We start from the raw sequence: 288,358 nt of genomic DNA on the forward strand, positions 1-288,358 counted from the left end.
AATATTAAAACATACAGTCTACCTGCAGTGAAGCCGCTCAACATTTATATTACATTCAATCATCTAACAGACTCCCATCCAGAGTGTCTCACAGAAGCATCCAGGGTCAACACCCTGCCCAAGGGCACACGACAGGTCTCCCACCAAGTCAAAACTGGGACCCGTACCAGCGACCTATCGGCCACCGGCCCAAGCTCCCAACCACCAGGCCACTAACCCTCCACGTTCCCCCCACAGTTCCCGAAGAGCTGCCCCTCAATCATCCAAGACCCCGCCTCCGTCACCCCCCTCAGTGTCATTCAAACATATTTTTTTGTTTGGTTTATTTGGACTTTATTTTGACTTTTATTTTGACCGTCATTCTATCCCCCGCCCAGCAACTCCACTCCCACGTGTCTCCAGTTCCACATCCCAACCCTCAGCTTCCCTCAGCCCATCCCACCTATCTCTGCTGGCCACCCTCTTTGGATTTCTACACGCCAGATATCTTTCAACTATGCTGTGATGTTTAACATACCATTTGAATATATCTAATCGAATGGAATCCACAGATTGCGAGTTAAATACTTTTACTAAGAGTATTAGTATATTAGTAATTGACTGACCAGGTCTCTCCAGATCTCGCAACAATGCTATTTCTAGGGTCAATTTTAGATTAATGTTATGCTTTTTCAGCCATTCCTGAACCTGGTACCAGAAACAGGATACCTGAGGGCAATACCAGAACAAATGGTATATTGATTCTGTATCCTCACAACAAAATCTGTAGAGCTGCAATGATTGTATGCCCCAAATATTCAACATTTTGTTGGTGGCAATAATTCTAAACAATAATTTTAGCTGAAAAGCACGAAGTCTTGAATCTTGCACCATCTTGAACCCTGTGCCTTGGAATCGGTACATCAAAAATCTCTTCCCAGCTATATTGCAATCTGTATGGCACAGCTGTCAACATCCTGGTCCTCAAATGAAACTGGTATACTTTCCTATTTATGCTAATGTTATTCCTCTGCCAGTTTTGATCCTTTATATTGGGCAGACAGACCAGTTCCCTAACTCCTCCCGCTGCCACCTGTCTCCTCCATTTTTGGGGCAATGCTGTAATCAATTGGTTGTAATCTTGGGTTGAGCAGACCTTCCCATACAATTCCAAAAACTCCATAAAAGACATAACCCTACCATTCCAATTAACAATATCATTTAAAAACAGAATACCCTTTTCAAACATATTTTCCGTAAATACAGGTATTTTATCAACCAGCACATTTGAGTTCAACCATAATATTTGTTGTAATATTTGTTCTATCTTTCCAGGGGGATGATATTGGAATTGTATTCAGCTCTGCTATGCCTGTTTGAAAAAGAGAGATACTTTGAAAAAGGTTTTATTTTCAATTAATCGAAAATGAGACATGGCAATCTGCACAAAGGCAAAAAGGCCATTTTTAAACAATGGATGAGCTTTTCTTAGTAATCTACTTGAGAACCATTTAAAACTTTTGTATAAGTGAAGCATTTAGAGAGCGGTTTAGTGCTTTTATATTAAATAATCTCAACCCACCCAGTTCATATTCATTATATAGATAGTCACGCTTTATCTTGTCTGGTTTAGCATCCCAGCTAAAGCGAAATATTTTTTGCTCATATGATTTCAAAAACAAATCATCAGGAGTAGGCAGCGCCATAAGTAAGTGAGTAAACTGAGATATGACTAAGGAGTTAATCAGCGTAATTTTTTCCATAAATAGACAGGTATTTACCTCTCCATGGTTGGAGGATCTTGTCTATTTTTACTAGTTTTCTATTGAAATTCATTGTTGAGAGCTCATTTATATATTTTGTGATTTTTTTTATTTGTATTTTATTTCACCTTTATTTAACCAGGTAAGAATACTAAGTACAGTATGTCTATTTCACCGTCAGCCCATTTTATAGGTAAACTGCAGGGTAATGTAAAAGTTTAATTTTTTAAAGATCCAATACGTAATATGGTACACTTATCATAATTAGGTTTTAGTCCACAGAGTCCAGAAAATGTATCTAGATCTTCAATGAGACAATGCAGTGATCTAGCTTGCGCCATACATGGACACCTTTGTTTTTAAGCCTTGGATTTCTAATACTCTAATGTTGTTATTTGATATGATTTTAATAGCTAACATTTTGATGGCCATAACGAATACATATGGTGACAGCGGACACCCTCATTTAACTCCTCTTGACAATTCAAAACTCTCTGAGAAGTAGCCACTATTTACTATTTTACACCTGGTATTTATTCTACTTTAAAATGAGTAACACATCCATGGCCACATGTTGAGGTTACTGTAAAAATAAATGTCTTCTTATGTAATCATAGAAAGCGTGCATGTTCAAGATAACATGCAAAGGTCACAGGTCTGTGGAGAGCTTCACAATTGCTATAATAATCTGTGCAGAATATCAAATGGAATCGACACTTGCACCATGTATTTAAATAATCTCAATTGCAATGCAGGTCATTTGGTTGTGCGATTACACTGAACAAAAAGATAAACACAACATGTAAAGTGTTGGTCCCATGTTTCATGGACTGAAATAAAAGATCCCAGAAATTTTCCATATGCACAAAAAGCTTATTTCTATTAAATGTTGTGCACAAATGTGTTTACATTTTAGTGAGCATTTCTTCTTTGCCAATATAATCCATTCACCTGACAGGTGTGGCATATCAGGAAGCTGACTAATTTAAAAAGCATCATTATTACACAGGTGCCCTTATGGTGGGGACAATAAAAGGCCTCTCTGAAATGTGCCGTTTTGTCACACTACACAATGCCACAGATGCCTCAAGTTTTGAGGGCATGCAATTGGCATGCTGACTGCAGGAATGTCTACCAGAGCTGTTGCCAGAGAATGTAATGTTCATTTCTCTACCATAAGCCACCTCCAACGTCATTTTAGAGAATTTGGCAGTATGTCTAACCGGCCTCACAACTGCAGGCCACGTGTATGGCGTCATGTGGGCGAGTGGTTTGCTGATGTCAACGATGTGAACAGAGTGCCCCATGGTGGCGGTGGGGTTATGGTTTGGGTAGGCATAAGCTACTGACAACGAACACAATTGCATTTTATGTATGGTAATTTGAATGCACAGAGATATTGTGACGACATCCTGAGGCCCATTGTCGTGCCATTCATCTGCCGCCATCACCTCATGTTTCAGCATGATAATGCACAGCCCCATTTCACAAGGATCTGTACACAATTCCTGGAAGCTTAAAATGTCCCAGTTCGTCCATGGCCTGCATACTCACCAGACATGTCACCCATTAAGCATGTTTGGGATTGTTACGGATACAGGTATCCTGTGTTTTTGTGTGTTTCTCTCCTTCTGCCCTAATCACAGGTGTCCTGTATGTTCCTGATTGGTGGTCGTTGAGGTGTCTGCTGATTGGACCAATCAGTGAACATTCCTGTGCATTGCACCACCTGTTACTCGTTTGTTCAATCACACATCCCATTGTATAAAAACCAGTCTTGTGTTTGTTGAGAGAGAGAGAGAATATTTCCGTATGTGAGTATGGACACGGTGGTGTCCTGTTTTTGATTACTCACTAAGTTGCTGTTTACTATGATTGGTAATTCTGTTAGACTACTGTTTTGTATGTGAGTAATGGATACTGTGATGTCCTTTGTTTAGAGTACTCACTAAGTTGCTGGTTACTCTGTTTGGTAACTATTGTGTGTTTCTGGGAAAAGGGGAGTTTGAGCTAGCTGCCCTTGGGCATACATTTCCCGTAGAAAGAACTGTCTATAAACACTAGTTAGACCTGAGCGGACCACCCACTGTATTTTGGTATGGTAGCAGTAGCCTAGCGGTTCTTGAGGCAGGCAAGATCAGTTTAGGGGTGTTTTACACTATTGTTTCATTTCTTGGGTCCTGCTCAGCCCTTTTTCCCAATCCTTTACCGTGTGTTCAGAAATAAACCATTTGTGTTTGACGGTAGTTCATGGTAGTTGTGTCATATTTGTTCTCACTGTTCCATGCCACACTTATAATTTACATGCATTATGTTACGGGTCTCATGTCCATCACCCTAGACGTTCAAAGCCACGGGGTTCGTAACAAAGTGGGGGTTCGTCCGGGATCTATCCCATGCTACTCATGCAAATTAGTAAGTGTCTGGTTCAGTGTTGAGCTTGGCAGCTGTACTACCTGTTTTTTTGTGTGTTCAGTAGTCGACGGCTCGTGTTGCTAGTAGGATGGCTACTTTTGAGTTGGAGGCATTTTTGGAAAACCCTACGTGGGAGGTTTTTGAGAATTGCCGTAGAGTGGATCTACAGGTTTTGGCTGACCACTTTTCTGCACCCATACCGAGGGGTTTAGTGAAAGCAGAAGTTAGGGAAGTAGTGCTAGCGATGTTGTTGAACGAGCGAGTGCTTGAGTTACCGCCGCCTGAGTCTGCTGCTCCTGTAGGGGAGGTGGTGGCTGTTCCTGTAAGCCCATCAGTGTCTGAGGAGGAGGCTAAGGCTCCAGCCACATTGCCCCGTTATGACCCACTCTCCCCACTGACTGACAGTGATGCCAGGATCGATGTCCGCTCGACACGGCTCCAAATGGAGGCGGAAGAGCGGGCACAAATCAGGCAAGACAAGCTGGAGATGCGTAAAATGGAGCTAGAGGCAGAACAGGAGACGCGTAAGCTAGAGGCAGAACTGGAGACGCGTAAGATGGAACTGGAGATGCGTAAGATGGAACTGGAGGTGCGTAAAATGGAACTAGAGGCAGAAACAGCGAGGTTAGTCTCTGCTAGTACTATGCCTGCTAGTGAGCCATCCTCACCAGCTGTGTCGGCTGCTACGTTTGATATTAGTAGGCAGATCACCTTGGTACCTGTGTTCAGGGAGTCAGAGGTTGATTCCTATTTCGGTGTGTTTGAACGGATAGCGGTAGCATTGAAATGGCCCGAAGAGGTATGGTGCCTATTACTTCAGTGTAAACTAACAGGTAAAGCCCAAGAGGTTCTGGCAGCGCTACCTCTTGAAGACAGTTTGAATTATGAAGTGGTCAAAGCTACTGTTCTTCGTGCCTATGAGCTTGTTCCTGAGGCATATCGACAGAGATTTAGGTCTCATAAAAAGTCTCCTACTCAGACTTATGTGGAGTTTGCTAGAGACAAAGGAAATCTGTTTGACAAATGGCACAGTGCTAGTAAGGTAACTGATTTTAACTCTCTCACGGGAGTTAATCTTGTTAGAAGAGTTTAAAAATTGCTTACCGGAACGCATTGTAGTTTATCTGAACGAACAGAAAGTATCCTCACTGTCGGAAGCGTCTGTATTGGCAGACGAGTTTGTGTTGACGCATAAGAGCGTGTTTTCGGCTCGTACGGAGAGCAGGGCTGCGGAGTTGCTAACTTTTAGTCCTAGTCGACCAGCAGTACGTCCAGCACGCCCAAAAGATGTGCGTCACTGTTTCTATTGTCATAAGGTGGGACATTTGGTTAGTGATTGCTTTTTGCTTAAACGCAAACCGGGGATGCCTCAGCACGCCAGGCCGCCAACGGGTGTTGGGCTGATTCGTACGGTTGTAAGGCCGGAATCAAGACAGAGGCCTCATAGTGAATGTGGTTTGAAAGTCCCTGTCCCAGATCACAGTTATGAACCGTTCATTTTTGAGGGGTTTGTTTCTATATCAGATGACGAAGCGTCTCAGCGTCCAGTTAGAATCCTTAGAGATACTGGTGCGGCGCAGTCGTTCATACTAGCTGATGTGTTGCCCTTGTCTAATAATACATATTGTGGTTCCAGTGTGTTAGTACAAGGAATTGAAATGGGAGTTGTCCCAGTGCCATTGCACTTTGTGAACGTACACTCTGAGTTAGTCAGTGGATTGTTCAGAGTGGGCGTACGTCCTATGTTGCCAGTAAAAGGTGTGACATTTATAATGGGCAACGATATTGCCGGAGGAAAGGTGATACCCATATTGGAGGTATTGGATAAAAGTGACCAGTCTCTCTCCGAGGAGCTGGCACAGGGTTATCCAGATGTGTTCCCCGCTTGTGCTGTCACACGTGCTCAAGCACGACAAGTGGGTGAAGTGATAGATTTGTCGAACACGATTCTATTCAGAGAGTGTGACCCAGAGGATAGTTCGGGTGCTACCTCTGGTAAGCTGGTGCAGTCTGACCAACAGCCCAGAGAAAGGAAGAAGGATGTGGAACTTGTTGCTGAGGCCATACAGTTACCAGTTACTCGTGAGCAGCTGATCGCTAACCAACAGGTTGACATTAGCCTGGCTAAATGTTTTTCTAGTGTTGTCTCAGAGGAGGAGCTAAAGAAGAAAAACATGGCATACTTCATTGATGGTAATCTCCTCATGCGTAAATGGACATCCCATGTTGACGCTGGCGAAGATTGGAATGCTGTTTACCAAATAGTGATTCCTACAGCCTTTCGACAAAATGTTTTATCCCTCGCTCATGATCACCAGTGGTCCGGACATCTGGGAGTCACCAAGACTTATGATCGTGTTTTGCGACATTTCTTTTGGCCTGGCTTAAAACAAGATGTGGCTCAGTTCTGTCGGACTTGCCACACCTGTCAAGTAGTTGGGAAACCGAACCAGGTTATTTCCCCCGCGCCTCTTTGTCCCATACCGGCAATAGGTGAACCCTTCGAACATGTGATGGTTGATTGTGTTGGACCATTACCAAAAACAAAATCTGGTAACCAGTTTATGTTGACAATTATGTGTGTGGCCACCAGGTACCCAGAGGCCATTCCTCTGCGAAGGATTACTGCTCCGGTGGTGAGTAAAGCGTTGATCAAATTCTTCTCAACTTTTGGGTTACCTAAGGTGATACAAACTGATCAGGGTACGAATTTCCTTTCTACACTGTTCAAACAAGTGTTAAAATCCTTGTCAGTTACACACCGTGTGTCAAGCGCATATCACCCAGAGTCTCAGGGTGCGCTTGAACGTTGGCATCAGACCCTGAAGTCTATGCTCCGTAAATATTGTTTGGAATCTGAGAAAGATTGGGATGAGGGGAGTTCCTCTAGTTTTGTTTGCTGTCCGTGAGACAGTACAGGAATCCCTAGGGTTCAGCCCAGCTGAACTGGTGTTTGGACACACCATGAGAGGACCTATGAAAGTCCTTAAGGATCAGTTTTTGTCACAAGAGTTGTGTGTGAAAGAAAATGTGTTGGACTACGTTAGTCGCTTCGTGAGCGCCTACATGCTGCCTGTGCTCTAGCAAAGGAAGCGCTGTCTTCCTCACAGAAACGGATGAAACGACACTATGACACACAGGCTGTTTCTCGTTCACTGCAGCCAGGTGACCGAGTTCTTGTATTGTTGCCTGTGCCAGGAGCGTCATTGTCAGCACGTTTCTCTGGTCCTTATGTCATTGAAAAGAAACTAAGTGAAACTGACTACGTGATACAGACTCCTGATAGAAAACGCCAATCTCGTGTGTGCCACGTTAACATGTTGAAGACATACCACACCAGACCCGTCACTCAGGTAGACAGTCCAGAGAAACTGGCCGAGTCGGCTGTCTCTATTGCTGCTACGGCTGTAGTGGGAGGTCATGTTAATGATGTGGACGGAGATGGGGGAGTTGCGCAATACTCAGCAGCAGTGTGCTAGATTGCCCAATTCAGAGATGCTGCTGTCTCTCCCGTCAAGCCTGATTCATTTAACGGACAGACAGTCAGATGATATTGTGAGACTATTACACAGCTTTCCATGTCTTTTTAATGATGTTCCTACATGTACAAATGTGTTAGAACATGACATTAATGTTGGAAACGCTGCACCTATCAAGCAACATCCTTATCGTGTCAACGTCTCTAAGAGAAAGATAATGAGGGTGAGGTCGGTTATTTGCTGGAGAATAACCTGGCTATGCCAAGTTCAAGTCCTTGGAGTTCTCCGTGCATTCTGGTTCCTAAACCTGATGGGACATCCAGATTATGTACGGACTATCGGAAGGTCAATGCTGTCACAGTGCCCGACTCGTTCCCGTTACCCAGACTGGATGACTGTATTGATACTGTTGGTGCTGCTACTTATGTAACCAAACTAGATCTTCTAAAAGGTTACTGGCAGGTGCCGTTAACCCCACGTGCCTCCGACATCTCTGCCTTTGTGACCCCAGATCACTTCCTACAATATGCTGTCATGGCTTTTGGGATGCGGAACGCACCAGCCACTTTCCAACGCCTGGTTAACACAGTATTGGCTGGAGTTCCTAATTGTAGTGCTTACCTTAATGATCTGGTAATTTATTCAACTGAGTGGTCTGATCATGTTAACACTCTAAGGGTAGTGTGTGAACGTCTAGCAACCGCTTCTCTAACCCTGAACTTAGCAAAGTGCGAGTTTGGGAAGGCCACTGTTACTTATCTTGGTAAACAGGTCGGCCATGGTCAGGTGCGCCCTGTAGATGCCAAGGTCTCGGCTATAAACGCATTTCCCGCACCTACCACCAGAAGAGAGCTACGCCGTTTTTTAGGGATGGTTGGCTACTACCGTAGTTTCTGTAAAAATTTCTCTGCTGTAGTTGCTCCATTAACGGATTTGCTCAGTCCGGCGAGAAAATTTGTATGGTCTGAAGGGTGTCGTACTGCTTTCAACACTGCTAAAGCACTCTTATGTAGTACTCCTGTTCTTGCTGCGCCAGATTTTGAACGACCGTTTAAACTGGAGGTAGATGCAAGTGCCAGAGGTGCTGGGGCTGTTCTACTGCAGCAAGACCAGAGTGGAGTGGACCATCCTGTCTGTTATTTTTCACGGAAATTTAACAAATGTCAGACGAACTATTCCACCATTGAACAAGAAGCTCTAGCTTTGTTGTTAGCTCTGCAGTACTTTGAAGTTTATGTTGGTTCCAGTGCATTACCAGTGATAGTGTATACTGACCATAACCCCTTAGTTTTTCTCCACCGGATGTACAACCAGAACCAACGCCTTATGCGTTGGGCACTTGTCGTGCAAAATTATAATTTGGAGATCCGCCACAAAAAGGGGGTTGGATAATGTGTTGGCAGATGCTTTGTCTCGTGTGTAATGATCTAGGTTTTTTTTTGTTATCCCGGCAGGATGATTTGTGAATTTGGGTGTTGTGATAGTGCGTGTGTCGCAAAACCATTGTGGTTTGCTCTTTTAAGGGTGGGAGTGTTACGGATACAGGTATCCTGTGTTTTTGTGTGTTTCTCTCCTTCTGCCCTAATCACAGGTGTCCTGTATGTTCCTGATTGGTGGTCGTTGAGGTGTCTGCTGATTGGACCAATCAGTGAACATTCCTGTGCATTGCACCACCTGTTACTCGTTTGTTCAATCACACATCCCATTGTATAAAAACCAGTCTTGTGTTTGTTGAGAGAGAGAGAATATTTCCGTATGTGAGTATGGACACGGTGGTGTCCTGTTTTTGATTACTCACTAAGTTGCTGTTTACTATGATTGGTAATTCTGTTAGACTACTGTTTTGTATGTGAGTAATGGATACTGTGATGTCCTTTGTTTAGAGTACTCACTAAGTTGCTGGTTACTCTGTTTGGTAACTATTGTGTGTGTTCTGGGAAAAGGGGAGTTTGAGCTAGCTGCCCTTGGGCATACATTTCCCGTAGAAAGAACTGTCTATAAACACTAGTTAGACCTGAGCGGACCACCCACTGTATTTTGGTATGGTAGCAGTAGCCTAGCGGTTCTTGAGGCAGGCAAGATCAGTTTAGGGGTGTTTTACACTATTGTTTCATTTCTTGGGTCCTGCTCAGCCCTTTTTCCCAATCCTTTACCGTGTGTTCAGAAATAAACCATTTGTGTTTGACGGTAGTTCATGGTAGTTGTGTCATATTTGTTCTCACTGTTCCATGCCACACTTATAATTTACATGCATTATGTTACGGGTCTCATGTCCATCACCCTAGACGTTCAAAGCCACGGGGTTCGTAACAGGGATGCTCTGGATCGACGTGTACGACAGCATCCAGTTCCCGCCAATATCCAGCAACTTCACACAGCCATTGAAGAGAAGTGGGACAATATTCCACAGGCCACAATCAACAGCCTGATTAACTCTATGCGAACGAGATGTGTCGCGCTGCATTAGGCAAATGGTGGTCACACTAGATACTAACTGGTTTTCTGATCCACGCCCCCACCTTTTTTTAATGGTATCTGTGACCAACAGATGCATATCTGTATTCCCAGTCATGTGAAATCCATAGATAAGGGCCTAATGAATTTATTTCAATTGACTGATTTCCTTATACTGTATGAACTGTAACTCAGTAAAATCTTTGAAATTGTTGCATGTTGCATTTATATTTTTGTTCAGTATAGATTAAGCATAGTGATCACTGATAACACATTAATCTGTTCTATAAATACAAAATATCTTGTACATTGTATTCCCATTCGAACTTTCTTGTGCTTTGAAATCGTTGAAAGCATAGTGATATCACATTTAGGTGACAACTAAACCAAAAATCAGACTATTTTTTTCCATTGGAATTTGGTTGTGCTTTTAGATGGTTTATCGCATAGTGATAACACATTGGGAATTCAACACATTTTTGACTGTCTTTTTGAGTGGGTGAAAATAGGTTGTAATCTCATTGATCAACGTATCAACCAAATATTAACCAATTCTCCACACTGAAATGATGTGGTGTGCCCAGCGGGATGTGTGTTGAAAAAATGTTACAGGCATTCTGGTGGGGCAGGGTTATTGGGGGAAATACACTGAGTGTACAAAATATTATGAATGCCTGTAACACTGCTCTTTCCATGACATAGACTGACCAGGTGAATCCAGGTGAAAGCTATGATCCCTAATGGAAGTCACCTGTTAAATCCACTTCAATTGTAGATGAAGGGGAGGAGACAGCTTAAAGAAGGATTTTTAAGCCTTGAGACAATTGAGACATGGATTGTATATGTGTGCCATTCAGAGGGTGAATGGGTAAGACAAAACATGTAAGTGCCTTTGAACAGGGTATGGTAGTAGGTGCCAGGCGCATTGGTTTGTGTCAAGAACTGCAACGTTGCTGGGTTTTTCAGAATCAACAGTTTCAATGGTCCACCACCCAAAGGACATCCAGCTAACTTGAAACAACTGTGGGAAGCATTGGAGACAACATGGGCCAGCATCCCTGTGGAATGCTTTCGACACCTTGTAGAGTCCATGCCCCAATTAATTGAGGTTGTTCTGAGGGCAAAATGGCGTGCAACTCAATATTAGGAAGGAGTTATTCATGTTTTGTATACTCAGTGTATAAGCTTGCTAGCTCCATTGTATTGTAACTCACCAGTGTATAGATCATAGTCTCGTAAAATAACATGTTTATTCTGATGCAAATTATATTTCTAACCACAGCAAAAACAAACTTACGTTGAGACATCGTAAAAATAAGTTATATTCTATTCTCTTTGCAGTGTGGACTTTTCTTGGTGAGGAGACTTCAGGGCAGTGGAGGCTGCTGAGGGGAGGACGGCTCATAATAATTGCTGGAATGGAGTGAATGGAATGGCATGAAACACATACATTTAGAAACCATGTGTTTGATGTATTTGATACCATTCCACCAATTCCGCTCCAGCCATTACCACGAGCCCGTTCTCCACAATTAAGGTGCCACCAACCTCCTGTGCTTCAGGGAGATCAAGAATCTTGTTACCATGGCAAACAGCACAGAGTCATCTGACGGCTTTGTCGTACTGAATGTTAATTTATTAATCGCCAACTTTCTTTATCACACAATCAAATGTCATTCTGTCACTACCCATTTTTGCCATCGCAATATTATTCCCTTTAGTTTTTTCTCTATCCATTCACAATGCCAATCGATATAGGACATGTTTTGATTGATTATTGCCAATTGTCGCTAGCAAGAAAATAAATAACCACTCAGGTTTTGTCTTCCTTTTGCTATTCAGTCAGGTATCATATTAGGCTCCTACTCATGCCTAGCCAGATGGCTCACTCCCTCTGTAGCGCTCCAGCCATCCAACTGGCCCACATCTGGCAACCCGTAAAAGTGGCAGCACATCTACACCACATCTGGCAACCCGCAAGGGTGGCAGCACATATGCTCCTCCACTCTGCAAACATCCGCTCCAGTGGCAGCATGCATGAGGGATATTTTCCTATTGATGACTGCCTGGCTAGGAGACATCTCTGCACCCATTGCTGTGCCTGTGCTGTGAATTGTGGTCCCATGTTCCAGCACAAAGGAGGCTTTCTTGATTAGTTAACACAGTGCTGGGTGTGTTGCTCAATGCCCAGACAGAGATGAGCAATGGCCGACACCTGCACCTCTCTCAAGCCATTATCCCAGTTATCTCTATTTATCAATGATTTAAATACTGTTATAAGAATCTAGCGTTATCAAAAGGCGTACTGTTTAAGTTAACCCTTATTTAACCAGTAAGTCCCATTGAGGTCAGAAGAACTCTTTCCCAAGGGATACGTGTTAATGCCAGTATTGAATTGTCAGGGACCCACTGCAACCTGAAGCAATGTTTGTTGATATCTACATAAATAAATAATAGATGGAATAATCTGACCCATTCACCGCCATGTAATTTCTTTTTTGTGTCAGGTAAACAAAGAGCAGACGGATGGAATGTGGTTGGCTGTAGTAGAATGCTTGGCTTCTTTATCTCTTGCAGCATCGCTCCAGTGTATCTCAGAGGCAGGAGAAGATGGCTGTGTATGCAACCCACTGTCATTGATGTGTGTTCAGTCGCCTAGCGCGGCCCTGTGTCATGCTCGGTTGATCACAGCAGCCTCAGCATGACAACAGGGACCAAAGGGGACAAGGTGTGACGCTGCCACCATCTTATCACACACTCAGGGCTCTGGCTGCTATCTGTCACATCCTTCCAGCATCACAGTGAGTGTTTCTGATGACTTTGACACAGGGAAAGCCAGTTAAGGTGACAATGGGTGCACCCTGTTGACTATCATTCTCTTTAGCAGGTTACACACTACACACACAAACACAGACTCCCAATTTTGACACAACTGAGGATGTTATATTGCTGAAATTGATCAATCAATATGATCATCGATTTAATTAACTAGGACATTGAATATCCCTTTGAGTATGGTGAAGTTATTAATTACCTGATGGTCAAATGCTGACCCTTCTACCTCCCGAAGGAGTTTTCAGCTGTTATCGTGACTGTTGTATACAGTCGTGGTAAAACGTTTTGAGAATGACACAAGTATTGGTCTTCACAAAGTTCGCTGCTTCAGTATTATGAGATATTTTTGTCAGATGTTACTATGGTATACTGAAGTATAATTACAAGCATTCCATGAGTGTCAAAGGCTTTTATTGACAATTACATTAAGTTTATGCAGAGAGTCAATATTTGCAGTGTTGACCCTTCTTTTTCAAGACCTCTGCAATCTGCCCTGGCATGCTGTCAATCAGAATTTGTGGGGTTTTGTTTGTCCACCCACCTCTTGAGGATCGACCATAAATTCTCAATGAGATTAAGGTCTGGGGAGTTTCCTGGCCATGGACCAAAGATTTCGATATTTTGTTCCCCGAGCCACTTAGTTATCACTTTTGCCTTACGGCAAGGTGCTCCATCATGCTGGAAAATGCATTGGTTGTCACCAAACTGTTCTTGGATGGTTGGGAGAAGTTGCTCTCGGAGGATGTCATGGTACCATTCTTTATTCATGGCTGTGTTCTTAGGCAAAATTGTGAGTGAGCCCACTCCCTTGGCTGAGAAGCAACCCCACACATGAATGGTCTCAGGATGCTTTACTGTTGGCATGACACAGGACTGATGGTAGCGCTCACCTTGTCTTCTCCAGACAAGGTGTTTTCCGGATGCCCCAAACTATCGGAAAGGGGATTCATCAGAGAAAATGACTTTACCCCAGTCCTCAGCAGTCCAATCCCTGTACCTTTTGCAGAATATCAGTCTGTCCCTGATGTTTTTCCTGGAGTGTCTTCTTTACTGCCCTTCTTGACACCAGGCCATCCTCCAAAAGTCTTCGCCTCACTGTGCGTGCAGATGCACTCACACCTGCCTGCTGCCATTCCTGAGCAAGCTCTGCACTGGTGGTGCCCCGATCCCGCAGCTGAATCAACTTTAGGAGACGGTCCTGGTACTTGATGGACTTTCTTGGGTGCCCTGATGCCTTCTTCACAACAATTGAACCTCTCTCCTTGAAGTTCTTGATGATCCAATAAATGGTTGATTTAGGTGCAATCTTACTAGCAGCAATATCCTTGCCTGTGAAGCCCTTTTTGTGCAAAGCAATGATGACGGCACGTGTTTCCTTGCATGTAACCATGGTTAACAGAGGAAGAACAATGATTTCAAGCACCACCCTCCTTTTAAAGCTTCCAGTCTGTTATTCTAACTCAATCACCATGACAGAGTGATCTCCAGCCTTGTCCTCGTCAACACTCTCACCTGTGTTAACGAGAGAATCACTGACATGATTGCAGCTGGTCCTTTTGTGGCAGGGCTGAAATGCAATGGAAATGTTTTTTCATGGCAAAGAGGGACTTTGCAATTAATTGCAATTCATCTGATCGCTCTTCATGACATTCTGGAGTATATGCAAATTGCCATCATCAAAACTGAGGCAGCAGACTTTGTAATTCTACACACAAGCAAGAATACAAGGCCCTCCCTCGTCCACCATTTGGCAAATCAGATCACGAGTCCGTACTCCTGCTTCCTGTTTACAGGCATAAGCTCAAACAGGAAGTACCGGTGACTCGCTCCGTTGAGAAACCGTCACCAGAATCAGAGATTATGCTACAGGATTGCTTTGCTAGCGCTGATTTAGAATATGTTTCGAGACGCCGCGATAACATTGATGTGCTAACCACCTCCGTCACAGGCTTCATTAGGAAATGCATCGGCGACGTTGTCCCCACAGTGAAGGTTTGCTGTTTCCCCAATCAAAAGCCCTGGATTAACACTGAGCTTGGCGCTAAACTAAAGGACAGGGATACCACACATAGGGCTATCATAGACAACCCTGAGGCTACGGCTGAGGACAGGAACAAGTACAAGAAGTCCTGCTATGACCTCCACAGAGCCATCAAACAAGCAAAACAACAATATAGGAATAAGGTGGAATCATATTTCACAGGCTCCGACGCCCGCCGCGTGTGGCAGTGGCTACAGTCCATTACGGATTACAATGGAAGACCCAGCCATGATCTGCCCAATGATGCCTCTCTTCCAGATGAACTCAATGCATTCTATGCAAGCATCGACAATAACAACATCGTAACGGCTGTGAGAGCCGCCAACGACCCTGAGGCCAACGTGAGTAAGGTCTTTAATCAGGTCTACACCCACCCGCAAGGGGCCCGACAGTATTCCAGGGCGTGTTCTCAGAGCATGCGCAGAACAGCTGGCAGGCATATTCATGGTCATTTTAAACCTCTCCTTGTCGCAGTCTGTAATCCCCACGTTTTAAGATGGTACACATCAACTCAATCATCCCAGACACCCTAGAACCACTCCAAATTGCATACCGCCCCAACAGATACATAGACGACGCAATCTCAGATGCACTCCACACTGCCCTCACCTACCTAGATAAGAGGAATACCTATGTGAGAATGCTGTTCATTGACTACAGCTCAGCATTCAATACCATTGTTCCTTTCAAGCTCGTCACCAAGCAGAAGGAAAACCATCTCTGCAGCACTCCACCAATCAGGCCTTTATGGTAGAGTGGCCAGACGGAAGCCACTCCTCAGTAAAGGCACATGACAGCCCGCTTGGAGTTGGCCAAAAGGCACCTAAAGACTCTCAGACCATGAGAAACAAGATTCTCTGGTCTGATGAAACCAAGATTGAACTCTTTGACCTGAATGCCAAGCGTCACGTCTGGAGGAAGCCTGGCACCATCCCTATGGTGAAGCATGCTGTGGGGATGTTTCTCAGCGGCAGGGACTGGGAGACTAGTCAGTATCGAGGGAAAGATGAACGGAGCAAAGTACAGAGAGATCCTTGATGAAAACCTGCTCCAGAGCGCTCAGGACCTCAGTCTGGGGCAAAGGTTCACCTTCCAACAGGACCACGACCCTAAGCACACAGCCAAGACAATACAGGAGTGGCTTCAGACAAGTCTCTGAATGTCCTTGAGTGGCCCTGCCAGAGCCCGGACTTGAACCCGATCGAACATCTCTGGAGAGACCTGAAAATAGCTGTGCAGCAACACTCCCCATCCAACTTGACAGAGCTTGAGAGGATCTGCAGAGAAGAATGGGAGAAACTCCCCAAATACAGATGTGCCATACCCAAGTAGACGTGAGGCTGTAATCGCTGCCAACAGTGCTTCAACAAGTACTGAGTAAAGGGTCTGAATACTTATGTAAATTTAATATTTCCTTTTTTTTATGCTTTTGCAAAAATTTCTAAAAACCGTTTTTTTCTTTGTAATTATGGGGTACTGTGTGTAGATTGATGAGTGAAAAAAACAATGTAATCCATTTTAGAATAAGGCTGTAATGTAAAGAAATGTGGAAAAAGTGAAGGGGTCTGAATACTTTCCGAATGCAATGTATCTACCTCTATCATTCAAGTATTCCTGCACATTGTAAATATGGTACTGAAACTGACTGACCTGTTTATACAGTTGAAGTCGGAAGTTTACATACACCTTAGCCAAATACATTTAAACTCAGTTTTTCACAATTCCTGACATTTAATCCTAGTAAACATTTCCTGTCTTAGGTCAGTTAGGAACACCACTTTATTTTAAGAATGTGAAATGTCAGAATAATAGTAGAGAGAATGATTTATTTCAGCTTTTATTTCTGTCATCACATTTACAGTGGGTCAGAAGTTTACATACACTCAATTAGTATTTGGAAGCATTTTCTTTAAATTGTTTAACTTGGGTCAAACGTTTCGGGTAGCCTTCCACAAGCTTCCCACAATAAGTTGGGTGAATTTTGGCCCATTCCTCCTGACAGAGCTGGTGTAACTGAGTCAGGTTTGTAGGCCTCCTTGCTCGCACACGCTTTTTCAGTTCTGCCCACAAATTTCCTATAGATTTGAGGTCAGATCTTTGTGATGGCCACTCCAATACCTTGACTTTGTTGTCCTTAAGCCATTTTGCCACAACTTTGGAAGTATGCTTGGTGTCATTGTCCATTTGGTAGACCCATTTGCGACCAAGCTTTAACTTCCTAACTGATGTCTTGAGATGTTGTTTCAATATATCGACATAATTTTCCTTCGTCATGATGCCATCTATTTTGTGAAGTGCACCAGTCCCTCCTGCAGCAAAGCACCCCCACAGCATGATTCTGCCACCCCAGTGATTCACACTTGGGATGGTGTTCTTCGGCTTGCAAGCAACCCCCTTTTTCCTCCAAACATAACGATGGTCATTATGGCCAAACAGTTCTATTGTTGTTTCATCAAACCAACATTTCTCCAAAAAGTACGATCTTTGTCCATATGTGCAGTTGCAAACCGTAGTCTGGCTTTTTTATGGCGGTTTTGGAGCAGTGGCTTCTTCCTTGCTGAGTGGCCTTTCAGGTTATGTCGATATAGGACTCGTTTTACTGTGGATATAGGTACTTTTGTACCTGTTTCCTCCAGCATCTTCACAAGGTCCTTTGCTGTTGTTCTGGGATTGAGTTGCACTTTTCACACCAAAGTACGTTCATCTCTAGGAGACAGAACGCGTCTCCTTCCTGAGCGGTATGGCAGCTGCGTGGTCCCATGGTGTTTATACTTGCGTACTATTGTTTGTACAGATGAACGTGGTACCTTCAGGCGTTTGGAAATTGCTCCCAAGGATGAACCAGACTTGTGGAGGTCTACAATTTGTTTTCTGAGGTCTTGGCTGATTTCTTTTGATTTTCCCATGATGTCAAGCAAAGAGGGCAGTGAGTTTGAAGGTAGGCCTTGAAATCCATCACAGGTACACCTCCAATTGACTCAAATTATGTCAATTAGCCTTTCAGAAGCTTCTAAAGCCATGACATCATTTTCTGGAATTTTCCAAGCTGTTTAAAGGCACAGTCAACTTAGTGTATGTAAACTTCTGACCCACTGGAATTGTGATACAGTTAATTATAAGTGAAATAATATGTCTATAAACAATTGTATGAAAAATTACTTGTGTCATGCACAAAGTAGATGTCCTAACCAACTTGCCAAAACTATAGTTTGTGTGGTATACAGAAGATAGCCCTATTTGGTAAAAGACCAAGTCCATATTATGGCAAGAACAGGTCAAATAATCAAAGAGAAACAACAGTCCATCATTACTTTAAGACATGAAGGTCAGTCAATACGGAAAATGTCAAGACCTTCAAGTGCAGTCACAAAACCATCAAGCGCTATGATGAAACTGGCTCTCATGAGGACTGCCATAGGAAAGGAAGACCCAGAGTTACCTCTGCTGCAGAGGATAAGTTCATTAGAGTTACCAGCCTCAGAAATTGCAGCCCAAATAAATGCTTCACAGAGTTCAATTAACAGACACATCTCAACATCAACTGTTCAGAGGGGACTGTGTGAATCAGGCCTTCATGGTCGAATTGCTGCAAAGAAACCACAACTAAAGGACACCAATAAGAAGAAGAGACTTGCTTGGGCCAAGAAACACGAGCAATGGACATTAGACCGGTGGAAATCTGTCCTTTGGTCTGATGAGTCTAAATTTGAGATGTCTTTGTGAGACGCAGAGTAGGTGAACGGATGATCTCCACATGTGTGGTTCCCACCGTGAAGCATGGAGGACGTGGTTAGAATGTTTCAAGTTATCTAGAAGGGTGAGTGACTGTAACTGTGTATTGTTTTGGCAGAGTGAATGTGCAAATGCTTACCACGTGCAAACACACACACACACAAGACACCCACATTAACCCACCCCTCCAAGACAACTCTTGTTTGGCTTCAGTCATGGCCTCTGCATTTCTTAATGACCAATCTGAAAAAACAAGGTCAAATCAGGAAGTTCAGCCCCTGTTTAAGAGCTAGGGAGAATGCAAAAATTAATTTCAGCTCAAAGCCCTTCTATTCTCCTAGGTCCTCAGCTATTGCATTTTCTAATGATGATTGCATTTTTTATAAAATCATGGTTACGTGAAGTGCCCATCAATAAGTTATGTATGAGCACACACATTGTGTGGGTCTCCCTTAATCTCAAGCAGACAAGATTGGGTGTGGAATTAGTTTAATAAGAGTGACAAAAACTGCTGAATCAATATAAGTGTCACGAGTTGCTAAGCCAGAACCCAGAAGCAGACCAGGACAAGGTAAGTTGAAACGAAGGTGAGTGTTTATTACAAATTCAAGAGTGATGCTGAATAATCCAGGGAACAGAGCGGGCGGCGTTGATTAGTTGTTGGGGGTGCAGTGGTTGATCCCATCCTGGGTCGGCAGCCGCCGACCACCAGGCAGAGGTTGGATGAAGGTTCCGGACGGGTGACTGCAGATGGAACAAAACGGGGGTAAGTAAGCAACAAACCAACAAGGTGCAAAAACAACAAAACTAACGCTAGGCTCTAAGACTGATACTCTGGTAAACCTACTGTTCATGGCTAACGATCCGGCAGGGAATGGATGTTAGGCCAGAGCCTAAGAAGGGTGATGATCAGGACCAGGTGTGCAGATTGCTGATGGGATGCAGGTGCGGAAATCAAGAGAGCTCCCCGGAGCGTTCCCGAACCCTCGGGAAACTGGAGATCACGAACAGAAAAACTAGTCCACAGACAGGACCCGACTCAGACTGCCGGGATCGTTACAGTACCCCCTCCGGCGAACGCCACCGGGCGGACTCCCGGAGCGCCAGGATGGAGGCGGTAGAAGTCACGGATGAGGTCAGCATCTAGGATCTGTCGCCGCGGAATCCAACTCCTCTCTTCAGGACCATACCCCTCCCAGTCCACGAGATACTGGAAACCCCGGCCCCGCCGTCTGGAATCCATGATGCGTCGCACCGTGTAGGCAGGACCACCTCCGATCATCCGAGGAGGAGGAGGGGGGAGGCGGAGGAGGCAACAGAGGACTGAGGAAAACAGGCTTGAGGCAGGAGACATGAAAGGTGGGATGGACTCTGAGCGTCCTCGGTAGTTTGAGTCGAACTGCCACTGGATTGATCACCTTCTCCACCACAAACGGACCAATGAACTTCGGTAACAACTTCCTAGACTCAGTCCGTAACGGAAGATCCCGTGTGGCCAACCAAACCCTATCTCCGATGGTATAGGTGGGAGCGGGGATCCGGCGACGATTCGCCTGGAGCTGATACCGGTCCGAAACTCTAAGGAGTGCCTTTCTGGCCCGATGCCAGGTCCGGTGGCAACGACGAATATGGGCCTGAACAGAAGGCACTGAGAGCTCCTTCTCCTGAGAAGGGAACAGGGGAGGTTGGTAGCCATACAGGCACTGGAAGGGAGACATCCCAGTGGCAGATGTAGGGAGAGTATTGTGGGCATACTCAACCCAAGGCAACTGAGAGACCCAGGAGGTGGGGTTGGAAGAGACCAGGCAGCGTAGCGTGGATTCCATCTTCTGGTTGGCTCTCTCCGCCTGACCATTGGATTGGGGGTGAAAACCAGATGTGAGACTGACTGTAGCTCCAATGGCCAAACAGAAGGACTTCCAGACAGCAGAGGTAAACTGAGGGCCACGGTCGGAAACGATATCACTGGGCAAACCGTGGACCCTGAAAACCTCCCTAACCAGGATCTCGGACGTCTCCGAGGCAGAGGGAAAGCTTGGCAATTGGCACAAAGTGGGCGAACTTGCTGAATCTGTCCACGATAGTCAGAACGACCGTGTTCCCCTCAGAAGCGGGCAACCCAGTGACGAAGTCCAGGGCCAGATGCGACCATGGTCGCGGGGAATAGGAAGGGGGTGAAGTAGTCCAGAGCTGGGCCGATTGGTACTCTTATTCTGCGCACACACTGGACAGGCAGCAACAAAACCCCGAGTATCCTCGGCCATGGCAGGCCACCAAAAACGTCTGCGAAGAAACGCCATTGTCCGAGCCACGCCAGGGTGAAAAGCCATCTTGCTGGCGTGGGACCATTTGAGGACAGCAGGACGAACCGACTCAGGCACAAACAACCGACCGGGTGGACCGTTACCGGGACCGGGCTGAGTCCGAAGGGCCGCCAGCACCTCCTCCTCAATCTTCCACATAACTGCTCCCACGACGCAGTTCCGGGGAGAATTGTCTCGGTCTTGGACCCACTCTCCTCCGTCTTGGAGAACATCCGGGACAAGGCGTCCGCCTTGCCGTTCTTAGATCCAGGTCGGAACGTCAGGGAAAACTTGAATCGTCCGAAAAACAACGCCCACCTGGCCTGGCCGGGAGTTGAGACGTTTAGCCGATTGCACGTAAGCAAGATTCTTGTGGTCAGTCCAGACAATAAACGGTTGCTCCGCCCCCTCCAACCAGTGGCGCCACTCCTCCAAGGCAAGTTTCACCGCGAGAAGCTCCCGGTTACCCACATCGTAATTCCTCTCCCGCAGGCGAAAGGCGACGAGGTAGTAGGCGCAGGGATGGAGTTTACTGTCCGTGGAGCATCGCTGCGACAGGATGGCGCCAACTCCCACATCAGACGCGTCCACTTCAACGACGAACTGACGGGCCGTGTCCGGTTGAGAGAGAATCGGTGCGTTGGTGAATCGCCTCTTCAAATCCAGAAACGCTCGATCCGCCTCCGGATTCCACTTGAAGGTCCTGATACTGGAAGTCAAGGCAGTTAACGGAGCGGCCACACGGCTGTAATCCCGGATGAATCTGCGGTAGAAATTCGCAAACCCCAAAAATCTCTGGAGCTGCAATCTCGTACCGGGCTGGGCCCATTCCAGAACCGCTCTAACCTTCTCCTGGTCCATCCTAATCTCTCCCCTGGAGATGATGTACCCGAGAAAGGATGTCGTGTGGGCGTGAAACTCGCACTTCTCGGCCTTCACGAACAGGCGATTCTCCAACAATCGCTGCAGAACCTGCCGGACATGCTGGACGTGGTCGGAAGGTTCCTTCGAGAAGATCAGAATGTCATCCAGGTAAACAAACACAAAGAGACCGATCATATCTCTCAGGACGTCGTTCACCATACTCTGGAATACCGCTGGAGCATTGGTCAGTCCAAACGGCATCACCTGATACTCGAAGTGACCCATCGGTGTATTGAAACCCGTCAACCACTCGTCCCCCTCTCTGATCCGGACCATGTGATACGCATTGCGTGGGTCTAGCTTGGTGAACACCGTAGCACCCTGTAAGGAGTCGAAGGCAGAACTCATCAAGGGCAGGGGATACTTGTTCTTGACCGTGATGTCATTCAACCCCCGATAATCAATACACGGTCGAAGAGAGCCATCCTTCTTACCCACAAAGAAGAATCCTGCCCCCAGGGGGTGATGACGAGGGACGAACGAGACCAGCAGCTAGGGACTCCTTGATGTAGGTCTCCAAAGCCTCACGTTCAGGTCGGGAGATACTGTATAACCTTCCCTTGGGGTAGACAGCTCCAGGGAACAGGTTGATGGCACAATCATATGGTCGGTGGGGAGGGAGTGACAGAGCCTTCTGCTTACTGAAAACTTCCCCCAAATCGTGATATGTCTCGGGAACCAGGGACAAATCTGGGGGTTTAGCCTCAATCACCTGACTGGGAACCGAATGGGGGCAGGCAGTCTTGAGACAGTTAGCATGACAATCAAGGCTCCAACTCGTTACCTTGCCCGTCACCCAATCGAACGTGGGATTGTGTTCCTTCAGCCAGGGGTATCCAAGGACCAGAGGAACATGGGAAGACGGCAGAATGAAGAATGAAATCATCTCAGAATGATTCCCCGACAACCGCATCTTAACCGGTTCAGTCCTCATCGTGATACGTGCCAGACTACTGCCGTCCAGAGTGGTAGCTTCAATGGCTTCCGGCAATTGCTCCTTGGAAAGCCCCAGCTGTTCCACCAACTCGGCATCTAGAAAGCTTCCATCGGCACCTGAATCGATAAAAGCGTTAATCGCTAAGCTCTGATTCCTGTTCATAAGGGTAGCCGGGAAACGGGGTCTGACAGAGGTATTGAGAGGTCGAAACTGGCTCGCTAAAAGTCCTCCCAACTTTAGCGAGCCGCGCAGTTTGACGACCCGACTGGAACCTGAGAAGCTGATCGGTTGGACGGAACCCATTGCTTCTCCCTCCTTCGCTCTCGGACTCGATTATCCACCCGAATAGACAAGGCTACCAAGCTGTCCAGGTCACCAGGCTCCGGATAGGAGATCAACTCATCCTTGAGCTGCTCCGACAGACCCTGGTAAAAGGGCCGCTTGCAGAGCCTCCTCATTCCACCCACTCTCCACAGCCAACGTCTTGAACTCGATCACGAAGTCGGCCACGCTGCGAGTTCCTTGGCGAAGCGAAAACAGGCGCCTAGCTGCGTCCCTCCCTCGGACGGAATGGTCGAAGAGCTTCCTCATCTCGGCCGTGAACCCCTGGTATGAAGCCATGCAGGGATCCTGTCGTTCCCAAACGGCTGAAGCCCACTCCAGCGCTCGACCACGCAGCAACTCAATCACAAAGGCTATCCTAGCCTTGTCTGTGGCATAAGAGTAGGGCTGTAGATCGAACACTAATCCACACTGCATCAGGAAGGAACGGCATCTTCCCAGCTCCCCCTCATATTTATCCGGCGTCGGAACCTTGGGCTCACGGAAGGACACAGCTTCAGAAGCGGCAGGCGAGATGGGTGAAACCGGTAGTGGATCCTCCACCGGACACTTGCGTTGGTTCTGGACCTCCGTCAGACCGGTAGAAAGGTTCCGAACTGACAACGCGATCTCCTGTAGTACCGTGCTATGATGGCCCAACATCTTCTCCTGCTGGGTAATGGCATGGCGAACAGAGTCCAGGTCCGCTGGGTTCATTACTGGCCGGATCGTTCTGTCACGAGTTGCTAAGCCAGAACCCAGAAGCAGACCAGGACAAGGTAAGTTGAAACGAAGGTGAGTGTTTATTACAAATTCAAGAGTGATGCTGAATAATCCAGGGAACAGAGCGGGCGGCGTTGATTAGTTGTTGGGGGTGCAGTGGTTGATCCCATCCTGGGTCGGCAGCCGCCCGACCACCAGGCAGAGGTTGGATGAAGGTTCCGGACGGGTGACTGCAGATGGAACAAAACGGGGGTAAGTAAGCAACAAACCAACAAGGTGCAAAAACAACAAAACTAACGCTAGGCTCTAAGACTGATACTCTGGTAAACCTACTGTTCATGGCTAACGATCCGGCAGGGAATGGATGTTAGGCCAGAGCCTAAGAAGGGTGATGATCAGGACCAGGTGTGCAGATTGCTGATGGGATGCAGGTGCGGAAATCAAGAGAGCTCCCCGGAGCGTTCCCGAACCCTCGGGAAACTGGAGATCACGAACAGAAAAACTAGTCCACAGACAGGACCCGACTCAGACTGCCGGGATCGTTACAATAAGGGTCATTCATATGAAATTACTTTTCCACAGCTCTTTCAAATAGATATTTGAGAAAGATACTGTATGTTCATATTCGCTGAATGTGTCATTGTGAGCAACAGAACTGAATAAGCTGAACTGTGTTGAACCTGTTTTTTCAAGGGCATTGGTAGTTGGGCTGAAACCATGTTTGAAACACATTTTCGACAAAGGAGATTCTGGCATTTTATATGGTATTTTCGAAGGTATAGACTTTATTTTCAGGTAAAATGTCAAGCGTGTATGCTCTACATAAATAACGACCACATGAATCAACAAACAGTACATGGCTATAATGGAAATGACAACGTTTCAGTAGGTGACATCTCAATGTACTTGGTCAAGGATAGATGCGGTAAAGAGGTCAATGGAACTCGACCAAAACAATGGAATTGCCATGGAAATGCGGAGGGGAAAGGGCCATGGGGGAAAGATCATGAGTCTCCTCATTGCCCCCCTGCAAAATTAGTCTACATTTACGCTATTGTTTATATGTGTATTTCACACTATGTTGAAGTAAAAATCGGAGTATAATGCTTCTATGGATGTCAACCCCTACACATGTTAATGTCATCATTACCAATCAACTGCATTACAGTTAAACAAAACAACTGACTACCATCAACGATTTCTGTATGCTAGCGATGCTAACCAGGTTATACAAACATGATTGAGCATTTAGCAGTCACTTCTTCTAAACCTGAAAAGGGACAACTTTTACATGTTATGCAACGAAAACAGCCAAATATATCCAAATCTGACTTAAGTAAGCACATTGTGGGCCTGTTACAATACATAAATCATGACGGATCTGACGAACATCCACTTTGTTCGATCAGATTTGTTGAATGTGTGCCAGTCTGGTCAATGGAATGGTCTGCGTTCCATTGACTCCTTTACCTCACCTATAGCGAGATGACAATGGTGCTCTTTTCATTTCTTAAAAAGGAGGGTGCGTATTCACTCAAAAGAATGAACAAAGCCCTCAAAGTTGTGAAACCTACCATGTTAAGGAACTCATTCAACTCTGCAGCTATATACAGAACACAATAAGAAAAGTCAGAGGTAATCAGTACAGTCCTATGGGTATCTAGGGTCAACAGCAAACAAAATGTGATAAGAAAAAAATATTTAAATGAACTGAAATTGAATTGACCAAATAAAACAAAACATCAAAATATATAAAATGTTTCATTAATAAAATGTCCATAACACAACCAAGGGTCCAACATTAGAATGGAAAAATACTAGATTAACATATTCTTCATTGTGTTTGTGTTAGAATACTATGGTGAAAATGCATAGAATGTGTACTTCGAGGAAACAATTTTGTGTCCTAAGCACAACAGGCCACGTACTTGCCAGGTTTCATAGGTACAACTGATTCATCCAACTATGCTCTGCCTTGTAAGATTTTAAAAGAAATGTGACTCGTATTTTAAGCTTATAGACCAAGGTCTCTCTCTACTGTCTCTCTCTATATATACACTCATACAGCTCAAAGCCCTTCTATTCTCTACAACCACAAAAGCCCACTTCCAACTAAACAAATCCCTCTTACTTTCATTGTAATATTAAATATCCATTTGCTACACATTGCCAAAATGGACTGACAATATGCAAGTACATATACCAGATATTATGACCCCTTTTGGGCCAGGGATATTCTTCAAATTTGAATGTTTTTCTACATACCCACACTGACATTGTGACACAAAGTGGGAAACTTTAATTTATCCCACAAATATTAAAATTGATCAATTTATTAACATTGTCATTGAGACTTGGATTGTTGGACGAAAATCACATTCAAACCATTAGCTCTGTTGATGACTCTTTGAGATCAACGGTGACCAAGCAGCACTACATCACAATGGACAACTCAATCTCTCCGTCTCTACTTCAAAATGAGACGGGATCTCAGCAAGAGCTTGTTTTAATTAGCCCAGAATGGGCTCCACCTCGGTCCGAGCCCCCAAAAAAGACTAATCTCTCACCATGAAGGAGGGTCAAAGACAAAACGATGTAATCTGCAGCCGCAACGGGAATAATTAGGTTAATTACTCTTTTGGAGTATGTTTTCCTTCAAGGCACAGGAACAAAAAGAGTGAAAGAGGGTAGATGAAACAAAGGAGGATAGTCTAGACATCTTTTCTCACTCGTTTTTGAAAAACGCCAGTAGATGTGATTATCGAAAAACATCTAGACAATTGAATTAGCGAGACTTGCAATAAAAAAAAAGTATAATATGTATCTAATTTGTCTAATTTTAACAGAAATCCCCTAGAAGATCTTGGAGAGCAACTTGATGTTGACTACATGTGGAACCATCCAGGTGAAAGCCAAGATTTGAACTCGGCTAGTGAACAACGGCAACAAATCGCTCCCTATTTTTTGGAATGATGTCCCAACGTCCAATATGGTCAATTTTGGTGTTGAGAGTTGCTAAATGTTTTATCGTCACACCCATTAAATTATATATCTGCAACCAAATTCAGTGCAACTTTACCTTAATAATAACAACACAGGACGAGTCTGAACACAGACCGGCCTACGACTCGCCAACCCACACCACTACATTGCCTTTGACGACATCTGTGATCTCGCAGTTGAGCTTGTTGAGACGACCATCCAGGATGAAGATAGACTCACTGGACGGGGTCATGAGGTACTGTCCGAAAATTCCACTGCCAGTCATCACACGGTTCCTACTACTCCACGGCCAATCGGAAGTCTTGGTGGCCTCCTTCAGGCTCTTGATCATCTTCACATTGCCTGTGCTCAGCTCGACGTAGAGAGAGTCCGTTTGGTGTCCCGAACTACCGAAGACGTTGTACTGGTGGACCTCGGTGAACGATGGCTGGAAGGCCACGTCAGACAGGTGGAGGTTGGTGTGGATGTCGAAAGGCTCCCCAATCTCCCCACGCACCGTGATCTGCTGGATCCTCATCAGGCCATCGTGGTCGTCCACCGTGACCAGGTAGTGACCGTCTGGGGACACATACGGGGTGCCAGTGACGTCCCTGTTGGGTCCAATCACGGAGTCCGTCACACTGTCCACGATGAGTTGGGGCTGAGTGGCGTCTGTGGAATCGGGCCTGCAGTTGACGAAGTAGTAGCCGCCCAGGTGGGAGTAAGCCAGAGACTTGGGGATACAGTTGTACTCGCGCAGGCTGATGTTCTTCACTGACGACGTGGTCTCCAGGTCGATCTTGTGGAGTGCCGGTTCATTTCTGTGGAGGACGATTCCAAATCTAGACAGAGAGAAGACATTTTGAATGTTAGTAAACTTGTTCACAAGTTTTTGTGGCACACAAAACAATTATATGCACTGTAGAGGGTCGACACCAAAAAATTGTAAAAGTTATTTTATGCTTATTAATTAATTAATTAATTAAGTAATGGTGCACATTAAACCTACAGCCTTGAATCAATTTGCACATGCATCCTGATTCACACTGCATAGTGGTGCTAGATTAGAAATAATGCAAACCTTCACCAAGACTACAGTTATATTTACAATTGTGGAGGGTAGAATTACATTTAAGATTGTCGAGAGAAGTACTAGGTCTATTGAATAGGTGCACATTTGAATATTGAATAGGTGCACATTTTGTGATGAATATCTTAACAGTGACAGGACCTTCCATTTGCACCACCTCTCCTATTATTATACTCTGAATGGACTAAATAGATTTGACAGAGGGGTGTGTGAATCTTTTAGCTACAATATCTCAGTTCCTCAAAGAAAATACCTTTAGATTGGTTTGAGAAGAGCGCGGTGGATACGGTCTAGACATTTCAGTGGCCATTTTCTTATCGACTCAGATGAGCAATCTGTGCATGCTGAGTTGAAATTGTCTGCCCTATGCTTTACAGTAGTAGATTTCAATGGGCATATTAATCATTAAAAATACTATATTATACATAACAAATCCAGAGAGGAGTGATAATGACACATTAGAATTCTCTCTTTAAAGTCTGGAGGGAGAATGTGCGGGGCCGACAAGGCTCAATTAAATCTGAATGCTGTCTGATTAATTCTGACATGCACTTCAATCTTGGTATCATCCATCTTCTTTTATGCAATTTTAAACGCCCCCGCTGTCTCTTCATGTGGACAGAAATTCGCTGTTAGAGAGTGATGGAGCATATTTTCAGCACTGTGAAGAAAAGCATTGATCCAGAGATTGTATAGTCCATTTGGGAAGCTAGGGCTGGGGACTTTGTCATCAAAGGGACTGATGGTTGACGTGAACTAGGTGCTGCATTGGGTTATAATGAGATAGGAGCGACTGCATGGTCCATTGCCATTTACTTTATCTTTTGATAAATAAATACCCTTTAAAAATTGACTTTGGGAGATTCTAGAATGTTCCAACTTCCAACACAAAATCCCCAGGAATTCTTCCCATGGAGCTTTTTATCCCAACAAGAGCACTGTCGAATAAAAAAAAGCACACCCACAGGGAGCGAAATGAATTCAAAGATAACACATTAAAACAAAAACTATAATTTGATCTATGGGAGAAAGAGGAGAAAGGAAAATAAAATTATGTTGTTGGTTGAATCCTGGTAGAGTACTGTGTCAGTGCAAGCAACTATGAATACAATGAAGTGCTATGAGAACGTATCATTAGTAGGTGTACATTGTAGGACATCCCTAGTCCCTATGATAAATGTCCCTACTCTACAAATGTGTACAATAGGACAGATCAGTGAATTTAGCACATCTACAGTAGTATAAAACAGAGTGCTTGATATATGAAGGTCAATATGACAATTTTGCCTTCAGCTTTATTTTGTCTAAAAATGACTAATCCTGAAGTTTTTTTGAAAAAGTGATCAAGAAAAATGGGCTGGCTTTGCTTGTAAACCAATATCATGTATCAACACATTGAGCAAAATACAAATTTGCAGTTGACTTTTGTTGTTTTGTTTTTAGCTTGCCTCCCATTATGGGTACACTATGCATATTTTTCCAAATACTGTGAAATGATGTGAAAAGTAACTATTGTGTGTTGAGTTATGAGCTGTATACTTTGTTGGACTTTTGCTTGCATACTTCAAAATAGTTTGCTTTTTGGTTCACTGGAACTCCATTCATAAACAGAGGAAAATAAAGTTGTCGCTAATAGGCGAGACAACCAAAAAAAAGGTTTCATATTTATTTGTTGAACCCACCACTCCGCCCAAATTACATGCCAACTAATCTTGTTGCTATTTCCATTAGGCTTACTGTACAATTAATAGCAAATTGACAAAAAACAAGGCAGTGCAAGATGTATACCTGCTAAGGAAGAACATCACATTAAAGAGTTTGCTTACTAGCAGAATGGTGTGAAGTTTAGTCAATTATTTTAATGAATGTGAGCTCCTAAAGAAAGTCGTTTGTTATGCCCTGCAGGGTTTATTGTGGGAATACCTGGATGTTAATAAATATTAGAGAACTGTAGAATATGAAAGGACCTCCCACTGTACCCCTATGTTTATAATGGACAGTAAATCAACTCAATATATAACACATATGCAACATAAACATTGATGAAATGCTCATGTCTACCACCACATACGTATCATTGCAGTACTGTGACATAATGAATACATCAGCTTGCTATGGTTGACATAAGCATGTAAAAAAATAATATTATGCACTGCTATGAATGGGTTATGTATGGGTTATGAATGTGTCATGTATGGGTTATGAATGTATCATGTATGGGTTATGAATGTGTTATGTATGGGTTATTAATGTCCTTGTCTAACCATCTTCCAATATGAAAATAAAAAATACATTTTAATTCATGTATATTAAATCATCCACATGAACACTGCAAGGTCTACCGACAGACTCTTACTGGCCATTGTCCATTCACAGACAGAAATGTAAAAACATGACATACAATACAGCCAACAAAACGTTCAGCCCTGTCGGCTCACCACCAAGCGAAATAGACATAACAGCACAAAAGATTGGACCGGAATTGAAGTCCAAGACCTCAATAATAGTCGGCAAAAACATTGACTAGAGACTATGCGCCCTAAGATCACAATCAAGAGCTCTTGTAAGCCGCGTTATCAGAAGGTTCCAAGGGATAGGGTATTTAAAAAGGCCTTATGCACAACAACATATCCTTGGCATTGATTCGCAGCTCCCCAATGCCCCCGGATGGTTTTGCCTGGCAAATCTAAAAGCCTTCAAAGCCTTTGTATATTATGATGTTTAATGCCCTGGACTCCTGTTTTGTGCTGTGAGGTGCACTGACTGCATATTGGTTTGGGGGAGTTGTTGGGAACACCCACAATGGATCGATCTTGGCTGAGGCTAAGGGAGTTACTTAGCATGAAAAGCTATCAGTAGGTGTGCTTGATTGAGTTTGATCTGTCCAGAGTGGGCGGGGTTTGTGCTTTCCATTCGACCTAAAGGGTGGGAGTCCGCCTACCTATCACACCTGGGAAGTTCAATCTAGTGCATATAGGGGAATGTGTGTGTGTCCATACGTGAATGTGTGTAAGTTTGGTGTGAGAGTATCAGTGTAGTGTATTTGAGTGAGTGTGTGTATACAGTACCAGTCAAAAGTTTGGACACCTACTCATTCAAGGGTTTTTCTTTTTTACATTGTAGAATAATAGTGAAGACATCAAAACTATGAAATAACACATATGGAATCATGTAGTAACCAAAAAAGTGTTAAACAAATCAAAATATATTTTATATGTGAGATTCTTCAAATAGCCACCCTTTGCCTTGATGACAGCTTTGCACACTCTTGGCATTCTCTCAAACAGCTTCACCTGGAATGCTTTTCCAACAGTCTTGAAGGAGTTCCCACATATGCTGAGCACTTGTTGGCTGCTTTTCCTTCACTCTGCCGTCCGACTCATCCCAAACCATCTCAATTGGGTTGAGGTCGGGGGATTGTGGAGGCCAGGTCATCTGATGCAGTACTCCATCACTCTCCTTCTTGATAAAATAGCCCTTACATAGCCTGGAGGTGTGTTGGGTCATTGTCCTGTTGAAAAACAAATGATAGTCCCACTAAGCCCAAAACCAGTTGGGATGGCGTATCGCTGCAGAATGCTGTGGTAGCCATGCTGGTTAAGTGTGCCTTGAATTCTAAATAAATCACAGACAGTGTCACCAGCAAAACACCCCACACCATAACACCTCCTCCTCTGTGCTTTACGGTGGGAACTACACATGCAGAGATCTTCCGTTCACCCACACCGCGTCTCACAAAGACACGGTGGTTGGAACCAAAATTCTCACATTTGGACTCCAGACCAAAGGACAAATCTCCACCGGTCTAATGTCCATTGCTCGTGTTTCTTGGCCCAAGCAAGTCTCTTCTTATTATTGGTGTCCTTTAGTAGTGGTTTCTTTGCAGCAATTCGACCATGAAGGCCTGATTCACACAGTCCCCTCTGAACAGTTGATGTTGAGATGTGTTTGTTACTTGAACTCTGTGAAGCATTTATTTGGGTTGCAATTTCTGAGGCTGGTAACTCTAAATGAACTTATCCTCTGCAGCAGAGGTAACTCTGGGTCTTCCATTCCTGTGGCGGTCCTCGTGAGAGCCAGTTTCATCATACAGCTTGATGGTTTTGTGACTGCACTTCAAGAAACTTTCTAAGTTCTTGATATTTTCCGAATTGACTGACCTTCATGTTTTAAAGTAATGATGGACTGTCGTTTCTCTTTGCTTATTTGAGCTGTTCTTGCCATAATATGGACTTGGTCTTTTACGAAATAGGGCTATCTTCTGTATACCACCCCTACCTTGTCACAACACAACTGATTGCTCAAACGCATTAATAAGGAAAGAAATTCCACAAATTAACTTTTAACAAGGCACACCTGTTAATTGAAATGCATTCCAGGTGACTACCTCATGAAGCTGGTTGATAGAATGCCAAGAGTGTGCAAAGCGGTCGTAAAGGCAAAAGGTGTCTATTTGAAGAATCTCAAATATAACAGATATTTAGATTTGTTTGACACTTTTTTGGTTGCTACATGATTCCATATGTGTTATTTCATAGTTTTGATGTCTTCACTATAATTCTACAATGTAAACAATTGTAAAAATAAATTAAAAATAAATACCCTTTAATGAGTAGGTGTGTCCAAACTTTTGACTGGTAGTGTACAGTGAGCTCCAAAAGTATTGGGACAGTGACACATTTTTTGTTGTATTGGCTTGAAACTATACAGTGACTATGAGGTTAAAGTGCAGACTGTCAGCGTTAATTGTCATCCATATCTGGTGAACCGTTTAGAAATTACAGCATTTTAGGGGACCAAAAGTATTGGGACAAATTCACTTATATGTGTATGAAAGTAGTCAAAAGTTTAGTATTTGGTCCCATATTTCTAGCACACAATGATTTCATCAAACTTGTGACTCTATAAATGTGTTGGATGCATTTGCTGTTAGTAAATAATGTAGTGTCATTTTGGAGTAATTTTATTGTAAATAAGAATATAATATGTTTCTAAACACTTCTACATTCATGTGGATGCTACCAACATTATGGATTGTCCTGAATTAATCGTGGATAATGATGAGTGAGAAAGTTCCAGACGCACAGATATCATACCCCCAAGACATGCTAGCCTCTCACCATTACAATAACAGGGGAGGTTAGCATTCACTAACGTGTGCCAGTTGTGAATTCCATACTGTTACTAGCTAGATCACTTGGTGTGTGCTGCACAACAGTGAGTGACTCACAAGGCTCCGGTCTCTTGTCGTTGTGTGCTTGTAAACAAACAACATGTGACTGGGGAATACCGGCAAGCTTCATAATGAAAAATTATGTGGCATGTGAAATGAAGAGAGCGATCTGCTTAATCTCCTAACGTATTGCACAAGTTGACTGCTGGTATTTACTTAAAAAGTAGCAAAAAATATTGACATTTATTTAAAAAAAAAACGTATAATAAATAGTTTCAACGGTATTGAAAAACCATCCCGTGGATATTTCCAAATACCCCGATATACGGTATATAAGGTATGCAGCCCAACCCTAGTTAATGCTGAATTATAAGTAAAAGGAGAGCTCAAGGGAGTCCACTAAGTGAAACCTTTGCAGTAATGGCTTGTGGAGAGACCAGAACTTTCACATAAAAAAAAGAGGCATTTTAATCTAGCTAGATTCTAGCTAATACTAGAGATGGTCATTATTTCTTGTTAGCATGGCGTCATGTATAAGCAATAACTAGCTAATACTGGGGCGGAAAAGGATCAACATAGTTAGGCCATAGGGATGTATCCAAACCTAAATATGTTATGGGCAATTCCACCGTAAGAGAGTGATGCTGAGACTGAGGTATCACTTTAAAATGTATGCCAAACAAAAACTAATGACTGCAAAGTTAAACAAATCAACTCTATGCATAAGGACAACTTTTAACAATTTCCACTGAACATTTTACAAATACACATTTATTTTAAGAACAGTGCAGATGCAAAGTTTGGTAACAGAATGATGGCACCAACAGCACAAACCATCATTCTGTTATCAAACTTTGCATCTGCACTGTTCTTCAAGTATGGTTTACTTTGCAATCATTGGTTTTTGTTTGACATACATTTGAAAGTGAAAAATCTGAGTCTCAGCATCACTCTGTGATGGTGGAATTACCCTTATCTGGAAGTGCACAGATATTAGGCCACGTACTGTAATAAACCACCTCTGAAATACATCAAAAATATACAGCTGGGGTCAAAATTAGGGTTAATAAAACATTTATTTTTGTTTATTTTCATCTGAGAGACTATGATGTTTGGCTTTCTGAACATACATTCTCATTACTGCCGTGTTTTTTAGCAACCCTTTCAGGCAGATCTTGGTGGACCTAATTACAACTAGGGCTAGCGAACGTAACTCTCCGGGAGACTGTTAACATCCTGAAATCCCGGAGTGGCACTTGGTTCCCTCCACCACTCCAACTTGGTAAAGCGCCAGCCTTCTGTATCAAGTTAAGCTTCGGTGGGTCAGCAGCTTGTGACTGAGTCTCAGTGAGTGTCCGGCAAAAGCGCATGGTCCAAATCGATCTGCTCCGCATATTTCGACGCTTTGTTGCTGACAAGTGGTGGTTCAGTGAACGCGCCAAACCCCACTTTTCTGAAGGCAGTGGGGCGCTGGTCCGAGGCGGGAGGTGGTAATGCTCGGGAGTTAAACGACTGTCTTTAGATTCACTCTCAAACACCAACTCTCTCGCACACACACCCACAAACACAAACACACACTGACTCTCTCTCACTCACACACGCACCGACACTGACATACCTGATATGATTAATGATGAGGCTAGCAGCGGGAATGAAGAAATCATCCACCCTATCAAAGCGTCTGCCGACCGGCTGGGTGTGGACTGTATGGTGGGACACACTCCCGCTGGCCTGATTGATCACCTAGCACCACACCAGGAGACAGGTGAGGGAGGGGAAAGGAGGAGAAGATGGGGGAGATATTTAACATGAGCTCCATGAATTATTCACTGTGTTTGCCTTCTGTATCTCCTCTGACACAAACTCACACTGGGAGGAGAAGCCCTGTGTATGTGTGTGTCTTAATTATGCCACAATGCACTAGAGAGACTGGCACCTCCTAACAACCCAGCAGCAGTGCAGGCTAATAACTTGTATTGAGCTGCAAACAGAAAATGCCACCTAGAACTGTGCTATCTGGGAAAAGGCTGTTGACAAAACTTGGATTGACAGTTGAGAATGTGTCCCATTGGAAGAATAGTAATTATAAGAAGGCACATCAATTGTAAGTGTTCTGAAAATGTCACATCACAATGTTTTTACGCCTTCTCACAACAAATAGATGTATTGTCAATAAACAGTGAGTTACACTAAACATTATAGTATTTGACATATATAGGCCCACTTTAGCATCAAGAAGGTATCAAAACCAACACATGACACTCCTCTATGTATTGTAATATCAAACAGTTACCTGCAGAGTGGGGAAGTTCCTCTCCATGTCTCCCCAGCTGAGGACCCACACCTGGTCGTGGGATTTGTCATAGTGCAGCTTCACTGGGTAGGGGTCAGTGCTCACCGTCTGAAAGCACACACAAGAACAAACCTCATATAGATACCACTGCACTTAACTAGTCTCATCACGCTTTTGCCTTTCTGGAGTGCCAGGTGGACTTTTGGGACTTTTGCATTGGTTTCATCATGCCAGGAGAGCTCAATCAGGCACAGCTTGACACAAGTGCAACTATTTGAAGCCATGACTGCACTTAAGAGCAACTCAGGACAATTCAACACTGTTTTTGAACAGATATACACTTTGACAGTCAGTACAGCGCATATCAAAACTTTCCTCGCTTGCTAATGCATTGGATTTGACAGGAAGAATCAAGTTTTCCTTTTTAACAAGACAGAGGGGAGGCTCGCCTTTTTTATGTATGAGGTGTTTGAAGGTGGAGCAGCATTTCAAATTGAGCAGTAACAGTGGCAATTGCTCTACAACAACAAAGAAATCGCTTTCAATCCGTGTCCATTCCTTGACACCTGGCTATGATGTGTTCCAGTCGGTTCCGACGGATGAGACATGTCTGTGGCAGCCGAGTGGCTCTCGTGCATTATGTCCACTCAGGTGCAGATTGACATTAGCCAACACACGATGAGAATAGAGAGAAAAACAACAATGCTAGTTTGGTGCAAAAAGCTATAATTGTCATTCTTTCTAGGAAATTAGAGCAGACACAAAAAACTAGCTAAATGGTGAAGTAGTATTTTTGTCCTTCCCGTAATGTCACGTTTTGTCTACTGTAAAATCCTAATGGAGCATTTTAACTGGCTGCTTCATGGTAAAGCGTATGGTATTACAGTGAGAGTAAACACGTCGTGAGGGGATTTATCATACGAGGAGATATGAGAGAGACGTGTTGAGTCCTAGCTAATCTCTGAGGGTATGGTCATCAGAGGGAACAGGTGTTGTTCTCCTCCCCTCCTGCCTCTGGAGGAGTGTTACTCAATCCATAATCACATGTACCTACTCTCTGTCTGTGATAGTGGCTATGCTATGAATTAGACAGAATAAATCCAGTACAGTGATTTTTTATTGAAATAAATACAACTTTATAAAGTTTATGTATAATGCATACAATACAGTGGTACCAACTATGATATGTAGGACATTTCTCACCACACTATTTAAAGATACACCTAGCCAGTCAATTTAAAGCTACACCTAGTAAGTTAATTTAAAGCTACACCTAGCCAGTCAATTTAAAGTACAACTACATTTTCAAAGTGAAAAGAGAAAGTGAGTAACAAATGGAGACACCGCCATTTTTCTTTCCTTGGAAGAGCTGAGCGAGGATCAGGTGGCTAATTAGTGTTAGCTCATCTAAAGTAATGAAGCCAAACCTCCAGGTGACCCAATAACAAGCCTGTGGTGGTCACCAGCACAACAACCTGACTACCGGTGGGCCCTGGGGAGTCTTCTGCAGCAGAAATTGGGCACCTTCTGGTCCCCCTGCAGAGTCCTTTTACTCCGAGACACACACACACACACCTTTTTAAGACAGAACATAGACAACCTGCTTAAGGCACCCTCCTACTGTAAGAACATTGGATCGTTTTCGTTCATCATAACCATTCCCATCAGGCAAAACTGCAATGTCAGGCTGACATTTTTTGTTGTTGTGACGTCATGGTCAGCAGTGACGTAGAGGTAAAACAATAGGTGGGTAAACATTGATCACCGTTTAAAGTGAATAAAGTAACACTCCCTATATTTTCAATGCATTTTTCCACAACAGGTGTGTAAACAGCCTTTATGTGGGTTTACCCTACACTACACCAACTATACTAGTTGTAAAAGGACAAAGTTATTTTTAAAAAGGACGTCAATTGAGTACTGGCACCAGCTTTCACTGGTTTTAGAATTTAAAAAAAGGCACACATATTTTGGTCAGGTTAAGGAAAGGACATTCAAACAATGAAACCCAACTCTTTATCACATTAAGTAACTGAGTTCCTGGATGAAGGACAGTGCATTTGTATCAAAATGAATTCTGACTCAACTGAAGCTTTGTGAAAAAGGCTGTGTCCTTCCCCTTGAATAGCTAGAGCTTGTGCTACATTATTGTCAGTTGTTGTGAATAGTGTAACCCTCTCTGACACATCAACTTCATCATTTGTTCAACATTTGCTTTATAAACGGTTCCTGGGTAAAAAACAACAACATAAAAACACATTTGCATTGAAAGTGTGAAACACATATTCAAGGTCCTTTCGACTCAAGGCTTCCATGGAAATTGACAAATTGGAGTGAGGAGAATAGGCGCAGATATGAAAAAGGCACAATAACAAATTTTTATAACAAGACAACATTACAGCCATTGCTTTGTAGCCAATTGTTGTTTCGTTTGACAACTAAGGGACTTCCTAATATGGATGCCGTATTTGGTTGTTATTGTGTTTACTGCATAACACTCCACAACAGAACCTGTCCAAAGAGGAAGGTGATGTTGATTATTACACTTTCGGGGCCGAAATTACCTGGACAGCCTTCTGAGATGTGATGTCGACCACAAGCACCCTGGCCAAGGTTGGCTGTGTAACATAAATAAACGTGTCCTTCACGTTGACCGCCGATGACCACACACACTTCTGCTCGGCCTCCCCCGCTGACTTGGGGCAAACCTCAGCCTGAAAATAAAAAACAAACAAACACACACACCCACACCCACAAACAGTTAATACTGTACATGTATCATGCAACATTGATAAAAATCACACATTAAAAACCAAGTTCTTTATCTTCTTTCATCCCCCTGAAGCTAGGACAGCAGAGTCCCCCTGAAGCTAGGACACCAGAGTCCCCTTGAAGCTAGGACACCAGAGTCCCCCTGAAGCTAGGACACCAGAGTCCCCCTGAAGCTAGGACACCAGAGTCCCCCTGAAGCTAGGACACCAGAGTCCCCCTGAAGCTAGGACACCAGAGTCCCCCTGAAGCTAGGACACCAGAGTCCCCCTGAAGCTAGGACACCAGAGTCCCCCTGAAGCTAGGACAGCAGAGTCCCCCTGAAGCTAGGACAGCAGAGTCCCCCTGAAGCTAGGACAGCAGAGTCCCCCTGAAGCTAGGACAGCAGAGTCCCCCTGAAGCTAGGACAGCAGAGTCCCCCTGAAGCTAGGACAGCAGAGTCCCCCTGAAGCTAGGACACCAGAGTCCCCCTGAAGCTAGGACACCAGAGTCCCCCTGAAGCTAGGACACCAGAGTCCCCCTGAAGCTAGGACACCAGAGTCCCCCTGAAGCTAGGACACCAGAGTCCCCCTGAAGCTAGGACACCAGAGTCCCCCTGAAGCTAGGACACCAGAGTCCCCCTGAAGCTAGGACAGCAGAGTCCCCCTGAAGCTAGGACAGCAGAGTCCCCCTGAAGCTAGGACAGCAGAGTCCCCCTGAAGCTAGGACAGCAGAGTCCCCCTGAAGCGCTGGATAAGAGAGTCTGCTAAATTACTAAAATGTACATTATTTTATCAGCCATCCCCAAGTCCAAGCCTCTCGTCACAACAGCAATACACACACACGGTTTGCTGTGTTCTGGTATGTTATGCAAGAACCAACATCTCCAATCTCCCTACCGCCTGTGTGCAAGCCACCACTGTCCCTATATCCACCCCCCTCAACCTGGCTAAAATTGGCATGCTGTGCACGTGTGGACTCAGCTGTGCAGGCTCTCTTCTTCTATCCCCTGCTCTGTCCCTGTATCCCCTCCCTGTCCCCTCCCGTGGCATGTGAGCTCGGCTCAGCCCCAGCGTCTGATCTCTGTTCTGGGCTGTGGGAGGATTTGTTTGAGGCCTCATGGCCCGAATTGGGCCATGGCGTTAGAAGGATGAACTCTGTCTCATGCAGTCGCATCCTACTGTCACAGAGGGGGGTTTCTCTGACAGGTGTCACACATCGCCACACCGCCACGGGCCCAATCCCCTCGCTAAACCCAAGATTTGATGTCCAGCAGAGAGTTTGAATGGCGGAGTTTGTGTGTGTGTATGTGTGTGTGTGTGTGTGGCCGTTGGTTTGTGTGTGGGTACTACTGGGCAGAGAGGATGACTTTCAGAACGAGGCGAAGATGGTGTCGTGTTGATTTGCCAATATACCATGCCAATACTACACATACAGTAGGTCTTAGTTCAAGTGCTTATGTTCACGTGGGTGCTCATGTTTATGTATTCAGATGACAAATGTAACTGTTAGACCATTTACTTTCAATCACAGACTTGGCAGTCAACAAGATAAATGAATATTCATTTTCATGGATGTGTTTGTGAGCAAAACTATTAAAACCTCTGGGATTTAATCAGATTTCTAATTTCTGCCACTATCAAATCAGAATCCATCTGGAGACCTCTACCCTCCTGTAGACCTCTACCCTCCTGTAGACCTCTACCCTCCTGTAGACAACACTGCAGTATGTCGCAACTGAGCATGTGTGAAACTCTAGGCAGCTAAGCAGAAGAAGAACTTGTCAGTTCCACCAACATTGTCCTTGGATCGAATGGATGGCTTTAGAAGAATAGAAAACATAATTTGAAGCTTGGCAGGCGAACAAGCTGCCTGAGGACAATTTGTGCTTTGTAGATCATATTTGATTTTGTGGTACAAGTAAGACTAGTCCTTAGCCTTGGACACAACAAACACAAACCAACCTAAAAAAACATGTTCTGTAGCGCCCCTTGCTTCCTGCCTCAGGAAATATGCCCGCCTCCCTACTCATTGTACTAGGAATTCCTAACAGCATTGCATCCCCTCTTCATCTGGCACTTTATCACAGTAAGATGCTCATATGCTAGTTAAGAAAATTAATTGTTGGGTCGTTACCATGAACGATCAATCAATGCTCATCTACACTGGGGATGAAGAACGTAAGACGTGAGCGCCATTTCCAGACTGAACTTAAGCCTCTGAGCTAATGTACTCACACAACATTCCCTGTAGACAGTGCATTTGCTGCTGCCATAGAGTTCACCGTGATTGATATTCTAATACAGACACCATCTCTCCGAGGAGCCCGGGCCTGATCGTTGTGCATTCATGGCACGCCATCGCACATAACAGCTGTCCAATCGATGAAAGGGGAAAAGGAGGAAAGCACCCATTTGAGTACATGTGTAAATGTAAGAGGCATCTATCAGCGACCTGCTTTGAATAATACACTGGTTGAAAAGGGATTGCGCAGCAGAGAGTGAGAACCATTTCAACTTCAAATGGCAATTCAACAAGGAGCCTGACGAGATAGAGAGAGAGAGACTTTTGGGAGTGCAAAAGTGCATGATCTTTCAGTTAATCAAATACATGAGCAGAGCGACACGCAGAGAGACAATTAACTCCCTATTTGTACCACACACCCCCACAGCCCACTGGCCTACCACACACCCCCGCAGCCTCCGCAAGGTGGGCTCCCGAGTGGCGTGGCGGTCTAAGGCACTGCATCTCAGAGCTTGAGGCGTCACTACAGACCCCCTGGTTCGATTCCAGGCTGTATCACAACTGGCCGTGATTGGGAGTCCCATAGGGCGGCGCACAATTGGCCCAGTGTTGTCCGGGTTTGGCCGGTGTAAGCCATCATTGTAAATTAGAATTTGTTCTTAACTGACTTGCCTAGTTAAATAAAGGTTAAATAAAAAAAAGGTGGGGGGGCCTAGAGACCCCCCACTCCCCTCAGCCTTATTGCAAAATGTGTAGAATAGCAGGAGATTAGCTATAAAACAGCACATTTTTCTCTCTGCCCCATGGCAATACGTATAGAATTGCTGGATATTAGCTTTAAACTGCACATTTTTCTCTCTGCCCCAAGGCAATATATGTAGAATTGCTGGATAAATGTTTCTCTTTGCCCCATAGCAAAATGTGTAGAAACTGCGGTACGCCACTGCCTATTTGTTATGAGATGCAACTACTTCCACTGTATGAAATATTATGTGGCAGGTTAGCAAGATCAAATAAACAAATACAATCAAAGAGTTGATAATTATCAAAGACTCTGAAGTTGGTCGGTCCTAAGCGAATTATACAAACACTGTTTAGCTAACAACTAGCAAGAGCTAATTTGTTAAGATAGACTTCTATACCGAGCACAATGCTACATGAAGAAAAGGTGTTTCTGTTAGAAAGCCTGAATGAATCATACTGTGGGTGATTGGTCCCCAAGCTAATCATGCTAATTAGCGAACAGCTAATCTACTAGCAGTAACCCAACACCTAGCACAATGCTATATGAAATCGAAGTGTTTCTGTTGTGGAAAGCGTCTTACCTGAAGTCCCAGTAGTTTCTCGCTGGGCTTTATGTGTCTCTGGATCTCACATGCCACTGGCTGGATGACTTTGATACCATCCTCGTAAAACACATAGAACATATTGGCAATTCCAAGACCTGGGTGAGAAATACAACCTTGTTACAAGTCAGACGCTGGGTTTGTTACAAGGTGAACAACAAACTACTGGATGACGCACAGCACAGTTAAAACCAGTGGTGGAAAAATAACTCAATTGTCATACTTAAGTAAAGATACCTTAATAGAAAATGACTCAAGTGAAAGTCACCCAGTAAAATACTATACTGAACAAAAATATAAATCCAACATGTAAAGTGTTGGTCCCATGTTTCATGAGCTGAAATAAAATATTCCAGAAATGTTCCTTATGCACAAAAAGCTTATTTCTCTCAAATGGTGTGCACAAATTCGTTTACATCCCTATTAGTGAGCATTTCTCCTTTGCCAAGATAATCCAGCCACCTGACAGATGTGGCATATCAAGAAGCTGATTAAACAGCATGAACATTACACAGGTGCACCTTGTGCTTGGGACAATAAAAGGCCACTAAAATGTGCAGTTTTGTCATATAACACAATGCCACAGATGTCTCAAGTTTTGAGGGAGCATGCAATTGGCATGCTGATTATAGGAATGTCCACCAGAGCTGTTGCCAGAGATTTTAATGTTTATTTCTCTACCATAAGCCACCTCCAACATCGTTTTAGAGAATTTAGCAGTACGTCCAACTGGTCTCACAACCGCAGACCATGTGTAACCACGCCAGCCCAGGACATCCACATCCGGCTTCTTCACCTGCAGGATCGTCTGAGACCAGCCACCCTGATGAAACTGAGGAGTATTTCTGTTTGTAATAAAAACTCATTCTGATTGGCTGGGCCTGGCTCCCCAGTGGGTGGGCCTATGCCCTCCCAGGCCCACCCATGGCTGCGCCCCTACCCAGTCATGTGAAATCCATAGATTAGGGCCTAATTAATTAATTTCAATTGACTGATTTCCTTATATGAACTGTAACTCAGTAAAATAGTTGAAACTGTCACATGTTGAATTTATATATTTTTTCAGTATACTTGAGTAAAACTCTAAAAGTATTTGGTTTGAAATATACTTAAGTATCAAAATAAATGGAATTGATAAAATATACTTAAGTATCAAAAGTAAAAGTATAAATCATTTCAAATTCCTTAAATTAAGCAAACCAGATGGCACAATTTTCTTGTTTTATTTTATTTACGGATAGCCAGGGGCACACGCCAACACTCGTAATTTACAAACAAAGCATTTGTGTTTAGTGAGGCAGACACAGTAGAGATGACCAGGGATGTTCTCTTGATACGTGTGTGAATTGGAGCATTTTCCTGTCAAAATGTAACAAGTACTTTTGGGTGTCAGGGAAAATGTATGGAGTAAAAAGTACATTATTTTCTTTAGGAATGTAGTGAAGTAAAAGTAAAAGTGGGCAAAAATTTAAATAGTAAAGTAAAGTACAGACACATATAAAAACTACTTAAGTAGTACTTTAAAGTATTTTTACTTTAAAAAATAAGTAAGTTAAAACTTAACAGTGGAGGTAATTCGCTAGTTCAATATAACTGGGAAAATGACATATTGTTACAAGCTACCAATTACTTTACACTGGAAGAAGTTGAGCTACAGTAAAGCTACCCGTAAGAGAAATATACTTTAACAAAAGATACTTTGAAAAAGTAGTACCTCAAAACTACCTTGTAAAAATAATAATCTGAAGTGTCATATAATACAAAGTTAAGAAACATGACTGTAAGAACTGCGTGACAGCTAGAGAGTATGTCAGCTTAGCCCAGTGGTCAGGGAGAGTAAATAAATAGGGGGTCGTATTTTTGGGCTTGCAAAAACTTTAGTGGGTAATTCCAGTAGTTCGCTACACCACTAACATGGCAAAAAATAATAATAGTAAAAGTAACTAAGATTTGAATTCAGTTAAACTACCACTAAGCTACTACAAAATGTAGTTAAATTACTAGTTGAATTACATGTAGTGGAACTACCCCCCAACACTGTTCGTTAGACACTGTCATTATAGAAACTCATGTACAGTGTCCATATTAGGACAGCTTGACATGTCCATGGAATTTGTGTCAATCAATGTAATTTAATCTACTTTATAACATGTTATAGTAATACACTGTTCATTAAGCTCAGAGCTCTGGGTCTGAACTCTGCCCTGTGCAACTGGTCCTGGACTTCCTAATGTGCTGCCCCCAGGTAGTGAAGGTAGAAAACAACACCCCCACCACACTGATCCTCAACACAGGGGCCCCACAAGGGTGTGTGCTCAGCCCCCTTCTGTACTGCCTGTTCACCCATGACTGCGTGGCCACGCACGCCTCCAACTCAATCATCAAGTTTGCAGATGACACAACAGCAGTGGGCCTGATTACCAACAATGACGAGACTGCCTACAGGGAGGAGGTGAGGGCCCTGGCAGAGTGGTGCCTGGAAAATAACCTCTCTCTCAACGTCAACAAAATGAAGGAGCTGATCGTGGACTTCAGGAGACAGCAGATGGAGCACGCCCCCATCCACATTGACGGGGCCGCAGTGGAGAAGGTGAAAAGCTTCAAGTTCCTCGACGTACACATCACTGACAATCTGAAATGATCCACCGACACAGACAGTGTGGTGAGGAAGGCGCAACAGCGCCTCTTCAACCTCAAGAGGCTGAAGAAATTAATCTTGGCCCCTAAGACCCTCCCAAACTTTTACAGATGCACCATTGAGAGCATCCTGTCTGGCTGTATCACCGCCTGGTATGGCAACTGCACCGCCCACAACGACAGGGCTCTCCAGAGGGTGGTGTGGTCTGCCCAACGCATCACCGGGGGCACACTGCCTGCCCTCCAGGACACCTACAGCACCCGATGTCACAGGAAGGCCAAAAAGATATTCAATGGACATCAACCACCTGAGCCACGGCCTGTTCACCCCGTTATCATCCAGAAGGCGAGGTCAGTACAGGTGCATCAAAGCTGGGACTGAGACACTGAAAACAGCTTCTATCTCAAGGCCAACAGACTGTTAAATAGCCATCACTGGCCTCCATCCAGTACCCTGCCCTGAACTTAGCCCTGAACTTGGCTCAAACGCATTAATAAGGAAAGAAATTCCACAAATTTACGTTTAAGAAAGCACACTTGTTAATTGAAATGCATTCCAGGTGACTACCTCATGAAGCTGGTTTGAGAGAATGCCAAGAGTGTGCAAAGCTGTCATCAAGGCAAAGGGTTTGCAAAAACTCAAAGAATCTCAAATATAAAACATATTTTGATTTGTTTAACACTTTTTTGGTTACTACATGATTCCATATGTGTTATTTCATAGTTTTGATGTCTTCACTATTATTCTACAATGTAGAAAATAGTTTTAAAAAATTAAAGAAAAACCCTGGAATGAATAGGTATGTCCAAACGTTTGATTGGTACTGTATATGTATTTGTACTCCAGATGAATATATATATTTATACATTGCTCATCCTAATATTTATACATTTCTTAATTCCATTATTTAACTTTTAGATATGTGTGTATTGTCGTGAATTGTTAGATATTACTGCACTGCTGGAGCTAGGAACACAAGCATTTCGCTACACCCGCAATAACATCTGCTAAATATGTGTATGCGACCAATGCAATTTTATTTGATTTGAAATGGTTTAAATACAAACATACCTTCCTCTCTCCACAGAATGTTTGCTACTGAAGGGAAGACAAGAAAATAAAGACCAAGAGTGTGCATTAGTGTGGAATCGATGGTTGTCCCTTTGTGAGCATTCACACACCAACTAAGACAAAACAAAATTAATGTTTTATGAAAAGTGTGTCTTTGACACTTAGTGCAACAGACAACCAATAGAAACCCCCAGTTTGAGAATAGTTTGATACCAAACACTTGAGGGCGAAACACAGTCCAGGTGATATATTGTAAATACATACAAACAAAAAGCATTTTACAACATTTGTTCTTGTTTTGTTGTTAGCCCCACTAAAAAGCCATCCTTAGAAATTTGCAGTTTGTACTGCACAAGCATGTACCACATGCTATGATATTGACATGATATTGAATGAAATAAATGTACACCTCAGGTAATTATCTGTCAAAAAATATATGTTTTACGTGTTAGGGTATTTGGGTATTAGCCATCATTAAAAATCTACATATATCTCAAGCGTAGATGAGTTCTAGGGGTCATTAAAGATGATTATTTTGTGAGACTATTTTTGGCTGTAAATTCTCATTAAATTCACTTGGAGACAACTAATGACATGGAATTGGAAACTGCATAATAACCAAGCGGCTTTAATGCATGATCTGGAATACAACCACACAAAACCCTCAGAGCCTTTTGAGATGAGAGTAATGTGCCTCTTAAAAAGTACAGATGAACACCCAGAGCCTGCGTACTGAGTGAGCTTGGCCTATCAGAGGAAAATGGAAGATTTTGCCATTCAGGGGCAGATGCAAATAACAGCCCCATTTCTTTGTTTTGACTATCCTCATTTTCCCGCTGTATAAGCGCAATGACCTTCTCCTATTGTTCATCCACCCCACAACCCCCTCTGTTTCCATTCCATCTTCCATTTTCCTGACTGTCGGCAAACCAATCTCGGGCCCCAATTCAGTTCTGATTCTAATCTCCCCCTATTCTGATACTGCTCATTCTCTCACCCTCTCTTCTGCTGTGTGGAGAGCGATGGAGAGAATAGAGAGAGAAAAGTACAAAAGAAAATAAGCTTCGGCAATGGCATGACAGACCTGTTAGTCAAGCCTAATCTTTCAAAAGTGCTTCGTCAAGTCCCACTCTGTTGCACTCATGCATACATTTTGGTCTCATTAAAAATGTACACAAGAGAACTGATGTTGAGGAATGATTAACGTGGGAAGAAAAGGGGAGTGAAACGGTGCTCTGTTCCAGTTTCTGGTGATGTTCAAAAAAGCATCAGATTGGGACTGCTGGGGATAATGGAGGAAGGAGTAAGGTGGTGAGATGAGATCTTAGTGCCCAAGTCTTTTCCAATAACGCAGTGAATAGATGCTATTCATCACAAGGCAGAACGATTGCGCTTGTTCTAAAACATACGAGTGCCCATACATCACATTCGTCATCCATATTAGAAAACAGCTATGTGCCACTTTCAGCGGGCGGCGGGGTTCACAAACCGGGCCTGAATAACTGTTTCCAAATAAAGAGCGCCAGAATTCTGCAGTCGTCAGCCAGACACTACCCACACAACAACACCTTCCCGTCAGCAAGGTTACAACACAAACTCGATTTGTTTACAAGGGCACACGGCTGCGACATTTGGGCACAGTGCCTGTGGATAGGAACATCCTGGCATCGCAGCCATCAGACTTCCTGACTGCATTAACAGGTGAAGCCAGGCAGCCCCAGCTTAGCTAATTAGGCCGGCAGATGCAAATGGAAAAAGGCATCGTGACACAATCGCCCTGGGTGTCTTCCTCTATGTTCTTCTCCCACTGTGATTCATTGAATTTATCAGCCTGTGTTTGGGATTGAGTCGCCTGGCAACATTGGCACATTGCGTCTACTTTGTGTGTCAGTTGTTATGCAAATTGACCTGGCAGCGTTGTATAATCAAGACTGAGGATATGTTTTAATTATGGCTGGCTATAAATACCTTTGTCCAAATACTGCCTGGCTTTATTGACATGATGATGACCCTGTTGCGGTGAGCTGAATGTTCCATGTACAGCTCAGTACTCTATAAGATTTCATATGGATCTATTACTACACATTAAAATGTCTGTTTCATGGTCTGACTGTTATGAATGGATAGAAGTTTATGGAAAGATTGAAATAGAAGTTTATAAAATGCCATACAAAGAATTGAGAGAATGTGATTGTCCACACTAAATATGAACATGGTTTTTTAAAGGGAAAGATGAAAAATCTGTTCAAACACGAAATGGAAAGCTTTGCCCACTAACAACTATGCTGTATCACCACCGACTTCAGTGTACATCAACTTAAGTTTTTCCTGTTCCAATTCCATGAAACGCTGTAAATGGATTAATGTTCAATGTTTTTTTGTTGGTGCAGTTGCTTTTTGCAGCTTAATCCTGTAGATTTAAAGACGCTTCATTACTGGAGGGATAACTTTAGCTGGATTGAGAAACACCCTGGTCATACTATACGGAGTAATGCTCAAATGGAATTCTTCAGCGAGAAGTTGAAACACCCATTGAAAATCTGGTCCCGCATGGAGCTACCCATGTGATTTTACCTCGTCAGGAGAAAAAGCAGGATAAATGTGTTGGATGGTTTCAAATAAGTACTTTCCAGACAGATGTTAAGCCTCCCAGTGATGGAAACTGAATTGTAGCCCCACTGTACATTTTGAATCATATATACACTGAGTGTACAAAAAATAAGGAACATCATCCTAACATTGAGTTGCACCACCTTTTGCCCTCAGAACAGCCTCAATTTGTCAGGGCATGGACTCTACAAGCTGTCGAAAACATTCCACAGGGATACTGGACCATGTTATCTCCAATGCTTCCCACAGTTGTGTGAAGATGGCTGGATGTTGTTTGGGTGGTGGACCATTCTTGATACACATGCGAAACTGTTGAGCGTGAAGAACCCAGCAGCGTTGCAGTTCTTGACACACTCAAACCGGTGCGCCGGGCACCTACTACCATACCCCATTCAAAGGCACTTAAATATTTTGTCTGGCCCATTCACCTGGCACACATTCACAATCCATGTCTCAATTGCCTCAAGGCTTAAAAATCCATCTTTAACCTGTCTCCTCCCCTTCATCTACACTGATTGAAGTGGATTTAACTGGTGACATCAATAAGGGATCATAGCTTTCACCTGGATTCACCAGGTCAGTCTATGTAATGGAATGAGAAGGTGTTCTTAATGTTTTGTACACTCAGTGTATATCTCTCTATTATGTGTGGGAATACTTTGGAACAGATTTCCCAAATTAAGATCACCCGGAGCTGATTTGCCAGTATTTTTACAGTCTTTAATGTCCAACAATAAAAAAAAAAAAGTATTATATACTGTATATCTATTTTTAAGAAAGCTTGGGGGGCCAAATAAAAATTGGCCTGCGGGCCGCCAGTTGGGGAACCCTACCTCTATACCATAACTCTATACCCTACCAGAAAAGTTCTTAATAATTTGTACACTCTTAGTGTATTTACGTCTGGGAGAAAAGTGACAGCCTTCACTGAGTTGTCATAATGCCACATGCTGGTCTTATAATACAATCATTGGCAATGTCCTTTGAGGCTGATTTAACTAAGGGCTTGATGATTCATTGAAATTGGCAAGTTAGTGCTGGGCCGTTTTAAAAAACTGTAGCTCTCCCATTCAAAATACCCTAGGAAGCCGAAATCACACAGAGAGACGCCGTCAATTGCATAAAAATATGCGCGTGAGAGTAGAGAGCGTCAATTTATATACACTGCGTAGCGTAGTCTACTTAGCATAGGGAAGATCATAACAATTCCTCTAATTAATTTTCTACAAACGACCCAAGTAATTTATCTTCTTATTTTACCAGCATTGCTCTGCGTAGACATGAGAAAAATAGACTTGATTTCTAATTTGATGCGTTATGACGCCATAGACACAGTTGACTCTGGAGCCCATCTGTTTCTTTCGTTCACATCTGTGCATTCTAATTCCAGCGTGTACACGCTCGTTCATGCGCATACATTTTTATTTTTATTTTTTTATTTGGGCTTAAGGCTGATTCAACTAAGGGATAATTTGTTGAATTAGGTGTGTTAGTGCTGGGCTATAACAAAAGCCTGCACTCCCTGTGGGTTTCCTGGACCCAAATACTGTTGTAAACGCTTCACAATAATGCACCATACATGCTTGACACAAGCTCAAGGATGCCATACAAAGGCCTTACAAATGCTTCACAATGGAGCTCCTACAGATAGACCCACAGCCAGACAGACAGACCCACAGCCAGACAGACAGACCCACAGACAGACCCACAGCCAGACAGGCAGACCCGGGACTGTGAACCGTGGCCAACACAGTGTGAAAGCATGATGTGATCAACTGTGATCGGCATCGATTGACACACACGCCTGCACACACACACACGTTGACCCACACACACACACACACATTGACACACACATTAACACACTCACGTTGACACACACCCAAACACACAGTACTCACATGCATAGGCTGTATGCCCATGTCCCTCTCTCTGTGCCTTGGCCGGTGCAAACCTAAAACAACACCAACAAACACCCCTGCCTCACGGACGTCCGACGCTCCAGAAATAATTGCCGGCCATTTTGAAGTGCAGGGCAGATATTCATGCCAGTTTAGCAGAGGTTCCTGTCAGATTAATTGCGCTCCACCACGGGTGACAGTTGACTAAGGACCACTCCGAATATAGTCTGCTCATTTATTCGACGGCGATGAAGTGCACCAACGACGTCAAGAAAAACAATTAACTTTAACGTGGTGGCGAGAAGCAGGTTTTTGACTTTGAACGAGCTCTGGGTGAATCCGCTGAGTGGGGTTCATTCTTCGCTCAGAGTATCATGTCTCTCACCTCATCTGCTGCTTACTATTACTGTGACCACTTTAGCAATCTATCAACACTATGTTGAATAAGGCCGTCAAGATGTCACATTTATTTATATAAACTAGATATCTGATGTATGAACCATTTATGTAGCCGAATGAGCCATTTGCAAGAGTGATAACTCACAAATTGAAAATAGTGGACAGGAGAAAATAAAATATAATATGTGGAATGACATCACATCTACCTAAAAACAGAATGGATGATATGAAGGAGACCAAGCTCTAACAAATGCTGGTAGACTGCATTGGGGTTGAGGTTGTATCGTTGTATCGTTCCCAGATGGGAGGTCATTGAGGGGCCGACATCCACTGAGGCACAGCAGACAGTTATCTAATGGGAGGGAGGGAGGGAGGGAGGAGGGAGGGAGGGAGGGAGGGAGGGAGGGAGGGAGGGAGGGAGGGAGGGAGGGAGGGAATGGGGAGACGACAGATGTCTAGGAATAGCTTGGCTAAGGTTAAAGTCTGCCAGTTTAGGGACACTAGTTACCCTGGTTATATGGAGGGCATTTCACATAGACCATATCACATGCATCAGCTGATCACAAGTGTCTTTCACAAGTGGATGTTAAAATATGGGTATGAGAAAGTAGGCTACAGTATGTATAGCCCACTGTCCAGTGATGGATATTATACATTGAAGTCAGGTTAACAAAACATAGAATGCTAGTTGACATTACCAGGATATTTCAGATTCTCTCTCTCTCTCTCTCTCTCTCTCTCTCTCTCTCTCTCTCCACTTGCGTACAGCCGAGCTTCAGCTTACACACTGACTCAGAGCGCTAGCGTAGCCTCGGGGCTAGAGAGGCAACCCGAGGATACCAAGCTCCTGGATAAGCAGGCAGCCCACTGGGGTAATACGGAGAGACCAGACTAGGTCAAACATGCATTCTGGAGTGCTGCTGGGTAGTTGAACTGTGTGCCCTGTCCATTTAATTATTTGTTTTTCCTTCTAATATAATGGTGGACTATTTCACCATCCACACTGCTATCTCTTTGATGTTGACTATGGGTTGTGGATCCAAAATGGTCACCAACGTGCCGACCCCCTCAGCAATTTCATCATACACTGTGGCTTCAAAGCTTCAAAGGAGGCGACTGATTGACTTCTGACCCCAGAGAGTAAGTATGTTCTCTGGGTTGGGGATGATCCAAAATGGTTGCCAGTGTGTGTTTCAACCCGCTGAGCAGTTTCATCATACTCGGTGGCTTCAAAACATCAAAGGAGGCGACTGACTGACTTCTGACCCCAGAGAGTTTGATCCTGTGATGTGTGACGGCTCGTGTGGAGTGTGTCACTGCCGCTGGGACAGCAGCTAAAGCTATTGCATAATCAAAGGGGACATGTGAGTGACTTGAGAGTTAGAGTTGCTGGGTTTGCTTTTTTCGTGCCGTTATTAGGAGAGGAGAGAATTAGTGACAATGTGGTCGCAATCAGGGGTTGAACATTTTGGAAAGGCCAACAATAATGTCAGAGTCAATGAATGGGACTGTATCTGATCTGAGCACGTATTTGTATGATAATTCTACGTTGTCCCTGTACTAATTTCAACTAAAGAAGATTCTGAGCTGAAAATAAACACGACCATTAACATTGCACTAGAAGAGGTACCATTGGTCTCCGTAGCCTTACCACCTAAGCACTATTAACAAGTGACTGGATGAATTATTTAGTGTTTTGAGCTGCGTGTCTCCATTATCCCCAGGAAAGGACACACAGACAGACAGAGGGACAAAGTAGACATCATGACATACGGGTCTTGTGCGCTGAGTCCTCCACAAACAGAGAGGAGATGTCCTCATCCACCCCGGCGTCGTTTTTGGCGATGCAACTGTACGCCCCTGTGTCCTCGAAGTGGACGTTGCTGATGTGCACCTCGCTTCCGTTAGCTGGTTGACAAACAATAACACGAGTGCGTGTGCACGCGCACGCACACACACACACACACACACACACACACACACACACACACACACACACACACACACACACACACACACACAGACAGGCACACACACACACACACACAGACAGACAGGCACACACACAGACAGACAGGCACACATACACACACACAGACAGGCACACACACACAGACACACAGACAGACAGACAGACAGGCACACAGACAGACAGACAGACAGACAGACAGACAGACAGACAGACAGACAGACAGACAGACAGACAGGCACACACGCAGACACGCACACACATTGTCAGTAAGTGTGACACAGACAGATAAAATACAGTTTGCAGTTCCTCTCTCAGCGACGCTTGGCAATTTTGATCAAAGTCACCCCTACATAACGGAGTCTAATAGGATATGAGTTGGGATAGTGAGGGGTCTTAACTGAATTGGAAGAAGTAAAAATGGGAGACTTTGCAGAGTTGTCCCATGCAGTGGGAGTCATTGTGTATTGAGATGATCTAGTTGTCGCTAACGCTAGGGTGCCTGCACATCTGGGGAATGATTTAGGTGTGACACCCCTGAGACTGATTCAGGGGTTGAACACTGGATCTGTCATTCATGCAGAAGAAAGCACTAGGAAAATACATGAGGTATATCCAGTATACTAAACCAGGGTTTTGTTCAGTAGGTGGAAATAGTTTTGAAATGGAGTGAAACAGAGAGGTAATAGCTGTCCAATAATTACACAGATCTTCCATTTTGGTTGCAAAACATTTCGCTTCAGTGTGCCCTACTGAACACTACCCAGATGTATGCCAGCATTGCTAGATCTGATATCCCATTTCCCCACCGAGACTAGATGGTACCGACCTTGCAGGGTGAGCTGCTTAGAAAGCTTGGTAGCGATGTCCATGCCATTCTTCAGCCATGCCAGTTGTGGGTTGGGGATGCCCTCAGCATGGCACCGGAGACTGGCCGTCACCCCTGGCTCCCGGGCCTGGCTTTCTGGGTAGACCCGGATGACGGGAGGAACTGCATTGTGGGAAGAAGGAAGAGAATAAAAGAGAGGAGAAGATGAATGCAGGCCCACACACTCCATTGAAAGTGAAAGGGCCGGAGCGAGGCAGCCTTATTGGATGAGAAATTTTCTTTTAGAGTGTCTGCCAAGTCCATTTAACTTCTCACTCTGCATTAACATACTATCAGTAGGATCAAGTGCATTTCCAGCATACACTGAATGCCATTAAAAACATTGGTGTGCTCAGCGAGAACCGCGTAAACCAAACAAATCTAGATCAATAAGAGAGAGAACCTCGGTGGGGCTGGCCATTGATTTTCTGCAACATTTTGTCAGGCAAGGTTCATCACTAGTTAACACAGCCACAAAGTCATAAACCCTGTCTGTTTCTACAATGTATCTTCTGATTTTAAATCTAACCTTAACCCTAACCCTACACCTAACCCTAACCTTAATCACACTGCTAACCTTATGCCTTATCATAACCTGATTTTTTTTTGTTTTCATGAATTTTTACAACTTAGCCACTTTGTGGCTGTGTTATCTAGTCAAAACCTCAGGCAAGGGGATGGAGGGGAAAGAGCTGAAAGAAGTAACAGATTTCTATAAAACCTGTTTGATACAAATGTGTTTGATAGAAATGCCAGTAATACCATTAAAACTAGAATTCCAAAAGAGCAGTAACACCAAGGCTATAGAGGTGAGTGCTACCCTGGCAGGCTGGCATTGGAAAGAGAAGAGGAGGAGGGCCACTGGCTGCAGAGACTATTTCCTGTTGGCTTGATTGGGGAGAGGAAGCCTTTGGCCAGCCAGGTGAGTGTGAGACTACAGAGTGGTTTGGTGCCATGGCCATCTGCTTCCCAGTAGCATTCTGGTTCCTAGAACCTGGTACGTTCAACCTGCCTCGGCTTGAAGGAATGCCATCCATGAATGCCAAATATGCCAACCGGAATGCAAACCAGAACACCAACCGGAAAGAGCCATGGCAGGTGTAAGGTAAAGGTAGTCAGCTGACAGAGCAAACTAACATTGAAGGTGTAGTTTAAAATATTGTTTGACTCTATATATCAAGCATCATAAAAAGTTACTTTTGTATGTGTATGCTATGCAAGCGAGTATGTAATTTGTTCAAGTATCAGAGGTGACTTGGAATTTTATTGAACGGGGACCTGGGTTCAATTCCCACCGGTTAAACTGATAGCATGTCATTAGGAGACAATTTTGGAGGTCATGCTGTCTTTAGACAGTGAAGGCCTTTAAACTGCACTGTTCCACTCCCAATTGATATTCTACAGTCAGCACACCTTGTATAAAAGGCCCTAAGGTCTTATTAAAATATAAGACCTTAAAATATGTATTTCTCTAATAATTTCTTATGTTTCATGAAAGTAAAACATTTCACAAATGTTTCTCTTTGGTGCTCCTACCCTCCCTCCTAAAATGCCTCAATCTTTCCGCTGTGCATGCATTCGTAAACACACTTCTTGTTCCTGTTCGAATCACCATTTCCTTTAGCTCCAGACAGGCACGAAATGAAAGGAAATATAGTCAGTGAGGTTTTTACACTCAAAACTAGATTCCGACAGGATTGGAGCCGTGTTGTAGCCTGATGTCTTTCTAGGAGAGACAAGAGACATAGTGATAGGAGGATGAGACACAGCAGGGTTGACAGATCCATCAAAAAACTCCCCAGCCGTCAATCACTCAGCAATTCTCCCCTCAGCACTGGTTGGTGGCAAAGAAAGTGTTTGTGTCACACACACATAGGGACACACACATTCACGCATCACAAACAGACACATACACACACACATCTCCCACAAACACACACACACACACACACACACACACACACACACACACACACACAGCCCTTCAGGGGGACAGCCTCGTCGAGTCCTCTATCCTCTCTATGTGTTGCATCTCAAGCATCACCACCAAGGCAATCCCCTTTGTAGGTGTCCTCGAAGTGTTCTGACCCCCACCATGGAGAAAGTTTTTTCTTGGCCCAGACTCATCTCTGAGAAGTGATTACACTTTCAGCAGGCCTGTTCTCACAGCTAGCTCTGGGCCACCCATGGAGGGTTCCAAACACCAGAGAGAGGGAACTAGGCACGGATGCCCCACAGCACTAGAGCCAATGGTGACCACGACTGTGAAAGCCGACTTTATGAAATCGAGGGATTCTTTGTGAATATGTATACAAGTAAGACCATGAACATCCTGGGCATCCCGGGCACAAGAGTAATGTTCATGTGGCTTATTTCACTAATTGGCACCGCAATTGGTCAGTGCTGCTTGATTAACTTGTCTGTAAATCATGTGATACTAATACATATAATAACATATAGAAAGCCTGTAGAGGGAAGATTCTGTTGAGTCATCTGGCTGTAAGCAGTTGTTTTGCATTACTCAAGCCATTATGGATCATAAGAATTTGACCATAATTAAATGCATTGCTTACAGCTAAAGTTTTCACACGTCATATTCTTCTTCCCTATTATATATTATATATGCATTTCTATATTATATACAGCAGTGGTTATCAAAGGATGTATTACCAGAGAAAGGGACGTTGTGATGCATAATTGAGTGAAAGCCCATCAGTGAACACTGATGGCTGTTCGCACAGAAAACGCACTTGTGTCAACATATTTTTTCCCCCCATCCATTTACGAAGTAAATTGCCAGGCAGCATTTCCCTGGGCCAGCCTATTTTTTTTTTAACCAATTAAAGTGAGACATTATCATTAACTATACTGTGAGTGATATGTGCTTTAAGGTGATCGTTAATGGAACTGTCTGTTTGCAACTGAAGGTCGAACGATTGTCGTTGTGTCACAACTTCGCCATATTTTCCTGCGTGCCTAAACTCATGTCTCTAATATGAAAATGGCATCGACAAGACATGGCCTTTCCAATTACAAAGAAACTCAATTCAAACCTACAGTAGCACTTGACAGCAAGGTGTATTTGATTGGCTAAATCTGACTGACTGATAATCCTGAAAGATAGGAAAGCGGTTTGATCACTCTGACAGATTTATCCATCAAAACAACACTCAACAATCTAATGTTGCGTTCCCAGTTCCAAAAAAACCTTGACAGCTCTGTAAGCATTTCATTTCAGCTCGCCTGTCTCTGTACGGATGGTGGCCTGTCAGAGTAGCTGGGTGCACCCTCAGGTGGGATTTAGCGACATTTGGCAGTGAAAATAATTTTGGGTTTGACTCAGTAGCGACAGGAAGTGTGAGAGCGACCATTCTGTTCCCGCCGAGTGGCAGTGGCTGCTTACCGTTCACCTGGAGCGTGTGCGTCTGCGAGAGCTGCTCGTACCCGTCGGCATGGCAGCTGTAGTTCCCCATATGGGTGGTGGTCACCTTGGTGACGTACAATGAGCCATCATCTCCAAAATCCTGCAGAAGAAGAAAGAGGAATACCACAATGACTGTGTAGGTCAAAAACTCATGGGTTCAAAATGTAATTCACACCATTATGAATGATATTGGGTGCTCGGATCTGAAAATGAAAATGTTATGTGAATGTATGCAATGTGCTTAGGCAATATGGCTGTGGGGGTTGCAGCAGAGAAAATTGATGTGTTATTGGAACTTTTGTAAAGCAGCAAAAGAACTTGGACAAAGAGGACGTGATCAATAAAGGCACACCGTGACACACATTTCCATCTGTTTCAGTCAAAGACAAGCATTTGTTTGCTTGTCAAGAATTATCTTCCAATTATTGTTTTTTTAAATCAGGTGAAAAACTTGCTTTGTCTTTGGTTTGGGCTGAAATTCACCAATAGTAGTTTTAAAACAGAGGCAGGTTAAAACAAGTCTGTCAGTAATTACATTGAAGTGCCATTTTGAGTAATCACTGAAATGAGCAAGATGTGAGGATGTCCCATTTTGTGAACAGGCATGCACCACAAATACAACAGTTTCACTATATTCTCCAGTATAAAAGCACAGGCAACTTTATCTGTGCGGTTACCAAGGTCACAAAGAGCAACTGAAACCAATTTAATGAATGTTGTGTCATGATCAAGCTGGGGCTGAACACAAATAGGCGCTGAGTAAGAAGAACATTTCTAATAAAAATAAATACAAAAATAATGCAGACGTTACACTGAAAGATGCCCAAAAGTTAATGAATCCATACATCAAGTAGTGCAACCATCTAAAAATAACTAAAATTTACTTCCTCATTAGAAGCCTACCAACGTTCACACTTTCCGAGATTATTTTATATTTCTCCATTCAGTTCGTTGATTCAAATCTATTCATTCTAATTTGATCAGGCAGCTTTCACAGCTGAAATCTCAGACAGACCTGAAGAAAGATAGCAAATCTGTTAAGTCTCCTGAGTGGCGCAGTGGTCTAAGGCACTGCATCGCAGTGCTAGCTTTGCCACTAGAGATCCTGGTTCGAATCCAGGCTCTGTCGTAGCCGGCCTTGACCGCCACCCTTTGCCTTGATGACAGCTTTGCACACTCTTTGCATCCAAATTGTTTGCATAGTCAACTTACACACAGCTCTGACACACACACTTATGCCACCAGGGGTCTTTTCACAGTCCCCAAATCCAGAACAAATTCAAGAAAGCGTACAGTATTATATAGAGCCATTATTTAATGGAACTCCCTTCCATCTCATATTGCTCAAATTAACAGAAAACCTGGTTTAAAAAAAACAGATAAAGCAACAACTCACGGCACAATGCCTCTCCCCTATTTGACCTAGATATTTTGTGTGTATTGATATGTAGGCTATGTGTGCCATTTTTTTATGTATGTAGTGCTGTATTTGAGCTGTTCTTGTTTATTAATGTTCTGTATTATGTTATGTTTCATGTTCTGTATGGACCCCAGGCAGAGTAGCTGCTGCTTTCACAACAGCTAATGGGGATCCTAATAAAATACCAAATACCTATCCGCCACAGAGTGATGTCAGAATTCATTAGCTTTGTGGGCTTTTAATTGTGGATAACATAGTACACAATTCTGTGATGATTTCAGTTCTGATAAAACCTACCTGTGTCGGAATCTGCTGGGGAGAAAGAACACAATGAAAATATTTGGATGTTAGTTAAAACACAACATCGAAACAGGCAAAAGCACTTCTCAAATGTCGCCTGAGGCAATTTTTCTACAATGTAACACTCTACATCGTACAGCTTAATTGATTCATACATTTTTTGTATCAAACAATGGATATTAAGGATGTACAGAGGACAGAGTTACACAAGTCTTATAGATCAAATCAAATCAAATTTTATTTGTCACACACGTGTTTAGCAGATGTTATTGCGGGTGTAGCGAAATGCTTGTGTTTCTAGCTCCGACAGTGCAGTAATATCTAACAAGTAACATCTAACAATTTCACAGCATATACCCAATACACACAAATCTAACTAAGGAATGGTATTAACAATATATACATACAGTTGAAGTCGGAAGTTTACATACACCTTAGCCAAATACATTTAAACAGTTTTTCACAATTCCTGACATTTAATCCTAGTAAAAATTCCCTCTCTTAGGTCAGTTAGGATCACCACTTTATTTTAAGAATGAGAAATGTCAGAATAATAGTAGAGAGAATGATTTATTTCAGCTTTTTATTTCTTTCATCACATTCCCAGTGGGTCAGAATTAGTATTTGGTAGCATTGCCTTTAAGTTGTTTAACTTGGGTCAAACGTTTCGGGTAGAATTCCACAAGCTTCCCACAATAAGTTGTGTGAATTTTGGACCATTCCTCCTGACAGAGCTGGTGTAACTGAGTCAGGTTTGTAGGCCTCCTTGCTCGCACACGCTTTTTCAGTTCTGCCCACACATTTTCTATAGGATTGAGGTCAGGGCTTTGTGATGGCCACTCTAATACATTTACATTTTAGTCATTTAGCAGACGCTCTTATCCAGAGCGACTTACAGTTAGTGAGTGCATACATTTTCATACTGTCAATACCTTGACATTGTTGTCCTTAAGCCATTTTGCCACAACTTTGGAAGTATGCTTGGTGTCATTGTCCATTTGGAAGACCCATTTGTGACCAAGCTTTAACTTCCTGACTGATGTCTTGAGATGTTGTTTCAATATATCCACATAATTTTCCTTCCTCATGATGCCATCTATTTTGTGAAGTGCACCAGTCCCTCCTGCAGCAAAGCACCCCCACAGCATGATGCTGCCACACCCATGCTTCACGGTTGGGATGGTGTTCTTCGGCTTACAAGCTACCCCCCTTTTCCTCCAAACATAACGGTGTTCATTATGGCCAAACAGTTATATTTTTGTTTCATCAGACCAGAGGACATTTCACCAAAAAGTACAATCTTTGTCCCCATGTGCAGTTGCAAAACGTAGTCTGGCTTTTTTATGGTGGTTTTGGAGCAGTGGCTTCTTCCTTGTTTAGCGGCCTTTCAGATTATGTCAATATAGGACTCGTTTTACTGTGAATATAGATACTTTTGTACCTGTTTCCTCCAGCATCTTCACAAGGTCCTTTGCTGTTGTTCTTGGATTGAGTTGCACTTTTCACACCAAAGTACGTTCATCTCTAGGAGACAGAACGCGTCTCCTTCCTGAGCGGTATGGCAGCTGTGTGGTCCCATGGTGTTTATACTTGCGTACTATTGTTTGTACAGATGAACGTGGTACCTTCAGGCATTTGGAAATTGCTCCCAAGGATGAACCAGACTTGTGGAGGTGTATAATCTTTTTTCTGAGGTCTTGGTTGATTTCTTTGGATTTTCCCATGATTTTCCCAGCAAAGAGGCACTGAGTTTGAAGGTAGGCCTTGAAATACATCCACAGGTGCACCTCCAATTGAAACAAATGATGTCAATTAGCCTATCTGAAGCTTCTAAAGCCATGACATCATTTTCTGGAATTGTCCAAGCTGTTTAAAGGCACAGTCAACTTAGTGTATGAAAACTTCTGACCCACTGGAATTGTGATACAGTGAATTATAAGTGAAATAATCTGTCTGTAAACAATTTTTGGAAAAATTACTTGTGTCATGCACAAAGTAGATGTCCTAACCGACTTGCCAAAACTTTAGTTTGTTAAAAATAAATTTGTGGAGTGGTTGTAAAATGAGTTTTAATGACTCCAACCTAAGTTTATGTAAACTTCCGACTTCAACTGTATATGGACGAGCAATGACAGAGTGGCATGGACTAAGATACAGTTGAATATTATAGAAAACAGTATATACATATGAGATGAGTAATGCAAGATATGTAAACATTATTAAAGTGACTAGTGTTCCATTTGTTAAAGTGGCCAGTGATTTCTATAGGTAGCAGCAGCCTCTAATGTGCTAGTGATGGCTATTTAACAGACTGATGGCCTTGAGATAGAAGCTGTTTTCCAGTCTCTCGGTCCCAGCTTTGATGCACCTGTACTGACCTCGCCTTCAGGGTGACCAGGCAGTGGCTCGGGTGGTTGATGTCCTTGATTATCTTTTTGGCCTTCCTGTGACATTGGGTGCTGTAGGTGTCCTGGAGGGCGGGTAGTTTGACCCCGGTAATGCGTTGGGCAGACCGCACAACCCTTTGGAGAGCCCTGCGGTTGCGGGCGGTGCAGTTGCCGTACCAGGCGGTGACACAGCCCGACAGGATGCTCTGAATTGTACATCTGTAAAAGTTTGTGGGTTTAAGGTGCCAAACCAAATTTATTTAGCCTCCTGAGGTTGAAGAGGCTCTGTTCCACCTTCTTCACCACACTGTCTGCGTGGGTGGACCATTTCAGTTTGTCAGTGATGTGTACGCCAAGGAACTTGAAGCTTTCCACCTTCTCCACTTCGGTCCCGTCGATGTGGATAGGGGGGTGCACCCTCTGCTGTTTCCTGAAGTCCACGATCATCTCCTTTGTTTTGTTGAGTGAGAGGTTATTTTCCTGGCACCACACTCCCAGAGCCCTCACCTCCTCCCTGTAGGCTCCCTGTAGCTCAACATATACATGCAGTGTGCCTATAGAGATTAAGGCCTAGATTCAATCAGATCAAGCGTTAACAGGTAATAGGAGACACCCGCATAGCGGATGTTTTGGCGGTGTCGGAGGTGGAACTGCATTGGAGCCGTCAAATCGGTGAGCAGCTGTTCTTGCGATCATTGTGACTAAGCCGCAGCCGCAGCCGCCCCACTCAGAACGAGAAAGTGTTGGCTATATAGAAATAATGACACTCAAATTAAAAATTATAAAAAATAAATCATTAGGATTTCTATCAGCCTAATCGAGGTGCAGATTACATCTCACACTCTAGTGTTCAAACTTGTAAACAAGGTTGCATGGGATTGACTCCGTGGCAATGTCCGCCAATGGCAATATCCGCTTTAGGTATAATTCCGGGAGCCACTTGTGGATTGGTCAGCTCTAATGCAGTTCCACCTCCAACACCATCAAAATGAGCGCTATGCGGATGTTGGCTGAAGCAGATCTGATTGAATAGAGCCCTAAAATGCTAGCTGCTTTACCCCACTCAGTACACTAGGCCCCTGAACACTGGGAGATAAACTGCAATACCCATGAACCCTTGATCAGGGTGAACCAGGACTCTCAAGATAAGGAAGGACAGCGCCGAGACACACTGTCTCCTCTCTCCTTTATTACAATTCCACATGAATTCCTTAAACCTCTACGCTGGATGGGCCGAGTAGGCAGTCTAGACACCGCACCAGACTCAATGTAGATACTTTCCCAGGCATTCCACACATCTCTGTATTCTTTATCAGGGCCTCTCCTGTTTGAAGTATCCTAATATCAGCTAACAGCTAAAGATGATGAGGCAATGCCCAGCAACTGTCATATTCATGGAATTAGAGTAAACTGCTTTGTCAAAATGAAGATTGGCTCTGTTGAACTCCATAATAAGAGCATCATTCTGTTGACAGATTATTTTTTAATAACACCCATTCTTAATGGGAAGGGGCCTGTTAGATTAGTATAAACCCTACAAATCCATTCACCGAGATACAACTCTAATTAGTGTTGGCAGTTCAGGCCTTGGAATATTAACAGGCACAATTATACAGACACTTTGGTGAAATTGGGTAAATGGTGTTCATAGAGGGGTTGGAGGACACCAGGTGCAGATATATCCACTTGCTTCGCTATGAGAAACTTTGTTGGCACTTAGCCACAAAACTGTAGGGTAAGCCGGTTTTGGGGTTTTGCTGACGTACCATTAGTATTTTCCTTGGTATTTTGCGTTGTCTACTTAGAGCTAAAAAGCTTGGTCCACACACACATTTATGTTTAGGTAGAAAATGACTGTCTGACTGACTAGACTTAGCGACAATCTCTTGAGTGTCTGGTTGTTCTCATAGCTGGTGGGATGTTCATGACAGTACGCCATCTGCGGTAATAATAATCTGCACTGAGCCCAAGGTCATGGACAAGGGTATTGTTAGACGACAGCAGGAAATCAAATCTGATGCCAACAAACACAGGGATCAAAGTTAAGCTCACACTGAGGAAGCCGTGGACAGAAATACAGTTAACCTGAATGGCAATGAAACTGATGCCAACATAACAGGATAAAGGCATAATACTGTACATACATACATACACACATACTGTACATACATACACACTGTACATACATACATACAGTACATACATAAGCATATACAGTGCATTCTGAAAGTATTCAGACCCCTTGGACTTTTTCCACATTTTCTGACGTTATAGCCTTATTCTAAAATTGATTAAATCGTTTTTTTTCTTCATCAATCTACACACAATACCCCATAATGACAAAGCAAAAAACTTAAATATCACATTTACATAAGTATTCAGACCATTTACTCAGTACTTTGTTGAAGCACCTTCAGAAGCAATTACAGCCTCGAGTCTTCTTGGGTATGACGCTACAAGCTTGGCACACCTGTATATTGGGAGTTTCTCCCATTCGTCTCTGCAGATCCTCTCAAGCTTTGTGAGGTTGGATGGGGAGTGTCGCTGCACAGCTATTTTCAGGTCTCTCCAGAGATGTTCGATTGGGTTCAAGTCCGGGCTCTGGCTGGGCCACTCAAGGACACTCAGAGACTTGTCCCAAAGCCACTCTTGCGTTGTCTTGGCTGTGTGTTTAGGGTCGTTGTCCTGTTGGAAGGTGAACCTTCACCCCAGTCTGAGGTCCTGAGCGCTCTGGAGCAGGTTTTCATCAAGGATCTCCCATCTCCACAGAGGAACTCTGGAGCTCTGTCAGAGTGACCATCGGGTTCTTGGTCACCTCACTGACCAAGGCCCTTCTCCCCCGATTGCTCAGTTTGGCCGGGCGGCCAGCTCTAGGAAAAGCCTTGGTGGTTCTAAACTTCTTCCATTTAAGAATGATGGAGGCCACTGTGTTCTTGGGGACCTTCAATGCTGCAGAAATGTTTTGGTACCCTTCCCCAGATCTGTGCCTTAACACAATCCTGTCTTGGAGCTCTACGGACAATTCCTTCAACCTCATGGCTTGGTTTTGGCTCTGACATGCACCGTCAACTGTGGGACCTTATATAGACAGGTGTGTGCCTTTCCAAATCATGTCCAATCAATTGAATTTACCACAGGTGGACTCCAATCAAGTTGTAGAAACATCTCAAGGATGAGCAATGGAAAAATTATGCACCTGAGCTCAATTTCGAGTCTCGTAGCATTTTTTGCAAACATTTCAAAAAATCTGTTTTCACTTTGTTATTACGGGGTATTATGTGTAAATTAAGGAGGAAAACAATTAATTTAATCCATTTTTGAATAAGACTGTAACGTAACAAAATCTGGAAAGAGGGAAGAGGTCTGAATACTTTCCGAATGCACTGTATTGTGGATGTAGCACACTTCTCATTAAGAGTGAACCTCACACTACTTCTGTACATACAGGATGCACCTGAGCGCAATTTCAAGTCTCATAGCAAAGGGTCTGAATATTTATGTAAATAATGTATTTCTATTTTTTACATATTACATTTCTAAAAACCTGCTTTGGCATTGTCATTATGGGGTATTGTGTGTAGATTGATGAGGAAAAACATTTACTTCATCCATTTAAGAGAGAGAATGGCGCCGGAGAAGATGGCTGCCGTTTTACAGCCCTTTAACCAATTGTACTATTATGTGTGTTTTTCAGCGATATTTGTAATTTATTTTGTACATAATGTTTCTGCCATCGTCTCTTATAACCAAAAATAGCTTCTGGATATCAGGACAGCGATTACTCACCTCGTATTGGACAAAGATTTTTTCTTCAACGAGGCGGCCGCGAAGGATATCCTACAGACAACCGACAAGGCCCAAATCCCCGTCATTCGCATGAGGAAGAGACAGAGATATCGTGGACGTAGGTCGGGGTGCCTTATAAGGATCCAACGGCGAGCGAGTAAACTGCCTCTCCCATCAATCCTATTAGCCAATCTTCAATCATTTGAGAATAAATGGGATGACCTAAGATTACGGTTATCCTACCAACGGGACATTAAAAACTGTAATATATTATGTTTCACCGAGTCGTTGCTGAACGACGACATGGACAACATACAGCTAGCGGGCTATACGCTACATCGGCAGGATAGAACGGCTGACTCCGGTAAGACAAGGGGTGGCGGTCTGTGTATATTTGTAAACAACAGCTGGTGCACAAAATCAAATACTAAGGAAGTCTCGAGGTTTTGCTCGCCTGAGGTAGAGTATCTTATGATAAGCTGTAGACCACACTATTTAGCAAGAGATTTTTCATCTATATTTTTCATAGCTGTCTATTTACCACCACAAACCAATGCTGGCATTAAGATTGCACTGAATGAGCTGTATAAGGCCATAAGTCAACAGGAAAACGCTCATCCAGAGGCAGCGCTCCTAGTGGCCGGGGACTTTAATACAGGGAAACTTACATCTGTTCTACCTAATTTCTTCCAGCATGTTAAATGTGCAACCAGAGGAAAAAAATCTAGACCACCTTTACTCCACACACAGAGACGCATACAAAGCTCTCCCTTGCCCTCCATTTGGCAAATCTGACCACAACTCTATCCTCCTGATTCCTGCTTATAAGCAAAAACTAAAGCAGGAAGCACCAGTGACTCGATTAATAAAAAAGTGGTCAGATGACGCAGATGCTAAGCTACAGGACTGTTTTTCTAGCACAGACTGGAACATGTTCCGGGATTCTTCAGATAGCATTGAGGAGTACACCACATCAGTCACTGGCTTCATCAATAAGTGCATCGATGATGTCGTCCCCACAGTGACCGTACGTACATACCCCAACCAGAAGCCATGGATTACAGGAAACATCCGCACTGAGCTAAAGGGTAGAGCTGCCGCTTTCAAGGAGCGGGACTCTAACCGGGACGCTTATAAGAAATCCCGCTATGCCCTCAGACGAACCATCAAACAGGCAAAGAGTCAATACAGGACTAACATCAACACCATTATCCCAGAAACCCTAGACCCACTCCAATTTGCATACCGCCCCAACAGATCCACAGATGATGCAATCTCTACTGCACTCCACACTGCCCTTTCCCACCTGGACAAGAGGAACACCTACGTGAGAATGCTATTCATTGACTACAGCTCAGCATTCAACACCATAGTGCCCTCAAAGCTCATCACTAAGCTACGGATCCTGGGACTAAACAAAACCCTCTGCAACTGGATCCTGGACTTCCTGACGGGCCGCCCCAGGTGGTAAGGGCAGGTAACAACACATCTGCCTCACTGATCCTCAACACAGGGGCCCCTCAGGGGTGCGTGCTCAGTCCCCTCCTGTACTCCCTGTTCACCCATGACTGCATGGCCAGGCACGACTCCAACACCATCATTAAGTTTGCCGACGACACAACAGTGGTAGGCCTGATCACCGACAACGATGAGACAGCCTATAGGGAAGAGGTCAGAGACCTGGCCGTGTAGTGCCAGGATAACAACAACCTCTCCCTCAACGTGACCAAGACAAAGGAGATGATTGTGGACTACAGGAAAAAAAAGAGGACTGAGCACGCCCCCATTCTCATCGACGGGGCTGTAGTGGAACAGGTTGAGAGCTTCAAGTTCCTTGGTGTTCACATCACCAACAAACTATCATGGTCCAAACACACCAAGACAGTCATGAAGAGGGCACGACAAAGCCTATTCCCCCTCAGGAGACTGAAAAGATTTGACATGGGTCCTCAGATCCTCAAAAAATTATACTGTTCTCTCTGCTACCGCACGGCAAGCGGTACCGGAGTGCCAAGTCTAGGTCCAAAAGGCTTCTCAACAGCTTCTACCCCCAAGCCATAAGACTCCTGAACAGCTAATCATGGCTACCTGGACTATTTGCACTGCCCCCCACCCCCACCCCCCACCCAATCTTTTTACGCTGCTGCTACTCTGTTAATTATTTATGCATAGTCACTTTAACTCTACCCACATGTACATATTACTTCAACTACCTCAACTAGCCGGTGCCCCCGCACATTGACTCTGCACCGGTACCCCCCTGTATATATAGCCTCCCTACTGTTATTTTATTTTACTTCTGCTCTTTTATTCTCAACACTTTTTTGTTGTTGTTTTATTTTGCTTTTTTTATTAAAAATAAATGCACTGTTGGTTAAGGGCTGTAAGTAAGCATATCATTGTAATGTCTGCACCTGTTGTATTCGGCGCATGTGGCCAATAAAATATGATTTGATTTGATTTGATTTTAGAATAAGGCTGTAACTAAACAAAATGTGGAAAAAGTCAAGAGGTCTGAATATTTTCCGACTGCAGTACATACAGTACTAGTCAAAAGGGTTTTTCTTTATTTTTACTATTTTCTACATCGTAGAATAATAGTGAACACATCAAACTATGAAATAACACATATGGAATCATGCAGTAACCAAAAACAATTTCAACAAAACAAAATATATTTTCTTCAAAGTAGCCACCCTTTGCCTTGATGACAGCTTTGCACACTCTTGGCATTCTCTCAACAAGCTTCATGAGGAATGCTTTTCCAACAGTCTTGAAGGAGTTCCCACATATGCTGAGCACTTGTTGCCTGCTTTTCCTTCACTCTGCGGTCCAACTCAGATTTCCACCGGTCTAATGTCCATTGCTCGTGTTTCTTGGCCCATCTCTTCTTCTTATTAGTGTCCTTTAGTAGTGGTTTATTTGCAGCAATTCGACCATGAAGGCCTGATTCACACAGTCCCCTCTGAACAGTTGATGTTGAGATGTGTTTGTTATTTGAACTCTGTGAAGCATTTATTTGGACTGCAATCTGAGGCTGGTAACTCTAATGAACTTGTCCTCTGCAGCAGAGGTAACTCTGGGTCTTCCATTCCTGTCGCGGTCCTCATGAGAAACAGTTTCATCATAGCACTTCATGGTTTTTGCGACTGAACTTGAAGAAACGTTCAAAGTTCTTGACATTTTCCGTATTGACTGACCTTCATGTCTTAAAGTAATGATGGACTGTTGTTTCTCTTTGCTTATTTGAGCTGTTCTTGCCATAATATGGACCTGATCTTTTACCAAATAGGGCTATCTTCTGTATACCCCCCCTACCTTGTCACAACACAACTGATTGGCTCAAAAGAAGGAAAGAAATTCCACAAATTAACTTTTAACAAGGCACACCTGTTTAATGAAATGCATTCCAGGTGACTACCTCATGAAGCTGGTTGAGAGAATGCCAAGAGTGTGTAAAGCTGTCATTAAGGCAAAGGGTGGCTACTTCGAAGAATCTAAAATCTAAAATATATTTTGATTTGTTTAACACTTTTTGGGTTACTACATGATTTCATATGTGTTATTTCATAGTTTTGATGTCTTCACTATTATTCTACAATGTAGAAAATAGTAAAAATAAAGAAAAACCCTGGAATGAGTAGGTGTGTCCAAACTTTTGACTGGTCAAAATTACTGTCTAGCCATGATCCACAACATCTTGACAGAGCTTGAAGAATTATGAAAAAGTAATGGGCAAAAACTGCACAATCCAGGTCTGTAAAGCTTTTAGAGACTTACCCAGAAATACTCACAGCTGTAATCGCTCCCAAAGGTGTTTCTTACATATATTTTAGTTACTTAAATTCTATTAAACTTTTTATTTGAATTCAAAATTGTCTTCCACTTTGACCTTAGAGTGTTTTTTTATTTTTTTATTTTTTATTTTTTACAAATATCCATTTTAATCCCACTTTGTAACACAATAAAATGTGAAGAAATACAAGGGGTCTGAATACTTTTGCATGGCACTGTATCTCCCATATACAGAGGTCAAATGACATCAAAGTCATTTAACCTGACATGGCCTGGCTTGTACTCTGTTCCTTGACTTTACCCAAGAGTTAAATCTAGCTCACTCACTTGGCATAGGCTGGTTTCAACGCATTCCCATGTCAGCAATGCCGCACTTGATGTACGGAATTATGAATAGCTTATTGTAGAGAAGACTGGGGGACAAAATGGTAGTGCTTTCACATGCAAGTCATCAAACAGAAGGCGATGGCCAAAAAGAAGAACATTCCCATCTTCATGTAAATGGGAGATCATAACAAGCTAAAGCACTCGGAAACAATGGGGACAGAAATTTAATTCCAGGGATGATGGTACTCGGCGATGACTGGCGACAGCTGTGCACCTCCTCGCGCAGTTTTAAGAGTCATCAACATTTAATGTTACATTAGCGGCTTCGCTGGACCTCCTTTATCTACTGCGACAGTGTTGTCTCAATAATGCACAGTTGAGTCAGCCACAGCTTGGTCAATCCTGACGGGGGACAACGGAGAGAGTAGCCTTGCCTGGTGACTCCCTGAACCTTCAAGTCTTTAAGTGCCCTGTCTTTGAAGAAGGATGAAAGCGTCATGGTGGTTGGCTATCAGTTGATACTGCACACAGACAATGACACGCTCAGCGGGAAGTAAAAATAGGAGCTTCCCCTCAGACCTGAACCCCTTTGGTATGCTCCTTCATCCTGCTGGCCTTTTTTACCCATACTCCTTTGCTGTTCTTTGTCTGAGAACACTGTCCCTCTCATTAGTGTACAGAGACTGGATATCTGACATTGTGAATAACTGTCAAATCAAAAATGCTGTTCAAAGGCTCAAGGTCTGCCTTTTGATTTGTCCAGGTTAAAGTGTGCAGGCGTTCTGGTGATGCTGAGAAGCTGAGCAGGATAGTACAAAACTGTTGGTCATACTTTATTAGGATAGTCCCATATGATGTACAGATGGTCATACTATCAACACACTATCTGTTGATAAGAAACTCCTTGCTAAGGTTACAGTTACGGTTAAATAACAGTTAAGGTACGGGTTAGGGCTAGGGTTAAGTTAAGGGTTAAGTTTAGGGTTAGTGGATATTTAGTTGAAATGTTATTGACAGTTATTGAACATCTACTTGGGACTTTCCAAATAAAGTGTTACCAAAGTGTGTGTGTCTGTGTGTGTGTGTGTGTATGTGTGTGTGTGTGTGTATGTGTATGTGTATGTGTATGTGTGTGTGTGTGTGTGTGTGTGTGTGTGTGTATGTGTGTGATAAGGTAAGCTATCCTAGATAAGAAAAGCCTGGTAGTCAACCTGTCCTCGACACAAAGTGTCTTACAAAGTGTCTCACAAAGTGTCTTACAAAGTGTCTTACAAAGTGTCTTACAAAGCTAGAAGAAACAACTAGTTCAGCTGTATTTCAGGTGGGGCTTCAGGCAGCTCTTACATTGATGTCCTCCAGATCCAGCGAGTTGAGAACCTGATTGTTGCGTTTCCAGATGATGGGAGGTCTCTGCTCCCCCTTGATTGCGCAAGTCAAGACCGCACTCTGGCCAACGGTTACTGTGGTGATGCTCAATTTCTGGTCATCTGGCAGGGTGAGCTGGAACACTTCTGTAAAGAAAAAAGCAAAGCCAGTAATTAGATCACCTGTTAGTCATAGAGAGCTGTGCCACTTTTGTTCCACCACGATGCTTGAATGTAAGAATTCAAGTATGTGTGTGTCCCCATGTGCACGTGTGTGTATGTGTCGATGTGTCCGTGTGTGTATGTGTGTGTGAAAATGAATAAATAGAGTTTGTGAGTATGTGTCTACATGCGCATGTGTGCAGTGAAGCAAGCCAAATTACTTTTCCTGTGTGTGTGAGCACACTGAACAGACGAGTGATTGTGGTAACGTTGAATACACAGAGAGAGGCTCAATTAGCCAGTGTTTTGTTGCAGAGGCACAACATTACTGCAGATGTTGTTTGGTTTATGCATTGAGGAACCATAATGAGTTCACACAGCAAGAGAAAATGGATGAAATTAGGTGCTAGGTAAATACATCAAGTAAACAAGAGATTTTATGTACATTTCATTAAACCATGCAGTACTGTATCTCCAAGGATTTATTTCACTTACCTAGCTATCCATCTTATTATGTGGACTTTTCCAAAGGTATTGTGGGTGTTCTATTCAATGTCCCACAACGCCACCACATTTATATATTTACATAAATATATTATTTTAAATGCATCGACAACTCAAAATAAATTGCAGTTCTCCACATATTGCGATAGTCACTGATTTCTCAAGTGAAAGTGTATATATAGCACCAAAAGCACAGAAAATATCAGATGGTCAATGACTATAATGCTTCCAGTTCTTCAATGAGACAATGAATGAACACAAAGCTGTTACTCAAGCATCCCCTTTAATTCTGTTATGTAACTAGACTTGTAACTAGTGTGTGCCTTTGAATTTTCCTATTGGGCTAATGAGCAAAAGGAAACACTGGCTCAATCTGTTCTGCTCCTGAGGGCATGAAATACAAAACCTAATGAAAGAGAAGCCCAGGTCCAGAGATTAGCTTAGCTCAGCAAAACCAACTGAGGAAAGAAAGAGCTTGAATAAGACTGTATCTGGTGTGCACCTTTTAACTCGAGTCTAGGGGTTAATGCATAACAATCTGTCTGTTATGTCCTGAACTGGAATAACCCCCATGTGATCAATGCTTGAAGACTGCAGACACCCCATTCTGTAGGAAAAACAAATGAAGATACAGTGGGGAAAAAAAGTATTTAGTCAGCCACCAATTGTGCAAGTTCTCCCACTTAAAAAGATGAGAGAGGCCTGTAATTTTCATCATAGGTACACGTCAACTATGACAGACAAATTGAGAAAAAAATTCCAGAAAATCACATTGTAGGATTTTTTATGAATTTATTTGCAAACTATGGTGGAAAATAAGTATTTGGTCACCTACAAACAAGCAAGATTTCTGGCTCTCACAGACCTGTAACTTCTTCTTTAAGAGGCTCCTCTGTCCTCCACTCGTTACCTGTATTAATGGCACCTGTTTGAACTTGTTATCAGTATAAAAGACACCACAACCTCAAACAGTCACACTCCAAACTCCACTATGGCCAAGACCAAAGAGCTGTCAAAGGACACCAGAAACAAAATTGTAGACCTGCACCAGGCTGGGAAGACTGAATCTGCAATAGGTAAGCAGCTTGGTTTGAAGAAATCAACTGTGGGAGCAATTATTAGGAAATGGAAGACATACAAGACCACTTATAATCTCCCTCGATCTGGGGCTCCACACAAGATCTCACCCCGTGGGGTCAAAATGATCACAAGAACGGTGAGCAAAAATCCCAGAACCACACGGGGGGACCTAGTGAATGACCTGCAGAGAGCTGGGACCAAAGTAACAAAGCCTACCATCAGTAACACACTACGCCGCCAGGGACTCAAATCCTGCAGTGACAGACGTGTCCCCTTGCTTAAGCCAGTACATGTCCAGGCCCGTCTGAAGTTTGCTAGAGTGCATTTGGATGATCCAGAAGAAGATTGGGAGAATGTCATATGGTCATATGAAACCAAAATAGAACTTTTTGGTAAAAACTCAACTCGTCGTGTTTGGAGGACAAAGAATGCTGAGTTGCATCCAAAGAACACCATACCTACTGTGAAGCATGGGGGTGGAAACATCATGCTTTGGGGCTGTTTTTCTTCAAAGGGACCAGGACGACTGCTCCGTGTAAAGGAAAGAATGAATGGGGCCATGTATCGTGAGATTTTGAGTGAAAACCTCCAGCCAATCAGCAAGGGCATTGAAGATGAAACGTGGCTGGGTCTTTCAGCATGACAATGATCCCAAACACACCGCCCGGGCAACGAAGGAGTGGCTTCGTAAGAAGCATTTCAAGGTCCTGGAGTGGCCTAGCCAGTCTCCAGATCTCAACCCCATAGAAAATCTTTGGAGGGAGTTGAAAGTCCGTGTTGCCCAGCGACAGCCCCAAAACATCACAGCTCTAGAGGAGATCTGCATGGAGGAATGGGCCAAAATACCAGCAACAGTGTGTGAAAACCTTGTGAAGACTTACAGAAAATATTTGACCTGTGTCATTGCCAACAAAGGGTATATAACAAAGTATTGAGAAACTTTTGTTATTGACCAAATACTTATTTTCCACCATAATTTGCAAATAAATTCATTAAAAATCCTACAATGTGATTTTCTGGGAAAAAAATTCTCATTTTGTCTGTCATAGTTGACGTGTACCTATGATGAAAATTACAGGCCTCTCTCATCTTTTTAAGTGGGAGAACTTGCACAATTGATGGCTGACTAAATACTTTTTTTCCCCACTGCATATCTCAGCGCATTCCTGCCCTGAGTCAAGATTTTATTGACTAGTGCTTTGAAATGGTTCATAACCCCAAGCAAAGCATGTACAGTATTTATATAGGTTTTAAAATATCAATAAAAAACTTGAACAGGATTGCTCTTTTGAAGATTGAATGAAGTTGTTTCATTAAGTCATGAAGATGTACAATTACAATTCTACATAGTCTCTAGGGGTTTCAAGAATGCTTGGGAGATGTTTTTCATGGAGAGGTGATTGCATTCGATTGTCTTCAAACAATTTCTCATCCTTTGTGAAAATTCCCACGTGGAATGCTAATTCCAAGATGCAAGAGGACATACGTGTTAATATGCTAAAACATACTCTTGTTGATTAGCCTTTCATTTCTCAAGAGTGGGAACATCTTTCAAATCGTTAGCGGGACCCTTCCTGCCCGACAATGAAGCATCTTGTGTCTTTGAAACTGGAGTCTTGATAACGATGATGTTAACTATTGATATTTGAAAGCTGACGTGCTACATGGAAAACAACTAATTTTGTCCTGAGGAAACATAACAACAATAATGTTTAATGTGACACAGACAATCTTAATAGAAGAGTATAATTGAGCTAAGAGGAAGAATGGACAACAAGACTCCAGTTTCTCAAATTAGTTTAATGGGTAATTACCACTATACAGGCCCTGGAAGTATACATATCTCTTTCACCACATACTGCAGTTTCTAATGTCTACAGGGCTTCATTAAATCTTAATTTCCCAAATTAAGCTGCAATGTGTCCTCTCTTTTTCTCCAAGCTCAGAGGAGGAAATTAGCAAGGTACAAATGCATTTCCTACGCAGAATTCATTGGCGCCAGTGGAGATATATTACACATAAATCTACTCAATCTTTTGCGATGTTAAGAGTTTGAAAACAATTAAAGAACTCATTTTCAGAGTTCAGCACTGGGTTTATTGGATAAATCACAGATGAAAAAGTTAATTGATGTTTTCCTTGAAGCAGATAAAGATATGGGTTCAATGATTACATAAACACATTGCTGATCAAAATATTCTAAGCAATATGTTCGCAGAAAGCAAATGGCGGGCATCTTTTGACATGCTCACTGCTGGCAAAACAACCCTGACAACATCACGCTAACACGACGCATGGACGTTTCAAAACCCAGCAGGCTTTGTAGCTGCCGCATTGAGGCGGGACATACTCATACAATCTCCTCCCTAACCGTTCAATTACAGTCCCTTGTATCTTAATGGCTTTGGAAATGCGCTTCGAACTATAAACTCGTTTCATAGGCGATCTCGGAGGGACTGAAACAGGGGAAGTCATGGGGGAGATTTTAAAAAGAGAAATCAGCAGGCGGCAGGCTACATCATACTGTTGAAGGGAAACCATGCATGCATGCGAAGTCTGTGCAGGCACAGAATGGGCAATTTCTTATTGATCGAATCGAACTCAGTGTGGGCTGCTAGACATTTTGTCCCACCTTCTCTGGCCTTTGATTTATCAGAACGACTAGTGGCCCTGGCTGCTCCTTTAGTCTTATTTGTACTTCCATGGCTTTTCTCCTGGGAGGGACCCAACCTTCAACATCCAGCCTGTAATTAGTGATTAACGGCTGGATCTGGTTTTTGATTTACTCCCCGACTATTCCCATAATGGGATGTTGGTCCATGCCCACCGCCCAAGACTAAATCACCTATGGCACAGTAGAGGAACAGTTGTCAGGGAAAATAGCTGTCACACTTTTGTTTAGCTACTCCCCTGCTCACCTAGCTCTTTCTGTTTCTCTCTCTCCTTCTCTTTCTGTTTCTCTCTCTCCTTCTCTTTCTGTTTCTCTCTCTCTCTCCTTCTCCTTTCTGTTTCTCTCTCTCTCCTTCTCTTTCTGTTTCTCACTCTCCTTCTCTTTCTGTTTCTCTCTCTCTCCTTCTCTTTCTGTTTCTCTCTCTCCTTCTCTTTCTGTTTCTCTCTCTCTCCTTCTCCTTTCTGTTTCTCTCTCTCTCCTTCTCTTTCTCCTTCTCTCTCACTCCTTCTCTTTCTCCTTCTCTCTCTCCTTCTCTTTCTGTTTCTCACTCTCCTTCTCTTTCTGTTTCTCTCTCTCTCTCCTTCTCTTTCTGTTTCTCTCTCTCTCCTTCTCTTTCTGTTTCTCACTCTCCTTCTCTTTCTGTTTCTCTCTCTCCTTCTCTTTCTGTTTCTCACTCTCCTTCTCTTTCTGTTTCTCTCTCTCCTCTTTCTTTCTCTATCTCCTTCTCTTTCTGTTTCTCTCTCTCTCCTTCTCTTTCTCTCTTGTGCTTTCCCTCCATCATATATATCATATGTGTAGCACAAATCTTCCAAAGAGGTGTTATCAGTCGAGGTGGGTGTATCCCCATCACTGCTGTTTTTTAAGATACATTGTCGAGTGCTGTTACATAGTTTGGAACAATCCCCAAATCACTCCACTTGGGTATAGGGTTCCCTAGACCGATAGCAGGGTTAGCTCGACTGAATTACCTGCTCCAATATCAACGTCTGCAGATATGAACAGCCCTGCCAATACCAGCAATACTTTGATCAAGACTTAAAGCTTCATAAAGCAGACTGCAAGTCAGGCCAATTGAAATAAAAACCTCTGCACCAAGGTTATAAATGTGAGCGAAGCCTGTAAAAGTGGAACTTGCTGAGTGCATTACCTCGGCTGAGCAGCCTGGGGCCTGGTTTCTAGAGCAGCTGGTGAAGGAGCCTTGTGGGACCGACCACAAATGAGTATTCAACATTGCTGAAGACCATTGTAACTTGACTAATTTCATCAAAACTACCATATGAAAAGGCATTGAGAGAAAAGCTATCCTGCCGAAATGCTCCAAATCAAAGGCGTATTTGGGGTTTGGGTTTATCATAAGGGGACGATGCTGATTTGGCAGCGGTGCCTCTCTTACCCATGCCGCTCCATTATCATTTGCAAGTGAATGCCTATTCCTTATCAAGCGGTTCGCAACTGTGAATGATATTGAGCAATGTGCACGTGGCTGTTTTTCCATGTGTGTGTGCCTTCCCACCTGTGTGTGTGTGTGTGTGTGTGTGTGTGTGTGTGTGTGTGTGTGTGTGTGTGTGTGTGTGTGTGTGTGTGTGTGTGTGTGTGCATGCGTATGTGTGTCTAAAAGGCAGGTTTTATTGAGGTGCGCCGGTAAGACATCTCAACAGTGGCTGATGAAAAGTGAGGGAGTGAGTTCAACACACAGCTGAGTGTCCAGGGATGCATTAAGTAATTGCCTTCTAGCTCCACGGTAGGGATCTTAATAGCATCATTATGTTCAAAGTACAACGTTGCTCTCTAATAGCTGCATACCTCTCTAGACTGCAATCCGATGTGAGCGCGTCAACAGCGTACCCCTCCTTGACAAGAGCGGTGAAATGTTTGAGAGGGATGAAGCCAGCGCGTTTGTTGACATGGAAATGCTTCCCTTCTGTCTGTATGTCTGTCAACATTGATAGGAAGAAGGAGGAGGACTAACGTCTATAAGAAAGATTAAGGTACACATTACATTTTGTAGAGATGTGGTTGTTCTATCATGTAGCTTTCCTACACACTGTGTGATTCATAAACTGTATGTATCATATACACTTAGTGGCCACCCCGTTCCCTAAAACGGATCGCTCCTACAGACAGTGAGTCATGTGGCCGTGGCTTGCTATATAAAGCGAGTGAACTAAGTGACTTTGAGCATGGTATGATCGTCGGTGCCAGGCGCGACAGTTCCAGTATCTCAGAAACGGCCACCCTCCTGGGCTTTTCACGCACAACAGTGTCTAGGGTTTACCGAGAATGGGGCGATAAGCAACTATACATCCAGTCAGCGGAAGTCCTGTGGGTGAAAACAGCTCTTTGATGAGAGGTCGAAGGAGAATAGCAAGAATCGTGCAAGCTAACAGGCGGGCCACAAACAGACAAATAACGGCGCAGTACAACAGTGGTGTGTAGAACGGCATCTCGGAACGCACACCTCGTCGATCCTTGTCACGGATGGGCTATTGCAGCAGACGACCACACTGGGTTCCACTCAGCTAAAAACAAGAAGAAGCGGTTCCAGTGAGCACACGATCACCAACACTGGACAATTGAGGAGTGGAAAAACATTGCCTGGTCCGACAAATCCCGATTCCTGTTGCGTCATGCTGATGTCACGTGTAACTCAGTTGGTAGTCCCGTGTAGCTCAGTTGGTAGAGCATGGCGCTTACAACGCCAGGGTTGTGGGTTCGATTCCCACGGGGGACCAGTATGAAAAAATTTATGCATTCACTAACTGTAAGTCGCTCTGAATAAGAGCGTCTGCTAAATGACTAAAATGTAAAATATAATGTCAGAGTCAGTATTTGCAGTAATCCATGGCCCCATCCTGCCTGCTGTCAACAGTACAAGCTGGTGGCGATTGTGTGGGGAACGTTTTCCTGAGCTTATAATATACAGTACCAGTCCAAAGTTTGGACACACCTACTCATTCCAAGGTTTTTCTTTATTTTTACTATTTTCTACATAGTAGAATAATAGTGAAGACATCAAAACTATGAAATAACACATATGAAATCATGTAGTAACCAAAGAAGTGTTAAACAAATCAAAACATATTTTATATTTGTGATTCTTCAAAGTAGCCACCCTTTGCCTTGATGACAGCTTTGCACACTCTTGGCATTCTCTCAACCAGCTTGACCTGGAATGCTTTTCCAACAGTCTTGAAGGAGTTCCCACATATGCTGAGCACTTGTTGGCTGCTTTTCCTTCACTCTGCAGTTCAACTCATCCCAGACCATCTCAATTGGGTCGAGGTCGGGTGATTGTTGAGGCCAGGTCATCTGATGCAGCACTCCATCACTCTAATTATTGGTCAAATAGCCCTTACACAGCCTGGAGGTGTGTTTTGGGTCATTGTCCTGTTGAAAAATAAATGATAGTCCCACTAAGCGCAAACCAGATGGGATGGCGTACCGCTGCAGAATGCTGTGGTAGCCATGCTGGTTAAGTGTGCCTTGAATTCTAAATAAATCACAGACAGTGTCACCAGCAAAGCACCCCCACACCATCACACCTCCTCCTCCATGCTGCACGGTGGGAACCACACGTGGAGATCATCCGTTCACCTACTCTGCATCTCACAAAGACACGGCGGTTGGAACCAAAAATCTCAAATTTGGACTCATCAGACCAAAGGACAGATTTCCACCAGTCTAATGTCCATTGCTCGTGTTTCTTGGCCCAAGCAAGTCTCTTCTTCTTATTGGTGTCCTTTAGTAGTGGTTTCTTTGCAGCAATTCAATCATGAAGGCCTGATTCACAGTCTCCTCTGAACAGTTGATGTTGAGATGTGTCTGTTACTTGAACTCTGTGAAGCATTTATTTGGGCTGCAATTTCTGAGGCTGGTAACTCTAATGAACTTATCCTCTGCAGCAGAGGTAACTCTGGGTCTTCCTTTACTGTGGTGGTCCTCATGAGAGCCAGTTTCATCATAGTGCTTGATGGTTTTTGCGACTGCACTTGAAGAAACTTTCAAAGTTCTTGAAATTTTCCAGATTGACTGACCTTCATGTCTTAAAGTAATGATGGACTGTCATTTCTCTTTGCTTCTTTGAGCTGTTCTTGCCATAATGTGGACTTGGTCTTTTACAAATAGGGCTTTCTTCTGTATACCACCCCTACCTTGTCACAACACAACTGACTGGCTCAAACACATTAAGAAGGAAAGAAATTCCACAAATTAACTTTTAAGCAGGCACACTTGTTAATTGAAATGCATTCCAGGTGACTACCTCATGAAGCTGGTTGAGAGAATGCCAAGAGTGTGCAAAGTTATCATCAATGCAAAGGGTGGCTACTTTGAAGAATCTCAAATATAAAATATATTTTGATTTGTTTAACACAATTCTTGGTTATTACATGATTCCATATGTGTTATTTCATAGTTTTGATGTCTTCACTAGTTTTCTACTAAGTAGAAAATAGTAAAAATAAAGAAAAACCCTGGAATGAGTAGGTGTATCCAAACTTTGGACTGGTACTGTATATCAAATGCTTTCCAATCCTGTCAAATATCGCAGAGAGCTCTGATTTTAATAAATGCAGTCAATTGCAATGTTCTGGCATCATAGTTTACATATAGAAATGCAGTCCACATTTCAGGTAATGACTTCTTACTAATCAATAATCAATATAGTACATCACTGATCTAGCACTGAAATGTTAAGTCATGCAATCTCATTTGACGTCAAGGAATACATACACTAATGGTTATACAAGACTACAAGATTCACTAATGGTACGTATGTGAATACGCATTACATGAAAAAATGAAAACCAAGCTATATTTGATAACGGACCCAACTTCTGGAAGACAAGACATTCTTGTATCCTATTGTGAAACAGCGAGTATTCTTCTACAAGGCTATATGCTGTTAGAATTGGTTCCAAGTCGCAGAAATGCAATTTGTCATGGATTTAAGTTAGAAATGATGTGAAATCCTCCTGTGGGTATTGCTAAGGCCCAACTGGCTATTGTCTCAGTGATATTGAGGATATTTCTGGGGGGAAAAGAAGGAAAAGAGAAAGAAAAAAATTAAGTTCAAGCATTTCAAATCTTTCTAATACTTAACACATTTTGCAAAAATCACACTTTTGGAAAATGGATCCAATTTAACAGCAGAATGCTCCACGGGAGCTTGTCGTGAGAAAGCATGACAATCCATTAATTGTCATTGCGCCGAGAGCGATGAATAACACTAGAGTTGTCTTAATGGAGGCAGGCAGGCCCAGAAGAAGAAAAGGCTGTCTCCTTTGGTTGTCTAATAATGATCCATAGAGAAGAGCCAGAGTTTAAGTAAACTAATTTTCTATCTTTGCAAATCCACATGCAGATCCAGGGATTATGGAGCCCATAAGAGTAGGCAAATTAAAGAAGAAATAGGCTGCTGAGATTGTTATTATGTTCAATATGGAGAAAGAACAATACTTGAACTGTTACCAGCATGAATAACTTCCATCGCTGACATCAATGTGGTTCATTCCAAATAAAAATTTATAACTGATTAACATAGGTTATTTAATCAATAAGGCACAAGGGGGTGTGGTATATGGCCAATATACCACGGCTAAGGGCTGTTCTTAAGCATGACGCAACGCAGAGTGCCTGGATACTGCCCGTAGCCGTGGTATATTGGCCATATATCACAAACCCCTGAGTTGCCTTATTGTTATTATAAACTGGTTACCAACGTAATTAGATCAGTAAAAATAAATGTTTTGTCATACCCGTGGTATACGGTCTGATATACCACGGCTGTCAGCCAATCAGCATTCAGGAGCGAACCACCCAGTTTATAATGAGGCGTGAATCCTCTTAATAGATGATACGCCATATGACATTAGCTGGTATACCCTAGACTTACAGTGGGGAAAAAAAGTATTTAGTCAGCCACCAATTGTGCAAGTTCTCCCACTTAAAAAGATGAGAGAGGCCTGTAATTTTCATCATAGGTACACGTCAACTATGACAGACAAAATGAAAAAAAAAATCCAGAAAATCACATTGTAGGATTTTTAATGAATTTATTTGCAAATTATGGTGGAAAATAAGTATTTGGTCAATAACAAAAGTTTCTCAATACTTTGTTATATACCCTTTGTTGGCAATGACACAGGTCAAACGTTTTCTGTAAGTCTTCACAAGGTTTTCACACACTGTTGCTGGTATTTTGGCCCATTCCTCCATGCAGATCTCCTCTAGAGCAGTGATGTTTTGGGGCTGTCGCTGGGCAACACGGACTTTCAACTCCCTCCAAATATTTTCTATGGGGTTGAGATCTGGAGACTGGCTAGGCCACTCCAGGACCTTGAAATGCTTCTTACGAAGCCACTCCTTCGCTGCCCGGGCGGTGTGTTTGGGATCATTGTCATGCTGAAAGACCCAGCCACGTTTCATCGTCAATGCCCTTGCTGATGGAAGGAGGTTTTCACTCAAAATCTCACGATACATGGCCCCATTCATTCTTTCCTTTACACGGATCAGTCGTCCTGGTCCCTTTGCAGAAAAACAGCCCCAAAGCATGATGTTTCCACCCCCATGCTTCACAGTAGGTATGGTGTTCTTTGGATGCAACTCAGCATTCTTTGTCCTCCAAACACGACGAGTTGAGTTTTTACCAAAAAGTTATATTTTGGTTTCATCTGACCATATGACATTCTCCCAATCCTCTTCTGGATCATCCAAATGCACTCTAGCAAACTTCAGATGGGCCTGGACATGTACTGGCTTAAGCAGGGGGACACGTCTGGCACTGCAGGATTTGAGTCCCTGGCGGCGTAGTGTGTTACTGATGGTAGGCTTTGTTACTTTGGTCCCAGCTCTCTGCAGGTCATTCACTAGGTCCCCCCGTGTGGTTCTGGGATTTTTGCTCACCGTTCTTGTGATCATTTTGACCCCACTGGGTGAGATCTTGCCCCAGATCGAGGGAGATTATCAGTGGTCTTGTATGTCTTCCATTTCCTAATAATTGCTCCCACAGTTGATTTCTTCAAACCAAGCTGCTTACCTATTGCAGATTCAGTCTTCCCAGCCTGGTGCAGGTCTGACAGCTCTTTGGTCTTGGCCATAGTGGAGTTTGGAGTGTGACTGTTTGAGGTTGTGGACAGGTGTCTTTTATACTGATAACAAGTTCAAATAGGTGCCATTTATAAAGGTAACGAGTGGAGGACAGAGAAGCCTCTTAAAGAAGAAGTTAAAGGTCTGTGAGAGCCAGAAATCTTGCTTGTTTGTAGGTGACCAAATACTTATTTTCCACCATAAATAGCAAATAAATTCATAAAAAATCCTATAATGTGATTTTCTGGATTTTTTTCCCTCATTTTGTCTGTCATAGTTGACATGTACCTATGATGAAAATTACAGGCCTCTCTCATCTTTTTAAGTGGGAGAACTTGCACAATTGGTGGCTGAGACAAAGCCTATTCCCCCTCAGGAGACTAAAAAGATTTGGCATGGGTCCTCAGATCCTCAAAAAATTCTACAGCTGCACCATCGAGAGCATCCTGACTGGTTGCATCACCGCCTGGTATGGCAACTGCTTGGCCTCCGACCGCAAGGCACTACAGAGGGTAGTGCGTACGGCCCAGTACATCACTGGGGCAAAGCTTCCTGCCATCCAGGACCTCTATACCAGGCGGTGTCAGAGGAAGGCCCTCAAAATTGTCAAAGACTCCAGCCACCCTAGTCATAGACTGTTCTCTCTGCTACCGCACGGCAAGCGGTACCGGAGTGCCAAGTCTAGGTCCAAAAGACTTCTCAACAGCTTCTACCCCCAAGCCATAAGACTCCTGAACAGCTAATCATGGCTACCCGGACTATTTGCACTGCCCCCCCACCCCATCCTTTTTACGCTGCTGCTACTCTGTTAACATTTTTACATTTTAGTCATTTAGCAGACGCTCTTATCCAGAGCGACTTATAGTTAGTGAATACCTTTTTTTTTTTTTTTTTTTTATACTGGCCCCCCGTGGGAAACGAACCCACATCCCTGGCGTTGCAAACGCCATGCTCTATCAACTGAGCTACATCCCTGCCGGCCATTCCCTCCCCTACCCTGGACCAATTGTGCGACGCCCATGAGTCTCCCGGTCGCGGCCGGCTGCGACAGAGCCTGGATTCGAACCAGGATCTCTAGTGGCACAGTTAGCACTGTGATGCAGTGCCTTAGACCACTGTGCCACTCAGGAGTTAAGTATTTATGCATAGTCACTTTAACACTTTAACTCTACCCACATGTACATATTACCTCAACTACCTCAACTAGCCGGTGCCCCCGCACATTGACTCTGCAACGGTACCCCCCTGTATATATAGCCTCCCTACTGTCACTTTATTTTACTTCTGCTCTTTTTTTTTCTCAACACTTTTTTTAGTTGTTGTTTTATTTTTACTTTTTTTGTTTAAAATAAATGCACTGTTGGTTAAGGGCTGTAAGTAAGCATTTCACTGTAATGTCTGCACCTGTTGTATTCGGCGCATGTGACCAATACAATTTGATTTGATTTGATTTGATTTGATTTGACTAAATACTTTTTTCCCCCACTGTATATAACTTGGCCTGACGTTTTCCACACCGATCACCTTTCGGTTACGTCCCAAATGGCACCCTATGCCCTAGTTAGTGCACTACATTTGATTAGGGCTCATAAGGGCCCGTTCAACAATGTGTGCACTATATAGGAAATAGGGTGCCATTTGGGATGCAACCTTAGACTGTGCAATGCCCCAATGGCAACCCACTACGCTAAACATAAGTGACACGTTTCACAGGCGAGGGGTCCGTCGGCCTATCACCCAACATCAACCTCTGGATCGATACTTCAGCCACTGACAGATGGTCACTGACAGACAGTCACTGACAGACAGCCACTGACAGACAGTCACTGACAGACAGTCACTGACAGACAGCCACTGACTACTACAGACAGCCACTGACGGACAGCCACTGACAGACAGCCACTGACAGACAGCCACTGACAGACAGTCACTGACAGACAGCCACTGATAGATAGTCACTGACAGACAGCCACTGACAGACAGCCACTGACAGACAGCCACTGACTACTACAGACAGCCATTGACAGACAGCCACTGACAGAAAGTCAGCCAGGAGGAAAATAAAGCACTTACACCAGCAGCTCTTTCCTTCTCCTCATCTATTCAGAAGCTGCCAATGGTTCTCACAGACATACACCCTCTAATATTTAGTGTTTGATCCTTCAATCAAGATATAGCAATACAGTGATATTTGCTACCTTGGTATTTTACCATCCCCACACCCTAATGTACAGGATGTGAATGCCTTATCTGTCCTATACCCAGAGTGCATTACACAGTCATTCACCAAATTATTCAAGGATGACAATACATAAGACTATCTGTAGTGTGGGAGGCATAATTTCATTTATATCAGTAACTTGGCCTAATTAAAAGCCATCATTCCTGCTAGATATTTACCTTACTGCCAGCTGAAGTGATTGATTTTTATTTTCTTGTATATGGGATGGAGTCAATGAATTATGCATAGACGTTAGTGTCTTATCTTTAACAGTGACAAACAATGTCGCTGTGCTTTGAATATTACAAGTTGTATGCAAGGCCTTATTAGCAAAACAAGCACACATCCTGTGTAAGACAGGTGTCATTTCATTGGGATTGTAGGCTTGTGTCACGGCTTGTTCTGCATTTACTGCTGTTATTCGCAAAATGGTACTATATTGCTAAATATACTGAATCAACAAATGTACTATACGAGTAAACTTATGGTATTCGATTTTAATGGCGTGCATTGACTTGGCTAATGAGAGCAGCGAACTGGAAAAATAGGACTCAAATAACATTTAGTTGTGTAGTTCAGTGCTACACTATCTGAAGCGACGGTAGGAAGCGCCATCATTGAGGTTCAACAAATTTTGTTTATTTTCTTATTTTTTACATTCACTCACATAAAACATCTGCAACAATGAATGAAAAAGGTTAAAGTGATCACAAAACCTTTTGCAAGGCTGGTGGTATTTGAGGCCTTGGTATAGTGGCTATCTTTACTGTGGTAAAGGGAACACAAAGGCATTGTTTACATAATGCACATGAAAGCTGGAGGTCTGTAGCTTTAATGGGTGTATCTGGTCAATATAATCCTAACTGAAAACTGTTTCTACCTCTGGACATGTAACATATTCTTAGCCTTACCTGAACTTAGGTTTTGGTGAAAAGAGGGCATTCAAAAGGACTATGAACACTAAGGGACTGAAAGTCTGGGGTGACATTCAACTCCAAAGTGTATAGTAGGCTATCTCACATAGACTAAGAGATGGCTAAATCATATCAAGCTCACCATTGCTTGGTTGAATCCTACAGAATAAATGGGCAGGAGCATTAATACACATTGTGCAATTTCATGAATTTTATCAAACGAGGTTCATGCTTTCCCAGTCATATACAGTTGAAGTCGGAAGTTTACATACACCTTAGCAAAATACATTTAAACTCAGTTTTTCACAATTCCTGACATTTAATCCTAGTCAAAATTCCCTGTCTTAGGTCAGTTAGGATCACCAATTTATTTTAAGAATGTGAAATGTCAGAATAATAGTAGAGAGAATTATTTATTTCAGCTTTTTATTTCTTTCATCACATTCCCAGTGGGTCAGAAGTTTACGTACACTCAATTAGTATTTGGTAGCATTGCCTTTAAAGTGTTTAACTTGGGTCAAACGTTTTGGGTAGCCTTCCACAAGCTTCCCACAATAAGTTGGGTGTTTTGGCTCATTCCTCCTGACAGAGCTGGTGTAACTGAATCAGGTTTGTAGGCCTCCTTGCTCCCACACGCATTTTCAGTTCTGCCCACAAATTTTCTATAGGATTGAGGTCAGGGCTTTGTGATGGCCACTCCAATACCTTGACCTTGTTGTCCTTAAGCCATTTTGCCACAACATTGGAAGTATGCTTGGGGTCATTGTCCATTTGGAAGACCCATTTGCGACCAAGCTTTAACTTCCTGACTGATGTCTTGAGATGTTGCTTCAATATATCCACATAATTTTCCTTCCTCGTGATGCCATCTCTTTTGTGAAGTGCACCAGTCCCTCATGCAGCAAAGCACCCCCACAGCATGATGCTGCCACCCCCGTGCTTCACGGTTGGGATGGTGTTCTTCGGCTTGCAAGCATGCCCCTTTTTCCTCCAAACATAATGATGGTCATTATGGCCAAACAGTTCTATTTTTGTTTAATCAGACCAGAGGACATTTCTCCAAAAAGTACGATCTTTGTCCCCATGTGCAGTAGCAAACCGTAGTCTGCCTTTTTTATGGCGGTTTTGGAGCAGTGGCTTCTTCCTTTCTGAGCGGCCTTTCAGGTTATGTCGATATAGGACTCGTTTTACTGTGGATATAGATACTTTTCTACCTGTTTCCTCCAGCATCTTCACAAGGTCCTTTGCTGTTGTTCTGGGATTGATTTTTCACACCAAAGTATGTTCATCTCTAGGAGACAGAACACGTCTCTTTCCTGAGCTGTATGACGGCTGCGTGGTCCCATGGTGTTTATACTTTACATTTACATTTTTTACATTTTAGTCATTTAGCAGACGCTCTTAACCAGAGCGACTTACAGGAGCAATTAGGGTTAAGTGCCTTGCTCAAGGGCACATTAACGTCATTTAGCAGACGCTCTTAGCCAGAGCGACTCACAAATTGGTGCGTTCACCCTATAGCCAGTGGGATAACCACTTTACAATTTGGGGGGGGGGGCGGGTAGAAGGAATACTTTATAATACTTGCGTACTATTGTTTGTACAGATGAACGTGGTACCTTCAGGTGTTTGGAAATTGCTCCCAAGGATGAACCAGACTTGTGGAGGTCTACAATTTTTTTTCTGAGGTCTTGGCTGATTTCTTTTGATTTTCCCATGATGCCAAGCAAAGAGGCACTGAGTTTGAAGGTAGGCCTTGAAATACATCCACAGGTGCACCTCCAATTGACTCAAATTATATCAAGCCTATTAGAAGCTTCTAAAGCATGATCATTTTCTGGAATTTTCCAAGCTGTTTAAAGGCACAGTCAACTTAGTGTATGTAAACTTCTGACCCACTGGAATTCTGATACAGTGAATAAGTGAAATAATCTGTCTGTAAACAATTGTTGGAAAAATTACTTGTGTTATGCACAAAGTAGATGTCCTAACCGACTTGCCAAAACTATAGTTTGTTAACAAGAAATTTGTGGAGTGGTTGAAAAACAAGTTTTAATGACTCCAACCTAAGTGTATGTAAACTTCCGACTTCAACTGTATTTCATTGGTTTGTCATGAATATGAACTAAGTAAAAGCACTAGCTTGCACAGACAGGGAGAAATAAAGACTAAAACATGAGAAAGAAGAGGAAGAGAGACAGGTTAAGAGAAATGCTCTACCACCGAGGAGAGACTGTCACAGAAAATCTTTCATTTTCTTTTCTTTCTTCAATTTCAGCCTGAAGAAGCTTGGGGGAGGAGTTAAAAAAGCGAGTAGTTGGAGCTGGTGCATCTCAACTCATCAAGGAAGCTGAGCTCTCCTCAGATTTTACCCGGCTCCTTTCTTGATGCAATTCGCCTGAAGGGCTTCTCCCCCGCACAAGTCTGACTAGGAGGGGAACAATAGGCTGTGCCATTTTGCCATTTGCTCTTGTAACTTTTCTTGTCTGTCCTAGAAATGCTTTACATTCAAAGAGCTGATGAGCGACCAATTTTACAATGGGAAAGTCATTATGCATTATTTTTCTTGGCGTGATGTGTCAACCCCAGAGAAATGTCAGAGGATATTGAGCCAGCTGGAAATGTCAGACGGGGATGATTTGAGAAAGGGAATTAGGCGAGAAAAGGTAGCGCAATATGTGTTCATGTTACTTAGGTTGCCGAAGAGTAATTGTCTTCGTTATGTTGTACTAGCGATAGGGGGTTTGGTTTTAGCTCTTTCAATATTTGCTCAGTGTCTAGTTTTAAACAGCGACACTGACTCAATATTGAAACTAATGCATTTACCCATCGCTCACTACTGGGTTGCCATGTTGGGTATATTTTCCAAGAATATAGATTTAATTGTTCAGTGCATATCTGGCAACCACACAAGTCATTTTAACATTCAGCGAAATAGCAAAGTAAAGGACTCTGCCATTATATTACCCTTAAATAGCCTATGATAAACTGTAAATCTCCCACATTCAGAACTCTAGCGATGAGGACAAGGGTCTTGCCATTCACAGAGATATCATCAATGTCAACTCTAATTGAAAATAAATTAGACTCCATTTACTTTTATGGTTCCCATAAGGATCATAAGTTGATGCCGATTTCAGAACCTTATGCTAATAAATAATATGGATACTAGGAAAGCCTTACAAGCTCTGTTTAGAGCTATATGACCTGGTTGAGTTATTATTAACATCCTATTGGCATGAGGGGATGGACAGCAAGCGTAGACAGGGAGAGGGGGCTATAGGCTGTATCTCAATTGGTAATTGTCTTGCCCAAGAAAAATAAGAAAAATATTTGCCCACCTGCAATGAAGTGGGTTGGGTGGGGGAGGGCATGGTAACTATTGTATAGGAATGTATAAAAAATTATTCTGACCATGGTGTTGAGTAAACAGTAAACAGTTGTATCCACTTTGCTGTCACATAAAGGCATAGGTTACTTATAAAGCTTTTAACTATACAGTTGAAGTCGGAAGTTTACATACACTTAGGTTGGAGTCATTAAAACTTGTTTTTCCACCACTCCTGTCAAGGGGTGCTGAAGGTGGGTGTGGTGCATGAATCAAGCGCAGGACGCAGAAGCTCAGTCCAAAAGACTTTAGTGCAATATTCACGTAGAAAATAAGCACAATAAGCCCGAAGGCGAAATAACGGCGCACACAGGCGTCAAACAAACGGCGCACTAACATGTGCGAAAAACCTCTCCAAAACACTGGAGGGAAATACGTAGCTCCAACACAAAACAGAAGAGCAATCACACACAAAGACAAACACACACAACGAGAACTAAATAGGACACTAACGAGGACTAACAAGACACAGGTGTACAACATCAAGACAAAACCAAACGAACATGAAACATAGATCGGTGGCAGCTAGTACTCCGGGGACGACGACCGCCGAAGCCTGCCCGAACCAGGAGGAGGAGCAGCCTCGGCCGAAACCGTGACAACTCCACAAATGTCTTGTTAACAAACTATAGTTTTGGCAAGTCGGTTAGGACATCTACTTTGTGCATGACACAAGTAATTTTTCCAACAATTGTTTACAGACAGATTATTTCACTTATAATACACTGTATCACAATTCCAATGGGTCAGAAGTTTACATACACTACGTTGACTGTTCCTTTAAACAGCTTGGAAAATTCCAGAAAATGATGTCATGGCTTTAGAAGCTTCTGATAGGCTAATTGATATCAGTTGAGTCAAATGGAGGTGTAGCTGTGGATGTATTTCAAGGCCTACCTTCAAACTCAGTGCCTCTTTGCTTGACATCATGGGAAAATCAAAAGAAATCAGCCAAGACCTCAGAAAAAAATGTGTAGACTCCCACAAGTCTGGTTCATCCTTGGGAGCAATTTCCAAATGCCTGAAGGTACCACGTTCATCTGTACAAACAATAGTACGCAAGTATAAACACCATGGGACCACGAAGCCGTCATACCGCTCAGGGAGGAGACGCGTTCTATCTCCTAGAGTTGAAAGTACTTTGGTGTGAAAAGTGCAAATCAATCCCAGAACAACAGCATTAGACCTTGTGAAGATGTTGGAGGAAATAGGTACAAAAGTATCTATATCCACAGTAAAACAAGTTTATATTGACATAACCTGAATGGCCGTTCAGCAAGGAAGAAGCCACTGCTCCAAAACCCCCATAAAAAAGCCAGACTACGGTTTGCAACTGCACATGGGGACAAAGATCGTACTTCTTGGAGAAAATCCTCTGGTCTGATGAAACAAAAATGTTTGGCAAAATGACCATCATTATGCTTGGAGGAATAAGGGGGATGCTTGCAAGCCGAAGAACACCATCCCAACTGTGAAGCACTGGGGTGGCAGCATCATGCTGTGGGGGTGCTTTGCTGCAGGAGGGACTGGTGCACTTCACAAAATAGATGGCATCATGAGGAAGGAAAATTATGTGGATATATTGAAGCAACATCTCAAGACATCAGTCAGGAAGTTAAAGCTTGGTCGCAAATGGGTCTTCCAAATGGACAATGACCCCAAGCATACTTCCAATGTTGTGGCAAAATGGCTTAAGGACATCAAAGCCAAGGTATTAGTGTGGCCATCACAAAGCCCTGACCTCAATCCTATAGAAAATTTGTGGGCAGAACTGAAAAAGCGTGTGCGAGCCAGGAGGCCTACAAACCTGACTCAGTTACACCAGCTCTGTCAGGAGAAATGGGCCAAAATTCACCCAACTTATTGTGGGAAGCTTGTGGAAGGCTACCCGAATCTTTTGACCCAAGTTAAACAATTTAAAGGCAATGCTACCAAATACTAATTGAGAGTATGTAAACTTCTGACCCACTGGGAAAGTGATGAAAGAAATAAAAGCTGAAATAAATAATTATCTCTACTATTATTCTGACATTTCACATTCTTAAAATAGTGGTAATCCTAACTGACTTAAGACAGGGAATTTTTACTAGGATTAAATGTCAGGAATTGTGAAAAAACTGAGTTTAAATGTATTTGGCTAAGGTGTATGTAAACTTCCGACTTCAACTGTATGTGCCTGAAAGCATGTCTATTGTCCAAGTCAACACAACCTGTGGAGGGTACTATTCTTTGAATTTCCTCGTCAAAGCAGGAAAAAGTAAACGGTAAAACGTAGAAAATAGAAAAATATGCACATGGCACTCAAATACACGCTTGAGTATTTTACACAATGCATTGAGGAATACATTTATGTTGCCAATATTACCGCCTTGAATGACAACACAGCGACCTCCAACATAAGCATTATCAGTTGATCCTGCCACTCACCGAAAGCTGCGTAGAACTCGTCCTTTGTCAGGTGCTCGTCGTCATTGATGTCGTTGTATTTGAGAAGGTCAAACAGGGTGCACTCAGAGACATCCTTGGACAGACCTTCCTGCTTGATTACCTGCAACAGAAAAATGCATTGAGACCTGGGCCAGAATGTAACTTACAGTTAAAGCTAATTCTAGCGCTGGGCCAGTATGTAACTTACAGTTAAAGCTACAGTAAGTCTAAGTCAGGGATTTTGGGGTCTGGGGTTTACTTTTTCTTGTACTCAACCCCCCCATTTCCGCTTTTTGGTGCTGAAACCCGGGAACCAACCATGGAACTGGGATTTGTAATGTTACAGCATAGAGCATGCAATGTAACACGATCGATTATCTTTCTAAGTATGTGGTTTCTAACCTAAACTCAATTTCACATTTAAGTCTTACCTTGATTGTCTATTGAATCTCTTATTTCTGGAAGTAAATATGCTGAGGAAACCCTTTTTCATGCTGCAAAGACCTGTTATGTTTTATTTATGGTTTGAAATAAGTCACATCAGGGGGCGACATTCACTCATCCATCATTCTAGATCAGCTGTCATACAGCTTGACAAAATATGACTGCCTAATGAATCATCCTCTACTTTGTCTTGTTCCCTGCAGCGTTGTCTATGCTTTCTGAACACTTATTGAACTAAAAGTGTAAGCTATATACAATGATCCCAATTTGTTTGATGATTGAACCTCATTAGTTGAATTTGAAAATGATCTTCAAGCCATCTGTGTATGATAATGCACTACACATGTATTTACATTGACCTCTATCACTTCACAGTGCATTACAACACTTGCTAAAAGCATTCATAAAAGTGTTTGTCTCCTTTAAGACAATCTATAACAATACATATGAATGGCAATTGGATGCATTCATAATGCATTACCTAGGCACAGTTGGTTCAGAGAAAGTATTATCAAAAAACGTGGTATTCCAAGGTATTCCCTGCCTTCCTGATTGGCCCCATGGCGGACAGTTTTGATTCAGGGAGATGATAATATCAGAGTGTGTCACCCCAGTCTTTGATGATTCTCACACCATCTCTTAAATATTTTATATCCCGGCCTAAAATCAAACAATCTTTCCCCTGCTCTGTATTTGATGTTCAGGTTGGATGTACTGGCAGAATCGACACATCTGATTGCTGTGACATAAAGAAGGGGGTGAGTGTCTGAATATTGGGTGGAGGGAGTGCATCACCCCCTCCACCCAGACACACACACACGCATGGAAGTACACACACACATACGCACACACACATAAACATACACTATGCCAAGCCTGAACCTTTTAACTAAATTAACTAAATTACACGCATTATGTTAGAGAAACAGCTGTAACATGTGTTTGGAATGCAGCCGCAGTCCGTGTCAAATTAACACCCCATTTACAGAGGCGACGGGACATTAGACCGTCATTCAAATGTAACACCTCTGTTACAATGAACAATTACACAAATAGCAGACTCGTAAATGTGGTCTGAAATTATCGGTCACATCAAATTTGTCTAATTTAACATGGCAAGAGTTAAGAGCAAAGACATTTGTATTTTACTGATTGAATTCTCGGCCATGAGTGACCTCTGTGATGTGGCATAGTTTGAGGTCAACTGGGTCAACGTCTGAGATTAAGAATTCATGACTACAGTGTGCTTTTGTAAACAAGATAATAAAATTGCTACAACATGTTCTGCATTTAATACTAGTTTGTACTGTATACTGTATGTACTGTGTCAACATCACCATATGCCTCAAGGTTTAAGAGAGACTGTAGCATTTTCCTGTGAGGAATGCTTTAAAACCAACATAGCGTTACTCAATCTGTGCAGTGGATGTTTGTGGACAGACTGACATTCAAACACCTGGATAGACGATGGCTCATAGTTTTGTGTCTAGCCCTCAGTGTCATCCATAGTTCAGTACCTTTGGTATCTATGGTTACTGCCTAAAGCAACTTTCCAATATGTCAACCGGGCATATTTGCATATTCAAAGAAAGCCTAACACTTTATTTCACCCACTTTGCATTGATTTGTGCTCTCATCTCCGAGCTGAAAGGATTGCTGCTATGCAAAAAAAAATGCAAATGATATGAAAATATAGTTTAATAACATCAGAGCTGTTGGCAGTAATCAAATTGGGCTCTTTGTATTCAAAAAAAGTGAATGCATAAGAATATAAATCAAGCTAGTTTCCTCTCGCACATCAGTCCGATAGAGACTGACGGAATCAGAGTGCTGCTGGATATATTAGTATGAAACTGACCTGAGAGCAGTTGAAAGGTTATTTAAACCAGCAGTAGTTGCTTACCTATTCAATTATTGAAATGCATGACATATAAACTAGTCCTCAGGTATTGCGAGATATTTATTTATTATGCATAAAATGTCTTCCTGTCTCATGAAAGCCACACAAAGCTCCCTTTTCAACCATGCTTTCTGGCAATAACAGTCAAAGCTGGCATTTTCCCATGAGCGGAAAGTTCCTTTGACTTGGATTATTATATGTCTAAAGATTTAACGGCAACCCTTTGCACCTCGCTTTACGAAGCAAAGACCAAATGAAGGGAATAAAATGTAAAATAATGCGTGTTATGTTTGTTCCTTTGAATAATGACAAACAGGGGCGTAGGTTGAACTCCTTTTAATAAACTGATACTTTAGCAAGCATTCTCCTTGTGTAGCCATGCAAGGCATACAGTGAGGGAAAAAAGTATTTGATCCCCTGCTGATTTTGTACGTTTGCCCACTGACAAAGAAATGATCAGTCTATAATTTTAATGGTAGGTTTATTTGAACAGTGAGAGACAGAATAACAACCAAAAAATCCAGAAAACGCATGTCAAAAATGTTATAAATTGATTTGCATTTTAATGAGGAAAATAAGTATTTGATCCCTCTGCAAAACATGACTTTGTACTTGGTGGCAAAACCCTTGTTGGCAATCACAGAGGTCAGATGTTTCTTGTAGTTGGCCACCAGGTTTGCACACATCTCAAGAGGGATTTTGTCCCACTCCTCTTTGCAGATCTTCTCCAAGTCATTAAGGTTTTGAGGCTGAAGTTTGGCAACTCAAACCTTCAGCTCCCACAGATTTTCTATGGGATTAAGGTCTGGAGACTGGCTAGGCCACTCCAGGACCTTAATGTGCTTCTTCTTGAGCCACTCCTTTGTTGCCTTGGCCGTGTGTTTTGGGTCATTGTCATGCTGGAATACCCATCCATGACCCATTTCAATGACCTGGCTGAGGGAAGGAGGTTCTCACCCAAGATTTGACGGTACATGGCCCCGTCCATCATCCCTTTGATGCGGTGAAGTTGTCCTGTCCCCTTAGCAGAAAAACACCCCCAAAGCATGTTTCCACCTCCATGTTTGACAGTGGGGATGGTGTTCTTGGGGTCATAGGCAGCATTCCTCCTCCTCCAAACACAGCGAGTTGAGTTGATGCCAAAGAGCTCCATTTTGGTCTCATCTGACCACATCACTATCACCCAGTTCTCCTCTGAATCATTCAGATGTTCATTGGCAAACTTCAGACGGGCATGTGTATGTGCTTTCTTGAGCAGGGGGACCTTGCGGGCGCTGCAGGATTTCAGTCCTTCACGGCGTAGTGTGTTACCAATTGTTTTCTTGGTGACTATGGTCCCAGCTGCCTTGAGATCATTGACAAGATCCTCCCGTGTAGTTCTGGGCTGATTCCTCACCGTTCTCATGATCATTGCAACTCCACAAGGTGAGATCTTGCATGGAGCCCCAGGCCGAGGGAGATTGACAGTTATTTTGTGTTTCTTCCATTTGCGAATAATCGCACCGAGTGTTGTCACCTTCTCACCAAGCTGCTTGGCGATGGTCTTGTAGCCCATTCCAGCCTTGTGTAGGTCTACAATCTTGTCCCTGATATCCTTGGAGAGCTCTTTGGTCTTGGCCATGGTGGAGAGTTTGGAATCTGATTGATTGATTGCTTCTGTGAACAGGTGTCTTTTATACAGGTAACAAGCTGAGATTAGGAGCACTCCCTTTAAGAGTGTGCTCCTAATCTCAGCTCGTTACCTGTATAAAAGACACCTGGGAGCCAGAAATCTTTCTGATTGAGAGGGGGTCAAATACTTATTTCCCTCATTAAAATGCAAATCAATTTATAACATTTTTGACATGCATTTTTCTGGATTTTTGTTGTTGTCATTCTGTCTCTCACTGTCCAAATAAACAAACCATTAAAATTATAGACTGATCATTTCTTTGTCAGTGGGCAAACGTACAAAATCAGCAGGGGATCAAATACTTCTTTCCCTCACTGTACTTCAACCTCCCCCCCTCGCATAGCCTGCTGGGTAACGTAGTCTTCATGTTATAACATAACAACACATCTTCCTTCCTTTGAAAGAAAACTACTTTTTCTCTGTAACTAAACATGTCACATCACATTTGTTTACTCAACCTGCATTTTTCAATAACACACATTTCTTTCCCTTTTTTTTCTCAACTAAATGCCGTCTCTGTCCAACAAGACTCTATTGTGGCTCTATTTCTTTTCACATAAACTAAAACATTCAATCCAAGTTCCCCTTTTTTTCCATATATATATTTTTAGCAATTCTCAAAAAGCCTTTCAGGGGCTCTGACAGTCCTTTTTGGTCGTTCTGCTGAAGTGCTTCCTGAAGCAGTTGGACAGTGTTCATTGTCAGTCAGGGTGTTCTGACTGAATTGTCCATTGGTAAAGGCATTTGACACTTCAGCAGTATCCTCCTGATGATCCTGAGTCCCTTGAGTGAGTGGTTGAAGCCTTAGATTCACTCTGTTTCGTCTCAGTTGTGATCCATGCTCCGTTTTATATCTCATAGGATCGCGGTGCAACTTCTCTCTGCATGCACCCTTGCTGCATCCTGGTTCCTGTAGTGATGTCTCAGAGTCGTACATGATCTCCAGGTTTCAGTTCAGGTAAGTGTCTTGTGTCGCTGTTTTTGTTTGTCTTTCTGTTTTTCCTTTGCGAGTTTGACGTTGTGAGCACCGCTGGGTGTTAGCAAGTCCTCATGGATGGGTAGGTTGGTTCTGATGCGACGTCCCATCAACATTTGTGCAGGTGAAAGTCCGTTCTGCAGCAGTGCGCTGCGGTAGATCATCAGACTTTTTAGGAAGTCCTCCTTTCCATCATGTGCCTTTTTCATCAGACCTTTGACTATTTTGACTGAACCTTCTGCTAAGCTGTTGGACCTTGGGTAGTTGGGGCTGGAGGTGTTGTGTCAGAATCCCCAGTCATTAGCGAACGATTGGAATGCAGAACTTGAGAACTGCGGGCCATTGTCCGAGTACAGTTCAGAAGCAACCCCATGTCTTGCGAAGACTGATTTCAGGTAGGTGATTACAGCTTTGCTGGAGGTAGTTGGCAGTGTTGCTACTTCAGGGTAGATTGAGTAGTAGTCAGTAACAACCATGTGACTTTTGCCATTGCAGTCAAAAAGGTCAACTCTAACTTTGTAGTAGGGTCGGTTGGGTACTGGATGAGGCATTAGCGGTTCTGCTTGCTGCTCTCGCCTGTAGGTCAAACACAGTTCACATGAAGCAGTGGTCTGGCTGATTTCCTGGTTCATTCTTGGCCAGTACATTACTTCTCGTGCTCGTCGTTTGCATTTTTCCTCACCCAAGTGGTCCTCGTGTATTTTCTGTAGCATTTCTTTGCGTAGTGTGGAATGACAATCTTGTTGCCTTTGAACACTATGTCATCCACAACAGTGAGCTCTGATCTGCATATCCAGTAATCCTGTATTCTTCTTGGACAGTTGTTTTTCTGTGCAGGCGATCCTATCAATATTGTTTCTTTCAACTCTGTCATTGTTTGGTCAGATGCTGTCTCTCATTTGATCTGCGCCATTCTCTCAGAAGACACAGGAAGTGATGCTACAATCATGTCCATGTAGGCCTGAATCTCAGTGTTTTTCTGTGTGTCGGCGCTCTCTTTCTTGTTGACTGCTTGAGAAAGAGTGTCGGCGGCAAACATGAACTTTCCCGGGGTGTAGATCATCTTCACATCATACTTTTGCAGTCTGATCAACATTCTCTGGATTCTCATTGGACAATCATTAAGTGGCTTAGACATGATTGACACCAGTGGTTTGTGGTCGGTTTCTACTTGGAAGGCTTGTCCGTAGACGTATTGGTGAAACCTTTCGCACGCGTATGTGCTCGCCAGTAGTTCTTTCTCTATTTGTGCATACCTTGTTTCTGTGCCTGTCAAAGGCTCTGGACGCATAAGTGACAGGTTGCCATGTGTCATCATGCTGTTGCAGAAGAACTGCTCCCAGGCCAAACTGTGATGCATCTGCAGAAATCCTTGTGCTTTTCTCTGGACCATAGAACCTGAGCACTGGCTCTTCCATGATTGCCTTCTTTAGGTTTTTGAAGCAGTTTTCCTGCTCATGGTACCATTCCCATTTGTTTTTCTGTTCCAGAAGACATCTGAGTGGAGCAGACTGTGCTGACAGTTGAGGTATGAACTTTGCAAGGTAGGTGATCATGCCCATGAAGCGTCTCACGTCGTCCTTGTTCTTAGGCCGCTCCAAGTTGTTGATGGCTGATGTTTTCCTCGGGTCTGGTTTGACTCCATCCTCTGAAAGTACGTCTCCCATGAAGGTAAGTGTTTTCACACCAAACTCGCATTTGTCCTTGTTTAGTTTCAGGTTGACTTTCCATGTCAGGTCCAGCACTTGTCTCACTCGCGGGTTGTGTTCTTCTTTTGTGGACCCCCAGACGATAATGTCGTCCATCATGGTCTCTACTCCTGGAATGTGCTCGAAGATCATGTGAATTGTCTTGTGGTAGACCTCTGGCGCTGAGAGAATCCCATATGGTAGACAAAGAAATCTGTACCTGCCCTCAGGTGTGTTGAATGTGCATAGCCTTGAGCTTGCATCATCTAGCTTTATTTGCCAGAATCCTGATGAGGCATCAAGCTTACTGAACCACTTTGCTCTAGCAAACTGCGACATCTCTTCTCTGGTTGGCAACTTAAAATGCTCTCGCTTGATAGCTTTGTTGAGATCTCTCGGGTCTAGACATATCCTGAGATCGCCGTTCTTTTTTACCACAATAACCAGTCTGTAGGCTCATCCATTTTTTGTGATGACGTCCATCTTTTCCATGCGTCCGAGTTCCTCCTTGAGCTTTTTCCTCAGTGCAAATGGAACTTTTCTGCACGCATGCACAACTGGAGTAATTTTGTCATCAATACATATTTTGTGTTCTCCAGGTAAACATCCGAGACACTCAAACACGTCCTCGTACTCAGCCAGTAGCGATTCTTAGTCATTTTCAGTCTGTGATGTCACTACATACACGCTTTTGACCAAATTGAGCTTTTCACATGCACTGATTCCGAGAATACATTGAGGGAAAAAAGTATTTGATCCCCTGCTGATTTTGTACGTTTGCCCACTGACAAAGAAATGATCAGTCTATAATTTTAATGGTAGGTTTATTTGAACAGTGAGAGACAGAATAAAAATCCAGAAAAACGCATGTCAAAAATGTTATAAATTGATTTGCATTTTAATGAGGGAAATAAGTATTTGACCCCCTCTTAATCAGAAAGATTTCTGGCTCCCAGGTGTCTTTTATACAGGTAACGAGCTGAGATTAGGAGCACACTCTTAAAGGGAGTGCTCCTAATCTCAGTTTGTTACCTGTATAAAATACAACTGTCCACACAAGCAATCAATCAAGCAGATTCCAAACTCTCCACCATGGCCAAGACCAAAGAGCTCTCCAAGGATTTCAGGGACAAGATTGTAGACCTACACAAGGCTGGAATGGGCTACAAAACCATCACCAAGCAGCTTGGTGAGAAGGTGACAACAGTTGGTGCGATTATTCACAAATGGAAGAAACACAAAATAACTGTCAATCTCCCTCTGCCTGGGGCTCCATGCAAGATCTCACCTCGTGGAGTTGCAATGATCATGAGAACGGTGAGGAATCAGCCCAGAACTACACGGGAGGATGTTGTCAATGATCTCAAGAGAGCTGGGACCATAGTCACCAAGAAAACAATTGGTAACACATTACGCCGTAAAGGACTAAAATCCTGCAGCGCCTGCAAGGTCCCCCTGCTCAAGAAAGCACATATACAGGCCCGTCTGAAGTTTGCCAATGAACATCTGAATGATTCAGAGGAGAACTGGGGGTGAAAGTGTTGTGGTCAGATGAGACCAAAATCAAGCTCTTTGGCATCAACTCAACTCGCCGTGTTTGGAGGAGGAGGAATGCTGCCTATGACCCCAAGAACACCATCCCCACGTCAAACATGGAGGTGGAAACATTATGCTTTGGGGGTGTTTTTCTGCTAAGGGGACAGGACAACTTCACCGCATCAAAGGGACGATGGACGGGGCCATGTACCGTCAAATCTTGGGTGAGAACCTCCTTCCCTCAGCCAGGGCATTGAAAATGGGTCGTTGATGGGTATTCCAGCATGACAATAACCCAAATAACACACGGCCAAGGCAACAAAGGAGTGGCTCAAGAAGAAGCACATTAAGGTCCTGGAGTGGCCTAGCCAGTCTCCAGACCTTAATCCCATAGAAAATATGTGGAGGGAGCTAAAGGTTCGAGTGTCCAAACGTCAGCCTCGAAACCTTAATGAATTGGAGAAGATCTGCAAAGAGGAGTGGGACAAAATCCCTCCTGAGATGTGTGCAAACCTGGTGGCCAACTACAAGAAACGTCTGACCTCTGTGATTGCCAACAAGGGTTTTGCCACCAAGTACTAAGTCATGTTTTGCAGAGGGGTCAAATACTTATTTCCCTCATTAAAATGCAAATCAATTGCAATGCAAACATTTTTGCCATGCGTTTTTCTGGATTTTGTTGTTGTTATTCTCTCTCACTGTTCAAATAAACCTACCATTAAAATTATAGACTGATCATGTCTTTGTCAGTGGGCAAACGTACAAAATGAGCAAGGGATCAAATACTTTTTTCTCTCACTGTAGGCTGTACACTCTTTTCCACGATCAGCAGCTGTGCTTTGAACTGTTTTCCTTTGTGCTGGGGCGGCAGGTAGCTTAGTGGTTAAGAGCGTTGTGCCAGTAATCGAAAGGTCGCTGGTTCTAATCCCCGAGCCGACTAGGTGAAAAATCTGCCGATGTGCCCTTGAGCAAGGCACTTAACCCTAATTGCTCATGTAAGTCGCTCTGGATAAGAGCGTCTGGTAAATGTAATGTAAAAGTTACTATGCAGCTTCCTTTAACTGGTATGTTCTCCCCAGTATAACCAGTAACCTTGATTTTCACAGGGTGTATTTTGCTCTTCATTTTCAGTGTTTTGTAGTCATCCAGCGACAATAGGTTTACCTGAGCTCCAGTATCGAATTTGAATGGTATTATAATTTCATTCACACTCAATGGCACAATCCATTCAGCTTTTACTGCATTGCATATTTCCACAGAATCAACAAATAATTATTCAGTCTTCTCCTTGACTATGTGAACCTTTTTCTTTGTAGCCTCAGCTTTGCAGCATTTTGAGAAATTATTATTTTTCCCACAGTTGTTACACGATTTGCAGGGCAATTTTTGGGCTCCACATTTTCCACATGTAGGGTTTTAAATTTTCTCTTTTGCTTGTTTTTGTTTTGTAAAGCGTTGTGTGTGTTCTTCCTCTCTTTTTATTGCACTGACGTCTCATCCCTGCTCAGCTCTTTAGCTTGTGCTCTGGTGGTTTCAGCTGCTGGACACATATTCACTGCTTTATTCAAAGTTAAATCTTGCTCACGCAGCAATCTCTCCTTGAGTCCATTATCAAGTATGCCACAGACTTTCCTGTCTTTCACTGGTGAGTCTTTCAGATTTTCTAATTCACACGTTTTGCTCAGTGTGTTCAGCTCAGCCAAGTACTGGTCAAAACTGACTCCCTGTTTCTGATCATGAGAGAAAAACTTGTATCTCTCAAACGTGACGTTCTGGCTTGGTACAAAGTACTCCACAAATTTAGCCATGAGCACAGTCAATGTCAAGTTTGCCTCGTCTAGCTGAAAGCTATTGTAAATGTCCAATGCATCCTCTTCAATAACATGCAGAAAAAATGGAAGCTTTCAATTTGTCATCATCTCCCCCTGCTCCACTGGCTGCTAGGTAGATATTGAATCTCTGCTTGAAACATTCCAATTGTCAGCTAGATTGCCTGTTAACTGCATAGGAGTAGGAGGACTAAGCCTATCCATGACGGGAAACACTCGGGAAACAGGTACAGTTTCAATTTCTCTTACTTTGGTAGGTTGCTCATCAACATGCTTGTCAACAGATTCCAGTGCAGCCTCACTCTCGCTGCTGCGGCTCGTTGGCATCGCTCTTGCAAGCTAGCATCTTCGACTACTCACGTCACTTGACTTGTGGTAGAATGTTGAATTTTCGTCGTGGATATTTGCAGAGTTACTCCTTTCTTTTCTCTGTCTCGTCATAGCGACTACCAATCTGACACCATGTTATGTTTGTTCCTTTGAATAATGACAAACCGGGTTGAACTACTTTTAATAAACTGATACTTTAGCTAGCAATCTCCTTGTGTAGCCATGCAAGGCATACTTCAACTTCCCCCCCTTGCATAGCCTGCTGGGTAACGTAGTCTTCATGTTATTAACACATAACAACACAATGCGGAGGGCATTAAGATGGATCATAGTAAACTCCTAGTATTGTAAACACAATATTTAGGTTCTGTTTGTTTACGCTTTTCAATTCAGGGAAGGTGCGATGGCATGGCTAGTGGGAGAGACATTTACTGTGGCTTTATAGTCCACCCTCATGTCCACACTTGTGACAGTTCGCTACTCCTTGGTGTATAGCAAACACAAGGTTTAGGTGTTGTTAGTTTTCCCTTTTCTTTTAAGCACCTAGTGACATCCAAGTCCCACCCTCATCTCCTCACCTGTGATAGTTCGCTGCTGTCTACTCTCCTGCTACCATCGGCGTCGAAACGTTTAAACACAACATCGACCAGCTTCTTCCTGGTGGCCATGTTGTTTTTATGGCCCCCACGGTTGCCAGCTGCTATGTATCTCTGGTCATGCATGTCCAGAATCTTGGTCTTCAGCCTCCGGTAGTCACTCAGTCTGCAGTTGTCATCTGAGGAACAACAACAAGAGAGAAGAAGTTAGTGTCTAAAATTGTTGAATCATGTAAGACACATATTAAGTCAGTGGGCACACCTGTCTGCTAAGGAGTCTCTGTTGATGCAGAATATTAAGGTAAAAGCTTTCACGAAGGGAGTTGTTTGAATTAGAAATGTCAGTTATGTCACTTCATATGTAAACCACACAGTAAATTATGCAAACAGTATACTGTAATTCAAATGTCAGATGCCTTGTTTTCCACATAATATGTAAAAGAGAAATGTATGTGAGGCAGAATGTTTTCCTTCTTATTTTAGTGTCTGCCAATTAAGCTGTTAACTTTACCATATGTATAATTTAATATCACTTAATTATGTTAATATTCTGATCAAAAGCATTGCCATTCAAATCATAATAACAATAACCTCAAATTATCAACTCTATTAGATTGTAAAAAATGTTTACATATTTTTTTGTCAAACCTACCTGACACATTTTACCTAACTGTCAAAAATTTACAGAAAATCACCAGGGCATATCTAACACTCATTAAACTTAATCCTGGAACACATTATTATTTTCTGTATTGCATTTTCGGTGGGGGGGGGGTTCCATCAGCATTATCAGAGTGTCAAATGGCAATGCTTTGTATGACTGCTTTCCCTAAGATAACATGAACAATGACTTCAATCTTACAGCACTGCGCCACTGAAAAAGCCACATCAACGTCAACAGAAAGCCATCGATGAGCGAATTCATTGCTCAATGTCAAACACCAACTCTGACAGTAGGAGAAAAGCTTATGATATGTATTTGCAATGCACCTTCAAAGCAGACTCGTCAAAAGAGTCAACTACAATACATATTTAGCATAGAAGAGTTACGAGCAAAAAATAATGACTGGAACTTGTTGTTCCAACACATGACATATTGAAAACTTATTTTTCTAATATCTAGAGAAGTGTCACTCTCTTAATGACAGTTCCATTGGCTGTTGTCAATTACGAAACACCTGAGTAGACTTTGCTTTCATCCAACCCAAAAAGAAAATACTAAAGTAGGAAATAAATTTTGAAGGAATGTTTTGAGTTGCTTTAGACAGGTGTTCTCAACAGTGGCATAAAATATTCAGTGACAGACAGTCGTCTCAAAGCTGAAGCCTTCCAGGACTGTGACATCACCTATTACAGGGTGTGACTGTGCACCATTTGGCCGCCAGCGACATCATCAAATTGCCTCTGTTTTGACAAGCCTTGGTGACAGAAAAGCTGCCTTCCTCAGAAATGGCCAAATGAATAAAAGATAAATGGCTGCTAGCCCTATCCCAGGGGATATGAAGGTCAGTGTCATCAAAAGCCCTGAACACACAGGGACAGACAGACTGACAGACAGACAGACACATGCACACACACACACACATAAGTATGCATGCACACACACATACAAACGGACGCACAAATGCACGCACTCACACACAAACACTTATGGTCAGACAGGGCAGACAAACAAACAGACACACACAGACAGTTATGTTATTCTAGTGTCTAGATGCCCCAGTTATGTTATTATAGTGTCTAGATGCCCCAGTTATGTTATTATAGTGTCTAGATGCCCCAGCTATGTTATTATAGTGTCTAGATGCCCCAGTTATGTTATTCTAGTGTCTAGATGCCCCAGTTATGTTATTCTAGTGTCTAGTGCCCCAGCTATGTTGTCTAGTGTCTAGATGCCCCAGTTATGTTATTCTAGTGTCTAGTGCCCCAGCTATGTTGTCTAGTGTCTAGATGCCCCAGTTATGTTATTCTAGTGTCTAGTGCCCCAGCTATGTTGTCTAGTGTCTAGATGCCCCAGTTATGTTATTATAGTGTCTAGATGCCCCAGCTATGTTATTATAGTGTCTAGATGCCCCAGCTATGTTATTATAATGTCTAGTGCCCAAGCTATGTTATTATAGTGTCTAGATGCCCCAGTTACAGTGGAGAGAACAAGTATTTGATACACTGCCGATTTTGCAGGTTTTCCTACTTACTAAGCATGTAGAGGTCTGTAATTTTTATCATAGGTACACTTCAACTGTGAGAGATGGAATCTAAAACAAAAATCCAGAAAACCACATTGTATGATTTTTAAGTAATTAATTTGCATTTTATTGCATGACATAAGTATTTGATACATCAGAAAAGCAGAACTTAATATTTGGTACAGAAACCTTTGTTTGCAATTACAGAGATCACACATTTCCTGTAGGTCTTGACCAGGTTTGCACACACTGCAGCAGGGATTTTGGCCCACTCCTCCATACAGACCTTCTCCAGATCCTTCAGGTTTTAGGGCTGTCGCTGGGCAATACGGACTTTCAGCTCCCTCCAAAGATTTTCTATTGGGTTCAAGTCTGGAAACTGGCTAGGCCACTCCAGGACCATGAGATGCTTACGGAGCCACTCCTTAGTTGCCCTGGCTGTGTGTTTCGGGTCGTTGTCATGCTGGAAGACCCAGCCACGACCCATCTTCAAAGCTCTTACTGAGGGAAGGAGGTTGTTGGCCAAGATCTCACGATACATGGCCCCATCCATCCTCCCCTCAATACGGTGCAGTCGTCCTGTCCCCTTTGCAGAAAAGCATCCCCAAAGAATGATGTTTCCACCTCCATGCTTCACGGTTGGGATGGTGTTCTTGCGATTGTACTCATCCTTCTTCTTCCTCCAAACATGGCGAGTGGAGTTTAGACCAAAAAGCTCTATTTTTGTCTCATCAGACCACATGACCTTCTCCCATTCCTCCTCTGGATCATCCAGATGGTCATTGGCAAACTTCAGACGGGCCTGGACATGCGCTGGCTTGAGCAGGGGGACCTTGCGTGCGCTGCAGGATTTTAATCCATGACGGCGTAGTGTGTTACTAATGGTTTTCTTTGAGACTGTGGTCCCAGCTCTCTTCAGGTCATTGACCAGGTCCTGCCGTGTAGTTCTGGGCTGATCACTCACCTTCCTCATGATCATTGATGCCCCACGAGGTGAGATCTTGCATGGAGCCCCAGACCAACTTCTTCCATTTTCTAATAATTGCGCCAACAGTTGTTGCCTTCTCACCAAGCTGCTTGCCTATTGTCCTGTAGCCCATCCCAGCCTTGTGCAGGTCTACAATTTTATCCCTGATGTCCTTACACAGCTCTCTGGTCTTGGCCACTGTGGAAAGGTTGGAGTCTGTTTGATTGAGTGTGTGGACAGGTGTCTTTTATACAGGTAACGAGTTCAAACAGGTGCAGTTAATACAGGTAATGAGTGGAGAACAGGAGGGCTTCTTAAAGAAAAACTAACAGTCTGTGAGAGCCGGAATTCTTACTGGTTGGTAGGTGATCAAATACTTATGTCATAAAATAAAATGCAAATTAATTACTTAAAAATCATACAATGTGATTTTCTGGATTTTTGTTTTAGATTCCGTCTCTCACAGTTGAAGTGTACCTATGATAAAAATTACAGACCTCTACATGCTTTGTAAGTAGGAAAACCTGCAAAATCGGCAGTGTATCAAATATTTGTTCTCCCCACTGTATGTTATTATATTGTCTAGATGCCCCAGTTATGTTATTATAGTGTCTAGATGCCCCAGTTATGTTATTCTAGTGTCTAGATGCCCCAGTTATGTTATTATAGTGTCTAGATGCCCCAGCTATGTTGTCTAGTGTCTAGTGCCCAAGTTATGTTATTCTAGTGTCTAGATGCCCCCAGCTATGTTAATATAGTGTCTAGATGCCCCAGCTATGTTATTATAGTGTCTAGATGCCCCAGTTATGTTATTCTCGTGTCTAGTTGCCCCAGTTATGTTATTATAGTGTCTAGATGCCCCAGCTATGTTATTCTAGTGTCTAGATGCCCCAGTTATGTTATTCTAGTGTCTAGATGCCCCCAGCTATGTTAATATAGTGTCTAGATGCCCCAGCTATGTTATTATAGTGTCTAGATGCCCCAGTTATGTTATTCTCGTGTCTAGTTGCCCCAGTTATGTTATTATAGTGTCTAGATGCCCCAGCTATGTTAATCTAGTGTCTAGATGCCCCAGTTATGTTATTCTAGTGTCTAGATGCCCCAGTTATGTTATTATAGTGTTTAGATGCCCCAGCTATGTTATTCTAGTGTCTAGATGCCCCCAGTTATGTTATTCTAGTGTCTACGCACCAAGCTATGCTATTGTAGTCTTTAGTGCCCCAGTTATGTAATTCTAGTGTCTAGTGCCCCAGCTATGTTATTACAGTGTACATTGCCCCATCTATGTTGTTATAGTGTCTAGTGCCCAAGCTATGTTATTCTAGTGTCTAGTGCCCCAGCTATGTTATTCTAGTGTCTAGTGCCCCATCTTTGTTATTCTATTGTCTAGCGCTCCAGCCATGTTATTCTAGTGTATAGAGCCACAGCTATGTTCTCTAGTGCCCCAGCTATATTATTCTAGTGTCTAGTGCCCCAGCTATGTTGTCTATTGCCCCAGTTATGGTATTATAGTGTCTAGTGCCCCAGCTATGTTATTCTAGTGTCTAGTGCCCCAGCTATGTTATTCTAGTGTCTAGTGCCCTAGATATGTTATTCTAGTGTTTAGTGCTCCAGTTATGTTATTCTAGTGTCTAGTGCCCCAGCTATGTTGTCTAACGCCCCAGATATGGTATTATAGTATCTACTGCCCCAGCTATATTGTTTTAGTTTCGAATGCCAAAGCTATGTTGTCTAATGCCCCAGCTATGTTATTCTAGTGTTGTTGTGGAAAATAACCACTATACTTTATTACAAATAAGGTCTTACAGAGTTTTTGTTGCATCAAGAAATGACTTTATTAAAGTCTGCAGAGTGGCACCCCTTTCTTCCTCCCTCACGTCACATTATATACCATCATCCCCAACTCTTCTAGCTCTAAATCCCTCCCTCTTCAGTTTCCCGCTCTTTATCACTCCACACCCACTTCCTTTGTCCCTGAGGACTGCTGAACTATTACTCCAACCAATCACTCGCTCCCCTGTCTTGCACACACACTCATGTTTAGTTTAAACATGACAAGGCCCTAAATTCTTGAATCATACACAAACCTCACCCCCTCATGCAGTAATCAATCAAGAAGATACCAAGGACACAAAGGTCTAGCCCAAACTCTATTCAACCCTGGTGCCACTCCCTTCACTGTGTTTGAAGAGAGAGACAAAAGGCCACAAGCTAGTTTCAGTCTCTCATCAGATAAGACAGCCATGGATTTAAGTAAGAGCAAGCAATCTGACCCTAGGGCAGATTCCCTCTCTACTCACCCACACAGTGAAATGAAATGACCCAATACAATTCCTGGCCCAGTAACAAAGAATGCTAACTTTATGCTCTTGATTAACCCAGTTCTACCTCATAGTCCATTAAACTATACAGTTCATTAATAATAATTCACCACAGTGTCTAGTGCCCCAGCTATGTTATCATAGTGTCTAGTGCCCTGTGTAGCTCAGTTGGTAGAGCATGGCGCTTGCAACGCCAGGGTTGTGGGTTCATTTCCCACGGGGGGCCAGTATGAAAAAAAAAATGTATGCACTGGATAAGAGCGTCTGCTATAATGACTAAAATGTAAATGTGAAATGTAGTGCCCAGCTATGTTGTTATAGTGTCTAGTGCCCCATTTATGTTATTATAGTGTCTAGTGCCCCAGCTATTTTGTTCTAATGTCTAGATGCCCCAGATATTTTGATTATAGTGTCTAGTGCCACAGATATGTTGTCTAGATGCCCCAGCTATTTTATTCCTATGTCTAGTGCCCCAGCTTTGTTATTCTAGTGTATAGTGTCCCCGCTATGTTATTATAGTATCTAGTGCCCAAGCTATTGTAGTGTATTAGGATTATGTCTTTGTTAATGGTTTTTAAGTGGAACTGAAAGAATGTTGATTTTAGTATCAAGAGGGAATGTTTTAGTGTAACGCCACATACAACAGACAGGAAGTGTGTTGTAGACAGGGGATTGGACAGTAGAGGGAGCCACCCACATCTTGGGGGAGATTATATACTGGGGGAAAAACGAAGGAGAGGGCAGAGCGACCATTGCAATCTGAGGCGTCGCTCTCCGGGTGGGCATGACACCTGTAACTTATGCTGAAAGCTTGTGATATGAATAAACCTTATGATCAAAGTTCAGTATGAGCGGACTCCTTTGTTTATCAGCAATAATTGCCAGCATTCACCCGATACGACAAATGGCGCCCAACGTGGGGCTGGTCTGCATCTCTCCTTTGCTTCATTCGTAGCCGCCAAGCTAACTCGTTCTGAAGTCATGGCCAGACAAGGGTGAGTTTTCTTACCGCTTTGGAGGTTGTTAGTTTGGATGCTATGTGATTGTACACTGGAGGGATGTACCATTAGGACCGAAATGTGCCTCGTGTGGCGTTATTGCTGAAGAACTGGGGGTCTGGCTAATCATTATCAATTGTTGCACTGGTAGACAGGGCAAAAGGGGGGAGAGTAGGCTTGGAATTTTAGAGCAATCGATGGTAGGGATTAAGGCAGATATTGGCAGAATAAAGGCAGGAATACGTATACATTAGGGCATTGTGAATCTGATAAAGACCCCAGGGGGGCCATCATATAGGATGGGCCATAAATCCTGGTAACGCGCTAGGTGTTGTCAGGTTAGTTCTGGGAACTATGAGGTGGACGGTTATATTGTAAGTTATTCTCATCTTGTAGCCGACGGGGTATCTGTTTGGGGTAACCGCTCATATAAATATCCATATCTCACGGCAGCATAAAGTTAGAAGGGGATAAATGGACAATGATTTAGGCACAATGCAGGTTACTTAGGGCGTGGTGCAAGCCACAGGGTACATAGCGGCTAATGCTAAGGCTAAATGCTAATTGTGTTGCGTGCTACATGCTAACGGGTGTCCTTAGAGGTCCCATTGCGATGGGATAAGCCTCTTAAAATATGTCTGTGTGTGTAGAATTCAGAGTTCTACGCAAATGTGAGCTCTGTTACGTGTAATTGTTCGATTATAAGGTATAAAATAGTGAGGTTGTAGCGGAATGCTAGCGTTCTATTGTCTGGGAATCGTATCGTTGAATGCATTTGCGCATGCGTTTAATTTTATGACACTACATTACAAAACGTGGGAGTTGGAGTTTATTGCACGAGATTATGAGACGTTGGGTTACGGTACTAAACTACAACACGGTGGGTACTAAAACTACAACAGGGGGATTGTGGGTAAAGTGTAATATTTCTGTGGGGCTGTGCTGCAGGGGGAGACAGAGAAACACAGACGAGGGAACAAAGAGGAAAGATTTGAAAATGAATTAGATCTTCTAGTTTAAACGGCTGTTGTTTGAAAATGAAACTAGTTGTTGAGATGTAGTGAATTTCTAAATTAGATATATGTTGACGGATTATAATGAATTAAATTAAATGACGATTAAAATAAATAAAAATTAAATAAAAATGTTATTGATCTATTTAGTCCGGAGTTGATTCTTAGAGCGAATGTGAACGAAGGAATATTAAATATGGTTGAAATAACTCAGTGATTGCATTAACTACTAAAATCTTTTTGTGTCTCTGTTCTTTTGTCATATGAGAGGAACAATGGAGACAGAAAGAGAGGGGGTGCTGACGTACACGTCACGTGACGCGACAGAGGATCAAGTCAAAAAGGTTTTGGTACTGGTATGGTTACAAAATCTTCCCCTACAGGATATTTGATGTTATGACAATTTCACATAGGCTTGGCAAATACTGATTCATTAAAAATTGCATTTTAGAGTCTCTGGCATCACTTGGGTTTGATTGGAATTGTGTTGGGAATCAAGGACTGATATTATTCTGTAAAATTAAGATAATTAGGTGCTTATAGAGCAAGGGGGTTTATGGGAATTGTAGTGTTGTAAGGTTAGAAGGCTTTGTTTTTGGGATTGCTTTGAAGTTGACTAACTTACATTTGCATTTGATGGGTTGTGGTAAGATAGCCACTAATTGATAAATTGGTAAGATATGATATAGAAATAAAAAAATTGGTTTTAATTATTCATAATTTTTAATTGATTTTTTAATTGATTTTTTATTTTAATTAGAAATGGTTTTTGAATAAAAAATTTAATAGAATTTTTTCATATTCATATTTTTATTGGTTGATTTAAAAAAAATAAAAAATAAAAAATTTGTTGGGTTGTTTAGTTTATATTAATAATTAAAGGGGGGAAGCCATAGGCTATATAGTCTAAAATAAAATAATTCACAATAAAGGAATATAAAAGGGTTGTTACAATGGGGGAGAAAGGACAGCAAGGCTATGAAGGTGATTACACCGGTTGGTATAGTACAAAATAGTAATCCTTTAACTAAAGTAGTGTTAGGTTATCCGGCAAATGAAACAAAAGTTGCCCTTCATTCTCAAACAAAAACTGATAAAAGATTCCAACGATAACAGAAACAAAGGTATAGAGAAAAAGCTAAGGGAAGGAAAGGCGATAGAAAAACTAATGGCAGAAGTTAGTACACCTTTCTCACATACGGATTCAGCAAAAAGATACCCACCTTACGAGAAGGAAGTAGAGCTTAGGGATGTTTATCCTCAGCTTCCAGGGATCATCCAGGAGGGTGATTATTGCATCAGAGATGAAGATGAACGAATAATAGATAGAGGACAAGCAGAAACGACAAGAAAGATGAATCCAAAACTCCAGAAGTAAGAAAAACCGAGATGTCTGGAAACTAAGAGAAGAATGACGTTCGGGAAGATGAAGACTTAGAGATTAAAGGTGCTTTATTTTCAAGAGGATTTTATTCAACAATGATTGGCACAGAAGAAATAGAAGGATATATAGACCAATGCTTATCATGCCTGGATAAAGCGAATAGTTTAGAAGAAGTAACACAACTGGATGAACAACTCAAGAAGAGAAGATACAGAAGAAGAAACTGCGGAGAAAATAATCCCAAGAATTGGAGGAGAAGAATACATTGAGGTCAAGGAAAATTCAATAGTAAGAAGATGATGGAAGATGATATTTCGAGGACAGAACTTAAAATATAAGCTTTTGAAGAGTCCTGATGTGTCGACGGCAGGAAAGAACGGGATCAAGAAACTCACAGAAAACTCAATCATACAACTGGTGGAGAAGAGAAGCTTTGGTTATGAAGAATCAGAGTGAACCAAATCAACAATCACTGTTACAGCTTCAACTGAACAATATCAAATGCAATTGTACCAGCCACCAAGGGCGGTACCAGGTGTTCCATATCCACAGCCAGTTTCTGGACAGACACAGAATTGGAGAGGAAGAGGACGAGAAGGCTTAGAAGGAGGAGGAAGATTTCAGCTACACTTCCAGCAACTTTCAGAAGAGTGTTATAATTATGGACAGATTGGTCACTTTACCTGTGAGTGCAATGGGCCAGGAGGAAACAACAGAGAACATTTTTAAGGAAGATACAGGGGCCAGTCAAGATCACCTGTTCTCCAGGTGAACCCTAAAGATTCTAGAGTGCCTAGAAGATACGAAGGGGGGTGTCAGCTGATAGCACCGATTAGAGAAGAAGAGAAAATATCTAACAATTGAAGTAAAAACAGAGGACTATGAGAAGTGATGGTGAATAGTGGAAAAACTTATCTGTGTTCAGCCTAAAGAGGTTAAACATCTCACTATGTAAAATTAACTAATTAGGATAGAGATTTGAGGTAGTAAAACAGCTAATTACTCTTAAGGAACCGATGGAGCTCTGCTATAAAAATCAAAGAGAAATTAAAATAGACATACTAATATTAGAACATATACCTATTGCATTGTTGGGAAGAGATGCATTGTTTAAATTGAACTGTACAATAAGACGTACACTAGACGGCTGTCTGGTAGAAGATTTTAAAAAGAATAGGGTTTTTGGGAATCATATTGGCTTAAAAAGATAATATCTTAGGAAGGATGATAATCTATTAGACTGCCTATTAGACAATCTGTCTGGAAAATAAAGTTAAAAGGGGTGACTGTTATTCTGGGTTACATTCTTACACCAAGAGATTTCAGGCTAGGCTAAAAGGTGTTTAGTCGTTTGCCAAGTCTGTGTGTAAAGAAGTCATCACATATTCTAAAAAGTGGTGGTAAAGGATTTTGTGAATAAATCAGTGGAAAAGGTTTTTAAAGGTTAGGAGAAAAGATTAGATTAAAATAAGTTAGGAGAACTAGGTTGAAGGGACTCTAAGACAGTAAGCTAAGTTTCAAAGTTAGTAGTAAGAGAGAGAACAGTGGTGAAGGACACTTTAGAGTAGGAAGATCAAGGTAATTGTAGGTGTATTTTTATAATCAAAAGGTTGAAAGTTAGGGTTTAGAGTAGGAAGAGAGAGTGAATGTAAGTTACATTTACGTCATTTGACACTAGTGGTAATAGATGGAAGTACAAGCAACGAGTTCAAAGCTTTGGGGAAACTAGATGAAGTAACAATAAGGACATTAACACGTCAGTCTATTAAAACAACAGTGAGAAGCAATTTAACTCTTTCAACATTGATAGTTATTAAAGCCATAAATATATCGCATTTGATTATAAGGGAACCAATAGCTCCAGCACCAAGTTTAGAGGAAAAGACTGTTATTAGGGTTAGGATGGGGACGTTCCTCCCACATGGAGAGATAATTATGGAGAAGAAGTATTGTTATCAGGACCAGGAGTAGAAGCTGTTGCACCTAGTCAAAGGAGGTATAGTTTGTAAAACAATATGAAGTGGAAGAGGGTTATGAGTGATTGTTCATTTATTTTGCATAATGTTACAGAGAAAGATCAGGGAGAATATATGTGTACTTATCTAGTGCAAGCATTAAAATTTGTTCCGGTTAAGAATTATTGGTTAAAAGACTATGTAATTCGTAAAGTGACGCTTATAATGGAAAATGTGAAATCTGTTGAAGCTTCCACAGTCACCGAAGGAGTTCAGGAGGAGTAGATTACAGTAGTCACTCCAACAGTATATAATACACAGAGGATATCGGTAACTTTCCCACTAGAAGTAGTTAAGAGTGTTAATACATCAACTAAATCAACTACTTTAATGGTAACTTTGGAAGGGATTAATGATACGATGGCAATAGCAAATGTAGGAAGTATGACACCGATAACAACTTTTCTGAAATTAAAGGGGGTAGCAAGAAGGACTCAGGGGTTTATGTTACGGATGGAGAGTGCTGTCAATGATAGTACGAATAGGGTTAAAATAGGAAAGCAGATAGTAGTAGAGAACAATATAGATTCATCTGAAATAGTGAAGGATACTATCATGGAGGTACAGGATGAGGTCTTTGATTTTAATGACAGACAAGGAGAGGTATCTGATCAGTACCGCTCGTTAGGGAAGAGAGAAACTAAATGCATGTGGTTTGATTCTTCTGTTGTGAAAAATTAGAGATAGAGGGGCAGGTAGGAATCTTTGGTTCCAGCGGTTAACTCATTCTGTAAGATCAGTGAGGAATCTTGAGGGTCCATGTCTGTTGAGAATTCCAGCACCAGAGACGTGGGGTTCCATTTTAGAGACGGTCGCTCGACCTCTATCAAGTATGGGTCAATCTTAGGCTTTGTCATTGCTGTTGTATCAGCAACAACAATCAGTAACAGATAAAATAATGTCGTTGTCAAAACATTTGTTTAAGCCTAGGGTTGGGTGTTATTGGGTTAAGTGAATGTCACGAGTTACAAAGCCAGAACCCAGAAGCAGACCAGGACAAGGTAAGTGAAACGAAGGTGAGTGTTTATTTACAAAGTCAAGAGTGATGCTGAATAATCCAGGGAACAGAGCGGGCGGCGTTGATTAGTTGTTGGGGGTGCAGTGGTTGATCCAATCATGGCTCGGCAGCCGCCGACCACCAGGCAGAGGTTGGATGAAGGTTCCGGACGAGTGACTGCAGATGGAACAAAACGGAGGTAAGTAAACAACAAACCAACAAGGTGCAAAACAACAAAACTAACGCTAGAAGTTCTAAGACTGATACTCTGGTAAACCTACTGTTCATGGCTAACGATCCGGCAGGGAATGGATGTTAGGCCAGAGCCTAAGAAGGGTGATGATCAGGACCAGGTGTGCAGATTGCTGATGGGATGCAGGTGCGGAAATCAAGAGAGCTCCCCGGAGCGTTCCAGAACCCTCGGGAAACTGGAGATCACGAGCAGAAAAACTAGTCCACAGACAGGACCCGACTCAGACTGCCGGGATCGTTACAGTACCCCCCTCCGACGAACGCCACCGGGCGGACTCCCCGGAGCGCCAGGATGGAGGCGGTAGAAGTCACGGATGAGGTCAGCATCTAGGATCTGTCGCCGCGGAATCCAACTCCTCTCTTCAGGACCATACCCCTCCCAGTCCACGAGATATTGGAAACCCCGGCCCCGCCGTCTGGAATCCATGATGCGTCGCACCGTGTAGGCAGGACCACCTCCGATCATCCGAGGAGGAGGAGGAGGAGGCGGAGGAGGCAACAGAGGACTGAGGAAAACAGGCTTGAGGCAGGAGACATGAAAGGTGGGATGGACTCTGAGCGTCCTCGGGAGTTTGAGTCGAACTGCCACCGGATTGATCACCTTCTCCACCACAAACGGACCAATGAACTTCGGTAACAACTTCCTAGACTCAGTCCGTAAAGGAAGATCCCGTGTGGCCAACCAGACCCTATCTCCGATGGTATAGGTGGGAGCGGGGATCCGGCGACGATTCGCCTGGAGCTGATACCGGTCCGAAACTCTAAGGAGTGCCTTTCTGGCCCGATGCCAGGTCCGGTGGCAACGACGAATATGGGCCTGAACAGAAGGCACTGAGAGCTCCTTCTCCTGAGAAGGGAACAAGGGAGGTTGGTAGCCATACAGGCACTGGAAGGGAGACATCCCAGTGGCAGATGTAGGGAGAGTATTGTGGGCATACTCAACCCAAGGCAACTGAGAGACCCAGGAGGTGGGGTTGGAAGAGGCCAGGCAGCGTAGCGTGGATTCCATCTTCTGGTTGGCTCTCTCCGCCTGACCATTAGATTGGGGGTGAAAACCAGATGTGAGACTGACTGTAGCTCCAATGGCCAAACAGAAGGACTTCCAGACAGCAGAGGTAAACTGAGGGCCACGGTCGGAAACGATATCACTGGGCAAACCGTGGACCCTGAAAACCTCCCTAACCAGGATCTCGGACGTCTCCGAGGCAGAGGGAAGCTTGGCAATTGGCACAAAGTGGGCGAACTTGCTGAATCTGTCCACGATAGTCAGAACGACCGTGTTCCCCTCAGAAGCGGGCAACCCAGTGACAAAGTCCAGGGCCAGATGCGACCATGGTCGCCGGGGAATAGGAAGGGGGTGAAGTAGTCCAGAGCTGGGCCGATTGGTACTCTTATTCTGCGCACACACTGGACAGGCAGCAACATAACCCCGAGTATCCTCGGCCATGGCAGGCCACCAAAAACGTCTGCGAAGAAACGCCATCGTCCGAGCCACGCCAGGGTGACAAGCCATCTTGCTGGCGTGGGACCATTTGAGGACCGCAGGACGAACCGACTCAGGCACAAACAACCGACCGGGTGGACCGTTACCGGGACCGGGCTGCGTCCGAAGGGCCGCCATCACCTCCTCCTCAATCTTCCACCTAACAGCTCCCACGACGCAGTTCCGGGGGAGAATTGTCTCGGTCTTGGACCCACTCTCCTCCGTCTTGGAGAACATCCGAGACAAGGCGTCCGCCTTGCCGTTCTTAGATCCAGGTCGGAACGTCAGGGAAAAATTGAATCGTCCGAAAAACAACGACCACCTGGCCTGACGGGAGTTGAGACGTCTAGCCGATTGCACGTAAGCAAGATTCTTGTGGTCAGTCCAGACAATAAACGGTTGCTCCGCCCCCTCCAACCAGTGCCGCCACTCCTCCAAGGCAAGTTTCACCGCGAGAAGCTCCCGGTTACCCACATCGTAATTCCTCTCCGCAGGCGAAAGGCGACGAGAGTAGTAGGCGCAGGGATGGAGTTTACTGTCCGTGGAGCATCGCTGCGACAGGATGGCGCCAACTCCCACATCAGACGCGTCCCACTTCAACGACGAACTGACGGGCCGTGTCCGGTTGAGAGAGAATCGGTGCGTTGGTGAATCGCCTCTTCAAATCCAGAAACGCTCGATCCGCCTCCGGATTCCACTTGAAGCTCCTGATACTGGAAGTCAAGGCAGTTAACGGAGCGGCCACACGGCTGTAATCCCGGATGAATCTGCGGTAGAAATTCGCAAACCCCAAAAATCTCTGGAGCTGCAATCTCGTACCGGGCTGGGCCCATTCCAGAACCGCTCTAACCTTCTCCTGGTCCATCCTAATCTCCCCCCTGGAGATGATGTACCCGAGAAAGGATGTCGTGTGGGCGTGAAACTCGCACTTCTCGGCCTTCACGAACAGGCGATTCTCCAACAATCGCTGCAGAACCTGCCGGACATGCTGGACGTGGTCGGAAGGTTCCTTCGAGAAGATCAGAATGTCATCCAGGTAAACAAACACAAAGAGACCGATCATATCTCTCAGGACGTCGTTCACCATACTCTGGAATACCGCTGGAGCATTGGTCAGTCCAAACGGCATCACCTGATACTCGAAGTGACCCATCGGTGTATTGAAACCCGTCAACCACTCGTCTCCCTCTCTGATCCGGACCATGTGATACGCATTGCGTAGGTCTAGCTTGGTGAACACCGTAGCACCCTGTAAGGAGTCGAAGGCAGAACTCATCAAGGGCAGGGGATACTTGTTCTTGACCGTGATGTCATTCAACCCCCGATAATCAATACACGGTCGAAGAGAGCCATCCTTCTTACCCACAAAGAAGAATCCTGCCCCCCAGGGGTGATGACGAGGGACGAACGAGACCAGCAGCTAGGGACTCCTTGATGTAGGTCTCCAAAGCCTCACGTTCAGGGCGGGAGATACTGTATAACCTTCCCTTGGGGTAGACAGCTCCAGGGAACAGGTTGATGGCACAATCATATGGTCGGTGGGGAGGGAGTGACAGAGCCTTCTGCTTACTGAACACTTCCCCCAAATCGTGATATGTCTCGGGAACCAGGGACAAATCTGGGGGTTTAGCCTCAATCACCTGACTGGGAACCGAATGGGGACAGGCAGTCTTGAGACAGTTAGCATGACAATCAAGGCTCCAACTCGTTACCTTGCCCGTCACCCAATCGAACGTGGGATTGTGTTCCTTCAGCCAGGGGTATCCAAGGACCAGAGGAACATGGGAAGACGGCAGAATGAAGAATGAAATCATCTCCGAATGATTCCCCGACAACAGTAGCTTAACCGGTTCAGTCCTCATCGTGATACGTGCCAGACTACTGCCGTTCAGAGTGGTCGCTTCAATGGCTTCCGGCAATTGCTCCTTGGAAAGCCCCAGCTGTTCCACCAACTCGGCATCAAGAAAGCTTCCATCGGCACCTGAATCGATAAAAGCGTTAATCGCTAAGCTCTGATTCCTGTTCACAAGGGTAGCCGGAAACGGGGTCTGACAGAGGTATTGAGAGGTCGAAACTGGCTCGCTAAAAGTCCTCCCAACTTTAGCGAGCCGCGCAGTTTGACGACCGCCGGGAACAGGTGGCGAGGTAATGTCCCGAACCACCACAGTAGAGGCAACAGTTCGTCCTACGTCTGAGTTGGCGTTCCTCCTTGGTTAACCCGTGCCGCCCTACTTGCATTGGTTCAGAATCGGGAGACAGGACCTCTCCACTAATCCTGTGTGGTGGACGATGATCGACGTATTCTGGTCCAATCCCCGACCCGACTGGAACCTGAGAAGCTGATCGATTGGACGGACCCCATTGCTTCTCCCTCCTTCGCTCACGGACTCGATTATCCACCCGAATAGACAAGGCTACCAAGCTGTCCAGGTCACTAGGCTCCGGATAGGAGATCAACTCATCCTTGAGCTGCTCCGACAGACCCTGGTAAAAGGCCGCTTGCAGAGACTCCTCATTCCACCCACTCTCCACAGCCAACGTCTTGAACTCGATCACGAAGTCGGCCACGCTGCGAGTTCCTTGGTGAAGCGAAAACAGGCGCCTAGCTGCGTCCCTCCCTCGGACGGAATGGTCGAAGAGCTTCCTCATCTCGGCCGTGAACCCCTGGTATGAAGCCATGCAGGGGTCTTGTCGTTCCCAAACGGCTGAAGCCCACTCCAGCGCTCGACCACGCAGCAACTCAATCACAAAGGCTATCCTAGCCTTGTCTGTGGCATAAGAGTAGGGCTGTAGATCGAACACTAACCCACACTGCATAAGGAAAGAACGGCATCCTCCCAGCTCCCCTCATATTTATCCGGCGTCGGAACCTTGGGCTCACGGAAGGACACAGCTCCAGACGCGGCAGGCGAGATGGGTGAAACCGGTAGTGGATCCTCCACCGGAAACTTGCGCTGGTTCTGGACCTCCGTCAGACCGGTAGAAAGGTTCCGAACTGCCAAAGCGATCTCCTGTAGCTCCGTGCTATGATGGCCCAACATCTTCTCCTGATGGGTAATGGCATGGCGAACAGAGTCCAGGTCCGCTGGGTTCATTACTGGCCGGATCGTTCTGTCACGAGTTACAAAGCCAGAACCCAGAAGCAGACCAGGACAAGGTAAGTGAAACGAAGGTGAGTGTTTATTTACAAAGTCAAGAGTGATGCTGAATAATCCAGGGAACAGAGCGGGCGGCGTTGATTAGTTGTTGGGGGTGCAGTGGTTGATCCAATCATGGCTCGGCAGCCGCCGACCACCAGGCAGAGGTTGGATGAAGGTTCCGGACGAGTGACTGCAGATGGAACAAAACGGAGGTAAGTAAACAACAAACCAACAAGGTGCAAAACAACAAAACTAACGCTAGAAGTTCTAAGACTGATACTCTGGTAAACCTACTGTTCATGGCTAACGATCCGGCAGGGAATGGATGTTAGGCCAGAGCCTAAGAAGGGTGATGATCAGGACCAGGTGTGCAGATTGCTGATGGGATGCAGGTGCGGAAATCAAGAGAGCTCCCCGGAGCGTTCCAGAACCCTCGGGAAACTGGAGATCACGAGCAGAAAAACTAGTCCACAGACAGGACCCGACTCAGACTGCCGGGATCGTTACAGTGAATTAACTTGTGTGCATTTGTTAGATGGGAAGAAAAATCAGGTAACAGCGAACCCTGAAGCATTGGAGGTGAAACCATTGAGGGCTAAAAAGTTGTTTTTGTTCTAATAAAACATATGATGTAAGGGGTATGTTTATGGGAATATCAGATTGTGATGATTATATGATAACTTTGGGTAAGAATGACCTTTAGGGTAGTAATGAGAAATATGTTACTTTTTATGTTCCAGTTAGTAAGAAGAGCAGGACTTTGATGGTTAAAAGATTAGCTTTTGCCTGACAATGTGACTATTGGGAATTTTAGAGATATTTGGAGGGTTTGTGGTGATAAAGCGTATATATTCTTACCCTATGGATGGACAGGATGTTGTTACATGTCAACGTTGAAGCTTCCATATGAGGTTTCTACCATTATAAGAGGGGTAGCACCGGACACAGATAAATCTGAATCTAGGTTTGAAAATAGGGTGAAAAGAGACATGGCGACATGTCATAGTCTTCAAGCCTATCATTGAAGGATAAATCTAAGGGAGAAGGGGGGACTTTTTCAATGGTATGGTGTAACATTTGGGAAGATCATATTGATAATATTAGTTATACTTTGAGTCCAGATAGTTCAGATATTATCACTAGGGTTATATATGCATTGAAGAATATAAGGGATGCATTTGGTAGATCTGAAGGAGCTGGATGGTCAGCGAAGACTTGGTTGCAAGATCAGTTAGGCCCAGTAGGAGCAGTGATGGATTACATTTTAATAGCAGCTTTGGTAGCACTGTGTGTGATGTTTGTAATGTGTTACTGACCTTTGAGAAAGCTATGATATTGAGATAGGTTGGAATAGTGATGCCTGGAGACAACACTCAGATGCCATTGTTGACGGTTCCTGATCTGGATGAAGATGGACAAGGGGGTCTGGATGGAGTATTAATGGATAAATATCCTTTTTGATTATTTGATCATTTTTCAAAAAAAAATTCAATATTAGGGTGATTTTGGTATGATTTTATGAATCAAAGGGGGGAAGTGTATGAATGAATAATTCATTATTCTATCATTTATATTGATTCATACATCATTTATATATAATTTTTATATTCTTAGTTGATATTGATGTTTAATTTGAAAGGGTTGTTTTGCAAAAGATACTGTTTGGTCTTTTCTTTTCTTCCAGAAGCATTTGGGGGAATATGTGGAGATTGAAATACTCAAACAAGGACAATATGAAGGGACAATATGAAAGGACAATGACTGGAGGAGATGGAACAAAGAAGGTGTGGAAAGATTCCGATTCCATCATCAACAATACATTGGAAGAGGAGACTACGGAGGAGATGAAGTGTAGTGGACTACATTCCAGTGTCTGCAATGAAATATAGACATATTTGCATGTGTAATACATAATTTGTGTCATATTCTTAGTTATTAATTTTTGTAGAATGATATTTGATGTTATTGGATACATGTGGGGATCTTAGATGTTTTTGTTTATTTCGTTGATGCTTAGGGACAGGGAGTCTAGGCAGGGAGAGGTCCACTATAGGGTCCAATGGGTTGACCAGCCTTAGAGTGGACATTTTTTGGATAGTATTTTGTTTACAGGGCCTTACATGTGTATTTAATTGCATCATAGTTTCAAATGCATTTATAAAGAGTTATGAATTCATTGGGAGTACCTAGGTGGTTGCCTGGGGCAGAGGGACCGTGAGAGAATTTTACTGTCTTGATTGATAATCGAAGGTTGCCGGACAGTTTTCGCTCTCACACTCCATAAAGATTTGTTCATATTTCATAGTAATGTATTCACACTTCATAAACAGTTATTCATATTTCATAGAAAGGTATATACACTCTAGAGAAGAATGTTTTTTGGTTTAAGGTTAAAAATACTCAATAAGATAAATTGGTACTTGTCATAATCCTATTCTGTTTGTTTTCGAGACTTTTAGTTAGTCTCGAAGGGGGGAAATGTAGTGTATTAGGATTATGTCTTTGTTAATGGTTTTTAAGTGGAACTGAAAGAATGTTGATTTTAGTATCAAGAGGGAATGTTTTAGTGTAACGCCACATACAACAGACAGGAAGTGTGTTGTAGACAGGGGATTGGACAGTAGAGGGAGCCACCCACATCTTGGGGAGATTATATATACTGGGGGAAAAACGAAGGAGAGGGCAGAGCGACCATTGCAATCTGAGGCGTCGCTCTCCGGGTGGGCATGACACCTGTAACTTATGCTGAAAGCTTGTGATATGAATAAACCTTATGATCAAAGTTCAGTATGAGCGGACTCCTTTGTTTATCAGCAATAATTGCCAGCATTCACCCGATACGACACTATGTTGTCTAGTGCACCAGATATGTTATTCTAGTGTCTTGTGCCCCAGCTATGTTATTCTAGTGTTTAGTTCCCCAGTTATGTTATTCTAGTGTGTCCTGCCCCAGCTATGTTATTCTAGTGTTTAGTGCCCCAGCTATGTTATTCTAGTGTTTAGTGCCCCAGCTATGTTATTCTAGTGTCTCGTGCTCCAGCTATGTTATTCTAGTTTCTAGTGCCCCAGGTATGTTGTCTAGTGCCCCAGCTCTTTTGTTCTGGTGTCTAGTGCCCCAGCTATTTTATTCTTGTTTTCTTTGCTGTAGCTAGATTATTCTAGTGTCTAGTTCCCCAGCTATGTTGTCTAATACCCCAGCTATGTTGACTAGTGCCCCATCTTTGTTGTTTTAGTTCCCCATCTATGTTGTTTTAGTTCCCCAGCTACAGTGGGGCAAAAAAGTATTTAGTCAGCCACCAATTGTGCAAGTTCTCCCACTTAAAAAGATGAGAGAGGCCTGTAATTTTCATCATAGGTACACGTCAACTATGACAGACAAAATGAGAAAAGAAATTCCAGAAAATCACATTGTAGGATTTTTTATGAATTTATTTGCAAATTATGGTGGAAAATAAGTATTTGGTCAATAACAAAAGTTTCTCAATACTTTGTTATATACCCTTTGTTGGCAATGACACAGGTCAAACGTTTTCTGTAAGTCTTCACAAGGTTTTCACACACTGTTGCTGGTATTTTGGCCCATTCCTCCATGCAGATCTCCTCTAGAGCAGTGATGTTTTGGGGCTGTCGCTGGGCAACACGGATTTTCAACTCCCTCCAAAGATTTTCTATGGGGTTGAGATCTGGAGACTGGCTAGGCCACTCCAGGACCTTGAAATGCTTCTTACGAAGCCACTCCTTCGTTGCCCGGGCGGTGTGTTTGGGATCATTGTCATGCTGAAAGACCCAGCCACGTTTCATCTTCAATGCCCTTGCTGATGGAAGGATGTTTTCACTCAAAATCTCACGATACATGGCCCCATTCATTCTTTCCTTTACACGGATCAGTCGTCCTGGTCCCTTTGCAGAAAAACAGCCCCAAAGCATGATGTTTCCACACCCATGCTTCACAGTAGGTATGGTGTTCTTTGGATGCAACTCAGCATTCTTTGTACTCCAAACACGACGAGTTGAGTTTTTACCAAAAAGTTCTATTTTGGTTTCATCTGACCATATGACATTCTCCCAATCCTCTTCTGGATCATCCAAATGCACTCTAGCAAACTTCAGACGGGCCTGGACATGTACTGGCTTAAGCAGGGGGACACAGCAGGATTTGAGTCCCTGGCGGCGTAGTGTGTTACTGATGGTAGGCTTTGTTACTTTGGTCCCAGCTCTCTGCAGGTCATTCACTAGGTCCCCCCGTGTGGTTCTGGGATTTTTGCTCACCGTTCTTGTGATCATTTTGACCCCACGGGGTGAGATCTTGCGTGGAGCCCCAGATCGAGGGAGATTATCAGTGGTCTTGTATGTCTTCCATTTCCTAATAATTGCTCCCACAGTTGATTTCTTCAAACCAAGCTGCTTACCTATTGCAGATTCAGTCTTCCCAGCCTGGTGCAGGTCTACAATTTTGTTTCTGGTGTCCTTTGACAGCTCTTTGGTCTTGGCCATAGTGGAGTTTGGAGTGTGACTGTTTGAGGTTGTGGACAGGTGTCTTTTATACTGATAACAAGTTCAAACAGGTGCCATTAATACAGGTAACGAGGGGAGGACAGAGGAGCCTCTTAAAGAAGAAGTTACAGGTCTGTGAGAGCCAGAAATCTTGCTTGTTTGTAGGTGACCAAATACTTATTTTCCACCATAATTTGCAAATAAATTCATTAAAAATCCTACAATGTGATTTTCTGGATTTTTTTTTCTCAATTTGTCTGTCATAGTTGACGTGTACCTATGATGAAAATTACAGGCATCTCTCATCTTTTTAAGTGGGAGAACTTGCACAATTGGTGGCTGACTAAATACTTTTTTTCCCCACTGTATGTTGTCTAATGACCCAGCTTTGTTGTCTAGCGCCCCAGCTACAGTATGTTGTCTAGTGCCCCAGCTATGTTGTCTACTGCCCCATCTATGTTGTTTTAGTGCCCCACCTATGTTGTCTACTGCCCCAGCTATGTTGTCTAATGCCCCAGCTATGTTGTCTAATGCCCCAGCTATGTTGTCTAGTGCCCCAGCTATGTTGTCTAATGACCCAGCTTTGTTGTCTAGTGCCCCAGCTATGTTGTGTAATGACCCAGCTTTGTTGTCTAGCGCCCCAGCTACAGTATGTTGTCTACTGCCCCAGCTATGTTGTCTACTGCCCCAGCTATGTTGTCTACTGCCCCAGCTATGTTGTCTAGTGCCCCAGCTATGTTGTCTACTGCCCCAGCTATGTTGTCTAATGCCCCAGCTATGTTGTCTACTGCCCCAGCTATGTTGTCTACTGCCCCATGTATGTTGTCTAGTGCCCCAGCTATGTTGTCTACTGCCCCAGCTATGTTGTCTACTGCCCCAGCTATGTTGTCTAGTGCCCCAGCTATGTTGTCTACTGCCCCAGCTATGTTGTCTACTGCCCCAGCTATGTTGTCTACTGCCCCAGCTATGTTGTCTACTGCCCCAGCTATGTTGTCTAGTGCCCCAGCTATGTTGTCTACTGCCCCAGCTATGTTGTCTAGTGCCCCAGCTATGTTGTCTACTGCCCCAGCTATGTTGTCTAGTGCCCCAGCTATGTTGTCTACTGCCCCAGCTATGTTGTCTAATGCCCCAGCTATGTTGTCTACTGCCCCAGCTATGTTGTCTACTGCCCCAGCTATGTTGTCTAGTGCCCCAGCTATGTTGTCTACTGCCCCAGCTATGTTGTCTAATGCCCCAGCTATGTTGTCTACTGCCCCAGCTATGTTGTCTACTGCCCCAGCTATGTTGTCTACTGCCCCAGCTATGTTGTCTTGTGTCCCAGCTATGTTTTCTACTGCCCCAGCTATGTTGTCTACTGCCCCAGCTATGTTGTCTACTGCCCCAGCTATGTTGTCTACTGCCCCAGCTATGTTGTCTACTGCCCCAGCTATGTTGTCTAGTGCCCCAGCTATGTTGTCTAGTGCCCCAGCTATGTTGTCTACTGCCCCAGCTATGTTGTCTAATGCCCCAGCTATGTTGTCTACTGCCCCAGCTATGTTGTCTACTGCCCCAGCTATGTTGTCTAGTACCCCAGCTATGTTGTCTACTGCCCCAGCTATGTTGTCTAATGCCCCAGCTATGTTGTCTACTGCCCCAGCTATGTTGTCTACTGCCCCAGCTATGTTGTCTAATGCCCCAGCTATGTTGTCTAATGCCCCAGCTATGTTGTCTACTGCCCCAGCTATGTTGTCTAATGCCCCAGCTATGTTGTCTACTTCCCCAGCTATGTTGTCTACTGCCCCAGCTATGTTGTCTACTGCCCCAGCTATGTTGTCTAGTGCCCCAGCTATGTTGTCTACTGCCCCAGCTATGTTGTCTACTGCCCCAGCTATGTTGTGAGAAGAATGCCTTTGTTTACCCCTACCTAATTTATTTGTGATACAGTCAAGTGGCTTGATAAATATATACCGTTATCTTATCTTTAACTCTACATTGTTGAAAAAGGACCTGTATTAAGCATTTCACTGTTAGTCTACATCTGTTGTTTACAAAGCATGTGAGAAATACCATTGCATTTTATTTGTTCTTAATGGTTGTTTCAAACTCAAACACCCCTACATTCAACCAACTTGAACAACACCTGCAACCTTCAAGTCTTGCATGTCTCATGTTTGCTACAACAACAACAAGCAAACTTTGTGAGGTTTGAAATACTGGTTAAAGTAAGTTAATTTCAAATTGAACAAAGGCTTTCTGAAACAGCTCTTCAGCAATACATTCAGATCTGCAAAAAGACTCCTCTCATGAGACTTAACTATGTTGTGATAGACCCATCAGCGAGTCGCTTTACCCCTGGAGTGCCTCTGTATAATGCAAGCTCCGTCAACATTGTTCATGTCGGAAATGTATGACCGCTCCTCGAGACCCGAGAGACGGCATGTAAAGCAGTCGCCATGGCTGATTGGCCCTCTTGATGGGGATTTTTTCACTCATTCGGGCTTTGAAACTCAGAGCGTGCAACCTTGGTTTTTAAAATAATATTCTGGTCACGGCAGGCCGGTGTGATACTAAGTGGCTCGCTAAGCTCCACTGCGAGAGACCCGTTGCGTGTTATTAAATATAATGGACTGGTGAAATAATTAGCAGGTCAGCTCCCGGGGAGGAGAATATATGTGACTCATTTCAGGAAACTAGGCAGTATGTCGCGGGTCACTACTTCACAGGAGAGCCATTTGAACATAAACTTTTTTTTATCAAAATGCGTTTTTGATAAAAGTCCTCAGTGTCACTGTAATACTGCAAAAATGCAACATTGATTAACAGTAAATGCACTTGTAACTCACTCAATATCATGTTGAAATTACAGTAAAATCATCAGACCACATAAAGTGTATAATGGAACATGTGAACTTTAATGTGCCTTAATAACAAACTTCAATGTCATCAGTAAATACGAATACAATTGTAAAATTACGAGCCTAGTTGGTTAAGCCACAGAAAAAAACAGCAACCTTCCCACTAGCCATGATTGGCTGAGATAATGAGTGGGCTGGACATGCCGAGAGAGGAGTTCGGATTGGTCTGCCATATAGAAGGCTTCTGTCACTATGGTTAATTGTTTAACTATCTAACGTTAGCTGGCTGGCTCGCTAGCTAATGTTACGTGTTTGATGTTATTATTCGTATCTCAGAGCCATTTGATTTGCTAGTTAGAGCCTAATATTAGCTAGCTAACATTGAACCTGGTTGGTTAGCTACCAGCAGATTCATGCAGGGTAGTAACGTCATGAGTTGGCAATATGGTTCATTGTTTAACTATCTAATGTCAGCTGGCTGGCTCGCTAGCTAACGTTACGTGACGTGTAGGATCTTACACGTCGTTTACCTAGCTAGGTTCATTGTTTACCTAGCTAGCTAGCTACATGTCTTAACAAAATACTCCACTATGCAAGTAACCATTTCGGGTTCGTTCGTAAATTCAGTCTGAGTATGCCAGAGCGCAGAATAACTGATGAATTTACCAACGCACCACATCCGTTGAATATCGCCGGTGTTTATAAACGTCGGCAAAAAAGCGTAATTAAATTGTTGCCAGCAGAGCTGGTTAGGGTGTTTTCATGTAATCCAGAGGTAAACAATAAACCATAATCCCAATTTTGTGTCTGAAAGTAAATAGCAAGCTAGCCAATTAGCTTGGGTGCTTTGACTGCCGTTGTGAGGTCAGAACGCTCGGATCAACCCTACTCACATTTACATTTTAGCAGACACTCTTATCCAGAGCGACTCACAGGAGCAATTAGGGTTAAGTGCCTTGATCAAGGGCACATCGACAGATTTTTCACCTAGTCGGCTCGGGGATTAGATCCAGTGACCTTTCGGTTACTGGCACAACACTCTTAACCACTAAGCTACCTGCCGCCCAATCAACCCAACATTACACACAATCTTTCAAAAAAGAAAACAAGACAGTTCTATGAGACATGACACATAATGAAAATCTGACTTTACACTTGTGTTTAGCAAACAGAAGACCCACTAGCCACAACGTCAGTCCCCACAGACTCCTGTGTTTATGGGAATGTTATGTTGTTGCATTATGAGGCTGTGCTGACGATGACCGTCTGTCCACATAGAGAGGTAATGATGAGGCTTATGTCTTCACAGCAGTGTCTCTGGATTTGTAGATCCCCGAGCCGACTAGGACTTGACACTCTGCTCTTCATCGGCCAGAGCGTCAAGTGTGCGCTCTGAACGCTCCGAGAGCAAAACGAGATGGGTGGGGCTAAAGCTTAAGAGGGTGTGAACGATGCTGAATGGGTGTAGACAAAGAAGAGCTCTTCACTTGGTACCAAAACATTCAAAGGCTATTTTCTCAAAAGTGAGATTACAAGTTTATCAACTTTCAAAGCAGAATTACTTTCCCATTGTTCCCTTAAATGCAGTGTTTGATATAGCATTTTGGAGCTCCGTGTCTCTGCTTTTATCCAATGTAAAAAACACCATTCAAATTTTGCTACATAAGACTGAATCAAGGCGGTCGGTCACATATGGGCGAGCAGACGCACCCTTATGCAACATACTGATTGGAAGCGGCTGACAGATACGTTTTGGATTAACGCCATAGAGGAAGAAATTTCGATGGAAAAGTGGAATATAGCAATCAAGCAGAGAAATAGTTCCCAACACTCGGAGTCCTCAAGTTAAATCATTAAATTATGCCTTGTGCAATGGCTTTTCTGCATGGTGAATCTAAAATAAATCACTTCTCTTTGTTCTGTCAAGTCATCCTTGTTTTTCATTCCCCCAATTATAGATAAGAAGAGGGCGCCAGTCAAGACGATAAGACGGAGAATAGACGTGATGTAATTGTGTCTGCTGTTAAAATCAATCCATTCTAATTAAATCCTCAGTTGCCTTTTTAGTTAAAGCTGTTACAGCTCTCTGGGGCAAAGATGATATATGATCAAAGGAGGTCAGTTCAGAGCTTTTGTCTCTTGTTTCCTCATATGTTATTTGAAATGAATAATTGAAGCCCTAGATTATATCAGATCAACCGTTAACCGGCGATAGCCGACACCCGCATAGCAGATGTTTTGGCGGTGTCGGAGGTGGAACAGCGTTGGAGCCGTCAAATCGGTGAGAGGTGAGCAGCTGCTCTTGTGATCATTGTCAGGAAGCCACACCCACCCCACTTGTGTTAGAAATTCGGAGGGAGAAAGTGTAGGCTATATATAAATAATTATGCTCAAATAGAAAAATCATTCAATGAAATTAGGATTTCTATCATCGTAGCCCTTTCCTGCAATCAAATGACCTAGTGGCCTCATGGGTGGAATGTTAATAATATTATAATTTTATAATTAATAAACCCGCTGAAAATCCGGTGTTTCTATGTCAAACGGTTTTGTTATATTTCAGTCTTCTGTGATGTATATAAAGTATAATATTGGGATGCAAACTCAAAATGTAATACATTTCAACTCTATATCTGACATGGTACAGGGGTCTTCTTTTCTTTAATCCCATAACCATGTGTGTGAGGTGTATCATTTGTTTCAAAGTAGATTTGTTTGACTACCAACACTGTGTGACCCTGATTTAGCCCACTGCAGTAAAAGGCTAAGCAAGGTGTAGATTACATATCACATTCCAGTGTTTGAACTTGTAAACAAGGCTGCATGGGATTACTGTTATTGCAACTCTGTGCAGCCAATGGCAATGCCCGCTTTAGGTATAATGCCGGGAGCCACTTGTGGCTAACACAGTTCCACCTCCGACACTGTCAAAACAACCACAATGCGGATTTCGACTAAACCGGATCTGATTGAATAGAGCCCTCATTCATGTTATTCCAATTGACATGTTTGAGTCATCAATAAATCAATTAGTTCACATGTAGTCCATAATCGAGGGGAAAAGCATTGCAATTATCTATCATTACTTCCCCACAAACTGACTTAACAATATTACAGAGTTAAACACATTGTAATTGCATGTGATCAATAACAACGATCCATGCATTACAGTGTACACTGTCTTCTTACATGCCTCTTTAGCATGCTTCCACCATGTAACTTTACTACACATTTCTGACATAAAATATCAATTTCCCAAGTCAATTTGTACAGTTAACAATTCAGTTCTGATCTAGGATCAGCTCCTGCCCGGTCCATGTAATGGTATTTATTGTGGTCTAAAAGGTGAAACTGATCCTAGAGCAGCACTCTTACTCTAGAATGTTTTATTTATAGGGGCCCTGGTCCTTCAGTGCCACCGTGTACACTGTTAGAAAAAAGGTGCTAGAACCTAAAAGGGTTCTTCGACTGTCCCCATAGAATAACCATTTGAAGAACCCTTATTTCCACAGAGGGTTCTACATGGAACCCAAAAGGGTTCTACCTGGAACCAAAAAGGGTTCTCCTATGGGGACAGCCAAATAACCCTTTTGGAACCCTTCTTTCTAAGAGTGTATGTTGGTTTTCATCCTCACCTTTTAGTCACTGTATTATACTTGGCTAACCAAATGTGTGAAACCTATGTCTAATTAATAACATAAAGATCAAGTTGTCAGCAGTACTATGGCCCTTGAGGACTGAGCCTTTGTAGCCTTGAATACTTTCACCATTGTTTTGGAGCAAATCAGTTTGGATTCTTCTATTATTCCAAAGTGTAAACAGGATATTGTGTATAAAGGGGATAAACCATACATCAAACCGCCCCGGCATGACAACTCGGCTACCCAAATCAGAGGTCACTGATTGCAATCTTAAATACCAACTAGAGGTGTCATTGGCGTAACACCTGACTGGATCAGAAATGGATTTCTGGGCAGCAAGCCACAAACTCTCCACAGCTGCTCTCCTGAGCCGGGGGACTGCAGCCATAGCCGGCACACTACCGATTTCCCGTTTTCTGAGACGCAGTCATTACATTGAATAAGACTCTGTATCCACCTATAGACATTTTACACCAAATTTGACATAGAACATTCTCATTCTAGCAACCTGCCTATCTCCCTGAGTCAGAATCTAATCAAGCTATCCGTTGCACCCTGTGATTTTGTCACCTATAACAGCGGTGTAGTTCTATCTTTACAGCTTGTGATTGATCCCTCACTGAAAAAAAAATATGTTCTCTTCGCTCTGTCTCTGTCTGTCTCTGTCTGTCTGTCTCTGTCTCCTTCCCTCCTTACTGCTACCTCCCAGTGTGCATTGGCACCTCCAGTTGCACCTCTAATTAGCTTTTCTCACTCCTTTGAGCTGGGCCCACTGTTACTCTCCATCCCTTTATCTTCAATCACACACATGCACATACACCGAAGGCACACACACACACCACATGCCACACACACACACCTGCACACACACTCCCTAACCTTTGAGAAGCTCATTATCTGCAAGGAGACTTGCATCTCATTGTTTTCCAGACGTGAAGTGAAGCTGCAGCTAGCATTAGAGAACCAGTACACTCCATCTCTTAGTAGTTTAACTAGCATTAGAGAACCAGTACACTCCATCTCTTAGTAGTTTAACTAGCATTAGAGAACCAGTACACTCCATCTCTTAGTAGTTTAACTAGCATTAGAGAACCAGTACACTCCATCTCTTAGTAGTTTAACTAGCATTAGAGAACCAGTACACTCCATCTCTTAGTAGTTTAACTAGCATTAGAGAACCAGTACACTCCATCTCTTAGTAGTTTAACTAGCATTAGAGAACCAGTACACTCCATCTCTTAGTAGTTTAACTAGCATTAGAGAACCAGTACACTCCATCTCTTAGTAGTTTAACTAGCATTAGAGAACCAGTACACTCCATCTCTTAGTAGTTTAACTAGCATTAGAGAACCAGTACACTCCATCTCTTAGTAGTTTAACTAGCATTAGAGAACCAGTACACTCCATCTCTTAGAAGTTGAACTAGCATTTGAGAACCAGTACACTCCTTAGTACACTGAAGAAAAATATAAACGCAACATGCAACAACTTCAAAGATTTTACTGACTTACAGTTCATATAAGGAAATCAGTCAATTTAAATACATTCATTAGGCCCTAATCTATGGATTTCACATGACTGGGAATACAGATATGCATCTGTTGGTCACAGATACCTTAAAATAAAAATGGTAGGGGCTTGGATCAGAAAACCAGTCAGTATCTGGTGTGACCACCATTTGCCTCAACCAGCGCGACACATCTCATTCGCATAGAGTTGATCAGGATGTTGATTGTGTCCTGTTGAATGTTGTCCCACTCCTCTTCAATGGCTGTGCGAAGTTTCTGGTTATTGGAGGGAACTGAGACACACTGTCGTACACGTCAATCCAGAGCATCCTAAACACGCTCAATGGGTGACATGTCTGTTGAGTATGCAGGCCATGGATGAACTGGGCCATTTTCAGCTTCCAGGAGTTGTGTACAGATGCTTGCAGAAACATGAGGTAATGGCGGCGGATGAATGGCACGACAATGGGCCTCAGGATCTCGACATGCTATCTCTGTGCATTCAAATTGCCATCGATAAAATTCAACAGTGTTCGATGCCCATAACTTATGCCTGCCCATACCATAACCCCACCGCCACCATGGGGCACTCTGTGCTGACATCAGCTTCTGACAGTTTGTGCAGAAATTCTTCGGTTGTGCAAACCCACAGTTTCATCAGCTGTCCGAGTGGCTGATCTCAGATGATCCCGCAGGTGAAGAAGCCGGATGTGGAGGTCCTGGGCTGGCGTGGTTACACATGGTCTGCGGTTGTGAGGCCGGTTGGATGTACTGCCAAATTCTCTAAAAAGACATTGGAGGTGGCTTATGCCAAAAACGTTTTTACATTATATTCTCTGGCAACAGCTCTGGTGGACATTTCTGCAGTCGGCATGCCAAGTGCACACTCCCTCACAACCTGATACATCTGTGTTATTGTGTTGTGTGACAAAACTGCATATTTTAGAGTGGCCTTTTATTGTCCCCAGCACAAGGTGCACCTGTGTAATGATCATGCCGTTTAATCAGCTTCTTGATATGCCACACCTGTCAGGTGGATGGATTATCTTGGCAAAGGAGAAATGCTCACTAACAGGGATGTAAACTAATTTGTGCACAACATTTGAGAGAAATAAGCTTTATGTGGGTCTGGAAAATTTCTGAGATATTTTATTTCAGCTCATGAAACATGTGACCAACACTTTACATGTTGCGTTTATATTTTTGTTCAGTATAGTTCAACTAGCATTAGAGAACCAGTACACTCCCTCCCTTAATAGCTCAACTCAGCTCTTAAGCATTTTAGTGTACCTCACCTTTCGCTGACAAAGTTGAAACTATTCCAATTATATACCCACTATGGGATTCAAATTCAATTGGATCACTCTGAAAACAATTGGTTTGTGCATTTGGTTTCAATCTGTGCTATCCAGATGTGTTCACATTTCACAAAAAAAGGTCAATGCAGGTAGTCCTGGTAGCCATTTGATTAGCTATTTAGCAGTCTTCTTTAGAAGTCTCATGACTTGGGGGTAAAAGCTGTTGAGGGTTCTGTTGGTTCCAGACTTGGTGCATTGGTACCCTTTGCCATGCGGTAGCAGAGATAACAGTCTGTGGCTTGGGTGGCTGGAGTCTTTGACAAAGTTTTGGGCCTTCCTCTGACATCGCCTGGTATAGAGGTTCTGGATGGTAGGAAGCTCGGCCCCAGTGATGTACTGGCCGTACGCACTACCCTGTGTTGCGCCATGCGGTCGGATGCCAAGCAGCTGCCATACCAAGCGGTGATGCAGTCAGTCAAGATGCTCTCGATGGTGCAGGTGTATAACTTTTTGAGGATCTGGGGACAATGCCAATTGTTTTCTGCCTACTGAGGGGGAAGAGGTGTTGTCGTGCCCTTTTCACGACTGTCTTGGTGTGTTAGGACGATGATAGATCCTTAGTGATGTGGATACAGAGGAATTTGAAGTTATCGACCCACTCCAATACAGCCCCGTTGATTTGAATGGGGGCGTGCTCTGCCCTCCGTTTCCTGTAGTCTAAGATCTGCTCCTTTGTCTTACTGACGTTGAGGGAAAGGTTGTTGTCCTGACACCACACTGCTAGGTCTTGGACCTCCTCCCTATAGGCTGTCTCAACATCGTCGGTGATCAGGCCCACCACTGTCGTGTCATCTGCAAACTTAATGATGGTGTTGGAGTCGTGCACGGCCACACAGTCATGGATGAACAGGGAGTACAGGAGGCGACCAAGCACGCACCCCTGTGGGGCCCCCATGATGAGGGTCAGCGTGACGGATGTGTTGTTGCCTACCCTCACCACCTGGGGGGGCGGCCCGTCAGGATGTCCAGGATCCAGTTGCAGAGGGAGGTGTTCAGTCCCAGGGTCCTTATCTTAGTGATGAGCTTGGAGGGCACTATGGTGTTGAAGGCTGAGCTGTAGTCAATGAACAGCATTCTCACATAGGTGTTACATTCTCACGTAGATGGGAAAGGGCAGTGAAGGGTGCAATAGAGATTGCATTATCTGTGGATATGTTGGGGCAGTATACGAATTGGAGTGGGTTCACAGTGTCTGGGATGATGGTGTTGATGTGAGCCATGACCAGCCTTTCAAAGCATTTCATGGCTATTGACGTGAGTGCTACAAGGTGATAGTCATTTAGACAGGTTACCTTGGCATTCTTGGGCACAGGGACTATAGTGGTTGTGCTTGAAACATGTACAGTGAGGGAAAAAAGTATTTGATCCCCTGCTGATTTTGTAAGTTTGCCCACTGACAAAGACATAATCAGTCTATAATTTTAATGGTAGGTTTATTTGAACAGTGAGAGACAGAATAACAACAACAAAATCCAGAAGAACGCATGACAAAAATGTTTTCAATTGATTTGCATTTTAATGAGGGAAATAAGTATTTGACCCCTCTGCAAAACATGACTTAGTACTTGGTGGCAAAACCCTTGTGGGCAATCACAGAGTTCAGACGTTTCTTGTAGTTGGCCACCAGGTTTGCACACATCTCAGGAGGGATTTTGTCCCACTCGTCTTTGCAGATCTTCTCCAAGTCATTAAGGTTTCGAGGCTGACGTTTGGCAACTCGAACCTTCAGCTCCCTCCACAGATTTTCTATGGGATTAAGGTCTGGAGACTGGCTAGGCCACTCCAGGACCTTAATGTGCCTCTTCTTGAGCCACTCCTTTGTTGCCTTGGCCATGTGTTTTGGGTCATTGTCATGCTGGAATACCCATCCACAACCCATTTTCAATACCCTGGCTGAGGGAAGGAGGTTCTCACCCAAGATTTGACAGTACTTGGCCCCGTCAGTCGTCCATTTGATGCGGTGAAATTGTCCTGTCCCCTTAGCAGAAAACCACCCCCAAAGCATAATGTTTCCACCTCCATGTTTGACGGTGGGGATGGTGTTCTTGTTCTCCTCCAAACACGGCGAGTTGAGTTGATGCCAAAGAGCTCGAATTTGGTCTCATCTGACCACAACACTTTCACCCAGTTCTCCTCTGAATCATTCAGATGTTCATTGGCAAACTTCAGACGGGCATGTATATGCAGGATTTCAGTCCTTCACGGCGTAGTGTGTTACCAATTGTTTTCTTGGTGACTATGGTCCCAGCTCTCTTGAGATCATTGACAAGATCCTCCCGTGTAGTTCTGGACTGATTCCTCACCGTTCTCATGATCATTGCAACTCCACGAGGTGAGATATTGCATGGAGCCTCAGGCCGAGGGAGATGGACAGTTCTTTTGTGTTTCTTCCATTTGCGAATAATCGCACCAACTGTTGTCACCTTCTCACCAAGCTGCTTGGCTATGGTCTTGTAGCCCATTCCAGCCTTGTGTAGGTCTACAATCTTGTCCCTGACATCCTTGGAGAGCTCTTTGGTCTTGGCCATGGTGGAGAGTTTGGAATCTGATTGATTGATTGCTTCTGTGGACAGGTGACTTTTATACAAGTAACAAGCTGAGATTAGGAGCGCTCCCTTTATGAGTGTGCTCCTAACCTGTGGTCCTCTGTAGCTCAGCTGGTAGAGCATGGCACTTGTAACGCCAGGGTAGTGGGTTTGATCCCCGGGACCACCCATACACAAAAATGTATGCACACATGACTGTAAGTCGCTTTGGATAAAAGTGTCTGCTAAATGGCATATTATTATTATTATAACCTCAGCTCGTTACCTGTTTAAAAGACACCTGGTTGCCAGAAATCTTTCTGATTGAGAGGGGGTCAAATACTTATTTCCCTCATTAAAATGCAAATCAATTTATAACATTTTTGACATGCGTTTTTCTGGATTTTGTTGTTGTTATTCTGTCTCTCACTATTCAAATAAACCTACCATTAAAATTATAGACTGATCATTTCTTTGTCAGTGGGCAAACGTACAAAATCAGCAGGGGATCAAATACTTTTTTCCCTCACTGTATGTCGTCCTCTTTTCCTTGGGTGAGCAGTATGTCCTGTGCGTTCGAGTCATTGAAGTAGAATTCTTCATCCAAATCGAGGTTAGTGATCGCTGTTCTGATGTCCAGAAGCTATTTTCGGGCATAAAAAAATGATGGCGGAAACAGGTATGTACAAAAAATTTTAAAATCAGCTAAAGAAAATCACAAAATAGCATAATTGGTCAGGAGTCCGTGTACATCCCAGCGCCATCACGAGAGCTATGATGACTTAGAAAACATAACTAATTTAAATCATAACCCCACATACTCCAATGACAGCGTGTTTCACCATCGCCATCTCTGCGGCAAACCAAACCACTCTAATTAATCATCAAACACGTATACAACAAGCCCAGCAAAGGAAGTAGGGATTCCTTCCCGTAGCTCTGCCAGTCTTAAGTAGTTTACAATGCCAAGTGCTGCCCTGTGGCTGTTGTCTCTCTTGGCAGTGTGTGTATGAGAAAACTGAGACACAGACTGGCACAGACTGATCCCCCTGGTGTTCATTAGGTACAGCGGAAGTCCTATGGTGGTGAGGCTTGTTGACATGGAGGACAACCAACCTCAGGGCTCAGGAAGAACAACTAGATCTAGAACACAGTTATCACACAGGTCAAATCAGCACCAGATCCATATCTGTATCTGGACTACTGGAAAGATGGTATAGGGATAACAAGGCCACTGCCAAGCCAAAACGAAAAAAAGCACAGCAACATCCTCACTAATAAATACCACAGCGACGGGTAAAACTGAGTTATGTTAACTGTGCAACTGTCAGGGAATACTCAGACCAAAGATGTACACACAGACTCACATAAATGCACACATACAGACATTCATGGACACACACATATTATCTGATACACAGACAAGTACAGACTACACACTGTACACTCTTTCCTTTTCAAACACACACACTTCACCACTGTAGGAAAGGACACAGACTCCTTGTCCTCTGATGGCTGGCAATACACCTCTGATTACAGCTCCTATGAAGTGATATTCTATGAGACTACAATCAATCCTTCATAGGGTCACAGACAGGGCACAGTACAGCACACCAACAACCATATCACCTTTTGAACCCAACCAGGGAACTACAAAGACATGATTAAAAGAAAGATGTCACAGTACTCTGTATTGATCGAGACATATCAAGGGTTACAAATATCAGTGCCCAAGTGAATTGTTAGTTTATATAGAGAATTGAAAGAGCAACAAACAGTGGCTCAACAGAGGTTTTAACCCCTGTAAGTCTAAGCGGTGTGGGGGGGAATAATTGTTGACATATGGAATTGTTTTAAGATGGTCATACTGTGGATCATTTAGTTATTTTATTTTGAATTTTAGGACCCCTTTAGGTATCAAAAAGATGTCAAAATATTATTTTATAAAATATTGAATTTGGCCTTTACTATAGCCCAGAAAAACGCATTGAATAACACATTCAGAAATGGCAAAAAAAGACAGTCAAAATATAAATAATAAGAAACAAGGTTTTGAAGTGTCTCTGTCCTAAATCTAGGAGATATAAGACATCTCAGGAAGTGTTTTTTGTTGTTGTTTTTTTACACATATTTAACCTCTTTTTTTGAGTAGGCACAAAACTACCTTCATACTTCCATTCATAAAAAATAAAAAAAACGGTACCAGTTACCTTCAGATGAGTCCTACTGACACTTTTGTTTGTGCGACTCTCCCTTTTCCACAGTGGGGTCACATTAGTTTGTAGCCCAAACGGTTCGGACACTGAAGACCGATTTTCGGGATGTTTCATGGTCTGACAAACACTGCTCTAGCTCTGCCACCTTTCACCGCAGATGCGGAAGTGCGACAATGGCGGATGTTGTGGATTGAGAAACATCCATTGCAAAATAATCTTAAACTGACGGATTTTGATGGGGATTTTTTTGTTATTTAACTTAGATTGACGCACCGGTGTTTAAATGCATTGAAGAGCAGATCAATATGTACACTATATATACAAAAGTATATGGACACCCCTTCAAATTAGTGGATTTTGCTACTTCAGCCACACCCGTTGCTGACAGGTGTATAAAATCGAGCACACAGCCATGCAATCTCCATAGACAAACATTGGCCTTACTGAAGAGCTCAGTGACTTTCAACGTGGCACCGTCATAGAACGTCACCTTTCCAACAAGTTAGCTTGTCAAATGTCTGCCATGCTAGAGCTGCCCCGGTCAACTGTAAATGCTGTTATTGTGAAGTGGAAATATCTAGGAGCAACAACGGCACAGCTGCAAAGTGGTAGGCCACACAAGCTCACAGAACTGGACCACCGAGTGCTGAAGCGCGATGCCGTAAAAATCGTCTCTCCTCGGTTCCAACACTCAATACCGAGTTCCAAATTGCCTCTGGAAGCAAAGTCAGCACAATAACTGTTCATCGGGAGCTTCATGAAATGGGTTTCCATGGCCGAGCAGTCGTACACAAGCCTAAGATCACCATGCGCAATGCCAAGCGTCGGCTGGAGTTGTGTAAAGCTCACCGCTATTGGACTCTGGAGTAGTGGAAACGCATTCTCTGGAGTGATAAATCACGCTTCACTATCTGGCATTCCGACGGACAAATCTGGGTTTGGCGGATGCCAGGAAAACGCTACCTGCCCCAATGCATAGTGCCAACTGTAAAGTTTGGTGGAGGCGGAATAATGGTCTGGGGCTGTTTTTCATGGTTCAGGCTAGGCCCCTTAGTTCCAGTGTAGGGAAATCTTAATGCTACTGCATACAATGACATTCTAGACGATTCTGTGCTTCCAACTTTGTGGCAACAGTTTGCGGACTGCCCTTTTCTGTTTCAGCATGACAATTTCCCTGTGCACAAAGCGAGGTCTAATGTTAGCTAGTTATCTACCTAGCTAATCAAAATATCTGTTTGCATTTATTGATCTGGTTCACATACACTTCTTATGACTGGCAGCATGGTGCAAGCAGCTGTGTTGTTGCTAAGCAACCACACCGGTGTTATAGAACTCTGAGCTTCGGCAAAAAAAATAACGGATGGAAATGTGCACATGAGAGCGATAAATTATACATTTAATAAAAACTGTTGCACCTACACATTTAGTCAATTCAGCATTTTTTAAGGCCAATGGTCACTTTATGGACGCTATAGTCTTGTTTTAATCCAATGTCTAGAATTTGAGCTAGGTCGGCGCAAGAACTACTCTTAAAAATCAATTGCTAACAACCCTGTTAAAAAGTCCTGTATGTGGTTCTCGGTAACGTCCGGACAGCTCATAGGGAGAGGCGGGGAGTGTGTTGTGTACCTCCAATCAAGTTGATTTGCGAATTTTGGCTTAGATATGGCGGTAGGGAGATTTGAATTTAACATTGCGCTTCAATCAATGCCTATATATTGTGGGGGGGGGCGATAATTAGACATTTCTGCAGAATACAAAGCTCTAACTCCATTCAAACACTCTCTGTCTCCCTCTCTCTCTTTTTTTTTTCCTTTTCCCTGTCACTCACTCAACTCAACACACAGCTTCAAGCAATCTTGGCAGCAATTTTTTGGTATATTTCTCCAAATTGCACAGTGAGGATGAAATCGAGAAAAGGAGGGGGAAGAGGAGAGAGAACAAGAGACAGAGAACTGTAAACAATTTTGTATTTGAAGCTGATACATTTGAGAGAATACCTCTGCAGGGATTTCAAAGGAAACGTGTTAAGATGTTGAAACATGGTGGCATTCTACAGGTATTCTTACCATGGACAATTTGAAATGACATTTGGACAAATGTGTTTGTTCCTAGTTTGGCAAAGCAATGTCATTTTGTAATAAAATAAATGTTTATATCAAAAGCACCAATGATATGATGTGTCCAATTCATCATGACACTTACTTGTTAATGACACTTCGCAGTATTCCACATCAAGTAACTGATGCAAGTAGTAAATTAGATTTAAAAAACAGATTAAAAAACACGTTATGGAACAGCGGGGACTGTGAAGCAACACAAACATAGGCACAGACACATGCATACACACACACGATAACATACGCACTATACACACACGTGCACATGGATTTTGTACTGTAGATATGTGGTAGTGGTGGAGTAGGGGCCTGAGGGCACACATTGTGTTGTGAAATCTGTGAATGTATTGTAATGTTTTTAAAATTGTATGAACTGCCTTAATTTTGCTGAACCCCAGGAAGGGTAGCTGCTGCCTTGACAGTTCTATTTTTGTTTCATCAGACCAGAGGACATTTCTCCAAAAAGTACGATCTTTGTCCCCATGTGCAGTTGCAAACTGTAGTCTGGCTTTTTTATGGCGTTTTGGAGCAGTGGCTTCTTCCTTGCTGAGCGGCCTTTCAGGTTATGTCGATAAAGGACTTGTTTTACGGTGGATATAGATACTTTTGTACCTGTTTCCTCCAGCATCTTCATAAGGTTCTTTGCTGTTGTTCTGGATTTGATTTGCACTTTTCGCAACAAAGTACGTTCATCTCTAGGAGACAGAATGCATCTCCTTCCTGAGCGGTATGACGGCTGCGTGGTCCCATCGTTTTTATACTTGTGTACTATTGTTTGTACAGATGAACGTGGTACCTTCAGGCATTTGGAAATTGCTCCCAAGGATGAGCCAGACTTGTGGAGGTCTACCATTTTTTTTCTGAGGTCTTGGCTGATTTCTTTTGATTTTCCCAGGATGTCAAGCAAAGAGGCACTGAGTTTGAAGGTAGGCCTTGAAATACATCCACAGGTACACCCCCAATTGACACAAATTATGTCAATTCGCCTTTCAGAAGCTTCTAAAGCCATGACATAATTTTCTGGAATTTTCCAAGCTGTTTAAAAGGCACAGTCAACTTCGTGTATGTAAACTTCTGACCCACTGGAATTGTGATACAGTGAATTATAAGTGAAATAATCTGTCTGTAAACAATTGTTGGGAAAATTACTTGTGTCATGCACAAAGTAGATGTCCTAACCGACTTGCCAAAACTATAGTTTGTTAACAAGAAATGTGTGGAGTGGTTGAAAAACAAGTTTTAATGACTCCAACCTAAGTGTATGTAAATTTCCGACTTCAACTGTATATACCAGTGAAGCTTTCCAAAGCATAAGTGATATGAAGAGTGTTTGATCCAATATTATAAAGATTGTAAATTGTATGAGAGAGCGAGGAAGGCCATGTGTTCGTAGTATCACGAGTGAGTACTAGAAGGTCAGTGTGCCAAGATAGATTGGGGGGCCAGTGGTGCTAATCTTAGGAATGGTGCGTGATGAAATGTCATGACTAGTGTGCCACACGAAACCAAGGAAAGGAATGATATGGGCGTAGTTGAGTGACAAAAGTAGACTGGAAGAGCACTATATAGGCTGAGAGAGTCTATGTAATTCAGTCACATGATAAGAGGCAAAGCACGTTAATCTTATTATGTGATCCAGTACTGAATAAATGTAGAGTCAAACTTCCATCTGAGTATCTGCTGCTTTCTCTTACATCCTGCACTTCTTCATACCAGAAATTCATCATAACCATAAAGGAAATTAATATTCTTGTTTGCCTTTCAAAATGATTAATATAAAATTACCTGTTTCTGCATAATTTTTCAGTGCACTTCAGATAATGACATTTCCATTCTGTCAACACATTATTCGGCACATCAGGGGGCCGCAACATCAAATGAAGTCTAATTGGCTAATTTGTAATATTATAGTTTTTTGTCTGTCGTCCGACTTTTTACATGCATGTTTGATGGAATAATTGTCAATTTTAGCTACATAATGAACATGAAATGAATAAGGGTGGGCTTTGATGCCTAGCCTTCTATAAATGCACTTGCCAATCAAAGACAATAGTTGTGTTTGTCTTAGAGTGAAACCTGTGGGGCTTCTGTAATTTTTGACTTCACTAGTACAATAAGCAGCATTGACACTCGGGTGTATACGTAGACCACACTTTTGATATGCATTTACAATTGATGTGGCGTGCTTCTGTGAGGTGGTTTCTAAACATGGGAGAGTGGAGTAGCCTAGTTAGACAGCATGCTGGAGAGCATTGATGGAAGGAGATAGTCAAATGTTATGTAAACAAGACCAGAATCTCTGAAGTAAAATGTTTTTACCTGTAGTAAAATGTGCACTATTATCGCTTTTCCATCACACGCGCAATACCCCAAATCATCTGACTGTGTGCTTTATGATTCAATTCTGTGATGTATTGATTGAAGTGTCCTCACACCTCGGTGTGAACCAGTAGCATTCTGAATAGCTAGGGGGTAAAATGTTTCCCAACCTCAATCTAGCAATGTGTTTTACCACATTGGATAAAATGGAAATATAGCTGTGACAGTTTGATTTCCCTGTGGTTAAAGTGGTTTAAGCATGGGTACACTCTGATGCAGCAGTCCTCTGAAATACCCACTTGAAGACTTCTGGTTGAACAGTAAAGCTTGTGTAGCGCTGTACCTAACATATTAAAGACTTTTAGCATTGGTAATAAATAAAACTTTTCTGGTCGAATTCCATTCAATTCAATTCAACACTACTTCATTTATCCCCTTAGCGGCAATTCAGTTCAAACTACATCCCAAAAGAATAGGCTGGCATATAAAAAGGCAAAAGAAGGGTCAAACCCTTCTCTTCCCTGTTCCTAAATGAAGTTTTTCTATTGCCGAAAGAACATTGCTGAATTCTTTCACCTTCTGATGCATTGCAAGACAGTGAATTTTTACAGAAGAATTTAAGACTATGAAAATAAGGGATATCATGCTCTACTGACTCTGACAAAGCTAGTAACCCTCTTCCGGGAAGTGTATAGCAGGCCTTGGCATGGACTGAGGTGGAGGCGCATGCCTCAGGGTCCTTAGCTTCCCTTTAGCGTTGGGAAAGTGATGAATTGCCGACTCAACCTTCCGCTCAAGTAGCATGTCTAGGCCAGAGTAGCGGAGGTGGTTCAGTGGATTAAACTCACTGGCACATAATGACTAACCTGAGACCTAAAGAAGCATTATCCTAAAGAAGCATTATCCTAAAGAAGCATATTAGCTCCCCAAGGCCCAAGCTAATTCCTAAGCTATAGCTCAGCGGGATAACACAGTCTGGAGACATGCATATAACCCAGGTCCGATACCGACAGGTAGTTGGCCACTCCACAGTACATGAAAGTGACTGCAGAGGACTGTAGAGGAATAGACACAAAGATAAATTAGAAAATTTCCCTTATAATATCAATTTTCGACAAATGGGCCATTCCCTGTCCCCAAAGCTATGCAATAAATCTGCAACATCCTCCTACAGCATCTGTCTTCATTTTGCCTTAATAAGAAAGGCTGGCTATGCCATCCAGTGATATGCCTATCATTATGTAGAGTCTCAGAACAAGCCACATGAAGAGCAATAACCGACAAGAACATCTATACTGAACATGATAGACGAGAACATCTATACTGAACTTCATAGACAAGAACATTCCATTCCAGCACACAGCATATTGATCCTAGAGTCCGAGAGTTGAAATGAGACCATGTCCCCCGATGTTGACGTTACCTAGGTTAATCTTTAAATCTATTGTAATGGTAAACAGTTGTGCCTGTTCGGGAAGCTCACCTGAATACGCTTTACAACTGAATTACATGTAACACTTTGCACCACTACCGATCTTCCTCCTGTTAACAGCGAATCATAACCCACTAAAAGTATAGTGTCTGGTCTGGTGTTTCTTCCATTACCCACTGCATAAATTCCTTCATACATGTTCTTGTGACTTTGCTGAAACATACTAAATGCTCAGGATCATAAACTGTACATCAGAGAAATGTGACTCTAAAAGTGATTGATTTCATTGCTGATAAACCTTGGGTGTAATTTCCTCTATTGTAAAAACTCTGATGCCTCCGTTCTCTTTTTCTCTCACAAATCGTGGCAAAACATAATTCTGAGTTAATCTAAAGTAATATGGCACTGTGATTACTGACTTTGATTTCCTGGTATTTCTCTTAAGCAGTGTTTGAAACCGAAATGCACTGCCTTTAACACCGAAATGGTGCCACCCAATATTTCTTAATGTTTGAAAGACCAAAAGCAAAAACCTACATTTTCTATTTGAGTGAGGTTTTGTTTCAAATGCAGGGTTGACTATCACCATCATACAGAAATCTTTGTGCTGTATGATTTCAAGACAAGAAGGTACTTAAGCATCTCCTGGCTCCTGAAATGAGTAGTCATGCTGTACTTCACTCCGCAGGTAATATGACACACATTACATTACAATGGAACGATTAGTGTAATGTTAGCTAGCTACATAGTTGTCTTTGTATCAAATCAAATCAAATCAAATCAAATGTTATTGATCACATGCGCCGAATACAACAGGTGCAGACATTACAGTGAAATGCTTACTTACAGCCCTTAACCAACAGTGCATTTATTTTAAACAAAAAAGTAAAAATAAAACAACAACAACAAAAAAGTGTTGAGAAAAAAAAGAGCAGAAGTAAAATAAAGTGACAGTAGGGAGGCTATATATACAGGGGGGTACCGTTGCAGAGTCAATGTGCGGGGGCACCGGCTAGTTGAGGTAGTTGAGGTAATATGTACATGTGGGTAGAGTTAAAGTGACTATGCATAAATACTTAACAGAGTAGCAGCAGCGTAAAAAGGATGGGGTGGGGGGCAGTGCAAATAGTCCGGGTAGCCATGATTAGCTGTTCAGGAGTCTTATGGCTTGGGGGTAGAAGCTGTTGAGAAGTCTTTTGGACCTAGACTTGGCACTCCGGTACCGCTTGCCGTGCGGTAGCAGAGAGAACAGTCTATGACTAGGGTGGCTGGAGTCTTTGACAATTTTGAGGGCCTTCCTCTGACACCGCCTGGTATAGAGGTCCTGGATGGCAGGAAGCTTTGCCCCAGTGATGTACTGGGCCGTACGCACTACCCTCTGTAGTGCCTTGCGGTCGGAGGCCAAGCAGTTGCCATACCAGGCGGTGATGCAACCAGTCAGGATGCTCTCGATGGTGCAGCTGTAGAATTTTTTTGAGGATTTGAGGACCCATGCCAAATATTTTTAGTCTCCTGAGGGGGAATAGGCTTTGTCGTGCCCTCTTCACGACTGTCTTGGTGTGTTTGGACCATGATAGTTCGTTGGTGATGTGGACACCAAGGAACTTGAAGCTCTCAACCTGTTCCACTACAGCCCCGTCGATGAGAATGGGGGCGTGCTCAGTCCTCTTTTTTTTCCTGTAGTCCACAATCATCTCCTTTGTCTTGGTCACGTTGAGGGAGAGGTTGTTGTCCTGGCACCACACGGCCAGATCTCTGACCTCCTCCCTATAGGCTGTCTCATCGTTGTCAGTGATCAGGCCTACCACTGTTGTGTCGTCGGCAAACTTAATGATGGTGTTGGAGTCGTGCCTGGCCATGCAGTCATGTGTGAACAGAGAGTACAGGAGGGGACTGAGCACGCACCCCTGAGGGGCCCCCGTGTTGAGGATCAGTGTGGCAGATGTGTTGTTACCTACCCTTACCACCTGGGGGCGGCCCGTCAGGAAGTCCAGGATCCAGTTGCAGAGGGAGGTGTTTAGTCCCAGGATCCTTAGCTTAGTGATGAGCTTAGAGGGCACTATGGTGTTGAATGCTGAGCTGTAGTCAATGAATAGCATTCTCACGTAGGTGTTCCTCTTGTCCAGGTGGGAAAGGGCAGTGTGGAGTGCAATAGAGATTGCATCATCTGTGGATCTGTTGGGGCGGTATGCAAATTGGAGTGGGTCTAGGGTTTCTTGGATAATGCTGTTGATGTGAGCCATGACCAGCCTTTCAAAGCACTTCATGGCTACAGACGTCAGTGCTACGGGTCGGTAGTCATTTAGGCAGGTTATCTTAGAGTCCTTGGGCACGGGGACTATGGTGGTCTGCTTGAAACATGTTGGATAAAGATAAAGGTAAAGGTGTAGTATAGATAAACTATCGAGGTTAGCTAGCCAGCCACAGTGAAGGAAAAAAGTATTTGATCCCCTGCTGATTTTGTACGTTTGCCCACTGACAAAGAAATGATCAGTCTATAATTTTAATGGTAGGTTTATTTGAACAGTGAGAGACAGAATAACAACAACAAAATCCAGAAAAACGCATGTCAAAAATTTTATAAATTGATTTGCATTTTAATGAGGGAAATAAGTATTTGACCCCCTCTCAATCAGAAAGATTTCTGGCAACCAGGTGTCTTTTATACAGGTAACGAGCTGAGGTTAGGAGCACACTCTTAAAGGGAGTGCTCGTAATCTCAGTTTGTTACCTGTATAAAAGACACCTTTCCACAGACGCAATCAATCAATCCGATTCCAAACTCTCCACCATGGCCAAGACCAAAGAGCTCTCCAAGGATGTCAGGGACAAGATTGTAGACCTACACGAGGCTGGAATGGGCTACAAGACCATCGCCAAGCAGCTTGGTGAGAAGGTGACAACAGTTGGTGCGATTATTCGCAAATGGAAGAAACACAAAATAACTGTCAATCTCCCTCGGCCTGGGGCTCCATGCAAGATCTCACCTCGTGGAGTTGCAATGATCATGAGAACGGTGAGGAATCAGCCCAGAACTACACGGGAGGATCTTGTCAATGACCTCAAGGCAGCTGGGACCATAGTCACCAAGAAAACAATTGGTAACACACTACGCCGTGAAGCACTGAAATCCTGCAGCGCCCGCAAGGTCCCCCTGCTCAAGAAAGCACATATACAGGCCCGTCTGAAGTTTGCCAATGAACATCTGAATGATTCAGAGGAGAACTGGGTGAAAGTGTTGTGGTCAGATGAGACCAAAATCGAGCTCTTTGGCATCAACTCAACTCAACGTGTTTGGAGGAGGAGGAATGCTGCCTATGACCCCAAGAACACCATCCCCACCGTCAAACATGGAGGTGGAAACATTATGCTTTGGGGGTGGTTTTCTGCTAAGGGGACAGGACAACTTCACCGCATCAAATGGACGATGGACGGGGCCATGTACCATCAAATCTTGGGTGAGAACCTCCTTCCCTCAGCCAGGGCATTGAAAATGGGTCGTGGATGGGTATTCCAGCATGACAATGACCCAAAACACATGGCCAAGGCAACAAAGGAGTGGCTCAAGAAGAAGCACATTAAGGTCCTGGAGTGGCCTAGCCAGTCTCCAGACCTTAATCACATAGAAAATCTGTGGAGGGAGCTGAAGGTTCGAGTTGCCAAACGTCAGCCTCGAAACCTTAATGACTTGGAGAAGATCTGCAAATAGGAGTGGGACAAAATCCCTCCTGAGATGTGTGCAAACCTGGTGGCCAACTACAAGAAACGTCTGACCTCTGTGATCGCCAACAAGGATTTTGCCACCAAGTACTAAGTCATGTTTTGCACAGGGGTCAAATACTTATTTCCCTCATTAAAATGCAAATCAATTGATAACATTTTTGACATGCGTTTTTCTGGATTTTTGTTGTTGTTATTCTCTCTCACTGTTCAAATAAACCTACCATTAAAATTATAGACTGATCATGTCTTTGTCAGTGGGCAAACGTACAAAATGAGCAAGGGATCAAATACTTTTTTCCCTCGCTGTACATTCGTTCGCAGCGACACCGTTTTTTCAAACAAAGTCAACACCGCAGCCATTGCTAGCTAGCCAACACTACCAGCTAGCAGTACTGTAGCAACTAAATACAATATCATTTTAGCCAGCTACATTTGTTCGCAGCGACGCCGTTTTTTCAAACAAAGTCAACACCGCAGCCATTGCTAGCTAGCCAACACTACCAGCTAGCAGTACTGTAGCAACTAAATACAATATCATTTTAGTCAATGAGAATTTTGCAACGTAAAGCTTCACTTTCTGAACATTCGAGATGTGTAGTCCACTGAACATTCGAGATGTGTAGTCCACACATCCGAGATGTGTAGCTAGCATGACTGACTTTGTGCTAGCTAGCAACGTTTAATTATTTCTGCGTTATGAAAGGAACTAGACATGGACACGAATGATCTGTTTAGTGTGTTAACACACTATTGGTAGTTTGTTGTAAACAAGTATTGGTGCTAAACCGTGTGTTATTGGATGCTAGCATGCTAGTTAGCTATGGCATCATAGGATACGGTGCCCTGGACGGTTTTCACAGAAGAATACTGTACCAAGTTAGCTAGCTGAATAAACTAAGTTAGAGTCTATTCCTAGAAAACATTGAACCGCTGTAGTTTACAATAATTATAATTTCTAAAGTGGATGTTGGGAGAGTTATATTTGAGTGTTTCCGTGAAAGGTAAGTGAGGGAGGCACAGCTCTATCGCTTCCCCAGATGTTTAGTTAATTTTATTCCGATTTATTTTGCATTATTGTAGCCTTTTCTGTAGCCTGTCAACTATGTGTCTGTCTATCCCTGTTCTCTCCTCTCTGCACAGGCCATACAAACGCTTCACATCGCGTGGCTGCTGCCACTCTAATCTGGTGGTCCCTGCGCGCACGACATACATGGAGTTCCAGGTCTCCGGCAGCCTCTGGAACTGCCGTTCTGCGGCCAACAAGGCAGAGTTCATCTCAGCCTATGCTACCCTCCAGTCCCTCGACTTCTTGGCGCTGACGGAAACATGGATTACCACAGAAAACACTGCTACTCCTACTGCTCTTTCCTCATCTGATCATGTGTTCTCGCATACCCCGAGAGCATCTGGTCAGCGCGGCGGTGGTACAGGAATCCTCATCTCTCCCAAGTGGACATTCTCTCTTTTCCCCCTGACCCATCTGTCTATCTCCTCATTTGAATTCCATGCTATCACAGTCACTAGCCCATTCAAGCTTAACATCCTTATCATTTATCGCCCTCCAGGTTCCCTTGGAGAGTTCATAAATGAGCTTGACGCCTTGATAAGTTCTTTTCCTGAGGATGGCTCACCCCTCACAGTTCTGGGTGTCTTTAACCTCCCTACGTCTGCATTTGACTCATTTCTCTCTGCCTTCTTCTTTCCACTCCTTTCCTCTTTTGATCTCACCCTCTCACCGCCCCCCTACTCACAAGGCAGGCAATACGCTTGACCTCATCTTTACTAGATGCTGTTCTTCTACTAATCTCACTGCAACTCCCCTCCATGTCTCCGACCACTACTTTGTATTCTTTTCTCTCGCTCTCCTCCGAAACTACTCACTCTGCCCCTACTCAGATGGTAATGTGCCGTCGCAACCTTTGCTCTCTCTCTCCTGGTACTCTCTACTCTTCCATCCTATCATCTCTTCCCTCTGCTAAATCCTTCTCCCTCTAATCTCCTGATTCTGCCTCCTCAACCCTCCTCTCCTCCCGTTCTGCATCTTTTGACTCTCTATGTCCCCTATCCTCCCGGCCGGCTCGGTCCTCCCCTCCTGCTCCGTGGCTTGATGACTCATTGCGAGCTCACAGAACAGGGCTCCGGGCAGCCGAGCGGAAATGGAGGAAAACTAGACTCCCTGCGGACCTGTCATCTTTTCACTCCCTCCTCTCTACATTTTCTTCCTCTGTTTCTGCTGCTAAAGCCACTTTCTACCACTTGGCATTTCAAGCCTCTGCCTCTAACCATAGGAAGCTCTTTGCCACCTCCTCCCTGCTAAATACTCCTCCTCCTCCCCCTCCCTCCTCCCTCTCTGTGGATGACTTCATCAACCATTTTGAAAAGAAGGTTAACGACATCCGATCCTTATTTATTAAGTCAAATGACACCGCTGGTCCTGCTCACACTGCCCTACCCTATGCTTTGACTTCTTTCTCCCCTCTCTCTCCAGATGAAATCTTGCGACTTTTTTGTGACGACCGCCCAACAACCTGCCCGCTTGACTCTATCCCCTCCTCTCTTCTCCAGACCATTTCCGGAGACCTTCTCCCTTACCTCACCTCGCTCATCAACTCATCCATGGCCACTGGCTATGTCCCTTCCATCTTCAAGAGAGCGAGAGTTGCACCCCTCCTCAAAAAACCTACACTTGATCCCTCCGATGTCAACAACTACAGACCAGTATCCCTTCTTTCTTTTCTCTCCAAAACTCTTGAGCGTGCCATCTCTAGCCAACTCTCCTGCTGTCTCTCTCAGAATTACCTTCTTGATCCAAACCAGTCAGGTTTCAAGACTGGTCATTCAACTGAGACTGCTCTTCTCTGTGTCACGGAGGCTCTCCGCACTGCTAAAGCTAACTCTCTCTCCTCTGCTCTTATCCTTCTAGACCTATCTGCTGCCGTTGATACTGTGAACCATAAGATCCTCCTCTCCACCCTCTCCGAGTTGGGCATCGCCGGCGCTGCTCACTCTTGGATTGTGTCCTACCTGACAGGTCGCTCCTACCAGGTGGCGTGGCGAGAATCTGTCTCCGCACCACATGCTCTCACCACTGGTGTCCCCCAGGGCTCAGTTCTAGGCCCTCTCCTATTCTCTCTATACACCAAGTCACTTGGCTCTGTCATATCCTCACATGGTCTCTCCTATCATTGCTACGCAGACGACACACAATTAATCTTCTCCTTTCCCACTTCTGATGGCAAATCGCATCTCTGCATGTCTGGCAGACATATCAGTGTGGATGTCGGATCACCACCTCAAGCTGAACCTCAGCAAGACGGAGCTGCTCTTCCTCCTGGGAGGACTGCCCGCTCCATGATCTCGCCATCACGGTTGACAACTCCATTGTGTCATCCTCCCAGAGTGCAAAGAACCTTGACGTGACCCTGGACAACACCCTGTCGTTCTCCGCTAACATCAAAGTGGTGACCCGATCCTGCAGGTTCATGCTCTACAACATTTGCAGAGTACGACCCTACCTTACACAGAAAGCGGCACAGGTCCTAATCCAGGCACTTGTCATCTCCCGTCTGGATTACTGCAACTCCTTGTTGGCTGGGCTCCCTGCCTGTGCCATTAAACCCCTACAACTTATCCAGAATGCTGCAGCCCGTCTGGTGTTCAACCTTCCCAAGATCTCTCATGTCACCCCGCTCCTCCGCACACTCCACTGGCTTCCAGTTGAAGCTAGCATCTACTACAAAACCATGGTGCTTGCCTACGGAGCTGTGAGAGAAACGGCACCCCCTTACCTTCAGGCTCTGATCAGACCCTACACCCAAACGAGGGCACTACGTTTATCCACCTCTGGCCTGCTAGCCCCCCTACCTCTATGGAAGCACAGTTCCCGCTCAGCCCAGTCAAAGCTATTTGCTGCTCTGGCACTTCAATGGTGGAACAAGCTCCCCTACGATGCCAGGACAGCGGAGTCACTGACCACCTTCCGGAGACACTTGAAACCCTATCCCTTAAAGGAATACCTGGAATAGTCTAACAGTAATCCTTCTACACCCCCCCTCCCCCAGTGGTGGTTGTCCCACTGGCTATCCTAAATTGAATGCACCAATTTGTAAGTCGCTCTGGATAAGAGCGTCTGCTAAATGACTTAAATGTAAATGTAAATGTCTTCTCTGATGTGTCTGTGTGCTGTTCTTAGTTACAAACCAAACTGATCCTGCCTCATCTAATTTGATATAAAGCAGATGAGCCTTATAATCTGTCTGCATTGAGCCGGAATGTTTAATCTGGACTCCCCGGAGTGTTAGTGCACTTTAGCATTAAACTGTTAGCCACTATAAGCCCTGCAGCACACCCCAACCACACTTTTTTTGGGGGCCTTGTACATATAGGTAAATTGCATCAAAACCGGCTTGAGGACCGACCCAGGGGGTCAATTTGCAACCAGCGCCGTAGAAAACAGGTCAGGATTTAATGAGGAGCCTTTCTTTGGTGGCTGCCGGTGACAGTGCAGGTGTACAGGAGGGGACACACCCAGGGTCTCATGGGGAGATCGCTGCATCAGTGCCAAGCCTAGTCATTAAAAAAAGCCAGAGCTTCTGAGTTCTTACTGTACATAAACAGGCAAATCCCACTGTGATATCTCACTAGGATTGAAAGGCACAGACACCTCATTAACGTAGAAGGTCTCTGGGGAAAAGAAGCCATGATGGCTTCATGAGCATGTTTTTCTGAAGTACAGCAGGCCACCAGGGAATCATCCACAGGGAAGAGTTTTGATGCCAGACATACTGTGAAGGCCATTTTGCAGGTTGTGGTTGACAATTTATTTTCATTTTCCGCTTATTCTCTGATAATAAATTAAGAGACTGGCCATTTTGCAAAGGTCATCTGTGGTTCACTGTACATAGAAATCAACATGTGTCTCTTGTATTCATCATGGACGTATGAATTGTTACATAAAATGGCTCCCTCTAAAAAAAGAAAGCCCAGTTGTTTAAAGGATTTTATGCTCATTTGAATGAGTGATCCTCCAAAAGTGGAACAGAAGAGTCAAACTTGGTTGCTGTATGAAACATATGGATATTCAAACAAAGTGTCATGACTTCCTCTGAAGCTGCTTCCTCTCCTTGTTCGGGCAGGCTTTGGCATTCGTCGTCACCGACCTTCTAGCCACTGCTGCTCCTCATCTCATCACTCCATTTGTTTTGTCTTGTTTATGACACACACCTGGTTCATATCCCCTCATCAGTGCCTGTATAAGTGTTCCCTCTGCCCCCTTGTCTTTGTGTGTGATTGTTTATTGTGGAGGTTAGTTTAGCTCGGTGGAGCTCCTTGTATTTTGTATCGCCAGGATATTTCACCCGTGTGCCTTGTTGTTTCCCAGTGCGCCTGTTTTACACACTGGAGTGTTTGACCCATTGCGGCGTACCGCTGTGTTTTCGGAATAAACCCTTTTATTCTGTGATTTACCCTCCTACGCCTGACTCCTTCAAAATCACTCACCACAGAATCCCACACCAGACATGGAGTCAGCAGGAGAAGAGCAAATGCCTGGAGTCGTGGCACGGGTCCGGGAGCATTCCACGATGTTAGCCAGCTTGGGAGAAGCGATGGATCGGGTTCTCCAGGTCGTCCAACGCCTGGAGAGGAGAGGACCCGACCCGTCGGGACCAGCTGAGCGACCAGATCCAGCCACCCACACCCCAGCACCCAGAGGGATTATCTCTCCCGACCGAGGGATTATGACGGGACAGCTGACCGCTGCCATTCCTCCTGCGGCTGGAGATCTACTTCTTGTCCATCAGCCCGGCTCCACCGGAGTGGGAGAAGGTGTCCGCCCTCGTCTCCTGCCTCTCGGGGAAAGCACTGGAGGTGCCCAACGCGGTCTGGAGTGAAGGAGGAGCCGCGTTGGACAACTACAGGGAGTTCACTCGCTACTTCCGGGCAGTTTTCGATCACCCGCCCGAAGGAAGAGAGGCGGGCGAGCAGCTGGTCCAACTGAGGCAGGGGACGAGGACCACGCAGGACTTTGCCCTGGAGTTTCGTACTCTAGCGGCTGGGTCCGGGTGGAACGAGCGGGCGCTCATAGACCATTTCCTGTGCAGCCTGTGAGAGGACGTCTGAAGGGAGCTTGCCTGCCGGGATACCATGTTGACTTTCGACCAGCTGGTGGACATGGCTATCCGGTTGGACAACCTGCTAGCTGCAAGAGGACGTCCTGGAGGGGCCCCCCTTAACCCAGATTTAGTTCCGATGGAGCTGGGTGGTGCAGCGATCCGGGAGAATGGAGGACGACAGCTCCAGTGTCACTCATGTGGCAGGAGAGGACATTTGGCTGCACACTGTCGTCAGGGTTGTTCCAGATCTGGAGGCGGCAGGCAGGGCATTCTCGCGTCACCCCAGGTAGCGCAAACCCACACTCGTTCAGAGCCCTCTGCTGCGCACTGCACCATACATGTCACCTTCCCTGATCACACAGTAGTTTCCCAGTGTAAGGCGCTGGTCGATTCAGGTGCAGCTGGGAACCTTATAGACAGGTCGTTAGCACATAGTCTAGGTATTCCATTGGTTCCCCTATCCATTCCACTGCCCATCAAAGCACTTGACAATCGACCATTAGGGTCAGGGTTCGTTAGGGAAGTTACAGCACCAGTCACGATGGTTACGCATGAGACCCATAGAGAGCAAGTCACCCTTTTTATTATTGAGTCCCCTGATTTCCCTGTTGTGTTGGATCTTCCCTGGTTAGCACTACACAACACCACCTTTTCATGGCCGCAGAGGGTTCTCACGGGGTGGTCGCGAGAGTGTCAGGGTAGGTGTCTGGCTGACTCCAACCACGGTAAAGGTGGTGCAACGCTTTATTGGCTTTGCCAACTACTATCGGAGGTTTATCCGGGGCTTTGGCAAGGTCGCAGCTCCCATCACCTCTCTGTTGAAGGGTGGGCCGTCCCAGCTCTGCTGGTCTGCTGAGGCTGACAGGGCCTTCAGTAACCTGAGGGTTCTGTTCACCTCAGCCCCGGTACTGGCCCATCCCGATCCATCACTACCATTCGTAGTGGAGGCGGATGCGTCCGAGGTAGGGATAGGCGCTGTCCTATCTCAATGCTCAGGCACGCCACCCATGCTCCGCCTCTGTGCCTTCTTCTCCACGAAGCTCAGCCCGGCGGAGCAGAACTACGATGTTGGTGATCAGGAGCTGTTGGCTGTTGTCAGAGCCTTGTCTGTGTGGAGGCACTGGCTCCGGGGGGCAAAACACCCTTTCCTCATCTGGACGGACCACCGTAACCTGGAGTACATCTGGGCAGCGAGGAGGCTGAACCCTCGCCAGGCCAGGTGGGCCCTATTCTTCACCCGGTTTGATTTTACACTGTCTTACATCCCGGGTATGAAGAACGTGAAGGCAGACGCACTGTCACGGCTGTATGACACAGAGGAGAGGCCCATAGACAACACCACCATACTCCCGGCCTCCTGCATTGTGGCGCCGGTAGTGTGGGTGATGGACGCGGACATAGAGCAGGCCCTATGCACAAAGCCATCCCCACCTCAGTGCCCAGCTGGGCTGCAGTACGTGCCATCTCTTGTCCGTGACCGTCTAATCTTTTGGGTACACACATCCCTCTCCTCTGGTCAACCAGGTATTGGCGTACAGTGCGCTGCCTGACCGGAAAGAACTGGTGGCCTACCTTGACTAAGGACGTGAGGGTGTATGTCTCCTCCTGCTCAGTATGCGCCCAGAGTAAGGCACCTAGGCAGTTGAGAACAAGTTCTCATTTACAACTGTGACCTGGCCAAGATAAAGCAAAGCAGTGCGATAAAAACCACAACAACACCTAACGCCATTTCAATGTGTTTTAGGTTATCAGCAGGTTCTGGCACCGTGGCATCAGAACCATACCGGAGCTCCTGCGGTGGATGACTGGTTTCGGCGCGCGGAGGACATGTGGAACGCTGCTCATGTCCATCTCCAGTGTGCCGTGCGTCACCAGAAGGCCAACGCTGACCGCCACCGCAGTGAGGCCCCAGTCTTTGTACCGGGTTATCGGGTCTGGCTCTCGACACGGAATCTGCCCCTCCGCCCTGCCGGAAGCTGAGCCCACGGTTTGTGGGGCCGTTCAAAGTCCTGAGGAGAATAAACGAGGTTACCTATAGGTTACTACTCCCTCCAGATTATCGTTTTAACCCCTCGTTCCATTTGTCTCTCCTCAGGCCGGTGGTGGCTGGTCTGCTCCAGGAGTATGAGGTGCGGGAGGTCCCTCCGCCCACTCTGGACATCGAGGGGGCCCCGGCGTACTCCGTCCGTCCCATCCTGGATTCGTGGTGTCGGGTGGGGGGCCTTCAGTAACTCATGGAGTGGGAGGGGTACGGTCCGGAGGAGCGGTGCTGGGTCCCGGTGAGGGATTTCCACCGTCGCCTCCTGGCCGTCAAGGGGGGGGGATACTGTCACGACTTCCTCCGAAGCTGCCTCCTCTCCTTGTTGGCGCAGGCTTTGGCATTCGTCGTCACCGGCCTTCTAGCCACTGCCGCTCCTCATCTCATCACTCCATTTGTTTTGTCTTGTTTATTACACACACCTGGTTCATATCCCCTCATCAGTACCTGTATAAGTTACATCCCTTACCAGTTCTACTTGTGTGTTGACTTTCTTACTGATCTTCCACTTTCTCAGAGTAATACCACCATCCTGGTCGTTGTGGACCACCTTGGCCAAATACATTTAAACTCAGTTTTTCACAATTCCTGACATTTCAGCCTAGTAAAAATTCCCTGTCTTAGGTCAGTTAGGATCACCACTTTATTTTAAGAATGTGTAATGTCAAAATAATAGTAGAGATAATTATTTATTTCAGCTTTTATTTCTTTCATCACATTCCCAGTAGGTCAGAAGTTTACATACACCCAATTAGTATTTGGTAGCATTGCCTTTAAATTGTTTAACCCTTGTGTTGTCCTCCCAAATGCCTTACGCCTTTTGTCCTCTGGGGTCAAAAATGACCCCGCCTGGTTTGACTGTTTATAAAGCATACAGTATACATTTTCAATCAATTCTGTGTTACATCTTTATTCTTACTTCTGTTCAACCCATTACTATAATTTTTTTCATTTGTTTTGGAATTTAGAGCCAATAGACCTTGTTTACATAAAAGTATACCCTGTTTTTAAGTAAAAATACAATGAAACTATGAATTATTTTGACCTATTATTATTTTGACTATTTCACTTATCACTGAGTGGTATTTGTAAAAGTTTAGTGAGGATGCTGTTTTTGAATCATTTTATTTTTATTAATGACAGCCCATAATCACACCTTTTGTCCTCTGGGGTCAAAAATGACCCCGCCTGGTTTGACTGTTTATAAAGCATACAGTATACATTTTCAATCAATTCTGTGTTACATCTTTAGTCTTACTTCTGTTCAACCCATTACTAGAATTTTTTTCATTTGTTTTGGAATTTAGAGCCAATAGACCTTGTTTACATAAAAGTATACCCTGTTTTTAAGTAAAAATACAATGAAACTATGAATTATTTTGACCTATTATTATTTTGACTATTTGACTTATCACTGAGTGGTATTTGTAAAAGTTTAGTGAGGATGCTGTTTTTGAATCATTTTATTTTTATTAATGACAGCCCATAATCACACCTTTTGTCCTGCCTGGTTTGACTGTTTATAAAGCATACAGTATACATTTTCAATCAATTCTGTGTTACATATTTAGTCTGAAAATAACGGTAGTTGTTTAATACTATGCTCTTTATGATTCAAACAAATTTGAAGTAATTTGATTGAATTATGGGTGTTTTACTAAATGTAATAACTTCTGTTGTCCTCTGGGATCAAAAAGACCCCGCAGCACAAAGTTTACATACTGCTTGGCAAAACATCTTTGATCATGTTTCTTTGATGTGTGGGGTCAAAACATCTTTGATCATGTTTCTTTGATGTGTGGGGTCAAGCAATGGTTATGACAACAACAACAACAAAAAAGTATTTTCTCACAGGTGTTTGGGCATTTCACATTTTAGTCTGAGAGAGACAGGCAGCACAATGAGGAGGCAGAAGTTTTATAATGCACAGGAGGCTTGCAAGATAATTTTTGAAATAAAAGAAAATAATGACCAGGAGGACAATGCTGCACATAATGAGGATGAATCAACTGATGAAGAGGGTTCAGGGTCAGCTGGGTCCTCTTCCTCAGATTCTACCTCATCTGTTGATTCTTCGTCTTCATCATAATAGATGATGTCCTCCACTTCTGACACTTCTTCCATTTCAACTTCAGATTCTACCTCATCTGTTGATTCTTCATCATAATAGGTGCAGTGCTCCACTTCTGACACTTCTTCCATACCAGCTTCAGATTCTACGTCATCATCACGTTCATCCATTTCCTTATATTCATAATCATCTTCCATTTCTGCAGCAGGAGATGTGGGGGAATCTTCGGAGGAAGAAGTAGCATGCTGTCTGTATGTTGGATCTATCACCTCATCATTATGTTCCTCCTCTTCTGACCCTGAACCCTCTTCATCAGTTGATTCATCCTCATTATGTGCAGCATTGTCCTCCTGGTCATTATTTTCTTTTATTTCAAAAATTATCTTGCAAGCCTCCTGTGCATTATAAAACTTCTGCCTCCTCATTGTGCTGCCTGTCTCTCTCAGACTAAAATGTGAAATGCCCAAACACCTGTGAGAAAATACTTTTTTTGTTGTTGTTGTTGTCATAACCATTGCTTGACCCCACACATCAAAGAAACATGATCAAAGATGTTTTGCCAAGCAGTATGTAAACTGTGCTGCGGGGTCTTTTTGACCCCAGAGGACAACAGAAGTTATTACATTTAGTAAAACACCCATAATTCAATCAAATTACTTCAAATTTGTTTGAATCATAAAGAGCATAGTATTAAACAACTACCGTTATTTTCAGACCAATTGATGAATAAAAAACATATTTTGTCGGCAAAAGATTTAATTTGGGGTCAGAATGACCCCAGGACAACAGGAGGGTTAACTTGGGTCAAACGTTTCAGGTAGCCTTTCACAAGCTTCCCACAATAGGTTGGGTGAATTTTGGCCCATTCCTCCTGACAGAGCTGGTGTAACTGAGTCAGGTTTGTAGGCCTCCTTGCTCGCACACGCTTTTTCAGTTTTGCCCACACATTTTCTATAGGATTGAGGTCAGGGCTTTGTGATAGCCACTCCAATACCTTGACTTTGTTGTCCTTAAGCCATTTTGCCACAACTTTGGAAGTATGCTTGGGGTCATTGTCCATTTGGAAGACCCATTTGCGACCAAGCTTTAACTTCCTGACTGATGTCTTGAGATGTTGCTTCAATATATCCACATAATTTTCCTTCCTCATGATGCCATCTATTTTGTGAAGTGCACCAGTCCCTCCTGCAGCAAAGCACCACCACAGCATGACGCTGCCACCCCCATGCTTCACGGTTGGGATGGTGTTCTTTGGCTTGCAAGCTATCCCCTTTTTCCTCCAAACATAACAACGGTCATTATGGCCAAACAGTTATATTTTTGTTTCATCAGACCAGAGGACATTTCTCCAAAATGTACGATCTTTGTCCCCATTTGCAGTTGCAAACCGTAGTCTGGCTGTTTTATGGCGGTTTTGGAGCAGTGGCTTCTTCTTTGCTGAGTGGCCTGTTATGTCGATATAGGACTTGTTTTACTGTGGATATATATACTTTTGTACCTGTTTCCTCCAGCATCTTCACAAGGTCCTTTGCTGTTGTTCTGGGATTGATTTGCACTTTTCGCACCAAAGTACGTTAATCTCTAGGAGACAGAACGCGTCTCCTTCCTGAGCAGTATGACGGCTGCGTGGTCCCATGGTGTTTATACTTGTATACTATTGTTTGCACAGATGAACGTGATACCTTCAGGCGTTTGGTCTTGGCTTATTTATTTTGCTTTTCCCATGATGTCAAGCAAAGAGGCACTGAGTTTGAAGGTAGGGCTTGAAATACATCCACAGGTACACCTCCAATTGACTCAAATGATGTCAATTAGCCTATCAGAAGCTTCTAAAGCCATGACATCATTTTCTGGAATTTTCCAAGCTGTTTAAAAGGCACAGTCAACGTAGTGTATGTAGACTTCAGACCCACTGGAATTGTGATACAGTGAATTATAAGTGAAATAATCTGTCTGTAAACAATTGTTGGAAAAATTACTTGCGTCATGCACAAAGTAGATGTCCTAACCGACTTGCCAAAACTATAGTTTGTTAACAAGAAATTTGTGGAGTGGTTGAAAAACTAGTTTTAATGACTCCAATCTAAGTGTATATAAACTTCCGATTTCACAACACACTGTGTGCCCTCAGGCCCCTACTCCACCACTACCAGATTGGCTAAGGTGTATGTAAACCTCAGACTTCAACTGTATTCTGTCACTTTGGATTTTAAAGCGAGATGAAACACTGAAACCTTAATTGCTTCATCTGCATACATATACAGTAGTCGACGTGAAATGTAATTTCTTGAATGTAAATAAATGCAGAGAGCACCACAAGTACTAACTCACTGTTAATTTCCCTGGAGGTGAAATCCTATAAATGGAAATACTCAATAAAACTGTAGCCCATTCTGTATGAAAACCTGCGCTATAAAGGTGAGACACATTCCAAATAACTTATTTTGGTTTTAATGAAGGAGTACATCTTCATCGCACAGGAAACATGGGACTTTCTCTGCAGTGGCAATGTGTGTTTGGTTGACACCAGTCGCTAGTCACATATCAAGACGTACATCACCAAATACTCCTTAGGGTATTGTAATTAAGCATATCTTACCTTAAGGTGTCCAAGGGTAATCTTAAACCTGTCTTCGTAGGTACACTGAATCACATGGATATGCTATATCAGTACTGAAAATCCAAATAGCCACACATTAAAGCAATAACACTGGTTCTGTGATTGAATTCTTGCTGCGAATGAGTGACGTCATTGGTTGTCACATGAAAACAACACAAACTAAAAATGTCATCCCACTGATAAATGGATGTGACTGAAGCACAGAGAGCACTTGATTGGTATGCCAGGGCCTCATTGTTAATTGTCTACAGTTGTGTCAATTGTCTGCTGCTGAGATTGCCCTACTTCCATCCACCAAACATCCCCCATGGATTGGACAAGCTTTTGTGTGCCACTTAATTTTCAATCAGATCCAATCCCGACTCGGTTTCAGAGCAGCAGGAGGGAGTAGACGGGGGTCATACGTTATCCCAAGGCCTAATGAGAAACCTTCAGTCAACGCACGGCTGTCATTTTTTATCCTGTTCTTCCTAGGAGATAAGAGTGAGAGAGGGAGCGCTGTGCAGATAGAGGCTGTCCATTTCCACATGTACTCATTAAGCAGAGGCCAACTCAAAAGAGCCCTGGGTACTAATTGTCCGTCTATCAACCTAATCTGGCAATTGCAACTTCACTAAAGTCTTTTCGGGAGGCCTGGAAAGGCCTGGATGTCTGTTTCTTGTCTTGCTGTAACATAAGCATGACATTAGTGTGAAATTATACAGGGCAGCTCTACTGGGTCTATGGTCCATGTCTGTCAGTCACTGATAGCTTGATTTAATTGGAAGGAAGTTGGTTAATTTCATTGCCAGTGGTGTAAAGATAGTAGTGGTCATGTTAGATATCAAGGACTATATGCTCTGATTTGGTTGGTCCATACAGTGATCAGGTATTAGACTTTATTTTATAGAAATGGCAGAACCTGAATTTGTCTGCATTTACATTGACACGACCAAAGAGGAAAACAATTTTAGAGTGATATTGAAATTATTGAAAATCACGATTACACTTATGAAAATATTGATGCCCAATGACAGTATTTCTGCCTAATAACTCAAGGTAAATTGAAATCATGGTCTGCATGGGCTAGAAATAAATGAATGACATGTTTTATAATATGCCATTTAGGCACATTCCATTAGACCACAAATAAACCCCAATCATTTGACCACTAATAACCCCCAATCACTTGACCACTAATAACCCCCAATTTTTTGACCACTAATAACCCCCAATCATTTGATCACTAATAACCCCCAATCACTTGACCACTAATAACCCCCAATCATTTGACCACTAATAACCCCCAATCATTTGACCACTAATAACCCCCAATCATACCTAGGTGTCTGGTTAGACTGTAAACTCTCCTTCCAGAATCACATTAAGCATCTCCAATCAAAAGTTAAATTTAGAATCGGCTTCCTATTCGCAACAAAGCCTCCTTCACTCATGCTGCCAAACATGCCCTTGTAAAACTGACTATCCTACCGATCCTTGACTTCGGCGAAGTCATTTACAAAATAGCCTCCAACACTCTACTCAGCAAATTGGATGTAGTCTATCACAGTGCCATACGTTTTGTCACCAAAGCCCCATATACTACCCACCACTGTGACCTGTACGCTCTTGTTGGCTGGTCCTCACTACATATTCGTCGCCAAACCCACTGGCTCCAGGCCATCTATAAATCACTGCTAGGCAAATCCCCGCCTTATCTTAGCTCATTGGTCACCATAGCAACACCCATCCGTAGTATGCTCTCCAGCAGGTATATCTCACTGGTCATCCCCAAAGCCAACACCTCCTTTGGCCGCCATTCCTTCCAGTTCTCTGCTGCCAATGACTGGAACGAATTGCGAAAATCTCTGAAGCTGGAGACTCTTATGTCCCTCACTAACTTTAAGCATCAGTTGTCAGAGCACCTTACCGATCACTGCACCTGTACACAGCCCATCTGAAATTAGCCCACCCAACTACCTCATCCCCATATTGTTATTTATTTTGCTAATTTGCACCCCAGTATCTCTATTTGCACATCATCTCTTGCACATCTATCATTCCAGTGTTAATACTAATTGTAATTATTTTGCACTATGGCCTATTTATTGCCTTACCTCCATAACTTGCTACATTTGCACACACTGTATATATATTTTCTGTTGTATTTTTGACTTTATGTTTTGTTTTACCCCATATGTAACTCTGTGTTGTTGTTTTTATCGCACTGCTTTGCTTTATCTTGGCCAGGTCGCAGTTGTAAATGAGAACTTGTTCTCAACTGGCTTACCTGGTTAAATAAAGGTTAAATAAAATAAATAAATAAATAAAATCATTTGACTACTAATAACCCCCAAACATTTGACCACTAATAACCCCCAATCATAACACATTATAATTACATCTTGATTCTAGCTATAAGCTCCACCACACATTTGCCTCAATTATCTATTTCCCACCATTTACACTGTGACAATAGTATCCGCTGCAATGAACAAATCCTCTGCATCCATTTGCTGCCAAGACCTATGCGGGCACTAATGTGGAAGAAAGACAAATGTTGTAAAAATTAGCTTTGCCCTGTCAGGGAACAGAGAGTAATGGAACAGCAGGAAGTGGTGAGAAGTACAGTAACAACTGCTGTAATACTGCTGTAATACTGCTGTAATACTGCTGTAATACTGCTGTAATACTGCTGCAATACTGCTGTAATACTGCTGCAACACTGCTGTAAGGTTTTTTTAGAGAGAAAAACTAAGTTTTCCTAGGGGCCATGAATATTTTTTAAAGGAGAGGGCTTTAATTGGACCAACAGGTCTAGGAGCGGTGCCTCTGCTGCTCACATTCAATACGAAATTGATTACAAATCAGTCACTGTAAAAAACTGTCTGGCCACGGACAAAGAGCAGCTAAAAGAGAAGAACAAAAAAAGAAACAATTTCCTGTCCAACAGCCTTTTTCCTTTGGGTCATGTTGATCTTGTATTGATTCAGCCTACGTTGGTCAAATCTCACAATCCCATTTGTGGATGGTCGTTGATTGAGGCTTGATTTGCAGATGGCTGGGATGGAGGGTTGACCAGACAGGACACATGAGAGAAGCTGATTAGAGCATCAGACAACCAGGGACAGATATCATTGATTCAAATGTCTTTGTCTGATTGGGATGAAAGGCCTGTTTGATTGGTACATTTTGTGTATACATGCAGAAAGGGCCCTACCCTGACTGAACTGCCTCAGACTCATCTAAGGGAAGTGATGAGACATTATGGAAGGTTTTCTATGATGGGGTAGATTGTTCTGCAAAATATACAAATATGTCCCATCTTTGGTTATATTATTCTGTCAATTCAAAACTAATAACATTTCTTTTGATTTTCCCATGATGTCAAGCAAAGAGGCACTGAGTTTGAAGGTAGGCCTTGAAATACATCCACAGGTACACCTCCAATTGACTCAAATGATGTCAATTAGCCTATCAGAAGCTTCTAAAGCCATGACATCATTTTCTGGAATTTTCCAAGCTGTTTAAAGGCACAGTCAACTTAGTGTATGTCAACTTCTGCAAGTGGTGCGTGTCGCCAGTCCGGTCCGGCCCGTTCCTGCTCCCCGCACAAAGCCAGTGGTGCGTGATCCCAGTATGGCCCGGCCCGTTCCTGCCCCTCGCACCAAGCCTGTGGTGCGCGTCGTCAGTCCGGCCCGGCCTGTTCCTGCTCCTCGCACCAAGCGCGTCGCCAGTCCGGCCTGGCCTGTTCCTGCTCCTCGCACCAAGCCAGTGGTGCGCGTCGCCAGTCCGGCCCGGCCTGTTCCTGCTCCTCGCACCAAGCCAGTGGTGCGCGTCGCCAGTCCGGCCCGGCCCGTTCCTGTCCCTCGCACCAAGCCAGTGGTGCGTGTTGCTAGTCCAGTCCGGCCCGTGCCTGCTCCTCGCACCATACCAGTGGTGCGTTTGTCCGGCACGGCCCGTGCCCGTTCCACCGGTGCCTGGTCCGGCACCGGTCAGCTGCTCCACTCCGGAGCCAGAGCAGTCCGCTCCACCGGTGCCTGATCCAGAGCTGGTCAGCTGTTCCACTCCGGAGCCAGAGCAGTCCGCTCCACCGGTGCCTGATCCAGCTCCGGTCAGCTGCTCCACTCCGGAGCCAGAGCAGTCCACTCCACCGGTGCCTGATCCAGCTCCGGTCAGCTGCGCCACTCCGGAGACAGAGCAGTCCGCTCCACCGGGGTCTAGTCCAGCTCCGGTCAGCTGCTCCACTCCGGAGCCAGAGCAGTCCGCTCCACCGGTGCCTGATCCAGCTTCGGTCAGCGGCTCCACTCCGGAGCCAGAGCAGTCCGTTCCACCGGTGCCCAGTCCAGCTCCGGTCAGCGGCTCCAGTCCAGACCATGACGTCAGCCCCTCTCCAGGTTTGAGGTCTCCCACACCAGGGTCCAGACAGGGCCTGGCATATCGTGGGAGGACGGAGAGGGGAAGCAGCGCGCCGAGGTCTAGACCAGACCATGGGCGCAACAGGGAGGCGGAGAGTGAGAGGTCGTCACACCCTGAGCCGGATCCGCCTCCGAGGCGGAATGCCCACCCGGCCCCTACCCTGTTATGTTTATGTTGTGCGGTCGGAGTCCGCACCTTTGGGGGGAGGTACTGTCACACCCTGACTCAGGGGACGCTTATATGTTGAGTCAGGGTGTGTATATTCCTTGTTGTGCTTTTTATATGTATGGGATCTAGCATGTATAGATCTATGTTGGCCGGTGTGGTTCCCAATCAGAGGCAGCTGTCGCTCGTTGTCTCTGATTGGGGACCATACTTAAGCAGCCTATTGGCACTGTCTAGTTGTGGGATCTTGTTCCGTGTAAGGTTTGTTTTCTGTACTACCTTGGACTTCACGTTTCGTTTTGTTTATTGTTTTGTCGTGGTGTTTATTCAGTTAAAATAAACATGTATGCATATCACGCTGCGCCTTGGTCCGTCCCGTCATTCAACGAACGTGACATTTTGATTGGTATATAAATTCCATATGTGTTATTTCATAGGTCTGATGTCTTCACTATTATTCTACAATGTAGAAAATAGTAAAAATACAGAAAAATCCTTCTAAAACTTTTGACCGGTAGTGTATGTGATAGGCCTATCTGGCTTCTATGATTATGATGGTCATAATGTTTCTAGACAGTGTCATAAAGTGTATTTTCTTAGTCCAAGTAAAGTGACACAGGATGGTCATAATGCTTCATGACAGTGTCATAAAGTGTATTTTCTACAAGTTATTTAAAATATGATGGGGAAAAAACATGACTGTAAATAATTAATTACAACAACAACAACAACAACAAAGAAGCAAACTTTCAAACAAAAGGAAACTTCTTGGCAGGGAAAAAAATAATTTGAATAAATGTGGGTTTTCACACTCTTATGTAGTTGTCATAACTAGCCATAAAATAATGCAATATATGTCACAACAGGTGTGGATATATGGTTCATGACAGTGTTATGACCATATTATGGCAGGTTATGACAAGTTATGTCAGCTGTTATGACATATTATGACATGGTTATGATCATGTCATAACGTGTTATGACACTGGGTGTCAAGTTACTATTTATTTTTATCTTATCTTTCGCTCTGCATTGTTGGAAAAGGACCCGTAAGTAAGCATTTCACTGTTAGTCTACACCTGTTGACTACAAAGCATGTGACAAATACCATTTTGAAAAAAGGTGGTGAGTGTAGGGACGGAGGCAACCCTGTTACAGTAGATTATTATAGTGTGACAATTGGCTTGCAGCAGTTCACTTGCAAAGAAACCATGCAATTTTGAATCCTGCAAAATGCAAGCTAAACTAATGTTTCTCTCATGAATATTATTATATCACATAGCTTTGACCTTTCTCTCATGCCCCCTGGTGTGTCCCAATGATCTCTCCAAAGTGTGACCTTGTTTACTGCCCTTCACTGATTCTAAAGGAAATACCTGGTATAGAAAATATGGTAGAAATTCCCACTAGTCCATGTCTCCACCAATCCAATGTTTTCAGATTTGTGGGAAGTAGTGAACAAGTGCACACTTCAGGAAAAAGGTGATATTATTGGGACCCACCCCATGGTTTACGCCATAACACCTATGGAGCTTTAAAAGGGATAAGCCAACTCCTTACCACGCAGGGAAAGTAATTGGTGTCTTTGCACAATCAATGTTCCAGAGCATCTTAAATTCTCTAGGGAAATCTGAGCATTGGTGTGTGTGTACAGTATTACCACCTGCTCATGATATAAAAACAAGCAATGCTTTGCATCGACTGAGAAACTAATAGAGATACAAGAAGTAGCTACATTATGTTGTATCAGGTTCATAAAGTGAGAGATGGCTCCGTGACTGTACAAAATCCTTACTTCTAACAACAAACAAACATTCTGTGCAAGACAGGAATTTCTGAGAACTGCAATGAGGCAGGATCTCTGGTGGCTTCTCCAAAGCTCTAGTCTAGTGCATAAAGAAGATACAACTAATCTCCTGCAACTACAAGTGTAGCATCTTAATTTGATCAATGTTGCTGAGAATATTTACATAAATTCACTGAAAACCCAGACTAACACACGGTTAATTTAACAGTATTGCACTTTTTATGTACCCTACTTTTGGCCAGCTAATACATGTTCAAATCTTCTTGCTGCAGAATTATTTTGCTGTGACAATATAGGTCAAATTAAGCTCCTACATCCTGCATAAAGATCCATTTTATGAAGCTATGAGTTGTAATTATTACCTTTGTAGAAGCATTCCTCGCTATGCATGATGGTTATCTTCTGTGCACCCAGACAGGAGGCCCGGTGGAGCTCACAGTGGTTCTGGTACAGCTTGCCGTCCGAGCCACACACTGCCTTGTAGTGTGGTTTACAGCGGTCCAGACAGATGCACTCCCCTTGACTGAGCTCATGGTTCACCACACAGTGACGCCCAAGGCCACAGTACTTGTGCTCACAAGGACTCTGGAAGCCACTGTTATGGCCTAAAAACCCTGCAAGTAAAACCAAAGTAAAGAAATGTTAATATCAGAAAAAATAACAAAAGCCCAGTAATAGGATGACAGTTAGACTTTAAAAGGCTTAAAGTAGCTCTAGATTTTACAAGAGCTTAGAAACCTTCAAATCAGAAACTAGAAGAGTACGAGGACGATAATCCGAGTTTTAAAAGCTTTTAAAGTTGACTTATAGTAACTGTGTAGGTTTAATACAAGTATTTACTATATTTCTTGAGGCAAAGATTTGTGTTTTATATTATTTTGTACTACTTTCCAGGCAGAGTGAGTTATCGTGTGGTCAACATGTTAACCTTCACGAGCAGGAAGTATTCTTGACAGGGCAAGGAGCATTCACTACAATAACCTCTGAACCATATCAAATGTATTGGCTCTGTAATGGCAGGTTGCAGTCTCTTAGATCCCCTATCTACCAGTTCCATTGCCCTTTGGAATCGCCCTCAAGGGGGAAAATAACATGGCCACCAATGCTGGAAAAACAATCCCACTGAGAATAATGATGTTCACTGAAACGATATACTGAACTGGGAACATTCACCCAGTAAGCATAATTTATCTGCTGGAGGTCTAATTATGTTGTTTTTGTGTTGTCTATTGCCATGATCATTAGGGCACCATTCCACCACATGTGAATTGGGTAAAATCATTGCGCATAAAGTAACAAGAAAAATTCACAACTTTGACTCTAGTTTGAGAGCTGTTGTACTGTTTATAAATCTCCCCACTATTTAGAAATTCTACAATTTATCTGACAATCAATCCACTGCCGCAGTAAGCTATATAATATGATTTATAAACTGGGTTGTTCGAGCCCTGAATGCTGATTGTCTGGAAGCCGTGGCATATCAGCTGTATACAACTGGTATGAGAAAACAATTACGTTGGTAACCAGTTTATAATAGCAATAAGGCACCTCTGGGGTTTGTGGTATATGGCCAATATACCACAGCTAAGGGCTGTAGCTAGGCATTCCGCGTTGTGTCGTGCAAAAGAACAGCCCTTAGCCGTGGTATATTAGCCATGTACCACACCCCCTCGGGCCTTATTACTTAAATATACTATACATTAGGACCAAAGTATAAACAAGGGGATGCATTACTGTTCTCTGTAATCATCTGAGCTCTCCACAGCTTTACTATTGACCACAAAATATTGAGTGGTGCATCATGATGGTACGATGCCTCAGGGCCTCTGATGTCTTCTTTACAATGGCCAATTCATCTGCAGCACGAGGTGTACAGTGGGGGAAAAAAGTATTTAGTCAGCCACCAATTGTGCAAATTCTCCCACTTAAGAAGATGAGAGAGGCCTGTAATTTTCATCATAGGTACACGTCAACTATGACAGACAAATTGAGAATTTTTTTTCCAGAAAATCACATTGTAGGATTTTTAATGAATTTATTTGCAAATTATGGTGGAAAATAAGTATTTGGTCACCTACAAACAAGCAAGATTTCTGGCTCTCACAGACCTGTAACTTCTTCTTTAAGAGGCTCCTCTGTCCTCCACTCGTTACCTGTATTAATGGCACCTGTTTGAACTTGTTATCAGTATAAAAGACACCTGTCCACAACCTCAAACAGTCACACTCCAAACTCCACTATGGCCAAGACCAAAGAGCTGTCAAAGGACACCAGAAACAAAATTGTAGACCTGCACCAGGCTGGGAAGACTGAATCTGCAATAGGTAACCAGCTTGGTTTGAAGAAATCAACTGTGGGAGCAATTATTAGGAAATGGAAGACATACAAGACCACTGATAATCTCCCTCGATCTGGGGCTCCACGCAAGATCTCACCCCGTGGGGTCAAAATGATCACAAGAACAGTGAGCAAAAATCCCAGAACCACACGGGGGGAACTAGTGAATGACCTGCAGAGAGCTGGGACCAAAGTAACAAAGCCTACCATCAGTAACACACTACGCCGCCAGGGACTCAAATCCTGCAGTGCAAGGCGTGTCCCCCTGCTTAAGCCAGTACATGTCCAGGCCCGTCTGAAGTTTGCTAGAGTGCATTTGGATGATCCAGAATTGGGAGAATGTCATATGGTCAGATGAAACCAAAATATAACTTTTTGGTAAAAACTCAACTCGTCGTGTTTGGAGGACAAAGAATGCTGAGTTGCATCCAAAGAACACCATACCTACTGTGAAGCATGGGGGTGGAAACATCATGCTTTGGGGCTGTTTTTCTGCAAAGGGACCAGGACGACTGATCCGTGTAAAGGAAAGAATGAATGGGGCCATGTATCGTGAGATTTTGAGTGAAAACCTCCTTCCATCAGCAAGGGCATTAAAGATGAAACGTGGCTGGGTCTTTCAGCATGACAATGATCCCAAACACACCGCCCGGGCAACGAAGGAGTGGCTTCGTAAGAAGCATTTCAAGGTCCTGGAGTGGCCTAGCCAGTCTCCAGATCTCAACCCCATAGAAAATCTTTGGAGGGAGTTGAAAGTCCGTGTTGCCCAGCGACAGCCCCAAAACATCACTGCTCTAGAGGAGATCTGCATGGAGGAATGGGCCAAAATACCAGCAACAGTGTGTGAAAACCTTGTGAAGACTTACAGAAAACGTTTGACCTGTGTCATTGCCAACAAAGGGTATATAACAAAGTATTGAGAAACTTTTGTTATTGACCAAATACTTATTTTCCACCATCATTTGCAAATAAATTCATTAAAAATCCTACAATGTGATTTTCTGGATTTTTTTTTCTCATTTTGTCTGTCATAGTTGGCGTGTACCTATGATGAAAATTACAGGCCTCTCATCTTTTTAAGTGGGAGAACTTGCACAATTGGTGGCTGACTAAATACTTTTTTTCCCCACTGTACATGGTGTTCCAACCCACTATAGAGGGAAATAAAAACCATCTACTATCATTGGTCGACGAGGCAAACCGTTGGCAGGGAACCTGAATACAGTAACAAACAAACAAACAAACAAACAAACAAACAAACAAACAAACGACTTGACTGGTAAAGAGGCTTTGTCACAGTGGTAGCAACTCCCCGTGGGTGTATTAGCCCCTATCTGTCAGGGAGGATTTAAACAATACAAGTGTGTACATTGTGGCCTGATTTGAGCCAATCAATGGCTGTGGTTTGCTGGGGTTTATTAATCCCCTTCGGTGCGGTGGCATAATGATTATTCAATGGGACTTTGTGTTGCACAGCAAGGTGTCCAAACGCCACAGACGGGGTCAGAGAAGGGCAGAGGGAGTCGTTAATTGGGTTGCACGCCCAATGTCTGTGTGATCCAGTGACATCAAAGACAAATGACTAATTCCATGCAACGATTAGTTTATTGATGACTCAACGTTTCAAAGGGAAAGGCGTGTGGAGGGGGGCAGAGGGAGGGAGTATCTGATTCAGGGCGCTAGTTAGAGTTACCGCATTTCTAATTGTGGTTGGCTTTACCAAATGAAAAATGTTCATTAATTATTCGTAACAGTATTGTATAGCAATGAAGATGATTGTCAGAAAGACAGATGGACAGATACATTTGCATAGATGAATGGATAGTTTATATACAAAGTTCACCGTTCACAGGGCAATTTCAGTGTGGCAACAGCAAGAGTGTCAAGTAAACAAGATACTGAACAAGGGAAAAGGAAGTCATTCTCACTGGGATACAGTTGGTACTAGATTTATTCAGCTCTGCGCTTAATCTGAAGGTCCCAACATATGTTGACCCCAGTGTACATCGCTTGAAGGGCAACGTCCTGCTATGCATTTATAATGAGATGCAGATCATGTTTAACTCTAGAGTTACATGGACTCAGCAGACATGACCAGAATTACATTGCAGGGGTTCAAAGACGAGAGCATTTAGGATGGAAATCTCAATACAGTCCCTGTGCACAACTCCTCGCATCATGCTCTGAGAAATCAATATGATACATGAATATCTAGTGCCTTGTGTCTACAATAAACATATACCTCTTAGGTATGTGCCAACGTACTCTCTTTGTAATGCATTTCTGAATCTGAAGCCTTCAAACCCATCACAAAGCTAAATCTAACTGAACCGCTCTCATTCACATTCATAAGCATGCCTCCAAAGTATGCTATTTACAGCACTAGCCCTCAGATATACAATGCATTTTTTTCCTACTATATTCCATTTGCCATCTTAATTCTTTTCAAAAACCCAGGACGCAAGTCCCGGCCCATCTGATGTTTTCCATAACAGTGGCTCTGAGTCCTTGGGGAGTGTAGTAAACAACCATTTGGAAGCTCTCATCTCATCTCAGCTCATCTCAACGGCGTGAGTTAAGATGCCCCAGAAGACCCACGTGTGAGAACAAGAGGATGCAAGTCTGAATAAACAGCACACTAAACAATGCAAAAAGTCTACATGACATGAGGCACAACACGACTCGCTCGCTATCCGTCACCCCACTTGGATTAGTTCTTTGAAAGTTACACCAGTAACATATTGTGTTACCACAGTCTATGGAGAAGCAACATATGTAGAAACCAGAAAAGTGTCTGCACTCGAGAAAAAGCATTAGCATTAACGATAGCAGGAGAAACTATATATTTTTACTAGTCTACCTGTTGTCATGGGGGAAAAAATAGTAATATATTCACGGTGGCAGGCCCGTGTCATTTAACCTGTTATCTCTCAATCCCTAACAGTTGGAATGAATTCCTCTACACTGACTAAATTAAAACCTGCTAGTCAGGAGTGTCTTAGGCAGAGAGAAGCCTGATTAGTTCTCGCCAGTATCACCATTAATCATTTGTGGCATTTTCCTATTGAGAACGATTTTAACATGAATACAATGTTAACTGTGTTCTTGCGCCACTGTTTTGCAGAGCATATGACTACAAGGGTAAACTAAGTAGATAGCTTCCATCTCACAAATCTCTTTTAACCGCCAGCTATTTCACAGAGGCAATTCAGTTGAAGAGCATTGTTCAAGGGTTTGAACTGAGCTAGCATCTCTCTTGACACTGGACGGTTTCCTCAGTGAACCTATAGTGCCTTGCAAAAGTATTCATCCTGTGGTGTTTTTCCTATTTTGTTGCATTACAACCTGTAATTTAAATGGATTTTTATTTGGATTTCATGTAATGGACATACACAAAATAGTCCAAATTGGTGAAGTGAAATTAAAAAAATAACTTGTTTCAAAAAATTATAAAATTAATAACGGAAAAGTAGTGCGTGCATACAGTTGAAGTCGGAAGTTTACATACACTTAGGTTGGAGTGATCAAAACTAGTTTTTCAACCACTCCACAAATGTCTTGTTAACAAACTATAGTTTGTTAGGACATCTACATTGTGCATGACAGAAGTATTTTTTCCAACAATTGTTTACAGACAGATTATTTCACTTATAATTCACTGTATTACAATTCCAGTGGGTCAGAAGTTTACATATACTAAGTTGACTGTGCCTTTAAACAGCTTGGAAAATTCCAGAAAATGATGTCATGGCTTTAGAAGCTTCTGATAGGCTAACTGGTAGACCTCCACAAGTCTGGCAATTTCCAAACGCCTGAAGGTACTACGTTCATCTGTACAAACAATAGTACGCAAGTATAAACACCATGGGACCACGCAGCCGTCATACCACTCAGGAAGGAGAAGCGTTCTGTCTCCTAGAGATGAACGTACTTTGGTGCGAAAAGTGCAAATCAATCCCAGAACAACAGCAAAGGACCTTGTGAAGATGCTGGAGGAAACAGGTTCAAAAGTATCTATATCCACAGTAAAACAAGTCCTATATCGACATAACCTGAAAGGCCACTCAGCAAGGAATAAGCCACTGCTCCAAAACCACCATGAAAAAAGACAGACTACGGATTGCAACTCCACATGGGGACAAAGATTGTACCTTTTGGAGAAATATCTTCTGGTCTGATGAAACAAAAATATAACTGTTTGGCCATAATGACCATCGTTATGTTTGGAGGAAAAAGGGGGTGCTTGCAAGAACACCATCCCAACCGTGAAGCACGGGGGTGGCAGCATCAAGCTGTGGGGGTGCTTTGCTGCAGGAGGGACTGGTGCACTTCACAAAATAGGTGGCATCATGAGGAAGGAAAACTATGTGGATATATTGAAGCAACATCTCAAGACATCAGTCAGGAAGTTAAAGCTTGGTCGCAAATGGGTCTTCCAAATGGACAATGACCCCAAGCATACTTCCAAAGTTGTGGCAAAATGGCTTAAGGACAACTAAGTCAAGGTATTGGAGTGGCCATCACAAAGCCCTGACCTCAGTCCTACAGAAAATGTGTGGGCAGAACTGAAAAAGCGTGTGCGAGCAAGGAGGCCTACAAACCTGATTCAGTTACACCAGCTCTATCAGGAGGAATGCGCCAAGATTCACCCAACTTATTGTGGGAAGCTTGTGTAAGGCTACCCGAAACATTTGACCCAAGTTAAACAATTTAAAGGCAATGCTACCAAATACTAATTAAGTGTATGAAAACTTCTGACCCACTGGGAATGTGATGAAAGAAAGAAAAGCTTAAATAAATAATTCTCTCTACTATTATTCTGACATTTCTCATTCTTACAATAAAGTGGTGATCCTAACTGACCTAAGACAGGACATTTTTACTAGGATTAAATGTCAGGAATTGTGAAAAACTGTGTTTAAATGTATTGTATGTAAACTTCCGACTTCAACTGTATGTATTCACCCCCTTTGCTATGAAGCCCCTAAATAAGATCTGGTGCAACCAATTACCTTCAGAAGACATAATTAGTTAAATAAAGTCCACCTGTGTGCAATCTAAGTGTCACATGATCTCAGTATATATACACTTGTTCTGAAAGGCCCCAGAGTCTGCAACACCACTAACCAAGGGGCACCACCAAGCAAGCGGCACCATGAAGACCAAGGAGCTCTCCAAACAGGTCAGGAGAAGTACAGATCAGGGTTGGCTTATAAAAAAATATCTGAAACTTTGAACATCCCACAGAGCACCATTAAATCAAAGAATATGGCACCACAACAAACCTGCCAAGAGAGGGCCACCCACCAAAACTCACAGACCAGGCAAGGAGGGCATTAATCAGAGAGGCAACAAAGAGACCAAAGATAACCCTGAAGGAGCTGCAAAGCTCCACAGCGGAGATTGTAGTATCTGTCCATAGGACCACTTTAAGCGGTACACTCCACAGAGCTGGGCTTTACGGAAGGGTGGCCAAAAAAAAGCCATTGCTTGAAGAAAAAAAATAAGCAAACACGTTTGGTGTTCGCCAAAAGGCATGTGGGAGACTCCCCAAACATAATAATATAATATGCCATTTAGCAGACACTTTTATCCAAAGCGACTTACAGTCATACGTGCATACATTTTTTGTGTATGGGTGGTCCCGGGGATCGAACCCACTACCTTGTCGTTACAAGTGCCGTGCTCTACCAGCTGAGCTACAGAGGACCACATATGGAAGAAGGTACACTGGTCAGATGAGACTAAAATTGAGCTTTTTGGCCATCAAGGAAAACGCTATGTCTGGCGCAAACCCAACACCTCTCATCACCCCGAGAACACCATCCCCACAGTGAAGCATGGTGGTGGCAGCACCACGAGACCCCCCTAAGCCCCCAGTTGTGCCCTGGACACCATATGTGAATTGCTTGCCCCCCATCTATCCTCAGAGTTTGTACTGCTTGGTGACCTAAACTGGGATATGCTTAACACCCCGGCCGTCCTACAATCTAAACTAGATGCCCTCAATCTCACACAAATTATCAAGGAACCTACCAGGTACAACCCTAAATCCGTAAACATGGGCACCCTCATAGATATCATCCTGACTAATTTACCCTCTAAATACACCTCCGCTGTCTTCAACCCGGATCTCAGCGATCACTGCCTCATTGCCTGCGTCCGTAATGGGTCCGCGGTCAAACGACCACCCCTCATCACTGTCAAACGCTCCCTAAAACACTTCAGCGAGCAGGCCTTTCTAATTGACCTGGCCCGGGTATCCTGGATGGAGATTGAACTCATTCCGTCAGTAGAGGATGCCTGGATGTTCTTCAAAAGTGCTTTCCTCTCCATCTTAAATAAGCATGCCCCATTCAAAAAATGCAGAACTAAGAACAGATATAGCCCCTGGTTCACCCCAGACTTGACTGCCCTTGACCAGCACAAAAACATCCTGTGGCGTACTGCATTAGCATCGAACAGCCCCCGCGATATGCAACTTTTCAGGGAAGTCAGGAACCAATATACACAATCAGTTAGGAAAGCAAAGGCTAGCTTTTTCAAACAGAAATTTGCACGATAATCAAGCATTTTGCTACGGCTGGCCATGCTTTCCACCTGGCTACCCCTACCCCGGCCACCAGCTCTGCACCCTCCGCTGCAACTTGCCCATGCCCATGCCTGTTCAACCTCTCTTTCGTATAGTCTGAGATCCCCAGAGATTGGAAAGCTGCCGCGGTCATCCCCGTCTTCAAATGGGGGTGACACTCTAGATCCAAACTGTTACAGACCTATATCCATCCTGCCCTGCCTTTCGAAAGTATTTGAAAGCCAAGTTAACAAACAGATCAACAACCATTTCGAATCCCACCGTACCTTCTCCGCTATGAAATCTGGTTTCCGAGCTGGTCATGGGTGCACCTCAGCCACGCTCAAGGTCCTACTACTTCTCAGATAGAGTTCAATGTGTCAAATCGGAGGGCCTGTTGTCTGGACCTCTGGCAGTCTCTATGTGGGTGCCACAGGGTTCAATTCTCGGGCTGACTCTATTCTCTGTGTATATCAATGATGTCGCTCTTGCTGCTGGTTACTCTCAGATCCACCTCTACGCAGACGACACCATTTTGTATACATCTGTCCCTTCATTGGACACTGTGTTAACAAATCTCCAAACGAGCTTCAATGCCATACAACACTCCTTCCGTAGCCTCCAACTGCTCTTAAATACTAGTAAAACTAACAGACCAGGCATATATATGTGGACAACTACAAATACCTAGGTGTCTCTCCTTCCAGACTCACATTAAGCATCTCCAATCCAAAGTTAAATCTAGAATCGGCTTCCTATTTCGCAACAAAGCCTCCTTCACTCATGCTGCTAAACATGCCCTCGTAAAACTGACTATCCTATATTTTGAATCTTCAAAGTGGTAGGCATGTTGTGTAAGTCAAATGATACAAACCCCCAAAAAATCAATTTTAATTCCAGGTTGTAAGGCAACAAAATAGGAAAAATGCCAAGGGGGGTGAATACTTTCGCAAGCCACTGTATTGCAAAGTTCATTCCATTGTGTTGTCTACCATGGAACTGAAAATGAATATACCAAACCAAGTCTATGTTGGTACAATATGGAGTTTTACGATATGGAAGAGAGTAATAGGGAAGATGGAGAAATAGCCTAGGCGACTGTAGATACTGTTTTAGACACATATGAACAAATTTCTGTTGAGCATGGGCTTACCTGTAGTATTATACAACTGTTGTTTGTGTTTATGGACTAAATAGAAATAATTGGACAATTATAGTGAATTTCTATCTTTAAATGCTCTAGGAACAAGAGATAATTGGTTAGATTACACTAAAATGTAGGCTACAGGCAGTGCCAGTGGTCTCGCATTCCCCTAGGAAAGCAAAATCTATTTTTCCCCTTTGATTCTCCTACACACAAATGAGCTCTCTTTAACACCAAAATGAGACTAAGCATTTTTTCATATTTCTCAAATTCAAATTCTCATATTTGTCTGCATGCTAGCAGTTACCATAGACTTCCATGCATTGTGCTAACGCTAGTTAGCAATTGCGCTTACACTAGTTAGCAACTTCCTTCAAACTGTACGCAGAGACATAAAAATAGCATCCACGAGTTCTTCTGACTCTGGGGAAGTAGATAATTGCCAAAATCCTGAAGTATCCCTTTAACAACTGCCAGTGCTAATATGTATAGGCTAGTTCCTTAGATAAACGTGTACAATACATGAGCAGCCAAACTAACGGGACTAAGGGAAACTCAGGTGATTGCGAGAGAAAGTTAGGTAGAGAGGAGGAGCAGACAGCCTTTTTTCACGTGATTAATATTGAAGTATAGAGGTGTTTTATGGAGACATAAAAAATGTTTTACTCAATATCGTTGTACTGGTAAGTATTTTTGAAAGATATGACAACCTTGTCTTATGGACATGTGTGTGTGCAGGCCAGCAGAGGTAGAAATATTATGACCTGATGAGTGGTCCTACACGCCCCAGACTGTGCCCACAGAAGGCCCTGACCGAGCAGGTTCAACTCCCAGCTCCCACACAACCCAACACGGCACACTCACTGAGGCTCATCACAACCATCCAACTTCCATTTTCATGTAGTATTCACAATTTACCTTTATGCACCCTCATGCTTCAGACTCTCATTGCCTGCTTTTGTGTAATGTATGTAATCCTTCTTCTCATTGTTTCTGTGCAGTCTTCAGATATCAGGCAGAGGCTGTCCTCTGAGATAGCTGGCTTGGCTGCAGGGATGCTGGCAGTCACCCCCGGGAGCACCACCCCCTGCTCTGTCTGTGGACACGAGCTTCAGTGAGCAGCGTCTAGACACACCCCACCCCTCCATGGTGGGGCCCTACACACCAGGCTCCCCTGCTTCCTCCCTGGGAGGAGGAACGCCCTACAAACCTCGCTCCGGGACTCTGTACTCACAGAACTCGGGCTACGCTGTTGCCAGGTCAGTCTGTCATGTCACCACACATGAAGTTCCCTCTCAGGAAATAAACGTTATTTGAACTGAAACACCCTGCACCCTGTTGGGGTGAAATTGTTTGGGTCTTAATAAAAAATATATATATATAACATGAGGTTATGGCATATCAGAAGTCTTGAAAACATGACGCTAGGCAAGTGACTAGGGTCTGGTTTCAGTGATGGAATCTTTTGGCAACTTCAAAAGGGAAAGAAAATTGTTCCGAACTCTTGTGGAAACTTCAAAAAGGGAAAGAAAATTGTTCCGGGGTGGGTCCTCTTCATACAGACAACTCTCCCAACAAATCACGAGGCAGACAATGCCAGAACATTACGATTCAAAACCAAAGTTTGCATAGCAAACCTTTACAGTGATTTTAGTGAAGGTAGTTGATGCAAACTAGCCACTAGCGAAATGCACTCATTGAAAATGTAGTATTTTATTCAAGCGGGTGAGGTAATGTCGTAGGCAGTGACGTTCTATTACGTACAGCCGCTGTTCAGCTGGAACATCTGAAAATGGTGGGAGGCTAGAGAGACTAGCATAACAGCTCAGTTAGAGTTGAGCAATTATCCACATTGTTGTTATTATATCAATTATATTTTTCTATTAATTAGGATCACAATATTCAATGTGGCAACTTTTGTTTGATCTAAATCCTCTTTTTGTCATAGTGTTTCTGTCAGACATGTTGGATAGAGCGCTGGGCCATTGACCAGTAGTGGCTATCCTCTCTAGGACATGTTGCCCTCCTCCTCCTCTGCTGTCTCCTTCTCAGTCGGGGCATACAAAGCTCCCCGTTACTCGGAGGACCCCCATGCACCTCCCCAAGACCCCTATCACAGCAGACACCGTAACCACCACTCACACAACCACAGTAGCTAAAATTCAGTGTTATATTGATACGAGATGTGAATGTCAGTAACAAAAACGTTTTGCAATGATATTGTGATACTTTGGCATTGGCATTGTTTTGTGGGTAATATTTTGGCAATGTGATAACCCTTATAAATAATGTAATTTCCTGTGGGTTTAGCTGCGTTCATAGGGAGTTTTACTAGGTCTGGAGGTGCTATAGTTTGTTCCAGTTATGAGCTGGTATGTTCTGACTGACCCCTTTTTAGACAGATCCCCCAGGCATTTTGCAGGGAGTTTCTCTCAGTCTAAACGGGGTTAATGACAGCACTTTCAATTCCACACCAATTTTAGACAAGGCCACTATTTTGTTATTTTACAAGAAATACAATTTTGTATTACAAGCAATCTAACCTCTCCCAGTGACTTTTTTTGTGTGGTTAAAGCTTTCTCTTCCTGTATATACTGTATCTCCTTGATGCTCAAAAAGGCTTTTCTGGAGAAAAAATTAGCCATGAATGATCTCATGAGGATACAATGATAAGATCTCATCTATTTGTCATACTTCTCAAATGTAAGTTTCAATCCAAGCTCATTTGTCTTATGAAAGTCTCAAGAATTCATTATATTTTTCATCTCATCCTTGCTCCTAAGGGAGCCTTATGAGAGACACTTCAGATATGTGATGACTAAATTATAAAAAATTGAAAATCTCCCATATTTCTTCAGAGATTAAGAAAAGACCACTCTGAGCAAAATATTTTTCATCTGGGCTGTTACTACAGTTAAAGCCTGCGTAGGCACTGACTTGCTCTGAGCTGAGTGACTCCCAACCGTTAAAACGTTGTTCAATATAGATGTCTCATGAAATATTTGGAACATTTTAAAAGGCATATGTGCATAAAAGCTTTGCTGCTGTTATGAGAGATACATTCTTCACTTAAAATTCTTCATTTAAAACAGTGTGGTGCATCTGTCCAAATCCTCAATGACTTGGATATGTCTATACCTCCCTACGGGAGAATGATTCCCAAATATTGTATGCTTTTTCTCTGCCAACACAACATTGCTAGGAATGCAGCCAATAGGTAGTCGCAATGTCACTGTGTAGCTTTGTTACAAGGTTGTTGCTCAACATTTGCCAATAGTTCCGATGTTGTACAACGTTGTGGCCTATTACGTTTTTGTAATGTTGTGTTGGCACCAAAGCTTATGCTTTGAAAAGGTGTTGTACAGTTCATCTCATCATGACCTACACCACAGTAATTGCAACATTGTGACAATGTCTTGCCTTTGCTGGTGCTGCATAAACATATTTTTAACATTTCATAAGTAACTATTTGAGGCACAGAAGCTTTTGCCACCATTTAAAGCAGGCTCAAATTTTTTTTACATTGATATCCCCCTTCCACACAAATGACTCCATTACACAGGCCTTCAGGTTCCTCTCGATGTAGCTCACAAGTGAAGCCTGAACAGAAACAGGGTGACAAGGGAGCTAGCTAAGTATTCAACAGGAAAGTACCTCTGTCGGCACAACAAGCTAAACCTAGCCAAGAGTGCTCAGCCAATCGATTGGCTGCAATTGAGCGTTAGTCCCCTGTTCTAGACTGAAGCATAGATTGGAGTGTTAAGGTGCTGTTTGTGCGATCCAACTGCACATTCACTCGTACAGGATGGAACTTTCCATCCCATTACTCTCCTTGGCCTCATCAGTGAATAGGGTCCACATTAGAATGCATCTCTCATACCATCTCAGTAAACGGGCCTATTTGTCACAGTGCACCACGTTTGACTAATTGTCAACTCCCAGCGCTAATTCACATAACATTAAGCTGTGTTGCTGGTGGCAGCTAGCCACATTGTGTGTCTGTTGACGTAAGATATCTTGGGGGGTTTTGGTGCAGTTGTTATTTTTGTATTTTTGACCCCTGGTATTTTGGTCGAAGGGGACAGAAACAGATGTCCCAGTAATGTGTTCATATTATGATGTGGAATTAGTTAACTTGAGGGTGGGTTTTAATTTTTCGATTAGAACATACATACAGTATCAGGATGTAGAACCAAGTGCACTTGTGGTTGTCTGCATCCTCACAGCCCCAAGTCAAAAGTATTGTAAATGCATAAATGGATCAATTCCTTGTCAAAATCGCCCAGGGAATATTACTTCAACACAATAGGGCCTTTTTTCGGGGGGGGGGGGGATCCAATGACTACTGATGATATGAAAGCGAGATATGCTAAGCTACTGTCGGGACAGGGACTATACAACCATGTGTTCCAGCTCTTTGTCATTGGGATCTTTGTATTTATGCTCGGCAGGCGCCCTGAGAATAATCACAAAAAATGAGTTGAGGAGCATAATCGGGGGGAACTCCTTGGAGTTCCAGCACTAAGAGCATTATTCATCTCTCCAGGCTCAAGGTCTTTGTACATCTTCCTACTTTAATTTCACCACAACACAATGGCTTAGAGATACTTCCACTGCTGTCTTCGTCGCGATTCTAATCAAACTTCGGAGAGAGCAAAGTGAGATATTTCCTCTTGAGGAATGCTTCCACTGCTGTCTTCGTCGCGATTCTAATCAAACTTCGGAGAGAGCAAAGTGAGATATTTCCTCTTGAGGAATGCTTCCACTGCTGTCTTCGTCGCGATTCTAATCAAACTTCGGAGAGAGCAAAGTGAGATATTTCCTCTTGAGGAATGCTTATGAATAGACTTTCGACTAAACCACTGTGGAATTACGGGAACTTGATTCTCGCCCTCTCAGCCACGGAGTTCTGTAGATAAGTTGAGCTACTTAAGAACTAATTTTAAAGTTTGAATCCTGATCCAGTCTTGATCCACTCCTGATCCACTCTTGGTGCCCAGATAAAGAATGGATTAAAGAGGAGAATCTTGGCCAAGCGCTAGGGCCGTCCTTCAAGATAATGTTCCCTCTACAATTACTGTGTTGACCTTAAGTCAACTGTGTTGACCTTCCATCATGGCCTCCATTGGAAGTACCACAGATCTTTGTGGATCACTGAGAGTAATGATAATGAATCTCAAATGGATTTGTTTCACCTCGTTTAAGGTCTTACATCTCTGTTGTTGGCCGAAAATTATACACATTACCTTAGAGAAAGTGTGCAGTCCCTCCTGTACACAGGATTCACGGCCATGAATATTCAGCAAATCCAAATATTTACTTTTCTCATGTAGAGTGGAGCCTTTCTTGGATTTACAAAATAAATGTAAATGAGGAAATATCATATTTTTGATTAATCATATTTTTGATGAATAGTTCTGATGATGGTGACTTTTGGCCTACAACGATTGGAACATTGTAGCTTTCGTCTGAGTGACCACAAATGTGGCTCCCACAAGACCATTAGAAGTGGATGGGGTCATTCACAAGGCTTTTTCAAGTGCATCTACAGTATAGGCTACCGTGTGTAAATGACGGATAGAGATTACAAACTCTCGAGGCAGCTTTAACATGTATTTAGGTCAAGCCCACCTGTCCACTAAGGCTTTGTCGGTCCAGTCACTGTTGTCCATGAGAAACTTAGCATGTCACGCACCTTATGTCATCCAACTCTTCCCAAGGCATATTTACTTCTCAGTATATCTTCAGGCGATTTCTCAATTTCCTCTTAATTTCTCTCCAAAAAGGAGTTCTATTAAAAGTCTATTACATTCTGTGAATCTTAATTCCCATAAGTTGATTAAGATTTATGAAAGCTATTACAAACTAACTCGTTAGGAGACTATGGGACGTGACTATGTCGTGATTGAAACAACAGGAAGTCTTCCACCAATAAGTCTGTCAGCGGAAAGTGCACAATGTTTAACGTTCCGGTCTTACATACTGCTGTGAAAACGTATTAAAAGTGTAACCCAGCGGGGGCAAATAATTGTATGAACAATTTAGGACTCGATGTTTACAGCCTTTGTATTATTAAAAGTAGGGTGGGGAGGTGGTGTTATGGTGGGGGGAGTGCTGAGCGTACAAAGTAATAATTTTATCAATTCAATAATTATGTCTGCTGTTTTGTAGAATTCAAAATAGAAGCCAAACTATATACATTTAACACAGCAACAAACATACAGGATTCTGTGATTGGTATTCTGGGAGGAAACTGCAATTTCCAATTCTGAAAAACTTTTTTTCCAAATAGTAGCTCAGTGTGGCACCAAATGGACATAATATATATTTTAAATGTCTGTTTCACGAGCTTTTCAATATTGTAAGTTGGAATAGTCTATTTACTCCGGCAAATAGCATTTGCCCAACAACATCCCAAGGTATTTTGTACCAAGCCGAACAGCCAGAGGTGTTGCTATGGCCACAGACTTCATTTGGTATTTCAATTACACTGCGTTGTGGAATGTATTCTGTCCATCTTTGTCTCTTCCATTCTGACATTCAATGTAATTTTGGCTTACGTGCCGCTGGATTCTGGATCTGTTTGAATTGTTTTATGTGACCCCCTACCAATGTCTAACTGTAAAAATATAACAATCTATGAGTTTGAAAATGTGTGAGACAACAGCATGCATAGAAACTCACTTTGTGTACTGTAACAATATGTTATGTCTGTGTCACGTCTCCTCCCGTTGCTCCGCTCCGGCGCTCTGATTCGCCGGTTTACTGAGCCACCGGTCTGAGCGCACCACCTCGGCAACACCGGAATGGAAACCCAACACACCCTAATCACCTCCAGCACACCTGCACCTCATCATCTCTATTTAGCCCTGGACTGTTCCTTATGATGTTGTGTGTGATTGTTTAGCGTCGTGTACTCTTTCTTTGTTATTTCTCTTTGTCATTCTTTAAGTAAACCTTGACCTTGTTAATTCCTGCGTCTGCGTCCTGCCTCTTCGTATACTCTGTACTCGTCACAGTCTGTCCAATTTCTGTTAACTTACTAATCTGAGGATCGAATTGGAGTCTCAAAATATTCTGCAGCTAGGGTATATAAGGTTACCATCACATTAATGAATTCAACTATCTATAGCAGTAGTAATATGTAAGGCGTTCATAACTTCAATGAACCATTAATACAACTTTTCCTTGCAGCCACAGGGTGTAACCCCCCACACCCCTGCCCCCAACCGCTCTCTTTAGAAAACTACAATGGTTGAATCTCTTTTACTTACGCTGTCTTGTTACCTGGCCTGAAATGAGTTTGCTGAAAACTAGGCATATTTTGATACTAGTCTCCTCTCCCTGCTTACAGAGAGGGGTGGATTAAATGGAATCTCAGCCGACAGCTGGGGGCCGCCCTTTATGATAATGCTCGCTCTACAATTACAGCTTTGACCTTCCCGAGGTGGAGAGAAAAAATGACAGTGAGACATGCATTACCAACCCTTCATAACACTTAGTGGCAGACATCTTGGTCACCACATCACCGTTCTACCTCCTGACATTGACTTTTGTGTTTTAGCTGAGGTTTGTGTGTGTGTGTGTGTGCGTGTGTGTGTGTGTGCGTGTGCATACATGTTGAAGGGTCTCCACATTACAAAGATGACATAGTGACAGACGAGATGCATCTGTCAGGACGTGGGAGTGCACTCAGATATTTGTCATGGCGCATTATTGCATTCTGAATTGCCTCGTGCCACATTGGTGGGAGGTTAGGTTCCAGGGTAATGGTGTGGACGGTTAGGTGCCAGGGTAATGGTGTTGGCAGTTAGGTGCCAAGGTGATGGTGTCGGCAGCTAGCTGCCAGGGTAATGGTGTGGGTGGTTAGGTGCCAGGATAATGGTGTCGGCAGTTAGGTGCCAGGTTAATAGTGTCGGCGGTTAGGTGCCTGGTTAATAGTATCGGCAGTTAGGTGCCAGGTTAATAGTGTCGGCGGTTAGGTGCCAGGTTAATAGTGTCGGCGGTTATGTGCCAGGTTAATAGTGTCGGCGGTTAGGTGCCAGGTTAATAGTGTCGGCGGTTATGTGCCAGGTTAATAGTGTCTGCGGTTATGTGCCAGGTTAATAGTGTCGGCGGTTAGGTGCCAGGTTAATAGTGTCGGCGGTTATGTGCCAGGTTAATAGTGTCGGCGGTTAGGTGCCAGGTTAATAGTATTGGCGGTTAGGTGTCAGGTTAATAGTGTGGCTCTAGGGCCCCCACAAGTGTCACAGGACTTGTCTGAAGGTAACCCATACAAACAAATGGAAGTATGGAGGTAGTTTTGTGCAAACAAAAATAAGGGGTTAAATATGTGTCCCAAAAAATGAAATTATTTCCTGATCTTTTCTTATATCTCCTAGATATAGGACAGACACTTCAAAACCTTATTCCTTATGATTTATTTTTTGACTGTCTTTTTTGCCATTTATGAATGTGTTAGTCAATGCATATCTATGGGCTATAGCAGTAAAGGCCAAATTCTATATTTTATCAACAACAAAAAATTATATATACGGCTGTGGAAAAAATGAAGAGACCACTGCAAATATTTCTCAAATCAGTATCTCTAAGTGTATGACAGCCATTCCATTCCAGTGTCTGTTGAATTCCAACACAGGCACACCTCATTCTACTGAATTAGGTACTGATTAGGTGATCACCTGAACCAAATCTTATTTAACAAGGATAAGTATAAAAACCACTGCTGTGGTCATCACTATCCTCTTGCAATAGGACCAGCTGGATGGCAAAATGCTAATAGTACCTCAAAAGTAATATTAATCAAAAAATAACTATTGACCATGCCAAAAGAGTTGAAAAGGAACGTTTTGAGTGAGGAAAAGAAGGGTTCAATTCTGGCTTTACTGGCAGAGGGATACAGTGAGTGTCAGGTTGCTTCCATCCTTAACATTTCAAAGACAGCGGTTCATAAGAACAAGGTCAAGCAGCAGACATTGGGGACAACAAATCTACAGACCGGCAGAGGGCGAAAACGACTCTCTACTGACCGGGATAACCTCCAACTCATTCGAATGTCACTCAACAACCGTAGGATGACATCAAGTGACCTACAAAAATAATGGCAAACGGCAGCTGGGGTGAAGTGCACGGCGAGGACGGTTCAAGGCTGAAGTCGTGCAAAGCTAGAAAAAGCCCTTCATCAATGAGAAGCAAAGAAGAAGAGCCAGGCTGAGGTTTGCAATAGACCATTAGGATTGGACTGTAGAGGACTGGAGTAAGGTCATCTTCTCTGATGAATCCAATTTTCAGCTTTGCCCAACACCTGGTCGTCTAATGGTTAGACGGAGACCTGGAGAGGCCTACAAGCCACAGTGTCTCGCACCCACTGTGAAATTTGGTGGAGGATCAGTGATGATCTGGGGGTGCTTCAGCAAGGCTGGAATCGGGCAGATTTGTCTTTGTGAAGGACGCATGAATCAAGCCAAGTACAAGGTTGCCCTGGAAGAAAACGTGTTTCCTTTTGCTCTGACATTGTTCCCCAACTCTGAGGATTGGTTTTTCCAGCAGGACAATGCGCCATGCCACACAGCCAGGTCAATCAAGGTGTGGATGGAGGACCATCAGATCAAGACCCTGTCTTGGCCAGCCCAATCTCCAGACCTGAACCCCATTGAAAACTTCTGGAATGTGATCAAGAGGAAGATGGATGGTCACAAGCCATCAAACAAAGCCGAGCTGCTTGAATTTTTGCGCCAGGAGTGGCATAAAGTCACCCAACATCAATGTGAAAGACTGGTGGAGAGCATGCCATGATGCATGAAAGCTGTGATTGAAAATCAGGGTTATTCCACCAAATATTGATTTCTGAACTCTTCCTCAGTTAAAACATTACTATTGTGTTGTTTAAAATTGAACATGAACTTATTTTCTTTGCATTATTCGAGGTCTGACAACACTGCATCTTTTTTTGTTATTTTGACCAGTTGTCATTTTCTGCAAATAAATGCTCTAAATGACAATATTTTGGGGGGGAATTTGGGAGAAATGTTGTCAGTAGTTTATAGAATAAAACAAAAATGTAATTTTTACCCAAACACATACAGTGGGGAGAACAAGTATTTGATACACTGCCGATTTTGCAGGTTTTCCTACTTACAAAGCATGTAGAGGTCTGTAATTGTTATCATAGGTACACTTCAACTGTCAGGTAACGAGTTCAAACAGGTGCAGTTAATACAGGTAATGAGTGGAGAACAGGAGGGCTTCTTGAAAAAAAACTAACAGGTCTGTGAGAGACGGAATTCTTACTGGTTGGTAGGTGATCAAATGCTTATGTCATGCAATAAAATGCAAATGAATTACTTAAAAATCATACAATGTGATTTTCTGGATTTGTGTTTTAGATTCCGTCTCTCACAGTTGAAGTGTACCTATGATAAAACATTACAGACCTCTACATGCTTTGTAAGTAGGAAAACCTGCAAAAACGGCAGTGTATCAAATACTTGTTCTCCCCACTGTACCTATAAATAGTAAAACCAGAGAAACTGATAATTTTGCAGTGGTCTCCTACTTTTTTCCAGAGCTGTATGTTTTTATACCTAAAGGGGTCCTAAAATTCAAAATCAAATAGCTAAATGATCCATGGTATGACCATCTTAAAACAATTCCATATGCTAGCTTATGGAGGGCCCTTAGCCCTACTTAGCACTGAGTTCATTCAGTGGAAATGTGTGTTATCTAACTGTTTAGTTTCGTCAAAACCGTTTTACACAACTCTCCAATAACTGTTTCATAGTCATCTCAACAATAATATTCATGAAAGTAAAAGCCCAAGCACTGTGACAGAGAGGAAGAAATAAAAAATGGAGACATACCCTTTATCCGCAAACTCCCTGGGATCCCATCCTGCTGAAACAACAACAAACAGAAAGACAGAAAGCTGTAAGAAATCACAGTCACACTTGTATCAAGTTAATAAGATCAACATTCGCAAACACCAAGAGCAATTTCACTTTCATGAGTGGAATCTCAGCCGCTGCTACAAATATTGAAGGTATTCATGTCGAATGCTTATAAATGCATTAGAAAGATGATACATTTTTACTTTATGAAGCACTTAGCTGAGGTGGCTATTGAGAATAATAGGATACTATTGGGAATCTGTTTATTTTATCGTAAAGTGCAGTGACTATTTGGCTTTTCTGTTACATTTCATATTCATGAGTTACTGCCAAGTCACTGAAGGACATAGCATATGCAGAGTGTTTGACAGTGAATGGCTAAGAGGTAATGTCTGTATCTCCATAAAAGGGGAGTCTTTAAAGGTTAAAAGAAGCGTCAAGAACGTGAAAAATGGCAATTGAAAACGTTATGTACCATTATGCTTTTAAATAAGGAGTATTTTCTAGTGAATCATTGGTATTTTATGCCCAATGATGGTATAGGGCCGTTATGGCGAAATAAAAGGTTTCAATTTACACTAGTGCTGCAACCCTGTATGGCTATTTGCCGGCTGTTGAAGACCGTATAAATATTTGATTCCACCAGCACAGTCTTATCCTCTATGTGGAGAATTCCTCCTTTCTATTCCAGCTACTGGCAGGGTAAGGTAATAGGTCCAGTGTCAATAACGAGAGCTTTTCTCTTTTCTCTGACTGACACCATGCAGAAAATACTTACCATTCATTTAATCTAACACATAGATTGGCATAGTAAAATGCACAAAAAATCTATAGAACAATGTCTGTTTTCATATAAATCCCCAATGGACTTACCTAAATCAGTGGACTGTGTGACTCGTCAAAAAGCGTTTAACGGAGTAGTGACATGTTGTAGAATGTCTCAGTTGACAGAATGCCTAATAACATACTTGCTAGTGTTTCATGTAATGTATCTTGCTGTTTTCCATGTCTAGAGAGTGTACTCTGGTATTGAACCATGTCAACACTAATATGCCACTAGAGTTTGGAGGCATGAAATGAAAGGAGAATATGACTCATATTGGCTTCTTGATGCCAGACAAGTCATGTATAGTCACTTAATTCACCAGCGTAGTGTTCAGCAGGGCATACTGTAGGAAAATGGTTTGCAATTAAAAAACGTATTCCAGTTGGACAAGTACTGCTTTCACATTTCACTGGGTTTCCAAACTTTTTTTTTACCTACTGACCACTACCCAGGCGATCCATGTCAACACAGAATGATCCCATCAGGGAATATGATGGCTCTAATACGTGCCTAGTCTGAAGCCTTGACACCATTAGTGATCTACAGATAACAATGCATAAATATTTGCCACTGACTATTCATTTTCAACTAAACAGCAATTGTAAGAGAGTCAAAAAGACCATCCACCCTATAGCTAAGAACATATTGCCTGCAATCTTCAAAGACATGACTACTGTATTACTGTAGCCAAAGTAAGAGGATCAATTAGTTGAGGAGATACTTTGCATGGAAAGTCTGTTAGGGCCGCATTTTAAAGGTGAGCGACTTCATAGGCAGACTTCTCCCTGGGGATGGTGGAGCGAGCACCCAGCTGTACACCCATGGCCCATCTGCCCCCTGTTACAGCTAGCTGGCGGACCGCCTACATCTCTCTCAAGCTTTATCTACCCCAATCCAGCACACACACACATTAACGCACAGGCTCGTACATACCGCCTCTCCACTCCGCGTATCCTGCGGACACTGTTTCACTAAAGCTTGCCTTTCAACCTCAATCAAGTTGAGCTCTCTCTCTCTCTCTCTCTCTCTCTCTCTCTCTCCTCCCTCAGCTTATCCACTTTTAATCTAGATTTGCCATGTGGGTGGGCCAGTGCATGGGGGCTGTGGCTCTCATCAGCCTTCCTCTCCTTGCCTCCATTTTGTGATGCTACGACAGGTAGATAACGTAAAAACAAACTCATGTAAAAAATGCCTGTTCCTTTGTTATTTTAATACCATACAGTGCCTTCAGAAAGTATTCATACCCCTTGACGTATTCCACATTTTGCTGTGTTACAGCCTGAATTCCAATTTGATATTTATTTATTTATATCTCACCTATCTATGCACAATACCCCTATTATGACTAAGTGAAAACATGTTTTTAGAAATGTTTGCAAATTTCTTGAAAATGAAATACAGAAATATCTCATTTAAATACGTATTCACACCCCTGAGTCAATACATGTTAGAATCACTTTGGCAGCGATTACAGCTTTGCACACCTGGATTGTCTTACCAGCTTTTCAAGCCTATTTAAGTCAAAACTGTAATTAGGCCACAGGAACATTCCATGTCGCCATGGTAAGACACTCCATTGTACAGTGTATTCGAAAAGTATTCAGACCCCTTGACGTATTCCACAATTTGTTACGTTACAGCCTTATTCTAAAATTGATTAAATTGTTTTTTTCCCTCATCAATCTACACACACTACCACATAATGACAAAGCAAAAACAGATTTTTTTACATTTTAGCAAAGAGTGTAATATAACAAACTAAAATATGACATTTACATACTGTAAGTATTTACACCCTTTACTCAGTACTTTGTTGAAGCACCTTTGGCAGCGATTACAGTCTCAAGTCTTCTTGGGTATGACGCTACAAGCTTGGCACACCTGTATTTGGGGAGTTTCTCCCATTCTTCTCTGCAGACCCTCTCAAGCTCTGTCAGGTTGGATGGGGAGCGTCGCTGCACAGCTATTTTCAGGTCTCTCCAGAGATGTTCGATCGGGTTCAAGTCGGGCTCTGGCTGGGCCACTCAAGGACATTCAGAGACTTGTCCCGAAGCCACTCCTGCGTTGTCTTGGCTGTGTGCTTAGGGTCATTGTCCTGTTGGAAGGTGAGCATTCACCCCAGTCTGAGGTCCTGAGCCCTCTGGAGCAGGTTTTCATCAAGGATCGCTCTGTACTTTGCTCCGTTAATCTTTTCCTAGATTCTGACTAGTCTCCCAGTCCATGCCACTGAAAGACATCCTCACAGCATGATGCTGCCACCACCATGCTTCACCGTAGGGATGGTGGCAGGTTTCCTCCAGACGTGACACTTGGCATTCAGGCCAAAGAGTTCAATCTTGGTTTCAGCAGACCAGAGAATCTTGCTTCTCATGGTCTGAGAGTCCTTTAGGTGCCTTTTGGCAAACTCCAAGCGGGCTGTCAAGTGCCTTTTACTAAGGAGTGGCTTCCATCTGGCCACTCTATCACAAAGGCCTGATTGGTGGAGTGCTGCAGAGATGGTTGTCCTTCTGGAAGGTTCTCCCATCTCCACAGAGGAACTCTGGAGCTCTCAGAGTGACCATCGGGTTCTTGGGCACCTCCCTGACCAAGGCCCTTCTCCCCTGATTGCTCAGTTTGGCCAGGCAGCCAGCTATAGGAAGAGTCTTGGTGGTTCCAAACTTCTTCCATTTAAGAATGATGGAGGCCACCGTGTTCTTGGGGACCTTCAATGATGCAGACATATTTTGATAACCTTTCCCAGATCTGTATCTCGACACAATCCTGTCTCGGAGCTCTACGGACAATTCCTTCAACCTCATGGCTTGGTTTTTGCTCTGACATGCACTGTCAACTGTGTGTGCCTTTCCAAATAATGTCCAATCAATTGAATTTACCACAGGTGGACTCCAATCAAGTTGTGGAAACATCTCAAGGATGATCAATGGAAACAGGATGCACCTGAGCTCAATTTCAAGTCTCATAGCAAAGGGTATGAATACTTATATAAATAAGGTATTTCCGTTTTATATTTTTTATACATTTGCAAACATTTCTAAAAACCTGTTTTTGCTTTGTAATTATGGGGTATTGTGTGTAGATTGATGGAGAGTTGTATTTATTTAATCCATTTTAGAATACGACTGTAATTTAACAAAATGTGGAAAAAGGGAAGGGGTCTGAATACTTTCCGAATGCACTGTATATATACAGTACCAGTCAAAAGTTTGGACACACCTACTCATTCAAGGGTTTTTCTTTATTTGTACTATTTTCTACGTTGTAGAAAATATTGAAGACATCAAAACTATGAAATAACAAATACGGAATCATGTAGTAACCAAAAAAGTCTTAAACAAATCCAAATGTTTTTTATCTTTCTGATTTTTCAAAGTAGCCACCCTTTGCCTTAATGACAGCTTTGCACACTCTTGGCATTCTCTCAACCAGCTTTATGAGGAATGCTTTTCCAACAGTCTTGAAGGAGTTCCCACATATGCTGAACACTTGTTGGCTGCTTTTCCTTCACTCTGCGGTCCAACTCATCCCAAACCATCTCAATTTGGTTGAGGTGAGGTGATTGTGGAGGCCAGTTCATCTGATGCAGCACTCTATCACTCTCCTTGGTCAAATAGCCCTTACACAGCATGGAGGTGTGTTTTGGGTCATTGTCCTGTTGAAAAACAAATTATAGTCCCACTAAGCACAAACCAGATGGGATGGCATATCGCTAAAGAATGATGTGGTAGCCATGCTGGTTGAGTGTGCCTTGAATTCTAAATAAATCACTGACAGTGTCACCAGCAAAGCACCCCCACACCATCACACCTCCTCCATGCTTCACGGTGGGAACCACACATGCAGAGATCATCCGTTCACACCTGATCTGCGTCTCACAAAGACACAGCGGTTGGAACCAAAATAACAAATTTGGACTCATCAGAACAAACAGATTTCCACCGGTCTAATGTTCATTGCTCGTGTTTCTTGGCCCAAGCAAGTCTCTTCTTATTATTGGTGTCCTTTAGTAGTGGTTTCTTTGCAGCAATTCGACCATGAAGGCCTGATTCAAGCGGTCTCCTCTGAGCAGTTGATGCTGAGATGTGTCTGTTCCTTGAACTCTGTGAAGCATTTATTTGGGCTGCAATCTGAGGTGAAGTTAACTCTAATGATCTTATCCTCTGCAGCAGAGGTAACTCTGGGTCTTCCTTTCCTGTGGCAGTCCTCCTCCATCACAACACTTGATGTTTTTTTGTGAATGCACTTGAAGATACTTTAAAAGTTCTTGAAATGTTCCGGATTGACTGACGTTCATGTCTTATATATACAGTTGAAGTCGGAAGTTTACATACACTTAGGTTGGAGTCATTAAAACTCGTTTTTCAACCACTCCACACATTCCTTGTTTACAAACTATAGTCGGTTAGGATATCTACTTTGTGCATGACACAAGTAACTTTTCCAATAATTGTTTACAGACAGATTATTTCACTTATAATTCACTGTATCACAATTCCAGTGGGTCAGAAGTGTACATACACGAAGTTGACTGTGCCTTTAAACAGCTTGGAAAATTCCAGAAAATGATGTCATGGCTTTAGAAGCTTCTGATAGGCTAATTGACATCATTTGAGCCAATTGGAGGTGTACCTGTGGATGTATTTCAAGGCCTACCTTCAGACTCAGTGCCTCTTTACTTGACATCATGGGAAAAAAATTAAAAATCAATGAAGACCTCAGAAAACAAATTGTAGACCTCCACAAGTCTGGTTCATCCTTAGGAGCAATTTCCAAACACCTGAAGGTACCACGTTCATCTATACAAACAATAGTATGCAAGTATAAACACCATGGGACCACGCAGCCGTCATACTGCTCAGGAAGGAGACGAATTCTGTCTCCTAGAGATTAACGTACTTTGGTGCGAAAAGTGCAAATCAATCCCAGAACAACAGCAAAGGACCTTGTGAAGATGCTGGAGGAAACAGGTACAAAAGTATCTATATCCACAGTAAAACAAGTCCTATATCGACATAATCTGAAAGGCCGCTCAGCAAGGAAGAAGCCACTGCTCCAAAACCACCATAAAAAAGCCAGACTACGGTTTGCAACTGCACATTGGAACAAAGATCGTACTTTTTGGAGAAATGTCCTCTGGTCTGATGAAACAAAAATATAACTGTTTGGCCATAATGACCATCATTATGTTTGGAGGAAAAAGGTGGTAGCTTGCAAACCGAAGAACACCATCCCAACTGTGAAGCACGGGGGTGGCAGCATCATGCTGTGGGGGTGCTTTGCTGCAGGAGGGACTGGTGCACATCACAAAATAGATGGCAAAAATATGTGGATATATTGAAGCAACATCTCAAGACATCAGTCAGGAAGTTAAAGCTTGGTCGCAAATAGGTCTTCCAAATGGACAATGACCCCAGGCATACTTCCAAAGTTGTGGCAAAATGGCTTAAGGACAACAAAGTCAAGGTATTGGCGTGGCCATCACAAAGCCCTGACCTCAATCCTATAGAAAATTTGTGGGCAGAACTGAAAAAGCGTGTGCGAGCAAGGAGGCCACAAACCTGACTCAGTTACACCAGCTCTGTCAGGAGGAATGGGCCAAAATTCACCCAACTTATTGTGTGAAGCTTGTGGAAGGCTACCCGAAATATTTGACCAAAGTTAAACAATTTAAAGACAATTCTACAAAATACTAATTGAGTGTATGTAAACTTTTGACCCACTGGGATGTGATGAAATAAATAAAAGCTGAAATAAATAATTCTCTCTACTATTATTCTGACATTTCACATTCTTAAAATGAAGTGGTAATCCTAACTGACCTAAAACAGGGAATTTTTACTAGGATTAAATGTCAGGAATTGTGAAAAACTGAGTTTAAATATATTTGGCTAAGGTGTATTTAAACTTCCGACTTCAACTGTATAAATATACAGTACCAGTCAAAAGTTTGGACACATTCAAGGGTTTTTCTTTATTTTTACTATTTTCTACATTGTAGAATAATAGTGACGACATCAAAACTATGAAATAACACATGGAATCATGTAGTAACCAAAAAAGTGTTAAACAAATCAAAATATATTTTATATTTGAGATTCTTCAAATAGCCACCCTTTGCCTTGATGACAGCTTTGCACACGCTTGACATTCTCTCAACCAGCTTCATGAGTTAGTCACCTGGAATGCATTTCAATTAACAGGTGTGCCTTCTTAAAAGTTAATTTGTGGAATATATTTCCGTCTAAATGCGTTTGAGACAATCAATTGTGTTGTGACAAGGTAGGGGGGTATACAGAAGAAATACTTATTTGGTAAAATAACAAGACCATATTATGGCAAAAACTGCTCAAATAAGCAAAGAGAAATGAAAGTCTATCATTACTTTAAGACATGAAGGTCAGTCAATACAGAAAATGTCAAGAACTTTTAACGTTTCTTCAAGTGCAGTAGCAAAAACCATCAAGCTTTATGATGAAACTGGCTCTCATGAGGACTGCCACAGGAATGGAAAACCCAGAGTTACCTCTGCTCTAGAGGATAAGTTCATTAGAGTTACCAGCCTCAGAAATTGCAGCCCAAATAAATGCTTCACAGAGTTCAAGTAACAGACACATCTCAACATCAACTGTTCAGAGGGGACTGTGTGAATCAGGCCTTCATGGTCGAATTGCTGCAAAGAAACCACTACTAAAGGACACCAATAATAATAAGAGACCTGCTTGGGCCAAGAAACACGAGCAATGGACATTAGACCGGTGGAAATATGTCCTTTGGTCTGGAGTCCAAATTTGAGATTTTTGGTTCAAACCGCCGTGTCATTGTGAGACGCGGTGTGGGTGAACGGATGATCTCTGCATGTGTATTTCGCACCGTAAAGCATGGAGGAGGAGGTGTTATGGTGTGTGGGTGCTTTGCTGGTGACACTGTCTGTGATTTATTTTCAACTTTCAACTTAACCTGCATGGCTACCACAGCATTCTGCAGCGATACGCCATCCCATCTGGTTCGGGCTTAGTGGGAATATCATTTGTTTTTCAACAGGACAATAACCCAACACACCTCCAGGCTGTGTAAGGGCTATTTGACCAAGGAGAGTGATGGAGTGCTGCATCTGATTACCTGGCCTCCACAATCACCCTACCTCAACCCAATTGAGATATTTTGGGATGAGATGGACCACAGAGTGAAGGAAAGGTGCTCAGCATGTGTAGGAACTCCTTCAAGACTGTTGGAAAAGCATTCCTCATGAAGCTGGTTGAGAGAATGCCAAGAGTGTGCAAAGCTGTCATCAAGGCAAAGGGTGCTTTGAAGAATCTACAATACATTTGAATTTGTTTAACACTTTTTTGGTTACTACATGATTCTAAATGTGTTATTTCATAGTTTTGATGTCTTCACAATTTTTTTACAATGTAAAAAAAATAACAAAATAAAGACTAACACTTGAATGAGTAGGTGTGTCCAAACTTTTGACTGGCACTGTATATACTATTATTTTATTTTATTTTTATTTTGAAGGGGATAGATCAGCTTTAATATTGCAGATTGATTGTGGCTTCCATCAATGTAATTGTTTGCATCATTTCCAATCCCCCATATATATTATTGTAAATATAAATATATAAAAAATATATATTTTGTAAATATATTTTCCTTTATTATTTTCCCCTAACCCTACCATCCCTCCTCTAATTTGAGTAAACTAAATGGACAACAACTCTTAGGCTTCTACTTCCAGCTTATGCATAATATATGCATTTTACGGACACAGTAAATTTTTCAATATTTAGCTTTTGTTCGTTTTTAGTCTCATCCTTCAGCTCCACTCAACCCCTCCCATCTATCTCTGAACACCATCCAGTTTTGATTTCTATTTGCCATGTATTTTTCAACTGTGCTGTGATGTTTCACAAACGTTCTGAACCTTTCTATTCTCATAGAGTCTACATATTGTAAAATAAAGCTAAACATTTTTCCTAAGAGTATTATTATATTATTAATCGATTAACTATGACTTTTTAAATCACCCAGCAGTGCTATTTGCAGAGTTAGCTCCTGGTAAATTTTGCAATTCTTCAGCCATTCCTGAACCTGTGACCAAAAACAAGCTACATATGGACAGTACCAAAACAAATGATCTAATGATTCTGTCTCTTCGCAGCAAAATCTACAGAGCTGTGATGGTTGTATCCCCCATATATATAACATTTTGTATAATAATTGAAATTGAAAAACTCTAAGTTTTGAATCCAGCGTTGTTTTGTGTATCAGTTCATAAACCATGTGCCATGGAATCGGTACATCAAAAATCTCTTCCCAACTAAAGCTGTAAATGTTTTGGTCCTTAAAAGAAACTGGTATACTTATTGATTTATCACAATTTTCTTTATCCAATGTTGGCCTTTAATGCAGGGCCGACAGACAAGTTCCTTACTTTCTCCCCCTTCCACTTGCCTCTTCCATTTTTGTGCTCTAATTAAGCACATTTTTAATCCTGAACTTATTTAGACTTGCCATAACAAAGGGTTTGAATAATTATTGACTCAAGACATTTCAGCTTTTCATTTTTTATTAATTTGTAAACATTTCTAAAAACATAATTCCACTTTGACATTGTGGGGCCAGTGTGTAGGCCAGTGACACAACATATCCAGTTTATCCATTTTAAATTCAGGCTGTAAAACAACAAAATGTGGAAAAAGTAAAGGTGTGTGAATACTTTCTGAAGGCACTGTATATCGTTTGGTTATTGTATTGTCTTTATTCTCCACAAGATTAACAGAGAAAAATTACAATCCCTTTTATCTAATGGTTATATAACAGGCATGGTTTAAAATACTATTTAAGGAATTTCACTTTCAAAGACACTTGGAAGTAAGTACTTGAATATTTGTTACTTGAAAACACAAGTAGTTGAATATTGGAATAGAAGTAGTTGGTTCGGGCAACATTATTTGAAAATACTAAAATACACATAAAATAAGTATTTAAATAACACATAATCAAATACACATGCATTTGAACAGAGGTCTGTTATATAATGACCATAGCAATATCATGGTTTCCAATGCTAACATACAGTTGAAAATAGAAATTGAGTATAGTAGTGCTTTAATTCATATGGACAAGGATATTCTTGATAAAGAATAGAAATGAGAAAATGTTTTAATATGGCTTATGCCCATCCGTACACCTATGACTTAGCAGATTTCACACTCATTTGGATTAGGCCTAGTTTACAAAAACAGAGGGACATTTGGGCATTTGTTGAATGACTTAGCAGATTTCACACTTGTTGTTCCAGTCCATTTGTGTCCTGCATTTTTTCATGTTCTATGTTTTGTGTGGACCCCAGGAAGAATAGGTGCTGCTTCTTTAACAGCTAATGGGGATCCTAATAAAATCATAATCACTCATTTTGATTTGTTTACAAAAACAGCGGGACATTTGGGCATTTGTGGAATGACATCACAGGTAAGGCAGCCGATTGGCTGTTGATGACGACAGAGACAAAGCTCCATACTATAAGCTGAATGGTTCTATGTGATTGGAAACTGTCTTTATAGTGAAAGCTAATGGGGTCAAAGCTTATCTCAATGGCATAAACCGAGCACAAGCAGTGTTATGACAGAATACCAGCTCTCTCAAACCCGTTACCCCAATCATCCTCTGCTCTCTCCTGATCCAAGGCTGAGTAAAGGCATGGAAAAGCAATTCCAGAACAAGGTATTTGCTGTAGCTTAGAGACCTCACCTCTCAGCAATTATAACTGCATTCCTGTCACGATCGTCGACTGAAGACACGGACCAAGGCGCAGCGTGATAAGCGTACATTTTATTTCGTACACAACACGAACAAAACAACAAACCAAACGATACGTGAAGTCCTAGGTTAATACCAAAACAAACCTTACGGAACAAGATCCCACAAAGACTAATGCAAAACAGGCTGCCTAAGTATGGTCCCCAATCAGAGACAACGAGCTACAGCTGCCTCTGATTGGGAACCACCCTGGCCATCATAGATCAAACGATCTAGAACAAAAACATAGAAAAACTAAACATAGCAAATCCACACCCTGGCTCAACATTTAAGAGTCCCCAGAGCCAGGGCGTGACAATTCCTATGGACTTTCAGTGCACTTTTGTAAGCAAATTGAACCGCTTTGACATACTGTTGTGTGTGGATGGTCCTTGACGCCCCTCAAAACAATTAACCTTGACATAGATTTTGTAAGCGAAATACAAACAGCAAGTTAAAAGACAAATAGCAAGAGAAAGATTCAACACAATGAGTTAGGAATTTATCATTATCAATTCATCATAACGGGCCATACATTCCCACAGACCAGTTTGACAAATAAACCAAGCTTAACTGTCTATACTCATAAGACAAATTGTACAATTTGCAAAAGCTGTAATGGTATTTCTCTGCGTCATTATTAAGGCACCTAGCTAATCCATTCATTTTATCACGGAGGAAAGCACATTCATTACTTTAATAAAGCGGACCTTTAACCGAATGGCTGGCTAATCATCTGTTTTATTATGCTACAGTATTATTTGGCTTTATCATGGAGTTGTGCTACAGTATTATTTGGCTTTATCATGGAGTTGTGCTCCAGTATTATTTGGCTTTATCATGGAGTTGTGCTCCAGTATTATTTGGCTGTGCTCGTCACAGGGTAATTCATTATGTGGATGTCAGTAATGAGAGAGAAGGGAGATCATTGACAAGGGAGAGACTGGAGAGTGCAGGCTGGTCACAAAAAAGAGACGTCGATTTCGGATGTTTGAAAAAGTCCTGAGGATGTCGATATACAGTGCCTTCAGAAAGTATTCATACCCCTTGACTTATTCCACATTTTGTTGTGTTACAGCATGAATTCAAAATAGATTAAAGGGATTTTTTTAGAAAATGTTGCTAATTTCTTGAAAATTAAATACAGTAATAGCTCCTTTACGTAAGCATTCATACCCGAGTCAATACTTTGTAGAAGCACCTTTGGCAGCAATTACAGCTGTGAGTCTTTTTGGGTAAGGACAATGACCCAACACACCTCCAGGCTGTGTAAGGGCTATTTTACCAAGAAGGAGAGTGATGGAGTACTGCATCAGATGACCTGGCCTCCACAATCCCCCGACCTCAACCGAATTGAGATGGTTTGGGATGAGTCTGATCAGACCCTACACCCAAACGAGGGCACTACGTTCATCCACCTCTGGCCTGCTAGCTCCCCTACCTCTACAGAAGCACAGTTCCCGCTCAGCCCAGTCAAAGCTATTTGCTGCTCTGGCACCCCAATGGTGGAACAAGCTCCCCCACGACGCCAGGACAGCGGAGTCACTGACCACCTTCCGGAGACACTTGAAACCCTACCTCTTTAAGGAATACCTGGAATAGTATAAAGTAATCCTTCTACCCCCCCTCCCCCTCCCCCATAAAAAAAAAGAAGAAAAAAGTGGTTGTCCCACTGGCTATCATAAGTTGAATGCACCAATTTGTAAGTTGCTCTGGATAAGAGCGTCTGCTAAATGATGTAAATGTAAGTCTCTAAGAGCTTTGCACACCTGGATTGATATTGTACAATATTCAAAACTGTAACTAGGCCATTCAATGTCGTCTTGGTAAGCAACTCCAGCGTAGATTTGGCCTTGTGTTTAAGGTTGTGCCATCAAACCCCTGCAACTTATCCAGAACACTGCAGCCCGCCTGGTTTTCAACCTTCCCAAGTTCTCTCATGTCACCCTGCTCCTCCGCACACTCCACTGGCTTCCAGGCAAAGCTCGCATCCACTACAAGACAATGGTGCTTACCTACGGAACAGCAAGAGGAATTGCCCCTCCCTACCTTCAGGCTATGCTCAAACCCTACACCCCAACCCGAGCACTGTAGATCAGTGACACAAAATCTCAAAGGCTGTAACACAAAAAAGGGGGAAAAGTAAAGGGTGTGAATACTTTCTGAAAGCACTGTATGCCTTCGTCAGCACTCACCCCCCCCCACAAAAAAATGATGACACAGCACTGGGCTCAAGGTCACAAGGCTCAGACTAGTTCACAATTCTCTAGCAAGCAGGGAAGGTACTTGATGATACTTAATGGGAACAGCGCATTGTTTTTAATTATTTTGTTTTAAGCCTTCTCCAAACCATAGCCCTGACCTTAACAACTCTGAATTAATACCTGTTTCTGTTTTAACCCTGTAACCATGCTGTAACAATGACGCTGTGAGTCGAGAAGCAGGTGCAGGTAAAACATTTAATAAAACAACAAACATGAAAAGAGCCAGCGTAACAGTGGTGTTATAGCATGAACAATACCGACTGAGGAATGAATGTAAGGGAGGGACAGATAAAGGGGAGGTAATGAGGAAGGTAATGGAGTCCAGGTGTGAATCATAATGATCTGCAGGTGCGCGTAATGATGGATGCCAGGTGTGCGTAATGATAAATCCCAGGACCGGTGGTTAGTATTCCAGCGACGTCGCACGCCGGAGGGGAGGAGCAGGAGTAGACGTGACACATGCGGAATTAACCCTGTAACCACACAGAATTAACCCTTTAACAACGCAGAATTAAACCTGTAACCATGCGGAATTAATGGGTCAAACTTTAAGATCAGGTTGCAGGGGAGAGTGCGTGATACACACATTCAAAATGTCTCGACTGATGCTGAGCCAAAAAAGACAGATAATGAAAGAAGAAAAGCTTGCACTCCAGATACGCTGCTCCAACGCTTTATTCCTGTGCCCACATACACTGAGTATACAAAGCATTAGGAACACCTTCCTCATATTGAGTTGCACCTAGGGCTGTTACGGTGACCGTATTACTGCCACACCGGCAGGTAACTAGGCTTCTCCAAGCTCTGAAGCTGCTGGTGGTAATTAGTAGCCTACCAAACTTGCTAGCTGCCTGGTATTCAGCACTCTATTGTCCCTCTAATCGCTCTGACATCAATGCAAATGTAATCGAAAATCAAATTTCTATAGGCTATGCAATTGAGTGAGAAAACAGAGTTTTGATGGCCTCTATTACAAAGAGGAGGATCCCATCAGCTTTCTATAGGCTAGGCCTACTATATTTATTTCTCAACTTTCCTAATATTAAGCACATTGCTTCGCTTTACAACAGGAGTATAGCCTACCTGGCTGTCATGAAAAAGAACTACAGGAAAAGCGTCCTCCACTAGCTATTTAAGTGCATAGATGACATGTAATTTTTTCCCCTGGCCTTGTTTCGAGACAGGTGCATGATAATGGTCCATTCTAAACTTTTATACTATGGGGTATAGTAGATTTACATAGGCTAGTGCTTTTGCTGTTCGTTAGGCCTACTCATCTTGTTGGCTGACAAAAAGTAAATGTGGACAGTTTTTCTAACATGTTCAATATGAGCCTCGGAATTCGATAAGAATTCGATAAGTCTGTCTTCACTTGTAGCCTATTTCGGAGCTGAGATGCCTGTGAGAAGGACCCGATCACATGACGGGCATTGGCTAATAAGAATTGAGATATCTGAGAGAGCCATGTGAGTGAGAGTTGCTTCGGAGCACGCAGCCGGGAGAAGGGAATTATAATTATTATATTCAGCCCAAGGGTCGCATTAGAGTCGCATCATGCAGCCTTGGAATGTATTAAATGTTTGAAAAATAAAAACATATAGCCCAACATTTGTATCACATCTAAAGTTGCATAAACAACTCTAAATTAAGCATATAGGAGGACCTGTTTCTTTGTTAACCACTCAACACAGAATAGCCGCATGTGCGGACTCCCTCAAAGTCATTTGGAGAAAATATTATTTCTATTTTATTCAGCTATGTTCAATTGTATTCTTCATACTATAAACTAATATAAAATAATGCCACGAAATTCTAAGCAAATCTTATCTGCAAAATGAACTAGTGTAGCCCACAGCCATATGGCATAGCCAGATCAGGGCCTAACAGAAGGACAACTCAGAGTATACTATTCTGTTCTTCGGAAATAGACTACATTTTCATCACATCATGCTTCTTTAGACATGTCTAAAATAAACAATGGATTTATTGTGATGGTGTAGGCTATATTAAATGGATTTATTAGACTTTTTAAAAAGTAGATGTTCCAAAGATCTGCATCAGTGGCTTGTAGGCTATGCGTGGAAGCCAGGAGATTTTAAATGTGTTTATGTTAATTCGGGTCAATTACCGTGAGACCGGCAGTTATTTGCTTGACAATCACCGGCTGACAAAAATTCATGACCACCACAGCCCTAGTTGCACCCCCCCTTTTGCCCTCAGAAAAGTGTCAATTCGTCGGGGCATGGTCTCTACAAGGTGTCGAAAGTGTTCCACAGGGACGCAGACCCATGTTGACTCCAATGCTTCCCACAGTTGAGTCAAGTTGGCTGGATGTCCTTTGGGTGGTGGACCATTCTTGATACACACGGGAAACTGTCGAGTGTGAAAAATCCAGAAACGTTGTAGTTCTTGACACAAACCGGTGCGCCTGGCACCTACTACCATACCACATTCAAAGGGACTTAAATATTTTGTCTTGCCCATTCACCCTCTGAATGGCACATACACAATCCATTTCTCAAGTCTTAAAAATCCTTCTTTACCCTGTCTCCTCGCCTTGATCTACACTGATTGAAGTGGATTTATCAAGTGACATTAATAAGGGATCAATAAGGGATCATAGCTTTCACCTGGATTCACCTGGTCAGTGTAAAGTGCATTCGGAAAGTATTCAGACCCCTTCACTTTTGTTATGTTACAGCCTTATTCTAAAATGGATTAAATTGTTTTTCCCCCTCATCAATCTACACACAATACCCCATAATGACAAAGCAAAAACAGGTTAAAAAATATATATAATAACAAAACGGAAATATCACATTTATTAATTGACACTTTACTCAGTACTTTGTTGAAGTACCTTTGGCAGCGATTACAGCCTCGTGTCTTCTTGGGTATGATGCTACAAGCTTGGCACACCTGTATTTGGGGAGTTTCTCCCATTCTTCTCTGCAGGTTGGATGGGAAGTGTCGCTGCACAGCTATTTTCAGGTCTCTCCAGAGATGTTCGATCGGGTTCAAGTCCGGGCTCTGGCTGGGCCACTCAAGGACATTCGGAGACTTGTCCCAAAGCCACTCCTGCGTTGTCTTGGCTGTGTGCTTAGGGTTGTTTTCCTGTTGGAAGATGAACTTTCGCCCCAGTCTGAGGTCCTGAGTGCTCTGGAGCAGGTTTTCATCAAGGATCTCTCTGTACTTTGCTCCGTTCATCTTACCCTCGAGATCCTGACTAATATCCCAGTCCCTGCCACTGAAAAACATCCCCACAGCATGATGCTGCCACAACCATGCTTCACCGTAGGGATGGTGCCAGGTTTCCTCCAGACGTGACGCTTGGCATTCAGGCCAAAGAGTACAATCTTGGTTTCATCAGACCAGAGAAACTTGTTTCTCATGGTCTGAGAGTCCTTTAGGTGCCTTTTGGCAAACTCCAAGCGGGCTGTCATGTGCCTTTTACTGAGGAGTGGCTTCCGTCTGGCCACTCTACCATAAAGGCCTGATTGGTGGAGTGCTGCAGAGATGGTTGTCCTTCTGGAAGGTTCTCCCATCTCCACAGAGGGACTCTGGAGCTCTGTCAGAGTGACCATCGGGTTCTTGGTCACCTCCCTGACCAATGCCCTTCTCCCCTGATTGCTCAGTTTGGCCAGGCAACCAGCTCTAGGATGAGTCTTGGTGGTTCCAAACTTCTTCCATTTAAGAATGATGGAGGCCACTGTGTTTTTTGGGACTTTCAATGCTGCAGAAATGTTTTGGTACCCTTCCCCAGATCTGTGCCTCGACACAATCCTGTCTCGGAGCTCTACGGACAATTCCTTCGACCTCATGGCTTGGTTTTTGCTCTGACATGCACTGTTAACTGTGGGACCTTATGTAGACAGGTGTGTACCTTTCCAAATCATGTCCAATCAATTGAATTTACCACAGGTGGACCAATCAAGTTGTAGAAACATCTCAAGGATGATCAATGGAAACAGGATGCACCTGAGCTCAATTTCGAGTCTCATAGCAAAGGGTCTGGATACTTATGTAAATAAGGTATTTCTATGTGTGCAGGCTTTTCTTTCTGTATTATGGTGGAGATGGGCGCCTATACCCAACTCTCCTTTCTCTATTTTGAGAGGCCTTATGTAGCCATTGGCTGCAATCCGAATTCACATGTAAGGGGCCATTTCCAGTGTTCTTGTTGGAGTGGGCTTCACGGTTTTGTTCATATGTGACATCCTTTCAGAGAGCAAAATGTAATCTTAAAAATTCCATTGAGCTTCAAAGGACAATTCCAATCCAATGTGATGACATTCAGAAGTTCAAGCTGGAAGAACGCCCACAAATTACCGAATACAAGATAGCCTAGGTATGTTACCTTCTACGATATTACTATTTCATCAACTTAGCGAATCAACAAATAATTCCCATTAAAATTCTGACATGGAATGTTCCGAGTGGGGCCGTGTTATCAACATGCATCAATATGCATCGCGTCGTTCCTTATAATGAAAATCATAGCCACAATGTTGGGCCCACTCAGCACAGCAACAGCACAGAGGGTACACCACTGGCAATGATACAGTAGGTTCATTTATCATAACACATGATGATTAATTTGCTACTCAGCTGCTACACATCTACTGCAGCCATGACTCATATTGGATATTATATTATAAAAGGCAAGTCCACAACACAGCAGAATATGTCTCCCTGATATTAAACATAATATACTGTAGTTTTGATTATACTGTACATTGTTGTCCTACAATCCACAAATAAGAGTGGAGAACGGATCGAAAGTCTTGTAATCTGTTCCACAGCAACAGCAAAGTATTTATCTCCGCTATTAAACTTAATATAGTTTTGATTACATATTGTTGTCCACCCCGAAATCCACAAATGAGTAGGAGAATGGAGAGATCCTAGAGAAATACTTGGAATTATAAGTAAAGTAAGGCTTAGGTCCGGTATCACACACATTGAATATTAATATTTACATTCACAGGGTCAACTTTGATTTGTAATATATTCCAGCCTGTGCCTAAGTGATAAAGGAGTTGGGCCCTGAGAGAAAATGTAGTGTGGGACCTATTATGTGGGCCAGTCATAAAAAATCTGTGATAATTTCAAATTCTTGCATATTCATTTTTTTTACTTGTTTTCGCCAGAGGCCTGCATTGCCGGAAAAAATAAATCGTATTTCATTACATTTAAAGGAGTAATGAATGAATATACATACAGTGTATGTCCAGATTGAACCCTAGGTTATTAAATTGGGCCAGTATCTAATGTATAGAAAGTCCTACTTTCCAGACCTTGGTTCGAATACTATTTTAAATCTTTCAACTACATTGAGAGTTCCCTTCAACCTGCCTCGAGTGCCAGGTGGGGAGGTTTGCCGTTTTGGAACTTCTCTATTGGTTCTGTTGAGCCAGGCGAGCTCAATCAAGCCTAGATAAAGTATTTGAAATGATTTGAAATAGTATTTGAACCCAGGTCTGTACTGCCTAGTATCATACTATGCAGCTCACCGAACTAGACAATGGATGAGTATGAGACCCAGCTTATTTCTGCGAGGCAGACAGGTGACAGAGAAAGAGAGTAGTGAGCAGTGGACTGCAGAGCAGAAGCTGTTCAGTCCTGCTGCTGAAAACGTGATTGATGAAGTCATTATATGGTCAATGTCCCGCAGTTTAAAGTGGTATACCTAAGAAAGGGTACTCTGCTTGCTTTTGAAAGGGAATGGACATTGGAAGACATTACTATTTCGACCTTACAAGGGATCTGTTATGGGACAGATATGATACAGATACCTCTTCTGTAGTCACAAGGTTGATCCTATAGATTAGGGTCAGTTCCTACTTGAAGATAGACGTGTGACTTTGTGTAAATCAATTTAGCAAATGTAGATTCATTTTCATCACTTCTATAAACCTTTTGTCTCAAAGAAGCAGCACAGCAATGTTCAGAACTGTCCATACATTTTTTTCCTAAGCCACGCTGAACACAACATGTTCCACATTGATGAAAACATTGCCAATATTAGCCTTTTTTTAACAACTCCCATGTCAATATGACCTTTGAGTCTGTCTTCAGTACAACGCCAACTTCCAGCCTCTGGCGCAGTGTACCCGGTCTCAAGTTCTGTTAACACCATCTGTCCTCCTACTTTCTCTCTCTCTCTCTCTCTCTCTCTCTCTCTCTCTCTCTCTCTCTCTCTCTCTCTCTCTCTCTCTCTCTCTCTCTCTCTCTCTCTCTCTCTCTCTCTCTCTCTCTCTCTCTCTCTCTCTCTCTCTCTCAATTCAATTTAAGGGCTTTATTGGCATGGGAAACGTGTGTTAACATTGCCAAAGCAAGTGAAGTAGAAACAATAAATATTAACAGTAAACATTACACTCAGAAGTTTCAAAAGAATAAAGACATTTCAAATGTCATATTATGTATATATACAGTGTTGTAACAATGTGCAAATAGTTAAAGTACAAATGGGAAAATAAATAAACATAAATATGGGTTGTATTTACAATGGTGTTTGTTCTTCACTGGTTGCCCTTTTCTTGTGGCAACAGGTCACAAATCTTGCAGCTGTGATGGCACACTGTGGTTTTTCACCCAGTAGATAAGGGAGTTTATCAAAATTGGGTTTGTTTTTTTCGAATTCGTTGTGGAACGCTGTAATCTGAGGGAAATATGTGTCTCTAATATGGTCATACATTTGGCAGGAGGTTAGGAAGTGCAGCTCAGTTTCCACCTCATTTTGTGGGCAGTGTGCACATAGCCTCTCTCTCTCTCTCTCTCTCTCTCTCTCTCTCTCTCTCTCTCTCTCTCTCTCTCTCTCTCTCTCTCTCTCTCTCTCTCTCTCTCTCTCTCTCTCTCTCTCTCTCTCTCTCTCTCTCTCTCAACAAGTCATAATCAAAACTGATCCCTGGTCTTAAAATTACCATTGTTTCTCGTGTTATATTCGCATGCCAACACGATTAATAAGCCAATATAAAAAAAGAGGCTGAGGAGTATGTATTCCAATGCTTATCACTCGCGGGGGGTTTACAGTAAGTGTGCGTTCAGGGGAAAACACCCACCCACAAATGCCTGCAGACAAAAGAGCGTGCCCATCAAACGGTTTTCTCTGCCATTGTATAGTCCATTCCAATTGAAGTTAATGACAATCGCACAGCTCTCGCCTTTTTAAGTGAGAAAGATAGAGAGTGTGGGGGAGAAAGAGAGCTTGTTATTGCTTTGAGAAATACTTTTTTTCTTGGAATCCGATTGTGCTTGCAGAGCTAGGCATGCACTGTCAAGTCGATAAAGGTTCAATTATACTCTCTACTTGGATGTTATTGCTAAAATGGCAGTTCATGCTCCCTCTGATAAATTCTCCTTCTCCTCCCCTCACCTCGCCCAGATTTATTCAACATCAATTTCAAAATGTTATGTTAACTTGATGCTCAAGTCTCCTTGGCAAAACACCAGCAATAAATCACTGAGCATTTTTGTGAGCCTGAAGAAAAAACTAAAGTAGCTTGAATCTCAGGAAACTCCATTGTAATCATCTTCACAACGCTGCAGAGTCCTCTTGTTATGAAAGGCTAAAGGAACAGGAAGGATATCAATACCTTGTGTCGGAACCTCACGAATGGTCGATAGGGTGGCGGCCCGAATCCCTCCTCCTTGCCGGGCCTCCCCTCGATGACTCCCACTCCCACTCCGAGGGAGACCACTCCCAACACGAATGTAAGCGAGCACCATCTGGGTGTCTTCATTGGTCTTTTCCTGTAAAAAACAAAACAAGAATAGTGAGCAGTTCGGCAGACCCCTTCGAGCGCGGCTACAGTTCAATATCGGTTGGGGGCCTGAGACCATAAATCAACCGAGCTGTAATTTGTGTAGACAATGGGCACTGCAAATATGTTGTTGGTTTAAACTAATGCTATCAATAAGTGCCTCACACTCAGCGAAGAAGATTAGATCTGCTTTGGAATCAATTAAAGGGAAATAGGCAAATAAAGATTAAGGAAGACAAAAGAGTCGATGTATTAGGATAATGATGGTGATGAATTGGCATTAATTAGATAGCATAACTGTGAGAGAGAACGCATGGCTTAATACAAACATTTTCATCAGTTGCTGCAACATAGTTACATCCAAATGCTATTACAGAAGATATAGTGGCACACTGGAAAATGATTCCTATCTACTGTACTAAAGCAATAAAGTCACATTCTGAATATCACTCGTCTTAAATTATTCATTACACAGTATGAAAACAAGTTTGACCTTGGCACGACTGCAATTAAACAAAACACCATGTGTGCAAAACATTTTTTTCCTTAAAAAGCTATTTCCGTGGAACCACGGAAAGACACAGCGCAGTCTAACATAAATCAGCTTCAACATGTGTTCCAGTCACTGTTTTACAGTGTCTATTTTTTCAATAGAACTACAGGAGAGCTAAAGGTACTACTGAGTGAAGCACTGCCCGAAAATTCAGTGAATGTCGCTGCTTTGAAGTCCTCCTCACACCACAAGCCTAGGATAACTGACATCAGGGGTGTGACCCCATTCCGCTGTTGTTCTGAGTAGTAGACATATCTCAAGAATGCTGGCAGGGCTCATGCCCACATGCTGTTTCTATAGGTCAAGGGTCAAATTCACAAAAGCAATGTGTTACAAAGATCTACTGTAAGACTTGTTCGCTTCCTCTGCGCCTACGGTAGGACACCCATTGGTCCCTGTGCTGACGATGCCACTCTTTCTGGTTGAGGACAGAGCAAACCTGTGTTCAAATACTATTTGAGATCATTTAAAATACATTAGCTGGCCTTGACTGGGCTTGTCTGGTGCAATGGAACCAACAGAATAATAGCAAAAGTGCAACCCCCAGAACTCCAGGCAGGCTAAAGCAAACACTGGAACTCCAGGCAGTCTAAAGCAAACACTAAAAGTATTTGAAAGATTTCAAATAGTATTTGAACCAAGGTCTGGGCCATAGCACATCTCCCAGTGTCATCAATCTACTGTTTCCCCATGGTGTCTAAATGTTAAATAGATTGGGGTGGGGTGGCATTTATAATAGATCCTGTGTCACAGACATGGACGAGATGGGTCCCATTATGTCTGGCGAAAACCAAACATTGCATTCCACAGTAAGAACCTCATACCAACGGTCAAATATGGTGGTGGTAGTGTGATGGTTTGGGAATGCTTTGCTGCCTCAAGACCTGGACGACTTGCATTAATAAGGAACCATTAATTCTGCTCTGTATCAAATAATTCTACAGGAGAATGTCAGGCCATCCATCTGTGAGCTGAAGCTGAAGCACAGCTGGGTTATGCAGCAAGACAATAATCCAAAACACACAATCAAGTCTACATGAAAATGGTTAAAAAGCAACACATTTGATGTTTTGGAATAGCCTAGTCAAAGTCCAGTCCAGACCTAATCCCAATTTAGATGTTGTGGCAGGACTTGAAATGAGCAGTTCATGCTTGAAAACCCACAAATGTTGCAGAGTTAAAGCAGTTCTGCATTCAAGAGAGGGCCAAAATTCCTCCACAGCGATGTGAGAGACTGATCAACAACTACAGGAAGCATTTGGGTCCAGTAATTGCAACTAAAGGTGGCACAACCAGTTATTGAGTGTAAAGGGCAATTACTTTTTCACACAGTGGCATTGGGTGTTGCATAACTTTGTTAATTAAATAAGATATGAAGATCTGATAACATTCAGTATAAAAAATCTGCAAAAATAGAGAAAATCTGAAAAGAAAAAGAAAAAATCACAGGACAGTATATTATTTTATAATAATAATAATAATAATAATATGCCATTTAGCAGACGCTTTTATCCAAAGCGACTTACAGTCGTGCGTGCATACATTTTTGTGTATCGGTGGTCCCGGGGATCGAACCCACTACCTTGGCGTTACAAGCGCCGTGCTCTACCAGCTGAGCTACAGAGGACCACTTTTCATACTGTCATTTTTTGTAGAGGATAGCCATGTGCCTGGGGGATATTTATGATAACAATAAATTATTGGATTTATATACAGCTTTTTCCAGATGCTCCAAGCGCTTGTGGCGGAAACACACCTCATCCCTGTATCCCTTGATACTCATAACTCATTACTGATATGGTAATACTGTGGTTGCTAGTTAGATGATTCATTGATACAGTATATTACAACATGGGCAGTATGGATCATCCTTGTTCTACGCCACTGGTTTGATGTATAAGATAACGTGTATTATTGATTGAATAACAGGGTCCCAAAATATTTTAATAATGATCCAACCAACACATTTGTTATAGGGCTTGGATTTGATTAAGATTAGTTCTGTTTCTTTTATGCCAATTATATTACAGCTGTTCCATGACAACTTAATTTTCATAACATTTGGCAAATGAAGTGCAACCCTTTTAAAGTAAAACCCACATCCTTTTTTCATTTCATCTGAGGCGTTTAAGAGACAAATCGCGACTCTTAACAGCAATGTGTGTTTGCGTGGGGAGCAAAGTGAGAGAGATTGAAAGTGGTGCCTCCACTTGGTGCCTCCACTTCGTGGCTATAAATCCAAGACAGCATGTCTAAGTTTTGGCATTGACTTTGAAATTAAGACTACCTATCGCTCACAATGTTCACAATACATCCCACTTTGACAGGTGCCCAGCGAAGCTCCATCTGAGCCCTTTTTTGCGCTCCATAGAACCGGCACTGCATGACAACTGTCGAGACTATGGACTGTGATGGGTGGAGGGTTTTTACTTATTACATGCATGTACGCACCGGTACACAGGGGTTCCCTACAGCAGGGGGTTTGTTTGTACTGTATGACCTCCTGTACATCATTTAACTGTATTTGACCCTCTAACCTTGTAGGTTGAGGCAGAGAATTAAATGTACATGGTTTGGCAAATGCAGTTTGAGACTGAGGGACATACTAAGAGAAAATGACATTTGTTTGGCTGGCCGATCGCCCGTTGAGTGAACCTGACTCGAAATACTGCATGTTTATGAGTCAGCGATATGTTTATCTCTCTATGTTGGTCTACATGTTTAGCGTTGCTATGGTGAAAAAGTGTTGTTCTTTGTGCGATGACTAGCGAGAATTGTCCTGACCATGTGACCTGACCAGGAAAATAAGTATTTGTATTTATTGGGGATCCCCATTAGCTGCTGCCAAGGCAGCAACTACTCTTTCTGGGGTCCAAACACATTAAGGCACTTACATTACATATGAAACAAAAGATAAAACAGTACATCATATAACATTATTACACCACTACATATCTACAATACAAAATGTATAATACCAACATACAACAATATTACAATGTACGTGTGTGTAGAGTGCGTGTGCTAGCGTATGTGTGCGTATGTGTGTGTCTGTGCCTGTTAGTATGTCTCTTCACAGTCCCCGCTGTTCCATGTGTATTTTTACCAGTTTTTTTAATCTGATTCTACTGCTTGCATCAGTTACCTGATGTGGAATAGAGTTCCATGTAGTCATGGCTCTATGTAGTACTGTGCGCCTCCCATACTCTGTTCTGGACTTGGGGATTGTGAAGAGACCTCTGGTGGCATGTCTTGTGGGGAATGCATGGGTGTCCAAGCTGTGTGCCAGTAGTTTAAACAGACAGCTCGGTACATTCAGCTTGTCAGCACTTCTTACAAAAACAAGTAGTGATGAAGTCAATCTCTCCTCCACTTTGAGCCATGAGAGACTGACATGCATATCATTAATGTCAGCTCTCCGTGTACTTTTAAGGGCCAGCCGTGCTGCACTGTTCTGAGCCAACTGTAATTTTCTTAAGTCCCTCTTTGTGACACCTGACCACACTACTCATCATTAGTCCAGGTGCGACAAAACTAAGGCCTGTAGGACCTGCCTTGTTGATAGTGTTGCTAAGAATGAAGAGCAGTGCTCTATTATTGATAGACTGCTCCCCATCCTAGTAACTGTTGTATCAATACGTTTAGACCATGACAGTTTGCAATCCAGGGTTACTCCAAGCAGTTTAGTCACCTCAACTTGCTCAATTTCCACCTTATTCATTACGAGATGTAGTTGAGGTTTAGGGTTTAGTGAATGATTTGTCCCAAATACAATGATTTTAGTTTTGGAAATATTTAGGAAAAACGTATTCCTTACCACCCATTCTGAAACTAACTGCAGCTCTTTGTTAAGTGTTGCAGTCATTTCAGTTGGTGTAGTATCTGACGTGTATAGTGTTGAGTCCTCCGCATATATAGACACACTTGCTTTACTCAAAGCCAGTGGCACGTCTTTGGTAAAGATATAAAAAAGTAAGAGGCCTAATGAGCTGCCCTAGGGAATTCCTGACTCTACCTGTATTATGTTGGAGAGGCTTCCATTAAAGAACACCGTCTTTGTTCTGTTAGACAAGTAACTCTTTATCCACAATATAACAGGGGGTGTAAAGTCATAACACATACAGTGGCATGCGAAAGTATTCACCCCCTTGGCATTTTTCCTATTTTGTTGCCTTACAACCTGGAATTAAAATTTATTTTTGGGGGGGTTTGTATCATTTGATTTACACAACATGCATACCACTTTGAAGATGCAAAATATTTCTTATTGTGAAACAAACAAGAAATAATACAAAAAAAACAGAAAACTTGAGCGTGCATAACTATTCACCCCCCCAAAGTCAATGCTTTGTAGAGCCACCTTTTGCAGCACTGTCACGCCCTGACGCAGGGGACTCTTATATGTTGAGTCAGGGTGTGTATATTCTATGTTGTGTTGTTCTATGTTATAGGTTCTAGTATGGGTATTTCTATGTTGGCCGGTGTGGTTCCCAATCAGAGGCAGCTGTCGCTCGTTGTCTCTGATTGGGGACCATACTTAGGCAGCCATTTGGCACTAGTAGGTTGTGGGATCTTGTTCTGTATAAGGTTTGTTGTGTTACCTTAGGACTTCACGTGTCGTTAGTTTATTGTTTTGTCGTGTGTTTATTCGTGTAATAAACATGTTTGCATATCACGCTGCACCTTGGTCCGTCCCGTCTATGAGCGAACGTGACAGAAGATCCCACCAAACGAGGACCAAGCAGCGTGCCCAGGAGGAGCGAATAGCCATGTCACAGGTGGGCAAATGGTGGTCATGGGAGGAGATATTTGCGGGGAAAGGGCCATGGGCGAAGGTAGATGCCCAGGCAGGAGAGGAGAAACGGCGCCAACCGTGCCGACGATGGAGACCCGAGAGGCAACCCCAAGAAAATGTTTGGGGGGGGCACACGGGGTGGATGACGAGGCTACAGGAGGCTCAAAGGGAGAAGGAAAGTGTAGAGGCACGGCGAGAGGAGCTGGTTAGGCAGCAGAAGGAGCGGGGGTTAATAAAGGAACCCAGTCCCGCTCCTCGCACCAAGCAAGTGGTGCGTGTCGCCAGTCCGGTCCATTCCTGCTCCCCGCACTAAGCCAGTGGTGCGTGTTCCCAGTACGGCCCGACCCGTTCCTGCTCCTCGCACCAAGCCAGTGGTGCGCGTCGCCAGCCCGGCCCGGCCTGTTCCTGCCCCTCGCACCAAGGCAGTGGTGCGCGTCGCCTGTCCGGCCCGGCCTGTTCCTGCTCCTCGCACCAAGCCAGTGGTGCGCGTCGCCAGCCCGGTCCGGCCTGTTCCGGCCCCTCGCACCAAGCCAGTGGTGCGCGTCGCCAGCCCGGCCCGGCCTGTTCCTGCCCCTCGCACCAAGCCAGTCGTGCGCGTCGCCAGCCCGGCCCGGCCTGTTCCTGCCCCTCGCACCAAGCCAGTGGTGCGCGTAACCAGCCCGGTCCGGCCTGTTCCTGCCCCTCGCACCAAGCTAGTGGTGCGCGTCGCCAGCCCGGCCCGGCCTGTTCCTGCCCCTCGCACCAAGCCAGTGGTGCGCGTCGCCAGCCCGGTCCGGCCTGTTCCTGCCCCTCGCACCAAGCTAGTGGTGCGCGTCGCCAGCCCGGCCCGGCCTGTTCCTGCCCCTCGCACCAAGCCAGTGGTGTGCATCGCCAGCCCGGTCCGGCCTGTTCCTGTCCCTCGCACCAAGCCAGTGGTGCGCTTCGCCAGCCCGGTCCGGCCTGTTCCTGCTCCTCGCACCAAGCCAGTGGTGCGTGTGTCCAGTCTGGCACGGCCCGTGCCTGTTCCACCGGTGCCTGGTTCGGTACCGGTCAGCTGCTCTACTCCGGAGCCAGAACAGTCCGCTCCACCAGTGCCCAGTTCAGCTCCGGTCAGCTGCTCCACTCCGGATCCAGAGCAATCCGCTTCACCGGGGTCCAGTCCAGCTCCGGTCAGCGGCTCCACTCCGGAGCCAGAGCAGTCCGCTCCACCGGTGCCTGATCCAGCTCCGGTCAGCTGCTCCACTCCGGACCCAGAGCAGTCCGCTCCACCGGGGTCCAGTCCAGATCCGGTCAGCGGCTCCACTCCGGAACCAGAGCAGTCCGCTCCACCGGTGCCAAGTCCAGCTCCGGTCAGCGGCTCCAGTCCGGAGCCTGATTAGTCCGCTCCACCGGTGCCCGGTCCAGCTCCGGTCAGCGGCTCCAGTCCAGACCCAGACGTCAGCCCCTCTCCAGGTTCGGGGTCTCCCACACCAGGGTCCAGACAGGGCTTGGAGTATAGTGGGAGGAAGGAGAGGGGAAGCAATGCGCCGGGGTCTAGACCAGACCAGGGGCGCAACAGGGAGGCAAAGAGTGAGAGGTCGTCACGCCCTGAGCCGGATCCGCCTCCGAGGCGGAATGCCCACCCGGCCCCTACCCTGTTATGTTTATGTTGTGCGGTCAGAGTCCGCACCTTTGGGGTGGGGGGTACTGTCACGCCCTGACTCAGGGGACGCTTATATGTTGAGTCAGGGTGTGTATATTCTATGTTGTGTTGTTCTATGTTATAGGTTCTAGTATGGGTATTTCTATGTTGGCCGGTGTGGTTCCCAATCAGAGGCAGCTGTCGCTCGTTGTCTCTGATTGGGGACATTACTTAGGCAGCCATTTGGCACTAGTGGGTTGTGGGAACTTGTTCTGTATAAGGTTTGTTGTGTTACCTTAGGACTTCACGTGTCGTTAGTTTATTGTTTTGTCGTGTGTTTATTCGTGTAATAAACATGTTTGCATATCACGCTGCGCCTTGGTCCGTCCCATCTATGAGCGAACGTGACAAGCAATTACACCTGCAAGTCTCTTGTGGTATGTCTCTATAAACTTGGCACATCTAGCCACTGGGATTTTTTCCCATTCTTCAAGGCAAAACTGCTCCAGCTCCTTCAAGTTGGATGGGTTCCACTAGTGTACAGCAATCTTTAAGTCATACCCCAGATTCTCAATTGGATTGAGGTCTGGGCTTTGACTAGGCCATTCCAAGACATTTAAATGTTTCCACTTAAACCACTCGTGTGTTGCTTTAGCAGTATGCTTAGGGTCATTGTCCTGCTAGAAGGTGCACCTCCGTCCCAGTCTCAAATCTCTGGAAGACTGAAACAGGTTTCCCTCAAGAATTTCCCTGTATTTAGTGCCATCCATCATTCCTTCAATTCTGACCAGTTTCCCAGTCCCTGCCGATGAAAAACATCCCCACAGCATGATGCTGCCACCATCATGCTTCACTGTGGGGATGGTGTTCTCGGGGTGATGAGAGGTGTTGGGTTTGCGCCAGACATAGCGTTTTCCTTGATGGCCAAAAAGCTCAATTTTAGTCGCATCTGACCAGAGTACCTTCTTCCTTATGTTTGGGGAGTCTCCCACATGCCTTTTGGCGAACACCAAACGTGTTTGCTTATTTTTTTCTTCAAGCAATGGCTTTTTTCTGGAAAGTCTTCCGTAAAGCCCAGCTCTGTAGAGTGTACGGCTTAAACTGGTCCTATGGACAGATACTCCAATCTCCGCTGTGGAGCTTTGCTGCTCCTTCAGCATTATCTTTGGTCTCTTTGTTGCCTCTCTGATTAATGCCCTCCTTGCCTGGTCCGTGAGTTTTGGTGGGCGGCCCTCTCTTGGCAGGTTTGTTGTGGTGCCATATTCTTTCCATTTTTTAATAATGGATTTAATGGTGCTCCGTGGGATGTTCAAAGTTTCTGATATTTTTTATAACCCAACCCTGATCTGTACTTCTCCGCAACTTTGTCCCTGACATGTTTGGAGAGCTCCTTGGTCTTCATGGTGCCGCTTGCTTGGTGGTGCCCCTTGGTTAGTGGTGTTGCAGACTCTGGGGCCTTTCAGAACAAGTGTATATATACTGAGATCATGTGACACTTAGATTGCACACAGGTGGACTTTATTTAACTAATTATGTCTTCTGAAGGGCCCCTTGCTTAGTGGTGTTGCAGACTCTGGGGCCTTTATTGAAACAAGTATTTTTTTTATTTCACTTCACCAATTTGGACTATTTTGTGTATGTCTATTACATGAAATCCAAATACAAATCAATTTAAATTATAGGTTGTAATGAAACAAAATAGGAAAAACGCCATATACTCCAGCAAACAGATCCAATCCCCCGGTGAGCAGATCTGTTTAAGCATGCTCGGCAGTATTTCTGTGTAAAGAGCACTTCTGGGTTTGGAGTTACCGCTGTTTTGCTCCAAGATCCACACTGGGAACAGTGGAACATCTGCTGTGCTCTGTGTGGCTGCCACACAAACATTCTCCCACATCTTCTTTCCTAGAGTTATCGTGGCACTTCTCTCACTTCCACTGCCGACAGCATTGTAGCTGACGCAGATAAAGGGATGGGAGAGATCCTTCAGTTTCAAAGGAGCCCTGAAACTCAGTCACTACTGCTGAGCTCTTAACTCTGTAACTCTCACAGGAGTTGAGCTTATTTGCTGTCTTGTTCTCGCTCCTAACAACCTACAGTGCCTTGCAAAAGTATTCATCCCCTTTGGCGTTTTTCCTATTTTGTTGCATTACAACCTGTAATTTAAATTGATTTTTATTTGTATTTCATGTAATGGACTTACCAAAAATAGTCCAAATTGGTGAAGTGAAATGAAAAAAATAACTTGTTAAAACAGATCTGGTGCAACTAATTACCTTCAGAAGTCACATAACTAGTTAAAGTCCACCTGTGTGCAATCTAAGTGTCACATGTTCTCAGTATATATACACCTGTTCTGAAAAGCCCCAGAGTCTGCAACACCACTAAGCAATTGGCACCAACAAGCAAGCGGCAACATGAAGACCAAGGAGCTCTCCAAACAGGTCAGTGACAAAGTTGTGGAGAAGTACAGATCAGGGTTGGGTTATAAAAAAATATCAGAAACTTTGAACATCCACGGAGCACCATTAAATCCATTATAAAACAAATGGAAAGAGTATGGCACCATACATTTACATTTTATGGCAAAGAGTATGGCACCACAACAAACCTACCAAGAGAGGGCCGCCCACCAAAACTCACGGACCAGGCAAGGAGGGCATTAATCAGAGAGGCAACAAAGAGACCAAAGATAACCCTGAAGGAGCTGCAAAGCTCCACAACGGAGATTGGAGTATCTGTCCATAGGACCACTTTAAGCCGTACACTCCACAAAGCTGGGCTTTACAGAAGACTTTCCAGAAAAAAGCCATTGCTTGAAGAAAAAAATAAGCAAACACGTTTGGTGTTTGCCAAAAGGCATGTGGGAGACTCCCCAAACATATGGAGGAAGGTACTCTGGTCAGATGAGACTAAAATTGAGCTTTTTGGCCATCAAGGAAAACGCTATGTCTGGCGCAAACCCAACACCTCTCATCACCCCGAGAACACCATCCCCACAGTGAAGCATGATGGTGGCAGCATCATGCTGTGGGGATGTTTTTCATCGGCAGGGACTGGGAAACTGGTCAGAATTGAAGGAATGATGGCACTAAATACAGGGAAATTCTTGAGGGAAACCTGTTTCAGTCTTCCAGAGATTTGAGACTGGGACGGAGGTGCACCTTCCAGCAGGACAATGACCCTAAGCATACTGCTAAATCCATTTGAAAACCAGGTTGTAAGGCAACAAAATAGGAAAAATGCCAAGGGGGGTGAATACTTTCGCAAGCCACTGTACATATAGGATATAGACAATAAACCCACTGATATCAGAATTGTGGAGAAAATATAGAATATTTCCGAATATATTTCCCAAGAGATATAAGCTTTCTGAATATATTTCCCAAGAGATATAATCTTTCTGAATATGTTGCCCAAGAGATATAATCTTTCTGAATATGTTGCCCAAAAGAGGTAATCTTTCTGAATACTGTATGTTGCCCAAGAAAGATAATCTTTCTGAATATGTTGACCAAACTTGCCCCTGCTTTGTGCCTAGCAGCAACCCCACTTCTCATCAGAACCCAATGTTGCCTTTAGCCTACCTGCAACGTGGTGTATGTGCCTTCAATTCATATTCCTCACACTACCCCGGTCAGAACATAGACAACATATAAAAGTAATGTTGTTGCTTAGTATTATTACCACCTACCATATACTTGCAAGACAGATAATGTGTTGCAAATTGCAGCCTCTAGGCAATGTATGCATGGTTTATATGGGAACTCTACACCAATACCAATGTGTCCCTCTGACTACACATTTGGACAACAAATGGACCTCTCAAATATCTCAAGACATTTCCCCAAATAAAAAGCATTGTGTAGTAAAATAGATAGAACATTTCTGAGCAGGGGTACACAGACAAAAACATGTTAACGTGTAATGTGTACTTGGAAACGATTAATCTTCACCGACATGACAACAGATGTTTATTTGAGTGTATGGGTAGAAATGGTGTCCCTCTTATGTGGTGTCTCTTTCACTGCCTGACTCGCTGCTGTGCTTACAGTTGTATTCTCTGAAAACAATTGTGGATTCTGCCCAGTTGCAGCCTTTACATTGTCAGTAATATGTATTATTATAAAGTTTTGATGGTGCAAGGGATGAAACAACTCTCAATAGTTATGTTATATTAAAGGTACAATCATTATCTGATGCATAGACACTTCATTAAGTCATTTGTGCTGTCTCCCTCATACTGCATTAAAAAACGAAGCTGACGATACTCAAACGTAACATTTCCATGTGTAGTTTTGTTGTGATGTCTGAACAGTAGTTGAGTGACACCTCTCATAACCATGCTACTTTAAAGTAACAGTGTGTGACTGAGGTTTATCATCCTATCCATGAGTAACAGTCATTCAGATGAAAAAGCCCTGAGAGATTGAACTGTCCCATTGACCCCATAGACATAGAAAAATATAGACTGTCCCTTGACAGTCCCTCCACCTACAGGGCAATTATTAGCATCCTTACAGCATATCCATGAGTGGTCACATGACCTAAGCCATGGGGCATCAGTCACGTGCCCATCTTAAAAGGATAAGAGAGGAACCAGAAGACTAATCCTGGCCTAAGGGCAGGTGTACGGTGCCCATTGTAGGACACTTCTAAATAGCAGACGGATAACGCCGGCGCACGCTCACCCCACCAGACAACAGATGAGCGAGGAGATAGGCCCTTGTGTACATTTGTCGTCTAGATGTTGTGACAGCATTATTTATTATCCCAACTCCTTTTTATGAGGCTGTTATCTTGTTTCATTCAGATATCCATCACAACACATAAAATGTGATCACATTGAGCTTTGAACTTATGCTTTGCATATTGTATCCCCCCCTCCCCCATGCACTGAAGATAAATGTGCCGGCTGAAGGAGAAATGACAAAATTCCCAGGCTGGGTGGGGAAGTGTGTGTGTGTGTGTGTGTGTGTGTGTGTGCATGTGCATGTGTGTGCATGTGTGTGTGTGCATGCCTGCATGCGTGCGTGCGTGCGTGTGGCTCTGTCCGTCTCCCTGACTGGCATGCCCATCAATCTGTCTGTCCATAAAGCCAGAGTTCAATCATCTGCACATACAAAACAAAAAAATTCTACATACAAATATAACTGTTTCCAATCAAATTACAGTATCCTTATTTTAACATTAACTTAAGTTACCCTCTTTCCTCCATGTATTCAGTCGGTTCTAAAATAAACCAGCACAGATGAATGCTTAGATCACATCTACACTTAACACTGTGGCGACAAAGCCCTCCTCTTAAAAGGTCATCTTTGATAAATGATCCTAGGAAGTCCATATCCTGAGAAACAGCACCAGCAGAATGCAACAACATTATCAGCAGACAACGAGGCCTTACCGTCAATTCAATTTGAATAAAATCACCATTCAATGTACTAGAAGTCTCATAATAGTTGAATGTATTAGGTATGAATGCACTACAAGCCATTTCGAATGATAACACATTGATTTGCTTTTATGAATGCACTACAAGACATTTAGAATGATAACAAACTGTTTCGCTTTATTGGTGACGTGTGGGAGAAAAAATACTAAAACAATATGGCTCTCATAGCCTGTGGGAGTTAAGAGGTAAAAAAGAGTTCAGCCGGTCAGTCATTGCACTGTAATGAGTCTACAGTGTTCTCCAACTTAGCTCTCTGCTTTGCTCTTAGTGGGACTTCCAAGCCCAGGTGCTTTTCAAATGTTTCTAGCTAATCATTTTTGAGGACATCCAGCAAGGTGTGTTCCCCTCAGTGTACGCCCCGACTGGCAGTCTTTGATCTAGCAAGGCTACCTTTTACTGGTCTTACGCTGTGGTCAATGACTTGCTATTACTTACTAAAATGTAACCTAATGTATCCTCTGAGTGTGTTGCATTATTCACCTGGCTTTGGACAACCACCTGTAATAAAGTTACTGGCCTTGGGAACATTAACAATCTATTTACATTTTAGTCATTTAGCAGATGCTCTTATCCAGAGCGACTAACAGTTAGTGAGTGTATACATTTTTCATACTGGCCCCCTGTGGGAATCAAACCCACAACCCTGGCATTGCAAGCGCCATGCTCTACCAACTGAGCTACAGGAGGCCTATAGGGAAGGCTTTCCACTAGATGTTGGAACATTGCTGCCCTTCAGCCACAAGAGAATTTGTGAAGTCGGACACTGATGCCAGTTCATGACAAAGATTTTTGATGGGGTTGAGGTCAGGGCTCTGTACAGGCCAGTCAAGTTCTTCCACACCAATCTTGACAAACCATTTCTATATGGACCTGGCTTTGTGCATGGGGGCATTGTCTTGCTGAATCAGGAAAGGGTCTTCCCCAAACTGTTGCCGCAACACTGGACCCACAGAATCGTCTAGAATGTCATTGTATGCTGTAGCGTAAAGATTTCCCTTCACTGGAACTAAGGGCCTAGCCCAAACCATGAAAAACTGCCCCAGACCATTATTCCTCCTCCACCAAACTTTACAGTTGGCACTATGCATTGGGGCAGGTAGCGTTCTCCTGGCATCCGCCAAACCCAGATTCGTCCAGGGAACGCGTATCCCCTGCTCCAGAGTCCAATGGCGGTGAGCTTTACACCACTTCAGCCGATGCTTGGCATTGCGCATGGTGATTTAAGGCTTGTGTGTGGCTGCTTGGCCATGGAAACACATTTCATGAAGCCCCCGACGAAACGTTCTTGTGCTGACGTTGCTTCCAGAAGCAGTTTGGAACTTAGTAGTGAGTGTTGCAACCGAGGACAGACAATTTGTACGTGCTACGCGCTTCAGCACTCGGCAGTCCCGTTCTGTGAGCTTGTGTGGCCTACCACTTTGCGGCTGAGCCGTTGTTGCTCCTAGACGTTTCCACTTCACAATAACAGCACTTATAGTTGACAGGACAACTCTAGCAGGGCAGAAATGTGACAAACTGACTTCTTGGAAAGGTGGCATCCTATGTTGGTGCCACGTTGAAAGTCACTGAGCTCTTCAGTGAGGACATTCTACTGCCAATGTTTGTCTATGGAGATTGCATGGCTGTGTGCTCAATTATATACACCTGTCAGCAACGGGCGTGGCTGAAATAGCTGAATCCACTAATTTGAAGGGGTATACAGTATATAGTGTATTTCTCACAGCCCATCAAATAGTCTATAGCCATGAATAGTTGTGAATCCCAAATCGACCCCTAACCCCTATTCCAACCAACTGTGCACTAATGGAGATCAGACAGGCATGAATAACACTGAGCATTTTGCTGCAATCAGTCAAGTGTTAGAGTAAGTTAAGTTCCTAAGTGACTGCTAACCCCTCACCCTAAACATTTTGGTCCGGTTTCACAGACCCAGTTTAAGCATTGAGGATCAGGGTAGAGTATGATACAAGTATTTACAAAACGTTTACTCCCTCGCTGTGGTATGCCATTTGTATTTCATCCCCTTTACCCCCCTACCATCCCTACCATCCCAACCATCACTAAAATCCCAACCATCACATCCACCACGACCATCACTACCATCTCAACAATCACAACCATCACTACCATCACTACCATTCCTACCATCACTACCATCCCTACCTTCACTACCACAACTACTATCACTACCATCACTACCATCACTACCATCACCACCATCCCTACCATCCCTACAACTACTACCATCCCTGCCATCAATACCACCACAACCATCCCTACCATCCCTACCATCACTACATCCCCTACCATCGCTACCATCCCTACCACCCCTAGCACCCCTAGCACCCCTACCATCACTACCATACCTACCATCACCACCATCACCACAAAACCTACCATCACACCATCACTACCATCACCACCATCTCTACCATCAATACCACCATTAATATCACTACCATCTCTACCATAACTACAATCCCTACAACCACTACCATCACTATCAACACCACCACCTCTACCATAACTACAATCCCTACAACCACTACCATCACTATCAACACCACCACCACTACCACAACTACCATCACTACCATCACCACAATCACCACCAACCCCACCATCACTACCATTCCTACAATAATTACCATCACTACCATTACTACCAACCCTACCATCACCACCATCACCACCATCAAAACCATCACTATCATCACTACCACCACTACCATCACTACCATCATCACCATCACTACCATCTGTACCATCACCACCACCACTACCACCACTACCATCACAAACAACACCACCATCACAACCATCCCTACCACCACTACCATCTCTGCCATCACTACCATGACTACCATCACCACCATCCCTACCATAACTATCATCACTACCATCACCACTATCCCTACCGTCACTACCACCCCACCATCACTACTATCAAAACCATCACTATCATCACTACCACCACTACCATCAATACCATCACTACCATCCCTACCATCACCTCCATCACTATCATCACTAACATAACCACCATCACTACCATCACCACGATCCCTACTATCACTACCATCACTACAATCACCACCATCACCACCATCACTTCCACCACTACCATCAATACCATCCCCACCATCCCTACCACCACTACCATCCCTGCCATCACTACCATCACTACCATCACCATCTTTACTAACGACTTGCCACTGGCTTTGAGTAAAGCCAGTGTGTCTATGTATGCGGATGACTCAACACTATATACGTCAGCTACCACAGCGACTGAAATGACAGCAACACTTAACAAAGAGCTGCAGTTAGTTTCAGAATGGGTGGCAAGGAATAAGTTAGTCCTAAATATTTCAAAAACTAAAAGCATTGTATTTGGGACAAATCATTTACTAAACCCTAAACCTCAACTAAATCTTGTAATAAAAATTGAGCAAGTTGAGGAGACTAAATTGCTTGGAGTAACCCTGGATTGTAAACTGTCATGGTAAAAACATATTGATACAACAGTTACTAGGATGGGGAGCAGTCTGTCTATAATAAAGCGCTGCTCTGCATTCTTAACAGCACTATCAACAAGGCAGGCCCTACAGGTCCTAGTTTTGTTGCACCTGGACTACTGTTCAGTCGTGTGGTCAGGTGCCACAAAGAGGGACTTAGGAAAATTACAATTGGCTCAGAACAGGGCAGCACGGCTGGCCCTTGGATGTACACAGAGTACTAACATTAATAATATGCATGTCAATCTCTCCTGGCTCAAAGTATTTGTGAGAGGTGATGACATGTTGAATGCACGAGCTGTCTGTGTGAACTACTGGCACACAGCTCGGACACCCATGCATACCCCACAAGACATGCCACCAGAGGTCTCTTCAATGTTATCAAGTCCAGAACAGACTATGGGAGGCGCATAGTACTACCACTACCATCATTACCATCACTACCATCCCTACCATCACTTCCACCACCACATCCAGACCATCACTACCACCACAGCATCACCACCATCACCACCATCCCTACCATCACTAAGACCACAACCATCACCACCATCCCTACCACCACTACCATCATCACCACCATCATCACCATCTCTACCATCTACACCATCACTACCATCACCACCATCCCTACCATCACTACCATCCCTGCCATTACTTCCACCCCTACCATCCCGATCATCACTACCACCACAACCATTACTACCATCACCACCATCTCTACCATCACTAAAACCACTAACATCACCACCATCCCTACCATCACTAAGACCACAACCACCAATACATCACTACATCCCTACCACCACTACCATCACTACCATCACCACCATCACCACCATCTCTACCATCAACACAATCACTACAATCACTACCATCACTACATCACAACAATCACTACAATTCCTACCATCCCTACCATCACTAGCATCCCTACCATCCCTACCACCACTACCATCACCACCATGACCACCATCACCACCACCACTACCATCCCTGCCATTACTTCCACCCCTACCATCCCAATCATCACTACCACCACAACCATTACTACCATCACCACCATCTCTACCATCACTAAAACCACTAACATCACTACCATCCCTATCACCACTACCATCACCACCATTACCACCATCAATACCACCACTACCATCCCTGCCATTACTTCCACCACTACCATCCAAACCATCACTACCACCACAACCATCACAACAATCACCAACATCCCTACCATCACTAAAACCACTACCATCACTACAATCTCCACCATCGCCACCATCACTACCATCCCTACCACCACTACCACCACTACGATCACTACCATCACCACCATCACTACCAGTACTGTAGATACAAGAAAAGACCTTGACAATCTCTATATACTAAAGCTGAGAGAAGAACTGAAGAACTAGAAAATGAAATGAAAGTGAAATGACTTTGCTTTACAAGGGCAATAGAAGCAGGGCTTTCCACTACCATCCTTACTATCCCTACCACCACTATCATCCCTACCATCACTACCACCAATACCATAACTACCATCATAATATCCCTACCATCCCTACCATCCCTACCATCATAACCATCACTACCATCCCTACCACCACTACCATTACTACCACCACTACCATCCCTACCATCACTACAATCACCACAATCACCTCCATAACTACCATCACTACCACCTCTACCACCTTTGCCATCACTACCATCACTACCATCTTTGCCATCACTACCACCACTACCACCACTACCATCACTACCATCACCACCATCACTACCATCCCTACCTTCAATACCATCACTTCAATCACTACCATCACCACCATCATGACCATCCCTACCATCACAATCATCACTACCATCACCACCATCCCTACCATCACTATCACCACTACCATCCCTGCCATTACTTCCACCACTACCATCCTGATCATCTTCACCATCACTACCATCACTACCATCACCACCATCACCACCATCCCTATCATCACTACCATCACTTCCATCTATACCATCACAGCCATCACTACTATCCCTACCATCACTACCATCCATTCCATCACTACCACCACTACCATCACTACCATCACCACCATCATTACCATCCCTACCATTATCATATCCCTACCATCCCTACCATCAATACCATCATAACCATCACTACCATCCATACCACCACTACCATTACTACCATCACTACCATCACCACCATCACTACCATCCCTACCACCACTACCATCCCTACCATCACCACAATCACCTCCATCACTACCACCTCTACCATCTTTGCCATCACTACCATCACTACCATCTTTGCCATCACTACCACCACTACCATCACTACCATCACCACCATCACTACCATCCCTACCTTCAATACCATCACTTCAATCACTACCATCACCACCATCACGACCATCCCTACCATCACAATCATCACTACTATCACCACCATCCCTACCATCACTATCACCACTACCATCCCTGCCATTACTTCCACCACTACCATCCTGACTATCTTCACCATCACTAACATCACTACAATCACCAACATCACGACCATCCCTACCATCACAACCATCACTACCATCACCACTATCCCTACCATCACTACCATCACTTCCATCTATACCATCACAACCATTACTACCATCCATACCATCAATCAATCAATCAATCAATTTTATTTTATATAGCCCTTCGTACATCAGCTAATATCTCGAAGTGCTGTACAGAAACCCAGCCTAAAACCCCAAACAGCTAGTAATGCAGGTGTAGAAGCACGGTGGCTAGGAAAAACTCCCTAGAAAGGCCAAAACCTAGGAAGAAACCTAGAGAGGAACCAGGCTATGAGGGGTGGCCAGTCCTCTTCTGGCTGTGCCGGGTGGAGATTATAACAGAACCATGCCAAGATGTTCAAAAATGTTCATAAGTGACAAGCATGGTCAAATAATAATCAGGAATAAATCTCAGTTGGCTTTTCATAGCCGATCATTAAGAGTTGAAAACAGCAGGTCTGGGACAGGTAGGGGTTCCATAACCGCAGGCAGAACAGTTGAAACTGGAATAGCAGCAAGGCCAGGCGGACTGGGGACAGCAAGGAGCCATCCACTTTCCGACGTATGGTCCTAGGGCTCAGGTCTCTCAGTTGGCTTTTCATAGCCGATCATTAAGAGTTGAAAACAGCAGGTCTGGGACAGGTAGGGGTTTCGTAACCGCAGGCAGAACAGTTGAAACTGGAATAGCAGCAAGGCCAGGCGGACTGGGGACAGCAAGGTGTCAGCATGCCCGGTAGTCCTGACGTATGGTCCTAGGGCTCAGGTTCTCAGAGAGAAAGAGAGAACGAGAGAATTAGAGAGAGCATACTAAAATTCACACAGGACACTGGATAAGACAGGAGAAGTACTCCAGGTATAACCAACTAACCCCAGCCCCCCGACACATAAACTACTGCAGCATAAATACTGGAGGCTGAGACAGGAGCGGTCCGGAGACACTGTGGCCCCATCCGAAGAAACCCCCGGACAGGGTCAAACAGGAAGGATATAACCCCACCCACTCTGCCAAAGCACAGCCCCCGCACCACTAGAGGGATATCCTCAACCACCAACTTACAATCCTGAGACAAGGCCGAGTATAGCCCACAGAGGTCTCCACCACAGCACAAACCAAGGGGGGGCGCCAACCCAGACAGGAAGATCACGTCAGTAACTCAACCCACTCAAGTGACGCACCCCTCCCAGGGACGGCATGAAAGAGCACCAGCAAGCCAGTGACTCAGCCCCTGTAACAGGGTTAGAGGCAGAGAACCCCAGTGGAGAGAGGGGAACCGGCCTGGCAGAGACAGCAAGGGCTGTTCGTTGCTCCAGAGCCTTTCCGTTCACCTTCACACTCCTGGGCCAGACTACACTCAATCATATGACCTACTGAAGAGATAAGTCTTCAGTAAAGACTTAAAGGTTGAGACCGAGTCTGCGTCTCTCACATGGGTAGGCAGACTGTTCCATAAAAATGGAGATCTATAGGAGAAAGCCCTGCCTCCCGCTGTTTGCTTAGAAATTCTAGGGACAATTAGGAGGCCTGCGTCTTGTGACCGTAGCGTACGTATTGGTATGTACGGCAGGACCAACTCGGAAAGATAGGTAGGAGCAAGCCCATGTAACGCTTTATAGGTTAACAGTAAAACCTTGAAATCAGCCCTTGCCTTAACAGGAAGCCAGTGTAGGGAAGCTAGCACTGGAGTAATATGATCAAATTTCTTGGTTCTAGTCAGGATTCTAGCAGCCGTATTTAGCACTAACTGAAGTTTATTTAGTGCTTTATCCGGGTAGCCGGAAAGTAGAGCATTGCAGTAGTCTAACCTAGAAGTAACAAATGCATGGATTAATTTTTCTGCATCATTTTTGGACAGAAAATTTCTGATTTTTGCAATGTTACGTAGATGGAAAAAAGCTGTCCTTGAAACAGTCTTGATATGTTCGTCAAAAGAGAGATCAGGGTCAAGAGTAACGCCGAGGTCCTTCACAGTTTTATTTGAGACGACTTTACAACCATCAAGATGAATTGTCAGATTTAACAGAAGATCTCTTTGTTTCTTGGGACCTAGAACAAGCATCTCTGTTTTGTCCGAGTTTAAAAGTAGAAAGTTTTCAGCCATCCACTTCCTTATGTCTGAAACACAGGCTTCTAGCGAGGGCAATTTTGAGGCTTCACCATGTTTCATTGAAATGTACAGCTGTGTGTCATCCGCATAGCAGTGAAAGTTAACATTATGTTTTCGAATAACATCCCCAAGAGGTAAAATATATAGTGAAAACAATAGTGGTCCTAAAACGGAACCTTGAGGAACACCGAAATGTACAGTTGATTTGTCGGAGGACAGACCATTCACAGAGACAAACTGATATCTTTCCGACAGGTAAGATCTAAACCAGGCCAGAACTTGTCCGTGTAGACCAATTTGGGTTTCCAGTCTCTCCAAAAGAATGTGGTGATCGATGGTGTCAAAGGCAGCACTAAGGTCTAGTAGCACGAGGACAGATGCAGAGCCTCGGTCTGACGCCATTAAAAGGTCATTTACCACCTTCACAAGTGCAGTCTCAGTGCTATGATGGGGTCTAAAACCAGACTGAAGCATTTCGTATACATTGTTTGTCTTCAGAAAGGCAGTGAGTTGCTGCGCAACAGCTTTTTCTAAAATTTTTGAGAGGAATGGAAGATTCGATATAGGCCGATAGTTTTTTATATTTTCCGGGTCAAGGTTTGGCTTTTTCAAGAGAGGCTTTATCACTGCCACTTTTAGTGAGTTTGGTACACATCCGGTGGATAGAGAGCTGTTTATTATGTTCAACATAGGAGGGCCAAGCACAGGAAGCAGCTCCTTCAGCAGTTTAGTAGGAATAGGATCCAGTATGCAGCTTGAAGGTTTAGAGGCCATGATTATTTTCATCATTGTGTCAAGAGATATAGTACTAAAACACTTAAGTGTCTCTCCCGATCCCAGGCCCTCACAGAGCTGTGCAGATCCAGGACAGCTAAGCCCTGGAGGAATACGCAGATTCAAAGAGGAGTCCGTAATTTGCTTTCTAATGGTCATGATCTTTTCCTCAAAGAAGTTCATGAATTTATTACTGCTGAAGTGAAAGCCATCCTCTCTTGGGGAATGCTGCTTTTTAGTTAGCTTTGCAACAGTATCAAAAAGAAATTTTGGATTGTTCTTATTTTCCTCGATTAAGTTGGAAAAGTAGGATGATCGAGCAGCAGTGAGGGCTCTTCGGTACTGCACGGTACTGTCTTTCCAAGCTAGTCGGAAGACTTCCAGTTTGGTGTGGCGCCATTTCCGTTCCAATTTCCTGGAAGCTTGCTTCAAAGCTCGGGTATTTTCTGTATACCAGGGAGCTAGTTTCTTATGACAAATGTTTTTCGTTTTTAGGGGTGCAACTGCATCTAGGGTATTGCGCAAGGTTAAATTGAGTTCCTCAGTTAAGTGGTTAACTGATTTTTGTCCTCTGACGTCCTTGGGTAGGCAGAAGGAGTCTGGAAGGGCATCAAGGAATTTTTGTGTTGTCTGAGAATTTATAGCACGACTTTTGATGCTCCTTGGTTGGGGTCTGAGCAGATTATTTGTTGCGATTGCAAACGTAATAAAATGGTGGTCCGATAGTCCAGGATTTTGTGGAAAAACATTAAGATCTACAACATTTATTCCATGGGACAAAACTAGGTCCAGAGTATGACTGTGGCAGTGAGTAGGTCCAGAGACATGTTGGACAAAACCCACTGAGTCGATGATGGCTCCGAAAGACTTTTGGAGTGGGTCTGTGGACTTCTCCATGTGAATATTAAAATCACCAAAAATTAGAATATGATCTGCTATGACTACAAGGTCTGATAGGAATTCAGGAAACTCAGAGAGGAACGCTGTATATGGCCCAGGAGGCCTGTAAACAGTAGCTATAAAAAGTGATTGAGTAGGCTGCATAGATTTCATGACTAGAAGCTCAAAAGACGAAAACGCCATTTTTTTTTTGTAAATTGAAATTTGCTATCGTAAATGTTAGCAACACCTCCGCCTTTGCGGGATGCACGGGGAATATGGTCACTAGTGTAACCAGGAGGTGAGGCCTCATTTAACACAGTAAATTCATCAGGCTTAAGCCATGTTTCAGTCAGGCCAATCACATCAAGATTATGATCAGTGATTAGTTCATTGACTATGACTGCCTTTGAAGTGAGGGATCTAACATTAAGTAACCCTATTTTGAGATGTGAGGTATCACGATCTCTTTCAATAATGGCAGGAATGGAGGAGGTCTTTATCCTAATAAGATTGCTAAGGCGAACACCGCCATGTTTAGTTTTGCCCAACCTAGGTCGAGGCACAGACACAGTCTCAATGGGTATGGCTGAGCTGACTACACTGACTGTGCTATTGGCAGACTCCACTAAGCTGGCAGGTTGGCTAACAGCCTGCTGCCTGGCCTGCACCCTATTTCACTGTGGGGCTAGAGGAGTTAGAGCCCTATCTATGTTGGTAGATAAGATGAGAGCACCCCTCCAGCTAGGATGGAGTCCGTCACTCCTCAGCAGGTCAGGCTTGGTCCTGTTTGTGGGTGAGTCCCAGAAAGAGGGCCAATTATCTACAAATTCTATCTTTTGGGAGGGGCAGAAAACAGTTTTCAACCAGCGATTGAGTGCTGAGACTCTGCTGTAGAGCTCGTCACTCCCCCTAACTGGGAGGGGGCCAGAGACAATTACTCGATGCCGACACATCTTTCTAGCTGATTTACACGCTGAAGCTATGTTGCACTTGGTGACCTCTGACTGTTTCATCCTAACATCGTTGGTGCCGACGTGGATAACAATATCTCTATACTCTCTACACTCGCCAGTTTTAGCTTTAGCCAGCACCATCTTTAGATTAGCCTTAACGTCGGTAGCCCTGCCCCCTGGTAAACAGTGTATGATCGCTGGGTGATTCGTTTTAAGTCTAATACTGCGGGTAATGGAGTCGCCAATGACTAGGGTTTTCAATTTGTCAGAGCTAATGGTGGGAGCCTTCGGCGTCTCAGACCCCGTAACGGGAGGAGTAGAGACAAGAGAAGACTCAGACTCAGACTCCGACTCGCTACATAATGGGGAAAACCGGTTGAAAGTTTCTGTCGGCTGAATGAGCGACACCGGTTGAGCATTCCAACAGTATTTGAGAAAGTTGTCCGGCTGCGGGGACTGTGCGGGGGGATTTATACTAACGTTACTATCTGTACTTACTGGTGGCACAGACGCTGTTTCTTCCTTTCCTACACTGAAATTACCCTTGCCTAACGATTGCGTCTGAAGCTGGGCTTGTAGCACAGCTATTCTCGCCCGTAAGGCGATCGTTCTCCTGTATATTATGAGTACAGCGACTGCAATTAGAAGACATCATGTTAATGTTACTACTTAGCTTCGGCTGTTGAAGATGTTGACGAACCATGTCCAGATAAAGCGTCCGGAGTGAAAAAGTTGAATGAGGGAAAAAAGTTGCGATGGAAAAACTAAAAATATAAACGGTAATTAAAAAAAAAAAAAAAAAAAAACATAAAGTTGTCAGCTAGCGTGAAGTGAAGTAAAGTTGGCAGCAAAAACGCACAGCAACAAAACGCACAGCAACACGTCTGATGGATATACTGAGATCATCACTACCATCCATACCATCACTACCACCACTACCATCACTACCATCACCACCATCATTACATCCCTACCATCGCTACCTTCACCACCTTCTCTACCATCACTTCCATCTATTCCATCACTACCATCCCTACCCTCACCACCATCACTACCATCACAACCATTACTACAGTCACTGCCATCACTACCATCCCTACCACCACTACCACCACTACCATCACCACCATCAATACCATCACTACTATCCTTACCATCACCACCATCACTACCATCACTACCACCACCACCATCACTACCATCACTACCATCACCACCATACCAACCATCAATATCATCACTACCATCACCACTATCACCTTCATCCCTACCATCACCACCATCCCTACCACCACTACCATCACCACCACCACTACCATCACCACCACCACTACTATATCTACCATCACTACCATCACAATCTTCACTACCACTACTACCACCACTACCATCACAACCATCATTACCATCACTACCATCCCTACCATCCCAACACCAATAGATTTGTAACACATTGCCAGAGTAGCCCTGTCTGCTCTCTAATCTCAATCTAATCTCAAGCCTTTATCCAGGGGCCATATTCAGGATCTAGGATCAGTATTGCCTTTTTAGATAGTAATGATTAAACAGCGGGGACCTGATCCTAGATCAGAACTCCCAGACGCTTCATGAATACAGGCTGAGATTCCTGATGTTTTCCTGTCGGAAAGAAATAAGCTACTTCGAGTAGCGAATGTGCATGCGTTGGTTTTGTTCCCAGGGTAATTGCCAAGTCATTGTAACAAGAGGCAGAACGCACATTATTTCCTGCTGTTCCATCAATGCCTGTCTACTGAGGAATGGATTATGTTTGGTATTCCAACAACATTATTATGTCAACATGTGTTGATTATGAGGTGTTATTCTGTGTGTGTGTGTGTGTGTTTGTGTGTCCATTCATGCAAGTTTGCATTCCTGCGTACCTGTGAATGTAAAGGGAGTTGTTATAGGTCACTTGCCTCATCATCACTCATGTAACACTCCAATTCATCCCACTACAGGCCACCTACAACTTCAATAGACACTGATAGAAACTGACTGATAAAAGTATAAAGCCATCAAACTCAACTCTGTACCTCGAAGCCAGTTCCATTGTGTTTTTTCATTGTTCCCCTCTAATCAGGGACTGATTTAGACCTGGGACACCAGGTGGGTGAAATTGATTATTAGGTAGAACAGAAGACTGGCAGGCTCCGGATCTCGTAGGGTAAGAGTTGAATACCGCTGCAATAGAGGGTCAAAATCCCAGACTGGTTTCGTCTGTGAGTCTGTCTGTCTGTCTGTCTGTCTGTCTGTCTGTCTGTCTGTCTGTCTGTCTGTCTGTCTGTGAGTCTGTCTGTCTGTTTTTCTGTCAATGAGTCTGTCTGTCTGTCTGCACAAACCCATAAAGTGGAAGCTCACAATTAGAAACAGCTAATCGATAGAGTGAGTGGACAGCATGGGCATGAATATTAATAGTGTTACTGGTTGAATGACTGGTAAAAGCAACTTCTCCATATTCAAAGCCTTCTAATGAATTTGAGTCAAGGTGGCTCTGCAGGCTTTCTTTAAATGCAAGTTATGTACCTGACATGGGAGGTTGAGCTGTGTAGTGAAATGGCAAAGAAGGTTGAAATATATCTGGAAAGTTTGGGGAGATGGCCTATGCATCCCTAATTCAAAGGGCACTACCCTTTCACTAATAATCTGTGAGTTTCTAATGAGTTTCTAATTACTGTTATCTTCCAGTTTGGATGGCAATGGGCAGAGAGAAGTAGAGGGTCATTATAGGCCTGTCAGAGACAGACAATACAAAAACACATTAGGTAGATTTTCTCCAATCAACCCATTTAATCAACGAAGACTTCATTAGAATAAATCAATTAAATATTTAAGAGTTTATTCAAACCGAGAAGAACTATCCAGTCGGACTTAAAGACTAAGATACAGTACAACAATTCAGAGGAGGGGGAATCAAACAAATAGAATGAATGGCCATCACGGTCTCATACAAAGACTATGCCTATAGCTAAATGAGTCAAGCGCGAGAGAGGATTAAAATAAAACTCGAGTATAATCCCTCAGCCGCTAACGGTGTCATTCAAGGATTAGTGTGCTAAAGAAAAAATAACACGCTAAGTACTATGCAGCGAAATTAAACGCCCGAAGCTCTAGCGTGGAGCGTCCCTGGCATTTCCCAAAATATTGACTTCATTTCAGAACTAGGCTACCCCTCACGGAATTCTAGCAGGCTAGAGTAGTGGTGTAGGCTATAGCTCACTGACATAGAGTAAACCATGCAGACTCAACTCGCAACTTCATTGCCATCCACTGATGCAGTTGTAGCCTCTTGCCCACAGTTCAGACGGCATAGCTGAGTTTATCAACACCTGTGGTAAGTAAACTAAATCCCAAACCTGATACATATATTATTTGAATGTTGTCTTTAAATAAGAGGACATATTTCAGGTAATGGGGAAATAGTTTTACGGAGGAATTTGCCCTTAATGTCGATTACATTGCAGTTCGATGATAAATGAAACACACTTTTATGGAAGGTGCACTTCCAGTGGACTATGTTGTGTATTTATATTCACATTTCACCTTTTACATTTGTTTTTAGCAAAATAAACACTAGAAATATCCATGTCTATCGTGTTGTACCTGTATGTCCAGACGCAAACCATCCAGAAGGATAATCCGAACGAGATTAGAAGAAAAAAAACTGTAGTTCACAACAACTATATGTCAAATGGGTCAAATAAAATCCACCGTTTGCAAATAGAAATTCACACAATAGACCTCAGAATAAGTTTATAAACGGGAAGTCTGTAAATCCTTTTCGAATACCATCAACCATTTTGTACGAAGAGCGAATCCCTGACTTTCAGCACCACCGGACAAGTGGACAGCTCCGTTAGAAGCAGCGGTCTAACCTCTCTGTCTTGTCTCCTTTGCCACTGAGGCACGAGCCACCAGCCCCAACCTCACCTACTGGCTGCGTCCCGATCCGATTTACATACAATCACAGGACGAACCAATCAAAAGCCCCGCAGAAAACTCCTCCAGAGCGAGAGTGGAGAGACAATCTGCCTCGTCTGATTCCATTCGCTGGAATGAATTATCCTTGACTTGAGATGAATTGGGGTTGGGATTGGGGGTTGTCGAAGGTCCCCCTTCCTACTTTTCAGAATTTTGGGTCACTGAAATCAGTCAGTCAAGTCCTGCAAGCATCATGCATGTAAGTCATCCATTAACAGAGGGGGGTATTACAAATACATACTAATACAATAATCTATGTTTTCGGGAAATTATTCATATTTTGTGCATCAATATGCACATTATCAAATGGTACCAGCTTTTTCCCCCCTAAACTAAACAGTGTTGTAAAACCATATTCCTTCAATTAATTCTACCAAGCACACAGAACCTTTTAAATGGGAATTCTGTTTGAATTCCAGGCTAAGTATGTGTACAGGCATATTCAAATAACATTTTATTTTAAGTCACAGAGCATGATCAACATTCAAGCCAGAATAGCTATGTGTCACCTTACACGTTACCATAATCAAACATGATGCACACGGATAGTCATCCAGCCCCATATGTCAACCATGTCATTGCCACTGCCAAATCAAGTTACAGCATGATTTATGGTCGGAATAAGTGGAAACCCTCCATATAACATTCTCCCCACAGGCTTGTGTGTATCATGGCACATCTGTGCTCAGAAGACCCATCTCACCCAGATATTGTTGAAATTGCACCGATTTATCATATTGGCATACATTTACATTTGAAATATGGTATAGGAGAAAACGGGGGAAATATGTAAATGTCAATATGTGCATGAGAACTAAGCATGATTATTTCAGAGATTGAATGGACAAATACATCCAGTCTTATGTGTCTCTTATTTTGAGAAGGATTATGATGGTACTCTAATGGGGTTTGGGATCAGTACCACAGATGTGATTTTGTGACTGGAGTTTCACATACTATTATCCATGAATGTGTTCTGCAGAGCTCCAGATTGCATTGTCAACCTCGGCTACAACCACTGTGACAGGCTGAATTACTAGGCCTTGGCACATGGGACACCGAGCCCTGCACTCAGACTTGGTTGGCACTTATGGTTCTGAGAGGGTTGTGTAAGAAGAAAGAGAGTGATGTTAGATGACCTCTCGACTCGACCTCTTGACACTAACACAAAGCTCTCACGGTGATGCCTTTGTAAAATTATCTGACATGGAACACTTTCTATGAGTCACCTTTGTCTTTGTCTTAATATTTTAAAAACTCCTATCCAGCCTTTGTGTGCAATGTATTAGTAGTGCATTCATCTGCTCTTATTAATTTGTATTGTCTATTACAAGGAGCCATAAGGTATTTTATACTGAACAAAAACATAAATGCAACATGCAATTTCAAAGATTTTGCTGAGTTACAGTTCATATAAAGAAATCAGTCAATACAAAAAAAATCATTAGGCCCTAATATATGGATTTCACATGACTGGGCAGGGGTGGAGCCATAGGTGGGCCTGGAAGGGCATAGGCCCACCCACTTGGGAGCACCCCCCTGGTTTACTTGGTGGGCACTGACTTGGCAGTGATATAATACCTTGAGAGTTGAGACACAGACTTCTGAAGTTGTGTGCGAGTTGGAGAAACACCTTCCCTCGATTCCACTTCCAGTCCCTGGAAACTCTGCCTGAAAGAGAAATTATTACTCACCAGCAGTAAATAGGGGTTCAGTCTCAGGGCAGTTTGATCCAACCAGAGCCCACTCACCTCATCTGGCAGCCTGAATGTCCTTCCACCAAGCCTGGGCAGGGAGAGTCTGAGAGTGGAAAAAATTAAGATTTATTTTAGTTGGGTCAGTTAATGCGTCAATCAGTAGTTGAAGCAATAAAAAAGTGTATTGGATGGGGCTGGAGAAATGTAACCACTCTCAAATTCATAGACAGAGCTATGGATGCAAGGACTGGCCATCCATTATATCAAAATTGCAGTTTTATCCAAGTTTTGAGGCTAAGTTTTTACATCTACTTTGTTTACAAACATTGGAGTAAAACAAGCTTATTTGTTGGGTTCTGATGAGGCATTTATAAGTTATATTCTTCAAGACTCAATGGGTCCATATCATTAATGTATAAGTCCAAAAATGAATGAAGCAACTGCAGATTGCCCCTTTAAGAACCTCTAGCTACCCTTTTGTCTAGCTAAACGTTTGAAGATGTTAGGAGAAACAAGAAATGTAGACGTACAAATGAAGGCCCACATATGGGCTGTGGTGATAATAGGAAAGGCATATGCAAACTTGATCAAAGCACTTTTGTAATCGGAGTGATGTTGAAAACGCAACATGATTTGGACACCCACGCAACGAAGAGGAGAGTGATAGCTAATTACCCTTGTCACAATCAACAGAGAGGCACACACACACACACAAACCCACACAAAGTAAGCTGTATTTTTTTCTATAGCGGTAGCTAATTGAGGTATACAGTTTTTTCCCCCAAAGACCTTGCATCCCTGTTGGCATTGTGTTTAATTAAGATAGAAATGACAACATGCTAATTTGTGTCAGAGTATAGGGCAAGACATATTTTCAGTTTGGCATCACTATCTTTGAAAAGTGTTTTGTTTTGTTACATGTACATGTTTACTCTACACCATCCAGTCACATACACTGGCACGCCTAAATGTGCTACCAGGTTGTCTGAGAAAAAAGTATACTTATATAAAAAAGAACAATTCTTGGATCTTATTATTGACATATAGCCTGTATTTATTGCTTAAGGACATTTCCATGTAGAAGGACCCATGAGCACCAACATGTGAAGTTCATAGGAGTATGTCAAATTGTCAAATAACCTACACATTATACAGTGGGGAAAAAAAGTATTTAGTCAGCCACCAATTGTGCAAGTTCTCCCACTTAAAAAGATGAGAGAGGCCTGTAATTTTCATCATAGGTACACGTCAACTATGACAGACAAAATGAGAAAAAATAATCCAGAAAATCACATTGTAGGATTTTTAATGAATTTATTGGCAAATGATGGTGGAAAATAAGTATTTGGTCAATAACAAAAGTTTCTCAATACTTTGTTATATACCCTTTGTTGGCAATGACACAGGTCAAACGTTTTCTGTAAGTCTTCACAAGGTTTTCACACACTGTTTCTGGTATTTTGGCCCATTCCTCCATGCAGATCTCCTCTAGAGCAGTGATGTTTTGAGGCTGTCGCTGGGCAACACGGACTTTCAACTCCCTCCAAAGATTTTCTATGGGGTTGAGATCTGGAGACTGGCTAGGCCACTCCAGGACCTTGAAATGCTTCTTACGAAGCCACTCCTTCGTTGCCCGGGCGGTGTGTTTGGGATCATTGTCATGCTGAAAGACTCAGCCACGTTTCATCTTCAATGCCCTTGCTGATGGAAGGAGGTTTTCACTCAAAATCTCACGATACATGGCCCCATTCATTCTTTCCTTTACACGGATCAGTCGTCCTGGTCCCTTTGCAGAAAAACAGCCCCAAAGCATGATGTTTCCACCCCCATGCTTCACAGTAGGTATGGTGTTCTTTGGATGCAACTCAGCATTCTTTGTCCTCCAAACATGACGAGTTGAGTTTTTACCAAAAAGTTATATTTTGGTTTCATCTGACCATATGACATTCTCCCAATCCTCTTCTGGATCATCCAAATGCACTTCAGACGGGCCTGGACATGTACTGGCTTAAGCAGGGGGACACGTCTTGCACTGCAGGATTTGAGTCCCTGGCGGCGTAGTGTGTTACTGATGGTAGGCTTTGTTACTTTGGTCCCAGCTCTCTGCAGGTCATTCACTAGGTCCCCCCGTGTGGTTCTGGGATTTTTGCTCACCGTTCTTGTGATCATTTTGACCCCACGGGGTGAGATCTTGCGTGGAGCCCCAGATCGAGGGAGATTATCAGTGGTCTTGTATGTCTTCCATTTCCTAATAATTGCTCCCACAGTTGATTTCTTCAAACCAAGCTGCTTACCTATTGCAGATTCAGTCTTCCCAGCCTGGTGCAGGTCTACAATTTTGTTTCTGGTGTCCTTTGACAGCTCTTTGGTCTTGGCCATAGTGGAGTTTGGAGTGTGACTGTTTGAGGTTGTGGACAGGTGTATTTTATACTGATAACAAGTTCAAACAGGTGCCATTAATACAGGTAACGAGTGGAGGACAGAGGAGCCTCTTAAAGAAGAAGTTACAGGTCTGTGAGAGCCAGAAATCTTGCTTGTTTGTAGGTGACCAAATACTTATTTTCCACCATAATTTGCAAATAAATTCATAAAAAATCCTACGATGTGATTTTCTGGATTTTTTTTCCTCAATTTGTCTGTCATAGTTGACGTGTACCTTTGATGAAAATTACAGGCATCTCTCATCTTTTTAAGTGGGAGAACTTGCACAATTGGTGGCTGACTAAATACTTTTTTTCCCCACTGTACACACACACGTACACATGGATTTTGTGTTGTAGATTTGTGGTAGTAGAGTAGTGGCCTGAGGGCACACACTTAATGTGTTGTGAAATCTGTTGTGAAATGTATTGTTTTTAAAATTGTATACAACTGCCTAAATTTAGCTCCCCCAGGAAGAGTTAATGGGGATCCATAATAAATACAAATACAAAATTTAAGAGTCTATATTTTTTTATACATTAAGGCATATATACATTTTTCAACCATTTTCCATCCTAAAAATTAGGAATAAGCAAAGGCTTTGATTTCTGGTCAAACAGATGTAAAAGGGGTCTTTTTATTTATTTATTTAACCTTTATTTAACCAGGTAAGCCAGTTGAGAACAAGTTCTCATTTACAACTGCGACCTGGCCAAGATAAAGCAAAGCAGTGCGATAAAAACAACAACACAGAGTTACATATGGGGTAAAAAAAAACATAAGGTCATAAAATACAACAGAAAATATATATACAGTGTGTGCAAATGTAGCAAGTTATGGAGGTAAGGCAATAAATAGGCTATAGTGCAAAACAATTACAATTAGTATTAACACTGGAATGCTAGATGTGCAAGAGATTATGTGCAAATAGAGATACTGGGGTGCAAAAGAGCAAAATAAATAACAATATAGGGATGAGGTAGTTGGGTGGGCTAATTTCAGATGGGCTGTGTACAGGTGCAGTGATCGGTAAGGTGCTCTGACAACTGATGCTTAAAGTTAGTGAGGGAGATAAGAGTCTCCAGCTTCAGAGATTTTTGCAATTCGTTCCAGTCATTGGCAGCAGAGAACTGGAAGGAATGGCGGCCAAAGGAGGTGTTGGCTTTGGGAATGACCAGTGAGATATACCTGCTGGAGCGCAGACTACGGGTGGGTGCTGCTATGGTGACCAATGAGCTAAGATAAGGCGGGGATTTGCCTAGCAGTGATTTATAGATGGCCTGGAGCCAGTGGGTTTGACGACGAACATGTAGTGAGGACCAGCCAACAAGAGCGTACAGGTCACAGTGGTGGGTAGTGTATGGGGCTTTGGAGACAAAACGGATGGCACTGTGATAGACTACATCCAATTTGCTGAGTAGAGTGTTGGAGGCTATTTTGTAAATGACATCGCCGAAGTCAAGGATCGGTAGGATAGTCCGTTTTACGAGGGCATGTTTGGCAGCATGAGTGAAGGAGGCTTTGTTGCGAAATAGGAAGCCGATTCTAGATTTAACTTTGGATTGGAGATTCTTAATGTGAGTCTGGAAGGAGAGTTTACAGTCTAACCAGACACCTAGGTATTTGTAGTTGTCCACATACTCTAGGTCAGACCCGTCGAGAGTGGTGATTCTAGTCGGGTGGGCGGGTGCCAGCAGCGTTCGATTGAAGAGCATGCATTTAGTTTTACTAGTGTTTAAGAGCAGTTGGAGGCTACTGAAGGAGTGTTGTATGGCATTGAAGCTCGTTTGGAGGTTTGTTAACACAGTGTCCAATGAAGGGCCAGATGTATACAAAAAGGTGTCGTATGCGTAGAGGTGGATCTGAGAGTCACCAGCAGCAAGAGCGACATCATTGATATACACAGAGAAAAGAGTCGGCCCAAGAATTGAACCCTGTGGCACCCCCATAGAGACTGCCATAGGTCCAGACAACAGGCCCTCCGATTTCACACATTGAACTCTATCTGAGAAGTAGTTGGTGAACCAGGCGAGGCAGTCATTTGAGAAACCAAGGCTATTTAGTCTGCCAATAAGAATCCGGTGGTTGACAGAGTCGAAAGCCTTGGCCAGGTCGATGAAGACGGCTGCACAGTACTGTCTATTATCGATCGCGGTTATAATATCGTTTAGGACCTTGAGCGTGGCTGAAGTGCACCCATGACCAGCTCGAAACCGGATTGCATAGCGGAGAAGGTACGGTGGGATTCGAAATGGTTGGTGATCTGTTTGTTAACTTGGCTTTCAAATACTTTCGAAAGGCAGGGCAGGATGGATATAGGTCTGTAACAGTTTGGATCTAGAGTGTCACCCCCTTTGAAGAGGGGGATGACCGCAGCAGCTTTCCAATCTCTGGGGATCTTAGACGTTACGAAAGAGAGGTTGAACAGGCTAGTAATAGGGGTTGCGACAATTTCTGCGGCTAGTTTTAGAAAGAAAGGGTCCAGATTTTCTAGCCCAGCTGATTTGTAGGGGTCCAGATTTTGCAGCTCTTTCAGAACATCAGCTGTCTGAATTTGTGTGAAGGAGAAGCAGGGGGGGCATGGGCAAGTTGCAGCGGAGGGTGCAGAGTTGGTGGCCGGGGTAGTGGTAGCCAGGTGGAAAGCATGGCCAGCCGTAGCAAAATGCTTGTTGAAATTCTCGATTATTGTAGATTTATCGGTGGTGATAGTGTTTCCTAGCCTCAGTGCAGTGGGCAGCTGGGAGGAAGTGCTCTTATTCTCCATGGACTTTACAGTGTCCCAAAACGTTTTGGAGTTAGTGCTACAGGATGCAAATTTCTGTTTGAAAAAGTTAGCCTTTGCTTTCCTGACTGCTTGTGTATATTGGTTCCTAACTTCCCTGAAAAGTTGCATATCGCGGGGGCTATTTGATGCTAATGCAGTACGCCACAGGATGTTTTTGTGCTGGTCAAGGGCAGTCAAGTCTGAGGAGAACCAGGGGCTATATCTGTCTTAGACAACATCTACCTGAAAAAGTCTTAAAATGTTTTAGAAATACATAAAAACACAATAATGTTGAAGTAAAGACCCCTGCCAACTAATAATAACACATATTTAGTTTTGGAAAAATTATTTGCCTTCTGTAAGTTTAATAAACATTGCTTTTTGTAATTCCGTTACCAAAAACCCACATATCTTTAAGATATTTTCTAATTTCTCTCCCTCATGAGGAGGGAAGATAAAGAAAGTTTACAGAAGTAACAAGTAAAGGTAGACCTACGAATTAGTTATAGTGTTTTTACTGATACGAACTTTGTTTTTGAATTATTAAGTGATTAAAACTCTTAATTCTGTTACCAAATCGGTAACATAATTACTGCAATTGAATTGGCTACAATGGCAAATCATAGTAGTCACAAACCACAGTTGGGTCACCTGCTACTTTCTTCCCTTCCACTGGCATACTGTTATGTTCAGCTCATAACTGTTATTTCTTTCTCTTTCTGTCATCTGGTGGTCAAACCAAGAGTGTGAAAACAGTCTGGACAACTCCTCCCTCTCACTCTCCCTCTCTCTGCCGTTCTCTCTCTCTCTCTCTCTCTCTCTCTCTCTCTCTCTCTCTCTCTCTCTCTCTCTCTCTCTCTCTCTCTCTCTCTCTCTCTCTCTCTCTCTCTCTCTCTCTCTCTCTCTCTCTCTCTCTCTCTCTCTCTCTCTCTCTCTCTCTCTCTTCTCTCTCTCTCCAGTTAATTTCACCTCTCCCGGCTCTTACTGACACCTACCATGACACCTACCACCTACCCTCTTTCAATTTACTGTGACAAGCATCCTCACCCACTGAACACCGACTGACACCGGATGTCCATGGACATTTAAACGTAGTTGAAATTTGCTCAGTCCGCCCTGGCCAAAATCCGCCCTGACCAAATCTGAACCAATCATAGACCTCTATGTTTCACTAGTTTGGACAGCACAGTACAGCACAGTAGAGCACAGTAGAGTACAGTACAGAACAGTAAAGGAAAGTATATTACAGTACTGTACAGTAGAACACACTAGAGTAGAGTACAGTATAATGTACTGTATTGCACTGTACCCTACTGAACATATCTACTTTACTGTACTCTCCTGTACTGTACTGTACTCTACTGAACTCTACTGTGCTGTGCTGTGCTGTTCTGTATTCTACTGTGCTCTACTGTGCTGTACTGTAATGTCCAAACTTGTGAAACATACAGTGCATTCGGAAAGTATTCAGACCACATTTTGTTACGTTACAGCTTTATTCTAAAATAGATTACATTGTTTTTTCCCCTCATCAATCTACACACAATACCCCATAATGACAAAGCAAAAAAACTGGTTTTTAGACATTTTTGCTAATTCATAAAAAATAAAAATAAAGGAAATATCACACTTACATAAGTATTCAGACACTTTACTCAATACTTTGTTGAACAATCTTTGGCAGCGATTACAGCCTTGAGTCGTCTTGGGTATGACGCTACAAGCTTGGCACACCTGTATTTGGGAAGTTTCTCCCATTCTTCTCTGCAGATCTTCTCAAGCTCTGTCAGGTTGGATGGGGAGCGTCGCTGAACAGCTATTTTCAGGTCTCTCCAGAGATGTTAGATCAGGTTCAAGTCCAGGCTCTGGCTGGGCCACTCAAGGACATTCAGAGACTTGTCCCGAAGCCACTCCTGCGTTGTCTTGGCTGTGTGCTTAGGGTCGTTGTCCTGTTGGAAGGTGAACATTCGCCCCAGTCTGAGGTCCTGAGTGCTCTGGAGCAGGTTTTCATCAAGGATCTCTCTGTACTTTGCTCTGTTAATCTTTTCCTCAAACCTGACTAGTCTCCCAGTCCCTGCCACTGTAAAACCTCCCCACAGCATGATGCGGCCACAAGCATGCTTCACCGTAGGGATGGTGGCAGGTTTTCTCCAGACATGATGCTTGGCATTCAGGCCAAAGAGTTCAATCTTGGTTTCATCTGACCAGAGAATCTTGTTTCTCATGGTCTGAGAGTCCTTTAGGTGCCTTTTGGCAAACTCCAAGCGGGATGTCATATGTCTTTTACTTGGGAGTGGCTTCCGTCTGGCCACTCTACCATAAAGGCCTGATTGTTGGAATGCTGCAGAGATGGTTGTCCTTCTGGAAGTTTCTCCCATCTCCACAGAGGAACTCTGGAGCTCTGTCAGAGTGACCATCGGGTTCTTGGTCACCTCCCTGACCAAGGCCCTTCTTCCCCGATGCTCAGTTTGGCCGGGCAGCCAGCTCTAGGAAGAGTTTTGGTGGATCCAAACTTCTTCCATTTAAGAATGATGGAGGCCACACCTTCAATGCTTCAGAAATGTTTTGGTAAAGTTCCGCAGATCTGTACCTCGACACTATCCTGTCTCAGAGCTCTACGGACAATTCCTTCAACCTCATGATTTGTTTTTTTCTCTGACATGCACTGCCAACTGTGGGACCTTATATAGACAGGTGTGTGCTTTTCGAAATCATGTCCAATCAATTGAATTTACCACAGGTGGACTCCAATCAAGTTGTAGAAACATCTCAAGGATGATCAATGGAAACAGGATTCACCTGAGCTCAATTTAGAGTCTCATTGCAAAGGGTCTGAATACTTATGTAAATAAGGTGTTTCTGTTTTTAATTTTTTATACATTTGCAAAAATATCTAAAAACCTGTTTTCACTTTGTCATTATGGGGTATTGTGTGTAGATTGATGCACTGTAGACGTCTAGGCCTCCTGAGTGGCGCAGTGGTCTAAGGCACTGCATCGCAGTGCTAACTGTGCCACTAGAGATCCTGGTTCGAATCCAGGCTCTGTCACCACCGGCCGCGACCGGGAGACTCATGGGCGGCGCACAATTGGCCCAGCGTCGTCCAGGGTAGGGGAGGGAATGGCCGGCAGGGATGTAGCTCAGTTGATAGAGCATGGTGTTTGCAACGCCAGGGTTGTGGGTTCGATTCCCACGGGGGGCCAGTATTAAAAAAATATGTATTCACTCTGGATAAGAGTGTCTGCTAAATGACTAAAATGTAAAATGTAGGATTGTTTCAGATTTGGTCTGGTCCGGACCAACCAAATGTGGTCTTACAACAATAGCCAAATATGCAAAAGAAGGATATTGCATATTTCTACCTTTGGGTACCTATTCAGAATACATCACCAGGAAGAGAATGACAGTCATATCTATAATTATGCATTTCTGTATTGTACAGATCAGGGACCCATGATGTCATTTTGTTACTGTAGTTCAGTTACCGGCTGTAAAGCCACTTCCCCTACTGTAGTTCAATAACCAAAATATATATTTTTTTACTCAAGTTGTCATGTCATACCTGACACCCCATTCTTTCAGTAGACACCTTTGAATCTTCATTCGGACAGCGAAGCAGATATTTAAAATATGTTTTGGAAAACGTGGTTGAATAAAAAAACTGAGGAAGATGTTACCGTAATTCTGTTACCAAACTTTGCTTCTGCACAGTTCTTCCAGTAAATGTATTTTTGTGAAATGTTCTGTCTAAATTGTTCAAAGTAGTCCTTGTGCATGGAGTGGTATGGTTTGGTAAACTTTGAAATCAATGGTTTTTCTTTGGCATACATGTTTTAATCGAAAATCTGATTCAAAGCGTAATTCCGTTCCATTACCGCGGAATTGCCCATACCTGTAAGTAATGAGATAATGAGTTACATGTATTAGAGCTAAAGCCAGGACTTTATCCTGACCATGTGACTTGACAAGGAAAAACTCTGGGCCCCAATTAGACCACAGTTATTACACCTTGCATCAACTTCCACCTATTCCCAAAACTGGTCTCCATCTTTCCTCCATATAGTCCCGAGAGGGGTTACCAAAGCAATGGAGCTATCGTGGGACATAGCCTATGTTCTGTTCCCTGAAACTGCCAGGGAGGGTAGTAACAAGGCATTACCTTGCCCATGGAGACATAACAAAAAGGAGCTGGAACTTATTCCTGGAACTGAAATGCTTAATGTCCACAGGTATAAAACATCAAAGGCTGTCACTTTCTTTGGCTTATTCCTCGATTCGAAAATGTATCATCTAGCCTTATTGCTTTTCCACTCATATCATTGTCCTAACTCCAAACAAGACAATTTTATCCCACAGCTTTGGGAGTGTCATCTCTTGCTTTCTATAGAATATTTGATACTATCTTTGATAGTGGGCCTGTTTTTGCCCCCTGTGTCTCTCCCTGGCCCTCAAGTAAACTTAGATTTCTGGCTTTGATATCACTTGATATTCACTTAAGGGTATCTAAATCCACTTTCATCTACTTTCAGATCAACCTCCATTGGGCTGAAGCTCTGCTATCAAGTCCTCTCCCTTTAGAGCACTAATAGACTACCAATGCATCGCTGTTTGCTATTGACACAGAGCTAGCATACTATCCATACCTGCATAAATGTAACAAAGTAGGCCTAAGTAATTACAACAGTTTATTGAAAGACGTTTTTCATCAAAAGGTTCTCCGCTATTTTGATTGTGGCTAACCTGTAAAAAGAAAAGAGGCTATGTATGAGAGTTTGTGGTCTCGAGCACGCTGATTCATTTGGTTGGCGCCAAAATTTTGTTGGCGGCTCTACACTAAATAGCCTACTCTTCCATAAATGCATCTGTGGATTAAAAGTTTAACTACAAGTTGATCATGTTTAAGAATTTACGTTAAAGTTAAGCTTAATAAATGTAAATGCTTGCTTTGTTTAACCTTACCTGTTAACTGGCTGTTATTTATTATTTAATTCAGGTCATTTGGGCCTTGTTTCAACGTCCTGTTTATTATTTTTGTTGTATATTGTCAGTTCCAAAATTATTGGCACCCTTGATAAAGATGAGAAAAAAAGACTGTATAAAATAAATAATACAAATACTGAGCTACTATATACTATATTGTATACAAAAAAACATATATATATATATTTTATATTAATACAATTGCACAGAGAAAGAGATTTTGTTTAACAAGTAATAATATTTATTCTATAAAAGATAGGGCTAAAGATTATTGGCACCCCTGTTTTCAATACCTTTCAATACCTCACCTTGCGAGGTTAACGGCACTTTTTTCTAATGTTTTATGAGATTGGAGAACACATTGGGAGGGATCTTAGACCATTCCTCCATACAAAATCTTTCCAGATCCTTAATATCCCTTGTCTGCGCTTATGGACTGCCCTCTTCAATTCAAACCATAGGTTTTCAATGGGGTTCAAATCCGGAGACTGATATGGCCATTGCTAAATGTTGATTTTGTGCTCAATTAACCATTTCTTTGTGGATTTGTATGTGTGCTTGGGCTTATTGTATTGTTGAAAGATCCACCTGAGGCCAAGTTTCAGCCTCCTGGCAGAGGCAACCAGGTTTTTGTAAAAAATGTTCTGGTACTGGGTAAAGTTCATGATGCCGTTGACCTTAACAAAGGACCCTATGACCAGTGGAAGCAAAATAGTCCCATAACATCAAATACTCACCAATATTTTACAGTAGGTATGGGGTTATTTTCTTCTTATGCATCCTTATTTTGAATCCAAACCCACCACTGGTATTTTCATGTCATCTGACCATAGCACCGGTTCGAATGCAAGGGTCAATGTCGTTTAGCAAACTCCAGACATTTACATTTGTTGGATGACATTAAAATAGAGCTCTTTGACCACGCACACCAATGGAGGGTTTGGCGTCGAAATAAGGATGCATTAAAGCAGAAAATAACCCCATAAGCCTTAAATACAAACTTGTATAGGAACCGTAAATATTAATACAAAATTACATTATGAGCCTAGTTTAGCCAAGGAGAAAGTGCTGAGCTATATAGGGAGAAAGACAGGATACTTCCTGGCTAGCCACATGATTGGCTGAGATAATGGAGGGGTTGACCATACATTATCAAACTGGAAAAGGTTATCAAACTGGAAAAGGTATAAACTAGTTATTTGATTAAGTCCTTTGATCCCTGAGGCATTTTTATTTCCTCTTAACTTGAGATGAAGCACTTCGTTTTGCCTTTGTTGATCACGTAATACATATTTCCCCTCAATAAGTGCTAACGCTCTGTATAGAAGGTCTATTCACTTAATCAAAGTATTTTGATGACATCTAGTGGTCAAACCAAAGAAGTGGCGCGACTTCAAAATATACAATTTTATAATATCGAATTATTGTCCACTTTATTCACAGTTTAACAGTGTGTCCAGGCTTAGGTCTACTGACAATCACATACGGCTATTTAACTTGGATGAATGATATGATAGCCTGGGTGGAAGTCTGTTAGTGCTTTAGTTTTTGTGATGACACAGGACTTGGCTAAAGCAGGAATAGACTGTTACCCACGCTAATGATAAGATGGTGAGTAGGGAAGGAGGCATGCTGATAGGAACAACACTAGCTGTGGATTGGGGGTATATAATGGTAGGGAAGCAGCGTTGATAGCTAAAGTCTAGAAGAGCAAATACTATGATCAACTCCCTGGAGCAGTGTGTTGAACATCATGATCATCCCTTTAGATTCTACTGCATCCGACAGAAACCTCATGCTGTTTGATAACTGCACAAATCACAGACAAATACAGGGGGAAACGTTTTCATATCATTTAATGTGTCGTAATCTACAGACATTACTTGGTCAAATCATTTAATGTGTCGTAATCTACAGACATTACCTGGTCAAAGCGGCGTGATCAAATACTAGTCTATGCGAGCAAACATTTTGAATTTTGCTGTCTCATTTTCTGCTGTTTATTTTGAATGTCTATTCATTGGATGTGCAATTTACTGGAAAAGCTAGGCCATAAGCCATCAGTGTGCAATTATAAATCTAGTCTGATATGTTTGACTGCGAGTGAAAGCCCAGGGCTTGAAAATTATTTGATGATATCTCAATGAGCTGTGTTGCTGTGACAGATTCAGACATGCTGTACTCAGGATGACAAGGATGTACTCCCAATTAGGCCAGACTGGTGTCGTAGCATGTGGCTGTCTCACTGCTGCTGTATCCAAATCCTGTACTTTGATTTGATCTGAATACATGAGTATGCACATAATTGGTGTGAGAGTGTGTGTGTTTTTGTTTAGCTATCCTTGTGCATAACAGAAGTCCTCATAAGAATATTAAAACAAGGTAAATTTGGACAATTGGGGACATTTCGCCGGTCCCCACGAGGGGAAATGATATTTTAGGAGGATACAGACAACTCAAGAGGTATGCGTTTTACATCAAATTAAGCATAATGATTATGACTCTAGATTGCATTAAAAAGCTGTTTCAGGTGTTTGAAAAATGCTAAATTCTCCAACACATTTTGTCATTGGACGGAATTTCCTACAATTCTACTCATTTTGCCATGGAACAAGTGAGGGAAAAATAGCAGTTTACAGCTAATTTCCTGCAATTCTACACATTTGCCATAGGGTGGAGAGAAATGTTTGCAGTTTTTTTATATGATATCTGAGTGAGAGTGACAAAAAAGATCAATGGGGGCCTTGGTTGGTCGACCATGATTACGACAAGTTTAGATAGCTGGCTTAGATAGCTAGACATGGGCTAATTGAGTGAGTGTCAGTGACTGACATAACAAGAGAAAAACTGCTGATGCACAACCAAATTCAGAAATTGAGCCTTGTGTATTCTAATATTCTAACTCTCAACACTAAGTTGAGACCCTGACTGAGTTAAAAATGTATGCAGCCCGCGGCCCGCCAGTTTGCCATCCCTGGTGTAGACTAACCTATGCACTGAGAATGCTATAATAGCTGTCGCATTTTTACATTGAACACTATTGAGCTAAGGTCCGCCTCAGATGTGCTGTGTGTCTGTTTAAATCTTGAGGGTGGGTGTACCTCTCTCTCTCTCTCTCTCTCTCTCTCTCTCTCTCTCTCTCTCTCTCTCTCTCTCTCTCTCTCTCTCTCTCTCTCTATCTCTCTCTCTATCTCTCTCTCTCTCTATCTCTCTCTCTATCTCTCTCTCTCTGTACGGTAGCTGTCGTGTTTTGTGAAATAGTAATCATTGCTTGAAGCGCATAGTAAAGAAAGCATGACTGCCAGTCGGGTACTCGTTTACGGAGGAAGAGGTGCATTGGGTAGCAAAATTGTTCAGCATTTCACTTCTAAAGGATGGGTGAGTGCTATACGTGTTATTTTTTTCGTATAGAATACAATTACAAAAGAATTGTGAGTCGTTGCTTGCACCAGTGTCTATTTGCAATAACCACTTGTTGAGTAGGCCTAGCCCTAGCCTAGATGCTATGGTAAGAAGCAAGGAAAAGGAAATTAAACCAAATGAAATTGTCATCAAGACGTTTCAACGCTGCCAGCCCAGAACTATCAGAAAACATATAATGTTATAATTTACTTAGTCTACTTTGACTTGCATGTCGAATAAATAGCCGACTTTGAAGGATAGTTCGATATCATCATCCTATTTTCAATAGAATGCAAATGTTTCATGCTCTGTTCTTTCTTTCTTTTCCAATAGTGGGTAGCCAGCGTCGATATCGTTGCCAATGAGGAGGCAAACGCGAACGTGCTGGTGAAGTTGTCGGAGTCATTTACCGAGCAAGCGGGACAGGTAGGAGGAGCGCGCTTTCACCTGCTCAATCTGTGATGTTTACGGTTATGGTTTATTGAATGCTCCGATGTCAAGGGAAACCATCATTGACTTTCCATTTGCAAAACGCTGGATAATTACTGTAATTTCTATGCCACGATCGAAAACTCTGATCATTGGTTATAATGCTGTTGCATATAGACCTATTTTATTAATTGCACCATTGAATTCGTCTTTTTAAACAGCAAAATTTGTATTTTCATTATTGTACTAGCTAGATGGGAACAAAATTGTAAACACAGCAAGTGGTGACATTCCAAATGATAAAAGATGTATTCAAATGGCATGTTATATTAGCAAAACACCCAGACTCTAGCCCGTTTTAATAGACTATCTCTTGCTGCAGGTGACAGCAGATGTGGCCCAGTTGCTAGGGGACCAGAAAGTGGATGCCATCTTGTGTGTGGCAGGCGGATGGGCGGGAGGCAATTGCAGCTCCAAAGGTTCAAGAGCGTTTCCCTGAGATATCATCAGTTCATTTTGAACACACACTGTGATATGAATCCTAGGTACCCTGTGGTTCAGTTGTTGGCACTTGCAACGCCAGGGTTGTGGGTTCGATTCCCTTGGGGGACCAGTACAAACAAAATATGAAAATGTATGCACTCACTACTGTAAGTCGCTCTGGATAAGAGTGTCTGCTAAAATGTAAATATCTCCCTTTAAACATCAAACCCCCTTTCAAACCAATTTCCCCTTAGGCTGAATTCTCATCCGGCATTCAATAGGGATGTTTGTTTGTTCCATTTAATTATATGGTTAATTCATTATTACAATGTTGTTCCTCAAACATATTCTCTTATGTATGTTGTTTTCAGACCTGTACAAAAACACAGACATGATGTGGAAACAGAGTGTGTGGACCTCTACCATCTCTAGCCATCTGGCTGCTGTGCACCTGAAGCAGGGTGGACTGCTGACTCTGGCTGGGGCTAAAGCATCACTGGGTGGTACTAGCAGTAAGACGCCACTTACCTCTACTCTACTCCACTGGTATTCTATTCTACTGGTGTTCTATTCTATTCTACTGGTATTCGATTTGATTCTACTGGCATTCTATTATTAATTTTTTGGCATTTTGGTCATAATTTAAGGTTAGGGTTAGGCATTAGGGTGAGCAGTGTGGTTAAGGTTAGGTTTAAAATCAGATTTTATGAATTTGTGGCTGTGCCAGCTAGTGGCCACTCTGCAGAGCTGCCTCCAGTACATCTCAGTAAATGCCAACCTGCTATTATTTTCTCCTGTAATGTTGTCATGCTGACCCTGTTTGACTGTGCCTCTGTTCTGACCACCGTTTCATTCCGACTTTGATGTTTAAGGGACTTTGGCTTACATCTACTGTCGTCACGACTTAGGCAACCAAAACAAATAGCAGCTTACGTAATCAGACTATTTGTAAAACACGGAACCCATGAAATACAAAAAAGACTATGATATGTGAGATGAAATGAAAATATGAGTAACATGTTGAATATTATATGTATTTGATATACATGGTGATATTTTAATGATGTCAGACAATAATGAGGAGAGAAATTGTTACTACTATGGTTTTTCAAGCAATGCTGTCTGGCATTTTAAACCTGACCCAGTATGCATGTGATGGTACCTATAGGACCCAACACCCATGCCATTCCCTGTGTGGTGTGTTACCCATGTGATGGTCATGAGAACAATATAAATCCTGACACTAGGGCACCTAAAATCACTGATCAGCAGTCGGTAGAAAGCCTCCACTCTCATTGGCTGTTAGGTTGGGGAGGAGAATGAATCAGCAGAATTTTGGTCTCTCCACATGTGGACATGGTTAGAGTGTGTTGTGCTGTTTTCCCATTGAAATGTAGCTTACTGTAGAAACTAGTGCTTCACTAGACACAGGCCAGGAAACTGTAGGGATTTCCTTCACAGGTTTGGTTTAGATTACTTTTTTGACAGCGGTATGTCTAATATTATTTGGGATGTTTCCTATAGTTTAACTCTCACCTGTGTGTTTTTTTAACATAAAATATGAATAAGGTTTTGATATTGAAGAATGTATGTCTATATTTATTTTAATTCAAAAAGTATCTACAGTATTTACCCTGTTTTACAAAGTCTATGATATAACCCACAAGATTTACAGATTTTCATGGTAATGCTCAGAGCTGCCTTTTGGAAGAAGTGTGTGAGTCTTAGAAATACATCTTTAAAACTACCATTAATTTACTGTAGATAAAACATTTCCCCCATGCCTTTATCCAACAGGTACTGCAAGTGCATCGATTGCCTTATGCCTATTTACATTTACATTTTTTACATTTTAGTCATTTAGCAGACGCTCTTATCCAGAGCGACTTACAGTTAGTGAGTGCAAACATTTTTATTTATTTTTCATACTGGAATCGAACCCACAACCCTGGCGTTGCAAATGCCATGCTCTACCAACTGAGCTACATCCCTGCCGGCCATTCCCTCCCCTACCCTGGACAACGCTAGGCCAATTGTGCGCCGCCCCATGGGTCTCCCGGTCGCGGCCGGCTACGACAGAGCCTGGATTCGAACCAGGATAGCACTGCAATGCAGAGAGAGAGAGAGAGAGAGAGAGAGAGAGAGATGGGAGAATTAGAGGGTGCATACTTAAGATCACATAGGACACCAGGTAAGACAGGAGAATTACACAAGATAGGACAGACTGACCCTAGCCCCCCGACACATAAGCTATTGCAGCATAGATACTGGAGACTGAGACAGAGGGGGTTGGGGGACACTGTGGCCCTGTCCGGCAGGATATAACCCCACCCACTTTGCCAAAGCACAGCCCCCACACCACCAGAGGGATATCAACTGACCACCAACTTAGTACCCTGAGACAAGGCCGAGTACAGCCCACAAAGATTTCCCCCACCGCACTAGCCCGAGGGGTCGCAAAACCAGACAGGAAGGTCACGTCAGTGACTCAACCCAGTCAAGTCTAGTACAGCGAAAAAAGCATGGCACGTGACGAACCCATCCTAGGGATGGCATGGGAGTGCACTAGCAAGCCAGTGACTCATCCCCCGTAATTGGGTCAGAGGCTGAGAAACCCAGTGGAGAGAGGGGAGCCGGTCAGGCAGAGATAGCAATGGTGGTTCGTCACTCCAGTGCCTTGCCATTCACCTTCGCACCCCTGGGCCAGACTACACTCAATCATAGGACCTACTGAAGAGATTAGTCTTCTGTAAAGACTTAAAGGTTGAGACAGAGTCTGCATCTCTCACATGGATAGGCAGACCATTCCATAAAAATGTAGCTCTATAGGAGAAAGCCCTGTCTCCAGCTGTTTGCTTAGAAATTCTAGGAACAATAAGGAGGCCTGCGTTTTGTGACCGCAGCGTACGTGTAGGTATGTCCGGTAGGACCAAATCAGAGAGATAGGTAGGAGCAAGATGATCAGATGCTTTGGTTCTAGTCAAGATTCTAGCAGACGTATATAGCACTAGTGCTTTATCCGGGTAGCTGGAGAGTAGAGCATTGCAGTAGTCTAATCTTGAAGTGACAAACGCATGGATTAGGTTTTCTGCATAATTTTTGGACAAAAAGTTTCCGATTTTTGTAATGTTACGAACATTTAAAAAAAGCTGCTCTTGAAATATTTTGGATATCATAATACAAATGCTCTGTACTACTGACAAAAACAAGACATTTGAAGATAGTAGTAGTGCTTGAAGATTGCATGTGTTTAGGGGTTATTTGTGCTTATATTTGAGCATAATATTAGCTTTAATACTTAAGAGCTTACTGGTTAATAGTGTGTCTGATCTAAAGACATTCTCAACCAGCTTTACTGAGTTTTCTATGGTGATATACTGCCTTTGGGCAGTTTGGTGTCCAGTGGTGTCTTAGGGACAGCTGGTCTTGCCAGTGGTGTCTTAGGGACAGCTAGTCTTGCCAGTGGTGTCTCAGCAACAGCTGATCTTGCCAGTGGTGTCTTAGGGACAGCTGGTCTTGCCAGTGGTGTCTTTAGGGACAGCTGGTCTTGCCAGTGGTGTCTCAGCGACAGCTGATCTTGCCAGTGGTGTTTTAGGGACAGCTAGTCTTGCCAGTGGTGTTTTAGGGACAGCTGGTCTTGCCAGTGGTGTCTTAGGGACAGCTAGTCTTGCCAGTGGTGTTTTAGGGACAGCTGGTCTTGCCAGTGGTGTCTTAGGGACAGCTGGTCTTGCCAGTGGTGTCTTAGGGACAGCTAGTCTTGCCAGTGGTGTTTTAGGGACAGCTGGTCTTGCCAGTGGTGTCTTAGGGACAGCTGGTCTTGCCAGTGGTGTTTTAGGGACAGCTGGTCTTGCCAGTGGTGTCTTAGGGACAACTGGTCTTGCAAAGCCAGATGCAGACTAAAGGAAAGCTACATTGTAGACATTTCATTGTGGACTTAAATATTTGGGGTTGATTTGGGGTTAAAGACTGAGGCTAGTTAACCATGTGAGAACCCTATGACCCTAACCCTTGACCCTAGATTTAAAAGTCAAGTTGCACTGTCAAATATCATTGATTTAACTTTTGGGTGATTCAGCACGCAAGTCTGTTAATGCTCTTTGAGGAAATGGATTCTGAAGGCACTTCCTATAAACCATCTTAACGATAGCAATTTGGAGTGCATCTATGTAAAAAAAATTAAAATAAAAAATAAATGACAGTCTCTCCCCACTCAAAGTCTATGTGTTCCATTAAGAAATAGGTTCCAGTTCTTCAGTTTAGTAGTATCTTGGAGAGAAAATGTAATTGAATGAAAAAGAGCTAACTCTCCACCCCTTTCTCTCATTGGTCCATTTTTCAAAGGTAGCTGTGGCATGCCTCTGCCATTTCTTTCAAAAAGTGTTTCTAATTGGAAAATGCTGCTTATTGTTTCCAGATGCTACAAACACAAACATTGATGGGAAGTCAAAAGCATGCCTGTGAAACAAGCAGTCATCTCTCAATACTGTCATGGGAAAAGTTTGGGAACCAAAAACACCCAGAATATTTGTCCATAGTATATAAACAGGAAGTTATAAATGTGTAGTAAATGTATGTTGACTTCAAAATATACTATATGTTTGTAATATCACATATATATGACTTTGTAAAACTGGTATTGTGTATATTTCCATGTCCCTTGTTATTATGGTAAGATTTATTGGTGTATGATTTTATCTCTCCTATATCACTGTCCCTCTCTCCATCCTTCCCTCTTTCTCTCTCTCCTCAGGCATGGTGAGCTATGGCATGGCCAAGGCAGCAGTCCACCAGCTCTGTCAGAGTCTAGCAGGAGAAGACAGTGGGATGCCCCCTGGAGCTGTGGCTGTAGCCATACTACCGTGAGTAGCCTAGCGGTTAAGAGCATTGGGCCAGTAACCGAAAGGTCTCTGGTTCGAATCCCGAGCCAACTAGGTGAAAAATCTGTTGATGTGCCCTTGAGCAAGGCACTTAACCCTAATTGCTCCTGTAAGTCGCTCTCGCTAAGAGCGTCTGCTAAATGACTCAAATGTGAGGCATCTTGTTGTTTTTATTACAGTTAATCAATTACTAATTAGGAATAGGAAAAACCTGCCAAAGATACCGTTTGTTATTATTACAGTTTATAACCTGCCAAAGATACCGTTTGTTATTATTACAGTTTATTACTTACTAATTATGAATAGGAATAGGAAAAACCTTCACTCATTGGAAATAGTCATTAGGAATTAAATGTATTTGCAACAACAGAGGTCAAAGGTTACATTACGAATACATTACATGTATTCACCTCATGAGCATCTATCTGTATACACAGTTTCATTGATTAACACATGGATGTAAAGCACTTTTTTGCACTGTCAGCATGAGAAGCCTGTATCTGAGTTTTGTAGTCAATATTCTCAGGGCTCTGTTATGGTACATTCCAATTGCATGAGGTTGGACTGAGGCCACCTGCCAGGCTACTACTAGCTGTCACATATGGTCAGCATTACCCCCATGACTTGCAGTTCTTCTGCACTACCAATACGTATAGGAGGGTTGCTTTATTCACTGCAACTGTGCACAAAAGACTGTAGACTGCATCTGTGCACATTCAAAAGACTGTAGACTCCAACTGTGCACATTCAAACATACAACTAATACAACTGAAATGTAAAATCATATTTCAATATATGCAAGTATTTATGTATCAATTATCATGCTAATATAACAGTGAAAGGCCTTCATCAAAGAGGTTGTTAGATGCTTGCTGGTGGTAAATAAGATAATAGCGATATTATCTCTACACTTTAGCGTTACTGTTGTTTTTTAGTCTGTAGACAAGGGGCTTACATGGGCCTGTTACAATCAGTCCAGGGCAGGAGCTTCAGGCCTCAGGCAGTCAGTTCCTACCACCGCCAGAACATTGTCATGTGACTTGATTACACAGGGTAACCTTGGATACGCCAATGAACAGGAAGTTCATGCCTGATGCAGACTTTGGTTCCTGGACACCGCTGGAGTACATTGCAGAGTGAGTGTGATATGGTGGATGATAGGTTGTTTTCATTAACTTGTGTTTTTACTGATCATTTAGTTGATCTTGAGATTTAAAATTGTATATTTATGCTGTAAGACCGTCATTAGATGTAATTATTCAAAAGGTTTAGAACATACAGATGTATCTCTTTGATTAATGTATGACTATAATTATAGACTATTTTTTTCTTTTAAAAAATGTGGTGTATACCAGTATTTCACCAGAAGATGGCAATGCTGTCAAATAGCCTGGGAAAATAGCCTACTCAATTGTATTGCAGTATTACTTGTTAAAATCAACATATTGTCAAAAGATATTTAGAGCCAAATGTCTGGTTTGAATAATGCTTTAATGTGATTCAAATGTTAATTTGATGGACATATCAATCAACTAATTATAATCTCCAATCTTAAATTACTTACAATACTCTTGACTGGATATAGTCTTGGCTTCTATTACTTGGATACTCTTTACAGGATTTACCCAAATGTGTTTTAAATGCAATGATAACTCTGTACTGTAACTAATGCACACAAACATAAATGAAATATACCTTTGTGTAGTTCTATTCTAAACTAGTGTATGGAGCCCCTAAACTAGTTTATGGAGCCCCTAAAGGATGTGTTCCTCTTTTCATGTCAGTTTAGACACAGAGCGCTGAGTCTCTTGTCTCCTCTGTACACGGTAGAGATAAAATGGGATTTGATCCAGATTTATTATCCCAGAAGTGTTGGACAACATTAACCCTGCAGATTACCAGTCGATCAGATGAGGGTCTGGGAGTATAAATAGAATAGAATAGAGAAATGGGAGGGGCATTTAAATGAACACTTTGATACAGTTCATCTGCTTATCAAATGTCCATTTGGTGGACTGGTGTAGAATGTTGACTTTGAATTGTGAATAGGCAATCTCATGATATAGTTGCTGTTGAAATAGGTCATTGGCTAACAACATAACTCAAATCACGCTAAGAGGCACAGATATAAATTACACTGCTCAAAAAAATAAAGGGAACACTTAAACAACACATCCTAGATCTGAATGAATGAAATAATCTTATTAAATACTTTTTTCTTTACATAGTTGAATGTGCTGACAACAAAATCACACAAAAATTATCAATGGAAATCAAATTTATCAACCCATGGAGGTCTGGATTTGGAGTCACCCTCAAAATTAAAGTGGAAAACCATACTACAGGCTGATCCAACTTTGATGTAATGTCCTTAAAACAAGTCTAAATGAGGCTCAGTAGTGTGTGTGGCCTCCACGTGCCTGTATGACCTCCCTACAACGCCTGGGCATGCTCCTGATGAGGTGGCGGATGGTCTCCTGAGGGATCTCCTCCCAGACCTGGACTAAAGCATCCGCCAACTGCTGGACAGTCTGTGGTGCAACGTGGCGTTGGTGGATGGAGCGAGACATGATGTCCCAGATGTGCTCAATTGGATTCAGGTCTGGGGAACGGGCGGTCCATAGCATCAATGCCTTCCTCTTGCAGGAACTGCTGACACACTCCAGCCACATGAGGTCTAGCATTGTCTTGCATTAGGAGGAACCCAGGGCCAACCGCACCAGCATATGGTCTCACAAGGGGTCTGAGGATCTCATCTCGGTACCTAATGGCAGTCAGGCTACATCTGGCGAGCACATGGAGGGCTGTGCGGCCCCCTAAAGAAATGCCACCCCACACCATGACTGACCCACCGCCAAACCGGTCATGCTGGAGGATGTTGCAGGCAGCAGAACGTTCTCCACGGCGTCTCCAGACTCTGTCACGTCTGTCACATGTGCTCAGTGTGAACCTGCTTTCATCTGTGAAGAGCACAGGGCGCCAGTGGCGAATTTGCCAATCTTGGTGTTCTCTGGCAAATGCCAAACGTCCTGCACGGTGTTGGGCTGTAAGCACAACCCCCACCTGTGGACGTCGGGCCCTCATACCACCCTCATGGAGTCTGTTTCTGACCGTTTGAGCAGACACATGCACATTTGTGGCCTGCTGGAGGTCATTTTGCAGGGCTCTGGCAGTGCTCCTCCTGCTCCTCCTTGCACAAAGGCGGAGGTAGTGGTCCTGCTGCTGGGTTGTTGCCCTCCTACGGCCTCCTCCACGTCTCCTGATGTACTGGCCTGTCTCCTGGTAGTGCCTCCATGCTCTGGACACTACGCTGACAGACACAGCAAACCTTCTTGCCAAAGCTCGCATTGATGTGCCATCCTGGACGAGCTGCACTACCTGAGCCACTTGTGTGGGTTGTAGACTCCGTCTCATGCTACCACTAGAGTGAAAGCACCGCCAACATTCAAAAGTGACCAAAACATCAGCCAGGAAGCATAGGAACTGAGAAGTGGTCTGTGGTCACCACCTGCAGAACCACTTCTTTATTGGGGGTGTCTTGCTAATTGCCTATAATTTCCACCTGTTGTCTATTCCATTTGCACAACAGCATGTGAAATGTATTGTCAATCAGTGTTGCTTCCTAAGTGGACAGTTTGATTTCACAGAAGTGTGATTGACTTGGAGTTACATTGTGTTGTTTAAGTGTTCCCTTTATTTTTTTGAGCAGTGTACATAAAAGGCATCAATATTGTGGCCTTTTTTGTCTTCTTGAAATTTCTTCTAGACTTCTAGAAAACAACATAATCTCATCCAGAGCTTAATTAAAAAGTGGAATCTCTCTTATATCATATACTTTAAGCCAACCATGTTTCACTTGTACTCACTTACAAGTAGTAACTGCTAGCACCCATAGTCTAGCCATCTCATAGTCTCATTCTCTTACTTTTCTTATTTTCTCATAGTCTTATTTTCCTGTTTTCTAGAACTTTCTTCAGTTGGGCCACCGGTGCGGATCGTCCAGCGTCGGGCAGTCTGATGCAGCTCACCACCACCGGAGGCAAGACACAGGCCCTACCCACACAATAAGACACAGGCCCTACCCACACAATAAGACACAGGCCCTACCCACACAATAAGACACAGGACCTACCCACACAATAAGACACAGGCCCTACCCACACAATAAGACACAGGACCTACCCACACAATAAGACACAGGCCCTACCCACACAATATAGGAGAGAGAAGTGGAGAGAGAGCGAGAGAGAGAGAGAGAGGGATGAAATGAGTCACAATGAGAAAGGACTGAAGGATGAGATACGCTACATGACCAAAAGTATGTGGACACCTGCATTAATATGGAGTTGGTCCCACCTTTGCTGCTATAACAGCCTCCACTCTTCTGGGAAGGCTTTCCACTAGATGTTGGAACATTGCTGCAGGGACTTGCTTCCATTCAGCCACAAGAGCGTTAGTGAGGTCAGGCACTGATGTCGGGCGATTAGGCCTGGCTCGCAGTCGGCGTTCCAATTCATCCCAAAGGTGTTCGATTGGGTTGAGGTCAGGGCTCTGTGCAGGCCAGTCAAGTTCTTCCACACCGATCTCGACAAACCATTTCTGTATGGACCTCGCTTTGTGCACGGGGGCTTTGTCATGCTAAAACAGGAAAGGGCCTTCCCCAAACTGTTGCCACAAAGTTGGAAGCACAGAATCATCTAGAATGTCACTGTATGCTGTAGCGTTAAGATTTCCCTACACTGGAACTAAGGGGCCTAGCCCGAACCATGAAAAACAGCCCCAGACCATTATTCCTCCAACATCAAACTTTACAGTTGGCACTATGCATTCGGGCAGGTAGAGTTCTCCTGGCATCCGCCAAACCCAGATTCGTCCATCGGACTGCCAGATGGTGAAGCGTGATTCATCACTCCAGAGAACGCGTTTCCACTGCTCTAGAGTCCAATGGCGGCGAGCTTTAAAACACTCCAGCCGACACTTGGTATTGCGCATGGTGATCTTAGGCTTGTGTGCGGCTGCTCGGCCATGGAAACCCATTTCATGGAGCTCCCGACAAACAGTTCTTGTGCTGACGTTGCTTCCAGAGGCAGTTTGGAACTCGGTATTGAGTGTTGCAACTGAGCACTATGCGCTTCAGCACTCGGTGGTCCTGTTCTGTGAACTTGTGTGGCCTAACACTTCGCGGCTGAGCCGTTGTTGCTCCTAGACTTTTACACTTCACAATAACAGCACTTACAGTTGACCGGGGCAGCTGTAGCAGGGCAGAAATTTGAGGAACTGACTTGTTGGAAAATAATAATAATATGCCATTTAGCAGACGCTTTTATCCAAAGCGACTTACAGTCATGCGTGCATACATTATTTTTTTTGGTGTATGGGTGGTCCCGGGGATCGAACCCACTACCTTGGCGTTACAAGCGCCGTGCTCTACCAGCTGAGCTACAGAGGACCACAAGGTGGCATCCTATGACGGTGCCACATTGAAAGTCACTGAGCTCTTCAGTAAGGCCATTCTACTGCCAATGTTTGTCTATGGAGATTGCATGGCTGTGTGCTTGATTTTATACAACTGTCATCAACGGGTGTGGCTGAAATAACTGAATCAAATCATTTGAAGGGGTGTCCACATACTTTTGTATATATAGTGTATCAAGAAAGGAGGAAGCAGAAAGAGGTAGGGTATAGAGGTAGGGTATAGAGGTAGGGTATAGAGGTAGGGTTCCCCAACTGGCGGCTCGCAAGCCAAATTGAATTTGGCCCCCCCAAGCGTTCTTTAAAAATATATATATTATAAAATACTGTAAAAACACCAGCAAATCAGCTCCAAGTGATTTTAATTTAGGAATCTGTTCCAAAGTATTCCAACACATAATAGAGAGATATACACTGAGTGTACAAAACATTAAGAACATCTGCTCTTTCCATGACATAGACTAACCAGGTGAATCCAGGTGAAAGCTATGATCACTTATTGATGTCACTTGATAAATCCACTTCAATCAGTGTAGATGAGTGGGAGGAGACAGGGTAAAGAAGGATTTTTAAGCCTTGAGACAATTGAGACATTAATTGTGTATGTGTGCCATTCAGAGGGTGAATGGGCAATAACAAATATTTATGTGCCTTTGAACGGGGTATGGTAGTAGGTGCCAGGCGCAACGCTCAACAGTTTCCTGTGTATCAAAAATGGTCCACCACCCAAAGGACATCCAGCCAACTTGACACAACTGTGGGAAGTATTGGAGTCAACATTGTCCAGCACACTTTCGACACCTTGTAGAGTCCATGCTCCGATGAATTTAGGCTATTTTGTACACTCAGTGTATGTGACCATATAGAAATGTAAGCAAGGTTTGAAATGATTATGTTTTAGTCAAATATTATATCTGCGGTCGATTTACCATCTACAAATGGCTGAATATAGTTGACGATCCCTGGGATAGAGAGATGGAGAGGAGGGAGGAGAGGGGGAGGGGAGGGGAAGAGAGGAGAGGGGAGGGAGGTAGGAGAGCGGGGAGGGGAAGAGAGGAGAGCGGGAGGGGAAGAGAGGAGAGGGGGAGGGGAAGGTAGGAGAGGGGGCATGGGAAGGTAGGAAAGGGGGGAGGGGAAGGTAGGAGAGGGGGAGGGAGGAGGGGAAGGTAGGAGAGGGGGAGGTGAAGAGAGGAGAGAGGGAGGGAGGGGAAGGTAGGAGAGCGGGGAGGGGAAGAGAGGAGAGGGGGAGGGGAAAGTAGGAGAGAGGGGAAGGGGAAGGTAGGAGAGCGGGGAGGGGAAGGTAGGAGAGCGGGGAGGGGAAGAGAGGGGGAGGGGAAGAGAGGAGAGTGGGGATGGGAAGGTAGGAGAGGGGGAGGGGAAGGTAGAAGAGGGGAGTGGAAGGTTGGAGAGTGGGGAGGGGGAGGGGAAGGTAGGAGAGCGGGGATGGGAAGGTAGGAGAGGGGGGAGGGGAAGGTCGGAGAGTGGGGAGGGGGAGGGGGAGGTAGGAGAGCGGGGAGGGAAGAGAGTAAGATGGTTGTAGGGTGAACAGGAATATTTCCCCTGAAAAATATGCCCACAATACCATCTAGTGGTAGAATGAATCAATTGCAGAGGAAACGTGAACGTCATGTACATTTACTTATTTTTTACTTTACTTTAGTTAGGTCCAGTTTGAGATTGATGAAGATGATGGAAGCCGCTGTCTTAATGTCAAATGTACAATTCATTTCAGTGGAGTGGCCTTACTCTGTGTCTTGTGTCGAGTGTACTCGATATGCGTGTGAATGGTTGGTTGAAGAAGTACTCCTATTTGTAAGTCGCTCTGGATAAGAGCGTCTGCTAAATGACGTAAATGTAAATGTAAATGTACTCCAAGTACTATTATCAGTATCTCATCACAAATTGTTTGTATTTTTGTGCCGTTTGATGTGGGTTTACCTCCTCTGTTTCAATTTGAATAAAAATCCACATGAATCACAATCTGATTTGATAATATGTGAGAAACAATCAAAACACTACAACATCACCATCACCTTGAATTGAATACAGATCTGCTGAAAGTTATTATAGAAAATAAACACATTTTGGGGATCAGGAATTTGTAGCAGTTTCACCACCACTAAAATCCAGATCCCTGCCCACCTCCCCCCTCATCCACAATAATATGATATTTCATTGAACTTCACTGGTCATAATTAGATGTATTCACCTACCATTAAAGACATACCATTTTGAATGGGATTGGAGACCAGTTAAGTTATTTACCTGCCTTGACTTGATCTAGCTCACTCATGGTCATTTCCAGTGACATACTATAGCCTTCCCCACCAGGTGGTGGTCCTGGATAACAACTCACCTCACCAGTCAAATGTGACCGACCACCTCGATTCGGTCTTATGTAGCAAAATTTGGAATGGTGTTTTTTTTACATTGGATAAAAGTAGAGACTCAGAGTTACAAAATGGTATATCATACACTGCAGTTGAGGAATAATGTGAAAGTAATTCTGTGGATAATCTTCTAACCCCACTTTTGAGAAAATTACCCTTGAATGTTTTGGTAAACCTACTGGAGAGCTCTTCTTTGTCTACACCTATTCAGCATTGTTCACACCCTCTTAAGCCTTAGTCCTACCCATCTCTTTAAGGATTCACATGTGAGGCCATGTGCTAAACAGAGTGAGTAAGGTAGTGTAGTAAACAACCAAATATTTCAAGACTAAAAGTGGTGAAAGTAGTAGCCTACAATAAGGAAAAACTCCAGGTAAAAATACACGTTATCTAGTTCTTGGCCTATATCCTAATCTGACTTTGGTGCAGGTCATGTTGTTCTTCACATTACCATCTCTGGTAAACACACGCTATATCAAATAAAATCGACGTTTATTTGCCACATGCACAGGATACAGAAGGTGTAAACGGTACAGTGAAATGGTTACTTGCATATTTGCATAGTAGCAATATATAAAATAGAAAGTGTCCAGATACAAATATTTTATAAATACACACTTGTCTAAATTGATGGGTCATGTGAAATAAATGCTATAACCACCCCCCAATCACACCTAGCTAAGTGGATGGGTCACTATTGTCTAGACATGTACACATGTTCATGAAATACAATAGATGGCCGTAATCACCCCCAGACACACCTGGCTAACTTGATGGGTCATGTAATCATCTGGCGAAGTGGAGTCTTTTGTTTACACATGTAGCTAGCTAGCTAAACAATGAACCATAATCCCAACTCATACTACTAGTAATACAAACTGATTGTCATAGCTAGCCACCATGCATGAAATGCTGTAGTATGAATCTGCACGTAGCTAAAGCTAACCAACTAGGTTCAATGTTAGCTAGCTAGCTAACATTAGACTATAACTAGCAATGCAAATAGTTTATGAGATACAAATAATATTGTTACACAGATCATGCACGTAACGTTAGCTAGCAAGCCAGCAAGCTAACGTTTGCTAGCTAGCTAACAGTATGCTTTAACTTGAAATGAATATGACTTTCTGAGAAAATTAGAAATGTATAATATCTGAAAATATAAAAATATGAATAAAAAATTTAGCTAGACTCTTACCCCGTATACATGGATGAACACTTTTAACTCTGTTTTGTTTGTAGCTAGCTACATCTTGTTTGGCCCGCGTTGTGTCAAGTCACTCCGGTTCACACTGATCGTGTGCACCAAAGTAGGCCATCACAAGTTTTTCCCACTGATCTTTGTCGATAGCGCCTGCTAAATTCAGGGCGGCAATGTTGTTGAGAGCAGGAGCAACACTTTTGCAGTTCTCCATGGCTAACGTTATATCTTTCAAAAAAGCTGTGGTAGCAAGGATTATCTACACATACTGAGCAGTTCACGTTATAGACAGAATCATGCGACATGGCAGACCAATCCAAACTCATCTCTCTGCATGTCCAGCCCATCCATTATCTCAGCCAATCATGGCTAGCGGGAAGGTTCCCTTCTTTTTCCATGGCTACACCAACTTGGCTCGTAATTTAACAATTGTATTCGTATTTACAGATGGCATACAAGTTTGTTAATAAGGCACATGAAAGTTTATATATTCCAGAAGGCATTTCTGCCAAAAAAACAATTTTGATAAAACGCATTTGCCTCTACTGTGAAGTAGCGACGTGTGACATACGCCTAGCTTTCTGAAACAGGTCACAAATTCTCCAATATGATTCAAAGGAATATGTGTTGCTTACAAAACTAACTATAGATTGATGTTAACACTTATAATAGATGAGTGGATTTGGAAAAGACAACGCACAGTAAATGCAGTCCACTGAAAATCTGACATTGATAGATTGATTTGATTTGCCAGTTAAATAAACACATACACACAGTACATACATTTAGAAAAGGTTACAGGGAAAACACAATAAATTCAGAATCTTATTTTCATTATTTTTTAACAAAAGATTTGATTACATATTCAAATGTCTTGGTTTCACTGTATATGATAAGCCCAGGTTGCTGAAAATATTACTGAACAATGAATATCCTTCTTAAGAACAATTGTAGCAACATGACACAACACAACAGGAGATCCCCATATGCCTACCACATACTACACAGATCAATAGCATCAGTAGCATTATGACAAGATAGCTACTTGACAATGAGAGCAACACAGGGAGGTATCTTTGATCAAGTGAAATATTTTCTGTGATAAACAATGGCTGCATGTATTCCCACGGGCAATCACTCTATAGCACTACAACATCATGAGCTAATGTATGCAGCTGGGACGTGTTGAATGTGCCTGGGGCCCTCACACATCTAGATGAATTGCCCCCTGCCACCCTATATCAGCAGGACTGAACACCACCTCCTTGTTCTCTTCTATTCATTCCAGGCATTGTGATTTATTATAATGTGTCATCACCAGGACCCAAGCCTTATAACCATAGCTCCTGTAGCTCACTGTGAGAAATAGCAGAGTTTAAACCTAAGGCCTAATAATTGTCCTAGGGTGAATTTGCATTCACACTTAGCCGTGAAGCCAATAGGATGATGTATACGATGATGTATACGATTATATATAGGATGATATATAGGATGATGTATAGGATGATGTATAGGATGATGTATAGGATGATACAGTCCATTCGGAAAGTATTCAGACCCCTTGACTTTTTCCACATTTTGTTACGTTACAGCCTTATTCTAAAATTGATTATTGTTTTTTTTTCCTCGTCCATCTACACACAATATCCCATAATGACAAAGCAAAAACAGGTTTTTAGAAATGTGCAAATGTGTAAAAAAATTAAATAAAATAAATATCACATTTACATAAGTATTCAGACCCTTTTCATCAAGGATCTCTCTGTTCTTTGCTCCGTTCATCTTTCTCTCAATCCTGACTAGTTGCCCACTCCCTGCCGCGGAAAAACATCCCCACAGCATGATGCTGCCACCACCATGCTTCACCATAGGGATGGTGGCAGTTTTCCTCCAGACATGACGCTTGGCATTCAGGCCAAAGAGTTCAATCTTGGTTTCATCAGACCAGAGAATCTTGTTTCTCATGGTCTGAGAGTCCTTCAGGTGCCTTTTGGCAAACTCCAAGCGGGCTGTCATATGCCTTTTACTGAGGATTGGCTAACGTCTGGCCACTCTACCATAAAGGCCTGATTGGTGGAGTGCTGCAGAGATGGTTGTCCTTCTGGAAGGTTCTCCCATCTCCACAGAGGAACTCTGGAGCTCTGTCAGAGTGACCATCGGGTTCTTGGTCAACTCCCTGACCAAGGCCCTTCTCCCCCGATTGCTCAGTTTTTGTGGTTCCAAAATTCTTCCATTTAAGAATGATGGAGGCCACAGTGTTCTTGGGGACCTTCAATGCTGCAGAAATGTTTTGGTACCCTTCCCCAGAGATCTCCCTCGACACAATCCTGTCTCTGAGCTCTAAGGACAATTCCTTCGACCTCATGGCTTGGTTTTTGCTCTGACATGCACTGTCAACTGTGGTACCTTATATAGACAGGTGTGTGTGCCTTTCCAAATCATGTCCAATCAATAGAATTTACCACAGGTGGACGCCAATCAAGTTGTAGAAACATGTCAAGGATGATCAATGGAAACAGGATGCACCTGAGTTCAATTTCGAGTCTCATAGCAAAGTTTCTGAATACTTATGTAAATACGTTTTTTAAATATATATACACTACCATTCAAAAGTTTGGGGTCACTTAGAAATGTCCTTGTTTTCGAAAGAAAATCTATTTTTTTGTCCATTAAAAAAAACATCAAATTGATCAGAAATACAGTGTAGATATTGTTAATGCTGTAAATGGCTATTGTAGCTGGAAATGGCTGATTTTTAATGGAATATCTACATAGGCGTACAGAGGCCCATTATCAGCAACCATCAGTCCTGTTTTCCAATGGCACGTTGTGTTTGCTAATCCAAATTTATCATTTTAATAGGCTAATTGATCATTAGAAAACCCTTTTGCAATTATGTTAGCACAGCTGAAAACCTTCTAGGCAGAGTTGCAAAGAAAAAGTCCTCCAAAAATCTCCAATTTGGACTCCAGACCAAACGACACATTTCCACCGGTCTAACGTCCATTGCTCGTGTTTCTTGGTCCAAGCAAGTCTCTTCTTATTATTGGTGTCCTTTAGTAGTGGTAACTCTGGGTCTTCCATTCCTGTGGCGGTCCTCATGAGAGCCAGTTTCATCATAGCGCTTGATGTTTTTTGCGACTGCACTTGAAGAAACGTTCAAAGTTCTTGAAATGTTCCTTATTGACTGACATTCATGTCTTAAAGTAATGATGGACATTTCTCTTTGCTTATTTTAGCTGTTCTTGCCATAATACGGACTTGGTCTTTTACCAAATAGGGCTATCTTCTTTATACCCCCCCCTACCCTGTCATAACACAACTGATTGGCTCAAATTAACTTTTAAGAAGGCACACTTGTTAATTGAAGTGCATTCCAGGTGACTACCTCATGAAGCTGGTTGAGAGAATGCCAAGAGTGTGCAAAGCTGTCATCAAGGCAAAGGGTGGCTATTTGAAGAATATAAAATATAAAATATATTATGATTTGTTTAACACTTTTTTGGTCACATCATTCCATATGTGTTATTTCATAGTTTTGATGTCTTCACTATTATTCTACAATGTAAAACATTTTTTAAATAAAGAAAAACCCTTGAATGAGTAGGTGTGTCCAAACTTTTGACTGGTAGTGTATATGATGATATAGGATGATGTATAGGATGATTAATGATATATAGGATGATGGATTTTGTATAGGATGATATATAGGATTATGGATGATGTATAGGATGATGGATTTTGTATAGGATGATATATAGGACAATGTATAGGACGATATATAGGATGACAGAACAAGAGTAATATATATGGGTTATTGTTTGTTTTATTCATTTAGAGTGGAAGGGCTATGAAAGTGGTTAAAATGATTTTCCTGTTTGCCGTTGCGGGATTGGAAAATTTGCATTTGCCAAGATGAAATGACTGGGTGATTTGTTCATTTTGTTTAGTGAGACCTTAACCTCGATCTCCAGCTTTCATTCAGTTTAGTGAGACCTTAACCTCGATCTCCAACTTCCATTCAGTTTAGTGAGACTTTAACCTCAATCTCCAGCTTCCATTCTGTTTCGTGAGACAATAACCTCGATCTCTAGCTTCCATTCTGTTTAGTGAGACAATAACCTAGATCTCCAGCTTCCATTCTGTTTAGTGCGACTTAAATCTCAATCTCCAGTTTCCTCACGAAAACAAGACTAAGGAGTGTAGCTCGCAAGACTAGTGGACTGAAGGAAACAAGTTGTGTGACCACTCAGTTTTAAAACTTAGTATTGTGCATCAATGATTATGACCATTTAGCTGATATCATATTGGACACATTATTGCAGTTTTGACCACCTTACTGTTTCATGGTCTCTCCACAAGATAGACATGGAGAATTAACCAAGATACACCGTTTAGTGACACCAGCCATAGAATAGAACAGAAAATTCCTCTTGGGTTCCCCCCTGTAGTTGAGCCAAGTATTCTCCATAGCCCCAAGTATCCTCCATAGCCCCATCTGAGGCCCCTCCACCAGCACAGGCCTGAAACAAACCCCCTGGAGATGAATATCCTGATTAAACGGACCCCCTCCTACCCACAGACCCATTTTCCCAATCCCCTTCGAATGTTGTTGTTATTGGGGGGTGGGTAGGGGGTTAGAGAGGGGAGGTTATGTCTGAGATGGCAGGGTGCCATGTGGAAGCCATTGAGACCTGAAAGAGAGTGTGGTGGGGTGGGCATGTATGTAACGTGAGGACAGATGGTAGTGGTTAGCCCCGTTAGCCTGCCTGCTACAGGGTTATATAGCTTGCATGGGAGTAGACCCCACCACTACCCCTGAGAACCTAGAACCTAAGCAGTCATGTGTTGTGTGTGAGAGGGGGGGATAAGAAATACACAGAATGAAGACTATATATGTTTAACCTCTTTAATATCTGTATATTGAAAAATCAATGTTTCTATCCCCATAGTCCAACACTAGATGGTGCTAACTCTTATCTGGACTGTTTAAGATAAGGCAACATAATAAACATTTGCATGATAAGTATTTCCCTGTAATTAAATGGTCCTTGTGTCATCAAATCATTGCACAGGATGAGAATTGCTAGACTTTATTTTCTTGAATACTTCGAATACTTCCTCCTGCTCCTTAAAATAAAAGTCAGGACATTAGCATCATACGTTCCCCTATACAGAGGTTTCTACAGAGCTTAATCGAAACAGGATTTGAACTCATGATTTTGCTCATATTCAGTTGTCTTCCATTTGGTTAGCTGTGAGATGTTTGTAATGAGAATACTGTCTCTAAACCTATTGCGGCAATGTTGTATTCATCTTATATCCTTAGGATGCAACCATAAGACTTTACACTGAAATACACAACGCTGATACCCAAGGCAATGCTTTCATGTATGAGTACTTCCTGTGTGCACACATAGCCTATCACATAAAGCACATGAATGGAATGACATGACAGCTAACAACACCATCACAATGGCATTATTCTTACTTTATTGGTGTGGCTCCTTGTCGTGATGGCTTATTTATCAAAGACTAACATATTACCTGTCTTATCAACAGATTGCACATGGCTTAGGGTTGAAAGCATTTATCATAAGTTGTTACATAGATGCCACACGTCATGTTAGCAGATGTTGTCATATTTAGGTCGAATGTAAGGTCACAGGCTTTTATTACATTAACAGAGCATGTTACCATGCTGTAGATGGTGTAGAATTATGACTCGATGCTATGGAAAGCCTTAAAAGTAGGATTGGCATGTAAGTGAGTGTTAATCTTCTTAATGGTTGGGTCAAGTTTATTTATTTATTTTATAAAGTTTATTGGTCAAGAACCATGCATAATTAATCTCAGAGGAAATATAGCTAGACAGATACTTTTCTGATATAAGATTCTTTTTCAAGCACGGAATCACACCCTCATATTGAGGTTTTCCTAAATTAAATTAGAAATTAGATTATAATAGCCGTCACTGCAGTCAGTTCTCCAAGTTCTACTACTGCAGTTTACTGAGGTTTCACAGGACTCTAGACGCAGTTAGGACAATTAAGGATATTAGTTCTCCGCTCCCCTCTTGGCCCAGCTAAATGTGGAGGGCACTTGGCTCACATAACAGGGCCATTTGGAGAGAATATGCCTGAGGCTGTAAGCTAATACTTACTTACACCCCTGGCAAAAAAGACCACCAAAACCTCCACTTGATCCCCGAACAGTGACAGGTCCGGTCACCGGTGAGGTGAAGAGGATGCAGAAATGAAAGACAATAGGAGTTGTTATTAATATGGTGATTGTGTGGGGGAGGTGGGGAGGGCTATCATAACAGGCTCAGCTGGCAGTCCAGCGGTCTGCAATTAATACGATTCCTGTTTTTTAAGAGCCATATTTACAAAGGTAGATGTAGCCTTTTGTCATCAGAGAAAAATTCATAGAGAAGAAATACACACACACACAAGCACAGATGTACACACATGCACACACCAGCACACACACACACACACACACACACACACACACCCTAACATATGTTTCTCATTTGGCTCTTCTCCAAAGCACACAGATCCTGTGTGTAAGGTCTGAGAAGGGGGGTGCTAGTTGGGGAATTAATCATTTTGCTCTTTTTGCAAACACAGGTAATGTTTTGATACAGATTATTATAAGACATGCATAGTACAACCCATGTTAAATAGGATGGCATACTAAATGTAGCTTTCCTATGTCACCATTGGACTGAAAACTACAAATATGAATTTATGCATTTTTTGTTATGATGTTTTTAGTTTAAGCTTAGGCCCTTGACTAAGTTGTTTTAAAGGTTATTTGGTCTTAAAGCGTCAATCAGCAGTTGAACAAAGTGTCCTCCCCACCCCTGTTTCGGTAAAAAGCTGAGGGATGGGGCTGACCATTCATGGTATCAAAATTACAGTTTTAACCATGTTTTGAGGCTATATAGCGTTTGTTTACATTTACTTTGTTTACAAACATTGGCATAAAACAAGCTTATATTTTGGGTTCTGATGGGGTACAACAGTGGAACTAAACTCATGAGACATTTGTAAGTTATATTCTTCAAGAATCAATGGGTACATATCATTAATTTATTAGTCCACTCCGAACATGGATGTAGTAACTGCTGTGTGCCCCTTTAATGGGCATTGATATCATTTTCACAGGCATGTAGCCTCATGTTCATACATGTATCCTACAACAAGGGCATTTCTTCAAATCATCTTTAAAGGGCCCTCGTTGTTCATTATTCATGTTAATTTATGCAACAGAATACCAGACTAATGATAGTTTTGAATATGTAAGTGTGTCTCAGTCAGGAGTAATGAGATATGCCAATAATAATATGTAAATTGGGTGAATTATTGAAAAGGCATGACTGAAGATCTTATATTAGTTTTCATGTTTATTTCAAAGGAGCATACATTTTTCAAAATGCTCCTCGTGCCCTATTCGATAACTGAATCTAATCAAAAGTACAAATCAATAATTTAAGTTAGTGTGTGTGCATGTGCGTGTGCGCGTCTGTGTACAGTAAACCTATGACGTGTTATTTTCCACATTGTGTAAGTGAGAAGAAACAGCAGGACTTTGCCAACTTGCAAGCTTTGTATCTTAGCTACAGCTTTAGGCACAACTCATTAAAATAAATTGAATGTTTCACTTAGTCATCATCAAACTAAATTCATAATTCATATGCCCTTATATTGGTTATGATTTCTGATTTGTTTTCCATCACAACAATAAGCAAACCCCATACATTATTAGGCCAAAACAACCTCCAATAACAACTATTACGGTTATTTTGGAAAACGATGAGATTGAATGTTGTTATTATGTGGTGTCTCTGTAGTCATGATAGTTATTATGTGGTGTCTCTGTAGTCATGATAGTTATTATGTGGTGTCTCTGTAGTCATGATAGTTATTATGTGGTGTCTCTGTAGTCATGATAGTTATTATGTGGTTTCTCTGTAGTCATGACAGTTAGTATGTTGTGTCTCTGTAGTCTATGATAGTTATTATGTGGTGTCTCTGTAGTCATCATAGTTATTATGTGGTTTCTCTGTAGTCTATGATAGTTATTATGTAGTGTCTCTGTAGTCATGATAGTTATTATGTGGTGTCTCTGTAGTCATGATAATTATTATGTGGTGTCTCTGTAGTCTATGATAGTTATTATGTGGTGTCTGTAGTCTATGATAGTTATTATGTGGTGTCTCTGTAGTCTATGATAGTTATTATGTGGTGTCTCTGTAGTCATGATAGTTATTATGTGGTGTCGCTGTAGTCATGATAGTTATTATGTGGTGTCTCTGTAGTCTATGATAGTTATTATGTGGTGTCTGTAGTCTATGATAGTTATCATGTGGTGTCTCTGTAGTCATGATAGTTATTGTGTGGTGTCTCTGTAGTCTATGATAGTTATTATGTGGTGTCTGTAGTCTATGATAGTTATTATGTGTTGTCTCTGTAGTCATGATAGTTATTATGTGGTGTCTCTGTAGTCTATGATAGTTATTATTTGGTGTCTGTAGTCTATGATAGTTATCATGTGGTGTCTCTGTAGTCATGATAGTTATTGTGTGGTGTCTCTGTAGTCTATCATAGTTATTATGTGGTGTCTCTGTAGTCATGATAGTTATTATGTGGTGTCTGTTGTCATGATAGTTATTATGTGGTGTCTCTATAGTCATGATAGTTATTATGTGGTGTCTCTATAGTCATGATAGTTATTATGTGGTGTCTCTGTAGTCGTGATAGTTATTATGTGGTGTCTCTGTAGTCATGATAGTTATTATGTGGTTTCTCTGTAGTCTATGATAGTTATTATGTGGTGTCTCTGTAGTCATGATAGTTATTATGTGGTGTCGCTGTAGTCATGATAGTTATTATGTGGTGTCTCTGTAGTCTATGATAGTTATTATGTGGTGTCTGTAGTCTATGATAGTTATCATGTGGTGTCTCTGTAGTCATGATAGTTATTATGTGATGTCTCTGTAGTCATGATAGTTATTATGTGGTGTCTGTTGTCATGATAGTTATTATGTGGTGCCTCTGTAGTCGTGATAATTATTATGTGGTGTCTCTGTAGTCATGATCTAGCTCTGTCACTGCTGGGCGAAATGCTTAGCTTTTTTTTTTTTTTTTTGCCTCATTTGCAATGATTATGTTATCAGGCCAGCCAGGGAAAGGATGGAGCAACCATAATTTCAGCGCCGGATTAGGCAGAAATAACGAGGTCACCAAGTTTTCGGTTGCCATGGCAACGACACATCCAAGAACACAGGATTCCATTGTGAAAACCCAGGGCCCGGGAATCTTGTTTTGTTTTCTCTCTCCCTCTCTCTCTCTCTTCCTCTCTCTCTCTCTCTCCCTCTCTCTCTCTTCCTCTCTCTCGCTCTCGCTTTTTTTCGGCGCGAGGACAGGAGCGTCGTTTCACATTTTTTTCCTCTCTCTCTCTCTCTCTGTTTTCCAAAGCCTATGCAGAATAATACATTCTGTTGAGCTCATTTGCATTTTTGCTGGTATTCATATACTGTGGGAGGTCTTTTTATAACGAGGCAAATTCGGTCTGATACAGCAGCTCGTTACGAACTAGGAAAGCAGAAAGATACAAGTTTGTTGCACTTTTGGCTCATCTCAGTTTTGGAGAAAAGCTGGGGAATGGAAATCAGTCCAGAGCAGCTTGAAGAAGCCTGCGTCCCAAATGGCATCCTGTTCCCTTTATAATACACTACCTTGAACAGAGCCCTGGTCAAAAATAGTGCAGTACATAGGAATTGGGTGCCTTTTGGGACACACACAAAATCACTCCAGCTTCACATTGAACCCACTGAGAATCAAGCTCTGGCTGGAGAACAATTTGTCCACTGCTCCGGTCCACGCATTGATTTGGATGTGGATTGCAGGAAGCTGTTGGCTCCCATTCAAGCATCTATCCATTCCCATGTCACACCTGGGTACTGTTAGGAATAGGCCTCAGCAGCAACAAACTGGTTGGCCCAACTCTGATCTGAGTTCAGTAAGATGCATGGTCTACTGGCAGCTCAAAGTCCCAGTGACTGATGATGTCAGAGCCGCTTCATTTTTTTAGGGGTGGGGGGTGGTTGAAGGCCTTCAATTAATTCTAACTACATCTTGTATTATTATCATACAAATGGATGAAATTGGGGGGACCATGTTGGGGGTAATGGGCATGACCATACCATACCATACCATACCTCGATTGATGGTCTTTGAACTGTCAAGTACAGAATGTTTAGATTTTTAGATTCTTTAGAAATCATATGGGAGAATGTGTGTAGTAAGTATGGATATGTGTGTATCCAAGTGTGAAAGAGGTGAGAGTGTTTTCAGCGTTTGTGTGTGTCCGCATCTGCAGGGAGTTGCCGTGCTTGTGAGATGAATATTTTTATTTCTTTGCGAATGTGAGATTTGGTCTCATTTCGACCTTGTATGACTGAATATTCCCATCTCCCTACATCTCTGTATTCCAAAACCATCCCTCCAAAACTAAATATTGACTAAACATAAACCTAGTTACAGTCAGTTAAAGTCTCTAAAATAGGCTGTTCATCACCTACATCAAAATTCAGCTCCTATCTCCTCTATTCATCCCTAGGTTGTTGTTGTAATGAGGATGTGTTATCAATCAACTTAATCAAGCTGGTCAAATAAAGGTCAAATAAATAGATGGAGTATTGTATCCACCTTAGTACATCACCTAGCAACCTCGTCAAGAGGATCGAGACTCATGGTGTAATGGCTATGGTGGTTGACAGTCACTCGCATGGACCTGGGTTTGAATCTCAGTCAGGCTACAGTTTGGTGCCTAATGGAATTTGAATTCTCAAACAAGTAGGGTAGGAGCTTACTTCTGCAGAGGGCTGAGATTGGAGGGGGATGTGGATGAGAAAGAGGAGAGTAGAAAAAGAGGAGGAAAGAGAAGAGGAGGGGGAGAGTAGAGGGAGGAAAGAGAAGAGGGCAGGGGAGGGAGGAGGGATGGGGATTGGGGGCAGCAAGCAAAAACTACCTCTGCGCTGCCTGCAAATCCAAAGACGAATTTGAAAAAAGGCTTAAATCCAGAGAGCGGATGGATCTCTGTAGTCTATGATAGTTATTATGTGGTGTCTGTAGTCTATGATAGTTATCATGTGGTGTCATGATAGTTATTATGTGGTGTCTCTGTAGTCATGATAGTTATTATGTGGTGTCTGTTGTTTCACTACAAACAGGAGGAATAGGAGAGGGTTGTCTGTGTGTCGAGGTAGTCATAACATGTTCTGGATTTCTGATGCCATAACATGTTCTGGATTTCTGATGCCATAACATGTTCTGGATATCTGATGCCATAACATGTTCTGGATATCTGATGCCATAACATGTTCTGGATTTCTGATGCCATAACATGTTCTGGATTTCTGATGCCATAACATGTTGTGGATTTCTGATGCCATAACATGTTCTGTGTTTCTGATGCCTTAACATGTTCTGTATTTCTGATGTCATAACATGTTCTGTAGCTGATGCCATAACATGTTCTGGATATCTGATGCCATAACATGTTCTGGATATCTGATGCCATAACATGTTCTGGATTTCTGATGCCATAACATGTTGTGGATTTCTGATGCCATAACATGTTGTGGATTTCTGATGCCATAACATGTTCTGTGTTTCTGATGCCTTAACATGTTCTGTATTTCTGATGTCATAACATGTTCTGTAGCTGATGCCATAACATGTTCTGGATTTCTGATGTCATAACATGTTCTGGATTTCTGATGCCATAACATGTTCTGGATTTCTGATGTCATAACATGTTCTGGATTTCTGATGTCATAACATTTCTGGATTTCTGATCTCATAACATGTTCTGTATTTCTGATGTCATAACATCTTCTGGATTTCTGATGCCATAACATGTTCTGGATTTCTGATGTCATAACATCTTCTGGATTTCTGATCTCATAACATGTTCTGTATTTCTGATGTCATAACATGTTCTGGATTTCTGATGTCATAACATGTTCTGGATTTCTGATGTCATAACATGTTCTGGATTTCTGATGCCATAACATGTTCTGGATTTCTGATGTCATAACATGTTCTGGATTTCTGATGCCATAACATGTTCTGGATTTCTGATTTCATAACATGTTCTGTATTTCTGATGTCATAACATTTCTGGATTTCTGATCTCATAACATGTTCTGTATTTCTGATGTCATAACATCTTCTGGATTACTGATGCCATAACATGTTCTGGATTTCTGATGTCATAACATCTTCTGGATTTCTGATCTCATAACATGTTCTGGATTTCTGATGTCATAACATGTTCTGGATTTCTGATGCCATAACATGTTCTGGATTTCTGATGTCATAACATGTTCTGGATTTCTGATGCCATAACATTTTCTGTATTTCTGATGTCATAACATGTTCTGGATTTATGATGTCATAACATGTTCTGGATTTCTGATGTCATAACATCTTCTGGATTTCTGATGTCATAACATGTTCTGGATTTCTGATGTCATAACATGTTCTGGATTTCTGATGCCATAACATGTTCTGGATTTCTGATTTCATAACATGTTGTGGATTTCTGATGCCATAACATGTTCTGTGTTTTTGATGCCTTAACATGTTCTGTATTTCTGATGTCATAACATGTTCTGTAGCTGATGCCATAACATGTTCTGGATTTCTGATGTCATAACATGTTCTGGATTTCTGATGCCATAACATGTTCTGGATTTCTGATGCCATAACATGTTCTGGATTTCTGATGCCATAACATGTTCTGGATTTCTGATGCCATAACATGTTCTGGATTTCTGATGCCATAACATGTTCTGGATATCTGATGCCATAACATGTTCTGGATTTCTGATGCCATAACATGTTCTGGATTTCTGATGCCATATGGAAAATACTATTGCTTTTGCCATTATATAGAATTAGCGTGCATACTTAACATCTCAAGGTTTTATTAATCAGAGCAACCTTTTTCATGCTCAGAGCAGAATAAAAATACTATTACCCTTTAGAAATTATATCACTAAAAGGCTTAAATGGAAAACACTCCCCTTGCTCAACAAATAATATAAACAAAAACAAAAAAAAACATAATCCACAACAAAAGATTGTTGAACATTCAACAGCACAGCTAATAATGAGATCCTCTTTCAGTGTTGAGCAGAACCCAACATGTTCAACATGCTGCATCACAACCATAAACCAGCCATGTGACAGGATCGGGCTGCGACACAACTTTACAATCTGCATAAATGGTAATCCTCTTGGAACTCCAGGAATAATCTGCGCATGGGGCTCTGGCTGCTCTGTGGCTCCTCTGCCATCATATCCCTGGGGGCTCTGGCTGCTCTGTGGCTCCTCTGCCATCATATCCCTGGGGGCTCTGGCTGCTCTGTGGCTCCTCTGCCATCATATCCCTGGGGGCTCTGGCTGCTCTGTGGCTCCTCTGCCATCATATCCCTGGGGGCTCTGGCTGCTCTGTGGCTCCTCTGCCATCATATCCCTGGGGGCTCTGGCTGCTCTGTGGCTCCTCTGCCATCATATCCTACCATTCTCTGTGGATTCCACTGCAGGCTGAAGCACCATGCAGTAATCTACCATGGATTGGGATGCTGCTAAATGAATTGGGATGGGAGCTATAATGGTACTGGTACGGCTTGTCAGTCATTCCTATTTGGACCACTGTGTATGAGTTCATATCCCATAATAATGCATGTAGATGTGGGAACAGACTTCAAACTTATATTTGATGGTATCACTATACACAGTGAGTATGTTTGTTGTGATAGTTCAATTGATCTGTTACAGTTATTGTGTGTGTGTGTGTGTGTGTGTGTGTGTGTGTGTGTGTGTGTGTGTGTGTGTGTGTGTGTGTGTGTGTGTGTGTGTGTGTGTGTGTGCGTGCATGGACATGTGTGTGTGTCCCTGCATCCGTGCATGCATCCATGTATTTGGGTGACTAACACCTTCACACAGGTCCAGACCACAGTGATCACTTCTCTCTAGCTCACGTCTTTCCCCATTGCCTTTCACTGTAATATAAGACACCAATAGGTGGAGCTGTGGGTTTAAGGAGTAAAGTGAAGTTCCAAACATTCAACTTGATGCACACACATATATATATATATTTTTTATTTTTTTTTACAAATCAAAACGGAACTAAAAAGAAGAAGTAAGACTCCAAAAACTTCCATGGACGCTATTACATATTTAAATCATGTTATGTAATTATGAACTGTATTATGAAATGTATTGATGTGAAAGTTGAATTGTGTTTATGTGAACTATTTATATTTATATGATCAAATAAAGATCAATAAAGATAATATTTGTTAATTTTTTATTAATAAACATTATTGCCTCTATAAACTGCTAGAATGGCATAGACTGTTATAGCTTTTGTCTCTGGGAGTTTATCAGTTAGCAAAGCTGAAATGGATGTAGTTCGCCACAACATCACAAGTCCCCAAAGATGTGACATCTTCATTAATTTAATGATGAAATGTAATGATTGTGAGGGGATATAATGGGTGTTCTGAGATATTGGAACACTCTTCTTCAGGGAAAACACGGATGTCTACACAAAAACACACATGGGAGGAGAATGTGTGTGTGTGTGTGTGTGTGTGTGTGTGTGTGTGTGTGTGTGTGTGTGTGTGTGTGTGTGTGTGTGTGTGTATGTCTCAGGTTTCCTGCTGAGTGGTGAGACTGGAAGTCTAGTGAGGGTCTAGTCTAGTGAGGGTAAAATTCCATTCTCTCAGCGGAGCAGCATTCTGCATAAGCCAATTCGCAGGAGACGTTGCTCTGGCTCGCTTATTAACTGACCTGAGGGGGAGGGAGGGAGGGAGGGAGGGAGGGAGGGGAGAGTGGGATGGAGGGGTGGAGGGGTGGTGGTGAGTGAGCAGGGAGTTATGGGTATGTGTGTGGGGGTGGGGGGCTGTGTGTGTGGGTTGGGGGAGAGTGTGTTCAAGGGTAGGCGGGTGGAGAGTGTGTTTGTGTGTGTGTGTGTGTGTGTGTGTGTGTGTGTGTGTGTGTGTGTGTGTGTGATCAAGGGTAGTGGTGGTGGTGATGGTGAGTTGTGGGGGGTGTATGTGTGTGCTATATGTGTGTAAGAGCTGGTTGAAAATATTAACTCTTTCCTAACTGAAGAACTGGGGAGATACAATTCACTCTTTTGAAATACTACATGAAATGAAGACTACAAAAGACAGTCATGGCTGTTATTGCTAACTGTAAGTCATGGCTGTTATTGCTAACTGTAAAGTCATGGCTGTTATTGCTAACTGTAAAGTCATGGCTGTTATTGCTAACTGTAAGTCATGGCTGTTATTGCTAACTGTAAAGTCATGGCTGTTATTGCTAACTGTCAGTCATGGCTGTTATTGCTAACTGTCAGTCATGGCTGTTATTGCTAACTGTCAGTCATGGCTGTTATTGCTAACTGTAAGTTATGGCTGTTATTGCTAACTGTAAAGTCATAGCTGTTATTGCTAACTGTAAGTCATGGCTGTTATTGCTAACTGTAAGTCATGGCTGTTATTGCTAACTGTAAAGTCATGGCTGTTATTGCTAACTGTCAGTCATGGCTGTTATTGCTAACTGTCAGTCATGGCTGTTATTGCTAACTGTCAGTCATGGCTGTTATTGCTAACTGTAAGTTATGGCTGTTATTGCTAACTGTCAGTCATGGCTGTTATTGCTAACTGTCAGTCATGGATTTTATTGCTAACTGTAAGTTATGGCTGTTATTGCTAACTGTCAGTCATGGATTTTATTGCTAACTGTAAGTCATGGCTGAAACGCAGGACAGGATCAACTACTGTAGGGAATCATCGTGTAATGTGAGCACCCAAGTCCTGGGGTTGAGGATGGACGGACTGAAAGAATTGGGACAAGGAAATTGCGAAATGTGAGGAGTTGTTAAGATTTTAGAAGTTGTGTAGTGTATGTCAGTCAGTCCTCTGTGTCTCTTGGGGCCCATAACTGTTTATTAGGGACACCCTAAATCACGAAAATGGTTCGCCCCTAAAGACAGTGAGTCATGTGGCCGTGGCTTGCTATATAAAGCAGGCAGACAGGCATCGAGGCATTCAGTTACTGTTCGATTGAATGTTAGAATGGGCTAAATGAGTGACCTAAGCGACTTTTAGCATTGTATGATCGTCGGTGCCAGGCACGCCAGTTTCAGTGTCTCAGAAACGGCCGGTCTCCTGGGCTTTTCACGCACAACAGTGTCTAGGGTTTACCGAGAATGGTGCAACAAACTAAAAAAATCCAGTCAGCGGCAGTCTTGTGGGCGAAAACAGCTCCTTGATGAGAGGTCGAAGGAAAATGGCAAGAATCGTGCAAGCTAACAGGCGGGCCACAAACAGTGGTGTGTAGAACTGCATCTCGGAACGCACACCTCGTCGATCCTTGTCACGGATAGGCTATTGAAGCAGACGACCACACCGGGTTCCACTCCTATCAGCTAAAAACAAGAAAAAGCGTCGCGAGTGGGCACGCGATCACCAACACTGGACAATTGAGGAGTGGAAAAAAATTGCCTGGTCCGACGAATCCTGGTTCCTGTTGCGTCATGCTGATGGCAGAGTCAGGATTGGGCATAAGCAGCATGAGTCCATGGACCCATCCAGCCTGGTGTCAACGATATAGGCTGGTGGCGGTGGTGTAATGGTTTAAGAGAATGTTTTCCTGGCACACATTATGTCTGTTGATACCAATTGAGTAACGTGTCCATGCCCCAAAGAATTCAGGCTGTTCTGGAGGCAAATGGGGGTCCGACCCGGTACTAGATAAACTGGCCACCGAGTGTTTTTGACTGCTTATAAGATCTACATGCACAATAATGCTTACTGTATGTCAAGAAGAATCCCAGAATGGTAATTGTATTTCATTTTAATTTCATTTTCTAACTGCAGTTGTTGACATAATCTGATTCATGCATGTCATGCACTTCAGACAGTACCCCTATCAAGTGATCCTTCAGTACATTAACTCCCTTATTACAGTGTATGTTAAGTAGCAAATATTATTGTACCATTCCAGACTGCATTAACCTTATGTTTTGAAATGTGAATAAAAGGCTAAAATTGCGGATCTATTCTATTTGGAGCAATTCATCATCAGGATTTGCAAATATTAGTTTGTAGTTTTGTGTGTTTTTCCGTAATTGCTCAACATGTCCACAATACTCATTTGTCCCCAAGTATGAGGAAAAAGTATAATTGAATAACTTCAATAATGAAAAAAAAACGGCGCTTCAAAGTTTTCTATTGTTTTTTTTGTTTTGTTTTTTATCCAGCAGCGAGGGGGGGATATCACTCACGGCAAAATGCAAATGAAGCTGCAAGCTAATAGGATGGTAATGAGATTCTGCCATAGAACTTATTGCTGCTCTGGCATCCGAGGTATACCTCGTCCATATTTGGAAAACATTTGTGGGCTCAGAATGGAGGTCACCATCAGCTTGTGTAAATTATCTCCTTTTAGTTCCCTCGTCCTAGGCCTGTCATCCACTCTCCCTCACTGCTCTCAACTATTACTCTGGACCAGAAACTATCCATAACCCCTAATACCTAGCCCCTAATACATAGCCCCTAATACCTTCCCCTAATACCTTCCCCTAATACCTTCCCTTAATACATAGCCACTAATACCTAGCCCCTAATACCTAGCCCCTAATACCTTCCCCTAATACCTACCCCTAATACCTAGTCCCTAATACATTCCCCTAATACCTAGACCCTAATACCTTCCCCTAATATCTAGCCCCTAGTACCTAACCCCTAATACCTTCTCCTAATACCTAGACTTTAATACCTTCCCCTAATACCTAGCCCCTAATACCTTCCCCTAATACCTAGCCCCTAGTACATAGCCCCTAATACCATCTCCTAATACCTAGCCTTTAATACCTTCCCCTAATACCTAGCACCTAATACCTTCCTCTAATACCTAGACCCTAAAACATTCCCCCTAATAACTAGACCCTAATACATTCCCCTAATACCTAGCCCCTAATACCAAGCCTCTAATACCTTCCCCTAATACCTAGCCTCTAATACCTTTCCCTAATACTTTCACCTAATATGTCCTGTAATACCTAGCCCATAATACCTAGCCCCTAATGCCTTCCCTTAATACATAGCCACTAATACCTAGCCCCTAATACCTAGCCCCTAATACCTACCCCTAATACCTAGTCCCTAATACCTTCCCCTAATACCTAGACCCTAATACCTACCCCTAATACCTAGTCCCTAATACCTTCCCCTAATACCTAGACCCTAATACCTTCCTCTAATACCTAGCCCCTAGTACCTAGCCCCTAATACCATCTCCGAATACCTAGCCTTTAATACCTTCCCCTAATACCTAGCCCCTAATACCTTCCCCTAATACCTAACCCCTAATACCTACCCCTAATACCTAGTCCCTAATACCTTCCCCTAATACCTAGACCCTAATACCTTCCTCTAATACCTAGCCCCTAGTACCTAGCCCCTAATACCATCTCCTAATACCTAGTCTTTAATACCTTCCCCTAATACCTAGCCCCTAATACCTTCCCCTAATACCTAGCCCCTAACACCTTCCCCTAATATCTAGCCCCTAATAGCTTCCCCTAATACCTAGCCCCTAATAACTTCCTCTAATACCTAGCCCCTAAAACATCCCCCCTAATAACTAGACCCTAATACATTCCCCTAATACCTAGCTCCTAATACCTTTCCCTAATACTTTCACCTAATATGTCCTGTAATACCTAGCCCATAATACCTAGCCCCTAGTACCTTCCCCTAATACCTAGAACCTAATACCTTCCCCTAATACCTAGACCCTAGTACCTAGCCCCTAATACCTTATCCTAATACCTAGCCCTTAATACCTTCCCCTAACAACTAGCCCCAATACCTTCCCCTAATACCTAGACCCTAATACATAGCCCCTAATACCTTCCCCTAATAATTGAGCCTAATACCTTCACCTAATACCTAGCCCCTAATAGCATTCCCTAATACTTTCACCTAATATGTCCTGTAATACATAGCCCATAATACCTAGCCCCTAATACCTTCCCTTAATACATAGCCACTAATACCTAGCCCCTAATACCTAGCCCCTAATACCTTCCCCTAATACCTAACCCCTAATACCTACCCCTAATACATAGTCCCTAATACCTTCCCCTAATACCTAGACCCTAATACCTTCCTCTAATACATAGCCCCTAGTACCTAGCCCCTAATACCTTCTCCTAATACCTAGCCTTTAATACCTTCCCCTAATACCTAGCCCCTAACACCTTCCCCTAATACCTAGCCCCTAATACCTTCTCCTAATACCTAGACCCTAGTACCTAGCCCCTAATACCTTATACTAATACCTAGCCCTTAATACCTTCCCCTGACAACTAGCCCAAATACCTTCCCCTAATACCTAGCCCCTAATACCTTCCACTAATAACTATGCCTAATACCTTCATCTAATATTTCCCCTAATACCTAGCCCCTAAAACATTCCCCCTAATAACTACACCCTAATACATTCCCCTAATACCTAGCCCCTAATACCTAGCCTCTAATACTTTCCCCTAATACCGTGCCCCTAATACCTTTCCCTAATACTTTCACCTAATATGTCCTCCTGTAATACCTAGCCCATAATACCTAGCCCCTAATACCGTCCCCTAATACCTAGACCCTAATACCTTCCCCTAATACCTAGACCCTAGTACCTAGCCCCTAATACATTATCCTAATACCTAGCCCTTAATACCTTCCCCTAACAACTAGCCCAAATACCTTCCCCTAATACCTAGCCCCTAATACCTTCCCCTAACAACTACGCCTAATACCTTCATCTAATATTTCCCCTAATACCTAGCCCCTAGTACCTAGCCTCTAATACCTTCCCCTAATACCTAGCCCCTAATATCTTCCCTTAATACCTTCCCCTAATACCTAGCCCCTAATACCTCCCCCTAATATCTTCCCCTAATACCTAGCCCCTAATACCTAGCTCCAATACCTAGCACCTAATACCTTCCCCTAAGACCTAGACCCTAATACCTTCCCCTAATACCTTGCCCCTAATCCCAAGACCCTAACACCTTTCCCTAATACCTAGTCCCTAATACCTTCCTCTAAGACCTAGACCCTAATACTTCCCCTAATACCTAGCCCCTAATACCTACAACCTAATACCTTCCCCTAAAACCTAGACCCTAATACCTTCCCCTAATACCTTGCCCCTAATCCCAAGCCCCTAACATCTTCCCTTTATACCTTCCCCAAATACCTTCCCCTAACACTTAGCCCCTAATACCTAGCCCATAATACCCTCCCCTAATACCTCCCCCTAATATCTTCCCCTAATACCTAGCCCCTAATACCTAGCTCCAATACCTAGCACCTAATACCTTCCCCTAAAACCTAGACCCTAATACCTTCCCCTAATACCTTGCCCCTAATCCCAAGCCCCTAACATCTTCCCTTTATACCTTCCCCAAATACCTTCCCCTAACACTTAGCCCCTAATACCTAGCCCATAATACCCTCCCCTAATACCTAGCCCCTAATAGCTTCCCCTAATTCCTAGCCCCTAACACTTTCCCCTAATACCTAGCCCCTAATACCTTCCCCTAATACCTAGTCCCTAATAGCTTCCCCTAATACCTAGCCCCTAATGTCAAACCCCTAATACCTTCACCTAATACCTTCCCCTAATCCCTAGCCCCTAATACCTAGCCCCTAAAACCTAGCCCTTAATATCTAGCCCCTAACACCTTCCCCTAATACCTAGTCCCTATTACCTTCCCCTAATATCTTCACCTAAAACCTTCCCCTAACACCTAGCCCTTAATACCTAGCCTCTATTATCTCCCCCTAATACCAAGCCCTTTAATACCTAGCCCCTAACACCTTCCCCTAATACCTAGCCCATAATACCTTCCCCTAATACCTAGTCCCTAATAGCTTCCCCTAATAACTAGCCCCTAATACCTTGCCCCTAATCCCAAGACCCTAACACCTTCCCCTAATACCTAGTCCCTAATACCTTCCCCTAAGACCTAGACCCTAATACCTTCCCCTAATACCTAGCCCCTAATCCCAAGCCCCTAACATCTTCCCCTAATAGCTAGCCCCTAATATCATCCCCTAATACCTTCACCTAATACTTCCCCTAATCCCAAGCCCCTAACACCTTCCCCTAATACCTTCCCAAAATACCTTCCCCTAATACTTAGCCGCTAATACCTAGCCCATAATACCCTCCCCTAATACCTATCCCCTAATAGCTTCCCCTAAAACCTAGCCCCTAATACCTAGCCTCTAACACCCAGCCCCTAACACTAAATTATCTCCTTTTAGTTCCCTCGTCCTAGTCCTGTCATCCACTCTCCCTCACTGCTCTCAACTATTACTCTGGACCAGAAACTATCCATAACCCCTAATACCTAGCCCCTAATACATAGCCCCTAATACCTTCCCCTAATACCATCCCTTAATACATAGCCACTAATACCTAGCCCCTAATACCTAGCCCCTAATACCTTCCCCTAATACCTTCCCTTAATACATAGCCACTAATACCTAGCCCCTAATACATTCCCCTAATACCTACCCCTAATAGCTAGTCCCTAATACCTTCCCCTAATACCTAGACCCTAATACCTGACCCCTAATACCTTTCCCTAATACCTTCCCCTAATACCTAGCCCCTAGTACCTAGCCCCTAATACCTTCTCCTAATACCTAGCCTTTAATACCTTCCCCTAATACCTAGCCCCTAATACCTTCCTCTAATACCTAGCCCCTAAAACATTCCCCCTAATAACTAGACCCTAATACAATCCCCTAATACCTAGCCCCTAATACCTAGCCTCTAATACCTTCCACTAATACCTAGCCCCTAATACCTTTCCCTAATACTTTCAACTAATATGTCCTCCTGTTGTCAAACGAACCGATGTGGATGTGGTGGAGGAGTCAGGCGCAGGACACAGAGGATTCGGCCAAAAAGACTTTACTAGTCCAAAGTGCAACAAAACAATACACGACCTCGAAAACAAACGGAGGCGAGGGAATTACGCAACATGCGTAAAACAATAAACAAAACTAACAGAGCGCAAACACGCAGCTCCGCACGACAGGCAAACAACAACACACAATCTAACTAATACAAAACAGGGAACTTATAGGACACGTAATAGGACACGTAATAGGACACGTAATCAGAACACAAACAGACACAGACTAAAGCAATCACACCACGAAACATACAACGGTGGCAGCTAGTACTCCGGGGACGGCGAACGCCGAAGCCTGCCCGAACCAGGAGGAGGAGCAGTCTCGGCCGAAACCGTGACAGTACCCCCCCCTTGACGCGCGGCTCCAGCCGTGCGCCGACCCCAGCCTCGGGGACGGCCAGGAGGACGCGGACCCGGGCGCGTGGGATGCCCACGGTGGAACTCAGTCAGGAGGGATGGATCGAGGATGTCCCTCCTAGGCACCCAGCACCGTTCCTCCGGACCGTACCCCTCCCACTCCACGAGATACTGGAGACCACTCATCCGGCGCCTCGAGTCCAAGATGGTCCGGACCCTGTACGCCGGGGCCCCTCGATGTCCAAAGGGGGGCGGAGGGGTCTCTCCTATCTCATCTTCTTGGAGTGGGCCAGCTACCACCGGCCTGAGAAGAGACACATGGAACGAGGGGTTAATATTTTTGTATTCAATAGGCAGTTGTAACCTGTAACACACCTCGTTCAATCTTCTCAGGACTTTGAAGGGCCCCACAAACCGCCGACCCAGCTTCCGGCAGGGCAGGCGGAGGGGCAGGTTTCGAGTCGAGAGCCAGACTCGATCTCCCGGTGCGTACACCGGTCCCTCACTGCGGTGGCGCTCGGCGCTCGCCTTTTGTTGACGGATGGCCCGCTGCAGATGGACATGGGCAGCGTCCCACGTCTCCTCCGAGCGCCGAATCCACTCGTCCATCGCAGGGGCCTCGATCTGGCTCTCGTGCCACGGTGCCAGGACCGGCTGATACCCTAAAACACACTGGAAAGGTGTTAAACCGGTGGAGGAGTGGCGGAGAGAGTTCTGGGCCATCTCGGCCCAGGGGATATACCTGGACCACTCCTCCGGCCGGTCCCGGCAATAGGACCTCAAAAACCTACCCACATCCTGGTTGACTCGTTCAACCTGCCCATTGCTCTCTGGGTGGTACCCCGAGGTAAGGCTCACCGAGACCCCCAAGCGTTCCATGAACGCCCCCCAGGTAAACTGGGGACCTCGGTCAGACACAATATCCTCGGGGACCCCATAGTGCCGGAACACGTGGGTAAATAGGGCCTCGGCGGTCTGTAGGGCAGTAGGGAGACCCGGCATTGGGAGGAGACGACAGGCCTTGGAAAACCGATCCACAACGACCAAAATGGTGGTATTCCCCTGGGAAGGGGGTAGGTCGGTCACAAAATCCACCGAGAGGTGGGACCATGGTCGTTGTGGAACGGGCAGGGGATGTAACTTACCCCTGGGCAAATGTCTAGGCGCCTTACACTGGGCGCACACCGAGCAGGAGGAGACATAAACCCTCACATCCTTAGCTAACGTTGGCCACCAGTATTTCACGCTAAGGCAGTGCACTGTCCGGCCAATACCTGGATGTCCAGAGGAGGGTGATGTATGAGCCCAATAAATAAGACGATCACGAACCTCGAGCGGAACGTACTTCCGCCCCACAGGACACTTCGGGGGAGTAGGGTCGGCACGCAGTGCCCGCTCGATTTCGTATCGACCTC

General features: G+C 43.1%; 2 protein-coding genes and 1 non-coding gene across 10 annotated transcripts; 2 read left to right on the forward strand and 1 right to left on the reverse strand.

Annotated features, from left to right (window-relative positions):
* Nucleotides 1-24,671: 24,671 nt before the first annotated feature.
* On the reverse strand, nucleotides 24,672-234,325 carry LOC121541334 (follistatin-related protein 5). 7 transcript variants are annotated; one of them, XM_041850327.2, is made up of 17 exons: nucleotides 234,007-234,325; nucleotides 207,025-207,181; nucleotides 186,515-186,548; nucleotides 165,966-166,217; nucleotides 101,448-101,644; nucleotides 90,495-90,615; nucleotides 70,022-70,188; nucleotides 58,380-58,391; nucleotides 56,642-56,762; nucleotides 53,200-53,361; nucleotides 52,175-52,309; nucleotides 45,492-45,515; nucleotides 41,762-41,880; nucleotides 38,009-38,158; nucleotides 35,445-35,552; nucleotides 34,770-34,894; nucleotides 24,672-27,730 (listed from the first exon to the last, which is right to left on the reverse strand). In XM_041850327.2, the coding sequence occupies exons 1-17, from the start codon at nucleotides 234,027-234,029 to the stop codon at nucleotides 27,028-27,030; spliced, it is 2,610 nt and encodes an 869-aa protein (XP_041706261.1). In that variant the 5' UTR covers nucleotides 234,030-234,325; the 3' UTR covers nucleotides 24,672-27,027. The 7 variants fall into 7 exon arrangements, with proteins under 7 accessions (XP_041706261.1, XP_041706250.1, XP_041706255.1 ...); XM_041850316.2 differs by having other exon boundaries at nucleotides 45,492-45,518; XM_041850321.2 differs by having other exon boundaries at nucleotides 45,492-45,518; nucleotides 186,515-186,545; nucleotides 234,007-234,324.
* Nucleotides 77,116-77,189, forward strand: trnav-uac. The gene has a single exon. It is a non-coding gene; the product is annotated as a tRNA-Val (tRNA).
* Nucleotides 234,326-249,422: 15,097 nt separating the features above from the next.
* On the forward strand, nucleotides 249,423-259,815 carry LOC121541316 (dihydropteridine reductase). Of its 2 annotated transcripts, none has more exons than XM_041850307.2 (7): nucleotides 249,423-249,624; nucleotides 249,982-250,074; nucleotides 250,460-250,556; nucleotides 250,932-251,106; nucleotides 255,311-255,419; nucleotides 256,490-256,573; nucleotides 259,403-259,491. In XM_041850307.2, the coding sequence occupies exons 1-6, from the start codon at nucleotides 249,541-249,543 to the stop codon at nucleotides 256,529-256,531; spliced, it is 600 nt and encodes a 199-aa protein (XP_041706241.1). In that variant the 5' UTR covers nucleotides 249,423-249,540; the 3' UTR covers nucleotides 256,532-256,573; nucleotides 259,403-259,491. The 2 variants fall into 2 exon arrangements, with proteins under 2 accessions (XP_041706241.1, XP_041706234.1); XM_041850300.2 differs by having other exon boundaries at nucleotides 249,425-249,624; nucleotides 250,932-251,072; nucleotides 259,403-259,815.
* The last annotated feature ends 28,543 nt before the right edge of the window (nucleotides 259,816-288,358 follow it).

The sequence above is a fragment of the Coregonus clupeaformis genome, chromosome 3, assembly GCF_020615455.1.
Source record: "Coregonus clupeaformis isolate EN_2021a chromosome 3, ASM2061545v1, whole genome shotgun sequence".
NCBI lineage: Eukaryota > Metazoa > Chordata > Actinopteri > Salmoniformes > Salmonidae > Coregonus > Coregonus clupeaformis.

Bases quoted from the DNA above. Each gene is read 5' to 3' on its own strand.
- LOC121541334 (XM_041850316.2), bottom strand. From the start codon at position 234,029: ATGGTTTGCGTCTGGACATACAG. The intron at 166,218-186,514 runs GTATGTCTCCAT...TTTTACTTGCAG, and splicing joins AGGGAGTTTGCGGATAAAGG to GGTTTTTAGGCCATAACAGT. The intron at 52,310-53,199 runs GTCGGTACCATC...TTTGTCAACCAG, and splicing joins TAAGCAGCTCACCCTGCAAG to CTAACGGAAGCGAGGTGCAC.
- LOC121541316 (XM_041850300.2), top strand. From the start codon at position 249,541: ATGACTGCCAGTCGGGTACTCGTTTACGGAGGAAGAGGTGCATTGGGT. The intron at 249,625-249,981 runs GTGAGTGCTATA...CTTTTCCAATAG, and splicing joins ATTTCACTTCTAAAGGATGG to TGGGTAGCCAGCGTCGATAT. The intron at 250,557-250,931 runs GTTCAAGAGCGT...TGTTGTTTTCAG, and splicing joins AGGCAATTGCAGCTCCAAAG to ACCTGTACAAAAACACAGAC.